The sequence below is a fragment of the Rhinopithecus roxellana genome, chromosome 20 (assembly GCF_007565055.1).
Source record: "Rhinopithecus roxellana isolate Shanxi Qingling chromosome 20, ASM756505v1, whole genome shotgun sequence".
Taxonomy (NCBI): Eukaryota; Metazoa; Chordata; class Mammalia; order Primates; family Cercopithecidae; genus Rhinopithecus; species Rhinopithecus roxellana.
Window position 1 is genome coordinate 26,772,091 of NC_044568.1, and position 288,358 is coordinate 27,060,448.

General features: G+C 46.4%; 4 protein-coding genes across 20 annotated transcripts in view; 1 reads left to right on the forward strand and 3 right to left on the reverse strand.

The window, feature by feature from the left end:
* Positions 1–44,287: 44,287 nt before the first annotated feature.
* Positions 44,288–109,699, reverse strand: CYLD (CYLD lysine 63 deubiquitinase). Of its 8 annotated transcripts, none has more exons than XM_030925435.1 (19): positions 109,627–109,699; positions 108,915–108,994; positions 101,543–102,169; positions 99,842–100,144; positions 97,254–97,359; positions 71,079–71,087; positions 69,972–70,070; positions 68,314–68,430; positions 66,250–66,629; positions 64,879–65,044; positions 63,813–63,954; positions 61,815–61,937; positions 59,297–59,388; positions 58,399–58,465; positions 54,558–54,690; positions 53,543–53,651; positions 52,612–52,730; positions 51,839–52,055; positions 44,288–49,920 (listed from the first exon to the last, which is right to left on the reverse strand). In XM_030925435.1, exons 3-19 carry the CDS (start codon positions 102,044–102,046, stop codon positions 49,736–49,738), a joined length of 2,871 nt encoding a protein of 956 aa, XP_030781295.1. In that variant the 5' UTR covers positions 102,047–102,169; positions 108,915–108,994; positions 109,627–109,699; the 3' UTR covers positions 44,288–49,735. The 8 variants fall into 8 exon arrangements, with proteins under 8 accessions (XP_030781295.1, XP_030781298.1, XP_030781296.1 ...); XM_030925438.1 differs by having other exon boundaries at positions 101,543–102,196; positions 108,934–108,994; positions 109,627–109,660; XM_030925436.1 differs by having other exon boundaries at positions 108,934–108,994; positions 109,535–109,641.
* Positions 109,700–118,973: 9,274 nt separating this feature from the next.
* On the reverse strand, positions 118,974–158,359 carry NOD2 (nucleotide binding oligomerization domain containing 2). Of its 8 annotated transcripts, none has more exons than XM_010376381.2 (12): positions 158,247–158,359; positions 151,631–152,097; positions 143,570–143,675; positions 139,180–140,995; positions 135,364–135,447; positions 135,057–135,140; positions 132,027–132,110; positions 129,383–129,466; positions 128,652–128,735; positions 126,459–126,542; positions 122,138–122,221; positions 118,974–120,305 (listed from the first exon to the last, which is right to left on the reverse strand). In XM_010376381.2, exons 2-12 carry the CDS (start codon positions 152,087–152,089, stop codon positions 120,233–120,235), a joined length of 3,042 nt encoding a protein of 1,013 aa, XP_010374683.1. In that variant the 5' UTR covers positions 152,090–152,097; positions 158,247–158,359; the 3' UTR covers positions 118,974–120,232. The 8 variants fall into 8 exon arrangements, 6 of the variants coding, with proteins under 6 accessions (XP_010374683.1, XP_030781293.1, XP_030781288.1 ...); XM_030925433.1 differs by lacking the exon at positions 158,247–158,359 and adding an exon at positions 154,264–154,637; XM_030925428.1 differs by lacking the exon at positions 158,247–158,359 and adding an exon at positions 153,272–153,658.
* A 12,318-nt stretch (positions 158,360–170,677) lies between these two features.
* Positions 170,678–185,422, forward strand: SNX20 (sorting nexin 20). Of its 3 annotated transcripts, XR_749410.2 has the most exons (5): positions 170,678–170,836; positions 174,515–174,653; positions 176,123–176,274; positions 182,845–184,087; positions 185,076–185,422. XR_749410.2 is itself a non-coding variant. In XM_010376380.2 (4 exons), exons 2-4 carry the CDS (start codon positions 174,524–174,526, stop codon positions 183,974–183,976), a joined length of 309 nt encoding a protein of 102 aa, XP_010374682.1. In that variant the 5' UTR covers positions 170,678–170,836; positions 174,515–174,523; the 3' UTR covers positions 183,977–185,417. The 3 variants fall into 3 exon arrangements, 2 of the variants coding, with proteins under 2 accessions (XP_010374682.1, XP_010374680.1); XM_010376380.2 differs by having other exon boundaries at positions 183,950–185,417; XM_010376378.2 differs by lacking the exons at positions 182,845–184,087; positions 185,076–185,422 and adding an exon at positions 177,877–180,334.
* A 29,827-nt stretch (positions 185,423–215,249) lies between these two features.
* The window catches only part of NKD1 (NKD inhibitor of WNT signaling pathway 1), an 85,771-nt gene continuing 12,662 nt past the window's right edge, over positions 215,250–288,358 (reverse strand). Inside the window, exons 4-10 of the mRNA XM_010376377.2 lie at positions 242,518–242,584; positions 229,166–229,272; positions 225,296–225,391; positions 221,636–221,783; positions 221,066–221,150; positions 219,570–219,697; positions 215,250–218,794 (exon numbers count right to left, since the gene is read on the reverse strand). Coding sequence (XP_010374679.1) covers positions 218,205–218,794; positions 219,570–219,697; positions 221,066–221,150; positions 221,636–221,783; positions 225,296–225,391; positions 229,166–229,272; positions 242,518–242,584 — 1,221 coding nt within the window. The 3' untranslated portion in view covers positions 215,250–218,204. The remainder of the gene's footprint in view (positions 218,795–219,569; positions 219,698–221,065; positions 221,151–221,635; positions 221,784–225,295; positions 225,392–229,165; positions 229,273–242,517; positions 242,585–288,358) is intronic.

Below are 288,358 nucleotides of genomic sequence, written 5' to 3' on the forward strand. Positions count from 1 at the left end.
AATGTCCAGACACTGTGGGAGACAATCTGGCAGTTTCTTAGAAAACTAAGCATACCATTACCATACACCAATCAACAGTACTACTTGGTATTTACCAAAAAAAGTTGAAAAACTATGTCTGTCCCCAAACCTGCACACAGATGTTTATACCAGCTTTATTTATAATTGCCAAAATTTGGAAGCAATCCAGGTGTCCATCAGTAGCGAATGGATAAATAAACCATGGTACATCCAGACAACAGAATATTACTCAGTACTAAAAAGAAATGACTTCCCAAGCCATGAAACAACATGGAAAAACCGTAAATGCATGTGACTAACTGAAAGAAGCCAATCTGAACAGGCTCCATATGGTATGATTTCAACTCTAACACACTGGAAAAGGCAAAACTGTGGAGACAGTAAAGAGGTCAGTGATTGTCAGGAGTTGGGGTAAGGATGGATGAATACTCAGAGCACGGAGAATTTTTAGGGCAGTGAAACTCTTCTGTATGCTATAATGATGAATGCTTGTCATTATATATTTGTCCAAACTCATAGAATGTATAACACCCAAAGTGAACCTCATGTAAACTACAGAGTCCGGTGATAATGATGCATCAATGTAGGTTCACTGACACAAATGGACCCCTCTGATGGGGATGCTAATGGGAGAGGCAGTGCATGTCTATGGTGGTGTAGGGTGAGGTGTATACGGGAAATCTCTGTACCTGTTGCTCTGTTTTGTTGAGACCTAAAACTGCTCTAAAAATACAGTCTCTAAAACCTTTCTAGACAGTTACATTAAACTAAGGGCATTAAACTAAGCATGGTGCCTACATGGGTCACACTCACGTGAAGCCAGTCCTGTCTGCTGGGTCTCCTCACCTGGCCTGACCCTGGCCATCACACCCAGGCAGTGGGAGCCACCACACAGTCACTACTGGGCCCACTTTCATTCATTCGTTTATTCATTCAACACAGATTTACTGCGTGTCTATGACACTCCAGGGACTGTGCTCAGTGCTGGGGACATGGCAGTGAAAATACAAGTCCCTGCCCTCACAGAGCTCAAATTCCAGAGGGAGAGACAAACAATAAACAAGATAAATCAATATATCATCAGTTCGACAGTGAGCAGGTCAGAGGAGATGTATGCAGTGTGGGGCAGGGGTCCAGGGGGTAAGGGGGTGAAATCATAACTGCAGAGGTTAGAGGAAGTATCACTGAGAAGGTGACCGTTGAGTAGAAGTGGGGAACTGAGTCATGCCCAGTGACTGGGAGGCAGAGGCAGGTTCCCGAGAAAGAGAAGAGTGGAAGCAAAGGCTCTGAGGCAGCAGCATGGCTGGAGTGTTCAGGGAACTGCAAGGAGGCTGCTGTGGACCCAGGGGAGGGAGAGAGAGGGATGGAGGGGGAGGCGAGGTCGGTGAGGAAGGCGGGGCCAGACCACATGGCGCCTTGCCGGCCAGGGCAAGGAATCTGGTTTTTACTCCAAAGAGAAAGAGGAGGCCAGGGAAGAGTTGTGAGCGGAAGAGTGACATGGCCTGACTCCTGTTTCTAAAGGATCAGCCTGGCTATTGAGTGGAGGACAAGTGGGGATGGGGAACACGGAGAGGCCCGCTAGGAGATGCTGGCCTTCCCCACCACCCGCCATCCGGCACAGGCCATCTGCCCGGTGGCAGCACCCGGGACTCTCCACCCCTGGGCTTTTGCAGCAGGTTCTCAGGCAGCAGGAGGTGCTGGGAATTAACACCCCCAGGGAACAGCCCTCAGCCAGCGACAAATGAAGTTGAAGAGAAGACCTCAGCTTTCCCACCTCCAAGTGGGACAATCCCGAAGTGTGCCCCACAGTGCCGCCCCAGGATCCCTAGCAGGACTGCACCCCAGTTGCCCATAGCTGTCACCTGCTTGATGACGTACCCTGTGTGCGCTCCTCCTCTCCTCTAGCACTGCTTCCTGGGACCGCCTCCGGGAGGAAGCACTTGGGGGGAACTTTTGTCTGAAGATGTGCTTCTGGGAGAACCTTTGCTAAGAGGGAAGTATGGCCATAACTTAAGTGACTCGAAGGTGGCTCAGAGGGTGGTTGGCATCTCACATAGTAAGAAGGGATTCTGGCTGCATTAGGAAGGGATTTACCGACAAGCAGGAGGTGGGGTCGGCAGGCTCAAGGCACCTGTCTTCACCTCCCAAGCCAGGTGCCCAGGCCTGAAGGCACTCAGCCTCCGGGAGCCCACGAGGCAGGACTGTGCCCTGACCACAGGCCCTGGGCGCCAGGCCGCCAGCCCGTGTCCTGCAGGGCGGAGGGGCTGAGGCCTCCTGAGTTAATGAGGTCCCCGGCAGACGCACACCTCGCTGAAAATGACAAACGAACAGCATTACAGGCCGTTCCCACAATTACTATCAGTTGGCTGTAATATAAATATGCAAATTCCCTGGGCTTGAACTTTAACACCCTTGGTAGAGACCATTCATCTCTTTAAAGTATTAATTTAAGTTGTAAAAGGGCCCATACATCACCGCGTGTCATTTTGAAAACAAATATTAATCAATTTTACCCTCGGAATTGCTACAGCGGAGGCGGCCCCCACGGCTGCGGCTGCGGCACCAGGAGGCGGTGGCGGGAAATTTACATATTTATCCGAGCTTAAGGAAGCCGCGATAATACAGGTACAGCCCGAAACCCGCGCCCCCAGACCTTATCTGCGCACCCCGGCGGCCCGCGGCTGCTTCTGCATGCGCCGCGCAGCGCCTTGCAAATGAGGCCCGCGGACCGCTGTCTGGATAACCTTGAACGCCACCGGGATAGGAGGCGAGGCCGCCTTCCAACTTCTTTCCCAGAAATCAGAAAAGATTGAGAAAGGCTAGGCTCTCCCTCTCCAAACGGAAGAAACAGCTCCGGCCTCCTTGGAGGTCCTGAGCACGACAGGCTGGTCCCTGAACCCAGCTTACTTTTCCACCAGCCTTAAGAACCGGGACACCAGAGTGGCAGGTCCTGGAAGAACGGGGAGGACTGGACGTGGTGATCCTCTGGGGACAGAAAAGGGCTTTGGAGTCATATAGCCCTGGCTTCCAAAACAGAGTCTGCATATACATGCCATGGACCTTCGCATGGATTTATTTAACTTCTTGGTTACATTAATGGAGAAATGTACCCAGATATTAAAGATATCAACTCAAAGAGTTGTTGGCAGGTTTAGAAATTATCTATGAAAAGCACCTAGAACAGAAATGGGTATATAGTGAGGGCTGGGGTGACATCAACAATTATTATTATACTCAGTTATCTTCTAGGGTGACCATTCCCCACTCCTCAACTGCACATGCTTTGATCTTTCTACCTTTGCATCTGTAGTGGGTTTGAGGGACAGGACCTCCTGCTCCGACCCTGCCTACTGCCACTGTCTACCCCCTGCCTGAAGATCTGCCAGTTCCTTTACAAAAGGACAGGGCATCCTGGAAAGAAATGCAAGCCAGGTTGAAAGGTTAATAGCTCCCACTCCCCAAGGTACTGACCACTCCCTGCTTCCCCTAGGGAGATACCTCCATCCTCAGCCAGAGAGAGCACACTTCCAGCCTCCTCTTGAACCAGGGCTTGCAGGGCTACAAGGCTGCTGCCTTTCTCTGGTACTGGGAAGTGCCCACGTCAAGCCAGCAGAGGACACGTTGCATCTGCACAGATGCATGAGAGATGCTCCTTTCTTCCCAGAGCCATCCTATAGTGGCCTGCACACCCTCGTCTGCATCCACTGCATTGTATGCATGTACACATGCTGTATGTACACACGGGACACTGGCTCACTGTGTGGCTGACCTCCACATTGCAGCCCAGAAAACCCTGCCTCCCTTCATTGGCCCATCAGCAACGTTGGAACTGGACTTCCCTGATGAACTCTATGCATAGAACAGTGCACAGTCAAAGGGTTCTTCCCGGAATGGTGATGCTGACCAGTGAACATCGTCCACCACGTCCTGGTAATGCTGAGTGTCAGCCAATATCAAACATTCACTAGGACAGCCGCAGATCCTGGCTCAAGTGAGGAAAAGAAATAGCTCTCCATCCTTCTCCCTGGTGCTAGGATGAGAGGAACTCATTTCATCACTGCTAAGCCTGGGACAGGAATCACTCAGGGATGCAATAAAATCCCCACCCTGCGGGTATATCTGAACCAAATGAAGTACCCCATATATGTCAAATCACATGTAAGCGTGTGCACATGTATACACTGTGCTATGTGTAAATGTGCACATTGCCCATGTGTGTTAAGCCATATGCAAGGATTTACATGTGTGTATGTTCTACCACATTTAAGTGTGCATGTGTGTGCACATGTGTGTTGATCCACGTGAGTGTATGCACATGTGTACATTAAACCACATGTATGTGTGTGCATTGCACATGCACATGTGTATTGAACTACATGTAAGTGTGTGCATACATGTATGTTGACTCACACAGAAGCATTGCAGGTGCATATGTGTATATCGAACCACATGTAAATGTATGCACACATTATGTTGGTCTATGACAGTCTGTGCAAAAAAAGACATCCAGAGATAATGACAGGAAATAAACACAGTGGCATTTAACAAAGAAGAAAAGAAAGAAAGAAATCCTGTTTAAAACACCCTATATTCAAATTTTTAATTAAAACATTCATCCCACAAATGATTATGAAGGACCTAATTTTTTTTTTCTTTTTAGAGACAGGGTCTCACTATGTTGCACAGGCTGTTCTCAAACTCCTGGACTCAGGTGATCCTCTGGCCTTCCAAAGTGCTAGGATTACAGGTGTGAGCCACCATGCCCAGCCGGACCTAATATATTTCAGGGAAATGTCCAGTCAGGAGGTCAAAAGGCTGAGTTATGGGGAATGGACCAGCCAGAGTTTTCACATAGTTCATTAAACCTAAGACACAGTTTTAGCCTATGAAAGAAGGTACGCTGTGATAAATTCAGGAAATCCCAAGTCAAGTTCTTTCCTTCTGGCCTACGACTTAGTAATCAACATGGTTATTCCCTGCTACTTAAGGAAAACCCATGGTTCTGAAGGACAGTGGTAGTATAGAGGTAAAACCTTCCAGAAAACAAGTGTGTTGGTTTTTTTTGTTTTTGTATTTTGATACAGGGTCTCACTCTGTCACCCAGGCTGGAGTGCAGTGGTGCAGTCATAGCTTACTGAATCCTCGAACTCCCAGGCTCAAACTATCCTCCCACCTCAGCCTCCCAAGTAGCTAGAACTACAGGTGTGCACCGCCGTGCATGGCTGTTTTTTTAAATATTTTTTGTAGAGACAGTCTTGCTGTGTTACCAAAGCTGGTCTCAAACTCCTGGTTTAATGCAATCCTCCTGCCTGAGCCTCCCAAAATGCTAGAATTATAGGTATGAGTCACTGTGCCTGGCAGTGGTTTTTTTTAAGTGCATAGATTTTTTTTTCTAAGTGGAATGTTGTAATAAGTTGGCCTTTGCCAGGAAATTTATCTTGACGTCATATTTTCCATGCAGGCCCAGGGTACCTTGTTAGTAGATCTCTAATTTCCTGGAAGTCAATTACCTGATCAACTGAGCAGCAAAGACAGTGACCTTGGGCAAGTTACTCACTGTGCTTCCATTTCCTCACCTGTGAAACAGGGACAACACCAGGACATGTCTTTTAGCATTGTTGTAAGGATGAAACCAGTCCAAAACTGACTTTGATACATGATGAGCACTCACTAATGTTAGCTATCATTAATCACCATTGTCATCATCATAACTCATCATTGCCAGCAGACATTTTATTTTATTAAGAATGCTTTTTTAAATTCAGTGCCAGTACTAAAACACTAGACATAAAAATTTAGAATCCTAGTTTTTATTTAAAAATCCAAACCTCAGTGGGGCACAGTGGCTCATGCCTATAATCCCAGCACTTTGGGAGGCCAAGGAGGGAGGATTAGTTGTGTCCAGGAGTTCAAGGCCAGCCTGGGCAACATAGTGAGACTCCATCTCTACAAAAAAAAAAAAAAAAAGCTAGGTATGGTGGCACGCACCTGTAGTCCCAGCTACTGAGAGGCTAAGGTCATGAGACTACTTAAGCCTAGGAGGACTACAATTGCTGCAGTGAGCTGTGATCGAACCACTGCACTCCAGCCTGAACAACAGAGTGAGATCATGTCTCAAAAAAAAAAAAAAAAAAAAAAAGGAAAAGAAAAAAATAGTAAAATAAAATAAAAACTCAAGCCTCGGCCGGGCGCGGTGGCTCAAGCCTGTAATCCCAGCACTTTGGGAGGCCGAGACGGGCGGATCACGAGGTCAGGAGATCGAGACCATCCTGGCTAACACGGTGAAACCCCGTCTCTACTAAAAACTACAAAAAACTAGCCGGGCGACGTGGTGGCGCCTGTAGTCCCAGCTACTCGGGAGGCTGAGACAGGAGAATGGCGTGAACCCGGGAGGCGGAACTTGCAGTGAGCTGAGATCCGGCCTCAGCACTCCAGCCTGGGTGACAGAGCGAGACTCCGTCTCAAAAAAAAAAAAAAAAAAAAAAAAAAACTCAAGCCTCTGGGTGCACCAGACCTGCATTGGCCCAAGACAACTTGTAGTGGCTGCCGCTCCAGGCAGAGAGGCATGTGCCCTCCAGCTTGCCACCATCCCCATCCAGGTCACTCACCCATCTCTATTGTCCCCAGCCCCCACGTGATCCTGAGGGTGAGAACCTTGGTGTCCTGCTGGTAAACAGATGGGAAGACTGAGGCCCAAAAAGGAAAAAGGTATTGCCAGCTCTGGGCCCCAGGAGCCACATGCCCCCAAGCCCTGGCCCTGAGCCCTTTCCACGCTCCCATGCTAAATTCCTTTGGCCTGTAAGACCAGAGGGAGGCTGAAGTCTCAGCTCTGATTTTTCAAAACTGAAAAAGACTAATCCCCTCCTACTCAATATAATGGGATTTCCAAAGATGGATGGAGACAGTAGTTTAGGGTGGGGCTGGGGTTGTTGCAGGAGTGTGTGGCATGTCTGGTGTTTAATGTTTCAGCCTCTCTTCTGCGTTCTTTTACATTTAGTGAATTACTAATATTAAGGCAAAATAGATCTATTAGACAATTACCTAAGAGAACTCAGCTGCTACCATAAAGCCAATGAAGTTATGACAGCAGGGCCCGGGAGGAATCAGAGCTGAGTAAAACCTGTCGAGGCTGCTGACAAATGATGATAAAGTGATCGCTTGTGCCAGCGCTCAATGGAAATTGACAAGGTGAGCCTCCCCACCTAATGAACAGATCCAACCCCTGCTCCCGATGAAATGCACAGCAAGTTTAATCTCAATAAGCATCAAAATAAATTTGTTCCCACATTTAGAGAGAGCACAGACACGTGGGCAGGAGCCATGGCCTTCATGGACAGGACCCAGTGTGTGGTGGGGGGGTGGTAGTGAAGGTGCTGGGGGCTTTCCCATACACAGTATCCCAGGTGCATCTGCCTAAAAATACCTCCGTTGCCCATCCCTTCACTCCCAGAACAGAAACTGAGGCTCAGATGGCACCTACGTCACAGAGACCCCAACCGCTCAGAGAGCAATTGTCTCCGTAACTCCTATTAAACGTGCGCAGCTCTGATTCTTATAAAGTAATGTCAGTTATAGAACAATACCAGCCTGCCAGGCAAGACACATTAGAGGAACAAGGCGGGTGGCGTGGGGGTGGGGGGAGAGACACCCCCACCACCAACCCTCGGAATACAATGCACCAGCTGCACATTAATAAATATGTAATGTTTGATTAGAAATATGTATAGTATTTTTTCCCTCCCCAAATGCCGGCTCGCCCTCAGGCGGAAGACGGGATCTGGCCCACACTGATGGGTTTCTTTCTTGCTTGCTTTGAAAATACAAACTCAAATGTTTTCCTGTCCCAGCTGTTTCCCATTGTTGCTGTTTATCAGCTTGAAGGATGAACAGTGGAATAAAAAAACACGCTTGCATTTCAAATGTGCCAGTCAGTCACTCCATTGTTCAAAGAAGAAAGCTTAATTGTCTGTGCTGGCAAACTTCTTTTTGGTGAATGTCCAGGTTTTAAGAAAAGCTATTCAGCTGTGCAATTTGTTTAATACATGCAGAGAAAAGCATATAAAATCACACGTTTTTCTGAAAAAAAAATTAAATAAGGGGAAAAGAGGAATTTTGGAAAAGAACGAGTCACACATTGAAGTTTCCCGATTGCCCCCACTGGGCACAGGTTTCTGTGTCCTCTACTGAAGTCTCAGTTTTTTCTTGGGACGCTCCAGAAAGTCCCACTCAGTGGTTGAGCTTGGTGCTGACAAACAGCGCCGTCTCTGAGCTGACAGCCCAGGCAGCAGAAACTTCAGATTGTGCCGACCAAAACTCGGCTTTCCCTGTGATTACACCAACTTGTATTTGAGCAGCTCCTGCTTTCTAGGAGTGAGGTACAGACATAGCCAGCAATGCTTGGGAACTTCTGTGGGTAAGGTTAGTTATGCCCAAACAGAGAGGCCCTGTCACAGCTCACCTGTCAAGGAGGGCACACAGGGATAAGCCTGGGCACCCCCCAGCAACCCATCTAATACAGGGGCAAGTGGAATCTGTGGTTGCCTGGTGAGCCTGCAGGGAGAAGGCGCCCAATCTCAAACACCACCTCTGCCCAATCCCCAACCAAATGGCCGAAATGCAGTTTCAAAGGAGCATGGTCTTCTGCTCAGACTTGAATGTTCTGGGCTTACCTTGCAAAGCAACCTGGCCTCGAGAGGTTTCCATGTCAAAACTGGATGCTTGGGGGTGGGAGAGTAGTTTGCAATATCAGTAGGAAGAGCTTCTGTGTCCCCTCCAGACCCCCAAGTGTTTAAGAAATGGCCCCTAAGATGTAGATGACTGATACCAGATCTGTATCTGTGAGCAGAGGATGGAAGAGAAATTGGACATGCTGGCATTGAGGGTACACGAAGGCACTGGGGGAAAGGGTCCCCATAGTGTGGTGGAAAAAAGAGGCAGCTTCATAGCTTACCCGGAGGGTGATGGTATTACCCATCTCAATCACTCTCTTTCCAGATTTTACCAGTAGTATTTTTTGATAAGTAGAAAGAAATGATAAGGACATAAGTATCCCCACCCAGTTCATAACAATGCCCCCCACCAAATTTTTCAACATTCTCCCCCTGCCATGTCCCAGTGTCGTTCACAGTGAATTATTCACAGCTGCCCCATGAGGTCAATGCCCCCACTGCCTCAATAAAGGAGAGAACAAGAGGCTTAGAGAGGGCCATGGTGTTCCAGCATCCCACAGCTGCTAACCGGCAGCATGAGGACTTGAACCCAGTCTGCTGAGCTCTGGTCCACTTGGGCTTTGTGAAGAGAATTCCCGGTAGAAAAGGTTAAGCAGAACCTTGTCAAGTTTCTCAACATCCCAACCAGCACTCTCCTAAGGGCAGCCTCTCTGGGCTGGGCACCTGATCCTAGGGGTGGCCTCAGGGTGACCCAGGAAGCCTCTGTGTCCCTAAGCGGCTCTCTGTCACACTCTCCAAGGGGATGATTTCAAACATCCTCCCTTGTCTAGAGCTCCTTGGCTCTACTCTTCAACTCTCTCCCTTTGCTTATGACAACTTCGAGTTCTATCTCACAGGGAACACAGAAGGAACAAACGGAAGCACAGTTCATTTCCTGCCACCACACCTGGGAACACACCTACAGCTATGCCTGCTCTTGACCTGTCCTGCCTGTCCAAAGCTAGCCCAGCACCCGACCTTCAAGCCCGGCTCCTCATGTTCTCCCAGGGACTTCGCTGCAGCCATTGTCATCTCTTCTCTGCAGCTTCTCCCCTACTGGCCACTGCATCACCATGGAAACATGGCTAAGACTCTCCTGACTTAAGAAAAATGAATACACAAGATAGACTCAGGAGGACAACCCTGGCCTAGCCAGCTACCTGTCCTCTCACCCCAATTCCTCAAAAGAAAAGCCATGTTTAAAAGACAAAATGAATCTATAACCACATGTGGAAAAACAAGAACTTGTCCGCAATTCCTGGAAGATGGAAAGCAGATGGAACTGGGTTGGCAGGATTGGAGGAAACCACAGCCAACCACCACGGCCAGAGCTGCTGAGAAAGTAAGAGAAGATCCAGGGTACTTGGGTTCAGAGTAAACAAATACAAAGAAAAGGGGGTGGAGTGATCAGCAGAGAAATTAGCAAAATAACTGTGTTCAGAATTAGTTTTCATTGGAACCAATGGAGCCGACACCCACCCCCATACCCAAACAGGAGATTGCAGCAGCATTTAGCTGTAGGTCAAAACTGAAGGATTGCACGGTAAAAAAAAAGGGGGAACTCAAGTCTGCAATCAGTTTTATCCACTGATTTGCCACAGTGAAGTAAGGCACCTTCATTCAGCATCAAGAAACATTTCTTTATCTACAAGCCTAAACAATCCTGTTATGGTGTAAGTACAATGCCAGAAACCCTCTAGTCTCATTCACAATGAAAACAAAAAATATGTATAAAATACCTAGAGATAAACCTACCAAGAAACGTTCAGGACCTATGTTAAGAAAACTATAAAAATTTACTGTGGTACATAAAAGAAGACCTGAATAAATGGAAAGGCATAACCATAGACCTGGATGGAAACACTCAATATTGTAAAAATGTCAAATCCCCTGAAATTAAACTATAAATTCAATACCATCCCAACCACTATCCCTACAGAATTGTTTATGAAACTGGGCAAGCCGATGCTAAAATTCATTTGAAAAAGAAAATGCAAGAGAATAGACAAGAAAAATTTGAAAAAGAAAAACAAGTGTTTGCATATTCTACCAAATATTAAAACAGACCATTAAGTGGGTACAAGAACATAAAGCTGATAAGACCAGGCAAAGAAATCAAAGAAGCAGAATATAAAGTCTAGAATGGAAGCCTATTTATAGGAAAAATCGAGAAAATGATGGTTTTTCAGATACATGAAATTATGACATCTAGAGTCCCATTGGAAAACAGAAAGAAAACATCAGATCCCTACCTCACATCATATATAAAAGTAAGTTCCTACTGGATTAAGAAGCTAAATATAAAAGACAAATCCAGAAAAGTATTAGAACACAACACCACATGTGCATTTGAATGATGTAATTTTGAAACTATGTAATATAAAAATAATAATGTCTCCATGTTACATACAAAATGTGAAATCCTCCCAAATGGGGGAATTGACAACTCATCAAGAATTCCATAATTTTCAAATTGGTAGGCTGGTAAGTTGAAAGTGCATTTCCATTAGTGCAACATGGCAGTGCCTCTAGCTGGTGAAAAGAAGGACATGCTGTCCTTTGTCATTATTGTGTGACCCTTGCTATTGTTCCCCTATAACAACTTCCAACAGTACCTGTAGTAACTAGTGCATATTATCTTTAACATTAACAGATCTTGTAATTCAAAATATTTTGTAATCTTGTAGGAACATTATCCAAGCATTGATTAAAGGGTGGTGGTTGTGCTAGAGTTTGTGCTAAAAAAAAAAAAAAAAAAAAAAAAAAAGAATAAAATAGCCCAGGTACAGTGGCTCACACCTGTAATCCCAGGACTTTGGAATGCTGAGGTGGGTGGATCACGAGGTCAGGAGATAGAGACCATCCTGGCTAACACAGTGAAACCCTGTCTCTACTAAAAGTACAAAAAATTAGCTGGGTGTGGTGGCACATGCCTGTAATCCCAGCTATTTGGGAGGCTGAGGCAGGAGAATCGCTTGAACCCAGGAGGTGGAGGTTGCAGTGAGCCGAGATTGCACCACTGCACTCTAGCCTGGGTAACAGAGAGAGACTCCGTCTCAAAAAAAAAAAAAAAAAAAAAAAAAAAGAATAAAATAAAATAACCACCTAAAAATCAATAACTTTGGGCCAGAGAAGGGAAAGGATAAAGTTATTTTGAAGAAGGCCAAAGATCACCATGGTGTGTCACTAATTTAGGAGTGCATGCTCTGTAAAAATGTCAGGAACATTGCTGAAAAAAATTACTATCATTATAGGTATGTGGCATTCCAAGAATATAAAATTGCCACTTACCACCTTATGGAGAAAGAACTTGTGAATTATGGAGGCTATGAATTACATGGGGTCTGTAGGATGCTGTTTTTCCGCTCCCAGATTGCCTTTCTGGACTCCAGTGAGTTTGCACCAGCTGCACCCTTCCCTGGAGAATTGCCTTCAGCTCATGAGAGGGACCATGACCTGGAAATTGGACCCCAACACACAGCAAGGGCAGCCCACAGCTAATGACTGGCTGCTCAGTGTGATTTAGAGCTCAGGGCTCTTATCGCCGTGGCTCAGACCAAGACTGGGCTTTGCTTGAGGTTTGCTTCCTTGCTCCGCTCTCTCCCTTGTCTTATTGTGCCTAATTCCCTCCCTTACAGGATTTTCCTGAAAAGAACTCCCCTGATTTATCATGTGCTCCTTGAATCCTTTTCTCAAGCTCTGCTTCTAGGGAATCCAAGCTAACATATTTGGTACCAGGAGTGATCCTAGGAAATAGATGAGAAGGGTAGGATTCTGAAGTCCCTAGATGGCTAGAAATCACAGCCCCATCACCGGTGCTTAATGTACAGCGGTAAATGGCAGGCAGTGATTGTTGCTAAGATTCTACCATACCCAGGGCATGGGACACAGGTGGAAGAGGTTCATTGCCCTGTGCAAGAGCTTTGATGTTTGAGAGGTGTGGAAAAAAAGAGTTCTTATAAAGACTGTAGAATTGGGTGCCCACCAGTGAATGCCAATCTTGCCTTAAGAAAAGGAAAAGACAGACTCAGGGCCATCAATCACAATGTGAAGCAAAACATGAGGGTCTGAGAGTCCCTTGGCAGCATTATAGAAACTCTCATCTCCCACAGCTGGAGGCACTCAGCTGACTCCCAGGCCCTGGCCTTAGGGATATGAGGAAAGGACTTAAGGATAAGAGTGGCAACTTTTGGGAAATTTAAATTCTGATTCTCAGCCTAGGCAAGTTTTCTACACCAAAGTCAGGCCTCTGACGGAGAAGGTGCTGGAATCTGGAACTTGGAGTAAGAACATTTGAATACATGCACTTGAGAACTTTGGGTCTTCTGGGTCTGCAGAAGTGGCCCATCCCCCCTGTTAGGAGACTATCCAAGAAGCCTCAAATGAGGATTATTATAAAGCAGCACTGAGCCTCCTCAGTATCTGCTGTCACCTCCTCTCCCAGCCACCAGGCTAATTTGTAGGGCCAAGTCTCAGCATGAGTCAACTGTGTGAGGCCTGCCTAGGAATGGGAAAGTTTCTAAGTAAAAGATTCTGCAGGTACTAGTGGACATGCCCTGGCAAGACTGGGAGGGCATGCCCAGGAGTGGATCCTGGGGATGCTGGGTCAAGGTGGACAGAATTTATCACTGAATAAGGGAACATTTGTTGACAAGGGAGTGCTCTCCTTTGACATGGAATTTAACACCCTGGCGAGGCTTCCAAGGGTGGGTCTAATACATAGCTGGGATGGCTCTTAGAATCTTGGAAAAAGCTCACGTTGGCCCTCATTAAATGAAGCTGAGATGCCAGAGCTCTCACTGCAGATGATGGACGAAAGGATCAACCAAGTGGTAGCTGAATTGTAGTTCCTATGCCAAAGGAGATCTGTTTACTACAGCAGAGTAACATAACCTTGGCTATGTGGTTTGCTATTTATTTCTGATCTGCCAAACGTGTTCTTTCCAGTACTATGTTTGTTTCCTGGGGCTGCCATAACAAATTACCACAAACTTAATGACTTAAAACAACAGAAATTTATTCTCTTACAGTTCTAGAGGCCAGCAGTCTGAAGTCAAGGAGTCAGCAGGCTGCCTCTGGAGGCTCTAGGGAAGAGTCCTTCCTCTCCTGGTGGCTGCCAACTGCCCTTGGCATTTCTTGGCTTGTAGACACATCACTCCAATCTCTGTCCTCTCCTGTATGTATTCCTCTCTCTTCTCTTATAAGGAAATTTATCATTGGATTTAGGGCCTACCCTAATCCAAGATGATCTTATCTTGAGATCCTTTATTTAATTATATCTGCCAAGACCTTCATTCCAAATAAGTCCACAGTTCTAGGTTCCAGGTAGGCATATCTTTTCTTTGGTGGGGTGGGGGGAGGTCCATCATTTAACCCCCTATACGTGCCCATCACAAATGAGGATCAGAAACTGTTTGCATCTACATCCAATGGATAATAGCATACATTGATAATCCTGCCGTGGACTATGGTAGTTCTGATTTCTGCCATAATGTAGTCCATAATGTGACCTAGGCCATCTGGACACTTCACAAAGAATCTGAAATTACTTCTCTGTATCAGTGATATGTTAATTGGATCAGATGAGCAAGAAGAGACAAGTCATCAGGATGCCTGGATAAGATACATGCTGTCCAAAGGATGGGAAGTAAGAAATCCCAGGTATATATCAGCAAAGTTTCTAGGGTCCAGTGGTCTGCAGCAGTGGAGCATCTCTGTATTATGTGATGGTTGCATTGCTGCAAAGAAATAGCTGAGCCTAGGTAATTTACAAAGAAAAGAGGTATAATTGGCTCATGGTTCTGCAGGCTTTACAGGAAGCATGGTGCTACCATCTGCTCTGCTTCTGGGGAGGCCTCAGGAAGCTTACAATCATGGCAGGAGAAGGGGGAGCAGGCATATCACATGGCCAGGGCAGGGAGGAAGAGAGAGAGAGAGAAGGTGCCACAGACTTTTAAACAATCATATCTCAAGAGAATTCACTCACTGTCACCAGGACAGCACCAAGGGGATGGTGCTAAACCATTCATGAGCAATATGCTCCCACGATCCAGTCACTTCCCACCAGGCTCCACCTCTGACATTAGAAATCTCTAATTTCTAATTTGACGTGAGATTTGGGTGGGTACATGCATCCAAACAATATCAATCCCGTCCAAAATAAAGTAAAGTTATTGTTCTGTGCAACTCTTACCACTAAGGAAAAAACCCCAGTGCGTGGTAGACCAGTCTGAATTGAAGGATGCATACTCCCACACTTGGGAATACTGCTGTTGCCCATTCAATGACTTGTGAGGAAAGATGCTAGTCTTAAGTGAGGCTCAAAGCAAGAAAGGGCTCTGCAGCAGGTCCAGGCTGTGCTACAAGTCCTGTTGCTTGGACCATGTGACTCCATAGACCCCCTGGTACTGGCATTAGAAAAGAAGTAAGATCTCGAATTAATAACTTCAGTCTCCACCTTAGGAAACTAGAAAAATGTGGTTCACGCCTGTAGTCGCAACATTTTGGGAGGTTGAGGCAGGTGGATCACGAGGTCAGGAGTCTGAGACCAGCCTGGCCAATATGGTGAAACCCGTCTCTACTAAAACTACAAAAATTAGCCAGGTATGGTGACACGCACCTGTAATCCCAGCTATTGGGAGGCTGAGGCAGGAAAATCACTTGAACACAGGAAGTGGAGGTTGCAGTGAGCTGATATCGCACCACTGTGCTCCAGTCTGGGTGACAGAGCAAAACTCTGTCAAAAAATAAAAGAAGAAGAAGAAGAAAAGAAAGAGGAGAGAAAGAAGAAAGAAGGAAGGAAACAAGGAAAGAAAGAAAGAAGGAAGGAAAGAAAGAGAGAGAAAGAGAGAGAGAAAGAAAGAGAGAGAGAGAGAAAGAGAGAGAGAAAGAAAGAGAGAGAGAGAGAGAGAGAAGAAAGAAAGAAAGAAAGAAAGAAAGAAAGAAAGAAAGAAAGAAAGAAAGAAAGAAAGAAAGAAAAAGAGAGCAAATTAAATGAAAACGGAAGAAAGCGAATAAAAATTAGGACAGAAATCAATAAGATAAAACATAGGAAAACAGGAAAAATCAATAAAGCAAGAACCTGGTTCTTTGAAAAGATCAATCAAATCAACAAGCCTTTAGACAGAGTGATCAAGAAAGAAGAGAGAAAACACAAATTGGCAATATCAGGAAAGAAAGCAGGTACACAATGATAGACCCTATGGAAATTAAAATGTTAAAGAGGTAATACTAAGAGTGACTTTGCCAACAAATTTGACAATTTAGATGAAATGGAAAAAAGCCTTAAAAGAGACAAACTACCAGTGTTTATCTGACAAGAAATAGCTTTTCATATAACTTTTAAAGAAATTTGATTCATTGTTTAAAACCTTCTCACAAACAAAACTTCAAGCTCAGATGGTCTCACTGGTGAAATCTACCAAACTTTCAATGAAGAAACACTACTTTTCTATAAAGTAGAAGAGGAAGGTAATACTTTTCAACTCATTTTGAGGCCAATATTGCCCTGATATAAAAACCAAAGATACCACAAGAAAACTACAGACAACGTCACGCATGAACATAGACTCAAAAATGTTTATTAAAACATGAGCAAATAAAACTCAGCAATATATAGAAAGGATACTACATCATGACTAAGTGGGGTTTATCCCAGAAATACAAGGTTGGATTAACATCCAAAAATGTGTAAATTCACCACATCAATAGGCTAGGAAGAAAATGAAATGATCATCTCAAAAGATCTAATAATAGAGATTCAAAAAATTCTCATTATCTGTCTGGTGAGGACCTGGTTAGTATTAAAAAAAGACAAAAACTAAAGAAAAAAATTCCCATTTTCACCACTTCTGTTCAACATCGTACTAAAGGTTCTAGTCAGTGCAATAAGGAAAGCAAAAGAAATAAAAAATATACGTGTATTCAAAAAGAAGAAATAAAACTGTCTTTATTTATAATCAATATGATCATATACATTTAAAGAAATCTATGTGAGTTTAGCATGGTCACAAGTTGCAAGATCACTATACAAAAATCAATGACATTTCTGTATACTAGAAATGAACAATTGAATATTTAAATTTTAAAAAATTACAGTTGCTTCAAAAAGCATGAAATAATTATGGATAAACCTAATGATATGTATGTGGGATTTATATGCTGAAAACTATAAAACATTGCTGAAAAAAAATTTTTATAAAAGACCAAAATAAATGCAGATAAACCAGGTTCATGGATAAAAAAACTCAGTATTGTTAAAATGTCAATCCTACCTGTAATAATTAATTCTAGGTGTCAACTTGGAGGATGTTTTTGGATGAGATTAACATTTAAATGGGTAGAGTTTGATAAGTGGATTGCATTTCTTCATGGGGGTGGATCTCATTCAATCAGTTGGAGCCCTAATAGAACAAAAAGTTTGACCTACCCTAGCAAGAAGGAATTCTGCAGCAGACTGCCTCCAGACCTCATCTGCACCAACAGCTCTCTTGGGTCTCAGCCTGCCAGACCACATTTCAAATTTGCAATTTCCAGCCTCCATAATCATGTGAGCCAATTCCTTATAATAAATATAAAGATATATGTTATACACACACACACACACATCCTATTGGTTCTGTTTCCCTGGAAAACCTTGACTAATACACTCCCCAAATATTTCTGTACATCCAATGTAATCCCAGTCCAAATTCTAGCTAGCTTTTTGTGGACATTGTCAAGCTGATTCTAAATTTACATAAAACAATGAATGACCTAGAATAGCCAAAACAATTTCAAAAAAGAACAGCAAAGCTAGAGGATTCATGCTATCTAATTGCAGATGAGATGGTGTAGTGTTTGCATAATGAAAGTCATATAGATCAATGGAATGGAATGAAGAGTCCAGAAATAGAACCACACCTCCATGATCAATTTCTTTTGACAAAGTACCAAGGCAACTGAATGGGGAAATATTGTATTTTCAATAATAGTGCTAGAAAATGGGGCATCCATTTCAAAAAAAATGGAACCTTAACCCTTTTGTTGCACCATATACAGAAAGTAACTTGAAATGGTTACTTAAATGTAAGTAACTAAATGTAAGAACTAAAGATTTAAAACTTCTAGGAGAAAATATACGTGACCCGGGCTTTGACCAATAATTCCTGGATAGAAAACAACAAGCGTAAGTCATAAAAAAATTGATAAATTGGACTTCATAAAAATGTAAAACTGTGCTCTCCAAAAGATATTAAGAAAAATGAAAAAACAAGTCACAAATTGAGAGCAAATGTTTGCAAAACACACACCTAATAATTGTATCCATTCTCAGTGGAGGCAATACCATTGAGGGGGCAAAAATTTGTTCTTAGGGGCTAAAAATTTTAGATATCATAATGATATGTGTGCCTGCAAAGGATCATGGTATATAAATAGATATGTGGTATGTCTGTTATATTAAATTTCATAGTGGATGGAAGGAGACATTAGGAAAAAATGTCTAAAAAGGCTCTTGAGGGGCAATATTTTAAAATATAATGAGAAACACTGGATAAGGAAAGGGCTTGTATCTAGAATAATATATAGAACTCTTTACCACGCAAAAAGACAAAGAATTTGATTTAAAAATTAGGCAAAAATATGAACAGATACTACACCAAGAAAGATGTAGGAATGGCAAATAAACCCATGAAAAGATGCTCAACACTTAGTCATTAAAGAAATGTAAATGGAAACCACAGTGAGATATTATAACACACATACTAAAATAGCTAAAATTAAAAAGGCTGGCAATATTAGCCGTGGTAAGAATGTGAAGCAAATAGAACTCTCTTGGAAACCATTTTGCCAGTCTTTGGTAAAGTGATGCATACCCTGACCTCATGGCCCAGTGGTTCCACTTCCAGGCTTTTACCAGGAGAAATGAAAACCTGTGTCCACACAAAGTTCTGTGGTCAAATGTTCATGACAGCATTATTTATATTAGTTTACAGTAGAAATAACCCCAAAACCCATTAATAAATGGATATGATGAAATACTGCTTAGCAATAAAAAGAAGGAACTACTGATCTATACAACAATATGAATAAATCTCAAAAACATTATGGTAAGTAAAAGAAGCCAGACCCAATTTGTATGATTTCATGAATATGATGTTCAGGAAAAGGCAAGACTGTAAGAACAGAAATCAAATCAGTTGTTGCCAAGGACTGTGGGTGAAGAAAGGGGACTGAACAAAAAAGGGACAAGAGGAACTTTTCTTGCTTGCAGGAGATGTTTTATCTCTCAATTGTGGCTGTTACATGGCTATATATTATTGTTAAAACTCATTGAACTGGACACATTTAAAACGCGATTTTTACTGTATGTGAATTACACCTTAATAAACCTGAAAAAAATAAAACTTTTAAGGCATTCTAGCTACCTGCAAGGCTCTAAGCTGACCCTATTCTCATGAAGCTTATGTGATTGAGTGATTTATCCTGCATATGGTTCCAAGACCAGGACTGAAAGCAATGAATGAGGAATGGATGAGAAAGCAGAAGTGGGCTCAGCGCAGGAGTCCTCCTAACGGCCACTGTGAACCGACTCGTTCTCCCTCCCCACCCGGAGTGTAGTGACCACTAAGACTGAGAAGCTGCTCTTCCCCCTGTTTCCTCAAAGTGTGGTCTCCACACCAGCAGGACCAGCACAGCCTGGGGGGCTTCATCAATGCAGCCCCGCACACCCCACCTCAGGCCAGATGACTCCGAATCTGCATTTTCAATCAGACCCCCCAATTGTTCCCATGATATTTTCCCCAGATGTGTTCCTATATATATAAAACCCCCTCCCCAACTCCCCAGATACACTCTCATCATTCAAATCAAAGGTTGAGAAGCTCTGGTCTAGTCACAAACTCACTTCCGTCCCCACCCGCCATTTGAGTTGGAAGTTGACCAATATCAATTGTGTATGTTCCCAGACCCATGTAATGCCAGCGTTTCTTACTGAGTTTCTGTGACTTTTTTAAAAAATTTTATATTCAGGGGTACATGTGCAGGTTTGTTACAGGGCATATTGCATAATTCTGGGGTTCAGGCTTCTATTGAACCCATCACTGAAACAGTGAACATAGTATCCAATAGGCAGTTTTTCAACCCTTGCCCTCTTCCCTCTCTCTCCACTTTTGGAGACCCCAGTATCTATTGTTCCCTACTTTATGTCCATGTATACCCATTTTTGAGCTCCCACTTATAAGTGAGAACATGCAGTATTTGATTTTTTGTTTCTTCATTAATTCACTTAGGACAATAACCTCCAGCTGCATCCATGTTGCTGCAAAGGACATGAATTCATTTTCAATGGCTGTAAAGTATTCGAAGGTGTATATGTACCACATTTTTAAAATCCAATCCACCGTTGATGGGTGCCTAGGTTTACTCTATAACTATGTTATTGTGAATAGTGCTACATAAACATGCAAGTGCAGATATCATTTTGATAAAATGATTTCTTTTCCGTTGGGTAGATATCCACGGGTAGTATTTGCTGGGTCAAATGCTAGTTTTATTTTTAGTTCTTTGGAGTTTCTATAGCATTCATTAAATAATATTCAACCAATGAAATATGAACATTTTTAAAACTAATTTGAATGTTTATAAAAGATTCCATAATGGTAATTTGCTTTTAAAATGTTGTGTTCCCTAATGAAAGCAGTAGACAAAAAAATACTGTCATGGAAATAGAGACGAACAAGACAAGTATAAACGTTAGGAGAAAATGTCATAGAAATCCAGGCTTATGTATTCAGATTGCTTCACATGTGTCTTTGTCACTCAGGCTTTAAAATGCTGGAATTGGATGTAGCCAACCTGCATTGCAGATGTGATTTAAAAAGGAAGACAACACTGAGTTGTAATTGCTATAGAACTCACCTCCACCCCAGGTCTTCCAAGGGGATTTAATAGTGGAATTTCAGGGTCTGCAACAGGCACAAAGGAGCTATTTGGAATCAGGTGGGCAAGGACTCAGACCCAACCGGTGTTGAGGCACCCTGCAGTACCCCTCACAACCACCAACCCTGACCTGAACAACAGCCTCATTTTGGGGGGGTCTCAGACTTCAGAGCTCCTGTCACCCTTTTCTTTTTCCTTTCTTTTTATTTTTAGAGACAGCATCTCACTCTGTTGTCCAGGCTGGAGTGCAGTAAAACAGTCACAGCTCACTGCCTCTCTGGACCCAAGCCATCCTGCTGCCTCAGCCTCCCAAGTAGCTGGGACTACAGGTGTGCACCACCATGTGCAGCTAATTTTTTATTTTATTTTATTTTATTTTATTTTATTTTATTTTATTTTATTTAGAGATGGAGGTCTCACTATGTTGCGCAGGCTTCAGAACTCCTGGCCTCAAGTGATCCTCCTGCCTCGGCCTCCCAAAGTGCTGGTATTACAGGCATGAGCTTCTGCACGCAGCCCACCTCCTCCCTTTTTCCCCAAACCCCCATTCTTCTCCTTCCCGCCAGTGCCCACTCTGCCCCACTCCCTCTCCCTCCTCCAAAAGCTATCTTCCTTTGCCCTTTCAGGATCCGACAGGACAGACAGCAAACCTGGAGGATACCTGGGGAAGACAGCACATGGGGCTTGAGAAGCTGTGAAGGGCACAAAAACACACCATCGTTTTTGAACCCCTGCTGTGGACCTCACAGTTCTGTCTCACCCTGAGTCTTTTAATCAGTGTGTTCACTACTGTGAGGTCAATAAAAATGGTGACCCAGTGTGTTAGTTTCCTTGGGTTGCTGTAACAAATGACCACAAACTTAGTGGCTTAAAACAACAGAAATGTATTCTCTTACATTTCTGGAGGCCAGAAACCTGAAATCAAGGCATTGGCAAGACCACACTCCTTCTGAGGCTTGGCGGGAAAATCTGTTGTCACAGTCGGTAGTTAGTCAGATACGAGCAGAGCAGGAGAGGGTCACCCCCACCAGAAGTGTCAGGCGACCATCAGGCGATGGTCAGATGGTTATTAAACTGTCTCTCTAAAATAATAATTGGTGACAGCCGGCGCCAGGGAAAGACTGTCTCCCAACAGACAGAAACACCTGAAACTGGTGATCAGCAGCTTCCCAATAAGATCTCAGGAGTGGGCGAGTTGGCTCAAGCATGAGCACTCAGACTCAAAATGGCAGAGTTTACCTGGTATATGACCTTCTAGAAACACGCCTCAACTGAGCATGCACACAACTTCAGTAAACACACACACACGCAGCCCCTCCCAAGTGCTGTCAGGCCACTGCACGCACGGACAGCCCACCCCAGTGGAAGAATCAGGGGAGAAGGGATGCAAGACCCTGGAAGTATGAAACCCTAAGTCAAAGGTCAAATCACACACTTGACTCTCCACTCGCCCGCTTGACCCTCTTCCAAGTGTACTTTACTTCCTTTCATTCCTGCCCTAAAACTTTTTAATAAACTTTCACTCCTGCTCTAAAATTTGCCTTGGTCTCTCACTCTGCCTTATGCCCCTCAGTTGAATTCCTTCTTTGGAGGAGGCAAGAAATGAGGCTGCTACAGATCCATATGGATTTGCTGCCAGTAACACACTTTGATGCTACGTGACTCGGACAGGTTCCCTAAGTGCTAACAGTTCCTGTTTCTCTGGCTCCTGATGCCTGCTGGCAGCCCTGGGCATCCCTTGGCTGGCGGACTCAGCATGCCCATCTTTGTCTCCATTTCACATCAGTTTCTCTCCTGTGTGTCTCCTTTTCTTTTCTTTAATTTTTATTTATTTATTTACTTTGAGATGGAGTTTCGTTCTTGTCGCCCAGGCTGGAGTGCAATGGCGCGATCTCAGCTCACTGCGACCTTCGCCTCCTGGGTTCAAGTGATTCTCCTGCCTCCTCCTCCCAAGTAGCTAGGATTACAGGCACCCACCACCATGCCCAGCTAATTTTTGTAATTTTAGTAGAGATGGGGTTTCACCATGTTGGCCAGGCAAGTCTTGAACTCCTGACCTCAGGTGATCCACCTGCCTCATCCACCAAAATGCTGGGATTACAGGTGTGAGCCATCGCACCTGGCCTGTGTGCCTCCTTTTCTGTCTTATCAGGATACTCGTCATTGGCTTTAGGGCCCTAATCCAGGTGTAACATCACCTTGAGGCCCTAGTCTTAATCACATCTGCAAAAGTCCTTATTCCAGATAAGACCACTTCTTAGGTTCAGAATATCTTTGGGGAGGCTACTGTTGAACCTCATCCAGGGTCTACTTTTGGAGAATGGCTTGGAGGGATCAGCTCCTCCCTCCTGGTTTACCTCCTCTCCCTCCCCTAAGTAACCAATCAGAAAAAATCTCCATATGATAGTAGAACCCAGAGCTCAAATTATTAGAAAGTCAAAAACTGAATTTCCCATTTCTTAAGAGCAGGGAAGGCCTTGTCTTAGGAAAACACAACTGCTAGGTCTCCACTCTCTGAAGGAGAGGGTAATTTATATGTATCTGGGGAAGGTCCACCCTCCCCTCAAACCACTCCAGGAATAGGCGGAAACCCTCCTTCAAAGGGAAAGCAGGCTGATTTGTCATTTTCAGGATGACATAAATTCTCATTCTCTGCACAGGTAATTTGCAGGATACAATGAATGAGACAAGTGGGGTGAGTACTAAGTACTGAGCATAAGGGGCTGGGGGCGGGGAGTTGGTCCTCCTTCCCATTTCCACCAGCCCATCCCCCTTACTTTGATGTAAATAATTGGGCTTTCCTGACTCCTGGGCAAAGTTATGCAAACCCATCTCCAAGTCTCTTTCTTCTAGTGATGACCCCTTCCTACAGGGAAAATTTCAGAACCGGTGCATTGGTGCACGTGGAAGGAGAGATATTCTTTGCTTGGATAATCAGGGAAGGCTATACAGAGGGAGAAAGTAGACACCTTAAGAGCATTCCTAAGCAGAGGAAACAGAATTGAACCAAGCAAGACAGAAGCAACACATAACAGACACAATAAACAGATTTGTAGTAGGTACCAGGAGAGCTGTGTTTAGAAGGATTCTGAGGTCACAGCCAGGCTCCATGCAAAAGTTTGATGATCAGTTAATGATGTCTGCTGTGAGAGTGGTGATATATAAGTCATCCTGACCTAGGGTGTCAGCAGAGTTCGATGTCACGGAGGAGAAAGCAAGACAACTATAACTCATTTGGACAAATGAAGTTGATTCCTAAAGCCACCTCTTATAGGTTAACTTGTTTCCCCTCCGAAAAAAATATGTTAGAGTCCTATTCCCCAGTCCCCTAGGTGTGACATTGTTTGGACGTATGGTCTTTCCAGAAGTACTCAAGTTAGAATGAGTATATTAGGATGGGCCCTAATCCAACATGACTGATGTCCTTATAAAAAGGGAACATTTGGACAGAGAGACAGAAGCATTGACAGAAAGTCTTGTAAAGAGACGCAGGGAGAAGACAGCCATCTGCAGACCCAGGAGAGAGGCCTGGACCAGTTCCTTTCCTGATAGCCCTCAGAAGGAACCAGCCTGGGAGGCAGCATACGTGGACCCCAATGGCCTTCCCTTTATGCTAAGGGTTGCAAACTTAATTATCTCTGGTGTCCAGGCCCTAGGAGGCAGCCAGGCGGGGACTGTGGAGAACGGCAGAGCTCAGGACTGATTGTGGGGGTCCTCTCTTGCCCCTGGATGCCCTTGTAGATAACAGCACCTGATGTGCCAACTCCTCCAGTTTTTCAGGAAAAGCTGGAGATTCAGATTTTATGTGAAATCTTCCATTTTTCTAAACACTGGTTTAATTAGAGTTCTCCAGAGAAACAGAACCAATAAAAAATACATGTGTGTGCTTCCGTATACAGAGAGAGAGTGGGAGAAACAGACAGACAGAGAGAGAGGGGTTTATTATGAACAACTGGCTCCTTCTAGTAGGGAGCCTGAGGAGCCCCTCGATCTGCCATCTGCAAGCCCTTTGGGCTTGGACTTGAACTACACCAGTGGCTGTCCTGGGAGAGCAGGTGGAGTCAGTCCCAGTCTGAGGGCAGGAGAAGATGAGAACGAGATGTCCCAGCTCAAGCTGTGAGGCCAGAAAAAAGTGGGGGTGGATTTCTTCTCTTTTTAAAATTCTATTCAGGCCCTCAAAGGATCGGATGCCCCTCACCCACAACTGCTTAACTGAGTTCACAGATTCAAACGCTAATCTTGCCCAGAACACCCTCACAGACACACCCAGAAGCAGTGTTTAATCTGGGGACCCACTCAAGTTGATACATGAAATTAACCACCATGGCTGGCAACTTTTCACAAGTTTTTGCAAACATCATGTAGGCAGGCCTTGAGTTTGCAACCTCCACTCTATGACGCACAAAGCAGGGAAAAGGCTATGGTTCGCAATCTCTATTGGTTCTCCTAGAAGGGGTAGAACTTCCTTGGAAACACAGACCAACCCATTCTAGCCCTTGAGGGAATGGTGTACCCTCAGGGGCAGGAATGCGGCCGCTGAGGGTATACACCCTGAGCCACTGGTCTAGTTCAAGCCCAAGCCCAAAGGGCTTGCAGATGGCAGATTGTGGGACTTCTCAGGCAGCCTGAACTTGCAGCCCGCACCCACCACAGTCTTCTCAACTCTCTGATGCACTCCCTATTATATCCTCCATGGCTCCTGTTCCCTCCCTCCCAGGTAATCACATGTCAGAACCCAGCCCTTGCTATATCTGGAATAAGCTGATCAAAGTGCCCTTTCTTTGCCAGAGACACTGATCAATACAGGGTTGTGAAGTGCCTGGCACACTCAGGGGCCACTTATAACAGATAGGACTCCTCTCCCTGAGGCCCCTACTATCCCTCAGCTGTCCACCTGCCCACCAAGATCCCTCCCACACACCCCAGCAACCTCTGCAAAGCAACATCCTGTTTCCTCCAACGGCAGGTGTGGGGTGTAGAAGGATCGGGTTTCATAAAGAAATGCTGGCCAGGCACTGTGGCTCACGCCTATAATCCCAGCGGGTACCTATAATCCCAGCCTCTGGGAGGCTGAGGCATGAGAATTGCTTGAACAAGGGAGGTGGAGGTTGCAGTGAGCCGAGATCACGCCCTGCGCACTCCAGCCTGGGCGACAAAGGGAGACTCTGCCTAAAAAGAAATGCTCTTTCCCCCAATGACCACTTGGCATGTGGGCAGATTTTCAGGACAGCCCAGAGTGAGTTTACTACAAAAAGCACCTGGAAAAGCCATTTCAGAGGAGGAGGGGGAGGAAGAGGAAGCAGCAGCTACAGCCTGGAAACAGTCTAAGTGGATAAATAAATGACAGCACAACCAAGCAATAAAACACAAAGCAACTACTTACAAAAGTGAAGACACCCTTATGATATGCTAGTATTGATCGGCAGTCTCTGAATTGTGTGATTCAATGCATAAAGCCAATCACGGAACCAACTGTAGAGACTGCACATGCAAGGCCAGGCGCAGTGGCTCATGCCTATAATCCCAGCACTTTGGGAGGCCGAGGTAGGTGGATTGCCTGAAGTCAGGAGTTTGAGATCAGCCTGGCCAACATGGAGAAACCTTGGCTCTACTAAAAATACAAAAATTAGCTGGGTGTGGTGGCCCGTGCCTGTAATCCCAGCTACTCGGGAGGCTGAAGCAAAAGAATCGCTTCAGTGGGGGAGGTGGAGGTTGCAGTGAGCTGAGATTGCACCACTGCACTCCAGCCTGGGCGACAGAGCAAGACTCTGTCTCAAAAACAAAAAACGAAAAAATGAGAGTGCACGTGCATCCCCAAAACAGGGGTGGGGTGTGCATCTGTTTGCCTATGTCTATACATGAAAAAATTATTTCTGGAAGGAAATAAGAAACTCGAAAAAAAGGTTCAACTCTAGGGACAGGAATTAGGAATTGGAGGGCACAGGGAGGAAGGAGATTGGCTTTTCACCTCTACACTGTTTGACAGTTTTTTTAACTATATGGTTATATTAGGGTTTTTTAATAAACATTTTTGTTTATTAAACAAGCGATGCTTGGAATAATTTTAGGTTTGCCCCAGAGTTGCATAGATGATAGAGTGTTCCTATATACCTTCATCCAGTTTCCCCTAATGCTAACATCTGACAACACTGTGGAACATGGGTCTAACCTAGAAAATTAACATTGGCACAATCCAGCAGGGCGCAGTGGCTCACACCTGTAATCCCAGTACTTTGGGAGGCCAAGGCACGTGATCACCTGAGGTCAGGAGTTTGAGACCAGCCTGGTCAACATGGGGAAACCCCATCTCTACTAAAAATACAAAAATTAGCCAGGCATGGTGGCATGTGCCTGTAATCCCAGCTACTGGGGAGGCTGAGGCAGGAGAATTGCTTGAACCCAGGAGGCGGAGGTTGCAGTGAGCCACTGCACTCCAGCCTGGGTGACAGAGGGAGACTCAAAGAAAGAAAGAAAGAAAGAAGAGAGAGAGAGAGAGAGAGAGAGAGAGAGAGAGAGAGAGAGAGAGAGAGAGAGAGAAAGAAAGAAAGAAAGAAAGAAAGAAAGAAAGAAAGAAAGAAAGAAAGAAAGAAAGAAAGAGAGAAAGAAAGAAAGAAGAGAGAAAGAAAGAAGAGAGAGAAAGAAAAGAGAAAGAAAGAAAGAAAGAAAGAAAGAAAGAAAGAAAGAAAGAAAGAAAGAAAGAAAGAAAAAAAGAAGAGAAAGAAAGAAAGAAAGAAAGAAAGAAAGAAAGAAAGAAAGAAAGAAAGAGAAAGAGAAAAAGAAAGAGGCACAATCCTATTAACTAAGCTATTGCCGAGACCATCTCAGTCAAGAAAGAAAGAAAGAAAGAAAGAAAGAAAGAAAGAAAGAAAGAAAGAAAGAAAGAAAGAAAGAAAGAAAGAAAGAAAGAAAGAAAGAAAGAGAAAGAGAAAGAGAAAAAGAAAGAGGCACAATCCTATTAATTAAGCTATTGCCGAGACCAGCTCAGTCAGGGAGACCCTAACCCAGCACGGCTAGAGGAATTAAAGACACACACACAGATATATAGAGGTGTGAAGTGGGAAATCAGGGGTCTCACAGCCTTCAGAGCTGAGAGCCCCAAACAGAGATTTACCCACATATTTATTAACAGCGAACCAGTCATTAGCATTGTTTCTACAGATGTTAAATTAACTAAAAGTATCCCATATTATGGGAAACAAAGGGATGGGACGAATTAAATGAATAGGTTGGGCTTAGTTAACTGCAGCAGGAACATGCCCTTAAGACACAGATAGCTCATGCTAATTGTTTGTGACTTAAGAATGCCTTTAAGTGGTTTTCCGCCCTGGGCAGGCCAGGTGTTCCTTGCCCTCATTCCCGTAAACCCACAACCTTCCAGCTTGTGCGTTAGGGCCATTATGGACATGTTACAGTGCTGCGGAGATTTTTTTTATGGCCAGTCTTGGGGCCAGTTTATGGCCAGACTTTGGGGGGCTTGCTCCCAACAGCTATAGACTTTATTGAGATTTCACCCGTGTTAATGCAAAGGCCCTTTTCTGCTCCAGGATCTCACAAGGCATTTGGTCATCATGGCTTCAGTCTGTGAGCTTCTGAATCTTTCCTTGTTTTCCGTGTCCTTGACACGTGGGAAGGAAAATCAGAAGAAAGGAGCCTGTCCTCCAGTTGCACCCCAGCTCTGGCTGTGCTGCCTTGGGCAAGCTGTGTCCCACTCTGGGCCTGCGTTTTGTCATCGTTGAGGAAGGGCTCCAGAAGCCGCCGCCCTGTCTTCCTCGGGGATGGATACCTAAGAGCTTTGAAAACTGCTGAGCTCAGGGAACATGAAGTTGCATCCCACGGATCCTCAAAGCTTTATTCCCTGTGCAGGGAGCCTGAGTGCCTTTCCCAGCCTGGGCACCTCGGTCTGTTTAAGGACCCCTCTTACAGGCTTTAGCAGGCTTGAAAGATCCCAGCCCGCTGACCACCTCCATTCCAAGGTGCCAAGCAGAAGCTAGGTAAAGGGAGAGATCCCCACTTCCTGCTGCTAATCCAGGGTGACAGAAGCAAGGGGAACAGAGGAGAGGAGGGGCTTCCCCAGTGCAGTTCATGAGCCTGCTCCCACCATGCCTTTCGTCTGAGCAGTGCTGTGACTGGGAACTCATTTCACAGCCCTGGAAACCGAGGCCACAGTGATGCTCCCAAGGTAACACGGTGAACACATTTCCCATTGAGGACTTACCGCAGGTCCGGATGTCGGGCGGGAATTCCACCCTATGCACCACCCCATCCAGGGACCACCCCTCTGGGCTGGGGAAGAAGCAGGGGCCACTGGAATGAACCAGCTCTTTCCTCTCCCCGACATCTGCTCCTCCTGCCCAGATTTGGTTCTCTAGGGAGTTAGCCCAGAGGATCTATTCGGCCTCCCTCTGGAAATCCAAACCTTTCCTTGAGGCCCCCATGCTGTTTCCTGCAGGGATCTCGGCTGACCAGGCAAAGGCTTCAGAAAGGGCTTTGGATTCTCTTGGACCTGAGTTTTTTTGTTTGTTTATTGATTGACTGATTTTTAGAGACAGGGTCTTGCTCTGTCACCCAGGCTGGGGTGCAGTGGCAAAATCACAGCTCGCTGCAGCCTCCAACTCCCAGGCTCAGGCAATCCTCCTGCCTCAGCTTTCCCAGTAGCTAAGGCCACAGTTAATTTGTTGTTTTGGTTTTTTGTCTTTTGTTGTATAGAGACAGGGTCTCACTCAGTATGTTACCCAGGCTGGTCTCGAACTCCTGGACTCAAGTAACACTCCCACCTCAGCCTCCCGAAGTGCTGGGATTACAGGCGTGAGCCATTGCACCCAGCTTGGACCTGAGTTTGAATCCTATCTCCTTCACTGCTTAGCCAAGACATCTTGGATGAGCTATTTCCTTTATAAAATGGAAGTACCAAGCCCCATCTCTCAGGAATGTCTCAAAAATTGGCTGAATGTGTGTAAAACACTTGGTGTTTGGTAAATGTTCTGTAAGCAGTAGCTGACATTCCCCAAGTAGCTCAATATCAGTCCTGCATCCTTCATGCCTTCATTCATTCAGCAGATCTTCATGGCACTCCATCAGGGCTCAGAATCCAAGACCCAGGGCTAAGAAAGTGACACAGGGTTGCTCTCATGGGACTTGAAGCCTGGTGTTGGAATCACACGGATGGAAAACGACAGCTGGGAAGGGTACCCATGTTGCCCTGGCAGCTCATCCTTGGGAGGTTGATGGAGAATGAGGGTCAGGGAAGGCTTCCCAGAGGCAGTGATGCCTGAGCAAAACCCAGGGGATGGTGAGGGATTGTCAGAGATGTGTGAACCAGAGCAACTCCATCTTGAATAGGGGCTAGGTAAAATAGGGCTGAAACCTACTGGGCTGCATTCCCAAATGGTAAGGCATTCTAAGCCACAGGATGAGGCAGGAGGTCAGCACAAGATACAGGTCACAAAGATCTTGCTGATAAAACAGTTTGCAGTAAAGAAGTCAGCTAAAACCCACCAAATCCAAGATGGCACCGAGAGTAACCTCTGATCGTCCTCATTGCTACACTCCCACCAGGGCCAAGACAGTTTACAAACGCCATGGCAACCTCAGCAAGTCACCCTATATGGTCTAGAAAGAGGAGGCATGAATAATCCACCCCTTGTTTAGCATATCATCAAGAAATAACTATAAAAATGGGCAGCTTGCAGCCCTTGGAGCTACTCTGTCTATGGAGTAGCCATTGTTTTATTCCTTTACTTTCTTAATAATCTTGCTTCCACTTTACTCTGTGGACTTGCCCCAAATTCTTTCTTGTGTGAGATCCAAGAACACTCCCTTGGGTCTGGATCGGGACCCCCTTCTTGTAACAGGATGAGGAGGGGTGGACGGGGCACACGGGCGGCTTCCTAGCTCCGAGAGGAAGGCCGGAGCACTAGAGCCTGAGAGAGTGGCAAGCAGGGAATGTGGACTAGGTGAGCATCCAGAGAGGTGAATGAGGAAGCTGAGAGGCATTGGGTTTAGGTTGGGGAAACAAAGACCATCCAGAGGGGAGCAGCCAGGGGCTCAGGTCTGGAACATTCTACCCCATTCACACCAGCTGCCAGAGGGGAGTCCTCGTGCTCCCTATTCATTACCTGACATAACTAATTGCCTGGTGACATTTCCCATATTATAGACAAATGTGACTTATGGGCCCAGCTGTTCCCCTTCTCGTCACCAGGAATCGGTTGATAAATATGTTTATTCGAGGTCAGCCTGGCCTCATCCATTAGAAATATTGTTTTTCTAAACATTACATTGATTTAATTTAACTCTAATCAATTTAAAATGGTTCTGACAATTAACAAAAGCTTCAAATATGACCTTAAAGTAATAGGATTCATTAGCTATGTTTAGGATTAAACTTACCCTAATAGGGCAATTTTTCTTCCGAGGGTATTTGGTAAGCGACTGGTGGTCAGTCAAAATGAAATCAATTATTATAAATTATACAGTTAAAGTTGATTATGTATCCCCTGCTAATTTGTATAAATAAGGGTCTCTGACAATGGGAGTAATTTATTAATAACTATCTCTACCCCAGCCCGGTATCACACTTCATGTTACAGCTGCCAGGGCATCTATAACCCATGAAGTATTATTTTCCAGGGCTGCTCACGATGTATGCTAATTACACCCGTAATTAATTGGAACAGTTATAGTTAAAGACACAATGCTGACGCCCTTTGCCCTATTATTCATGATAGTCAACTCATTCAAAAGGCAAGCTAATCAAAAATTCATATGCTAGCTCGGGCGCCCCGAAAGGAAGGCGATCGCACTGCAGAGGGTGCCTGCCACATGACAGCTGGCGTGTGGGGAGGGGCGGGTGTAGTCAGAATTCAAGCCCTGCACCTTTCTGGGGTTCCTGCTCTGCCACCACCCACCAATCCCCCAGGTGGAAGGTACATAGAGCAGGATGTCTAGGCCAGAGCTCAAATAGCTGGTCCATATGTTACAGGACAGGGGCCCCAATCCAGACCCCAAGAAAGGCTTCTTGGATCTAGCACAAGAAGGAATTTGAGGTGAATCCATAGAATAAAGTGAAAGCAAGTTTATTAGGAAAGTAAAGGTATAAAAGAATGGCTACTTCAAAGGCAGAGCAGTGTCATGGGCTGCTTGACTGAGTATACTTATAGTTATTTCTTGATCATATGCTAAACAAGGGGTAGATTATTCATGAGTTTTCCAGGAAAGGAGCAGAGATTTCCCTGAACCAAGGGTACCTCCCCTTTTTAGACCATATAGGTAGCTTCTAGATGTTGCCATGGCATCTGTAAACTGTCATGGCGCTAGTGGGAGTGTCTTTAACATGCTAATACATTATAATTAGTGCATAATGAGCAATGAGGACAACCGGAGGTCACTTTTGTTGCCATCTTGGTTTAGGTGGGTTTTGGCCATCTCCTTTGCCACAAACTGTTTTATCTGCAGGGTCTTTGTGACCTGTATTTTGTTTATCTCATCCTGTGACTTAGAGTGCCTTAACCTCCTGGGAATGCAGCCCAGTAGATCTCAGCCTCATTTTACCCAGCTCCTACTCAAGATGGAGCTTCTCTGGCTTAAACGCGTCTGGCACATACAGAGTTTAAAAAAAAAAAAAAAAGTTGCCAGATTTTTACAGATTGGGAACTTTCACTTCTCTTAGAAATTTCTGACTTGGTCTGAAAAATCAGACTATACTGACCCGCTTCTTCCTTTCCTTTACCACATCAGCTCTCTGCCGACACTCCAACCCTCTCCCTTCCCTAAGGTACCTGCCTGGCCCCTTGTCTCAAGACAAGTGAGCTTGAGAATCCCAGTCTAGGACACCTCATTTTACAGACAGAAGGACTGAGGCTCACAGACAGACAGTCTTGCCAAGGAGCACAGAGTGACCAGAGTCCGGTAGCTTGGGCGTGGCTAGTTTCACAGAGCACCCAGCTCGAACTGGTGGCCCCCGGGGAGGTGGATCGGCTCCTAAGTGGGCACTTTCCCTGCCTGGCTCTGGCCAAGGCCTGGAGGGAATAGACTGCCCATAGTGAACCAAAGCTCAAGGCTCAAGGGCTCCCAGACAGTGGGGATGAAAATGAGCCAACACGATGCATTGGACATTTGCCATTGAAAGCAGCAGGCTGACCTGGGTAACTCCAGATGCTCCAGATGTGGGTGAAGGAAGTTCTTCTGTGGCATGCCAAGGAAAAAGAGGACTGGAAAAGCCTTCCTGCCCAAAATAGCATGGTGCAAAAAGCACCCAACTTGGAAATGCCCATGTAAAATGACCGGTGGCTGCGTAGCTTCCTGAAAATCATTCAGTCTCCCGACAAACATGGAGGGGGGCCACAGTTGGGGCCCCTGTGCTGGTTGCTGATGAGACAGGGACCATGTGGCTTTCACCCTCTGGGGGCCCCACTGCTGAGCCAACAGATGAGTCTGAAGCACTGCACAAATGCAAGGACTCCTGGAGGGGTGTGGGGACCGTGGGCACCTGGGGCTCACTGAGACATCGTCTCTACCCAGGCAAGTGCCTGGGAATATGGCGTTTGTATAGGGACAGCCTTGAATTCTTCCTGAGTGTGTCAACCTGAGGCAGGAGGTGGTAGGTTGGCGAGGAGGGAGAGGTGGGGATGGTCAGGTCTAAGGCCTGGAAGAGCACTGGGGAGCTGCTGAGGGACAAGGTAGAATCAGGAACTAGAGCCCTCTTGGCTGCAGAGTGTGCGGCTGAGGCCACTAGCCCTGCCAGACTGTGGAATCCTCACAGCCCAGGAAGCCCAAGGAAGATTGGTGTTTGAGTCACTTAGGGAAGGCCTGGTGTGTATGGCAGGAAGAGACTCCTCTCCACCCAGGAAAGCCTGCAGAGCTCAGACCAAGCGCCAGCCCCAGGTGCTGGGCCTCCCTAGTCAGAGCCTCGGGCTGCTCTACAATGTCCCAGGGTGAAATGGCCCCCGTGAACACGGACTTCCCATGCTGGGGTTCTATTCCAGCTCTGCCTCTAACTCTGCCCCTGGGTGCACCCCTGCCTCCCTAGGCAGCAGCCTTTAAAGTTGGAGAACTTTAGAAAATTCTCCAACTTTAAAAAGAAAGGTTGAACTGGGCCTGGGAGTCTGAGATGGGAGGGTTGCTTGAGTCCAGGTGTTCCAGCCTGGGCAACATAGTGAGACAGACCCTGTTGCTAATGAACGAAATAAAGAAAGAAAAAGAGAAAGAGAGAGAAGGGGTGGACCCATCTGAATAGCTCCAGTGACTGAGGTCCTTGATGCTAATGGTAGTCCAGACTAGCTTTCTACACTGCTTTCTGGGCCGACTTTCAGTCTCTTTCTCCACCCTGTGCTGAGCCTGGTGTTTTTTTTTTTTTTTTTTTTTTTTTTTTTTTTTTTTTTTTGGACGGAGTCTCGCTCTGTCGCCCAGGCTGGAGTGCAGTGGCCGGATCTCAGCTCACTGCAAGCTCCGCCTCCCGGGTTTACGCCATTCTCCTGCCTCAGCCTCCTGAGTAGCTGGGACTCCAGGCGCCCGCCACCTCGCCCAGCTAGTTTTTTTTTTTTTTTGTATTTTTTAGTAGAGACGGGGTTTCACCATGTTAGCCAGTATGGTCTCGATCTCCTGACCTCGTGATCCGCCCGTCTCGGCCTCCCAAAGTGCTGGGATTACAGGCTTGAGCCACCGCGCCCGGCCTTTTTTTTTTTTTTTTTGAGACTGAGTCTTGCTCTGTCACCCAGGCTGCAGTGCAGTGGCGCGATCTCGGCTCACTGGAAGCTCTGCCTCCCGGGTTCACGCCATTCTCCTGCCTCAGCCTCCCGAGTAACTGGGACTGCAGGTGCCCAACACTACGCCTGGCTAATTTTTTGTATTTTCAGTACAGACGAGGTTTCACCATGTTAGCCAGGATGGTCTCGATCTCCTGACCTCATGATCCACCCGCCTCAGCCTCCCAAAGTGCTGGAATTACAGGCATGAGCCACCACGCCCGACTGAACCTGGGTTTTATCAAAAAAAGGAGGGAACGTGCAGGCACATGCACCTTGAGCTGGAGGTGACTACTCCAAGTCACTGAACTTCAACACTAAAAGAAAGTTTGTCAGGTCCTGGTGTGGTTGCTTATGCCCGTAATAGAGCTTCGGGACACCCAGGCAGGAGGATCACTTGAGGTCAGGAATTCAGCACCAGGCTAGGCAACATAACGAGATCCCCAACTCTACCAAAAATTTCTAAAATTGGCTGGGCATGGTGGTGCATGCCTGTAGTCCCAGATACTTGGGAGGGTGAAGCAGGAGGATCGCTTGAGTCCAGGAGTTTGAGACTAGCCTGGGCAACATAGTAAGACCTTGATCTCATAAAAAATAAATTCATGAATGTGTCAAAACTCATCTAACTGTTTACTTAAAACATGTGTATGTTACTATATGTAAATTATACCTCAGTGGAGTTGGTTAAAAAATAATAATAAAAGAAGGAAGGAGTGTAAACTTTGGAAAAGGCTGTAGCTGTCTCTCCTAAAGCTAAAATCCACCAACTCAAGAAGGATCACAGTGGTGTCATGGGTAGTAGCCCCGAACTGTCAGCAATGCCCCTTTCCATCAGCAGGAGAACCATAAATAAACGATGGTGTATTTACATAAGAGAGCACATAGCTATGAAGTAGAATCACGGACATATACAACAGACACAGCCCGAAGGATGCACACAGCATGACGTCAGACACTACCTGAAGTGTGCACGATCTATGACTCTCTTTAGATAAATTCAAAACCTGGTAACAGGGATCTACAGTGACGGAAATCAAAATAGTGGTGATCACTGGTGCAGGGAGGTAACTTGACTTGCGGGAGCAGGAGGAGAGTTGGAGGTGCTGGGAAAGGTCCCCAGGCTGACCTGATGTATGGCTGCAAAGGTGTGTGGAAATGTAAATTTCCATGAGCCCTATACAGGGGCCCAGTGCCCTTTAGGATAACAAGATGCATCTCAATAACAAAGAAAGAAAGGAAAAGGGAGCAGCCCATGCTTCCCCAGGGCCATCCAGGGTCTAGATTCTGGGCCTCCCCTGGCAGCGCCCCTCCCCACCGGCACTGCGGCTCTGTGCATAGCCCTGGACACCGGCAGAATGTGACAGAACTGGAGCTGCGCCCACAGCAGATAGGCTGGCAGGGGTGAAGGGACTACCAGGGGCTGCAGGAAATAAAATTTAAGCTGAGCACAAGGCCGCCCTCCCAGGCAGGGTAGATGGCATGCTGTCTTGGCACTCTGGGCTAGAGAGTGGGTACCAAACACAGGCCACATCAAAGAGCAGCAGGCCCTTACCTGACTGAACAGTGGGAACCCTGCCAACTGCTCCCTAGCTGAGGGGGACAGTGCCGGGGCCCAGCAGAGCCCTGCAGCCATCTCCAGAGAGACCGCAGAAGCAGGCAGGAGCTGAGGGAATCATCTTGGACCAACCTGCCCTCCTCCCACTCCTCATTTTTAGAGTCAATGCGAGGCCAGTAGAGGCAGGTGGCCTTGACTTCAAGTCCCACTGGCTCTGCCTGAGCCTCAGCTTTCTCATCAGATAATTGGGAATGAGGTGCTCACAAGAATAAGAGAGCATACATAGGAAGTACCTAATACAGGGCCCAATGTTCACCCAGTGGGGAAACTGAGGCCCAGAGAGCAGACACACCACACTCCAGGTAGGCCAGGCACAGTGGCTCGTGCCTGTAATCCCAAGACTTTGGGAGGTGGAGCTGGGAGGATTGCTTGATCAATTTCTTCCTCGTCCCCTGCTCTGGGGTCTCCAGAATGCAGTCCCTCCCACAGATGCTCTTCGTCTTAGCCCAAACCACCTCATCTCTCCCACCTCCTCTGTCCACACAGCATGTTCCAGGCATGCGCCACTCTCCACAGCACCCTATGTTCAAGGTGTCCCTCTGTCCCGGAACCCCTATCATCTGAGGCTGGGAAAGGGTGATGGCATTTACCTATAGGGCAAGGGGGCTCCCCATGGTCACTCCTAGCTGCTGCTCTCGTCCTGCAGGACAGTCCCACAGCACAGGTCTGGTTCGCAAGTAACCCCAGTGAGATCATCAAGTTCCTTTAGCCCTAGTTTCTCCAGCTGTGAAATAAAACTCTCCATTCTGTCTACTCAGAGGGTGGGACAATGGGTGTGAAAACATTTTCTAGGTGGCTACCTGGAGGACTGAACACAGAGCAGAGGGCAATGCTGGCTGAGTCTGATTTTTATACCAACTGGATAGAATATAGTTTTCCTCTTTCTTCCTCGCCTCCTGGCTCAGCTGCCTCAGTCTCCCGAGTGTGATCCTGACGTTTATGCCGTATGCTATCCTCTACAGGACCCCCACCACACAGAAGGCTCCTCCTGATCTGGGGATGGCTTCTGTTTTGATCCAAACCATTGGTGCACCCCAGAGCCCCCCACTGCCACGCCCACCCCTTTGATGTGGTGAGCTCTTGGCAGCCTCACCCTCCATGCCAGCTGCAATGCACTCCCTCCAGGGAGTCTTAAAAGCCTCTGATCTCCAGGGGCCCAGCACAGCCCTTCCAGACAGTCTTTTTCTTCCCAGGATGGCCAGGTCTCTTTTCAAAACTGGTGGAAGTCCACGTGGGTCTTTATCATGCAGATGACCTCGGAGGTGACCATTCCACACTCCCAAACACCTCAACGGTATTTGATTGACAGCTCACACTCTTTCTGGTGTCCGTTCTCTCCTACTGATTAATGGCCCCTTCCTGACCATCCTCCCTGCACATACTGCCATTCAGCCAACCACGGGTTTTAATTTAGATAATACTGACAAGAAAAAAACACAAACTTGAAAGTGATCTGCACTCACTGTCACCTCAGGAATCAGCGTATTCCCTGCAGAGAAACTTTTCAGTAGATGCACAATTATTTATGTATTTATTTATTTACTGAGACAGGGTCTCCCTCTGTCACCCAGGCTGGAGTCCAGTGGCGCAACCTCAGCTCACTGCAACATCTGCCTTCTGGGTTTAAGCAGTTCTCCTGCCTCAGCCTCCTGAGTAGCTGGGATTACAGGCATGCCACCACAGTCCGGCTAATTTTTTTATTTTTAGTAGAGACGGGGTTTCACCACATTGGTCCAGCTGGTCTCAAACTCTTGACCCCAGGTAATCCTCCCACCTCAGCCTCCCAAGGTGCTGGGATTACAGGCATGAACCACTATGCCCAGCCACAAATTTTTGTATACACGAAATTAGATCTATTATGATGCATAAGTTTTTAATAATCCACATTTTTCCACCTAATCTATTGTGAATTTTTGCTCATGTCCTTAAAAAAGTTACATTCCAGAAGAATCATTAATGATTAATGACTGCACATGGTTAGTGGTTACGGTATAGTCTAGCTGTACCATCATTTGTACGGTACTGCACATTTACCTTTTTCAAGTGTGGCCCCCCTTATAAGTAGTGCTGCTTGGAGTCTGATGGCTAATCTTGGGCACATCTGTGATCATGATTGCCTTAGAAAAATTTCCTAGCAACAGAATTGCTGGGGATGAGGTATGCAAAACATGAAGGCTTTTGAAAAACAAGCAGCTACATGACTCACGATTTGTGCAAAATTGGTTAGGGGTAGCAGGCAGAGAAAGAATCAAAGCAAGAGAAATCGGCATTCTGAGGAGGGGTCTCTGCATACACCAGACCCAGACACCACGGAAGTGCCACATGGGGAAGGGGCTTCCAAAGCACTGATCCACCCTGAACGTCAGAGCTGGAAGGGACAACACAGACTCTAATACAATTCTCTGTATTAGGAATGGGGAAACTGAGGCTCAGAGAGGCACCACCCAGGAAGGGGTGACCTCAGTACTGGAATCTTTCCAACACAGCTGTGTGCTTTGTTTGAAGTGAGCCCTGCTCCGGGAGAAGGGCCCGAGGTGGCAGGTCGAGCGTGGGTATGAAAGTGTAAACCATTTTCCCTCACCTCCCAAGTAGAGGTGGATGGGAGGGGGTGAGGAACGTTGAGGAGGCCTCCAGCCGGCCTCACGCAGGTAACAGCAGCAGTAGTGACCCATTTGAGCCCCCATGGTGTGCCAGGTGCTGGTCCCAGGACTTTGGGTCTGTTATCACTGAATCCACACATACAATGAGCGACAGGGGCGCTGTGGCTTTGTGAGAGATGTTCGCTCTCATTTGCACAGAAAGGAGTTCATGCAAGTCTTTTTATTATTATTGCATGTCACTGCAACAGGGTCTTGCAGTGGGGGAGACAGACTGGACTCAACTCCCCACTTATGCAAGTCTTAATCCAAGTGGCCTCCAAGAACAAATTCTCTTTTTTAGAGACAGAGTCTTGCTCTGTCGCCCAGGCTGAAGTGCAGCAGTGTGATCATAGCTCACTACAGTCTCCAATTCCTGGGCTCAAGTGATGCTCATGCCTCAGCCTCCCAAGTAGCTAGGACTACAGGAGTGCATCATTACACCTGTCTAATTTTTATTGTTATTATTATTTTTTGTAGAGACAAGTCCTTGCTGTGTTGCCCAGGCTGGTCTTAAACTCCTGGCCTCAAGCCCTGCCCGCCTCAGCCTCTCAAAGTGCTGGAATTACAGGTGAGCGCCACCACACCCAGCCAGAGCCTGCATTCTTAAAGGCCCCTGGATGACTACGATGCAGGCTGGTCCAAAGACCCCTCCCTCTCTGGGAAGCACTGAAGACAGTGTGGTTGATTTTCATACTGGGATCCTGACAAAGTAACCTGTACTAAAGTTAGCACAGTAGATATGAGGCTTACATCGAGAAAGGGTCGCTAAAAAAGGGAGGGGACATCAGACCGACATTCCCCCAATAAAGCCACAGATTTGTAATTCACTCATTCCTTTGCAGATTTCAGGACCTCACAACCGACCTTACGACATTTGCCCAGTAGATGGCGCTAGCTCATTTTTAAACCCCATTTGTAGCAGATGCCTGAAAGCTCAAGACAGAGGGAGCGGCAGATACAGAGAAAGGGCAAGACAGAGCCCATTATGAGAGAGGACAGCCCCAAACAGAAATGGCCAACTTAACTAAGCAGCTGTCCCGAAATGACTCAGAGGAAACTTAATCCGTCTTGGATGTAGTGTGTAATCTGGTGTGTTACCCCGACTGCCACACTGGCTCTCAAAAATCCCTGCTGCCTCCCAAGCCTGGGTTCTGGTTGCCGCTCGGAGTTCGGGAGCTGAAATCTGGGACATCGCCATAACCATTAATGACCACAAGATGGTGCTGCTGCACTCAGGAGGACAAGATGCCTGGGAAAATCACAATCTCATAAAACCATCTAAAGACTCAAGAGTGTGCCTTAAAATAGGATCGTGGAGGGAGATGAGAGGCAGAAAGAGACCTGCTGATTAGACTTGCACCCTGTCTCTCAAGTTCATGTTTACGATGTTAGTACTAATGCTGCTGCTGCTGCCACTGGTGGCTGCTGTTTACTGAGGGGCTACGGAGTGCCAGGCACTGTGATAAGCGCTTTCCGTGCATGGTTCCATTCAAAGTTCATCAAAGCCCGAGGAGGGGAGTTCTATGATGTCTCCACTTCTGAGAGGAAGCATTATGTGGGGAACTAGAGACTGAGACGTCTTGTGCTTTCTCGAAAGAAATGGGGACAGTGATCTAATTCTGAGCACATGGACAATAGTGAGTGGGACTTCTACGAATAAAAGGCTGAAACAGCCTAGACAACATAGTGAAAGCCCCTGCCTACAAAAATGTAAAAAGTCAGCTCGCGTGGTGGTGTGTACCTGCAGTCCCAACTACTCAGGAGGCTGAGGCGGGAGGTTTGTGCCAGGCACTCATTAAGGTGGTAAGGAAAACAGTTGAAGGGAGGAAGTCCTGAGGAGCCCACGATGAGCCATGCGACCAGGGGATCAGTGCTGTCGAGAAAATGAAGCGCGCAGGAGTCTATAAGTTCCTGTAGGTGTGTTTGAGATGATGGCAGAAGTAAACTGGAGCTGGCATCCATGGCTCACAAGAGCCCATTATAAAATTTTCAGGAATTTTGCGAGTCAGTTCTTGGATGGATATATTATCGAATTATTAAACTACCAAGTTATATAAACTTAAAATGAAATTATATTTAAAACAAAGGTAACAAATATTCGCAACTCATTACTTCCTAATTATTTTACATTTTACCATTTTCTATGCCAAAGGTAAGCAAACTGTTTCTGGGAAGGGCCACTTAATAACTGTGTGAGCCATGAGGGTTCAGTCAAAACTATTTGACTCAGCCATTGTAGCACAAAAGCATTGATAATATGGACTGAACATCTCTAATCTGAAAATCTTAAATGCTCCCTAATCCAAATATCTGAAATGCTCCAAAATCCAAAACTTCTTGAGCACCAACATGACACTCAAAGAAAACGCTCGTTGGAGCATTTTGGATTTTGGATTTCTGGATTAGGGATGCTCATCCGGTACTGCAAATATTCCCAAATCCAAAAACATCTGAAACCTGAAACACTTCTGGTCTCAAACATTTCAGATAAGGGATATTCAGCCTGTACTTAGATAAATGATCATGACTGTGTTCCAATCAAATGTGGTTCATAAAATCAGGTGCTGAGCTGGTTTGGTTCATAGGCTGCCGTCTGACACCGTGGTTCGTGCACAGGTATTTATTGTATCTGTATGGTGGAAACGCTATGTACTTGTGTTAATCCCACTATAGAAGTCTTCCCTAGTTCCTTCAAAGGTGTCATTTTGGTAGCTTGCAATTGGCCGTGGTGGGGGTATTTATACCACCAAATCAGCAGAGGCTACAAACAGGGTTGCCTCTCAGCCCCCAAGAGTTGGTTGTTAAACATTCGCCAGCACGCCCCGGCTAATGTGGTCTGTGAAGGCCTCTGAACAGAAACCTGAAACTGCACTTAGTCCTTCCAACCTGCAGCGGCCCATCCCACCCCCAGTGGCGACCTACAGGGCACAGTTCAGAAATACATCGGAACAAAACAGTCTGAAGTTTGCAGAGATGGCCAGACCCAACAAAACACACATTTGTTTAAAACACAATATATTCCAATGTCATCGCCCCGCCACGCACTAACCCAGGAGCAGCCTCGCCTCTCTGGAGCCAATAAGAAGGCATGGCTAAGAAGTCACTTTTCATGGCCTGAGGCCTGACTGCATTTACTGCAGGCTGCTGAGTCCTGCCTGCCACCAAATAGAACCTGCAAGGCGAGGCCTGAGGGGTCGCTTCCAAAGTCTGCTAAAGTTGGGGAGGGCTGGAGGAGAGGGACTCAGGAAGGCATCTCTGGTACAGTCAACTTCCTCGCCAACTCTTCAAACCCCAGTGTAACTTCAAACTACTTACTTTGGAAAAGGCCATATTGAGTGTTAAAACAGGTTTGTGTGTTATTTGTAAGGTGACTTCATATACAGAATTTAAAGGTTTTCACTAACTTCTAGTAAAGTGGTACAGTCAAAAGAGTGGACGCAACTTGCAAATTTCAGTCACACTTTTGTAATAAGGGTCAGCCTGCTGGGTGAATTACACTATACTTACAATATCCCTTTCAGTCTCCACTCATCCAATTACTCTAATTAGACCTCAGAATCTACCTCCTCTCCAGTAAAATCCACACTCCAAGGGGTCTACCAAAGCTGGCAGCCCACAGAGACCTGACTGCCCACAGCTCAGTGCAAAGACAGGCTCAAAAGCTTGCCCCAAAACAGTCCCTCCCCAGGAATTCTCCTACCTTCTTTCTTCCCTCATCAACTTGGTGAGCTCTCTCTTTTCTTTTTATACATTTGAGGCTTATCTCTGAAATATTTCCTAAACAAAGAGAATAGCATCGTCATCGTGCCCCTTTAAGGATATCTTTATGTCCTCTTCACAAATAGTGAAATTTTCATCCTACTTCTAAATTATCTGTCCCGCCTCTGGAACACATTCCTCATATATTCCTTGGGCTCTTCCTTAAGGGACTGGGCTGGTAGCTTTACAATAAATTTTCTACTTTCCCCCGAGGAGCTTGTTCGTATCCACATTCTCTTTCTCTAGGGCAGAATGTTCCACCAGGGAATGCCAAGTTGATTCTGTGTCCCTCAGAAAACTCCAATCCTCCTGACAATTTGTTCCCAATCCTGGCTGCGCAGAGTCACAAGGAGTGGGGACGATGAGAAAGTGTGCCAACCCTTGAATCTGACAAGGAAGAGCAGTGCTGTCAGAACAGCACTGTTTGGCCATCAGCATGTATATCCACCCATGGGGTTCTGAAACAGAAATGCATAAGGAGCTTTGACAAGGACCCACTCCTGGCCCCATCTTCAGATTCCAATAGGTCCGGGGTGTGCATAGGCACTGGCGTCTTTAAAATCTCCCTATGCGAATTCAACATGCAACCAGGATTGAATGGAGAACTGTTGCTCGAAGGCAGTGCACACACGTTCTTCAGGTGATAATGAGGGAGAACATGCCTCAGCAAGTCAGGAAAAGGGGCTTAGGGGAGGGCCAGTGGCTCCTCCTTTTCAGCCAGGCCAGCTTTCTTCTGACAAGGACTTGTTTTCACTTAACTGTCCAGATCCACAGAAGGGCACAAGGAATGTGCTGTCACCGTCACATGAACAGACCCAGAGTCACAAGGAGTGGGGACGATGAGAAAGTGTGCCAACCCTTGAATCTGACAAGGAAGAGCAGTGCTGTCAGAACAGCATTGTTTGGATATCAGCATGTATATCCACCCATGGGGTTCTGAAACAGAAATGTTCTTCAATGTACTGTTAATACCAGTATTACAAACTCAGACCATTCTAGCTTTCCTATCATGGCACATTAAGTGACTTAAACTCCAAATAATTTCCAAGGAGGGTTGATCCGTTACCTAAAAGAAGACCAAAGTAGGAATTTCAGTCCACAGTACACCATGTGACAATTCCTCTGGCCATCACAAAAAAGTAAAATATTTAACTGCCTCTGTGGCAGCTGTGGTAGGATGGGACACGCTACTGGCCAGGCGTGATGGCTCACACCTATAATCCCAGCACTTTGGGAGGCCCAGGCAGGCAGATCACTCGAAGTCAGGAGTTCGAGACCAGCCTGGTCAACATGTGAAACCCTGTCTCTACTAGAAACACAAAAAATTAGCCGGGCATGGTGGCGCACGCCTGTAATTCCAGCTACTCGGGAGGCTGAGGCAGGAGAATCGCTGGAACCTAAAAGACAAGAGATTGCAGTGAGCCAATATCGCACCACTGCACTCCAACTGGGGCGACAGAGCGAGACTCTATCTCAAAAAAAAAAAAGAAAAAAGAATGAGACACACTGCTCCTTAGTCAACGGTGTTGGGTTCATGTCTATAGATGATGGAATGAAGCAGCGGGGGACAGCTTCTGGTTGGAGGGGCTTGGAGGCTGGAGCAGCTGAGTTTTAACAAGCATCAGAGGTCGGAAATACTTGGCTAGATCAAGAAGCCACATACATCATAATGCCACTGGCACATCTCCCAGAACAGGGTAAGTGTGTGAGGTTTTCTAAAGCAATTGTAATGGTGGTAGAGGCCTGATCAAGAAACAGAGATACGGCCGAGTATAGCATTTCCTCAAAGAAATCTTACCACAGCAAAAACTTAAAGTGTTGCAGAGACCCAATTCCAGCTTTCCCATAACCCAAAACCCTTCCCCCAAAGAAATCCAGGAAAAGGAACCATAAAAATGTAATTTTAATGATACAGAAATAGTATATGTACATTTCTTTCCACAGCAGCACTTCATTCATCTCTAAAAAATTTAACAAAATTAAGGCTAAATCAGAGTGAGCTGATAGGAAGGGGTATTCTATGTGGTGGTCTTCTTAAAGAATGTTCTCATAAATATAGGATGTTCTGCAGACAAAAAGTAAAAATAAAACATGCTGAGCAAGATACTAGAAATGGGAAATGCTGTAGAAAATGAGCCCCTTTCTACCTATCTACTAAGAATCGCAACTCCCCTGGGAAGTTTCAAATGGGATGTGAGTTCTTTTAATGAATGTTTATGATCTGATGCTAAGACTTTCTAAAATTAAAATTCCACAGTACCAGGCCATTTTATAAACTAAAACCAAGGACAGTTGAGTCTCCAGTATACTCCCTCTAGAAATGTTTAAGTTCAAGTGGACGGTATTTAAAAGTGCTAATTATATCTGAAGCTGTGGTGTTGGAAAGGACAACCCCTCCATCAGCGGCCCTTCTCCCTAACCCATGTTATAAAAATAAATGAAGACTTTAAAACACAGTGAAGTAAAAATGCCATCACTACCAAGGCAAAGGGCCAGGAAATTAAATGGGGTTCTTGAGTAACCTGGCTACAGAGACTGATGGATGCTACGATCAGGGAGGAGGAAGACCTTCCTTTCCCACTTTTCCACTATCCTTGGCCACACTGGCTGGTTAATGTGCTGCCACTGCATCCTGACTCAAGAGAAAACCTTCAGCTGCTCCAGCATCTAGAATAAGACGAACAGTCTTTCTCCCCTCCTCCCATCTCTTCTCCCCAAAAAGAGGTCTGAAAGGGGAACGGAGAAGTGCAATGCGAACTCCCTGTAGGAAGCCTCAGTCTAAAACCCCAGTCTCTGTCAAGAGGGGAAATCCCCTGACACCCACAGAATCCTGGCCTTCATATGGCCCCACACACATCTGCTTTAAGCGGTTTACCTTCCTTCTTCCTCCACCTCCTCTTTTGCACGTGAGTTTTCATTTTAACATCCCTTTCTCCTCCCCGACTCCTCCCCGGCTTTGAGGAATTCAAATATTATCTTCATTAATGGAGAACTGCACCAACCCCTAGACAAAGGGGTATTATTTTAAATTACAGGCCTTATAGCCTACCTACTTTAAAAAGACCTCTTACTTTATGACAAGGATTTGTTATCCCAGAGAAAAATCTTCCCATATAATTTTAAAATTTTCATTATAAAGTAGCAAATAGTAAGAAATAATGTAATTTTTTTCTTTAACTTTGCCTAAGGATTTTGTTTTCATTTTTTTTGACTCCTAGAATCTCAATTTCTTCTAAATAAATAAAAGGGAAAGAAAATACCCAGGTAAATAACATCAAATATCCTCTTATTTGTATTCAAAGACTACTAACACCTCTAGGAAACAGCAGGTTGAGGTACATAGACTAAAATGCATTTCTTACATAAATTAGTATGTAAACACAGAGAAACAGTATGATAAACATCCAAGTACCCACGTTTATGTAGAATAATACAGTAACGTTACATGATCACAAAATCACAAAAAGTGAAGGAACCTTTGAGATCTTCCAGTTAGCAGATTTCACACCTGGCTGGTCCCGAGATTCCCCTGGGGAGCCTTCCCTCACAGGTTTCCTAGGCCTCTTCCTGAACAGTCGGATTCAGCAGGCATGGCCTGGGACCCAGGAATTTGTATTTTTTTCCTATAAAATTCAGTAGTCTAACCCTCTCATTATGCAGAGGAGGAAACTAAAGCTCAACAGGGCAAGCTGTTGTCTAAGTGTACAGAACAAGTGACAGAAACAGGGCTAGAATGCAGGTCTCTCGTCCCTACTCTGCCACTTTTTCCATCACACCACACCACCTCCCAAAGCTTCCCCCACACCTGTCACTCTTACCCTTCAGCTAAGTAGCCATTAATAGATATTCTGTCGTTAAAACTAGGTAGGGCAGGGACACATCTCATATTCCCTCTGATACAATCCTAGGTACCTAGTAAGTGTCCGATAAATACTTCTTGGTTGGCAGTCACTCAGCGAAGGCCTAATACTTTATCCTCCATTCACATCTCAGTCTACAATCATCCAAGCAGATGCAAAACTATCTGGCCAGATAATTTTCAAGATCCAGCTATAGAGGTTAGTGAATCCTGAATCTATGAAGATGTCATGTTCAAACAAGCAGGAATTTGGGTGACAACACAGTTCTGTAAGATTAATGGAATCTTAATCTTCCGTACTATGTCTCCCCCTTGTTCTCAAAATCTGTGAAGGAAAAAAAAGAAAAAAAAAGGAATCCTAGGGATAGGAAGAACCTGGCCAAATCTACAGTATTTGGCAAACAGAAATTTTTGAAAATCCTAAATTATTCTAAGGAGAAAATCCTTAGCAACAGTAACAATATATTTAGTTGATTTTTGCTGCTGTTTTTCCTAGTTTTCAACGTGTTTTCCTAGTCTTATAAAACATTCTTCTGTGGATGGAGTCAAACTCCTTTATAAAGCTGACAGTGAGAGATAGGGCACATTTAGCCTCTATATATGATAACATTGCTCTCCTTCCCCACTCTCTCCCTCTCCACCGCACACACACACACACATACACACTTATTTGGAGGTGAGGAACATGACATATTTTCTACTTGTAATCATGAATCATGAACCATGTTATAAATGAGATAATTCAATTATATTGTCATCTTGATTGTAGATAAGGAATAAAAGATAACCAAAACCTTTAAAAAGTCAACAGGAAAATACTGAAGAAAACTTAAGGCTAAAAATTAAATAACCAGCAGGCACATCAGCCCCCACGCCATGCAGCCCGGCCCCAACTATTGTCCCTCCTGAGAATCCAGGCTGTGCTGAAGTGTGGAACAGGAGGGGCTACCCAGAGGGAGCCAGGACAGACAGGTGCCGGGGGAACCTTCCTGCTGCCTCATGATACTCAGAAGCAGGGAAGGACGCAGCCTCCCCAGGAACCACCAGAGCTAGCCCTGGCATCCCTTGATGAGCACTCCCTCCCCAAGTAATGTTAAAAAGACGGCAAGCTCCACCTGAAGAAGACATCGCCAGAAATCACTTATGGATGAGGCCCTCCCAATTAAGACAGTCTCCACACCTGAGTTTTGACACCAGGTGTCCATCCAAACAGGTCTTCTTCAAGTCCTCTACCATGACAGCCTGGGTAGCAGAGCTTCCTCAACTTGTATTTTGTTTTAATTTCTACAGGAAAAGAACTGTCTTCTCTCTTATTTATTTTTTTTCAACTGTTAAATCCAGTCTTACCTAGATCGTCAGCCCTCAGTATCTGCAGGGGTTTGGTTCCAGGATCCCTGCAGATACCAACATCTGAAGATGCTCAATTCCCTGATATAAAATGGTACAGAATTTGCACATAACTGACACACATCCTCCTATATATTTTAATTAAATCATCTCTAAATTACTTATAATACCTACTAAATGTAAATGGTACATAAAGAGTTCTTGTATTGTTCAGAAAATAATGACAAGAAAAAAGTCTGTACATGTTCAATACAGATACGAATTTTTAAAATCCGTATTTTATTTACGGATTTTTAAAAATATGGATTTTTTAAAAAATCATATTTTCCATTTGCAGTTGGTTGAATCCATGGATGAGAAACCTGCAGATACCGAGGGCTGGCTCCATTTAGATTCCTAATCATTCCTCCAGGTAGTCAATTTTTTAAAATCACATTGACAAGCTCATTCATCCATTTCTGCATTCAACACATATTTATTACAGGGTGACTGGACTTCTAGGCGGTCAGAGCTAGAAAAGGCCTTACAAGTCTTGTACCCCACACCCTTCATTTTACCTAAGGGAGATAGGGGCAGGGCTAACCCTAAACCCAGAGTCCCTCAGCCTCACCCGTGATCTAGTAATCACCTCACCACCGCAACCAAGCACTTAGCAGTATAAAACCTTGTGCAAAATATATGTACTTTTTCATTTCAAAAATGAAAAAATTACAAGATGAGTTTTTGTACCTTACTGTAATTTATAAAGCTAGTAAATATTAGCAAAATGGAATGATAAAACCAAAGAACAAAAGTGCCTTTAAAAAAGTAATCGCAGGGTTTGTAAAGATTCTTTCCACTTTTTTCACATTAAATATTTTATAAAGTCATATGCCATATACTTATGATGACTTTTCTGCCTTTCTGCACAGTTAGAAAGTCATTCAGGAAAGACAATGATACCACAAAACAACACTCAGAGAATGCACATTCCACTGCACTGACATGTATAATCTATGGTCCTAGTCTACAACATCCACTGTGGTCTAAACACACACTATGGCTATCATTAAACAAAACATCCCATTTCTACTTACTTTAGTCAGAAGGAGGATGAAGCTGCTGCTAACATTTCGGTGACATATCTGATTATCTCAAGTGAAACCACACTGAACTTAATGGGAGTACTGGCTGACAGATCAAACTTAAGTTCTGGACAATCTTGTCTAAAATAATAGAGGTTTAAATATCCATCTCTTCCAGGAAATTGTAATAATTCTATACGCCAAATTCATCTTTTTATGGACTGTATGTTTGTATAGGACTATTTACTTGTCACTCCAATTCTTTCATCAATTTACTTTGCCCCATTCCATAAAATATTAATAGTTAAAAGCCTTAAAAAAACCTGTTAGCTGACAGTAACTACTATGAATGAAGAGCTTCCACTGCTAAATACCCTAATCCTCCAGGAAAATCACTTCAAAAATGGACATTTTGGGACAGAATCACTCATTTATCTCAAAACCAGAACAAATAGAAAACAACACCATTAAGGGAATTTAAGTATTTTTCTGACCACTATTGCAGAAACACAGAAAAACTGAGCAGATTGTAGACATGCAAGGATCAGCAGTATATAGAAAGGATTAACAAATCAAACTCAGTACATCTTTAATAACTGGATTGAGAGTAGACTCTTAATAAAACCAAATTATTTCTTCCTCAAGGCAACCGTTAGCTACAAAGGAAAAATGATTTCATATCCTTGGTCCATAAAGAAGACACATTTATTTACATTCTCAATGGACTAAAAGAGGCTTTAAACTTTCACAATTAAAATTGTATGCTTCCAAAAATATCATATGATCAATGCACTTAACTTAAAGCTTCAGGTATTAATAACTTCATTTAGACTTCTTAAAAAACCAACACAAACATACTTTCTAGAGTGCAAAATGCTTCTTATTAAATACTTCGGGGACACAAAAGCAATTTGTTTTTAAACACAGGCATCCTTTTCTGAAGGATCATCACCACAAAGACATCCATTGCCGGCAATGGACGTGGAACAGAACTGCCAGCTTGAATAAGATGCAACGTTAGGACTCTGCCTTCAGTTTCTTCACCTCTCCCGATGACCCCAGTTATTTGTACAAACTCATTGTTGGACTCTGGTACATGCACATATACGCATCACAAAGCAGTCTTCGTGCACAGCCTTGGATTCTTCTGGAGTCCAAGGAATGCAGGTCTTCCAGAGACATCTTCAAGTACTCTCCTACTTCTGGGCATGGGGTGACTTGAGGAATGTTGAAGCCGTTCTGACCACCTATGGCACAGAGGAAGAACTCTTTATAGGGCAATCAAGTTCTAAACCCTTTTGCCAGTGATTTTACAATCCTATCATTTCCAAAAAGCTAATTTCAGGCTCTAAAAGCCTTTATTTTTCTTCTGATTCCTGGAAGTGAAAGCCTTCTTTAATTCTTGACATATTCTCATTTCTTGGTTTCTGAAAGGATTCTGGGTTCAACAGTGAATAAACCTGGTAAAATAAACCTGGTTCACATGAATTCTGAGGTAAGCCCCAAACCTACTTTCCAGACTTCTCTCTGTAGCCACTCAGGGAATCATGTTATCAATACATATGCAGACAACACTCCGTTCTTCACATTTCATTTCCTCCCAGACACAAGTCACCCAGCAAACTTCACCAGGAGACTGTCCGATTAGGAACAGATCTAGTCAAATGAACACTATTATAGCTCCCTACACTTGAAACACATCCTTACCCAACTCTAAGAGTTTGTCTGACACATGACCAGGCCCCGATAAAGGTGCTCTGGGGTGTGACTTCAGAGATTCCAGGAAAGGCTCCTCTGGGTTAGCTCAGTGGCTTTTCCAAACCTATGCTGTTGCGCTACGCTGTTCAGTGCAAACGTTAACTGGGTTGGGGGCACATCTACAGATGGGGCTGGGATCCTTCAAGCATCAGAGAACTGAGAAAAGGTGGAGAACTCTTGGTCTAGGCCCTGGGCCTCTGTTCAAGAGGCTGCCACAGGGAATGTCTTAGGCTCCTGGAGGGCCACACCAGAAGATCGTGGGGGCTGGACCTGAGAGAGCAGCTGAAGGAAAAATAGGGTGTAAGAATGGAGGAACATGAGAGTCACACCTCACAACCTTGCCCAGGCCTGGTCTTAACCTGCAAACTCCTTATAGGGAGAGGCAGGGCTGCTTTAACAAACATTTCTTACCTGAAACCCACTATCCCCCCTGGCATTCATTAAGCATTAGTTAAATAATGATTAAGCATCCTAGAAAGTGGCCTGGCAAGTGCAGCCTATGCCCCACCTCATGGAGAAACATACTACATGCAAAAGAGGCTTTACTTTTCTAAAGAGGATGTTTGTTTACTTCTGCTGTCAGCTTTTGGCAATTGGAAGATAACATGGTTTAGTACAAAAAACATAAGCACTGAGATCAGAAAGACTGAGTTAAACCAACTACATGACCTCAAGCACCTTAAACCTCAGCTTTAATAACAGAAAAATAGGAATAATGCCCATCTTGCCAGGATTTAGGCAGAATGACTTAATGGTGCTCAACAAACAGCTACCGTGGCTCCTACAAAAATGAGAGGGGCCTGAAGGAAGACAACAAAGCCGAAAATAAGATCCCTCAGGGCTGAAATAAGACTTTCAGGATTCTTTCTTTAAAAAAGAGCATATGCATGTCAAAATATCACAACAATATGAGGTTGGGCGCACCAGCTCCTCTTGTAAGCCCAGCACTTCGGGAGGAAAAGGAGGGTGAATCACTTGAGGCCAGGAATTTGAGACCAGCCTGGGCAAAATGGCAAAAGCCCATCTCTACTAAAAATACAAAAATTAGCCAGGCATAGTGGCATATGCCTGTAGTCCCAACTACTTGGGAGGCTGAGGTGGGAGGATTGCTTGAACCTGAGAGGTGGAGGCTGCAGTTAGCTAAGATCATGCTGCTGCACTCCAGCCTGGGCAACAGAGCAAGACTCCATCTCAAAAAAGAAAACAAAACACAATAATATTATTCCTTAGTTCAGCTAGCAAGGTTGTTAATGCAATCCAAGACATAAGACTGTTGTCACCAGAATAATCCTGAAAGGATTTTCTTGGAAAATATCATGTCACTCAGAACAGGTGATCCCACTATGAACTGTCCCCACTACAAACCAGAACCCTGTGCCACATGCAGAAGAAAGGCATTTTCAGTACCATCCCGATCGGCCATGCTGTCAAAGAAGAGCCAGGCAGAGTCGTCCTTCCCATACTTCACAAAAGCAACATAGTGGCTTGTTTCTATGCAGAGAACAGCAAATAACTCCATCTTCTGGCAAGGGATGCAGCCGTGTCTCCAGTCCCAGTCAGGTAAGTCTTTGGGAAGTGACACTGGGTTATATTTATGATTCAGCCTCTTGGGATGAAGGTGGACCTAAAATGGACCATGAAAAGAATGTCATTAGGTCGAGGCGGGTGGATCACAAGGTCAGGAGTTCAAGACCAGCCTGGCCAAGATGGTGAAACCCTGCCTCTCTTAAAAATACAAAAATTAGCTGGGTGTGGTGGCGGGCACCTGTAATCCCAGCTACTCGGGAGGCTGAGGCAGGATAATCGCTTGAACCCGGGAGGCAGAGGTTGCAGTGAGCCAAATCGTGCCACTACACTCCAGTCTGGGCATTAGAGCAAGACTCAGTCTTGAAAAAACAAAAACAAAAAAAACCCAAAAACATGTCATTGATGAGCGAAACTCAACGTGTCAAGTGAATGGGCTTCCTTACTCTTGTTAAATGCATCCCTTACTCATAGCAATCAAGTACTTCACCAACAGCTCTCAAGTAAACAGAAAAGGCAAAAGCAATACCATTTTATTGTGAATTTTTAACTGTTAATTATGATTTTAAAAACTTTCCAAAACCAGCATTCTGTTTTCAACTATAAATAAGTTACTGTTCAACAAAAGTTCATCCATTAAGTGAAGGGAAACTCACTTGAGTGTTACAGGTTTTACAAAACTGCTTGATTTTTCCAGCTGAGATGTCTGGATCGTCATAGCATTCTCTACACTCATACATTGCAAGCCCTCCACATATCCGGCACTGTCTGGGAGCTGAAATGTGGGGGAGGGGGAGGGAAGTTAAAAGGGCTTTAAAAAAATGTTTTCTTTCATTAAGAAGATGTAAAGAAAAGTTAGGCTTTAAAAAGAATAATGTTCATGGCTTCAGAAAAGTCTCTTTCTCTTCCATCCACTTAAGCTCTCAGTTAGTATCTGAAATATCTTTAAAAACATTTTATCAGACCAAATAATTTTTCTAAATAGTGTCTCCTAGAGTGTTTTCCCCTTCATTATAAAATGCCCATTGATGAAAATTCAAAGATACAAGAAAGTATAAAGGAGAAAACTAAAAGCATCTACAATTTCAGTTGGCAGGAGATAACCACTGTCAATATGATTATGAATTTTCTCTAATAATTTCGTATCTGAACATTTACATAAGTATATATGTGTGTGTATATATATGGCCCCTTTTGCAGAACATATCAATGTACTTACCTTTCCACTTAATATTACACCATGACCATTTTCATACACACTGGTCTTCAAAACCATGAATTTTAATGGCAGTAGTGTAATTGTTAGATACACACTCATTTATTCTCCTCTGGTTAATATTCAAGTTGTTTCTAATTTCCTAATCATATGATAATAAGTATGTTTGCATATCAAATTATTTTCATTTCTATTTTCTCAGAATAAATTCCTAGAAATAAAATGACTGGTTTCATATTTTCCAGGCTCTTCAGATACTCAATTGCCTTGGGAAATACTGTGTCCAGTTAGAGTCTAACCCACAACTGATGGGAATTATCTGACAATTTCCACAAAACCAACAAAACAAACTAAAAAAATCTCATACTTACTGTCTTCAAGTAAATCGGTTATATTTAATTCCAGAGAAGGAAAAATTTTTTTAAATAGTTTAAAGTCTTTTCCAAATCGAGGCATCTGAATAATCAGACATGATGGTGCCTATAAAAAAGATGGATTTTTTAGAATCAAAGTGTTAAAAAAACTTTTCCCTATGAAACCAAAATAGTCATGGCTGTCAAACAAAACAGTGAGTTCTGCCTTAATATTGCTGTCCTATGAAACAGGATCCATACGTGACTGTGGGCTGTAGACTAACAGGACACCAACAAGCCACAGGTCTTCAAGTGGCTCACGATCGCAGGGACACACCAGCATCTAGAGGTTACGAAGTTCAATAATCTCGGGTCTCAGATAAAATCATGGCATTTCATTTGGGTTTATATTTATTAAAGGTTTTGCAAAGACTGTTTTTGCAAATAAGATACAGAAAATATCATCACAGAAGGAGACTGCTCATTATATTTCAACAAATAAATAACTGTGGCTTTTAAGGTTTTATCAAAAATGATTTCAGAAATGAATACAATCAAAATAAACCACAAGCATATACCATTAAAATTACGGAAATTCTTAGACAATAAAAGAAAAATAATTTCTATCACTCATTCTTTGGCAAATATAAATGAATTTATAGACATTTTGTCTCTTAATGAAGGGGAAAAATACACACTACATTTTGATATATTTGGATAATATGCTTGGGTAAAATGGCATTTTAAAAAACGTGTGTCCTTTTGCTTTAAACTACCTAAAAGTTTTCAAGTTACGCAAATTAGCTTGGTGTTTTCTTTGACAGCAGAAATCCAAAAAATTCAATCTTAATTCTAAGACATTTTCCATAAAGGCAAAGTTGAAACACTGCGTACTTTTTAAAATTTGTGTTTCTTAACAGTTTGTGTTTCAAACTGTTCTCAGCTAGTTAAAATCAATAGATATTGAATCTACCAAAAGTCTTAAGACTCCCACAGACTTTCATATAAAATGCCACAGACGAGTAGCACTAACCTCTGCAAATTTCAGGTTACTGTTGATAAAAGACCATTCTAACAACTGCTGAATTGTGGGAACTCCAACTTTCTCATTTTTTTCCATAAAAATTTGATAGAAGTAACAATCTTGTACCTTTTGACCTGCTGATCTAAAAACATGCAGAGAAAAAAATACATACAACCTATTTATTAAATGCTTAAATCAAAACGTGAAGTTGTCCCAGCAGTATTTGAGAACAGAAAAAACATAAAATTGATGCTGTAGCTTTGGATAGTCAGAACAACAGAGGGAAATAAATGATTTGAATAAAATAATTAAATGTGCTTAGGCACAAGATCTTATATATGATTTGTTTAGTTTTTAGATTGGAAAGTTCTCTTAGTGATTAGGAAAATAATAATGGAATAATAATCCCAATCAAGAAACACTGTGTGAACAGAACTAACCAAAAGGTAAATCACTTAGTGCAACTTCACTGCCCAAATCTAGAAAGCAGCAAACTGTATTTAATGCCTGAAAATAAATTATTATACGCCTGGATGTGACATTCTTAGCAGACCTTCTAGACCAAACTTTTCATTTCTAAAATGAAGACGCTGAGATCTAGGGAAGGAGAATGACTTCTCAGCAAGTCAAAAGCAGAGCTGAGTACAGAACCCAGAGGCCCTAACCGCTGCTTACCATTCTTTCCGCTAAAGCATGGTGTCTGATAGTCACTCGTTTATTCAACAAATACCAAGTAAGCACCTACCATATGCCAATCATAGTGTTACTCTTATATTCAGCATCTTTCCTTCTAAATATTTTACTATAGCATGCCATTAGTCTTTAAGACTAACTCTACTAGAAGGACTAATAATCCTTAAGTTTACTATTTACCTTTTCAGCAGAATTTCTGGATATAAAGTTAGACTGTTTACATCTAAACTTATATCTAGATTTCAAGATTTTTAGCGGGAAATATTAACATAGTTTTCACTTAAAAAAAAAAAAAAACTCAGCTATTCAGAGATCAGCCTGCAGAAATCCTCAGCTTCCCAAAGCAACTTACATCCCCAAATAAACAAAACTTAATTGATAACAAAACAGGAGATTCTGGAGACCCACAGCAAATACAAACAGATGATAATCAAAAAACCTGAAGGCTACGCTATACCAATGTTATAATCAGTTGTTGATGACTATGACAAAAGACCAGAATTTTTCTGTGAAAGTCAACAAGTATAGAAAATTAACAGTTTACAGGAAAAAAAAATAAGAGAGGAAAATAAGAAACCAGGAAGTAGTAGAGGTTAAGTAGTTGTAATCATAATAATGGCAGCAGGGGAGGAGGGCTGGTAGTTGAATGGAGCAGTGCATTGCAAACACTAAGAGAAAGGAGGCAGAAATGAGGATGGAGAAGACAATTTACTAATTTCTTGACTTTCCCTTGTTTCTTGAATCCCACTCCTTTATTCTAAACTCAGTTTTGTTTTACTGAAGTACATCCTATAGTAAGTCTCTGAATGGTAATTTAGTACTGGTTCTTCCTGCTCTGAAATTCTGAATATTTTTATTCTTAGAATTTCAGTCTATCAAAAATTCTAAAAATTTTCAGTCTATCAAAAATTCTGTTGAAACATTGCCTTTTCCCTATTCTCTCTAGTATCTCCTTCTGGAACTCCAGTTAGAATCCATCTTCCATGTGTATTATCTTCACTCTCTTGTTTTCTAACTCTTTATCCCTTTGTGCAACATTCTGGGTACTTTCTTCAGCTCTGTCTTCCCAATGAGCAATTCTCTCTTTAGCTGTGCACACTGCATCAGTGAGGTAACGCCATGATATAGTTTCTATTTCTGGAGATTCTGTCTTTGGTTATTTGATTCTGTTTATCAAATCTGTTTTATGTTTCATTGGCATCTAGTTCTTTTGTCTCTTCAATCATTTAAGAACATCTTATAGTCTCTTTTAGACTATCTAATTATTTCAGATTTTTTAAGGTACTCATCCTATTTGTTGCATCTGCTGACTCTGTCTGTCAAAATGAAACGCTAGTGGAGGGGAAGAATTACTCTCGAAAAAGAGCCAACTTAGAATATTTATAATCTTTAAAAAGTGATTCTCAATATGAAGAGGTTGTTTGCAGGGGTAAAGGGGACAGTGTACCCTTCAGGGGGTGTAAGAACTTCCCAGGGCCCTTTCAAGTCCCACAAGGCATTTAGATTCTGAGATATATTCAGAGATGCCCTGATCCCTCCCTACCCACTCTGAGGATCACTGCAGTATTCAACCTATGTTATTACTGGGTGTGTATTACATTCCATAAGTGTGTAGGCTAGAAAAGGGGGTAAAGAGGATGAAAGCAACTGTTTGAAGCATCTGAAATTTATCTCTTTAAAATGAAAAACCAAATTGACTTTTTTCTCCCAAAGTGCCTTCTAGGTTTCCTACATCATGTACTAAACATATCTTTCCTTTCCCATTTCTGTTTGAAAGTTGACTTATAAGACACTGAAATTCCACATGCAGTTAATTCTATTTCTGAGCTTTCTATTTGGCCCCATTGATCCATATTTCTAATCTTATGCTAGTATCACACACTATTTTAAAGTCTATTGCTTTGCCTTCGTAGCTTATAATAGAAATCTATTTTAAAAGCATTCTTCAAGATTTTTGCCCACTTCATTTTGTACAGAACTCTAAATCCACTTTCCTGAAGTATGTTAAGATCTTGCTTGTGTGCAAATTATTATGTAATCATCTTTAAATTATTTAATTGTCCTACCCAGAATGCAATCTTTCTCACTAATTAATCAAATCCCTTTTAGCTCTGTATAAGTGTTTAAAAAATCTATCTCAATAAAATTGATTTCTTGGTATTTTATACTTTCATGAAGTATGAAATTACTTTTTCATATCTGCTTGAAGGTACACAGAAATGCTATTGATTTTTCTATGGATATTTTACATAGACAAATTATGAATTCTTTTGCTAACTGTAGTAATTTTTAGGTCATTTTCTAGGATTTTTTAGGTGTACACATGGCTATAATCATCTTTGAAGAGATAATATGAGCTCTTGATGGTTATATATCATGTCTCATTTCATCAATTAGAACTTCCCAAACAATATCAAACCACAGCCATGGCACTGTCCACCCTTCCTCTCTTCTCCTCACCCATCAATTCAAAAGTGGCATCAAACAATATCACTTTAAGACATAGAGATGAGGAAGAGTACTTGTCTATGCTTAGCTTTTAGGGAAGTCTATAGGATATCACTAAGATTCTCAACAGAGAAACCCAAGCTAAAACGTAAAAAAGGTTCATTGTTTAGACTGAGAACATTCAAACTACCTGGAAAGTTCAGTCATTTAGAACATTTCATTAAGAGCTTTACTACATTAAACAAGGCGTTCATTCAATATGGTGGGTGGGTAGGGGAGACAAAGTTACACAACTAAGAACAGAAAAGCTAATTTAAGACTAAATGTTTTGAGTGATGAGTAGACAGAAAACAGTGTTCTTGAAGTGTCTTATTAAGTTAGAATACGATTTTTTTTCTTAAAAGGTTCATTAATTGAAATTACAAAAATATATATACAGTTTCAAAAGAAAATCATATGCAATAATACTTATCGCTAAGGTTAAAAATTATAGTACAAATTTACATTGGATTTGATCTTCAAGTAAACTATGGTACTGTGGCGAGGACAACAAATAAAATTAACTTGCATGATTTTCCCCTAGCCTATTAAGAGCCCTAAACAAATACAATATTAAGAAATCATTCTGGAAATCATGTCTGTTGAACAATGGCAGTGGAAATGAGAATTGTCTATTTTTCCAATGCTTCTAGAACAATTTAAAGGTTACCTTATTTTTAGCAAAGGTTCTACCCTTAAAATATGATGAAACAGGATATTCAAGAATTCCTCAGGATCTAGGAGAAAATTTAAAAATCAAATAAGTCACAGGCAAAATTTTTAAATCATTTTATTTTTTATTTCTAACAGTCATATTTTAATACTGAATTCCGTTTCATTCACCCAATATTATTTTAATTAAAAGCACAGTTTTCAAGTTTTCCTGACAAAGGAAAAACATAAAAGACATTTGAAAGTTGCAAGTATTATGTTTCAATTTTGTTGTAAGTTTATTACATTTGAAAGGGTGCAACAGATTGCACATAATGAAATAGCTGTTATTTCTTTTGGGGGTTTAAGTTAAGTGGAGTACAATCTGAAGTATACTGTTTTTTCCTGCAAGCCTCTAAACATTACAGCTGGTTACAGTATGCTGCTGACAAGTTCAAAGTCAGGTGGTGAATCTTTGAGTAAGCCCATTAGCTAGGAAGAGATTGAAACACTGTTCCCTGACTATAAACTTAATCCTACTCAGCAGCTTTCTAACTCCCTTTTATAACAAGGAAAACTCAGTGGGAAAATGTAGAAAACCCAATGCAACTCTGCACCACAAGAGAGAAACAACTGAGAATATCATTGCTGGGTGGAAAGGAAAGGACTTTTTATTTAAGCATTTAGTATACTAGAACCAGCCAGCTTCTTAAAGGAGTTCATTATTCCACATCATCAATCACTTTTAGAAGAGAGGAAGAATTTACAAAAAGGGAAGATAACCATATATCACATAGAAAGAAATTTCTAATTTAAAATAAAACCCCCCAACTACACAGACACACATTTCAGTTAATACTTTGACATGTGAATATGCTCTTCAGTTATGTTTAATGCATGTAAGTTAAGATGGTCACCTTTTTCTTCAGAGGTAAATCCTGATGCAGCCTCCACCTTTTCAAGTATTTTCCTCAGTTTCATAATTTTTGTGGCACACACATATCCGTATCTATGTTAGTAAAAAACTATTAATTGATATTGGCATGTATTAAATTATATAACACATCTTAATCACACAGTTCTTTTTTTTTTTTTTTTTTTTTTTTTTTTTTTGAGACAGAGTCTCACTCTGTCACTCAGGCTGGAGTGGTGCAACGGCCCAATCTTGGCTCACTGTAACCTCCGCTTCCCAGGCTCAAGAGATTCTCAAGCCTCAGCCACCAAAGTAGCTGGGATTACAGGCGTGCACTACCATGTCCAGTTAATTTTTGTATTTTTAGTAGAGACAGCATTTCACCATGTTGGCCAGACTGCTCTTGAACTCCTAGCCTCAAGTGATCCACCTGCCTCGGCCTCCCAAAGTGCTGGGATTATAGGTGTGAGCCACCGCGCCCAGCCAACACATTTCTTATACAACTCCAGTATGTCATAAATCAATAGGTTAGACAATTAGTTTGAAGAAAACGATTACAGACTTCTTCTTGAAGCTTGCAAAATTGAAGATCTAGAACCAGAATTATTCTAGACACTATTATATGTTCTACAAGTAACTGTCTTACACTAATACAATACAAAAAATATTTTAAGTTTGTGGTGACTAATTTTCTAAATAATATTTGCTTGGGAAATTAAAGCATTTACTTTATAAAGCAGAATATGCAATTTTGAGAGAGAATATCCTTTTAATAGTAAAGTGTGAAACAGCCACCAAGGGAAATGGGAAAAGAACTTACAAGAAACTGAAAATCTAAAATCTGCAATCAAACCAATTGGCATAATGATGACATTTTCTCTCTTCTTTGTCTCAATGCAAGACACATTCAATAAGTTTAATATCACTTTAAATTTGTAATTCTAAAAATGGCTTCAGAGGACAACTTAGTGGCTACCATAAGTTTACTAAGGACAAGTCAGAACTAGCTAATTTTATATCCACTTTTTATACTATTCATTCACTCGTTCGTTTCCTGCAACCAATGGAGACTGAGAATCTACCACTTACATAGTAATGTAACCTGGCAGCCACTGGGAATACAAAACGAGTATAAAAAGACAGAGTCTCTGAAGAAAAGCAGAGATTTCAGCACCAAATAAAACCGTCAGCTATATACAGATATGAATGCTACAGACACAGACACAGGGAATCCTGATCACAACAGGGCATCTGACCAGTTTCTTACTGTATACAGGGTAAGAAAGTGTGATTAACTATGATTCTTAACCGGTTGAACAATAGAATCCAAAGAATGTTTATTAATGAACTTATGGTGCTTTGGAAGGGAGGAAGGAGGTGGTAACATGCCTCAGAGTTTCGGGTTTGACCTGTCTTGTTCCAGTATCAATTACTTGCGGAAAAAAAATAGTATGTTTAAAAATTTGCATAAGATAAAATAATTGATGTGAAAATCAAGATTCACAATTATCTTAAAAGGTAAGATCAATAGAGAATTCATTACAGAATTTAAGGAAAGCAAAAGATTCAAGTGAGGAAATTTATTCTCTTATAATTTACTTTCCTAGTCATGCAATATAGCAGATAATTTGGGATGCTCATTGTATTTCAGTATTCTGCTTTTTTGGTTCAAATTTGATATAAAACTATTTTTTACTTTAATTGATAAATAAGAACAGTATATAAAAGGATTCAAATTTATCTTAATATGGACATTAAATTATATCACTTTCTCTCTATACTCCTGAATGAACAAATTTGTTTTATGATCTATTGCCCTAATTCTTCATAGTTTAAATTTCATAATGTGACATTATCACATATCACTACTACCACTTATTCCAAGTCTTTACTAGATATCTCCTGTCACTTGTGCTTGTACCATTACAAATTGCTTCCGGTGGCCATAAAAAGACATATTTATAATTCCTATTATAGGAAGTAGGAAATGGAAAAATAATCACCTTTTTAAGGCAGGTGGAAAAAGGCCAAATATATTCCTTTAACCAAAAAATATGGCACTAAAATACATCTCATCTGTTGCTAGTCCAAAGTATTAAACATTAGCTATTCTATAAAGAATTTCCCTTGTTCCTTTTCTTTCAGATTTAAGAAGCTAGACTATATCAGTTTAACTAATAAGCATGATTACTTGTAGCAGAGGTGTTAGAATAAACTATTGCAAAAGATAAGAATTCTAAGTATTATGTATTAGCTTTCCTAAATGTACTGCAATTGCTAAATTATAGTTTACTCTAGCAAAATGGGTTACATCATTTCATGGAATATGCTATCAGATTTAAGAAATTAAATAAACAAAAAAGTACAAGGACCAAAGGTTTAAAAATGTAATATTTTACAATGAGAACTAATTTTCACCCATCCCTTATTATATGAAGACAAGGTATAAATTAATTACTATACCAGAAAACAGCAAATAGAACACCATGTAAAGGCAAAATAGCAATATGTCTTCTACTTACATTCTCAGAGGATTAACAATTTCTGTCCTCAGTAACTCCTGGGTTTCGCTATAATATTCTACATCATTCTTTTCTTTGGGTCTAAGTAACACAGTGTCCAGAACAGAACTAAAAGCAAATAAGCTGCAAAAGAAAAAGGATATTTTTCTTCATGCTGTAAACATATTTTTCAAGAAATAGATTTTTTAAAGAATTAGAAGAGGAAAAGAAGTAAAGTCTAGAGAAGAAATAACATAACAATTTGTGTTTTTCGTTAATACAGGTACCAGGACCCCTGTGAAGATGCCCATGGTTCAATCATCAGGACCTAGAGATCCTTCCATGTTAAGGACAATACCAATAATACTGAAAAAGCAAACTGCAGATCAACGGTGTTAAAGGATAACAATGTGCCCATAGAATATTAAGAAAGAAAACTTCTTTGCAAAAGTTGAAAGAGGGACTACAAATCTGTCAAATTACAAACAGACAACAGAGGACAGCAATTGGAAACAACTTCCCGAAGCAAGCATTACTCAGTGCCTCACTTCCCTCTCCCCATGTCCCTTTGCAAAGATCTATTACATTAATAGATTTCTTTAAATGCTAATATCACTTATGAGTGACTAACAGGCCAGGAGCGGTGGCTCATGCCTGTAATCCCAGCACTTTGGGAGGCCGAGACGGGTGAATCACCTGAGGTCAGGAGTTTGAGACCAGCCCGACCAATATGGTGAAACCCCATCTCTACTAAAAATACAAAAATTAGCTGGGCATGATGGAGTACACCTGAAGTCCCAGCTACTTGGGAGGCTGAGACAGGAGAATCGCTCGAATCCAGGAGGCGGAGGTTCCAGTGAGCCAAGATCACGCCACTGCATTCCAGCCTGGGTGACAGAGTGAGACTCCATCTCAAAAAAATAAATAAATAAAATGAGTGACAGCAGTAACTTGCTGATATCAAAGAAAAAGAAAATTTAGCTAATACAGATTTTTATCAGGAAATCTAAAGAATATATCAATGCTGTAAGGCTTGTTTTTGTCAAAGTATTCTGCAAATAAATGACCACCACTTTATTCTCCCTACTTTAAAAATGTTAACATCCCATATTAACTTCCTAATTCTTATCATATGGCTACAGAACTGGCAGGCTACTCTCAATTTAGCTCAGTCTACAATCCTCAGAACCTAAAGATTCTTGGTTCAATCTCCAGAGCTTAAAGATCCTTGTAATGTTAAGGCCGGGCATGGTGGCTCATGCCTGTAATCCCAAGCACTTTGGGAGGCCAAGGCAGGTAGATCATTTGAGGTCAGAAGTTCGAGACCAGCCTGCCCAACATGGTGAAACCCCGTCTCTACTGAAAATACAAAAAAAAAAAAAAAAAAAAAAGTTAGCTGGAAGTGGTGTTGCAGCCTGTAGTCCCAGCTACTCAGGAGGCTGAGTCAAGAGAACCGCTTGAACCTGGGAGGCAAAGGTTGCAGTGAGCCCAGATTGTGCCACTGCACTCCAGCCTGGGGGACAGAGTTAGACTCTGTCTCAAAAAAAAAAAAAAAAAATCTTGCAATGTTAAGTTGTTCCACATTGGAAAAAGCTGCATATATGAGGGCAGCAGTGCTGCTACTGAAAATTGTTTTTTAAAAGAAAGTAGTTTTATGACTGCCTTTACCTACTAAAAGAAATACAGCACACAACAGCCAATGGCTTTACTGCAAGTTATGTTGTTTGACACTTGCACAACTATTTCCCAGATACCCTCTGTATATCTATTCCATTTGTAACAATATCGTTCACCTTTCTGGATACAGAAACATGAGAGGACATTCAAAAGCTTCCAAGGAGTATGTCATGAAAAGCAAATTTGCCTTTCGATCCTGACACATGGTCATCAAGTTTCTCTGCTCAGAGGCAGGTGGCAGTTTCTTGCACACACACACTCACACACGCACACACACACACCGCATATGCGTCCCTGCCCTCATGGCACTATCTATACCTATTGTAATTATTTCACACTTACCAGAATAAGGTTGAGTCTAAGTAACAAGAATTGTAATGACCCTGGATGCCTTTCTTCTTCCCAATCATTATCTCCAAGCCTTCTTTTTCCATTTTTGGTGGAGTATTTTCTTCTACTACTTCACTTAAGTAGCCTCCAAATGCTGAAAAGATTTTTTTTTTTAAAAAGTAAATGAAAAGAATTCTTTTAAACTATTACAATATGTATTCCCATAAATGTTTTTTCATTTTAAAATGTTTTTGTATTTTGATGCAAAATTTGTTTTTAACTTTGAGTGGAAAGTAGGCTTTGGTTAACTGCTATTCGACTTGGCTTACAAACACTGCTATTGTTCATTTTCAACTTCATTTCCTCCAAGATTTAAAAACACACTTTAGGGTATTATGTGTAAAAAGCATCTGTCAAGTAAAATATGTTTCCCAAATATTTTACTATTTATCTGAAGATGCTTCATTTTCAAGTTTGAAAAGAAAATGAAAATTCCAAAGTACTATTTCAACATAATAAGAAGTGTTTTTCATAAAGATGGCTTTCCTGTTTGCACCTGCTGAAGCCCCAAGACGTTTTCCCACTATTATGTAAAAGTGGAAAGGAACAGCACCAGGAAACTGCCACCAATTACACGTGAGGAGGCGAGCTGTCCTCCAGCAATCAGTTGAAATCTACTTCCTTCACTAAAATGCTGATTTCTTTGTAAGATACACTCACTGCTGTACTTAAACAAGACACTGTGAGGGAAGTCAGTTAAAAAAAAAAACAGGTCACATTTCAATTTCTACCACTAGCATTGCTGAAAACTAAATGTCTGTCATCAACCGGAAGAGAAAAACAAATCACACTATTATTCACTTTATAAGTCCCAAACACACACCCTAATACTCTTTAAAGAAGTCCCCTCTTAAAACAACTTTCTTATACACCACGCAACATTTTTACTGATTTAAAGCTTAATGAGAGTTGGCAAGAAATATATTAAAACACTGTCACCATCACCTAATATAACATGATATGAGATTAGAATTAGAGTCATTCCAGGTTGTTAAGTAAACGAAAAGCATCCAAATACCTAAAGAGTTACAGCGCTCGATCTGATTGGAAACCGGCTGCAATGATGCAAACCTAGAGTCAGGCCTGCAGCTCTTCAGTTTCACAAACAGCGCCTTCTTCAGGGCACAGGTGAAATACCGAGTGCCTCTGAAGGTTCCATCCGTACAGCCTGCACACTCATCTTCCTGAAAAAGAAATGCTTCAATATGCATTATACCGTGCCTTACAGAGACAGTATACAAAGAACTAAGGTTTCTAAGACCTGTTTCTAGTATACCCTTTCCCACCTCTCCCTCTTCGCACCTGTACTGAGAACCCTGTCAAGAAAAAGGAGTTGAGTAATCAGTGCTTTAGCACACAGCTACTGATTTAAGAAGTGAATTCCTTAATCCAGCATGAAGCCCTTCTTGTATTTCCTTTCAGAATACATGCTTCAACCTCTCCTGGTTAAACAGGCTTTCCCGCACCATTTCTACAAGCACTAAAACAGGCAGGGAAGGAAAGGCTATTTATTTTAATCCTCATTCTTGCCTTCCCGCCATGCTCCACAAGATAGTATTCACTAGCATGGAAACAAACAAGAAAAAAAAAAAAAAGAAAGAAATACATTTAAATTGGCCAGGTGTGGTGGCTCATGCCCATAATCCTAGTACTTTAGGAGGCCGAGGCGGGCGGATCACTTGAGTCCAGGAGTTTGAGACCAGCCTGGGCAACATGGCGAAACCCTGTCTCTACTAAAAATACAAAAAACTAGCCAAGCATGGTGGTGCATGTCTGTAATTCCAGCTACTCAGGTGACTGAGGCAAGAGAACAGCTTAAGCCCAGGAGGTCAAGGCTGCAGTGAGCCCTGACTGTGCTACTGCACTCCAGTCTAGGTGATAGAGTGAGACCCCATCTCTAAATAAATGCTAAACATACTCAACTTCTCCTTTCCTGATTACAAAATATCAAACGATATGTTCTCCTGATCTCTAACGGGAAAACCTTTCCCTCTAGCAAAGGTCTCAAAAGATCTCTAAAAATGGTGATTAATTTTAAAGCCAGTGATATAATTCTTAGAACTGACCAGGGGAAGCGGCTGAAGAAGACAGACAAAAGATGATGGCAAATTTGTTTGATTTACTAAATTTTGTTTAATATAAGGAGCCTAAATCGATTGGCCTAAAAATCAACTTTCATTCCTTGAACGTAAATCAACTAACATTAGGACAAGTGGGTCGCAAGCCTCAGGGGTGGCAAAGGGAAGTCAGGCAACATGGTGAGAAAATTCTTCTACAGTGATAGCTTTTCTGACAAATATAACAGTTTGTCAAAAGCATATAATGGGGTGAAATCTGCATAAAATCTCATAGAGAAAAAAATCGAAATTTTGGGGTCAAGTTAAATTACCAGTTCCAGTCCAGCAAGTACTTCATTCAGTCCTGGGGGCTGACCGATCCAACGGATTACCCCGTAGAAAGGAGGGTTCTCCTTAACTTCAGCCAATGAGCCCACTTCTAGACCATGTGAGTTCCCAGGAGGCATAGCCAAGGGTGGACTCTCCTGGACGGGTGCAGTGTTTAGCTCTTCCATCACAGACTGGGCTGACAGAGAAAGTGGACTGTGGCCAATACTTCCATTGGTATTGGGCATCTTTGTGAGACTGAACGGTAAAGAGTGGAATCTGTTCTCGGTGGACAGTGAGTTCACAGGAGGAGGCTGGAGTGGTGGTGAAGAACGGTCAAAGTCTGTAGATATCTCTGTAAGAGATTTTGCAGGGTCTTCTGCAACTAAAAAATTATTCCTAATTAGAGAAATGTATTCAAGGATATTGACTCTGTCTTACATTTCTAAAACTTAATATACAGATATAGTCCAACCGATAGTACTCTCATAGGCACAAAGTTATTATCTCCAACAGTGTTCTCGCTTCTCCCTCCATCTCCATATTTACGCACCTCAGTCAATGGCACCCAATTGTTCAAACCAAAAAATCTTCATCAGTGGGTATCGTATAGGTGACAGTCTTTGTCCAAAATACAATTAACTGAGAAAGCAGTACAAAAAGATACCAAAAACCTTAAGAAACGCTTCTAAATAACTAATGAATCAAAAAAGAAATAATAAGTTTTAACAATAAAGAAAAAAGAGAAAAAGAAACAAAGAAAGAAAGAATCCTTGTGGAACACGGCTAAATTAATACTTATAAGGGAATTTTATAGATTGAATTGCTTATTTCAGAAAAAAACAAAAGCTAAATATGAACTCAGCATACAACTTGGGAAGTTAAAAGAACAGAATAACCCCCAAAAAGGTAGAGAAGAATAAACTAAAGAACAGAAACAATAGGAGAGAGAAAACAAACATACAATAAGAAGTTCAAAGCCAGAACAAACACAAACACACAATGTAATTTAAGAGAAACCAAACACATGATAAAGAGAGTCACGGCCAAAAGCTATTTCCTTAAAATGACTAATACAGTTGACAGGCAGGTACTGCAGATCACTGAGGAAAGAATGAACTTCTTACTAAACGCTGTTGAGATAATTGGTTATCCATATGTTTAAAAAAAATTAAACTGGAATCCTACTCATACTCTACACGAAAATCAGCTCCAGGTGGCTTAAAGACAAATGTGGCAGGCAAAACTCTAAAGGCTGGGAGACCACAGAGTAAGGCCTGTTTGCCTTTCCATTCTCATCTCATGAGTGTCATGCCTCTTTCTCTGTTCCAGTGCCTGGCAAACACTAGCTTCCATTCTTCCACGAGGACTTTGCATATGCTATTTCTTCTCCCGAGGAGGTTCTGGCCCCTTTCACTTTGTCATCTGTCACTCCTCTGGTAAACCTAAGCATGTGTCACTGCCCCAAATAAACATCTCCAAGACGCTGAGAAAAATCATCTTTGGTGTATTCTCACAGCATCACGCACCTTCACTGCACACAGCACCAAGGCAACTCTACTTCCGTGTCTGTGGTTGTTTGATTAATTTCTGTCTCAACAACTTAACTGCAAACTCACAAAGGACACGAACCATGTCTACTTTTTCTCACCATTTTCATCTTGATGCCTAAAAGAATGCCTGGCAATCATAAGCACTCAATAAATACTTGTTGAACAAATGAACAAAGAAGAGAATAGATGAAAATGATGTCCCAGGACCAAGGGAAGATAAACTTTTTTAAAAGGGAGTCCTTTAAAGAGGTCAGGAAGGAACCAGACAGAAATCTTCCACCCTAAATAGATCGGTTAAAGGAAAAGAACAAATTACTAATCCATTTCTTAAACATTTTAATAATCTTAACAGCAGTACAGTTCAAACTGTGTACAATATTTTAGTTCAGCAATATTACAAAGAGTGGTCTACTTATTCTGTTTACAAAAACTACAAATATTGCTATAAAAAGCCATTTTTCTTTGATGAGTTAAAAAGAAAGGATCACTATAAAGAGCACTAAAATTACAGATTACCTTCATCAATGTACCATGTATTTTTTGATTTGGATTGTGGTTGTGAGTCAACAGAAGACCCATTTAAGGTATAAAATAATTCAGATCTGTTTCTATTTCCAGGGTCTGAGGTAGATCCTATAGAACAAGAAAAGTTTCATTTAAAAATAAAGTCAATATAGCATCAAAGGTTTTTTTAGTAAGAGAAATTAATATGCATATGATGTTAATAACTGTTTACATAACCAATAAATGTATATAAACACAATATGTTTTTTAACTGTCTTCAGCTTTTAAAAATTTGGTAACCATTTTGGCAATATTTAAAATATTCTTCAGCCCAAAAGTCAATATAGGAGGGAAACAGGAGTAAGTGAAAAGGAAGGTCCACTCATTTTTAAAAAATGAACTGCTTTAAGAAATTGTTCCATGTACCACAGCTTATTTTTAAATATCAAAATCACCATTCCTCAGCTTCATTTGATAGACCCACTGGTTCACAAATTTAACCTATTATTTTAAAAAAAGGTAATCCTCAAATGCTATATATAAATCGATACACAAATTGCATTTAAAAATAGTTACGTTTTAAACATTTTGGAATTTTTGGTCATCAAATTCCTTGTATCTTTGAAAAAATCAAGCACTATTATTTCTTACAGATTGGATTTATTGTATGTGAGAGGGCAAGTGTAGCTGTGCCACAGCCATTTCAAGACATTACCTTGCCTCAGTATTAATTCAAGGACATGCCACACACAGTGGGGGCAGTGGGCTCTCCAGAACCCACAAAAAAACTGATTTTCCTTTTCAAATTAAAGTAGGTAGCTGTATATTTTATAACTTTAAGATCTACCACAATACAATTAACATGACATATCTTAAGAAAATCTTTAGTCTGTTTCTATTTAAATGAGAGTAGCAAGTTTGAGCTATCCTGTATAGATCTATAGGTTAACATAAAAAAGACTGTTACCTATATATCCTGTAATTAATCCTAAGTCTCCCAGGCCCCAATGTCACACAAAATAATTCTTAAAGTACAATTTCCTTTTAAACGAGCCAAAATTGTAATAATTGAGGAAAAAATATTCTTCTTCTAACCCGTATCTGAGTTAACAAAAATTCTTAGAGCCTTTTTAATGAGCTGTTTGGCTTGTATAACTACCATTCTATAAATCTATGAGTATGTGAAAGCTAACAAGAAAAGAGCTGTAAGCTCCACACATATTGTAAGGAAGCTTCTGGGAAAGAGAATAAATTTTTGCTTAGCAGTTTGAGATTTAATTTGTGCCACATCTAGTTAGTAAAATCCATTTAATTAATCTCTAGTATACTTTATCCTATATAACATTATCTATCCATAAAGGATTATTGTACACAGTTGCAATCCTAAACTATACATACAAATATTCCAAGTAAGGAGTTCCAAAAACCAGTTGATTATAGACCAGCAAAACACACAAGTCCCTATAGGGAACTCTTCCTGAGGTAAAAAAGGCTGGGAACAGTTGGCTTAAACAATATTTATATACAAGCTTTAGTTTCACCACTAAAAATGTTTGAAAGAAAAAAAGTCTACATACATGTTCAGAAGTAATAGCTTATAACCTTTTTTAATGCTATAGCAAATTAGGCATTATATAAATTACTAAAGGTTACATGCTATTGATCCATACCTGTAGCCTTTGGTTTATTATGACTGGATGAACCTTTGTCCCCAACACCTCTTGACATAAAGGCAAGTTTGGGAGGCCTCCTTTCCTGTGTCACGCTCTCTGAAACAGTGAACATGCTTTTTAAAGATAAAGGCAAATTCTTACAGAAAAGAAACAATCAAGAAAGCAATGACAGTAACAAAATTAAAAAAAAGAAAAAAACCTCTTTCCACAAAAAGGCAGAACTTTTAGTTTTACAAATTATTTTTAAAGGCCATCAAAAGTATTGAAAAAGATAATACCATGGGGGAAAAAATCAATGCTGTATTTCAAAATGTAATTTCTATAAGAAAATACCCTCTCAAAATACAATTCAGCTAAATGCTTTAAGCTCTTGAAAATTTAATTGCTTGTAGTCAATTTTATTTGATCTCTTAAAACACAACAAAGAAAATCTTACTCAGTTTTTTTACAGCATTTCCCAAATCAGCAGGCCTAGAACACCCCTGTGTATTATAAAGTGTTTCGAACTCAAATATTTCTTGAAGATGCTGAGATAAACAAAGATAAATAATTTCTTTACTGCATGGAACCAGAACCTTTAATATGCTAATGCGCATTGTGAATTGCTCAGGGAGAAACAAAATAAACTTACTGATAAAAATTTTTATGCCACTTTGCTTAGCATCTTAGATTAATATATTTCATGAACACAGTTTGAAAAAAGCCTGGTTAGGAATATGTGTCATCGTTAGGAAAGTTCTGGTTAAGAACATATATCTGCTTTTAAAAACATATATGTTAAGAATAACACAGTTGTGTATACAAACACTTATACATATACAAGAGGAAAACATAGAGAATTACACACAGATTAAAAATACAGAAAGCCAGAGACATAGCAATAATATACGTGAAAAAACACTCACAATTATTTCTGAAACATAATAAGTGTGGTAAACTTGTTTTGAATACAAAGACCACTCTAGACCTTAAAGCCCAGCAATGATCATAAAATACACCTAAATACTGATGAAGACAATGTAGAAGAGGCAGTGTGGAAAGTTCTTCCTTTGAAAAATTCAACAACACATCCGTGGAGTCCAACACGACACTTAGGAGTCATACCTGATAAAGCTGTGTGTCAGCAAAAACGGTATCACCCACAGTGGATTTGAGGACAGAAAGAAAGAAATAGGAAAATTTTTACATTTTAAACACAAGGAAAAGACTTTTCTTAAAAAAAAGAGGAAATCATACTAAATGAATTATATGTAAATACTTGGTAACTTTTTCCATGGTTGAAGGAGAAGGGGGATGTATTACTAAACTATATCTTAAACATCTCATAATACGATCCAATAGAATATGAAAATATTTTAATTAAAAAATTATACCAGTTAACCATGATTTCCATCAAATGATATAAGAAGAGAAAAGCTACGTACTAATACCGTGGTCCCCACTTATCCACACTTTTACCTTTGATGGTATCAGTTACCCACAGTCAACCACTGTCCAAAAATATTAAACGAAAAATTGCAGAAATAGACAATTCGTAAGTTTTAAGTTGCATACCGTTCTGAGTATTATAACAAAATCTTGCACCATCCTAATCTATAACCCCTGGACACGACCCATCCCCCTGTCCAGCATCTCCACGCTGTGTCTACTCCCTGCCTTCGTAGTCACTTGGTAGCCACCTCAGTCATCAGATCAACTACTGCAGTATCACAGTGCTTACGTTCAAGTCACCCTTATTTTACTTAATAATAGTTCTGAAGTATAAGAGTAATGATGTTGCCACATGATTATTATTGTCTCTTTTCAGATTAATTACTGTTTTTAATATCTTATTGTGCCTACTATACAAATTAAACTTTATCAGAGGCATGAATGTAGAGGAAAAACACAGTATATGTAGGGTTCAGTACTATCCATAGTCTCAGGTATCCACTGGGGGTCTTGGAAGTATCCCTTGATGAAAGAGGAGACTACTGTTCTTTTATGATGCTGTCATTCAGATATCTTTAAATAGTACCCATGACAGCTACTTCAGAAGGAAAATCTTAGTCACTGAGAAGAGTTCCCAAATTATAGCATGTAAATTTACTAAAGGAAAACAACTCCCACTATTAACTGTAATTAACTGCATATAACATTTTTTAAGTATGTTCACATGTATACCACGATATAGATCCATTATGTAGTTAGTAACCATTATAACAAATGCAGCAAGTGCTCTTCCCTTTGTTAGGCTTTGAAGGCAGCCTGGCAGGACCGGAGGACCAACTGGATGGCCAGTGGTGACAGTTCTGCAGGTGACACTAGGGAGGAGCTCCAAAGATTAGGAATGTGAGCAGGAGGGCACTGGAGTTGGAAACTGTGGCTACCTTCTGCCAAAGGCTGTCTGAGAGTCGTCAAATATCAGCTCTGAAGAAGTGGACATTCCATCAGAATTCTATACAGACAAAGGGGCACAAACCACCTCTAATTGCCCTCCAGCAATTACACACCAAATATTTCTTGTTCCTTTGTCACAACTGTGTTCATGGCCCAAAACTACTTGGGTCAAAGCAAAGCTTTCAAACTTAAATGAATTATAAGTGATTACCAACTCAGGAAAAGATAAATATGGGATGAAAAACAAGGTAAGAAATAAATTCAGGCCGGGCGCAGTGGCTCAAGCCTGTAATCCCAGCACTTTGGGAGGCTGAGACGGGCGGATCACAAGGTCAGGAGATCGAGACCATCCTGGCTAACCCGGTGAAACCCCGTCTCTACTAAAAAATACAAAAAACTAGCCGGGCGACGTAGCGGGCGCCTGTAGTCACAGCTACTCAGGAGGCTGAGGCAGGAGAATGGCGTAAACCTGGGAGACGGAGCTAGCAGTGAGCTGAGATCCGGCCACTGCACTCCAGCCTGGGTGACAGAGCGAGACTCCGTCTCAAAAAAAAAAAAAAAAAAGAAAGAAATTCAGCTGGCAATTTTGTGTGATTAAAACAATCCTGATTAAAGATATTAAAAGATATAGAAGATAAGTCCACCAAACAGCATGTGTAAAAATGTACAGAGCAGCCCTATTCATTATAATCAAAAACTGAAAACAAGCTATTCTGCAGAAGAATAGAGAAACAAATTATGGTCTATTCATACAATGGAATACTACACAGCAATAAAAAAGGAATAAACGACTGATAAACAGGGCAACATGGACATTGTGTTCAGCAAAAGAAACCAAACCTAAAGCATCCATTATATATACACAGCAAGACTGCATTTAAATGATAAAATTCACAGCTTATCCATCACTTGTTGAGTTAACCAGAAAAAGAAAAATCCTTTGGAGAATCTTGAGCTGGAAATCATAACAATAAACTAGTGAACAAGTTACTGTTCAAATCAAATGAAATGTCTATGAATTTGAATGACCCAGTAAATTAAGAGAAATTGTTTAATTAACGTGCTGCTTAACATCAGCAGCCACAAGAGCATAATTCAGACTCAAATGAGAATTTAATATCCACAGAAATCTTGTGAAGAAAATATAGTTTACTTGAGTAGAATGAGGTATTATTAAACCCGACACTAGAAATATCCTAATAGCAACTATTCAGAAATCTCTAAAAGGTTGGGTTCCTGATCAGAATAAATATTTTCCATAATAGTATATGAAAAATTGTTCAAGAAATGCTGGAAGGTGCCATACAGATAACACCAAAAGTTGCATGCTATAGATCTGGTGCTTCAAATTATCCTTCTTCAGGGCTCCAGCTCTAACTGTCTCATAGGACCAGGAGTTCTCCCTATACAGGCAATATTCATGGTGACTCTGATTGACAAGCCATCTCTACAAAAGCCACGTATTACTGTCTACCAAAATGTAAAATGCACATAGCCTTTGACCTAGCAATTCTACTCCTAGAAAGTTATCACTTTACACTGGCACACATGCTAACTGATACATAGATACGAAGTTATTCACTGAAGCACTGCTTATAACAGCAAAAGATTGAAAACAACCTAAATGCTCATCAGTAGGAGACTGGTTCAAAAACTATGATACGTGCATAAAATGAAATATAATGCAATGATTCAAACAAAAGACTAAGTATACAATTTATATACTAATATTAAATAATCTCTAATATCTATTGTTAAGTTAAAAAGGAAGGTGCAACTTCCACTTCTGGAAAGATAAAGTAGATGTACATCCTATTTCTCTTGCTAAGTACAACTAAAATCTCTAGACATAATACATAAAACAAATATAAGAAGACTTTGAAAGGTAGAGATGGGAAGGTAGACCAGCTAGGAACCTCAAGACTTAAGAAATAACATCATGGAGATTTCCCTCTGGGTTTTCTTCTTGACTACATTCTTATCTCATACTTAGAGCTAAAAATCTCAGCACCGTGGAAACATCAACAGGCACAGACTAAAGAAGGCCCCAACAAAAGTTCTGCTCTCTCTAGCCAAAGGATATCAATTCTCCCCAAAGTTATATACAGGTTTAATGCAATTCCTATCAAAATATCAAGAAGATTTTGTATAGATGTACACAAGATTATTCTAAAATGCATATGGAAAGGCAAAAGATCTAGAATAACTAAAATAATTTTGGAAAAGAAGAATAAAGTAGGAGGAATTAGTTTAATAGATTGCAAGACTTACTAGTTAGCCACAGTGATCGAGACTGTGGTATGGGCAGTAGGACAGACACACAGATCAATGGAACAGAATGGAGAACCATGAAATAGACCCACATAAATATACCCAACTGAATTTTGACAAAAGCAGATAAATAATTCAATGGAAGAAAGAATCTTTTCAACAAATAGTGATGGAGCAATTAGATATCCACAGATTTTTTAAAAAATGAAATTCTACTTACATCTCACACCTTACACAAAACTAACTCAAAATAGATTATAGACTTAAATGTAAAAAGTAAATCTATGAAATTTTTTGGAAAACAGAGAACAAGGATGCAAAGAAATTAGAACCCTCATACACTGTGGCTGGAAAAGTAAATGGTGCAGCTCCTTCGGAAAATCATCTGGCAGTTCCACAAATGACTAAACACAAGGTCACCATATGACCCAGCAATTCCACTCCTAGGCAGTACCCAATAGAACTGAAAACAGGTGTCCACAGAATAACTTGTATATGAATGTTCACACAGCATTTTTAATATAGTCAAAAACTAGAAACTGATGTCCATTGACTGAAAAATGGATAAACAAAATATGGCAGATCCATTTATTGGAATATTATTCAACCATAAAGAAGGTTGGAGTACTGATTTTGCTATCACATGGATGAACCCTGAAAAGATTATGCTTAATTGAAGAAGCCAGACACAAAAGCCACACATTTTTTATTCTATTTATGTGAAATGTCCAGAATAGGCAAGTCTGTAGAAACAGAAAGCAGATCAGTGGTTGTCAGGGTCTCAGGGTAAGAGACAATGGGAAGTAACTGCTTAATGGGTACTGGGTTCCCATGAAAATGTTCTAGAACTGGATAGTGCGCGGTAAGGGTTGCACAACATACTACATTTCAATTTTCAAAAGCTTAGGAGAAAATCTTCCATATGTAGAGCTAAACAAAAGTTGTTGAACTTGACACAAAAGCTTGATCCATACAAGGAAAACTTTATAAACTTGACTTCATAAAAATAAAAATCTTGTACTCTGTGAAAGACCCTATTAAGAGGATGAAAAGACAACTACACATTGGGAGATAAAATGTATCAAACAAAGAATTCGTATCAAGGATACATAAAGACTTCTCAAAACTCAACCGTAAAAAAGCACAGGATCCAATGAAAACCTGGGCAAAAGAGATGAGGACACCTTTCACTCAAGAATATATATGAAGGCTGCGCATGGTGGCTCATGCCTGTAATCCCAGCACTTTGGGAAGCCGAGGCGGGTGGATCACTTGAGGTCAGGAGTTTGAGACCAGCCTGGCCAACATGGTGAAACCCTCTCTCTATTAAAAACACAAAAATTAGCCGGGTATGATGGTGCACACCTGTAATTCCAGTTACTTGGGAGGCTGAGGCAGAAGAATCACTTGAACCCAGGAAGCAGAGGTTACAGTGAGCCGAGATCGCACCACTGCACTCCAGCCTGGGTGACAGAGCAAGACTCCATCCCCCCAAAAAAAGAAAAAGAATATATACAGATGACAGTGAGCACACGTAACGATGTTCAACATCAGCAGCCATCAGGTAAACTCAAATCAAAATCACGATGAGATACAACTACAAATCTCTCTGAATGGATGAAATTAAAATAGTGACAACACCAAATGCTGGAAAGGATACAGAGAAACCAGATTACCCATATACTGCCAGTGGTAATGTAAAAGAGTACAGTCACTCTGGAAAACAGTTTAGCGGTTTCTTACGAAACTAAATTTGCAAATATCAGCGAGTATGAACTTGGACAATTATGTCCAAGAAATGAAGATTTATGTGCACTCAAGAAATTGCATACAAATATTCATAAAAGCATTATTCATAATAGCCAAAAACTGGAAACAAACCAGACGTCCTTCAATGGGTAAACAGTTAAACAAACTGATACATCCATAATATGGAATATTACTCAGGAATAAACAGGAACAATCCATGGATATATAAAATAATATAGATAAATCTCCAGAGAATTATGCTCAGTGAAAAAAGAGCCAGTCTCAAAAAGTTACATACTGTACAACTCCATTTATATAACATTCTTGAAATGACTGAATTATAGAAATGGAGAGCAGATGAGTGGTTGTCAGAGGTTAAAGATGGGGCAGGAGTAAGAGGGAATTCATGCGGCAATAAAAGGGCAACATAAGAGATCTTTGTGGGATGGGAATGTTCTGTCTTTTGATCGTATCAGGGTCAACATTCTGGCTGCACACGTCTTATTTTACAAGATGTTACCACTGGGGAAAATGGGCTAAAGGGCATACAGGATCTCTCTCTCTCTGCATGTGAATCTATAATAATCTGAAATGCTGTAAATCATATAGCTGAAAAAGGGCTTGTATTCAGAATGTATAAATAACTCTCAAAATCCAATCACAAAGAAATAATTAAAAATTGGCCAAAGACTTTCACAGATACTAAACCAAAGAAGATACATAGATGACAAATACGCACATGGAAAGCTGTTTGATATCACTGGCCACCAATGAAGTGCAGAGTAAAACCACAATTAGATGTTAATAAAATTTTAAAAGCTGATCACACCAAGTGTTGGCAAAGATGTGGAAGAATCATATCTCTCATATACTGCTTCCGGGAATGCAAATAATGCAACCACTTTGGAAACACAGCTTGGAAGGATTGGAGGTTTTATTTAAGTTAACAATCACCTATGATATTACCGGCCATTCCACATCTAGGTAGGTACCCAAGTGAAATGAAGGCATACACGTCCATATGAAGATTTGTACACAAATTTTCATAGCAGCATTATTCATAATAGCCAAAAACTGAAAACAACTCAAGTGTCCATCAACAAGTGAATGGATATAGAAACTAGTATAACCATATCAGCAATAAAAAGGACAACATGGATGGATAAAAAATAATTATGTCAAGTGAAACTAAGCCAGACAAAAAAGAATGCATCCTGATTTATTCCATTTCTGTAAAATCCTTTATAATGTGAACAAGTGTATACTGATGTAAAGAAGACCAGTGGTTGTCTGAATGTAGGGGGTGGGAGGACAGGAAGAGGCAGAGGGAAGGATCCCAAGGGACATACTTTGGGGTGATGGATATGTTCACTATCTTGATTGTAGAGATCATCAAAAAAAATAGCATTATACTCCCAATCCCCACAACTAGAACAAAAGACACAGGTTGAACTAGAAAAGCAGAAATGTATAATTTTGGGGTGGTGCTAATTGATATGCTTCATCATAACAACTTCAAGAACCTGAACATAATGTCAAATTAGATATGTTAGCAGTGTTTTTAACCATTTAGAAGAGAAATATAAGAGAGAAACAGTTTTATAACAGGTTTAAGATTCCTGCATCTTTTAATCAAAGGTATCCTTCAGAAGCCAACTATTACAAGCAATTGACTAGAAAGAATTCTTTCCCAAGCTTCCCAGCTGTTCAACTGCTCCAAAAAGAATCTTTTTTCTTTTTTAAAGGCTGGAAATATTAATTTTGTCTTACAAATGAAGGCAATTGGGCAAGAAAAAGAAACTAAGGAACTAAAGGAGACACTTTCACTGTTTTTTTCCCCTCAAGAAAAGAGTCCTAATGATGACATGAAAGGCAGACAAAGACTCATTTAAATAAACTAAATTAATTTTCATTTAAACAACTTTAGTTTTTAAAGTCGATTTGCAAGCTTTATTTTGTTGACAAATAAGTGTAATTTATGTATTATGTTATAAAAGCTGGTATCATTCTTAATTATCTCCTATTGAGGGTTTATGAAAATCAAGCTTTAAAAGAAAAAAAAAAATACCATTCTTTTCCTTTCTCTTCACTGCTCTGAGCCAGCAATAATGACAATGATGACTACTGATTTAGAAGATCAAAGTGTGCCTGACAAGTGACGCCCAAGATATTCATGTAAGTAATTTTTATTATTTTAATCCTCCACCAATATTTTAATAAAACAAAACTGTAAATGTTTTTAAGATAAATACTAGTAATGAAGAATTCTTTGTCAGGTTATATTCCAGGAAAAACAGAAAGGGTGGTTTTTTTCTTTGCTTTTCTTTTTTAATGCCACTGTAGAACCCAAGATAATTTACATTTCAAACCAAATTGAGATGTGGAAAAAATATACAGAAGGAAATACAGCTCTAGAGTGTGTGTGTGGGAGAAAGCACTTCAAGTATTTATTTTACAGCCAAGTGAGAAAAACAATCAATTATACATAAGTCAACTTCATAGTTCAGGTATCTCAATCTTAAATTATAATACTAAACCAATGATTTCCCTGGTCTCCTAACTCATTCAATATAATGAATTACATTCAGTTGTAAAAGGTAAAATTCAAAGAAATGCAATTAAGGTAAGTAAAGAGAACGGTTACTGTCAATCGAAAATGCTTTTTTTTTTTTTTTTTTTTTTGAGCTTTCAAAAGTACCCTTTGGAATTTAAAAAAAGAAAAATTGAAACCCACAAACCCACACAGGCATATCCCGGAGATATTGCAGGTTCTGTTCCAGACCACCACAATAAAGCAAATATTACAATAAAGCAAGTCACACAAATGTTTTGGTTTCCCAGTGCATATGAAAGTTATGTTTACACTATACTGTAGTCCATTACATGTGCAATACCATCATGTTATTAAAAATAATGTATATACCTTAATTTTTAAAATATTTCATTGCTAAAAAATGTTAATGATTATCTGAGCCTTCAAGGAGTCATAGTCTTTTTGCTGGTAGAGGCTCTTGCCTCAGTGTGGATGGCTGCTGACTGATCACAGTGACGGTTGCTGAAGGTTGGAGTGACTGTGGCAATTTCCTAAAACAAGACAACAATGAAGTTGGCTCTTTCTTTCATAAAAGATTTTTCTGTAGCATGTGATACTGTTTGATAGCATTTTACTCACAATAGAAGTTCTTTCAAAACTGGAGTCAATCCTCTCCCAAGTCCTGCTGCTTCTTTACTAAGTTTATGGAATATTCTAAATCCTTTGTTGTCATCTCAACAACGCTCACAGTATCCTCACCAGGAGTTGATGTCATCTCAATGAATCACTTTTCCTTTCCTCATCCGCTCAAGTTTTATCATGAGACTGCAGCAATTCAGTCAAGTACATTTTCAGGCTCCACCTCTAGTTCTAGTTCTTTTGCTATTTCCACCACATCTACAGTTACTTTTTCCAGTGAAGTCTTCAACCCCTCAAAGTCATCCATGAGGGTTAGAATCAACTTCTCCCAAACTCCTGTTAATGTTGATATTTTGACCTCCTCCCATGAATCATGGATGTTCCTAATGGCATCTAGAATGGTGAATCCTTTTCAGATAGTTTTCAATTGACTTTGCCCAGTCTATCAGAGGAATTATGATCTATGGCAGCCTTACAAAATGTATTTCTTAAATAAAACTTGCAAATAGAAATTACTGCTTGGTCCATATGCTGCAGAACGGATATTGTGCTAGCAGGCATGAAAATAACATTAATCTCCTTGTGCATCTCCATCAAAGCTCTTGAGTGACCAGGTGCACGATCAATGAACAGTAATATTTTGAAAGGAATCCTTTTTCTGAGCAGTAGATCTCAACAGTAGACTTAAAATATTCGTTAAGCATGCTGTAAACAGACGTGTTGTCATCCAGGCTTTGTTGTTCCATTTATAGAGCACAGGCAGAGTACATTTAACATAATTCTTAAGGGCTTTGGGATTTTCAGAATCCTGGCTTCAACTTAAAGTCACCAACTGCATTAACCCCTAACAAAAGAGTCAGCCTATCCTTTGAAGCTTCAAAGCCAGGCATTGACTACTCCTCTCAGCTATGAAAGTCTTAGATGGTGTCTTCTTCCAACAGAAGGCTGTTTTGCCTACACTGAAAATCTTTTGTTTAATGTAGCCACTTTCATCAATTAACTTAGCTAGATCTTCTGATAACTTGCAGCAGTTTCTATATCAGCACTTGCTGCTTCACCTTGCACTTTTATGTTATGGTGATGACATCTTTCCTTAAAGTTTATGAACCAACCTGTGCAAGCTTCCAACTTTTCTTCTACAGCTTTCTTACCTCTCTCAGCCTTTACAGAATTGAAGAGAGTCAGGGCCTTGCTCTGGATTAGGCTTTGGCTTTGGCTTAAGGGAATGTGCTGGTTTGATCTTCTATCCAGATAACTAAACCTTTCTCCATATCAGCAATAAGGCTGTTTTGCTTTTTTATCATTCATGTGTTCACTAAAGCAGCACTTTTAATTTCCTTCAGGAAATTTTCCTTTGCATTCACAACTTAGCTAACTTTGGCACAAGAGGCCTAGTTTTCAGTCTCTCTCAGCTTTCAACACACCTTCCTCACTAAGCTTAATCATTTCTAGCTTTTGATTTAAAGTGAGAGATATGCAACTCTCTCTTTCACTGAAATACTTAGAGGCCATCATAGGATTATGACTTGGCCTAATTTTAATATTTTTGTGTATCAGGAAATAGGGAGGCCCAGGAGTGAGAGAGACAGAGGCCCTACTGGTCAGTGGAGCAGTCAGAACATATACAACATTTATCAGTGGAGTTTGCCATCTTATATGGGTGTGGTTTGTGGTGCCCTAAAACAATTTCAATTATCACATCGAAGATCACTGATTACAGATCACCATAACAGATATAATAATAATGAAAAAGTTTGAAATATTGCAGGAATTATCAAAATGTGACACAGAGACACAAAGTGTGCACATGCTATTGGAAAAATGGCACTGACAGACTTGCCCAAAGCAGGATTGCCACAAACCTTCAATTAATAAAAAACACGTATCTGTGAAGCACAATAAAAGCACTATAAAATTAGGTATGCCTGTATTTGATTTCATAAGACAAGTGAAATTACATTTAGCCATGTTACTTTGGGAAAAACAATATTGGCACAGAATTGGTTACCCCTGCAAGAATACAAAAATAATCACAGAAAATTTATTTCACAAGTGATTCCCCCATAGCTATTCAGCAAGTTAACATTATAAAATAAGCATAACTCCTAGAATTTGCTTAGGACAGAGTGTCTGAAGCTCAGTTCTACTGAGGTTCTGAACCAGATAATTCTGTGTTGTGCAGGGCTGCCCTGTGCACTGTAGGAAGTTTAGCAGCATCTCTGGCCTCCACCCATTAGAGGCCAGTAGTACTCTCACCTCAGATGTGGCAATCAAAGATCTCCAGACACTGCCAAATGTCCCCAGGAGACAAAAGCATCCCAGGCTGAGAACTACAGGCTTAGACCTAAAAAATGCACTAGTTACACAGTAAAAAATAATAGCATATTTTAAACAATAACAAGTATATCTAGAAAGAATTAAGAAAGCCAAAAGTTGGTCCTTTGGAAAAATGAAAGTCAGAAATCACGGTAAGATTGGTGAAGAATGTGAGAAAGCACAAATGATTAACATTTTGGATGAAAATAGGAACACAAGTGCAGGTGCTGCTGAGGCTGAACAGAAAATTAGAGGCTTTTATAAAGAACATGATGCCCAAAGCTTTGAAAACAAATTAAATGGATACATTCATAAAAAACAAAACTTACAAAAGACAATCAAAAACAAATAGAAATGTTAAAGGATATTTCATCAGGAGCTAAACATTGCCACAAAAAGAAGCTTGCCAAATAGTCAAGGAAGAGGTAATTCTAATTTTACACAAACTCTTTCAAAGAACAAAATAAAAGAAACCTTTCCCAGGTACTTTATGAGACAAGCATGACTTTGATTCCAAAACCAGACAAGGACAGCTAAGAGGGAAAAAGTAAAGGCGAATATCTCTTATAAACAGAGATTTTAAAAACAGCATGCAAATACTAGCAAACTGGACCAAGCAAAGTATGAATCATGAGGAGGTTGGGTTTACATCAGGATGTAAGGTTGATTCAATATAAGAAAATTAGCACATTAAAAGAATACAGGATTATCTCAATAGAGAAAAAGGGTTTGATAATATTCAACATCAATTCATGATAAAACTGTTAGAAAACTAGGAACTGTAGGTAACTTCCCTAACCTGATAAATGACAGATACAACAATAAAACTCTATAGCAAACATCACATTTAATAATGAAATGTTGCAAGCATTTTCTTTAAGATCAGAAAAAAAGGCCAAGATGCCTTCCATCACTACTTCTATTCAATATTGTATTTAGAGATCCTAGCTAGGACAGTAAGAAACCATCTTTAAAAATAAAAGATAAGAACTCAGAAGAAGAGGCAAAACTGTTATTATGTGCAAACTATAATGACTGAGTATTTTACAAGTACTCCACAGATTGTGAATAAGAAATTTTAGTAAGACTGTTTGTAAGAAAAATCAGTACACGAAAGTCAATTGAAATTGACTTCATTCCCACTAGGATGGAAATCAAAAAGTCAGATAATAACAGGTATTGACAAGGACATGAAGAAATCAAACCCCTGATACACTGCTAGTAGGAATGTAAAATGGTGTGGCTGCTTTGGGAAATAGTCTGGCAGTTCCACAAATGATTAAACATAGAGTTATCATATGACCCAGCAATTCCACTCCTAGATATAAACCCAAGAGAAACAAAAGCATATGTCCACACAACAACTTGTACATGCATGTTTGTAGCAGCATTATTCATTTTAGCCAAAAGGTGAAAAAAAAAAACTAAATATCTATCTACTGGTGAATAAACAACTTGTGAGGTATCCATACAATGGATTATCATTGTGCCTTAAGAAGGAAGGAAATTCTGACACAAGCTACAACATGGAGGAACCTTGAAAACATCATGCTAAGTGAAAAAAGTCAGTCACAAAAGACCACATATAATGTGATTCCATTTAAATGAAATGTCCAGAAAAGGCAAACATACAGAGACAGAAGTAGACTGGTAGTTGCTTAGGACTAACAAGGATGAAGGGTTTTGGGGGGTGATCACTAAGGGGTACAGCATTTCTTTTTGAGGTGATGAAAATGTTCTAAAATTATCTTGACAATTGCACATGTCTGTAAATGCACTAAAATGCAGATTTGAACACTGAGTGAATTATAAACTAAATCTCAGTAAAGCTGTTTTCTAAAGAAAAGAATCAATTGTATTTTTACATCAGCATGACACTATTAGAAAATATGCTTTATAATGCATCAAAATGCATTTAAGCTCTCCATGGAGAAAATTATAAAATTTTACTAAAAGGAAATTAAATAAATGAAAGAATATACAATGTTCATGTATTAGAAGTTTTAATATCATAGAAATGTCAATTCTCCTCCAATTGTTCTACAGATTAATTTCAATTCCAAAATCCTAATAGAACTCTCTTATAGTATTTGAGAAGCTGATAGTTAAACTTACAATGAAGCCCAAAGGCTAACAATAGCCAAGACACTCATTAAGAAAACAAACAATGGAAATGTACTCTCACAGCTACCAAGACTTCTAAAGCTATGGATAGACTTTAGTGTAGGGAAATAACAGGGCTCAGAATGAGCCACACGTATACATCTGGAAATTTGACTTATACACAGCAAGCATGGAAGGTCAAACTGGGTATCTGTACCCATATTTCATATCCTGTATAAAACCAAATCCAAGTGAATAACACACTTAAATGTAAAAATGTAAAACTATCAAGAAGACAACTATTTTGAAAACAGTATAGAACAGGAAAATTCAAAAGAATAGTGAGAGGAGCCTACTGTTAATAATATTAAAACACATTATAAAGAATCACACGTGGAAGCAGAGTGTGGGAAGATGAACAAAGGGGACTTGGCAAGTGGCGGGGTGTGGATGATGGGAAGTTGCTTGGCGGGTACAACGTGCATTGCTCCAGTGATGGATGTGCTGAAGGCCCTGACCTCACCACAGCGCAATATAGCAGTGTAGCACAATTACACCTGTACCCCACGAATATATACAATTTTTAAAGTATCATTAAGAACAATGTGGTATTGAAACGTGGGGAGCTACAACAGAAAGTCCAGAAATATACCAAACTACACACAGAAATTTAGTATGATGAAAATGGCCTCTCAAACCAGTAAAGATGGACTTTTTAATAAATGATACTAAGACAACAGAGTATCTTCTACCTGTGGGCAAACATAAAAACTAAATTGGATTTGTATTTCACATCATATACCACATAAAACAGAAATGGGTCAAAAATATAGATAGATAGACATACAGACAGACAGACAGACAGACAGATAGATAGATAGATATAGAGCTAGAGATATGTACTAAAACCACAGAGTATTAGAAGAAAACACAGGGAAATTCCTTTATAACCTTAGAGTAACTCAAAATCTAGAATCTATTAAAACAAAAAGAATACAACAGCATAAAAATTTTATAAATCCTACATGGCAAAAAGCACCAAAGTCAAAAGACGAAATGCACCAGATACAAAGGACAAATGTATGATACCACTAATACGAGATACCCAGAGTAGGCAAAGTCATAAGGACAGAGAGCAGAGAACAGAGATGACCAGAGGCTGGAGGGAGACAGGAACCAGCAGGTATCTCTTGATAAGTATAGAGTTTCTATTTGGGATAGTGAAAAAGTGGGATAGTGGAAATAGTGGTGATGGTTGCACAATTGTAAACATACGTAATGCCACTGAACTATACACTTAAAAATTGTTAAAATGGTACATCTTGTTATGTATATTTTACCACAATAAAAACGAATGAGGGTGACCAGATAAATAAGCAATTTTAAAAAAAGACAAATGAGGGTGGAGGAGTGGGCAACATTTGCACCTTGCATCACAAAAGAGTTTGCCACCCTAACACATGAAGAAATCAGTGAGAAAAAAGACCAATAACCTAACCCAATTTAAAAATAGGCAACAGATGCAAACAGTTCACAGAAAGAAAAATTGCCCTTAATCATATGCAAAAATGTTCAACATCACTCATCAGAGAAATGCAAATTTCTATTTGCAAATGTATTATATACACTGAAATATATTTTTTATCTATCAGATTGGAAAAAAAGTTAGTAACACACTCTCATGGGAAAGCTATAAGTTACCCTTGTATGCTACTGGCAGGAACACAAATTGTTATATCCACGACTGAAGGCAATTAACAATATCTAGAAAAATACCAATGCATACACCCTTTCATCAAACAACTCCACTTCTGGGAATATATCCTCCAGATATGCTAGCACATGTGGGAAACAGATACGAACAGGTTGCAGTAACATTGTGTGGAATATCAAAAAATCAGAAACAACCCAAATATCCATTGATAGGAAACTGGTTAAATACATTATGGAATTTTTTTTCCATACAATGGAAAATTATACACTATAAAAAACAAGAACCTCTGTTTGCATGTATACAAAGAGCTCTAACATATAAAATTAAGAGAATAAAGCAAACGGCAGAAGAGCGCATCTAGTACACTCCTTGAATTAAAAGGGAATGGGAAATAAGAATATTTATATTGTATAAAGAAACACAAAAGATATATAAGAAATTCATAAAAACTGTGACTAGTGAGAAACAAAGGATGGAGTAAGCAGGCAACTGAGGCAGAGGGGATAAAAATGGAAATGAGATATTTTACTGTACTTTTAAATTTTGATTTGAGATATATGAATGATTTCTTATTTAAATTGTTTTAATAATTTGATAGAGGTTTCTAATTCAAGGGTATATATGTGTTAGTTAAAACCCAAATAAATCCATATGGTCATTATATATGTGACTTCTATCTGAAATGAAAAAGAAAACCCTAAATACTTATCTCTAGTTAATTAGACGCACGCTGAAGTATTTAGGAGGAAGTGAACTGGTGTCTGCAACTTAATGGGAAATGCACAAGAAAACATGATGGATTAGTATGTGAATAGAGAGGTGGACAGATACATATAAAGCAAGTAAGATGTTGATTGTAGGATCTAGATGATATGCATAAGGATGCTTATACAATATACAATTTTCAGTTTTTCTGTTTAAAATGTCATAACAAAATGTTAAAAGATGTTTTATTAAAATTCTCAAAACAGAGGACTCAATAATCAATAAATGAGCACCTCAACAGAAAAACAGGCAAAAAATACGTGTTTAATAGAAGACACAAATGTTGTATAAACATACAAAAGGCTGTTCGATCCTACTTGTAATCTGGGAACTACAAACTTTTAAACCACCATTTCTCAGCTGTCAGACTGACAAAAATTTTAATCAGTACCAAGTGTTGAAAAGGAGGAGGAAACAACCCAAAACCCAAGCGTCCATGAATATTACAATGGGCACCAAACTGGGATAGCCACACAACGAAATATACTATGAAGCAGTGAGAGTGAACAAACTACTAATACCCAAAAGAATCTCAAAATACATTTTAAGTAAATGATGCAAGTAATTTAAAAATCAGTAAGATTTTAACTACATTAAGTTCAAAAGCACGCTAAACTAAACAGTATATTGGTTACAGAGATAAAATTAAGTTATTAAAAGCAAGGAAAAAATTAATGAGCAAAAATCAGAATAGTGGTCACCCTAGGGAGAGATTGCAATTATAATGAAGACAATGTATTGCAGGTGGTTTTTAAGGTATTTCTAATATCCTGTTTCTTAACCTAGATGGTCAGTTTCATGAGTGTTCATTATTATTCTTAATATATGTTGTTATATACACTTTTGCAAACACGTTCCACAATAAAAAGTTTCTTTTTTGAGATGGAGTCTCGCTCTGTCACCCAGGCTGGAGTGCAATGGCACGATCTCAGCACACTGCGACTTCCACCTCCCAGGTTCAAGCGATTCTCCTGCGTCAGCCTCCTGAGTAGCTGGCACTACAGGTGCACGCCACCACGCCTGGCTAATTTTTGTATTTTGAGTAGAGACGGGGGTTTCGCCATGTTGGCCAAACTGGTCGCTTTACATTATATCCAAAATCCTTCACTTCTCACCATCCTCTTCATACCACCCCAATCCCAGCCACCACCGTCTCCCACATGGATAACTACAACAGTCTCCTTCCTGGTCTCCCTGTTTCTGTCCTCTGTCTAGTTTACTCTCAACAGGCAGCCGGAGAGATCATTTTTAAATGCAAATTAGGGTGAGTTGTCCTTTGTTCAAAACCCACCTATAGCTCCCCACCTCTGTCACTGTGAAAGCCAAGAATCCACACAACAGCCCACTTAGCACTACCTGTTCCAGCTCCCACTGCGGCTCCTACCACTTTCTCCCTCACTCCATCTGCTGCTACCACAGTCAACTCTTCATGTTGCTCAAACTGGCCATGCTGGCTGTGGCCTTGGGCTCTCCCTTGGAATCCACATGGTCACTCCCAAACTTCCTTCATGTCAAGAGCTCATATGTCACCTTATTAGAAGGTTCATCAGAACTACCCTATATAAAATTGAAAAATCGGGGCAGAGCAAGATGGCCAAATAGGAACAGCTCCAGTCTCCAACTCCCAGTGCGAGCGACACAGAAGACCGGTGATTTCTGCATTTTCAACTGAGGTACTGGGGTCATCTCACTGGGGAGTGACGGACAATTGGTGCTGGTCAGCTGCTGCAGCCCGACCAGCAAGAGCTGAAGCAGGGCGAGGCATTGCCTCACCTGGGAAGCGCAAGGGGGAAGGGAATCCCTTTTCCTAGCCAGGGGAACTGAGACACACAACACCTGGAAAATCGGGTAATTCCCACCCCAATACTGTGCTTTAAGCAAAAGGGCACACCAGGAGATTATACCCACACCTGGCCGGGAGGGTCCCACGGCCACGGAGCCTCCCTCATTGCTAGCACAGCAGTCTGTGATCTAACCGAAACGGCAGCAGCAAGGCTGGGGGAGGGGCGCCCGCCATTGCTGAGGCTTAAGTAGGTAAACAAAGCCGCTGGGAAGCTTGAACTGGGTGGAGCTCACAGCAGCTCAAGGAAACCTGCCTGTCTCTGTAGACTCCACCTCTGGGGACAGGGCACAGCTAAACAACAAAAGGGGAAGCAGCAGAGGACTGTGCAGACGCGAACGACTCTGTCTGACAGCTTTGAAGAGAGCAGTGGATCTCCCAACACGGAGGTTGAGATCTGAGAACGGACAGACTGCCTGCTCAAGTGGGTCCCTGACCCCTGAGTAGCCTAACTGGGAGACATCCCCCACTAGGGGCAGTCTGACACCCTACACCTCACAGGGTGGAGTACACCCCTGAGAGGAAGCTTCCAAAGTAAGAATCAGACAGGTACACTCGCTGTTCAGCAATATTCTATCTCTGCAACCTCTGCTGCTGATACCCAGGCAAACAGGGTCTGGAGTGGACCTCAAGCAATCTCCAACAGACCTACAGCTGAGGGTCCTGACTATTAGAAGGAAAACTATCAAACAGGAAGAACACCTATACCAAAACCCCATCAGTACGTCACCATCATCAAAGACCAGAGGCAGATAAAACCACGAAGATGGGGAAGAAGCAGGGCAGAAAAGCTGGAAATTCAAGAAATAAGAGTGCATCTCCCCCTGCAAAGGAGCGCAGCTCATCGCCAGCAACAGATCAAAGCTGGTCAGAGAATGACTTTGATGAGATGAGAGAAGAAGGCTTCAGTCCATCAAACTTCTCAGAGCTAAAGGAGGAATTACGTACCCAGCGCAAAGAAACTAAAAATCTTGAAAGAAGAGTGGAAGAATTGATAGCTAGAATAATTAACGCAGAGAAGGTCATAAATAAAATGACAGAGATGAAAACCATGACACGAGAAATACGTGACAAATCCACAAGCTTCAGTAACCGACTCGATCAACTGGAAGAAAGAGTATCAGCGATTGAGGATCAAATGAATGAAATGAAGCGAGAAGAGAAACCAAAAGAAAAAAGAAGAAAAAGAAATGAACAAAGCCTGCAAGAAGTATGGGATTATGTAAAAAGACCAAATCTACGTCTGATTGGGGTGCCTGAAAGTGAGGGGGAAAATGGAACCAAGTTGGAAAACACTCTTCAGGATATCATCCAGGAGAACTTCCCCAACCTAGTAGGGCAGGCCAACATTCAAATTCAGGAAATACAGAGAACACCACAAAGATACTCCTCGAGAAGAGCAATTCCAAGACACATAATTGCCAGATTCACCAAAGTTGAAATGAAGGAAAAAATCTTAAGGGCAGCCAGAGAGAAAGGTCGGGTTACCCACAAAGGGAAGCCCATCAGACTAACAGCAGACCTCTCGCCAATATTCAACGTTCTTAAAGAAAAGAATTTTAAACCCAGAATTTCATATCCAGCCAAACTAAGTTTCATCAGTGAAGGAGAAATAAAATCCTTTACAGATAAGCAAATGCTTAGAGATTTTGTCACCACCAGGCCTGCCTTACAAGAGACCCTGAAGGAAGCCCTAAACATGGAAAGGAACAACCGGTACCAGCCATTGCAAAAACATGCCAAAATGTAAAGACCATCGAGGCTAGGAAGAAAATGCATCAACTAACGAGCAAAATAACCAGTTAATATCATAATGGCAGGATCAAGTTCACACATAACAATATTAACCTTAAATGTTAATGGACTAAATGCTCCAATTAAAAGACACAGACTGGCAAACTGGATAAAGAGTCAAGACCCATCAGTCTGCTGTATGCAAGAGACCCATCCCACATGCAGAGACATACATAGGCTCAAAATAAAGGGATGGAGGAAGATCTACCAAGCAAATGGAGAACAAAAAAAAGCAGGGGTTGCAATCCTAGTCTCTGATAAAATAGACTTTAAACCATCAAAGATCAAAAGAGACAAAGAAGGCCATTACATAATGGTAAAGGGATCAATTCAACAGGAAGAGCTAACTATCCTAAATATATATGCACCCAATACAGGAGCACCCAAATTCATAAAGCAAGTCCTTAGAGACTTACAAAGAGACTTAGACTCCCATACAATAATAATGGGAGACTTCAACACTCCACTGTCAACATTAGACAGATCAACGAGACAGAAAGTTAACAAGGATATCCAGGAATTGAACTCATCTCTGCACCAAGCAGACCTAATAGACATCTATAGAACTCTCCACCCCAAATCAACAGAATATACATTCTTCTCAGCACCACATCGCACTTATTCCAAAATTGACCACATAATTGGAAGTAAAGCACTCCTCAGAAATGTACAAGAACAGAAATTATAACAAACTGTCTCTCAGACCACAGTGCAATCAAACTAGAACTCAGGACTAAGAAACTCAATCAAAACCGCTCAACTACATGGAAACTGAACAACCTGCTCCTGAATGACTACTGGGTATATAACGAAATGAAGGCAGAAATAAAGATGTTCTTTGAAACCAATGAGAACAAAGATACAACATACCAGAATCTCTGGGACACATTTAAAGCAGTGTGTAGAGGGAAATTTATAGCACTAAATGCTCACAAGAGAAAGCTGGAAAGATCTAAAATTGACACTCTAACATCACAATTAAAAGAACTGGAGAAGCAAGAGCAAACACATTCAAAAGCTAGCAGAAGGCAAGAAATAACTAAGATTAGAGCAGAACTGAAGGAGATAGAGACACAAAAAACCCTCCAAAAAATCAATGAATCCAGGAGTTGGTTTTTTGAAAAAAATCAACAAAATTGACAGACTGCTAGCAAGACTAATAAAGAAGAAAAGAGAGAAGAATCAAATAGACACAATAAAAAATGATAAAGGGGATATCACCACGGACCCCACAGAAATACAAACTACCATCAGAGAATACTATAAACACCTCTACGCAAATCAACTAGAAAATCTAGAAGAAATGGATAATTTCCTGGACACTTACACTCTTCCAAAACTAAACCAGGAAGAAGTTGAAGCCCTGAAGAGACCAATAGCAGGCTCTGAAATTGAGGTAATAATTAATAGCCTACCCACCAAAAAAAGTCCAGGACCAGATGGATTCACAGCTGAATTCTACCAGAGGTACAAAGAGGAGCTGGTACCATTCCTTCTGAAACTATTCCAATCAATTGAAAAAGTGGGAATCCTCCCTAACTCATTTTATGAGGCCAACATCATCCTGATACCAAAGCCTGGCAGAGACACAACAAAAAAAGAAAATTTTAGACCAATATCCCTGATGAATATCGATGCAAAAATCCTCAATAAAATACTGGCAAACCGGATTCAGCAGCACATCAAAAAGCTTATCCACCATGATCAAGTGGGCTTCATCCCTGGGATGCAAGGCTGGTTCAACATTCGCAAATCAATAAAATAATCCAGCATATAAACAGAACCAAAGACAAGAACCACATGATTATCTCAATAGATGCAGAAAAGGCTTTTGACAAAATTCAACAGCCCTTCATGCTAAAAACGCTCAACAAATTCGGTATTGATGGAACGTACCTCAAAATAATAAGAGCTATTTATGACAAACCCACAGCCAATATCATACTGAATGGGCAAAAACTGGAAAAATTCCCTTTGAAAACTGGCACAAGACAGGGATGCCCTCTCTCACCACTCCTATTCAACACAGTGTTGGAAGTTCTGGCTAGGGCAATCAGGCAAGAGAAAGAAATCAAGGGTATCCAGTTAGGAAAAGAAGAAGTCAAATTGTCCCTGTTTGCAGATGACATGATTGTATATTTAGAAAACCCCATTGTCTCAGCCCAAAATCTCCTTAAGCTGATAAGCAACTTCAGCAAAGTCTCAGGATACAAAATTAATGTGCAAAAATCACAAGCATTCTTATACACCAGTAACAGACAAACAGAGAGCCAAATCAGGAATGAACTTCCATTCACAATTGCTTCAAAGAGAATCAAATACCTAGGAATCCAACTTACAAGGGATGTAAAGGACCTCTTCAAGGAGAACTACAAACCACTGCTCAGTGAAATAAAAGAGGACACTAACAAATGGAAGAACATACCATGCTCATGGACAGGAAGAAGCAATATCGTGAAAATGGCCATACTGCCCAAGGTTATTTATAGATTCAATGCCATCCCCATCAAGCTACCAATGAGTTTCTTCACAGAATTGGAAAAAACTGCTTTAAAGTTCATATGGAACCAAAAAAGAGCCCGCATTGCCAAGACAATCCTAAGTCAAAAGGACAAAGCTGGAGGCGTCACGCTACCTGACTTCAAACTATACTACAAGGCTACAGTAACCAAAACAGCATGGTACTGGTACCAAAACAGAGATATAGACCAATGGAACAGAACAGAGTCCTCAGAAATAATACCACACATCTACAGCCATCTGATCTTTGACAAACCTGAGAGAAACAAGAAATGGGGAAAGGATTCCCTATTTAATAAATGGTGCTGGGAAAATTGGCTAGCCATAAGTAGAAAGCTGAAACTGGATCCTTTCCTTACTCCTTATATGAAAATTAATTCAAGATGGATTAGAGACTTAAATGTTAGACCTAATACCATAAAAACCCTAGAAGAAAACCTAGGTAGTACCATTCAGGACATAGGCATGGGCAAGGACTTCATGTCTAAAACACCAAAAGCAACGGCAGCAAAAGCCAAAATTGACAAATGGGATCTAATTAAACTAAAGAGCTTCTGCACAGCAAAAGAAACTACCATCAGAGTGAACAGGCAACCTACAGAATGGGAGAAAATTTTTGCAATCTACTCATCTGACAAAGGGCTAATATCCAGAATCTACAAAGAACTCAAACAAATATACAAGAAAAAAAGAAACAACCCATCAAAAAGTGGGCAAAGGATATGAACAGACATTTCTCAAAAGAAGACATTCATACAGCCAACAGACACATGAAAAAATGCTCATCATCACTCGCCATCAGAGAAATGCAAATCAAAACCACAATGAGATACCATCTCACACCAGTTAGAATGGCAATCATTAAAAAGTCAGGGAACAACAGGTGCTGGAGAGGATGTGGAGAAATAGGAACACTTTTACACTGTTGGTGGGATTGTAAACTCATTCAACCATTATGGAAAACAGTATGGCGATTCCTCAAGGATCTAGAACTAGATGTACCATATGACCCAGCCATCCCACTACTGGGTATATACCCAAAGGATTATAAATCATGCTGCTATAAAGACACATGCACACGTATGTTTGTTGCGGCACTATTCACAATAGCAAAGTCTTGGAATCAACCCAAATGTCCATCTGTGACAGACTGGATTAAGAAAATGTGGCACATATACACCATGGAATATTATGCAGCCATAAAAAGGGATGAGTTTGCGTCCTTTGTAGGGACATGGATGCAGCTGGAAACCATCATTCTTAGCAAACTATCACAAGAACAGAAAACCAAACACCGCATGTTCTCACTCATAGGTGGGAACTGAACAACGACATCACTTGGACTCGGGAAGGGGAACATCACACACTGGGGCCTATCATGGGGAGGGGGGAGGGGGGAGGGATTGCACTGGGAGTTATACCTGATATAAATGACGAATTGATGGGTGCTGACGAGTTGATGGGTGCAGCACACCAACATGGCACAAGTATACATATGTAACAAACCTGCACGTTATGCACATGTACCCTAGAACTTAAAGTATAAAAAAAAAAAAAAAAAATTGAAAAATCCTGCCTTACAACCCAGTGCTCCCTTCCCCCTCACCTTCTTTATCATTCTCCATCTTATTATCATGTAATTAATCATACACATTATATATTTACTGTCTCTACTCACTAAAATGAAAACTCCACACAAGAAGAATTTTTACCAGTTTTTCTTCCTACTATATCCCCAACATCTAGGTAAGCACTTAATAATATCTGAATGAAGGAAAGGCCTTTTATTAAACCCTTTTTTAAACAATAAGCACTTATTATAATATTTAAAAGTATTTTAATTAATAAAATAATAAATTGTATTATCTCCATTAACAATCATGAAAATGTAAATTAAATTTTGCCAAATAAAATATCAAGCACATAGATGCTTTTTCCTGAATATAAACCATTTGTTTCCGGAACCAAAAAACAAAAATAGCTAGGAATTACATTTGCAATAAATTAAAAATTGATTTTTAAAAAATCAAGTAAAAGTATGTAATTTGATGAAGTAAAATTGAAATAAAGCTATAGTTTGAATCCTATACCTCCAACTAAATTAATGTGCTCTCGCCGTAAAGCTAAAAACTAAAGCAGAAAACATGCCCTAACATGAAAAACAAGCATTGATTACTTGCCCCAGCAACAGGAAAACAGGAAGGGCAAACAGTGCAGGCTAAAAGGAACCTTAAGAATCATCTAGTATTAGCCCCTTCATTTTTACAACAAAAGAAATGAAGGACTTGAAATGACCTGAAAAAAAAAAAAAAATTTAGTTTGCTTATTCAATTGTGATCCTTGCTACAGCAAAATTCAGCTTTTACACAATTAGAGACAAAATATATCTCCATGGAAACAATATTCCCGAGTACACATGTGAGAAGTATGGTTTTCTATGCAGGTCTTCACATCCTAAATATACAAATAGGATTTGGGGTGGGGAGGTACTGAAAAGAGCACACCTTTCTAATCAGACAGATCTGGATTTAAATTCTAGCTCTACCATTTACTTTGATTTTGGTAATTTTTGTCCATCGGAGCCCCAGCTTTTCATCAGCAAAATGGGGATCATTAAGACCTACATTATAAGTTTGTTAGGAATGTAAAAAAGTATTAAGTCATCTAACTCAGGGCCTGGTACATTCCTGGCTACAGTCTGCCTGCAGGCCTTCTGACATTTTAATCAGAATTGCATAATGCTCAATGAGAATCACCATCTCTGACTGCCACTGTTGACTTTATTGCACTAGCCTATATCACAGAGAGCTCCACTAACAGCAAGGCGGTGAAACTGTTGATGCTGTTATTAACAGAGATTGTCAATTACCTGACAACAGACGCTAGGTGGTACTTGTTTGAGGCAAAATAAAAGACTGCTTGATTTTTCTTCTAAATGTAAAGTTGAGCAATCTATTTCTTACTAGAGTCCTGATCCCTGATCAATCATGCCTTCTCAAAACCAAAAGGGATCTCACAGGTCATCTAGCAAGAATCTTCTCCACAGTACATTAGGTTAGATTAGATGATCAATTTCTGTGTAAAGCCTTCTAGTTTAAACCAAGCTCTCACTCAGGTAGCAGTTTATTACATTTTCTGATCCTTCTAATTACCAGGAAGTGTTTTTTTCCCCCACTAAGAATGGACAGGTGATGAAAAAGTGAATGAAAACATATTAATGCCACCCTTATACTCACATACTTCTGGAAACAAAAATCTTAATTATTTTCATTTGAGGGTAACAAAGGATATCCTATTTAATAACAATTCCACAATATAAAAGTCAAGTTCTAAAAATACATCTTGAAGCTTACATTTACATTCTCAACATATATATTAGAAAGTTTGTCTTATACATGGATCAAAGACTTAAATCTAAGACCTGAAACCATAAAGATTCTAGAGGATAACTGGAAAACTCCTTCTAGACACTGGCTTAGGCAAAGACTTCATGACCAAGAACCCGAAAGCAAATGCAACAAAAATGATAAACAGATGAGACTTAATTAAACTAAAAGGCTCTGTACAGCAAAAGAAATAATCAGTAGAGTGGGAGAAAATCTTCACAATCTATACATCCTACAAAGAACTAATATACAGAATCTACAAAGAACTCAAACAAATCAGCAAGAAAAAAACAAACAATCCCATCAAAAAATGGGCTAAGGACATTAGCCCACCTTTAGACAATTATCAAAAGAAGATATACAGATAGCCAACAAGCATATGGGAAAATGCTCAGCATCACCAATTATCAGGGAAATGCAAATCAAAACCACAATGACACCACCTCACTCCTGCGGGAATGGCCATAATCAAAAAATCAAAAAATAATAGATGTTGGCATGGATGTGGTGAAAAGGGAACATTTTTATACTGTTGGTGGGAATATAAACTAGTACAACCACTATGGAAAACAGTGTGGAGATTCCTTAAAGATAAAAGTGGCTCTACCGTTTGATCCAGCAATCCCACTACTAGGAATCTACCCAGAGGAAAAAGTCATTATAAGAAAAAGATACTTGCACATGCCCGTTTACAGCAGCACAGTTTGCGATTGCAAAAATATGGAACCAGCCCAGATGCCCATCAATCAACGAGTCGTTAAAGAAAATGTTGTACATATATATATATACACATATATATAGTACATACACACACACACACACACACACACACACACCATGGAATACTACTCAGCCATAAAAAGGAATGAAATAATAGCATTCGCATCAACCTGGATGGAATTGGAGGCTATTATTCTAAGTGAAGTATAATAACTCAGGAATGGAAAACCAGATACTGTATGTTCTCACTTACATGTAGGAGCTAAGCTATGAGGATGCAAAGGTGTAAGAATCATACATTGGACTCTGGGGACTCACGGGGAAAGAATGGGGGTGGCAGGGGGTAAAAGACTACACATTGGGTACAGTGTACACTTCTCGGGTGATGGGTGCACCAAAATCTCAGAAATCACCACTAAAGAACTTATTCATGTAACCAAATACCACCTGTTCCCCAAAACTTAATGAAATAAAAAAAATTTTTAAATGTTTAAAAAATTGAAAAAAAAGAAAGTTTGCCTTATAAATGTATAAAACAAAGAAAACATACCTGGGATGATATCATTGATGTGCAACAGAATTGTACTTTCAACACACGCAAAACTACAAAGCTGCACTCCATCGAATCTTCCATCCCAGTTGCCAATAGGGTTATCCTAGAAATTAAATAATAAACACTAAAATCCTCCTCAATGAAATGTAAATGTGAAAGTCTGTATTTTCCAAAAGAATCCTCCAAAATATTTTACATTGGTAAATGTTAACAATTTTACCTAAAAGAAAGAAAGAATACATTAGGAATAGTTGCCATAGTAATAAGGCTTTGCTTTTTTCGTTTGTTTGTTCATTTTTTTCCTTAGGGAAATGAGATCCAAGAATAACCAAGTTATATAGTAAACCCCTAGATAAACAAAGAATCAAAAGTGGTTTTTGTACTTTACTGAACAATACATACCAGTCTATGGAATAACACCCATTTGAGGTTTTAAAAGACAATGTTTTGCATAGAAAGATTCATTAATAATATATTATTTCACCCAGAAACATGCCTCTAATTAGCCCTAGGCTCTTCATATTCCCTGAGTACTTAAATATTGTCGATCTGAACTTCTGTATGCCTTTCTGTACATAAAAAGTCTATTTTCTAATTGTTCTTTTGTCATTTTATGCACATATAGGAATCTTCTCCAAGATGGAGATGTTTATATTTAATTATTTGATATTCTAATACAGTGCCAACTAGCACTGTGCTGTTCAGAGAACTACATCAGTAGATGGGCCAGTCAGACAACTGCCCTGGGCACGAATGTGCATGGCATGCTAAAATGCCCCTGGCAATAGAAGATGAATAGAAGGAAAAGGAGATAAAGAAAGAAGTTCTGGCATTTGCTCTCAAGGACTATAATAGAAGTGTTTCGAATAAATGTCTACACAAGTCAACTATGGGACAGACAGAGGCAGAAAGAGAAGCTGGCAGGGCAAACCTCTAGGCAGCTTGCCCCAGGTAAACAAGCTGACCCCAGACTGCCATCTGAAAAAGGCAAGGCCTAAACCCTAAACAGCTTCTGCCAAGTTTGAGGCCCAAGGTAAAGAACCTGACGCAAGGGGAGACCAACCCTGATGACTAGTGGCCCTGTTTCTCCAATCTTCCCTCCATGCAGGCCACAATTCTTGAAATAAAGACTGAATTACTATTTAAAAAATATTGGTTAAAAGGAGTGCTTTATTGTCAGCTATCCTGAGAGGCATACATGTTTTACTCTGGTTCTAACTTTTCACATATTAAGAGTAAATGTTTAGTAACTAACCAATGAGTATCAAATAGAATTTCTTAGAATTTTCAAGCACAGGAAACACCACACTAAAACAAACATTACCTTACTAACCAAAAGGTGTACCTGAATAGATAAAAATGACTAAAAGCATCCCCATGGTGAGTATAAGAGACTACTACTCACGTCCCCTCCTAACTCATTCTAGTGTTCAATAATTCCATATGAATTTCTTTCTTTATACATAACAAGGTCTCGCCAATATGTTCAATATATGATAAAAATGGTCTCGGCCTTTCTCTTCCTATTCTCTCAATGCCACAGGTATAATTCAACCTGCCACACTGGAATGGATCCACTATTAACAAGTATGATTGTAAGGAAACATTAAAAATAAGTGACAGAAACAAAAGGTCAAAAGTTGTATGATTCCACTCTTCTGAGGAGCCTAGAACAGGCAAATTCAGAGATACAGAAAGCAGAAGAAACTGTGGTTAGCAGAGGTTGGGGAAAGTGGGCAGTTACTGTTGAACAGGCACAGACTTTCAGTTTAGGGATGATGACAAAGTTCTGGAGATGAGTAGAAGTAACAGTACAACAATGTGAATACACTTAATGCCACTGTATGCACATTTAAAAATGCTTAAAAGGTAAAGTTTGTTATGTATATTTTACCACAATTACAAAAGGTTTTTAAAATGAATGAAATCCTATGAGATATTTTAATTGTCTATTCCTCAAAATCAATGTGGTTTTCCTCTGCTCAGATATTTTCTATAAATGATTTTTATACTAATTATTAAAATATACTAATTATTAAAATGGTAATATTATAATAGTAATAATATGCTATATTAGTATAATAGTAATAATGTACTAATTATTAAGATAGTAAATATACTAATTATTAAAACCAGATCAGCCATTAAATTGTGTGGAATATCATAAAAAAACAGAGATTACCCCAAAAAACTTTTTCAAAATAAAGAAAAATAGGATATCATGTAATATATATGCATTTTGTTTTGTTTTGTTTTGTCTACTGGTCAGCTACAATAAGGCAAATTTAAAGATTGAGAACATTATTCCAGTTTATTCAAATGGGAAAAAAAAAAACTAAATGTAATTCTACATCTAGACCCCTGTTCTATTTCAATGCTCCTTTACCAAAGATAAATTAGAACATGTTCTTTAAAGTATTCCAAATTAGATCATGTTAAATATTCAAAGTGTTCAATTTGCAAGTAAATTGGTCCTAAAACTAATACATATATAAACTATACATATATAATATATATATTATATATATATACATATATAAACTAATACATACATCACAAAGATATTTAATCCAAAATTTTCTTACCATGTCCACACCAACAAAATATCCTAAGCTTTCTTTTCCTGGCAAAACATCACAGAATATAACTGTTCCAGATTCTATTGTTTCTCCAACCTTCAAAGAAACTCTGGAGTTTATTTCCAAAGGAGGAAGTTCGACCTGCATTGTGTCCCCAGGACCTGCATAATCACTTTCCAACGCAGTGTCATCATCTTCTATGAGTTCTAGCTTGTCCAATGCAACAAACACGCCACAGTCTTCATCACACTGAAAAAGCTGTTTCCCTTGGTACACCCCATCAGTGAAACCTTGGCCACGACCTTCTTCCTAGTTTTTAAGAGACAGGGGAAAGAAATAGATATAGAAAGACTACCCATAGGGAAAGGGGTTCACTCTAGGGATTTCAGGAAAATCACTCTGGAAAAATTCTAAATGACACATATAATAAATAATATAATTATTAGCAGTTGCTGTTGGATTTAAGGTGTTTAAAAAAATAAGAAAGAAGTTGTATCTGATGCTGAAATATTATCTGATAATTTCAATTCATAACTCTATTATGAAAAAGCTAGGCTGAATTCCACGTTGTGATTCTAACATTAATTTGGTTATGAAAAGAAAATGTTACTTTAAAACAGCAGTAATGTTAGCTCCATTCATTAAGCACTTACTGCCAGCCACTGTACTAAATCCTGTATCAATGTACCACAAAAATACTACAAGTCATGTACTATTAACACCACTGTACTGGTAAGCATGCAGAATGAGAGAAGTTAAGTAGCTTTGTTAAGTAACCTGGCAACCCAGCTAGTACATGGCTTAACTGGGATTCAAATTCCTAATTGTTTACAATCACTGCTTTAAAAAAAAATTAAATCAAGAAGCAAAGAAGACATGCAATTCTACTGGCAATGTCAAAATGTAACTGGCATTTCAGTTACTGTGAATGAATATTAAGTTTGGAAACATATTACAGCATTCTTGGGTCTCCTTCCAGTAGAAATAAATTCCAAGGATTTTCATATATATTATCAGTGACAATTATAAGCAAGTTTAAATTTCTGCAACTTTTTTTCAAAAATTTTATATCTAAATTGTTATTACTTAATAACATACATTAAGAAGAACTAAGAAACCTATAGATGATAATGCAAGGTAATTAACAACTTTTGATGTAACTATTTACAACTGGTAGCGTTAATGCTTAATATAGGCAATGTTAAAATTTCTAAAATATAAATGCCTGCAATAACCAGGTGAACCTCTTTGCATGTTCCTATCATAGCACATAGCTTTTTAAAACTTTCAACATCATCTTTACAGCATCGCAATTCATCATTAAAAAGTAAACAAAAAAATTAAATCAAGAAGCAAAGAAGGCATGCAATTCTATTTGCCAAGAATGTCAAAATATAATTGACATTTAAGTTCTTGAAAATGAATATTAAGCTTAGAAACATATCACAGAGTTCTTGGGTCTCTTTCCAACAGAAATAAACTCCAAGGTGATTTTCACACATACTATCAGTGACAACTATAAGCAAGTTTTGGATTATGGACTTATCCATAACATGGATTCACCAGCAAGGATGATGAATATTAAAAATTACAGAAGACTCTTGGGAAAATTGTTTTGTATTTAAAGGAGAAAAATACATATGTGCATACAAATACACATAGACACACAAACACAAACACACTACTAAAACGGTTTATCAAACTTACCAGCAATTCGACTCCAAAGAATATTCCAGAGACTGTCCTCTCTGCTAACAGGGGTCCTCTGAAGCGCACAACTCCAGGAAATTTTTCTTCCCCAGATCTCAACTGTACTTTCACAGGGCAGCCCACGTCTATTTGGAGGCCTTTACTTAGTCTGTTTCTGTTTTTAAATAGGCTGAACCTCTCCTCACAATTGGTAATTGCCAAAAGTAACTCCGTGAACTTTTCATTTATCTCTATAACATCCTTTTCATCAACAAAGAGAACTGCATGAGGTTGCTCTAGAATTTTTAATCCAATCTGATTTTTCTTGCCTTTTGCAGAAGGAATCCTTGAATGCCCCACAGAACGATCTTGAATATACTGTCCTATACTTCCCTTCGGTACTTTAAGGAGCTTTTGTGTTTGTTTGTCTGTAACGCTGCATTCTTGAAGAAGCAAATAAAAAATCCGCTCTTCCCAGTAGGGCGAAGTAACTTTTTCTTGGCTCCATAAGCCTGAACTCATTGTGATATTAACTTCAAAATACTAATTCAAAAAAAGGAAACTACTAATAACTTTGTCATAAAACCACAAAAGATAAATTCAGTGGCAGTCCCAAAGCATGTTTTCAGCAACGTGGTGTCCATGCTGTAAAAAGAAAGGAAATCTAAATGCCTGCTGAAGAAGCAAAAATAAACTTTAGACTTCATTCTACATGACTGAAAATTAAGACTGAAGACTCTTAAAATTTTCATTTGACTGGTAAACACATACACATAAATGAAATATTTTCAAAAAAAAATCTAAAAGAGTTAAAGACATACAGTATATTACTTCTATCTACTGCAACTGTGCATATTTAATTAATGAAATCCAATTGTAAAGTACTTTCAAAGACAACACAATAATGTTTGCTTCCAAGACAATGAAATTTATAAAATCAGATTCTAGTAAAAACTTTTAAAGGTTACCCTTATATACATATTCTAATTTTTTAAAAATTTATTTTTTTTTATTTATTTATTTTGAGACAGGATCTCACTTTTGTTGCCCATGCTGGACTGCAGTGGCACAATCATGGTTCACTGTGGCCTCGACCTCCCAGGTTCAAGTGATCCTCCTACCTCAGCCTCCCCAGTAGCTGGTAGTATAGGCACGTATCACCACACCCAGCTAAGTTTTCTATTTTTCATAGAGACAGGGTCTCACTATGTTGCCTAAGCTGGTCTTGAAGTCCTGGGCTCAAGTAATCCTCCTGTCTTGGCCTCCCACTGCGCTGGGATTACAGTCATAAGCCACCAGGCCTGGCCCATGTTCTGACACTAATAAACTTTTAAAAGTAGCATTTGGGGCTGGGCTCTGTGGCTCATGCCTATAAATAAATGATAGCTATGATATGGCCATATTTTGATAATGGAACATTTTACCTCTGACTAAACTTCATTTCATATATTTTGTCTGAAGATGGGCAATGTTCATCACATTAATCATAATTATCATCTAATTTCTCAAATCGCAAATATCAGATATTATAATGTGACTATATTAAAAATATTTTAAAATCAATTTTGTAGCATCAAAACTTGTACCACAGAGCAAGAGAATATCATGATATAATTGCATTCTAATTTATTTCTATGATTTCTTTTTCAAATTTTCATTTATTTTATTTATTTATTTATTGAGACAGCATCTTGCTCTGTTACCCAGGCTTGAGTACAGTGGTGTGATGATAGCTCACTGCAGCTTCAAACTCCTAGGCTCAAGTGATCCTCCCACCTTGGCCTTCCAAGGTTCTAGGATTACAGGCATGAGCAACTGCACCTGGTCCTCATTTAAAATTTTTACAAGAATAATAATCTTTCCAATGAAGTAGCCTTATTCTCAAACCCATTTTAACTGATGGTTAAAAAACTACACAATTTCATTAATTCAACCTGAGACTTTACTTCATTATTTTAATTAATTTTCTGCTGAAAACAATAGTTCCTAGGTATCCCTGTCATAAGAATGTGGCTATCTGGTTTCCAAATACAGTACTTATTTCATCCTTCCTTGAGATAGAGGTATCCATTTCCATTATTCTGGATAACGGCTGCAATTGATAGCACTATCATATTTATTTTATTCTAGCAATTAAGAAATAAATACTCCTAAAACTAAAGAACCAAATTTTAGATTTAATCACTTAATGATCAAACAACCTGGCAAATCTATACACAGAGGAACGCTTCTTTTAGAAAGCACTGCTAGATAATGAAGTATTCCATAATGGTAACGTTTTTAAAAGTCTCTCCCTCTACAAGATAGCATGAGACATGTGGTTTAGCCAAGACAGGATACAAGTTAGGCACCCCCTTCAAACCAACCTGACTGAACTATCTGTGTAACACTCAGTGAGGATAAAGGCAGAGGTAGCATGAAGTGGTTCTTTTTTTTCTTCTTCTTTGTGGTGTGTTTGTTTTCATTCCACTTGAGGGCACTGTCTACTTCAGCAAGAATGGTATCAATTCATATCTACCACTTACATAAGACACCTGTGGAAACCTCTATCTTGACACCATATAAACAAAACTCCTTACAAGGGCTGCCCAAACAGCTACCCAACCCCTCAATTTGGTTCTATTCCTTTAAAGGACCAAACTGAAGTGTTGGTTCTTTTTGACCAAAATGCTTTTAACACGTCAACACTTTCCACAAGAAAATGTCCTTATTTTTTTCTTGATCATTGATGTATCATTATGACTGTAAATTATTTTGCATAACTCTTGATCTGCAAGGCTGTTATTTTGTTTAAAGGCTGTACCTTATGCTTCCTGAGGTCACGAACGCTTTCTACAGATCTACTGTCTAGAGTTTTCCCTTGCAATCAGCCATTTTCTGTGGTTTCCTGCTGTATGCATTTGACTCCTTTTACGGCCTTGTTGCTTTCCAACGTACTGCTTCAAATCAGTTCTGAGAAGCCAGGTGGTGAAACATGTTTGTGTGTTTGAAAAACAAAGCAACAGTCGTGAAAAAAGGTACGCATACATTCTGAAAGGGTCTTTTGGAGCAAAGCGCACATAAGCTTTACTGAATAGAGATTTTGGTCACTTCCAGAAGGTTAAGATAGTCAAAAAGCAACATCCAAAACACTGAGCTGTGGTTTTGGTTCTCTTTAAAATGTATTCAGATTTTTTGGGCCAAAAGTTTTTTGAAAAGGGTAAAGCAATTCTATTTTGAAAAGAAATTCTTTTTTAAAATTCCTAAGATTAATGTCTTCAAATATTACAATCAGAAACTTCCTTGAATCTTAATTATTGCTTTATACCAACAGCTCCTACTCTATTGGTCCTCTAGCTTAACTATTCATGTCACAATTTGAAATAAAAATCATTAGTGCTAATAATCTATTATTAAGACAAAACTAAATTACTATATGTTCATTAGGACACTATGTTAAATAAATTTGATTATAAGCTTGCTTTCTGAAATAATTTAAGAGAGGGAATCCACAGTAAAAATTGATGTAACCGCTAGGTTTATGAAAATGTTTTGGGTAATAAACAATAGCTTTCAAGTACCATATTTTAAAGTGAACTCTACAAGGAGCAGTAACTTTTTCCCTAACTTTCATGAGCACAAGTGGAAATGAGCTTAGACTTAGTAACACAATGGGTCATGTTAGACAACTAGAACAGTCAAGCGCAAGTTATCAAATATTTCAAAAGCATTATCCAAAAATAAAGGATACAGCCTTTCCTCTTTCAGAAAGAATACATTAAGAACAGGTTTGAAACTATCTGATTAAAAATTGATTCTCTTCATTGCAACTGATAGAGAAAGTTGAATGGGAAACTTCACAGCTCGAGCCTAGAGATATACAAGGCAATAAACTGGATAATCATTAATATTCTCGGCCAGGCACCGTGACTCACGCCTATAATCCCAACACTTTGGGAAGCCAAGGCGGGTGAACAGCTTAAGCCCAGGAGTTCGAGACCAACCTGTGCAACATAGTGAAACTTCATCTCTACAAAAAGTACAAAAGTTAGCCAGGTGTGCCTGTAGTCCCTGATACTTGTGAGGCTGAGGTGGGAGGATGGCTTGAGCCCTGGAGGGAGGGGCTGCAGTGAGCCATGATCGCACCACTGCACTTCAGCCAGGGTGAAAAAGCAAGACCCTGTCACGTACTCTCTCACATACACACACACTCATATATATATGTGTGTGTGTGTGTGTGTGTATATATATAGTACTCAAAATACCAGTATTACAATAAAAATATGCTAACATACATTTCTCCCCACTATAGAGGTGAATATAACGCCAACATTCTACTTTCACTGGGATGTGCACAGTAGTTAAATAGTTAAAGTCTTAGGTACCCCAAGCAGTAAACACTGACTCAACACACTATGAAGGGAAAGATCTAAATCACATTGTAAATGAGTTATTTATCACCAAGAAGGTTGGTTTGTTAGTTTGGTATTTTTTATGCTTTCAGTACAAAGTTAGATAGTGAAAACTACATCATCTAGGCTAGGCACAGTGGCTCACTCCTGTAATCCCAGCACTTTGGAGGCTGAGGTGGGAGGATCCCTTAAGCCCTGGAGTTCAAGGCTTTAGTGAGCTGTGATAGCGCTACTGCACTCCAACCTGGGCGACAGAATGAGAGCCTGTCCCAAAAGGAAGAAAAAAAAAAAAAGAAGATAAAATTAGGAGGGTGTGGTGGCGTGTGCCTGTGGGCCCAGCTACTTGGGAGGATGGGAGGATTGCTGGAGCCCAAGAGGTCCAGGCTGAAGTGAGCTATGATCACGTCACTGCACTCCAGCCTGGGTGACAGAGCAAGACCTTGTCTCAAAAAAAAAAAAGGAAAGAAAGAACAACAAAAAAAAAAAAAAAAAAAAAAAAAAAAACCATCAATCGACATTCACTCAGCTTCTGCCTTTAAGTAAAGGCCTAGGGAACAGTAAGACAACTGAAGGAAAAAGAAGCACAGCTAAATTCAAAGTCACTGTAGGGCAGGTGGGGATGAGGGGTCAGTGTGAAGGGAGAAATTTTCATTTGTATTCTCTTATTACTTTGCAGGTTGAATCACTTTGAGTGAGTATATCACAAATGACTCATCTAAATACTATCTTACTTCAGGCTGGATAACTGTGTGATTATGAATATCCTGGTAATAAATACTGAATGAAAATTATCAACGAGTTGAAACACAGTTAATATGTTTAACCCTAAAGCCATGTTGAACAGAAGGCCTTTCCTTTGAGGACACTGAAGAAGGAGAACAGTTCAGGTTCACATAGATTTGAAAACATTTCTGGTTATCTGAGCTTGTTGATGGTCTGGATTCTAAGTAAAGGGGAACTTACTTGTATTAAGATAAAGTCATTAAACCAAGATGAAGGTTGGAAGGCACAAATATTTATCAATTTTCCATGAAGGCAATGGAAAGATGATCAGGAAATAAGTTTTACATGAAAATGTTAAAGATTACAATTACCACATTCCGAAAGGCAACATATACTACAAATGAACATCAGTAGTTACAGAAAACTAACAATGGTTAACTTATCCAGAAGATACAGTGTCTTTCTGATTCTCAAGTTATCAGGTTATATTGTTCATAAGGATCTCACAAAGACAGATCCAATTCAAGAGCTTTTTGCATCTCTTGAGATATCCTGCTTGTTCTAAAAAGGAAGCTACCTAAATTAGAATAAAAATTACAATACTTAATTCTGCCCCTAATTACAAATGGCAAAGAGGTAGGAAGGTCAGCGTGAACACCAAAGAAAGAAGACACGTGGGCCTTTTCCCAAAAGCTTCTGGATAGCTAGAATGATTACCCTTTTAAAAAAGAACACCTCTCACTAAAAGACAAAGTTGTTATATTTCTAAACAGCTAAAGAGTAGGGATACAGAAATTCCGTGGCCAGAAAAAAGACTGAGTCCGTTTTAATTTTCCTCAATGACTAATTTGTGTCACAAGTACACAGTCCCTAATATAAGTGGGATTTATAAGGTCAAAAGAAAAGCCTCTCACATCTGCATATTCCCACCGGAACAAGGAATACTGCTGCCTCTCTAGTGTTAAACCTAGCCACTCCACTGCCAAACTGTGAATTCCACAAGTCCTTCATTTTTATATTATCCAGTGCCCACACGAGAGCCTGGCATATGCTAGGCACTGAATACGGAGAAATGAATGAAAGACTCAAGTGCTAACAGTGAAAACAAAATTGCATTTCCTCCTCCTGTTTAAGGGATTAAAACAAGAGAAAGAGAAGAGAAAAAGACTAAGGAATTGGGAGCATTTAATGAATTTTGCCTAAAACTTCACTAATTCTCTGGATAAAATGAAATCATGCTAAACCACTTCATTGTTACACATATAAGAAACAAATACAGAAAATTTCACAATTACGAAACCAAGTTGTTTTGAGGTTTATTTGAAACTAGCTTCCTAGAGCCTCACTAGCATGTATGTACTTATAAATTCTGTTCAACCAATGGAAAAAAAAAAAAAAACTAATTTAAGATCATAGTGTGGAAATCAGGAACAAAATACTAATAGTTCGATAAACAACGTAAGTATTCCTTTCTCCCTCCTTGTGCTGGAGACTTCCTTAAATCAAACAAACCACAGTTTAGGTATGCCAGACTACAAAAATTATTGCTGCTTAATGTTAGTTGTTGCTTTATACAACAAGCCTTATCTGCTTCTCACAAAAGTTACCACCCAAAGGAAGGTTTATTTGCAAGAATACTATACAGTTTTGCAGCAGAATATTAGAGAATGTTCTGGATGTTATCGACATTCAGAGTACATGAACTTCAATAAGAATTTCCAGCAAATCATTTTCTCCTAATACTGTTCTAGTTCAAATCCACCCACTACTCAGCGGGGAATGGCAGGCTAAATTCTTAAGGCCATTCAATCTACTTGGGGCATGAGGGGGTGTGTAGAAAGCCAACAATCAAATGAACACCCTCTCAAGGCCTGGGTGCTTCTCTGAGAGCCAATGATTGCAAAATGAACAATCTTATTAAGATCTCTAATTAGCCCCAATTCAAAAGCAAGGTAGGCATGCTCCTTAGCTGAGCTAAGGATATAACTTTCCAGGAAAAACTGGGGAAAAGAAAGTGGCAGGGGTGATGGGGGCTGGGAGATTGCAAGGCCACAGGCTTGGTAGCTGGAAGATGACAACTATCCTAAAACATTCAAATGCCAAGGGGTGGAAGAGAAACGAAGCCAAGTGCATGAATAACCGGCAGCTGACCCAGCTGAGTACCAAACTCAACACCATCTTCCTCAAGATTTCATGACTTCCCCCCCCTCCCCTGCCGCCCCCCGGCTCCCCCCCCCAACCATTGTTAACATAAAAGAAAAACAAAGAAAGAATACCTGTCACAACAGGGCGCACCTTTCAACTAAGGAACTCCAGGTGGCTGTGTAGAACCATCCTCACCCTGGAAAGGGGGAAACTGAAAGAAAAAGCAGAACACGCCATTATCGAGGCCAGAACCCCGACTGCGATTCCTGGACGGGAGCCACCAACACCCGCAAAATCGATCGCTGCATACGCCCCGCGGCGCGGACGGTAGGAATCACAGCCCCGGGCTCCTGAGGCCAACCGTGGCCGTCGGGGCCAGCCAGCGGCCTGTGCCTCAGTCTCCCCATCTGTAAACGGGGTGGGAGGCGAGGAGGGGAACAGGGTCCCGCGCGACTCCCGCCCCAAGTCCTCTCTCCTCCGAGGGTCCCGACGGTGGCGACCCCGCACGCTCCCCGGACTCGGAGCCCTCCCGGGAAGCCTCGGGGGATGGGGAAGCCCCGGGGGTGGGGAAGCCCGGGCTGACGTCAGCGTGCTCGGCACCCCACAGGCCCGGCCGGCTCCGGCCCGGGCAACTAACGGGCCGGCGCCGAGGGCCCGACGGTCGCCGCAGTGGCTCCGGACGCCCTGAGGCCGGGCGGCTGCGCCGAGGGGATCCGGCCGCCCGCCGCCCGCCGCCCGCTCACTCACTAACCTCGGGCGGCGGGGCGTCGCCCCTCGCCCCGGCTCCCCAGCCTGCGTCCCGGGCCGGCCCCGGCGCCCCACACCCACCGCCCTAGTATTTACCTCCGACGCGCGGCCCCCGCGCAGCCGAACCTGCTACCTGGGCCCGCCCCCACCTGCCCCGCCTCCGAACCGCCCAGAGGAGAGGGAGGGAGCGGGGGCGGAGGGGGCAGACGCCGCGCTGGCCAATCGCAGGCCGAGCTGCCCTCTTGAGCGGGCCCTGATTGGGCCTCCCTGTGACAGACCTTCCTCCAATGGCTGCCGGCCCGGCGCCGGCCGAAGGGACTTTCCGCTCTGTCAAGCTCGGTGGAACCAAAGGGAAAGCGGAGGGGCGGGGCGGAGAAGAGCGGGGATGGAGGCGGGAAGCTCAAGCTGATTGGGCGAAAGGCTGTGGATGTCGCGTCACCATTGGCTGATGCCGGAGCCGGGGCGGGGCGGGGCCCTGCGCTGTCACCAGCTCCACCTCCCTTGCTCCTGCCTCAGCTGTCAAAACTGTAGACGCTTAGGTTTGGGCTGGGTTGAGAGTCCAGATGAAGGTTAGGAATAGGATTCCGGGATGCCGTGAGAGAGCAAAGCTTTAGAATCAGAACTCAGTTTGAATCTTTGGCGCTTTCATTCAGTGGCTGCGTGACCTGGGGAAGTCACAACCACGCTGTGCCTCAATGTCCTCATCTGTAAAATGGAGATCATAGTATCGGTTGTCTTACAGGATTGTGGCAAAATACTGAGTTAAAGTTTCTGGCACGCAGTACTAACTCAGGAAAGGTTCATCTCTTCCTCCCCGGCAGATTCAGCCTGGGACGCTTGCTGTTTCCGAACCTCTGTTGCCACCTATCCCAGTTAGGAGGGAATTTTCCCGAGGATGGTGAAGAAGGGATTTCCACACGCCGCCTCACTCAGCCCTGCACCCCGGGCCACCAGCCAGGACTTAGGGTGTAGTTAAGGATCTTTCAATTAGAAGGGAGGCTTCTGATTCCCAAAAGTACTCAAAATATTTAAGGAAGTGCTTTTTATAATCAGTCCCAGAGCCTTGCTGCACTGGATACTCCTGTTAATTAATTTCTTCTCCTTTGACATTTTAAGTGCTAATTATAGGAGAAGGTGATTAACACTGAGAAAGGAGGAGGGGTGTGTGTGTGTGCGCGCGTGTGTGTGTGTGTTTAACCATGACACAAATTTCCCCCAGTGGAAAGTAACATGTTTCTGGAGATCCAGGGAATTTAAACCAATGAATACATAAAAGTAGTCACATGAGTGATGAGTAACGGTAGCAGTAGACAGGCCACTACTCTTCCCTGCCATAGTCATCCAAAATGAAATGAGCATCTTTTGAAAACCTAAGCCTCTTTCTACTCCTGTCCCTCTTTTGTCACCCCATCTTCCTGTTTTCCAAGCTTCATGACCACACTGCCGAAGGAAGCCATAAGTTGTAAATCAACAGGCCTGGCTTGTGTGGCCTTAGGCAACACCGTTCTCCTCTACATCTTTTTTCTCCAATAAAGCTGGAAGGACTCAGAGGTCACAGTCCAACTGTCTGGAAGAAAATTTCAGCTGAAATTTGGTTTTGCCTAACCCATACAATAAGAAGGAGGAAAGAGAAAAGAATGTAAAGGAGAGAGATTTGCAGTCCTTTTAGGCAAGGCAAACATTCTCATGTTACCGCTGGGACCACTTCTCTTATCTGCATGATCTACATCCACTGGTCCCTTAAGGCGTTTGAGTTTGCCACTCTGGACTGGAATATTTTCATGTCCCTTCTTTTTGTTTTTGTTGTTGTTGCTGCTAGGGTTTTTTGTTTGTTTGTTTGTTTGTTTGTTTTGAAACAGAGTCTTGCTCTGTTGCCTAGGTTGGAGGGCAGTGGCGGGATCTCAGCTCACTGCAACCTCCGCCTCCCAGGTTCAAGAGATTCTCCTGCCTCAGCTTCCCAAGTAGCTGGGATTACAGGCGCCTGCCACCATGCCCAGCTAATTTTTGTATTTTTAGTAGAGACGGGGTTTCACCATATTGGCCAGGCTGGCCTCAAACTCCTGACCTCAAGTGATCTGCCTGCCTCGGCCTCCCAAAGTGCTGGGATTACAGGCATGAGCCAACGTGCCCGGCCCATTTTTGTGTCCTTTCTGTTGATGGCGTTTGGTGCTGCTGAGGTCTTTACTTCCATAGGGCTTTCTTCCCGAGGGTCTGTCCTGTCATATGTTCACTGACTCAGTGCCAGGGCCTGACAACATCTAAGGGATCTTCATCCAAGTCAAGCCTGACAAATAGGGCTTATCTCAATTATCGTTTCCTATCAATTGGGAATGGCTGCCTAGAACATTGCGTTAAAGCTAATTCTGAACTTGTATTCAGGCTCACAGGGAAGAGAGATGTCTGCCAGGGGATGAGATGGGGAGATAGTGTCATGGTGCTATTATTTGCAGTCTTTGGTAAACCAGCCTCTCACTTTACAGATGGGAGATGAAGGCCCGAAGACGGTAAATTACTAGCCCCCTGTCACTCAGGAGATGGGCCGAGACCCTGATTCCAAGCCAAGGCTCTTTCCACCTCTGTTAAAAATGGATTCCCCAACTGAAATGCTCATCCTCTCTGCCTTCCAAATCCTCCCTTCATGGAGGACCTAGTCAAAGTCCTTTACAGACATGTCTTCGCAGAGGCTCCAGCCCTCACTAATGACCTCTCTCAATCCACCACCCCACAGCCTCTTCCATCCAACCTGGACCTGGGTTCATGGAACTAGCAGTTGAGTTATTGAGCAGGTACCAGGAAACAGCAGTGTACAAGAGAGATACCACCCTCCCTCTGGCAAAAAAAGGCAAACTAAAATACTCATTAGATGATCACTTACTTAACTAAAGCTGTGGTAAGCCTCAGAAGAAGAATCTCTCTGAGCATGCCTAAAGGGAGGTTGGCCACTCAGGGAAGGCCTGTTTGAGGAAGTCACCTTTGAGATGAGATGGGAAAGATAACTGGCAGGCAGGAGTGAGGGGGAACACTCCAGAAAGAGGAAATAGGAAAGTGCATGACCTGTTGAAGAAACTGGAAGAACCAGAGCACAGACAATGAGGGCACAAAAGGGCCTTGGGAGCCAAGGATAGGGGTTGTTCTCCATCCCAAGAGTAATGGGAAGCTTTTGAAGGGTTTTGCAGGGAACATAACGCTGGTTTTTTTGTTTTTTGGTTTTTGTTTGAGATGGGGTCTCACTCTGTTGCCCAGGCTAGAGTACAGTGGCACAATCATAGCTCACTGCAGCCCCGTCTCTTGGGCTCAAGTGATCCTCCCACCTCAGTCTCCCAAGTAGCTGAGACTACAGGTACACACCACCATGCCCAGCTAACTTTTCTCTTTTGAGTAGAGATGAGGGTCTGACCATATTGCCCAGGCTGGTCTTGAACTCCTGGCTTCAAGAGATCCTGCTGCCTTGGCCTCCCAAAGTGCTGGGATTACAGGCATGAGCCACTGTGCCTGACCTAACACTGATACTAAGCTGTCTCATGTCGTTCTGTCATTGCACACAGCAGGAACCTCACATAAAACTATTGAATTGAATGGAGCTTTCCCCACGGAGGATGGTAAACTCCAGGTAGCCTGGTAGGGGCATGGTACATAGGGTAACATATGGTCAGGACTCAAGGGAACCTGCTCAGTGGCACCAGTCATGGTTATTGACAAGACTCTGCTCCATGCTTCCCAGTGCCTACCACGGGGTACCTCCTACTTGCATTCTCTCCAAATTTGATGTCTCTTTTATATCCTACCACCTTCTCAGCATCTCCACTCAACACAGCCAGAAGCGAACTCCTGATATTCCCCACCAGCACCCCCTGCAATCCCTCTGCACTCCCCATCTTAGTAAATGGCAACTCCCACATGTCCATCCAACCTCCCATGGTTCTAGCCATTTCCCACCAATCCTGTGAATATGGGCATTCAGAATGAACACTGGGCCAAGGGGCTAACTGGACCAGGTATCCACACAAGCAAGGATACGTCACAGGCGCTTTCTCCATGGTAGCCCAGCGCAGTGTTTTGATCCATGGATGACAGGTTGAGGTCTTCCATCTCTGAGATGTGCTTATCTCTCAGGCAAGGGAAATTCCAAGTTCGACTGAACATTCTGTCTGAGGACTTTTACTCTGACCACCTAAAAGCTCTTTTTGATAAGATAAAGGGGATTACTTTAATCATCTTTAAACTAATCCAGCTGAACTATAAATCCATGCTGTCCCATTTGAGCTATTTGCTGGTATCAATGACAAATAATTTCTATGTTTGATTTTTAAAACACACACAGAAAGCTCTTTATTAAAGGGAACTCTTTGCTACATCTGGATCCCATTTTGGGCAGTTGATGCATTAGGGATTGTTCCATGTCCCAGGGAATCTTCCTCCTTTAGGAAGGAGACACAAACGATGTCAGAAAAAGGGTGACTCGTTCTTTTTTTTTTTTTTTTTTCTTTTGAGACAGAGTCTTGCTCTGTCACCCAGGCTGGAGTGCAGTGGTGCAATCTCGGCTCACTGCAAGCTCTGCCTCCCAGGTTCACGCCATTCTCCTGTCTCAGCCTCTTGAGTAGCTGGGACTACAGGCACCCGCCACCACACTCGGCTAATTTTTTGTATTTTTTAGTAGAGACGAGGTTTCACCATGTTAGCCAGGATGGTCTTGATCTCCTGACATCAGCCTCCCAAAGTGCTAGGATTACAGGTGTGAGCCACCGTGCCCGGCCAGGGTGACTCATTCTTATAAGCTGCCCCAACTTCTATTTTCTGCCCCCTTTAATAAAGAAAGTGGATCCTTCCTTCATTCAACAAATATGTATTGAGCAACTACTATGTGCTAGGCACCTTTGTAGACTCTGAGGACACTGCAGTGAGCGTGGTTCCTGTTCTCCAGAAGCTGACATTCTAGGGGAAGGGAAAACTGACCACGTGTCAGGTAGTTCATGCACAGAAGACAATACAAAGGAGGGTAGGCAGTGATTGGAAACTGCTATTTAGGTAGATTGTTCAGGGAAGGACTATCTCATGTCAGTGGCATTTGAACTAAGACCCGAAGGCAATGAAGAAGCCAACCACACTACCGTCTCAGGGAACAGTGTTCTCATAGGAGGGGACAGATGAGTGCAAACGTCTGGAAGCAGCAATGTGCCTGGTATGCTCAGGGAACAGCAAAGAAGCCAGTGAGGTTGGAGCCCAGAGAAGAGGTGTGAGTGGCAAAGGGGAGGCCAGAGAGGACACAGGTGTCCCAAGTCAGATGAGACCTTGACTTTTACCCTGCACCAGACAAGAAGTCCTGGAGGGTTTACATCAGAGCAGTGGCTGATCTGACTTATGTTTTAATAGGTTCACGGCTCAGGTCAAAGGCAGTAACAGGGAGACTGATGCAGTAACCCAGGCAAGGATGGATCCCAAAGGGAACCCCTTGTTTCCTGGGGGTGGAGGCAGAGGAGGAGAGAGGGAGGGATGCAAGGGGGTGTGGAACTGAAGATATCAAGAGATAAGTTGTTATAAAGCAGAAAGAGATGTAGCACTCCTGAAAAGAAGCATTTTCAGGGTGAGTGATCAGGGGAGTGGTGATGCTTAGGGGACTGGATCTGTGGATTGTTCAGGAAATAATAATAGGTTGTGATTAAATTTAGAGGGAAAAAAACTGTCCAAGGGAAGCCAATCAAAGAGCCTGGATTGCCAGTCTTCCCTGCTGTGATCTCCGCCTGTGATTCTCCAGGGCAAATGTCCTTTATGACCTTACAGTTCACCTGGAACCCTCCACCCAGGGCCTGAGGCAGCGCATTCTCTCGTGCCCAGGCACTGCCAGGCATTGCCCTGAGTACTGGGCGCCTCACACACTGGGCTGGACCACTCACCCGAGTGAAGAAGGAGGCTTGAAGCTGTCCTGGTACAATAATGGAATGAAGGGTTAGTCTCAGCTCAGCCTCTTGGAATATGACTCTACCTCTCACCTTTCTGTGGGATGTATTCATTTCAGCTTTTTGTTTGGTGCTATGGGGAGGGAAGGGCCCTCAGATTGGCATCCTTTTTCTTCCAGGATGGTGGTGAATATTATGAAAGTCTGAGGCTGTTTTTAAAATTCTGCTCTAATACCTTGTTTTTCTGTGCATGAGAATTATGTATTCTTGGCTGCAAAACTGGAATCTGTCTGCTCATGGATAAACTTCTGGCCATGAGCATGTACCTTTCAGGTAACTTTCCTATCAGAGAAGCTTACAATCAAGAATCCTACTTCCCTAGTTCCCTACACTGGCCCAGGAGGCTTTTGGTGGTATCCGCTGGATTTCTGAAAATTAGGGAATTTCTCCTACTCTGAACTCTACCAGGAATCACATACCATCTCAGTACCATCTTACCTAGGCCCTCTTGACCTCTTCTTTCTCCATAATCTCTTTCTAGCTCATGTCATCCAGACTCAAGGGCCCCATTCTCAGTTTGACACTAAGGACGCCCACGCTGTTACCTCTGGCTGTGACCTTTCCCATGAGCTCCAAATTCACACCATCTTTTGACGTCTCCACTTAACTTCTCCATTTCAGTGTCTCAAACTTGACAATTCAAAACAGAACTCCCTCCCACTTCCAAACTGGTTTCCTACCCAACTTTCCCAGGCCCCCAGTTTCTCAAGTCAGAATTCTATGAGTCATCCTTGATGTCTGCCATTCCCTCATCCCTCCCATCCAACCCATTCGTAGGCTCTTGGGAATCTACCTCCAGAATGTCTCTGGAATCCATCCGCTTCTCTCCACCTCCACTGCCAACCGCCTCTCACCTGCAATAGCTCTGAGGCAGCCTCCCCACTTCTTCTGCCTCCCATGCCCACCCCTACATATTCCTGTCCCATCTCCACCCAGGAGCAAAGAAGTTCTTCTTTAACTGTAAATTGGTTCACATCTCCCCTGCTTAGAACTTTCCAAGGCCTTGATGTTATTCCAAGATCAAGACCAAATTCTTGACTGTGGCCAGTGACACCTTTCCTGAACTGGACCTATCTACCTCTGCAAACCCATCTAGTGACACCTTTCCCTTAGCTTGCCTCCAACATAGTGTATTAGTTTCCTATGGCTGCTGCAGGAAATGACACAAATTATTCCCTTATAGTCCTGGAGGCCAGAAGTCCAAAATGGGCTGGAGCCAAGGCAGGCAGGGCTATGCTCCTTGCAGAGGTTCTAGGGGATAATCTATTTCCTGGTCTTCTTCAGCTTCTAGAGTTGCAATCCTTGGCTCATGGCACCTTCCTCCACCTTCAAAGCCAGGAGTGTAGCATCTTACTTGGTGATCACATTGCTTTCTTCTCTGCTTTACATTGTCCTTTAAATTTCTCTTATAAGGAAACTGCGATTGCATTTAAGGCCCATCCAGGTAACCCAGGATAATCTTCCCATCTCAAGACCCTTAACTGAATCCCACCTCCAAAGTCCCTTTTGCCATGTAAGGCAACATTCCCAGGGGCCCGGGAATTAGAATCTACGTATCTTCGGGAGTGACTATTAAGCCTACCATGCATACCAGGCTCCTTCACCCGCCAGGGTCTTTGTACTGCTTGTCCCCCCATGACTAGAATGCTCCCTTCTTCCCTCTCACTCTTTGCTTGGCCATATCTTTCTCATTCTTGGGGACACAGCTTACCTGGCACCTCCTCAGACAACCTGTCTCGGACCAGCCCCTCAACAGCCTGAAGACTTTTTTTTTTTTTTTTTTTGATACAGAGTCTTGCTCTGTTGCCCAGGCTAGAGTGCAGTAGTGTGATCTCAGCTCACTGCAACCTCTGCCTCCCGGGGTCAAGCAGTTATCCTACTTCAGCCTCCCAAGTACCTGGATTACAGGCACCTGCTACCATGTCCGGCTAATTTTTGTATTTTTAGTAGAGATGGGTTTTCACCATGTTGGCCAGGCTGGTCTCGAACTTCCAACTTCAAGTGATCTGCCCGCCTCGGCTTCCCAAAGTGCTGAGATTACAGGCATGAGCCACAGTGCCTGGCTGAAGACTTTTTCATGTCTTTTTCAACTGACTTGTTTTCTGCCTGCCTCTCCCTCTACCCTCACCTAAGCACCTTGAGGACCATGTCTGTTTTGTCCATCCACTGGTCGTCCTTATATAACTGGTTAATAAATCATTGCTGAATTAATGAATTAATTAATTTATGACAGTCTCACTCTGTCGCCCAGGCTGGAGTGCAGTGGCATGATCTCAGCTCACTGCAACCTTCTCCTCCAAGATTCAAGTGATTCTCCTGCCTCAGATTCCCAAGTAGCTGGGATTACAGGCATGCGCTGCCACACCCAGCTAACTTATTTTTTTCTTCTTCTATTTTTAGTAGAGACAGGGTTTCGCCATGTTGGCCAGGCTGGTCTTGAACTCCTGACCTCAAGTGATCCACTTGCCTCAGCCTCCCAAAGTGCTGAGATTACAGGGTTGAGCCACCATGCCTGGCCTCATTGCTGAATGAATTTAAAGATGACAAATTGACAACCCAATATAGTGCTATGCAAATGGGCTGCTGTGGGTTCACCTCAGTGAAAGGAGACTCATCGCTACCTTCCTCCTGATCTGCTATATTAGAAACAATGGTCTGGGCAGAACACGGCACCAATCACAAAGAAAACCCACCGACACGTTCCCACGCAGGGTCCAGGGTCCCACGCAGGGAGATGCCGCAACACCGAGCGAGCCAGACACGCACAAATGCAATCGCAGTTTCCTTATAAGAGAAATTTCAAGGAAGTAGCATTTCACCTTGCTGGGCGACCACCTGATCCCTTGCTCATTAAATGCAGCTAAGCATTATTTTAACACAAGGCCTGCTTGAGAGGCTGCTCACTGTGGAGAGCCAGCCGTAGGTAAACCTTCTCCATCTTTCTCCTGTTAAAGACTCCTGGTGCCACTTTGAGGGAATGCAGGGCAGCCAAGGGGCCTTTTCACATGTGTTGCAGCCTTTTAGGCTGGGTACGGGGAGGCTCCTGCACAGCTGAAAACTCCACGGGGTTAAATTTTTCTAAACTGAAGCCAAAAGTGTTTTGATTGCCTGGCTATTTTCTGAGAATTGCTTTTGCCTTAAGCTATACACGATTGGGTTGAAAATATCATTTTCCCCCCCTCAAGTAGAAAATTGTGCTTGAAAATTTGATAAGCTTTAGGAATATTTTTATTTTGTATTTTATTTATTTATTCGAGACGGAGTTCCACTCTTGTTGCCTAGGCTGGAGGGCAGTGGTGTGATCTCGGCTCACTGCAACCTCTGCTATTTTTAGTAGAGACGGGGTTTCTCCATGTTGGTCAGGCTGGTCTCAAACCCCCGACCTCAGGTGATCCACCCACCTCCGCCTCCCAAAGTGATAGGATTACAGTAGTGAGACCCTGTGCCTGGCCAGAATATTTTTAAATGTTTGGTCACAAGGAAGATGGCTGTTTTGACTCAATACTTTATTCCCCTCTGATTATTTACAGCATAAAGTTCACGGCCATGTTGTCTATAAAAGTATAAACTTAAGACAATAAAACAAAGTGATTTATAAATATTAACCAGTTTTCACACATCTTAATGTTTAAAATAATAACATTTGCACAGCATCTGACAATTTACAAAGGCTTCGACATGTATCATTTTGAATAATCCAGGAAGACCTTTGCTTAGAAGGAAGGGCCTAATTTTTTTCCTGTAAGCTTTCAATCCATAGCTGTACCTCCTAAAGCATTCTAGCACAAATGAAATGGAACTGCCTCTTGTGAGTCTATTTCAGAAGTCTGTTGTCAGAGTTCAGTTCACAGGCATCAACCAGAAACCTAGTGAGGCCGTTTGAAATTCTGGCCCAGATTAATTTTTTAAAGCTGCATTTGGAGCTTTTTAAAGTGGAGCTGTTTCCAAAGGCTTAACTGAAGAGTAATTGATTTCACTGGAAATAAAAGTCCACGTGTGATCCCAGCTGGAGTGTGGTCATATTTTTCTTGCAAACCTAGAATGTCTTGGGGGAACAAACGGCTGTCATGTGTCCCCTTCCAAAAATGTCTTAAACACTGGAAAGGAGGGCAGGCTAAGGTGTAGCCCTTCCCACCCTGGGTGCCAGGGTTGGGGGTGCTGTAGGTGAAATATCAACGCTGAGGTCACTAATATTCTCAATCTCAGCCTCAGAGGAAGAAGCGTGTGCAGGAGTCCAGGAGGAGGGAAGGAACCAGAGATGGGGAATGGCCTGGATGGATGAGTTGAGACATGGAGAAAGTTGCTTCCTGAACTGTGTTCTGTGTACTCCTCTTCATCAGAGCAGTGGGAAGGGGTCTTTTGTGATAGTCCAGGCCTCTCCACCAACAGGCACTCAGTTAACAAGCACATCCATGGGCCCCACTGACCCACGTGGAAGCCTGGGAGGATCAGTAGAGGCCAGCCCCATACCATGGAGGAGGGGCTGTCCCTCTTGTACATCCTGGGATTGAATCTTGGGAAGAAGTCGATGGCAAAAGTAGCCTTGGGAAAAGTCTATCCTGGGAGGCATTGATGCTCCCTCCTCTGCCAGAATAAAGGTGACCTATGGTGTTCCCAGAAAACAAGCTCAGCCTTAGGCAGGACAGGGCTCATTTTGAAGAGGCTGCCAACAGATGTCACCCAGCCTCTGGGGCCCAAACTCACAGCTTGCTCACAAACAAACTGAGATGAACATCCTCCCGGAGACTTCAAAGCAAGAGTCTGGTGTCCCTGCAGCCAAGCTTGTCAGCCTCCTCCAGAGAGAAAGTGTTCCCTCGGAGCCTAAAGGAGATCAAGTGAACAGAGGTTTGAGTGAGGACAAAATTAGAGCAGGGCTTTCAAACAAAAGCCTCCACTTTTTAAACCCATGCCTGGGATGGGCTGACCCTCTGGCCCAGCTGCAGTGCTTCTTACAGGGAAGTCAGGGCCGTTTTTACCCTCGGTCAACCAGGGCAGCTCATGAAGCATTCTGAACAAGGCTCCATGACTCTGCAGAGAGAGAGAGAGTCCACAACACTGCACCCAGCCAGCCACAGACTCCCCAAGGCCAGTGATTCTTTTTAAGGCAACAAGGGAATCTGTCAAGAATGCAATGAGCAAACCCTGGTGCCCTCCCAAGTTCCATTAACAGGCAGCAAATAGCATCAGATCCCTTAAAATATCAACCTGATGTTGGCTGGTGCCCAGGACACAGAATGTAATGTTTCTTAGGACTGTGCAATGGTTTCAAAAACAAAGAAACAGAAAACCTACACTCTCCCCAGAACCTGATGATGTCATAGGCCACAGAAATGTCACAATCCTACAGCAGGAAAAATCTCTCCATCACAGCATAGGTTTTTGAAGTCACTTTTAAATTTTTTATTATCTTAAGAGACGGGATCTAATTCTGTCGCCTGTGCGGTGACGCAATCATGGCCCACTGCAGCTTTGAACTCCTGGGTTCAAGGGATCCTTCCATCCCAACCTCCCGAGTAGCTACGAACTACACCGCACCCAGCTGAATTTTTTATTTTTTAAGAGAAGAGGTCTGATGTCGAACTTCTGGCCTCAAGTGATCCTCCTGCCTCTGCCACCCAAAGGGCTGGGATTACAGGTGTGAGCTGCCACGCCCAGCAAAGCTTTTGTTTTTAACTTCATCATTTGATATCTGCATTTGCTGCAGCCTTGTATGCTTTTTGAAAGAAGACAAGGCCTGCATATTTAAAGCAGGGGTGACACGCTTACGGGAATGAGTTGCCAAAGGGTCCTGGTCTAAGGCAATAGGCTTGGTGGATCTGTAGTCAGCCAGAGTGGGTTTGCCCATCTGAGAAGACTTAGCCCTTCTTGTACTCTGGTTAACTACTGGAATCATGAATGGGCATCCAGAGTTCCCAGCTCTTTTGAGAAAACCCTGAGATACAGATTTTTTATAGGAAATGTCCTGGCTTTTAAATATTAGTCTCTAGCCCAGTGCCTGGAACATACATAGTAACATTCACTGATAGCACATTAGGCCAGGGAAAACCTTTACTTATTGTCTGAGAAATAGATCCCTGGAAATAAGAACAAATCTTTGAAGCTGTGGCTCAGCAGAGAGAAAGTCCACAACACTGGACCCAGCTGCCCAGACTCCCAAGGCCATTCTTTTTAAGGCAACGAAAGAATCTGTCAAGAATGCAATTCTTGCTTTTTTCAAATACATGAAGGACTATGGCTTTCTTATAGAGAATTGGATACACTGTGCAACCTGCTCCTAACCTGTGTAACCTCCATTCAGAACCGCAGAAGGTCTGATCCAATATCTTTGACCTGTGAAGGCAGATGCAGTTCCCAGCAGGGCAGGAGCTGACTTTTCTTTTCATTCTTCAACCACATCCCCATTCCTACACTATCTCATAGAACAAAGAAGTTGCTGAATAAATAGTCAAGGTTTAAAAATGAAATCATTGCTTCCTACTTAAAGAAGTAAAGACTTCTTAGACAGAGAACCAGATCCCTCACATGCAGAATCATTCTCCCTGAATGTGATAATCAGAAGGATCCTCGAAATTTTCCTCTCTCCCACCACCCCATTTTACAGATAGAAAAACTGAGGCTCGGAGAGCTAAAGCAGGCCTGCCCAGGGGCCTTACCAGACTTCCAGGATGGTGTCATTCCTTTCAAGGGCCCGCAGGAGGGCTTCTGCCCCTAGGTAGGTGATGCAGTTATTGGACAACCTGGAGAAGAAAATAGAATGGTGAGCTTCAAAGATTCTTGGTTTTCCTCTTGAAACTGTCCAGTTAAAGAGACTTCAGGAGTTAGCCAGCCCACTGAAGCCCATCTGTCCCCTAGACACCTCCCACTCATGTCTGAGATTCCCAATGAGCTCATCAGCGAAGGCTCAGTACCGTCAGTGAAATGTACCCATCTCTCTTCCATTCACTAGATGAGTTTATCAAATTAAGTAGCCACTCCCTTAGTATAGTAGTTAAGTACCTGAATTTTAGTGCTAGATGTCCTGGGTTTAAATCCCACCTATACCACTTCTTTTTTGATCTCGAGCAAATTAGTTCTAATTTCCTCATTGGCAAAATGGGCCTAAAAGAGTGCCTGTGTCATCAAGCATAAGAATCTAATGATGGGTGTAAGCAGGCTCCTGTTCACATCCACCATCCATCTCCTTGTGGCATGGGTCCCGGGCCATTAAGTCAGCCACCAGTCCCTGCATTACCTCCCCACACTCTGCTTGCTGGGAAGACCCACCACTCTCTGCAAACCTAAAACACTTGCACAGTACTCGATATGGTTTTGCTGTGTCCCCACCCAAATCTCATCTTGAATTCCCACATGTTGTGGGAGGGAGCCAGTGGAAGGTAATTGAATTCCATCCTGTTCTCATTATAGTAAATAAGTCTCATGAGATCTGATGGTTTTAAAAAGGGGAGTTTCCCTGAACAAGTCCTCTTCTCCTGTCTGCTGCCATGTAAGACGTGCCTTTCACCTTCTGCCATGATTGTGAGACCTCCCCAGCCACGTGGAACTGTGAGTCCAATAAAACTCTTTCTTTCAAAAATTGTCCAGTCTTGGGTATATCTTTATCATCAGCATGAACATGGACTAATACAGTACTTAATTGATAGAAAATAACCAATGAGCAGTAATATTTCCATTTTTAGGGGGGTCTTTGAGGGCACAGACGCAGAGATTAGAGAACATATGAGGTAGCTGACAACAGGGAGGGGAGACAGGATAGGGCCAGGGACAGTAACAGAGGAGTCATGTGTTTCCCATGTTGCTCTTTTGCTTATAGCTTTGCCTTCTGATAATGTCCACTCCAGGTCTTCCCCCTTTCCCACAATTTTAGGAATGTCTTACAAGTTGACCCTAAGGCAATGCTAATCGTAATTGCCAGTATTTGTTGAGCTTCTATTAGGTTGGTGTAAACATAATTGCAGTTTTTGCACTGTTGAAATTTGCCATTTGATATTGGCATACATTCTTAAATAAATGTGGTTATGTTATACATCATTTTAATGCACAATTCTCACTTTAAGATTTTTTGCTAATGACTTAATACTTTCTGTTTATTTTATATTTATTTTAGACTATGAAAATGATGTTAGACAAAAAGTAAATTCAAGCAATTTTCTTATTCCAATTCAAAATGAGTCGTAAAGCAGCAGAGACAACTCACAACATCAACAACGCATTTGGCCCAGGAACTGCTAACGAACGTACAGTGCAGTGGTGGTTCAAGAAGTTTTGCAAAGGAGACGAGAGCCTGGAAGATGAGGAGTGTGCTGGCAGGCCATCGGAAGTTGACAATAACCAATTGAGAGCAATCATCAAAGCTGATCTTCTTACAACCACTTGAGAACTCAACATCGACCATTCCATGGTCGTTCAGCATTTGAAGCAAATTGGAAAGGTGAAAAAGCTCGATAAGTGGGTGCCTCATGAGCTGAGTGAAAACCAAGAAAATCATCATTTTGAAGTGTCATCTTCTCTTTTTCTACACAACAACAGTGAACCATTTCTTGATCCGATTGTGACATGCAATGAAAAGTGGATTTTATACAACTGGCAAGGACTAGCTCAGTGGTTGGACCAAGAAGACGCTCCAAAGCACTTCCCAAAGCCAAACTTGTGCCAAAAAAATAAAAGGTCATGGTCACCGGTGGTCTGCTGCTGGTCTGATCCCCTACAGCTTTCTGAATCCCGGCGAAACCATTACATCTGAGAAGTATGCTCGTCAAGTCAATGAGATGCACTGAAAACTGCAACGCCTGCAGCAGGCATTGGTCAACAGAAAGGGTCTAATTCTCCACAATACCCGACTGCATGTCGCACAACCAAAGCTTCAAAAGTTGGATGAATTGGACTATGAAGTTTTGCCTCATCTGCCATATTTACCTGACCTCTAGCCAACTGACTACCATTTCTTCAAGAATCTCGACTTTTTGCAGGGAAAATGCTTCTACAACCAGCAGGATGCAGAAAATGCTTTCCAAGAGTTTGTCAAATCCCAAAGCATGAATTTTTATGCTACAGGAATAAACAAACTTATTTCTTATTGGCAAAAATGTGTTTATTGTAATGGTACCTATTTTGATTAATAAAGATGTATTTTAGCCTAGTTACAATAATTTAAAAATCATGGTCCGAAACCACAATTACTTTTGCTCCAACCTACAACTTACTTTTATTACCTACATTCTCTCAGTGAATGCTCATGGCCTGTAATGAAGGTCCAGCCATTATCTCCATTTACACTTGAGGCAACTGAGGCACTCATCCAAGAAGAACTGGCTGGTAATGGTGGAGCAGGGGTAAGACCCAGGCTGTCTGGTTCTAGAACCTGGACTCTTTTTTATTATTTTTTTTCTCTTTTTTTTTTTTTTTTTTTTTTGATGGAGTTTCTCTCTTGTCCAGGCTGGGGTGCAATGGTGTGATCTCGGCTCATGGCAACCTCCACCTCCTGGGTTCAAGTGATTCTCCTGCCTCAGCTTCCCGAGTAGATGGGATTACAGATGTGTGCCACCACACCCGACTAATTTTGTATTTTTAGTAGAGACGGGGCTTCTCCATGTTGGTCAGGCTGGTCTCAAACTCCCCAACTCAGGTGATCCACCTGCCTCAGCCTCCCAAAGTGCTATGATTACAGGTGTGAGCCACTGCACCCGGCAAGCCTGGACTCTTATCCAACTCTTGGCAGAAACTGAGCCTGGAAAAGAAAGATGCAGGCATTTCTCTTTTTTAAAAAAGATATATCAGAAGTTCAATTTTTGTGGGGGATGATATAGTTTAGGATGCTGAATAAAAAGGCTGATGACAGGGTGGCATGGGACAAACCCCAGCCTCATTGCCCGGCATCCACTTGAGTCAAGTGGAGTAAGGCTGTGACAAGGAGGGAAGACAAAACTGCCATATCCACACCTGGTCAATAATCGGCCTGGTATTTCCAAAGGCCCACCCTCAGTGCAAAGCTGGCATCTGGCTCAACAACTGGGCTTCACCCCAACTTCCCAGCCCACTTCCACCCAAATGATTAGTGGAAGTGTTTTCACCAAATATTTGGAAATTTCCTAGCTTGTGAAAGCAACACAAACAAGTGTTGCCAGAGTGGATAGCAGCCTGGCAGCAAAGCTGGCACTCACAGAGGCAGCTGTCTGTCTGTCTGTCTGTTTCTAAAAGGCAAGCGTTTTCCTAGGACCACATTTGCCTAGGCAGATACCACTTTCCTCCAGCCAAAGGAGCCATCTGATGGGGTTCCTGAGGTCTCCTTGAAATAGGAATTTCGGCATCAGCCTCAGAGAGCACCCTGACAAGCCCATGATGGTCACTAGGTGGGTTCATGTTCACCTCAGTTGTCCATCTCTTTGTGGCACAAGTCCCAAACCCCTGAGTCAGCCACTGGAGGAGGCCACAGTGCTCCCCATCACATCACCTCCCCAGCCACTGCTTGCAGAAAAGACCTGCCACTCTCTGCCTGAGGCCATTCTCCTGACCCCAGAAGCATGTTTAGCTGGGTGAGGGTGAGCTGGAAGTGCTAGAGAATCAGTGCCCCATGAGCGCACGTCAACACAGGAAGGACAGACGGTTGGTGGATAAATGCCATGGCTTTCTTGCCCATTGGTTGGGTAGGTGACCAGGTGTTTTCTGCACTGGCTCCAGGAGTGCCCCAGAGTACTGAGCTCCAATTTCCCTCATTGATAACTCTCTTGATAACTCTCATTTATTGGTTACCTTCGCTTTCCCATTTCACTTCACCACTCTCCTATCAGCATTTACTGGGACCACCTCCCAGATAAACAACTTGCACTGGAATCCTTGTCCACCTAGACCAGGGCAAGCTGTTCTACCAGGCCACCACACATGAGTTACCCCAGCGGGGAGCTGCCCAGATCTTATTCAGAAATGCCCCTTCCAAAGATCAGCAATTATTGTCCTGTTTCCTGCTTATGGGTTCCTTACTTCAGGATTTTCAAACTTGAATTTCTCTTCAGTCCTTCTGCGAGACAACATACACCTTCATCCTGGAGATGGTTCTCCTCCAGGCTGGTGAGAACAAGAGAGAAAATCCAGTTGATATAACATTGATTATGGAAGATGATGTCAATAAAGATGAACTCACATGCCCCCCATATAGGAAATCCAACATCTGAAAACCCAAACTCATGGATAAAGAAAGAACAGATAAAGTACATTGTGGAGATTCTCAATTCTGGGGACATATTTGCAAGAGAATTCACTCCAAGGGCCCTCTATGTAATAAGTTCCCTCATCCCCCAGCTTCCCAAAATCCATCTTTCCTTTCTTCCTTATTAATGGAAATCTCATTTCATTTGGACAGCCATGCACTTGGTGAAAAAACTGTATTTCCTACTCTCCATTGCACCCAGGGCTGGTCAAACAACATACACGTGAGTTGGTCAAGTAACATACACATGGTTGATACATAAGGGGAAGTTGACAGGTGGGACTTCCAGGAATGCTTTTTAAAGGAGAGAAACGCAGATGGCTTTCCCTGGTATATAGACTGAATCCTGGAATACAGAAGTAGTGCTGCAAATGGAGCAGCCATCCTGTGATCATGAGGCAACCAACCATGTGAATGAAGTCACAGGCTAAGGATGATGGAACAGAAAGATAATGAGACAGAGCTGAGACCCCTCCTGGCCTCTTGTAGCCACTGTACAAACCCTACACTGCCTACTTCCGGCTGCCTATACAGGAAAAAATAAACCCTTTCTTTGTTTAAACCTCTATAGATGAAGATATTCTGTCACCTGCAGCTTAACATGTAATTAAACTAAATTTGGCCTAAGACTGCCTCCGTACTTTGAATTCCTATGTGGCAAACTGCAACCTAACAATATATCCTTGTAACAAACAGCTAAGTCTCAGTCAATCACAGCAGCCAGGCTTCAGTCAATCACAGCCTACCAGCTGATCAGACTATGTCCATATAAGGAAAATGCCTCATCACATCATGCCCAAATAAGGCAAGTGTCCAGCTGCAACCAATCAAGTTGTTTTGTACATCACTTCCTTTTCCTGTCTATAGATACTGCTTGCCCACCTTGCTAGGTGGAGCGCTCCCAGTTCTGAATGCTGCCCAATTCATAAATTGCTGTATGCTCAAATCAGCTCTGCTAAATTTAATTTGCCTGAAGTTTTTCTTTTAACAGTAATCATAACTGATGCTCTCACAATAAGGTTCTCCTCTACTAAGAAATTCCAAGTGGCAAAATCCAGTCAGGATAGAATCAATCATACTTTAGTAGAGCTAGTAAGCCCTGCAACAGCCAAGGTCCATCCACAAAATCTGTTTATGTCAATGCCCATATGTTGCAGTACCTTTCTGCTTCCTGGGAAAATCAAACATTCAGCATTTTATCTCCCTGACATAATCTGAAACTGCCCAGAACATGTCAGAAAACTATACTAGCGGCATCTAAAGGATGAGAAACTTAGAATCTGCTTCAGGTCAACAGTATAAGCATGATTCATGGTTCCTCTTTCAACTATCAAAACTCCATTACACCTTCCAAAGTGACCTATGACTTGAATACCCAGTACTCCTAGGAACTCAAATTCACTTGAAAATAACAAAACTTTATTATTAGTAGTAGTCACAGTACTAGTAGTAGTTGTAGCAGCAGCAGCAGCAGCAATAGTAGTAGCAACCCTGCCACTATTCTAATTTAACATTTATGGAGCACTTACAAATATGCCAGGCACTATATTAAGGTCTTCACAGGCACTACCTTATCTAATTCTTACAAAAATCCTCTATGGTTGGAAGTATTCTTACCCTCATTTTACAGACATGAAACTTGAGATTCTGAAATTGTTATTTAACTTGCCTAAGATCATGGCCTGCTTGATTCCAGAGTTTGTGCTCTTAACACTTATGCCATGTGGAGGCAGTCATCAAACCAGCAAACCAATATATTTTATTAAATTAAAAAATTAGCATGTACATACCAGGCTCTATAAGCTTCATACCACTCAGTACATATTAAGACAAACACAACCAATCAATCAGTCACTCACTCAATCATTGACCTTTGTCTGTCCACACAACTGCTCCTATGGATGAGGCCAGGGGATCAACAGAGATTGTGATCCACCTCCCCAGAGCAGAAAATCTCCCAAACTCACCAGAGTTCTTCTAGCATGACGTTCTTTGCCAGCATCAGTGCTAAGGCTTGGGCACCCACACTGCCAATGTTGTTCCCCACCAGGCTGGAGGTAACCATGGAACAAAAGCATGTCAGAGCAGGGAAGGATCTCAGAGATGAACTAACCTATGGAGGACAATATTCATGGTGCTCTCCTGGTCTGCTCCATTTCAGACATCACTAATAGATTGTGGTGCTCTCTTTCTCTCTCTTTTTTTTTTTTTTTTTTTTTTACCCTTTTTAGACATCACTAATGGATTGCAGTGCTCTTTCTTTAAACCTTTTTTTAGATATTACTAATTGATTGCAGTGCTCTTTTTGTTTTGTTTTTTTGCCTTTTTTAGACATCACTAATTGATTACAGTGCTCTTTAAGCCCAGGTGAAGCCTTAGAATTCTTCTTAATGTGGTACACTGGGCAGCCACTACCAATGGATTGGAATTGGTCCTTAAGATAAAATGTACCTGATCCAGCCCAATATCTTCAATTTACAGATACTCTATCAAAACCCTGAGAGGACAAGGGACATTTCCAAAGTCACCCAGAAAGACTCAAGTGTCCTGTCTTGAAATCCAACGGTGTTTTTTCCTTACTCCATTGCCTAACATTGTGGGGTAGAAATAAAGTTCAAAGACCTTCAAAATTGGCCCAAGTTCCTCCCTCTTTACCTGATCTCTCCAAGAAAACTGCAGGATAGACTCTGAAGCTTACCTGAGCCACCTCAAGCTCTGGTGATCACCCAAGGCTTCAGCCAGGGCCTGGGCCCCCTCGTCACCCACTCTGTTGCCCCAGAATCTGAAAAGGCCAAAAGAGTCAACAGACAGTGTCAGTGAGTACCTGATATGTGTTCTAGACATGAACTAACAGTCCTCCTTCCTCTGCAGTCCTAGCCAGAGGGGCAGGACCACTCAATCCCAGAGTGGCCTCCCTGGGGCTCCTGGTTCCAGCAAAGTGGACCTGTCTCTATCTTCTGGGTGGGATGGCCGAACTTAACCCAAGAGTTTTCAGTGGTTTTACATTACAGACTTAGAGAATAGTAGAGGCCTACCCAGCCCCAAACCCTTAAGGACAGGAACTCACTGACAAGAGTAATTTACAGTTGTGACATTTTTTCTGACACTTAGTTCAGCTTCCTGGTAACTGCCACCCACAAATCCTTAGCTACCCTCCAGTACCTGCCCATAACAAAGTCTAACGCTTCTTCTGCAAAGCTCTTTATCTCTTGCTTCTTCCTAACACCCTGCCACACCATCAGCTTCAACACCCTCAGCTTCTGGGCCATCCTCTTCTGACTCATTGTAGTTTGAAAACATCCCTTTCCAGGTGTAGAAGGCCCAACTCACACCTTCTGACTTATCAACTGTATTCTAGGGACCTACCCTGGACAGTTATGTGCACAAGTTAGCAAAGGATGGCTGAATTAGGATGTCTACTGCACTTTCATTCATTAGGTACATATTTATTGAACTCTGGCTATGTGCCAGCACTGCTCTGTGCCCCAGGGATATGACACTGGAATAACAAAAAACCTGAAAACAACTTAATAGTCATCAAAAGTGACCAGTTAAATAGATTATGTAACACTCTGCGGCTCTTTGAAAAATGAAGTCAGGCTGAGCAAGGCAGCTCACATGTGCAATTCCAACACTTTGGGAGGCAAGGAAGGAGGATCACTTGAGCCCAGGAGTTTGAGACCAGCCTGGGCAACCTAGTGAGACCCCGCCTCTACAAAATATGAAAATATTGGCCAGGCATGGTGGCGTGTGCCTATAGTCCCAGCTATTCAGGAGACTGAGGTAGGAAGATCACTTGAGCTCAGGAGTTCAAGGCTACAATGAGCTATGATTGCAACCACAGCACTCCAGCCTGGGTGACAGAGCGAGACCCTGTCTGTAAATATTAATAAAATAAATAAATAGGTAATTAAGTAAAGAGGTCATAATGACCTAAAAAAATTCCCATAATATATTGTGAAGAAAAAAAAAAAAAGAGCAAGTTACAGAACACTTTGTATCATATGACAGCGTTTGGGGGTTTTAGCACAATGCCTGGCCCAGACAGGTACCCTAATAAATACGTGTTGAAAGAGGTAAATACCCCCGATGTGGCAGACGTGACCTCAAGCAGAAGAGAGTTCAGTGGGGCTGTGGCCTCCTTTGTTCTAGACTCTGTTGCTACTAAAGCAGTGTGGAAAAGATGTTGATTTCTAGAGCAACATAGTCCCATTTGTGGCTCAAACTGAGCTTGAGGGCTGGGTGCAGTGGCTCACACCTGTAATCCCAGCACTTTGGGAGGCCAAGGTGGGTGGATCACCTGAGGTCAGGAGTTCAGGACCAGCCCGGCCAACATGGCGAAACCCTGTCTGTACTAAAAATACAAAAATTAGCCGGGCGTGGTGGTGGGCGCCTGTAATCCCAGCTACTTGAGAAGTTGAGGCATGTGAATCGCTTGAATCAGGGAGGTGGAGGTTGCAGTGAGCCGAGATAGCACCACCGCACTCCAGCCTGGGCGAGTGAGAGTACGTCTCAAAAAACAAAACAAAACAAAACAAAAAACTGAGCTTGGGAGTAACTTGCCTCCCTGTGAAACGGGCTGGAACACTTAGGCCCTAAGGTTATTTTCTCTTCCTACAGTCCCAGGTTCTAAAACTCCCAGTTCTTGTCAAATGGACCCCACTTTACACTAGGGCATGACAGGATAGGAGAGCGGCTGCTGGGAACAGCACAGGTGCAAGCCTGGGTGCCTAGCAAACAGAGGAAGCCCACCCTGGGGCTGCAGTTTGGGGTACACCCCTCCCTGGCAGGCCCTAGCATGGTCCTACAGGGAGCAAGAGCTCCAAAGGACCTTGCACAGCCCCCTCTTATCCTGGGTGCCTTCCTGTCCTTCCCCATTTCCTTCTCTTTCTTAGGTCAGGGATCCTCACCCCTGGATGTCCATCCCCTGGGAAGCTTTTTAAAACTCCTGATACCTAAGCCCTGCACCTAGATATTTGCATTTCATCAGTCTGGGGTGGGGGGCCTGGCAATAGTGTTTAGAAGCTCCCAAGTGGTTTTAATATGCAGCCAAAATACAGCCCTAGCGCCCCTAGAGGCCCAGAGGGCTTCCTGCCACCAGCTCATGGGCACTGCCCTCCCCTAGCGCCAACATCCCAAACTTCCTGTTTGTCAGGCCTAGACCAAGTGTGAAGGTAGCAGTCAAGGGCCGCCCACTCTTTCCCTGGCTTGCCCCACCCCCCTCGCCACACTGGAGCTGGGCTGCCTCTGGGGCCTCCTGGCTGAAGAGTTTCATCTACCCCTAAATCCTCAAAAGTCCCAAGCCCCTCCATGCAGGTCTCTCTTTCTGGAATCCAACCTACCCCAGGAACTGCAAGGAGGCATTTCCTCGGAGGCCCTCGGCCAGCACTCGGGCTCCCGCAGCGGTGATGTTGTTATTCCCCAGCCTGGAAGGGAAGATAGAGGAGGCTGAGAGAACACAGCAGCAGCCAGAAGAGGCAGGCCATCTGTGCCCTGGCCAGGGAAACACAGGAAGAAAGCATTGAGGACCTGCCCAGGAGGCAGCAGCCACAGCAGGTGCCCTTGCCGCTAGGTCCAGTTTACTCAGCGGCTCCCACAACTTGGTTTTCCCCCAGCAAAGGGAAAGAGGCAGTGGGATGCTGTTTTGCACAGCAGTGTGACAAGTCCTGGCAGGAGCCACAGTAGGCAGCTGTCCTGGGAGGTGGTCTCCCTGGGACAGCAAGGATGACTCAGGGTCACACCTTTCCCTCCGGCCTCAGCCACCATCGATACAGATTCCATCGTGCCCTCTGCAGCCTTCCCAGATCTGCTGTTGCTACAGGTAGGCTTTACCTGTTGCACAAGAGCCCTGGGCAGGTCCAGGTGGGTGGGAGAGAGGGGTGGGGCCTGCTGAGCCTTCCAGGAAGGAAGGAGAGAGGAAGGGCCAAGGCTAGGGATGGGGGAAGATCCCAGCAAGGAAGAGTCCTGCTGCAACCAAATCCAGACACCTCGGAGAGCTTCGGAGAAGCCCCAGAGCTCTCACCTGCAACTCCAGGCTTCCTGGGATAACTATACGTCTTCATTCTTTTAAGGAACTTCAAGCCACTCAGCTTACAGCAATCCTATAAGGCAGATATTACTGTAGCCTTGGAGAAGGGGTGTGGCAGCTAGGAGAACTCGCCTTTCAGGTCTCCAGCCTCAGCTCCCTGGAGGTAGCCAAGGGCCCCAGCTACTGTGCTCCAAAATCTAACATCCAGGTGTCTGCACTTGCCAGCCCCTGCCTGAGACATCAGGCTCCCCTGCCGGGTGAATTTGGTTCAAGAACTCCTCATCAGCCTTGCCAAGATGTCTTAGGACTGCACTGAAGTCCGAGGTGCCCCGTCTCAACCTTCCTTCCTTCCCTCTCTCCTTCACTCAGGGACACATCCCCCAGCCTCCCCCAGCTCCCTTCCCCACTTCCCCTCTTAGGACTTTTCCCCAATAAATGTGTGGCACATCGAATCCCTGCTTGGAGGACCGGACTCACATAAGGAGAAGCAAGCTGAGTTCTTGTGTAATTTACCCATCATCTTTCAGCCACTCGCTTACTATATAAAGCCCCTGCCAGACGGTGTAGCCCTTCATGTGGATTAACTGGCTTGCTCATCACTACAACCTGTGAGGTAGCCATGGTTATTACCCCCATTCTACAGAAGGGGAAATAGAGGCACACAGATATTGGGCTGACCTGAGGTCATGCAGCTAATGAGGTTCAAACCTCGGGCAGTCTGGCTCCAGAGCCTGTGCTCTCAATTACAATGATATACGGTAGTCCCCGCCCCCTGCTTATCCGCAGCTTCGCCTTCTATGGTTTCAGTTATCTGAATTCAACTGCAGTCCAAAAATATTAAATGGAAAATTCTAGAGAAAAACAATTCATACATTTAAAATTGCATGCTATTCTGATCACACGCCATCCGGCTCCATCCCACCCAGGACGTGAATCAGTCCCCCGGCCGGGGCATCCACGCTCTATACGCTCCCATTTGGTAGTCATCAAGATCATCTGCTCCTGACATCCAGCCGCCGACCTCATCGTTGCTCAAAGATTCAGGATCTCTGGGAGCAGATGATTCTCCTCCTGACGTGTGGTCAGGTCAACAGCAGCCCAGCGCTACAGCACAGTGCTGCGTGCGTCATCCACTTCACTTCCTCCCATCACAGAGGCATTTTACCACCACACATCTTCCCAAGAAGAAGGGTGAGTACAGTACAAGAAGATATTTTGAGGGAGATGGAGAAAGTCCATATTCATATAGTTTTTATTATAGTATATTGTTATAATTGTTCCATTTTATTATGAGTTGCTATTACTCTCTTACTGTGTCTAATTTATAAACTACACTTTATCACAGGTGTGTAGGTACAGGAAAAAGCATGGTATGTGTAGGGCTTGGTATTCTCCATGGTTTCAGGCATCCACTGGGGTCTTAGAATGTCTCTCCTGCACATAACAGAGGACTATTGTGTTGGCCACAAACTCAGCCTCCATTTCTGAAACTAGCACCCTTCTCAGGGATGGGCCAGCCAGGTCTGGCCACAGCCTATTTCAGGCTTGTGAGTCTGAGGGAGCAGGCAGTGGTAGCAGGACTGAGTCCTTTGTACAAATTGGCACCTGTGGTTCTGATCTCAGTAGCCCTCGCCGAGGCTGAGCTATGTGGCCAGCCATTTTAAGATGGCAGCTCCCATCCACAAACCCAGCCCAAGAGGTAAAAGAATAGATGGAGGCAATTCTTTACTTTGTCTTCTTTTACTGCCTCACAAATCACAGGAGGCAAGAATATCTGAGAGAGAGGGAAAGACAGAGAAGCCAGGCCAACCCAGCGGCCAGCTAAAGGGGCGATTTAATGGCATCAGGCAGGAGAGAGAGACTCCAGTTGAAACTGGGAAACACTGGAGCAGCAGAAATGCAGACCCAGATGGACTGCAAACCTTGCATGCTCTGAGTGGTGAAAGGACCTCCTGGGAGTGTTGCAGCAACTGGCTGCCACAGCTGGGGTGGCAACTAACTGTGTATGCCTCCTCCACCGGGACAAGCTCAACATGCATCGTGGAACTCAGTAACCCCAGAAAACTGTGACACTCTTAGACACAGAAAAAGAAAGGGGCCTAGAAAAGCTTTTTTGCCCTAAGGGCCAAAGGTCAAAAGACAGGAAGTCCTCAGCAGGGCTAGTCCAGAGTTTACTGGGGAGATCACAGCATTAGATAACCCCTGCTTAAAATGAGACGCTGTCCCTGCATTCAATCAGGAGGTCAGGAGCCAGCGTGGGCAGCGCCAGGCCAAGACCAGATCAGACTGACTCAGGTATGGGGCAAAAAATAGTTTCCAGGGAATAAGGAAAACCTGGGCTCACCTCAATGCCAAGAAGTTCTGCCTGCATGCAAGGAGCTTAGCCATGGAGTGTGCACAGCCGTCAGTCAATTTGTTGTTGAATAGACTGTTCAGTTCCAGAAGAGAGGAGACACAGAAGCAAAGCACAATGGACAGTGAGCACCAAATCCCAGGGTTCCCCTTCCCCTCTGGGCAGGAATCACCGGCACCCCTCCGCATCATGAAAACAGCCCCTGCTCCAGCCCATCACTCACAGCTTCCCAGGCTGCATGACCTGGGGTGAGACTAGGGGACTTGGGGCCCATTGTCTACAGCCCAGGCTGACTTACGCTAACTTCTGCAATTGCTCGCAGTGAAGAGCACATTCAATGAGCTTGCAGATGCCTCGGTCTGAGATATTGTTATCGCGCAAACTAAAGAGACAAAATAAATACATTTGAAAATGGAGCCAGTAAGACAAGAAAAGAATCTACAAACCCCCCAAAGACTTTCATTCATCCCTGATGACATCCCCAGTGACACCACTCCAACAAGCTAGTCCCTGCTGAGCAAGCCCTATCTGCCACTTCTCTTGGGACACCACTCCCAAAACTCACCTGATCACAACATCATCTGAAAGCTTCCCTAAAATACAGATTCTCAGGCCCGTACCCTGGAGCTGGCAATCAACTATCTGCGGGGTGGGGCCCAGGAATCTGTATATTTTAACAACTGTGCACATGATTCTTTATCTTCAGGCAAACTTGTGAGGCCTTGACTGAATGGTTAACAGCTCAGGCTCTGGAGTGCCTCAGCTGGATATTGGGATCGTGATCAGCCACTTACTAGTTATTTGCTGGTCTCTTCATCTATAAAAGAGGGAACAATAGTATTATCAGTCTCACCAGGCTGTGCACATAAAGCCTTGTGAGCACCTAGCACACGGTAAAAGTCACCTAGAACCATGATCGCTAGCACTGGTCACTATCCTTAGCACTTTCCAGTAATAACATTATTTCCTCCTCACAACAAGCCAGTGAAGTGGGTACCATTATTATGTGCATTCGTGAGAAAGAAACTGAGGCACAGACAAGCGAAGTGACTTTGCCAAGGTTGTACGGCATATAAAGGCTTTGAGCCTAGGCAGCTTGGCTCCAAACCCCGCTCTTAACCATGACATTGTGCAGCTTCTCCCTTAGGGTCTCTTATGGCCACTTCTCTAGTGCAGGGATTTTTCAGACTGCAGGGTGCAGGTCATGCAAACCATTTTGAAGGCCCTGAGCAGCATTTCTAAAATGGAAATAGAACAGAACAGAAGAGAGCAGAGTGCCTCAGAGTTCATAAAGCAAAGTCATTTCGTAAAGCTTTGGTTCCATGTTTACACGGTGGTTCTCTCTCTCTCTCTCTCTCTCTCTCTCTCTCTCTCTCTCTCTCTCTCTCTCTCTCTCTCTCTTTCTCTCTCTCTCAATCACTGTGGGTCACATTCAAAAAACTTTTAAAGTCATCACTCTAGAGTCTGAGAGAGCCAGAGTCTAAAGAAACCTATATAGGGGCACTGTGTATATAGGGTTTCCTAGAGGCTGAGGATTTCAGTTGGCATGGAAACACTTCAAGTGGGAGAGAGGCAGGTTGGCACTGTGGGAGAGGAGCCTGTGCCCTCCCCCTTCCTCCCTTCCTCTCTCTCTCTCTTTCTCTCTCAATCTCTCTGTCTTTCTCTCTCTCTCTCTCTCTCTCTCTCTCTCTCTCTCAATCTGTCTCTCTCTCTCCCTCTCTATCTCTCTCTCTCTCTCCCTCTCTCTCTATCTCTCTCTCTCTCTCTCTCTCAATCGCTCTGTCTTTCTCTCTCTCTCTCTCTATCTCTCTCTCTCTCTCTCTCTCACACACACACACACACACACACACACACATACAATGCACTCACAGCAACCTCATGGTTGCTTCCCCTCCCCTACGGCCTTGGCAATTTTAGTGTGTGTAAGGTGAAGAGCAGTAAAACTCGCTCAAGGACAGTAATTGCTAATGGAAAACCAAGCTGGCTGCTGCAGACCGGTAGTTCTCTCAGAGTGAGACCACTTGTATCAGAATCCTCAGGGGTGTTTGTGAAAAATATAGATGCCCTGGGCCCCACCGCAAACCTACTGAATGGGAATCACTAGAGGCAGGCCCAGGAATCTGCATTTCCACAAACGCCTTTACACACCACAGTCTGAGCACCAGGAGCTAGAACCAGGCCACGCTCACCTTTCTCTGAACATACAGACAGACCTACAGGTTTCCCAGAGCCCTTCTGCACACCCTGGGAATCATGGGGACATCCTTCATCAAGGATGGAAGATCCATTCAAGAATTCCAGAGATGGACTGGCCTATGAGGATCATACAGACCAGTGATGCCTGGCCTCTTAGGGTAAAAACTATGAGTCTACTACCCAGGAAAATGCACATTCTTATTTCTATCAGGGAAATTGCTCCAACAGACAGGTTTCCAAATTCCCACTCAAAGTATCAGGATCCTCCCTCCTAGGGAAATACAGTTTGGTGCTGGCTGTCTTCCACTTGCCTGGCCAGATCCACTCTCCCCCTTCTCTACCCATCTCTGGCTCCTGGGAGGCTGATGCCTGGGGACGACTCCAGCAGGCAGCCCACTCGGTCTCCCTGATGGGTCCAGTCAGTGGAAGGCACTGGCCAGGGGCAAGAGTCGGGGTGGGGAGTTAGGGCCAAGTGGTATTCTTCCAGGTTGCAGAAGCTCAGGCAGCCCTCTCCATACCTTCCCCCCAGCTAATTAGTCTCCCTCCCCTTCCCCCTTCAAGTCTACCCTCCCCCAGCTGTTATTAACCCCAGGCCCCTGCACCAACCCTCTCGCTCTTCCTAACTCCTGCCCATGGCTTGTAAACAATCTCTTTATTAAACTCTCCTCAGATCACCCATTTTAAGTGTATCATCTGTTTCCTCCAAGACCATGATGGGTATAATCATATTTATATTCATTGCATCGCTATATATGTTATGTATTATGTTGTTATTATGCTTTAAGCTTATGACCATGGTCCTTATGTCAGGGTTAACAAAAGTCACTGCACAGTTTCTAGTGAATATCCATGTGTTCGGCCCATAGTGAAAAATAAATCTTGTTGCTTTGCCCCAGAGAAGATGTATACCATCCTAATACTCTCAAGAAGAGGTTTGTCCCATGCTTAGGGTCAATTAAGGTCATCCAGGTGTAGCCTAAAGACCCTGGAGGCTGGGAATCGATTTTAACTTTAATCTAGAACTTCTGCTTTCCCATAGGTTCTAAATAGAAGCAGGGCGTCCCCTTTCAAGCTGGAAGGATGTTGGGGAATCTGTGGCATGCTGATCCCCAGGCCTAGGCACACCCTCTGCCCTTACCTGCCCTCAAGATGTGGAAAGAGGCCACTGAGTTCAGAGGCACCGATTCTCCAAAGGGCAAAACCTCATATCTTTGGCTGGGGCTCTAAGCAATGCGGGTAGTGCTGAAATCCTGTTTGGACACTGTGCTACCTCAGGAATCCAAGAGTGGCTCCTCTTCCATTGTTGAAAGTGGCCAGGCAAATGGAAGACAGCCACTGTTGAAATCCTGCAGCCACCTTCTATTTCTTGGGCCCTGAAATTCCCATCTGATTGGGATGTTAAAGTCTCTGATGGGGCACTAGTCACCTCTGATTTGGTGACACATGGTACACAAAACTTTCTGCATGTGACCTCAAGGTTTTCAGGGAGCCTCTGAAGTGTATCCAGAGACTGGTGGGGGGCAGGAAACCTGCAATCAGGAATATGTGATTTGTGAACCTCAGCTCTGCCATTTCCTGTGTGACCCTGGACAAGTTACTTCACTTCTCTGAGCCTCAAGTCAAGGATATTGGAGATAATAACAGTCCTGCCTACAGCCCAGGGTAGTTGTAGAGATTAGATGAGGTCATTCCAGAAAGTGTAGCACCAGACCCAGCACATAGGCCAGTCAATAAAGTATGGTTGTCATCACCACATACTGAAATTAAGACCCAGAAGGGAAGGGATCTGGACAGGGTTGCAAAGAAGGGTGGCAAAGGTGAAGCTGGGCCCAGATTTCTAGATCCCAGCTTGGTGCTCCCACACTTAGTCTTGATGATGCTTCCCCATGCCTGAATAGCAATGCCCAGTAACACTCACTACAGAGCCTTGCAGACACCAAGGCAAGGCAGCAGCTGCTCCACGCCAATGTCACCCACAGAGTTGTAGTCCAGCTGCAGAGCCACAGGCTGCCGGAGGTGCCGCAGCACAAAGGCCAGGGCAGCACACTCGGCGGGGCCCACACTGCAAAATGTCAACTTGAGGTGCCCGACGTTCAGGCCACGTGCAGCCTTCCGCGCCAGCCTCTCCTCCTGCATCTCGTACAGGCTCCGGATAAGCCAGATGAACCCGGGCATGGCGTGCATGCTCTTGGCCTCACCCGGCGCAGCTGGCGGGATGGAGTGGAAGTGCTTGCGGAGGCTGCGGGCCAGACACCAGCGGGCACAGGCCTGGCGCCTGAGCAGCGCCTTCTCGGATGCCTGGCACTCGGCCAGCAGGTCCCAGTGCTCCCGGGACAACAGCCCCGCCAGGAAGGCTGCCGTGATCTGAAGGTTGTGCGGCTCGATCTTCTGCAGCAAAGCTGCCACGCTGCCGTCCTTTCCCTCTGCGCCCTGGATGCACAGCGTGGGCAGGAGCCTGGCCATCGGTGAGTTGCCTGGCCTGCCACAATTGAAGAGGTGTCTGAGCAAAGCTGGTGACACATCAGCACTGAATGCCAGGTAGAATGCGGCAAAGAAGCACTGGAAAGTGATGTGCAGGAATTCCAGGGGCGCCATACTCCCTGGCATGATCCCTTTGGCACGTACCAGGAAGCCAAGAGAAATGTCATCAGGGCTGACCTGTGCCGCCTGGAGCTGCTGGGCTGAGAACACGTAGCAGCACATGCCCAGGCCCCACAGAGCTAGTCTGCCCAGGTGCAGAAGGGTAGGGAGACGGCCCCGAAGAAGACTGGGTCCCAGACCCTGGGAGGCTGAGTCTGGGGAGGTGGCATGCAGCAGAAAATGCTGCAGGATCAGCAGGTACATATCTGTAGTGGTCTTTGGGGACACCCCCTCCTGCAGCAACAGTTCCTGGTGGCATTTGGACACCATCCACGAGAAGACGGGCAGGTGGCACAAACCGTGCAGGGCTGAGGTCGCTTGGAGCAGGCGGATGAGGCGGTCCGCCACCCCTGGCTCACGATGGCGCTTCCTCAAGTACAGCTCGATGCCCTGTTCAGAGAAGCCCTTGAGGTTGAACTCGGTGCGGATGTACTTCCTGAGGAATGCCGACACAGCGGCCGGACGGCTGGTCACCACCTTGCGGGCATTCTTCAGCAGGTTGCCCTGCAGAAGGTTGAAGAGCAGGGTCTGGACAGAGGTGGGGTCGGTGGGGGAGCAGTGACGTTCACGATCCGTGAACCTGAACTTGAACTCGTCAAAGCCATCAAAGGTTAACAGGACACGGTCAGGGTGGTCAAGGAGGAACTGGAAGATGTCCTCTTGATCAACATCAGGCCAACAGCAGTGCTCAAAGAGTAGCGTCCGCACGGAGAGTGGTTTTGCCACGCACTGCAGCTGCCGGCAGCTGAATGGGAAGACAAAGAGAAATTCCTGGAAGTCTCGCCCTGCAGCCCACAGCAAGTGGAGCCGCTGCAGGAGCGTGCTCTTGCCGCTGCCTGCCTCACCCACCACCAGCACAGTGTCTGCATCATCGTTGAGGTGGCTGGGGGTGCTGAAGAGCTCCTCCAGGCCCAGGGTGGCCGGGCTTTTCTGCGGGGGTCCAGGCATGCCCACGTCTGCCCAGACCTCCAGGCCATTCTCTGTGTATATGTCCTCCAGACAGAGCGTCTCTGCCCCATCATAGGTACTGAGGAAGCGAGCCTGAGCAGACACCGTGGTCCTCAGCTTGGCCATGTACTTCCTGCATGTGGCAGCTGGAAGGCAGAAGAAGGGGCAGATTAAGGTGGCACCATGGTGAAGAGGGGACCTAATCAGACAGTGGGCTGCTGTGGGGGAAGCTGACATAACTGAAGGGATAGGACTGCCAGCAAGCGCCTATCCTGGCTCCTCCATTCACAAGCTGTGGACTTTGAGGACAATCAAGGAAACTTCCTAACCATCAGTTTCCACCTCTGTAAGGTGGGAGAAATGTTGATCTCTACCTTACAGACTTTTTACACGGATCAACTAAGATGACGTATGTCAAGTGCTCAGCACAGTGCTCAACACAAAGTAAGTCCAAAGACATCAGTGACTGCCATTATCATTACTCACCAGGAGGAGTTGTAGATGATGGGAAGGGGCTCTAGGCTGGGATCAGAAGACCTGTATTCTGATATCTGTCCTGCCATAATAGCCGGGTGGCTTTGGATAAATCCCTTCACCATTCACTCTCAGTTAACTTTTTCTAAGGGGAACAAAGGGCTTAAGGGCTCAGGAGCCCAATCTCTGAAGTCAGACACACCTGAGTTTGAAAACCTGCATCCACCACACACTTGGGCAAGCCATTTAGCCTTTCTGGGCCTCAGTTCTCTCATCTGTAAAAATGGGGACAATATACACCTGGAAGGATTGTTTCAGGAGGCAGTGAGATAAATTAGAGTTTAAAAGAATATCTGACATGGCAAACTCTCAAAAAATGGTGCTTATTATCATTATTATTCATGGTTATAGTAGGCACAACAATAGACCCTCGAAGATGTCCATGTCCCGATCTTCAGAACCTGTGAATATGTTACCTTATGTGGCAAAAGGAACTCTGCAGATGTGATAAAGTTAAACTTCGAGATGGGGAGATGATCCTGATTGATCTGGGTGGGCCTAGCAATAGAAGGCCTCGGGGTCACCAGGGTGCCCCAGCTGAGCACTAGAATGAGAGTCTGTGATCCTGCCTCCACTTCCTCATCCTCCCCATGCACCCCATGCACGGAGAGTTTTCATGCACAGGGTGTGTTTGGAAGGCTACTGGTCTTCCTTTCTTATCCTGAAAGCAATGCGAGCGAGCCATTTCCTGTGTCAGGGTTTAGTTCCCCTTTCAGGAAACGGGGAAGTGCTGGTTTAGAGTCCCTGGCTGGTAGGAACTCAGGACGGTCCCCCGCCATCACAGCCTCACTGCCTCCAACCAAACACTGGCCCACTTATTTGCAACCCAAAAACTAACAAGTAATTTTCAGAGAGCTCTGAGCTCACTGATGACTATCTGCAGTCACACAAAGGGGACGCCCTGTGTTTATGTCACCTTTGTTGTTCCCAGAGTTGATGATTATTGCTGAGCTTTCTGCCCTCTGAATATACCAGGATCCCTGAACTTAGACCGTAAGATAAATATCTTCCTCTCCAATACATATCAGATATATATCTTCCTCTTCCGACCTGATTTCCAATGCAGGCTTTCCAGCCATCACCAATGATACTAAAAAAAGAAAATGTCATTTTATAGAGAAATAAACACATCTTTAGAAGTGTGGGGAATCCTGCACCCTGGCCTGGTCTTACAGTGACCAGCTGTGCTTGATGATATCAACAGCAAACCTTAACCAAGGGCCAAACCAGGCCCCGCGCTCCATGCTGCTCACCCCGCTGTGGTGCACTGATGTTTAGATCCCGTTCTTTGATGAGACGGTGCACTCGCGGGTGCCAGGCACAGACTTACAGCCACCCCTCCCACAGGTTTGCTTGCTGCCCAGAGGGCAGGGCCCAGGGTGATAGACCCATCTGCCAGCACCACGCACGGCTCAGGGAGCTTCAGTGCCAATGAGCTTTGCCTACAGTGGTATAGGAACAAGCCCTAAAGAGTGCCAGACTTTTGCACCCTCTCTTTACAACTGACATTTCTTCTCCCAAGAAAAGAGAAAGTGTAGGTGGGGACAATTTACAATCAGACCCATCTCCCCCTCCCTTGTCACTTAACCTCCCTGCCCAGTTTCCACATCTATAAGAGGAAAAAACCACCACCTACTTCTCAGGGTTGTTGCAAAGGGTAGACATTGTCCATAAAGCACCTGGCAGGATGCCTGGCATGTTCAAGAGGTGCTGTCCAAGCCCCTCCTGTTCCTGAGTTTGGGTGGTGACCCTGGGCACTGAGGGATACCAGAGTCTCTAGATCCACTTGGTTCTTGAGTTTCCGATTGTGAGCTGCTAAATTTCAGAGATCAAGAGGTACAAGCCCTAACTCAAAACATGTGTCCATATCTTTTTGGTACAGATAATGAGAGTTTGGATGGTAAGTAACACCTTTAGTTAGCCTTCAGCATATGGTAGCTCCAATTGTCAGTATATTGTGTGGGAGATAATGAAAGCTAATAGCTAACATCACACACTTTTGTCCTTTTAATCCTCCTAAAATCGCAATGAGATGGGGGTGGTGGTAGCCTTTAAACAAGGAAACTGAGTCACATGGAGGCTACACTGCCAGCATACGGGATGCTAACCGAGGTGTGGTCTACTCTTAACCACGGATCTGCACTGACTGCCCTTCCCTTTCTGATTAACTGAGAACATATACCTACCTTCCAAAGGCAGGGCCAACGGGACTGGCAATTCCTGAACATGTTGTAGAAGGAAGGCAGCCAATCCATTCGCTTTCACTGTGGCAAGATCGAGCAGCCTTCTTGCCTACAAGAAAGACAGAAGACATTGTTCTTCCAGGAAGGCTGATGGAGCAATGTGGGAAGGCTTACTGATTACTACAACTTCATAAGCATCTCTCTTCTGTCCAGAATAAAAGGTCAGAAAAACAACCGAACAACCACATAAGTTTCAAGTAGTTAATAGTGTTGGATGGTGAACTGAACACACGCATCCAATCTGGCTCCTACCCAAAACTCACTAAAACAGTGAATAACTGAAAAATAAATGAAACAAAATGAAGACAAAACCCTACAAAGATAGGGAAAATGATTCTGCAGGCTGTAAATCATTTGGAAGAGAAGTGATATCATCAAGTCTCATGGATTGAATATTTGAATACAATCTCTGCTCAGACTCCCACATCTTCATCTCCAGCCTGAACTGTCCCCCTGAACCCTGGACTTACACATCCAACTGCCTATTTTCCATTTCCACTTAAAAGTTTCATAAACACCTCCAACGTATTCAAAACCAAACTCCTAACCTGCCCACGCACCTGCCAAACCAACAGCCTTCCTCATCTTGGCTAATATTAACCCCATTCTTCCAGGTGCTCAGCCCCAAAGTCGTGGAATCACCCTCGAAGTCTCTCCTCTGTAATCTGTCAAATCCTGTTGACTCCACCTTCAAAGCATGTCCCAAAGAGCACTGTCCAATAGAAATAAAATGCAGGGCACAAATACAAGCCGCATGTGGAATTTCAAATCCTCTAACACACATATTTTTTAAAGTTAAAAGAAACAGATGAATTAACTTTAATCATATATTCTATTTAACCCACAGTAGTCCAAACATTACCATTTCAACATGTAATCCATGTAGAAAATAGCAAAATATGGCCGAGCATGGTGGCTCACGCCTGTAATTCCAGCACTTTGGGAGGCCAAGGCAGGCGGATCCCCTGAGGTCAGGAATTCCAGAGTAGCCTGGACAACGTGGTGAAACTCCATCACCACTAAAAATACAAAAAATTAGCCAAGCGTGGTGGCATGTGCCTGTAGTCCCAGGTACTCAGGAGACTGAGGCAGGAGAATCACTTGAACCTGGGAGGCGGAGACCGCAGTGAGCCCAGATCACACCACTGCACTCCAGCCTGGGTGACACAGCGAGCCTGGGTCTCAAAAAAAAAAAAAAGAAAAGAAAAGAAATAGTAAGATATTTTTCATTCTTTCTTTCATATTAAGTCTTTGAAATCTGGTGTGTATTATGTGCTTATGGAAATTCCATGTGGACCAGTCAGGTCTCTAGTGCTCAAATGCCATCTGTGGCCAGTGTCTACATACCAGACACACAGCTAGAGAGCCCTGCCACTTCCTGTCACCTCCTCTATACCATCCTCCTCCGACCCACAATCCCTGCTCACCTGGAAAGCTGCACAGGCCACAAAATTGGTCCCCCTGCTTCTGTTCCTGCCCCCACAGCCTAGCCTTAATGCCACAGCCAGAGTCTAATCCTTTACAAACAAAACTCAGGTCACATCGCTCCTGTACGAACATCCCAATACCATCCCTATTTCCTCAGAATAAGAGTCCAAGTCCAACAGTAAACTTCAGGGCCCAAAACAGACAAAAATACCTGTCTAGAACCACGTGGACCCAAGTTTCTCCTTTCATGCCCCCTATTACTCCACTCAGCATCCTGGCCTCCTGTTTCCTAAAACTACCAGGCATGCTCCTGCCTCTGGGCCTTGGCTCTGGCTGTCCCCTCAGCTTGGAAGCCTTCCTGCAGCCATCCATGTGGCTAATCCACTGTCCTCCTTCAAGTCTTTACTCGAATTTCACCTTCTAAGTGAGAACTCTGACTACTCTATTTAAAATTGCCATCATTTATCCCCTTCCCAAACTCTCAACTCCCAAACCCATTTTACTTACTTTCTACAGCACTTATCACCTTCTAGCACGCTCTGTAATTTCCTTCCCTTGGCTTATTGTCCCTCTCCCCTTACTGGAGTGTGCGTATTTCCAGGACAAAGATATTTGTCTATTTTGTTCACTGAGGTATCCCCAACACCTAGAAGAGTGTCTGGCACAAATCGGGTGCTCAAGGACTTGCTGAATGAATAAATGGTAATGGACTGAGGAGACTCCTGAAAGTCAAATCTTAATGTCAAAATGAGAAAGTTGAAAACCATGCAGTGTGTATCCTAGACTTTGTAAAGGGCTCTGGAATGATCAGCATGAGGGACCTCCGGAACTGAAGGAAATGACTAAAACAAGGAGGACTGAATCAAAGTGGTTTCTGAAACACATTTCTGGTTTATCAGGCAAAAGTCTGTGGTCTACTCAGACAACTTGATTAACCCAGGAGGCAAGATCTAAAGATATAAACACTGTCATTTCCCAAAATGTCTACAGTGAAATTCATTGTAGACAAGTTTCACCCACGTGCTCAACAAGTTTTAAAGTCCTACCTGTCAGTCTTGAGAAAGAAAACCAAGGAGTATCATGAGCTCAGAGAAAGCATCTAATGTGGGAGATAGAAGCCAAACAAGGGAGGAAGGGGAAAGCTACTTGTAGAAAAAGTTTACATAGGGTGAAAAACAGTCAAACAAACAAACAAAGAACCCACCTATCTTATGATCCTTAAGTCAAAGAAGATGTTGCATCCATAAAACAAGAGTAAGATACTACAAAAAAGAAACAGTCAAACCTACCTATTACAAACTAAAATCATGACATCAAAAATGAAAAATTCAAGAGTTTAAAGATAGAGTTGTGACTATCATAGAAAAGTAGAGCAAAAAGACACAGAGATGGAAAACAGAAGAAAATTAAATGATCGGTCAAGGAGTTCTAACATTGAAGTAATAGTAGTTTCATAAAAAGAGAAGAGATAAAATGGAGAGGAAGAAATCACCTATAAACTAATCAAGAACATTTCCCAAAACATAAAGACAGAAGTTTCCAGATTCAAAGTGCCTCTTGGGTGACCAACACAACGGAAGAACACATCACTGAAATTTTAAAATGCTGGGGACTAAAAGAAAATTTTACAAGCTTCCAGAAAGAGTTTTAAAATGGTTTTGGAGGCTGGGTGTGGTGGCTCACGCCTTTAATCCCAGCACTTTGGGAGGCCGAACTGGGCAGATCACCTGAGGTTAGGAGTTCAAGACCAGTCTGGTCAATATAGCAAAACCCCATCTCTACTAACAATATAAAAATTAGCTGGGTGTGGTGATGAGTGCCTGTAATCCCTGCTACTCAGGAGGCTGAGGAAGAAGAATCACTTAACCCCAGGAGGTGGAGATTGCAATGAGCCAAGATCACACTACTGCACTCCAGCCTACGTGACAGAGTGAGACCCTGTCTGCAAAAGAAAAAAAAATGGTTTTGGAATTCTTAGAAGCAATATTGAAAAGAGATGATAATGGAATAATGCAATCAAAATTCTGAAGGAAAATGATGGCCAGCCCAGAATTTTATACCCAGCTAAACTATCAATCCAGTATGAGGGAACTTTTAGACATGTAAGAGCTCAGAAATTTTAACTTTCATACTTTCATTATAAGGAATTGACTGGAGGATATGGTCTAGCAAAATGGAGTAAACCAGGAAAGAAGAGGCCACAGGATTCAGGATACAGGAGACCAACTCAGGAAGACCATGTAGGGAAATCTCAGGTTGACGGCTGTATACTATAAGTAGATGGCCACCAGTTCAGACAGAATGGAGTAGTGACTCAAGACTCAGACTTGTTGAGGGCAATTATCTCCTAGATGTCCAGGCAAGGCTGACCCTAACCTTTATCTATGTTTGACTTTTCTTCACCATGAACTAATATCATTTCTTTTCAACTCCTGCTGCCTCAGTCAACTGAGGACATTCATTTCACTCCACAGAAGTGTTTAGCCTTGGCCTATTCCTAGACTAGAATAGCCTTTGGCAAGTTTACCACTGACTGTACAAAGTAGCCTGCTTCCTCTGGACATTTTCCTCTGGACAGCACCTAATTCACATCAGCCGTACCAGACCCTCCAGTTGCAATGAGCCCAATATTTCCCCAGACTCATTCATGACATTGCCTACTGACTTCCCAGAAGAGATCCTTATAAATTCCCAGGGAAGGCAAAGCCAGACCAAGCCCCTGGGACTCCACTTAGCTTTCCCTGCCTTGGGAACCTTCATCTAAGAAAAGATAATAGTGACCTTTCTTTTTTTGAGACAGAGTCTTGCTCTGTCACCCAGGCTAGAGTGCAGTGGTGTGATCTCGGTTCACTGCAACCTCTGCCTCCCGGGTTCAAGTGATTCTCCTGCCTCAGCCTCCTGAGTAGCTGGGACTTCAGGCACATGCCACCATGCCTGGCTAATTTTTTGTATTTTTAGTAGATGTGGGGTTTCTCCATGTTGGTCAGGATGGTCTTGATCTCCTGACCTCGTGATCTGCCTCCCTCAACCTCCCAAAGTACTGGGATTAAAGGCATGAGCCACCACACCCAGCCTAACTTAAGTGACCTTTCTTTCCACAGTTATTTTTGGCTTGCTACTCAGTTTTTCAAAATAGAACAATACATTGTTTGGGGATTTATTTTAAAAGATGCTAAAACATGAAAGAAAGCAAAGAAATGATTTACACAAAAGATTTTTTTTACCAGTGTTTACCTCTAGTAGTTGCATTTTTACCACTGTTTACCTCTAGTAGTTGCAATTAAAGAAGGCCCCAGGTACTGACAACGTCCTGTTTTTTAACCTGGGTGATGGGAGCAGTTTACACCATATGTATGAAATACACACACTTTTCTGTATGCATGGTGCATTTTCCAATTTAAAAATGTTTAAGTTAATATTGTTATAAGAATCAGGCAATTCAGAGCTCAGTCTGACACCTCAGCCCTATCAACTTTAACAGTTGCATGAGTCAGACGGACAGCTGGTATTACAGCTGGTGTTACCAGCCTCAGGTTTCCTAACAACTGCTATGCCCAACTGAGCAAGTTTACCACACAAAGCCCCCACATTTTATGACAGACAGAGAATAGCACAAGCTCTGGAGGAAAACAGGCCTGGATTCAAATTCTAGCTGGGCCACTTCCCAGATGGGCGATTTGGGCAGTTTCTTCATTGTTAAAAAACAGTGTAGTCACACTACACCCTTGTGGGGCTTAAATAAAACAATACAGGGAATGGACTGGGTACAGTGCCTGGCACACAGTAGGCATTCACTCAGTCAGTAGTAGCAATGGGTATTTTTGGAATTTAGTTCTTTAACTTGCATTTTGTTTCATTCCACAGCATTTTCTGTCCCTAACCTGCAATCAATGACAGCTACTTCTTCATAGGAAATTAAAAGGCCATTTGGGAAGACATGTTGGTTGGATATACCACAAGCACCATCCAGATAAAATCAGAAAGGCCACTAAGGGAAGGCTACCAAATCAGAGTCACAGAATGTCAGAGCTCAAAGGGGACTCAGAGAGAGCTGGATTCTAAAGGCTTAAACCACAGACAATGCAATCCCTTCAAAATCTCCTAGTATCCTCAGATCTGTTGCCCCCTATCCCCGCTACCCACTCAGCTCAGTCCCAACCTTCAATGTTTGCTTTTGCTGTCTATTTAGCCCTTTCTTAAGATGAATTCTTAGCTTATTAAAATCCAGCCTTAGATGGGCGCAATGGCTCATGCCTGTAATCCCAGCACTTTGAGAAGCCGAGGGAGGAGGATTACTTGAGCCCAGGAGTTTGAGACCAGTCTGGGCAACATAGCAAGACCCCGTATCTAAAAAAAAAAAAAAAAATTAGCCTGGTATGGTGGTGCCAGCCTGTGTCCCACCTGCTTGGAAGGCTGCGGCAGGAGGATCACTTCAGCCCAGAAGTTCGAGACTTCAGTGATTTATGATCATGCCACTGCACTCTAGCAGCCTGGATGACACAGTGAGATCCCCATCTCAAATAAATAAATAAATGCCTTTCTTCTTTCCTAATCTAGGCATCTAAGGTTGTAAATTTCCCCCTATGTTCTGCTTTAGTTGTATCTGATAGATTTTGATAAATAATATTCTCATTATTATTTGGTTCTGAATATTTTCTGATTTCCATCATGAGTTCTTCTTTGACCCATGAGTTATCCCATTTCTTTTCTTCACCAATCCAGAGGTACTTCCTCTGTTCATGTCCTGTCTTCTCTGGGCCCTAGGGATCTAGGCTACCTTCTCCAAGCCCCTCAGACCATCTGTACCAGATCACATTGCTGAACTTTCAAAGATGACAAGACACAATCTTGTAACTTCTCAGATGGGCTGATTCAATTTCCCTAATAAATTATAAGAGAAACTAAGGTCAGTCCAATAATGAATATATCTTCTGTACCTGTAACTAATCAGAGAGGACTGCACCACGTCTGCTCTGTAAATACCTAGCCATGTGAGCCAGCTTTAGTGTAGCCTTGAAGACAAATTCGTTTATTTCATCAGTCTCAACCTAGGGTTACCCAGACTCATATGAACACCACATACATTTTTGGAAAACAGACAAAAATAAAAACTAAAATTTTTCTCAACCCAGCCCATTTTAACACTCCAGTGTCACTCTAATTCAATCATTCATTCAATAACTCATTTATTTCATCCACAAATATTTATGGAGTACCTACTATGTGCAAAGCTCTGTGAAGACAACAAACTTTAAGCAAATATGTATGAAGCACCTAGTAGATTCTGGCTGAATAAATGAATGATGGATGAATAAGCCAATGACCAATGTTGGCCAGCTGGTCCAGCATTGGCCCGCTCATTAACTACTGTGAGCTTATTCAAACTACTTTACTTGGTCTCAGTTTCCTGATTTATAAAGTGGAATATTAGTGAGTGTTCCATCTGCCTCTCAGGAGCCCTAAGAATCACTGTTTGGAAGAAAACAAAAGAGTTTCAAAAATATTCAGTGGTCACTTCTCTGACCTTCTAGTCTCTGTTGAGTCATTATCTTCTCAGGGGCAGTTATATCCCAACTCTGAACATCTATGATCTAATGCAATTTCATATCAGAAATCCTACATAAACATTTAGGCTATATTAGTATATAATATGCCATGTTAATTATAAAATAGAAATTCAATATACTGCAGTGTTATGATCTGTTGTGCTGTTAATTTAAAACAGACAGAAATAAAAGTGTACAAGTACAGAGTATCACTCATAACAGAAATAATCAATAGCAGCCAGTGGTAATAGACACTATCCTAAGCATTACTCAATTTAACTCACTGAATCCTCCCAAGAGCCTTATAGGATAGGCACCATTTGACTATTACCATTGTTTTATAGATGAGGAAACTGAAACAAGAGAGACTGAGGCTGGAGAAGCTCCACATAGGGAAGCCTGAGATCACACAGGGTTGACCTTGAGCCTGCACCATTCTGGCTTCAGATTCTGAGCCCCTGGCCACTACACACTTCCTCTCGGCAGAAGTGGTATGTTGGCCAGGCAAAGTGGCTCATGCCTGCAATCCCAACAGTTTGGGAGGCCAAGGCGGGAGGATTGCTTAAAACCAGGAGCTGGAGACCAGCCTGGGCAACATAGCAACACCCTATCTCTAAAAGAAAAAAAAAAAAAAGCTGTGCATGGTGGTACAGCATCCATAGTCCCAGCTACTCAGAGGCCAGAAGATCATGAGTGCAGGAATTCAAGGCTACAGTTAGAGCTATGATTGTGCCACTGCATTCTAGCCTGGGTAACAGAGTGAAACTTCAAAAAGGAAAAGAAGGGAAGGGAAGGTAAGAGGAGGGGAGGGGAGGGGAGGGGAGGGAAGGGAAGGGAAAAAGAAAGAAGGAAAGAAAGTTGTATGTTGCCTGCCAAGAGTCAAGAGCAAATTTTACCTGCCTGGCTACCTTTTTAGGGGAAATCCCACAGACCAAGTTACCCCACAGGCTGACTTCATGAGGACAAATCAGTCTTGGTGACTAAGCACCCCTTTCCTGGGAACTCTGTGATGCATGCAGGAGTGCCTCACCCTCTGGGACGGTGTGAAGATTGGCAACTTGATTTCGTCACATTCGTACTGGCTGACGAAACCCCGCTCCCATGCCAGGTCCAGCATGCCCTCCACATGGCTGTGGAGCCTCCTGACAATGGCTGGCCGGTGACTCTGCAGGTCTCGGGCTGGGTGGAGCGAGTGGGGGTCCCAGCAGCCATGCAGCTTGGGGGATTGGCTGTCGGCCTGGGCTTCCTGGACAGCAGCGACGAGTTTCTGACAGGCCCAAGTACCCTTATTCCAGACGGTGTCCAGGAGGCGCCTGGCCAAGTGGGAGAGAGGCTGGCCCAGGAGGTGGATGCCCTCGTAGTCCTCCCAGGAGAGGACCTCCCAGGACAGCAGCCAGTCCAGGACACTCTCGAAGCCCTCCAGGGACCCTGAGACCAGCAGCTCCACCAGCTGACTCCTCTGTGCCTGAAAAGCCTCCTGCGAGCACATTTCACAACCTGGAGAGGAGAACAAGGTCAGTGCAGGACTTCTCCAGAAGCCAGACGCGGGGTGGCTGGGGAAGGCCAGGGCAAGTCAGCCCCAGCAGAACCCGAGTTGGCCATGGTTCTAGCCTCAGACATTACCCAATCCAAGCTCCCCACCATACAGATGTGAAAATTGAGACCCAGAGAAGGCAAGAAACACCTCAAGGTCCCACAGAGAGTTTGAAGCAACCAAGAATTAAATCAAGACCCCTAACTCCCACATCCATGCTTGGTCTCCAGCTTAAAACGTTTAAAAAGGCTTGAGGTAACATGAGGAGCAAGAGATCTCCCAAGGTCACTTGAGATCAGGAGTTCTAGACCAGCCTGGCCAACACGGTGAAACCCTTTCTCTACTAAAAATACAAAAATTAGCCAGGCGTGGTGTGGGCACCTGTAATCCCAGCTACTCAGGAGGCTGAGGTAGGAGAATCACTTGAATCCGGGAGGCAGAGGTTGCAGGCTGCACTCCAGAGGTTGCTCCTGGGCAACAGAGCAAGACCCTGTCTCAAAAAAATAATAATAATAATTTAAAAAGTAGAGAGAGAGAAAGAGAGATCTTCCAAGCAGTCAGGGACTTCATTCTCTTCAAAGCAGGGTGAGAGGGCCTCTTTCACACTGGCCGGATTCACACTACAGCAGTTTCAGTAATGGCTAACATTAATTAAGCATAAACGACACACCAGGCGCCATTCTAAGTGCTCTCCTGCGTGAATTCACTGAACCCTCCCAGCCACTCTGAAGCAGTGCTTATGATCTGCCCATTCTACAGAGGAAGACACTGAGGCACCAAGAGGCTCAGTGATTTGTATGACATGTCACAGCTAGACAGGCAGAGTCAGGATTTCAACACAAGCCGTGTGCAACTCCAGAATGCATGTCTCTAACTCTTACATTTGGGTTCCCCACGGGGGCCCCAAGCCCGTGCTGTGTGTTTTGCACACTGCTACTCCAAGGGGTACACTCAGTATTGTTCTAAAGGTCCTATCCTAGGCTAAGTGAAAAATGACAGTGCAAACTGTTTCCAAGCATTCTAGTGCCTTGTCCCCCATCAACACTTCCCCCACACACTTGCCCTAGGGCCCTCACCTCCCTCCCACGCCCTCAAAACCACCGTGCACAGACTGCTGCTGCTGCTATCGTTAGCTACCTGTTGTGGGTTCTGGGAATTTGAGGGCAAGTGACCCTCCAGGAGCTTCAAGCCCTGGGAGGATCTCTGAGCAGCTGAGAAAATCTCTCAGCAGGGTCAGTTCTGCGATTGTCGTGGGGTCCATGGACAAGGGCTGGTGCAGTGCCTCAAAGAAACGAAAGTGAAAGGGTGTAGGCATGGACAACAAAGAGAGCCGTCGGCTTCTTTTTATAAATCAGGGACATTCCCAGCCACTCGAGGGAGCAGATGCCAAGCGGCCTGGGGATTTTGCCTCTTTGCTGATGGTTGTTTATGTGTCTCTCTCCCTGCCTGGGTCACGTGGAAGCCTGGGTCTTACTCGTCCTAGCATCCCTGAGCCCGGCACGGCACTGTCCCCCACAGAGACACTGTGGAAATGATCATGAATCAAATATCCCCGGGCTGGGGGTGGGAGGAACACTGTAACCATCCTCATACGGCAGCCAAGGTAAGCAAAAGGGAAAACCTCCAATCTCTCAGAATGCTGCTGGGGCACAGGAGGCCCTGTGCTGGTCAGATGGGGAAACTGAGGCAATGAGGTTATTTGTGTGTCTGGCTGCTTGGGAGAGAGGGTGTCCCCCCCTGCACAGGCCACTGGAATCCAGGAACTAAGGTAGTTCTCTCGGGCCAAGGAGGTCTCCTCCCTGTGCTCACCTCTAAGCAGAGGAGCCAAGAGGGTGGGGTGGCGGGGGATGGGGGAAGAGAGGACCAAAAGAGGGTAGAATAAGCTCTGGGCTTGGCCCTGGAGTGGTTCTCAGCTGTGGAAACATCAGCCAAGGACGTGACAGCAGCTCCCACCATCACCCCTGCCAGGGTCCTGCAGAAAATAACCACCCACCCACTCTCCCCAGAAAACAGCCCAGAGACAGAGTCAGCACTCCCCATCTGACCCCAGGCCTGGGAGCATGTGCACAGCCAGGGATGAAAGAAGGCTGAGAGTCAAGCTGAGACAGGACAATGCCTGCTCCTCTTACCCGGAAAATGTCCGAGGAGGACACTTGCTTTTTCCTCCTCATCGGGAGAGACTGGACCACCCTCTTCCCCCATCAAAACCCATTAGGCTGGGGGAGCAGGCATGGCATCTGTGGGTGGGCCTTGTACAGAACACCAAAAGCCTAGTGACACAGAACTGGTGAGCCTGGATCTGTCTACCAACCCCACCTTCAAGGGAAATTCCCAAAGGAAAAGCCAGAGGCCAAAGTTGGCCAACCAGCCTTCCAGAACTAGGTAATTCCAGGCAATTCTGGCACAAAGCCTTGTGCATCCTGGAGACCATGACCCTCCCTGAAAAACCCCACTGGGGACATGAGACACATTCACGAGGGTACAGGCCACAAGTAAGTAGGGGCCCCTCCCTAGCACACCAAGCCTAGGGCAGCCTGGCCTACGTGTGAGCCATACACACCCCGGCTAGTGACGTCAGGCTTCTGTGGGCACCAGGAAGGGGAGGGCCGCCCAAGTCACGTGACTCGGAGCTCTGTCCTCCCAGCAGCTGCATCACCGCACCTCTGCCCTGGCCTTCTTCCAGAAACCTCAGAGCAAAGAGAATCCTGAGGGCCAATTCAGCCAGCCCCCTGTCTCTGAGCAGGCATTGTCCTGTCTCATCTTAAACATCCGGAGAGGAGGACCTGCCCTTAGTGCTGTCCTCACTAACCAGCTCAGGAAGCTCACTAGCTTGGGAATTTCTTCATTATGTCTAGCTTCAGTTTCTCCTGCTTCAGTTTAAATTGGGAAAGAGAGGCCGGGCGCAGTGGCTCACGCTTGTAATCCCAGCACTTTGGGAGGCCAAGGTGGGTGGATCACCTGAGGTCGGGAGTTCGAGACCAGCCTGACCAACATGGATAAACCCCGTCTCTACTAAAAATACAAAATTAGCTGGGCCTGGTGGCACATGCCTATAATCCCAGCTACTAGTGAGGCTGAGGCAGAAGAATTGCTTGAACCTGGGAGGCGGAGGTTGCAGTGAGCCGAGATCATGCCATTGCACTCCAGCCTGGGCAACAAGAGTGAAACTCTGCCTCAAAAATAAAATAAAATAAAATAAATTGGGAAAGAGACAGAAAAAATATTCACTCATTATCTGTTTCCTAAAAATTGTCCTTAACATCCTTCCCCTTACCCCTTTATTACCTGATCGGGCTTCCCCTCTTCAGGCAAAATCTATTAGTCTATCTGCATTGCCTTTTGATCTCTACTTCAGTTACTACAACTTCAAAGACACCATTGTCCTCCCCAAGGTGAGGCCATGTAGAGAAAGGAGCACTTCCTTGCTGAAAGAGAGGGTCAAGGAGTGACCCACATGGGCCCTCCCTGAAACCCAGGCCCAGGCCTGAGCCTGGACAACTCCTGAGACCACAGCCAGCCTGGTTTCTCTGGGGCCAAGAGCAAATGCTTTGCTTAAGTGCTGAAATCTCAGCCCATTGACCCCTTGCAGACAGGAGAGGAAGGGAAGCCCAGGGAAGCTCAACTTCCCAAGTATCCTGGGTCTCTGCTGTGGCCAAGCGCCCCCACCCTCCCCAAGCCATTCTGCATTCTCCCTCCCCAGCACTGAACTTCTCTTCCTAAGAGACCAATTCCCCCCACCAGTGCACAATGCACTATAATTCTCCATTGTAAAAGTAAAGCCCTCTCTTGACACCCACCTTCTTCATTTGGCTCCAATCCCATTTATCTGCCCCCCTTTACAGCAGACCCCCTTGTCTGTTGCCTGTACTGGTCCCCAAGTCCTCCCATCCCCTCCCTTACCCTCAAGTTCCCCATCCAGCTCCAGTGAAACTGTCACCAGTGACCTCTCGTTGCTCAATCCTCAGCTCTCAGCCTGCTTGCTCTGCCGGGGCATTGGTCATATTTGTTCCCTCCTTCCTCTTTGGGGCATTTTCCTCATTTCCTCCAGGACACCCCAACTCTCTGATTTTCACTCTTTCTATCTTCTTGTCTGGTTCCTAACACTGGGGGCCTCAGCGTTCCATGGTTGGACCCCTTCTCTTCTCCATATCACTCCCTCCCTAGATGAGCCCACCTGCTTTTGTGGCTTTAAATACCAGCTATATGGTGATAATGCCCAAAGTTTTATTTCCAACTCCAACCTCTGCCCTTAATTTTTCCCAGCTGCTTACTCATCATTGATGCCTAATGGACAGCTCAAACTCCACAAGCACAAAACCAAACTCTTAATCTCCCCGCTAAGCAACTCCCATTTCAGTTCATGGCAGTTTCAAACCTCCAGAAGCTCGAGCCAAAACCTCAGAATCATATTTGACTCGACCTTTCTCTTACACCCCAAATCCTATCGACACAGCCTTTGAAATATATCCCAAATCTGAATGTCTGGGTTTTTTTTTTTAATTATTATTTTAACCACCGCTGCGCCATGGTGCAAGCCACCATGGTCTCTCCCCAGAATGACAGCAATGATCCTCTCACCAGGCTCTCCTTCTGCCCTTACCTCACTCCCCACGATCCATTCTCCACCCCACAGCTAGGTGGGCCTGCCAGACCCCGAGTCAGAGCAGGTGACTCCTCTGTTCCAAACCAGTGCTTCCATCATGCTCAGAGTGAAAACCAAAGCCTCCCAGCCCCCCAGATACTCCCGTGGCTCACCCCTCAACTCCGTATGACTTTGCCCAGCTCTCCTGGTCTTAGGGAAGCCTTCTCTCTTTTGTTTCCCAGTTTTGTTTTACTCATAGCACTTCCCACCACCTGCCATGCCATATATTTACTTATTTCATTGCTGTCCCTTCCTTTCTAGAATGTGCACTCCATGAGGGCAGCGAGTTTTGTCTGATTTTCCTATTGCTCTGTCTTGCGTCTCATCCAGTGCATGAATGATGATCGCTGGAATGAATGAAAGAATGGACGTGCTCTGCATGGCTCCGGGAGACAGAGGTGGAACCAAGGTGTAGAATCTGTAAGCCATAGATTTTAGCTAAAGAAAACAAGAGCTGCAAGGCACTGAAAAGCCACCTCATCAGTAACAAGCTCCCCACCACTGGGCATGTGTCACAGAGGGGTTCTGCGATGGGTAGGAGGGAGGTGGGCTAGATGAGGATGCTTCCAGCCTCAGATCCCAGGGTGCAGAGAGGTAAAGGAGCCTTGAGTGGCCAACAAACTCAGGGGCCCCAGCAGCCCCATGGCTGAGTGATCAGGACAGGCAAGTACAGGTGGTAGGGATGTCACTCTGGTCTTCTTCTCTAAAGGGTTAGAGGAGGGTGACAGGGCAGGTGTTTCCCCTCTGTAGAACAAGGACCCTGGAGGAGGCCAGGTCACAGCCCATGGGGAAACCAAGGCCATGGCAGGAAGGGCTCAGAAAGAGCGAACTCAGAAGCAGGGGTCCAGCCCCCCGCCCTCATGCAGCTTCAGGAGGCCCTCCCCAGGGGGATTGAGGTGGAGGGACTTTTCAGTTTGTTGGAATGAAAGCAGGACCAGAGGGCTGCTCCATCAACTTGAGAAGCAGAGGAGAGCAAACAGATAGGAGATGTGGCCTTGCAGGTCCTGTTGTGGGCTGTCTGGGAAGGGATGGATTTGAACTTAGATCTCACACCCAAGAAGGGAGAAGCAGGAGGCAGGAGATTCCCCTAAGAGGTGCAGAGAGCAGCAGTAGGATCCTCCAGGCAGACTCGCTCATTTACACCCACCCACTCACTGGCATGGTGAAGATGGGAAACTGAGTCCCACAGAGAGGAAGGAAACCAAAAGAGTTGCCCCCTCCGAGACCTGAAGCCCAGGCTCCTCAGCACTTCTCACTCCTGCCGGGGACCTCCCCTACCTGGAGATGCCCGCTTTCCGTCTCACTTCCCATCTACACCCCGGGACTCCCCCAGGAGAAACCGAGGCAACCCTTGCCCAAGCCCTGCGGCCTGGACGGCTGGGAAGCCAAGTGTTCAAGTCACGGGGGCGGGACCCTCGGCGCCCACAGTCTCCCCTTAGTCCACTCCCAGGCGCTGGGCACATCACTCACCGCGAGCCACCTGGGCGCCGACTCCAAGGCCCGCTCCGGGCCACAACTCCCGGCCCCGCTCCAGCTCCGGCTCCGGCTCAGGCTCGGGCTGCGGCTCGGTTGCGCTGGCTCTCGGCTCCGCCCCCGCCCGGACCCCGCCCCTGCTCTGCCCGGACCGCAGCACCGGCTCCTGTCCCGTGGCCCAGCCCGCAGCCCCGCAGCCCTGCAAGCCCCGCAGCGCCGGCTCCAGGACTGGCCACGCTCACCTGGGACAGGGCAGGACCAGGGCTGCCTGCGGGGCTGGACGGCCCTGGCTGTGTGCCCTGGCCAGTGTGCCTCTCTTTCTGGGCCACGTTTCAACCAGGAGGGAACCGGGGAGTCCTCGGAACAACCCGCTTCCCAACACATCCACACACACACACACCACACCGCTTCCCAACACACACACACACGCCCTGCTTCCCCCAACACACACACCCTGCTTCCCAACACTCACATACACACACACACACACGCCCTGCTTCCCCCCACACACAAACGTGCTTCCCAATACACACACACCCCTCGCTTCCCCCAACACACACACCCTGTTTCCCAGCACTCTCGTACACACACACACACACTTCCCAACACATGCACCCTGCTTTCCCAACACACACACCCCACACACACCGCTTCTCAACACACACGTGCACACACACACACACCCCACTTCCCAACACACACACACCACACACCCTGCTTTCGCAACACACACACACCCCACACACACCACTTCCCAACAGACACACACCACTTCCCAACACACACACCGCTTCCCAACACAAAAACATGCTTCCCAATATACACACACCCCACTTCCCAACACACACACACACCTCATTTCCCAACACACACACACATCACTTACCTACACACACACCTCGTTTCCCAACACACACACCACTTCCCAACACACACACACAGCCAAAACTAGGAAAGCTTTTCCAGAGTGTTACACATTAGGTAAGAGTGGACTGGTCATTTAAGGTTCTTTTTTTTTCATTTTCCTTTTAACTTTTCCGTTTTCGTTGAAAGGAGTTTATTTCTCAGTTTCGTACTAATAGGGCTTGAGTACCTCTCTAGCACTGCCTAGGCTACTTGGCTCTGAAACTATCTAACTTTAATAGCATTGTTTTTGTTTCCATTAAACAATTTTATTTTACATTCTTCTGTTCTCCGGAGCCAATGACACCGGTTTTCCATTTAACGTGTTAATATAAATGCCCCTTTTAAAACTCTTATATTTGTTTTTTCAAAAAATGTGAAGTCAATTTTTTAAAATAATGAAAATAACTGGCATCTAGAAAGTGCTTACCAGGTGCTAGTCTTTCCATACAGTAACTCAGTTACTTCCACCTCTAGGGTATCGACTTTTATTGCCTCTAACTTATAGATGCAGAAACTGAGGTGCAAATTTGAACTTGGATCTCACATCCACCAAGGGAGAAGGAGGAGGCAGGAGATACCCCTAAGAGGTGCAGAGAGCAGCAGTAGGATCCTCCAGGCAGACTTGCTCACTTACACCCACCCACTCACTGGCACAGTGAAGATGGGGAAACTGAGTCCCACAGAGAGGAAGGAACTTAAAAAAGAGTGACCCCTCTGAGACCTGAAGCCCGGGCTCCTCAGGACTTCTCACTCCTGCGAGGGGCCTCCCCAGACTCAAGATGCCCCCTTTACTCTGGCACCAGAGATGGGGATTTGCCCCAAAGATGGGATTTGCCCCAGGCCTCTGACACAAATTAATGCTGTAACCACTACCCTCCACCGCTTTCAGGTAAATACCTGTACAGGTGGTGCACAGTCAGCCGACATTGGAAAATGCTGCATTAGGACTGAATCTACCCTAGAAAACTCATTCTGGGCAGTGCACAGATCCATCTACGAGGATATTCACCACCATTTTGCCTACAGCAGTGAGAAGCTGGAAATCTCCCTAATGCCAAGTAACAGAAAAGTAATTAAGAAAACTGACGGAACATCTGAACCTAGAACACTCAACCCGACCCATCTTCCCTCAACCCCACTATCCAATTTGGGAGCAAATTTTTCAACTTGGCCTTCAAATATTTCCAAGATGCAGCCCATCTTTTCCATATGCACCATTACCACCTGGGTCCACATCTCCATCATCTCTCACCTGGGTGATAGCAGGAGGTCCTGGCCACTCTCCGCGCCTCCAACTACAGCCCTTCTTCAATCCAGCAGCCAGAGTGAGGTTTTGTTTGTTTTTTGTTTTAAGTCAAATTATATCACTCCTCTGCTGAAACTCCTGTTGATGACTCCCATCCCAAAGTAAAAGCCAAAGTCCTTACAATTGCTGTTTGGCCCCTGGCACCCTCTCTGCCCCGCTCCTTACACTCTCCTCTTACTCTGCTCCAGCCACACTGATTTCCTGGCTGTTCCTCAAATATGCCAAGCCTGCAGTTACACTCAGGCCTTTGCCTTTGCCGTGCCTGGAATGCTCTTTCTTTAGAAATTTACATGGCTCCCTCCTTCCTCTCCTTTGGGTCTTTGCTTCCATATGACTTTCTTAGCAAGGCCTTCCCTAACTATTCTGTGTGCAGCTGCAACACCCCCCAGTACCTTCTCCTGCTTTACTTTGTATTTTTCTCCATAGTACTTATCTGCACACAACACATTATATATTCCACGTTATTTATTGCCTTTGTCGTCAGTCTCTCACCCAAGAGAGCATGAGCTCCAAGGGAACAGGGACTTTTTGCCTTGTTCCTTGCCTTCTTCCAAGGCCTAGAACAGGATCTGGCATGCAATAAAATCTTTGTTAAGTGAATATACTAAAAATAATGCTGTGATTCTAATAACCAATGAAAATAAATGAACCACTGTACCCCCACGAGAACTGCAGCCTTACAGACATAATGTTGGGTGAAAGAGGCTGAGTGCAAAAACATACATACAGAATAGTATCGTTTCTATAAAGTTCAAAAGCAGGCAAAACTGCGTTACAGTGGTAGGAGCCAAGATAGAGGCTATCACTGGGGAGAAAGTTGGAGGTAGTGACTAGGGGAGGGGTGAAGGGGACTTCTAGATGCCAGTAATCTCCTATTTTTACTCTGAATTGTGGTTGCATTGATGCAAATACATTGTGAAACTGACCAAGTTAAACACATGATATTTACATTTCCCTTTATGCTTGTCGTATTTCTACAGATATTTATTTTTTAAAGATGCTATAAGTATGTTTATCAGATAGAAAAATGCCTAGAAAATATAAGGCTAAATTTAAAAAGCAGACTTTCTTTTTAACAAGGATGCCAAGATAATTCAAGGGGAAAAAATGGTCTTTTTAACAAATAGTGCTGGGAAAACTAGATATCCACATGCAAAAGAACTGAATTTGGACTCCTCCCTCAGGCCTTATACAAAAATTAACCCAAAATGGATCAAAGTCCCAAAAGCAAGATTTAAAATATAAAAATCTTAGAAGGAAACAAAGGTGAAAATCTTTGTGACCTTGAATGAAGTAATGATTTCTCAGATTTGACATCTAAAGCACAAACGACCAAAGAAAAAAGTAGATAAATTAGACTTTATCAAAATTCCAAGCTTTTGTGCTTTGAAAGGCACAATCAAGAAAGTAAAAACACAACTAATGGAATGGGAGAAAATAGTAGCAACTCATATCCTGAATATATAAAGGACTTCTGAAACTCAGTAATAAAAAGACTGACACAACTTTTTAAATGAGCAAAGCATTTGAAAATGTTCACAGAACATATGTAAGTAGCCAACAAGCACAAGAAAAGATGCTCAACATCATTAATTGTTAGGGAAATGTGAATCAAAGCCACCATGAGATACCACTTCACACTCACAAAGGTGCCCTTAGTCCAAAGGACAGAAAACAAGTGCTGGAAAGAATGTGAAGAAATTGGAAGCCTCATACATTGGTGGTCAGAGTGTAAAATGGCGAAGCCACTGTGGAAAATAATTTGCTGATTCTTCATAAAGGTAAACATGGAGTTACCACACGATCCAGCAATTCTACTCCTAGGTATACTCAACAGAATTGAAGCATATATATGCTGTACACAAATGTTCATAGCAGCATTATTCATAAGAGGAAAAAGTGGAAGCAACCTAAATGTCCCTTGGCTGATGAATGGATGAAGAAAATGTGATCTATCTGTGCAATGGAATATTATTCAGTTGTGAAAAAAAAACAAAGCACTGATAAATGCTACAACATAAATGAACCTTGAAAACATGCTAAGTGAGGCCGGGCGCGGTGGCTCAAGCCTGTAATCCCAGCACTTTGGGAGGCCGAGGCGGGCGGATCACAAGGTCAGGAGATCGAGACCATCCTGGCTAACACGGTGAAACCCCGTCTATACTAAAAAATACAAAAAACTAGCCGGGCGAGGTGGCCGGCGCCTGTAGTCCCAGCTACTTGGGAGGCTGAGGCAGGAGAATGGCTGTGAACCCAGGAGGCGGAGCTTGCAGTGAGCTGAGATCTGGCCAGTGCACTCCAGCTTGGGTGACAGAGCGAGACTCCGTCTCAAAAAAAAAAAAAAAAAAAAAGAAAACATGCCAAGTGAAAGAAGCAAGTTACAAAATGACATATATTGTATAAGTCCATTTACATGCAATGTCCAGAATAGGCAAACCCGTGAAGACAGAAAGTAGATTTGTGGTTGCCAGGAACTGGTAGGAGGGAGGAATGAGGAGTGACTGCTAGTGGGTGTGAGGTTTGCTTTTTGTTTTGTTTGGTTTCGGTTTTTTGGCATGATGAAAATATTCCAGAATTAGATCATGGTGATGGTTATACAACCCTGTGAATGGACTAAAAACCAGTGAATTACACACCTTAAAAGGGTGCATTTTATGGTATGTGAATTACATCTCAATGAAAAACAGTTGGGCTGCCAAATGCTTTGTGTAGAAAGAATACAAGGCTAAATTTTAAAAGTAGGTTGTTTTTTAACAAGGATGCCAAGATAGTTTAAGGGGGAAAAATGATCTCTTTAACAAATGGTGCTGGAAAAACTAGATATCCACGTGCAAAAGAAATGAATTTGGACTACTACCTCACACTTTATACAAAAATTCTGTAAAAGATATGTGTGAATATATGCATTGAAACATCTAAAAGACAAGTTAGGATCAGATTGTAAATGGACTTTTAAAACTCTTCTGTGCTAACCTGTATTTCCTAATAAGCATGATTGACTTGTTTAATAATAATTTTTTAAAACTTCCCAATGAGTTAAGGGACATTGATTAAAAACTCCCTGTGTGCAGGACCCTCTGCCAAGACAGGCAATTGGGATGCCCTGGGAACATTTTGGTCCTTGAGTGCTCTGACCTGGGCACCAGCCAAGAAGTACTCAGAAGGGGCGGAGGGAAAATGCCTCCAGGATACCCTGGGCCTCGGAGGAGAGAAATCCTTGGGTTGTGTCATTTAAAATTCTCCGAGGCAGGGAAGCTGCCTGTGCCTGAGCACTTCCACCAGGAGTGAGGACTGCCCCCATCAGCAGACCTGGATGGTAGGAGCTGAGCCCAGGACCGGCTGCTGCTGCTGCTGCTGCTGCTGGCAGTGGTGGTTACCCAGCCTCACACTGGGCTGCAGTCTCTATGCTGGTGGTCCTCTGCTCCAAGCAGCCTGCGCACTCACCGAAGTCCAAACCCTTCCACAAGCTGGCCCAAATGGATGAAGACAGGAATGGCTTTCCCTCCCCCATCTCTGCACCCCCAGCTCCACCAACTTCCCACAGCTCTTAGTACGCCCACTTCTGAGCTTCTGCTCACCCTGTGCCCCAGGCAGAGGCAACAGGTGGCAACTGCAAGGACTCTGGCCCCAGTGAACCTGGATTTGAATCCCAGCCCTGCCCCTTAGCAGCTGTATGCTCTTGGCCAGTCATTTCACTTCTCTTGACCTCAGTCTCCCTCACAGTTAAGTGGGGATGACAGTCCACTTAGATCTTGTCATGAGGGATGCATACACTAGGACTTGATGCCTGGTAAACAGTGAGTACTCCACAGTGTAAATATGTTATTGAACACTTGCCATATGCCACGCCCTATACCCTCACAACACCTCTATGGAATAGGTTCCATTCCTCATCCCCATCTTTGAGATGAAGAAACAGAGGTTTCAAGAGGTTCATGAATTTCCTAAGATGACCCAGATATGGAATGGTGGGACTGTGAGTCAAGTCCACGTTCTTCTCTACCCACTTTTATCTGGACCTTCCATGCCCACCTCCTGCAAGGAAGCTCTCCAGACCCCACAGTCCCTATGGGCTCTCCCAGTCCTCTCAGTTGCAAAGATCAGCCTGCCTGTCCTCCTGCTGGCTATCAGCCAAGACGGTCCTCCACTGTTGGCCCAAGTTCCATGTGTCCGTCCTGTGTTTCACCAGACCACGAGTCTCTGAGGGTTCAGGGTATCCCTTCCTTGCCACTTCCTTGTTGCTGGACCTCAGCCTCTGGCCCAGTGCTCGGCCCAAGTCTGTTTGCAGATTGACTTTTTTTTTTTTTTTTTTTTTTTGAGGCGGAGTCTCATTCTGTTCCCCAGGCTGAAGTGCAGTGGCGCCATCTCAGCTCACTGCAACCTCCGCCCCCTGGGCTCAAACGATTCCTGTCTCAGCCTCCCAAGTAGCTGGGACTACAGGCATGTGCCACCACGCCCGGCTAATTTTTGTATTTTTAGTAGAGACAAGGTTTCAGCATGCTGGCCGGACTGGTCTCAAACCTTTGACCTCAGGTGATCTGCCTGCCTTAGCCTCCCAAAGTGCTAGGATTACAGGCATGAGCCACTGCGCCCTATCCATGGGTGACTTATTGACAGAGGGACAATGCTTGAGAGAAGGACACATTGGAGCAGGCAGCTCTCCACAGAGCAGCCTCCAGCCTGGGAACCCGACATGCCTGCATCTCTTGGGCAGCCTCTGAGGTTGCCCCATTCCCACCTCAAGAACAGAGCCAGCATTTTGTCACTTCCCCACCTCAGGTCCTAACCCAATTCCAGGCTCATCAGTACATGGGGCAGGAAGGTCAGACACCCACAAAACACAATCCAGCTCCCCTGCCTGAGCCTCCTCCTGAGACCCCTTGCTGTGCTTCCTCTCTCTCCTTCCCTTCCGCCATATTGCTTCTAGAATCACCCCTCTGTTCTCAAGCCCTGCCATTCTAGCCCCAAGCTTACAAACCCCACTTCAGCAACATAAAATGTTCCGTTGGCCGAGGGTGTTGTCTTTGAAAATCAGTTTCTCCCTCCTTCATTAATTAACTCACAGAAGACCATATTATTCTTCTTTTCCAATGTGTGGACACAAGTGCCAGCTTCATCTGCGTGGTCACAAGTGCCGTCTTGGAACAGAAGAGACAGGGCTGGATTTTAGCATCTCTGCTCCCTTTTTTTTTTTTTTTTTTTTTTTTTTTGAGGTGGAATCTGGCTCTGCTGCCCAGACTGGAGTGCAGTGATGTGATCTTGGCTCACTGCAACCTCTACCTCCTGGATTCGAGCGATTCTCCTGTCTCAGCCTCCTGAGCAGCTGGGACTACAGGCATGCGCCACCATACCCAGCTAATTTTTGCATTTTTAGTAGAGACAGGGTTTCACTATGTTGGCCAGGATGGTCTCGATCACCTGACCTGGTGATCCGCCACCGTGCCCGGCCCACTGCTGCCCTTTTTAGGTCCTCTGTGCAAGGCACATACCTTAAAATGATTTACAATGGCCCTGACAGGCCCTTAACCCCACCCAAACTGCTCATCAGCACCTTTGCCCAAACAGATGTCCCAAGAATGGGAGGTGTATGTTCTCCTGATCAGAAAAGTTGGACTTTCTCCTAATCTTACCCATGAATCTTTACACAATCAGCAGTTCTGACAGTCCTGAGGTTGACAAAGACCAGGAAGTTAAGTAATGGTGACTGAAGCTCCCGCAGCCTGCAGTGTAGAAATAAATGCGCCTGTACCCAGCCCCACCCTGCCATGTCTCAATACAACCAGAGTGGTGCCCTGCGTGCATTCTGTCTGCAGCCCCAGTTTTTAAATCCTGCAATATTGAGAACCTTTCAAATTTAATAAAAGGCTAAACGGGCACATCCAGCTGCAAAAAACAAGATTGACAAGATCAAATTTTGTGTCACCTGTGAAAAACACCTGGCCAGTTGTGGTTTGCTGTACCAGCGCTGGGAGGCACACTTGGTACTAATACACTCTTGCTGAATTTCTCAAAGAAGGCGTATCAGGGTTGCAGTTCCAAGCATGTCAGGCATCCAGAGCGGTAGTGAGGGGTAGCTTCTAGCACTCAATTGTTTGCTCAATGTAGAATGCTTTGGTGGTAAAAGGACGTCATTTAATTTCATGTTGTAGTTAGGAAAGCCAAAAATCAGGGTGGTGGCCTGCCCAGAATCACACAATGAGTCAGGGCTGAGCTGAAGCCACAGCCTGGGTGACCACTTCTCTGCATTCACCCCGTCATTCATTCATGCACACAATGGCTTACTGAGCACCCACTATGCCGCAGGCACTGTGCTAGGTGCTGGGGACACAGATGATGATACAGACAAAGTCCCTGCCATCGTGGCATTTGAGATAGGAAATGCGCAAGTATACAAATAAGCAAAACAAGGACAGATCCTGACAGAGGGGTCAGGTGAAGGCCGCAGGGAGGAGCGACAATGAAGCTGCCGCTTCATGAGATGAGATGAAATGAGATGAGATGAGATGAGAAGAGAAAGCCAGAGATGGAAAAACCAAGCGGAGGGTATTTCCAGCTGAAGGAACTGTGAAGACAAAGGCACGTCTGAGCAGCAGTGAGCAGTCTGGGTCGGCTGGTGTGTGGTGACACTAGGAGTGGACTGAATGACAAGCAGGAAGGCAGACAAGAGGTGGATCATGGAAGCCTCAGCAGAGAGTTCGAATTTACTCTGAATGCGGTGGGAGGCCACTGAAGGGTCCAAGTGAGATGGAGAGGTGCTCTGATTTTGAATTCTAGGAGAGGCATCAGGTTCTAAGACACTACTAGCATTTCCCCTTTCTCACTGCTGGTGTCTTGTGGTGACCCTCCTTGCCATCTGGCTTCAGCACTGCAACAGAGGATGCCCACTCCTGTGTCCCCCGCATGACGATGGGACCTTGCCTGCCTGTTATGAACTGAATATGTGCCCTCCAAGTTCATATAGTTCATATATTGAAATCCTAATGAAAAAGGTGAGGCCTTTAAGAGATAATTAGGCCATGAGGGTAGAGATCCCTGAGCACTCTCTAGCCCTCGTTCTGCCATGTGAGAATAGAACAAGAAGGCAGCCATCTGCAAACCAGGAATCAAGCCCTCCCCAGACACTGAATCTGTTAACATGTTGATCTTGGCCTTCCTAGCCTCCAAAACTGTGAGAAAGAGATGTCTGTTGTTTAGGTCACCCAGTCTGCAGTGTGTTGCTACAGCAGCCCAAGCTAAGACACTACCCATGTCTTCTGCCTCCACCACAGAGAACTCTGGCTGCAGAGAAAAAGCAACATCCAACAGGTGGCCATGCGTGGCATCTTCCAGTCACTCTGGTTCAGCTGGGTCCCACCTATGTGGGCCAGGCCCCTCTCCATCAGGGGGTTTCCAAGAAACGTCTCCTTTCCCCATAAGAGGAAGCAGCGGCAACCACACATTTTCCCCCTGTGGTTGCCTTTTGCAGCATGAGAGGCTCACAGGGCTGCAGAGAAGGACTTAGATTCCACCCTGGTGTCTCGCAGATTCCAGGCCTGGGCAGCGAGTAGGCAAGAAAACTGGAAAGTTACGGGGCACAACCCAGGAAGGAGAGGGTGCAGGGCATTCCAGCCTCACTGTACACAGGGAGCCACACCACCAGGCCCTCTGCTGGGCAGGGGGAGGCGGAGATGACTGAGGTACGGCCCCTGCACTTACGCGGTGCCCCAGCTAGCAGGCCAGAGGCACACCATTCATGGTGCTCCTCATGAGCTCTGCCCAGAGACAGACTTTTGCAGATGTGGAGGTTCTTAATGACAGTGATGGCACTGCAGAGAGGTGGGATTGCAGGGCATGTCAATAAGCAAGGTCAATAGGTAAACAGGGACATTATAGAGCCTCCAATGAAAAAGACAAGTGATAACGGTTTTAGAATAATAAGAACTGCCAGCACTTGTACAGCACAGAACAGTGTTGTTCTAAGTGTCTGGCTCATCTGAACTCCTCTTGAGGTTCACAAGCCTATGAGGTTGTTGCAGAAGCAAATACAGGAGAAATCTCCATGCCCTCCAAGGATGACACTGGCTCAAGGCAGAATGCTTTGGTACTAGGAGGGCTTCATTAAATTTCATGTTGCAATTAGGAAAGTCGAAATTCAACCATATCAAAGGACTAATATGGTTCTTTAAAGTTGGCAACTTCTATTCATCACAAAACTCCATTAAGAGAGTACAAAATACAAACTGCTGGATGGAAAAAGATATTGAGAAGCACATAAACCCAAATGAATACATAAAGAACACCTAACAAACCATTAAAAATAATCCAGTCAATAATGAGCAATGATCTTGAATAGATACTTCACTGGAGAAGGTATAAGGATGGCAAATAACCCTGTGAAAAGATGCTCAACATCATTAGTCCTTAGGGAAATGCAACTTAAAACCATGATGAGAGACCACTGCACATTAATGCGGTGGTACACTAAAAAACACTGACCAGGCCAGGCACAGTGGCTCACATTGGTAATCTCAATACTTTGGGAGAGCAAGGCAGAAGGATCGCTTGAGGTCAAGAGTTCAAGACCAGCCTGGGCAACATAGTGGCCATCACGGTCTATCTCTACAAAAAAAAAAAAAAAAAATTATTAGCCAAGCATGGTGACATACCTATGGTCTTAGCTACTCAGGAGGCTGAGGTGGGAGGATCATTTGAGCCCAGGAGTTCTAGGTTGCAGTCAGCTATGATGGTACCACTGCACTCCAGCCTGGGTGATAGAGTAAGACCCCGTCTCTAAGATAATAAGAATAATGACCATATCAAGTGTAGGTGAGAAGGTGGAGCACCCGGAATTCTCATACACTGTTGATGGGAATACAAAATGGCACAGTCACTCTGGAAAATACTTGGTGTAATCTAGCACAGTTGAAGCTATCCATACTCTGAGACCCAGCAATTTCACCTCAGATAAGTACATGGACTTGGAGAAATGTGTAAGAATATCATCAGGGGCATTGATCATGATGGCCGTCCTAGGAACACCCCAAGTGTGCATCAAAAGACAACAACCAAAAAAGATAAATGGCAATATATTTAAATAATGTAGCAACAGCAAACCAAACGCCGCATGTTCTCACTCAGAAGTGGGAGTTGAACAATGAGAACACATGGACACAGGGAGGGGAACATCACACACTGGGGCCTGTCGGGGGGTGGGGACCAAGGGGAAGGAGAGCATTAGGACAAATACCTAATGCATGCAGGGCTTAAAACCTAGATGACGGGTTGATGGGTGCAGCAAACCACCATGGCACATATATACCTATGTAACAAACCTGCACATTCTACACTCATATCCCAGAACTTAAACTAAAGTAAATAATAATAATAATAATGTAGCAACACAACAATGGAAATGAAAAAACTAACTACCCAGAAATGCATCAGTGAATCTTAAACACATAAATGTTGCATGAAAGAAGCAAGGCACTGGAGAATACACACAGTATGCTTGGCTCAATTTATATAAGATTCACAAATGAGTAAAATGAAACTGAATTGTTTGAGGATCTCATAGGTGGTAAGTTTCTAAGGAAAAGCAAAGTAGTAACCCCCATCTGAATCAGGACTGTGACTACCTCTCATGGAGGGGAAGGGAATCGTGGCTCAGAAAAAAACACGTGGTAAACTTCTGGGACAGCCAGCAAAGTTCCTTTTTTTTTTTTTTTTTTTTTGTCGTCTGATTTCCTCTCTTGCCCTCAAGGCCACAAAGATAGGTGGCCATGAATCACACCACTGCCCTGGGGTTTCGCTTCCCTGGTACTTTCTGTTGGTGGTGATGGATACAGCTTTGCTCAGAGAAGAGGTGCCAGATGGAACTGTAATTCCACCCCACTGCTCTACTATGTCAGTCACTGGCTCTGTGTCCCACCAGCTCTGTGACCCAAGCCTCAGTTTTCCCATCTGTTCAAGGGGCATGACGGTCCCCATCATGCTAGCTCATAGAGTAGAATAATGAATGTTAAAGGGCTCTAAGAGCTAATGCCTGAGTGCCAGAGATCAACGGGGATTTGAAGGACAGCCAGACCACTGCAAGGCTGCAGGGAGAGTGAGGCTGAGTTAGATCCCCCAGGGCTGGCCCTGCACTGCCTTGCCGTTCCCTGCACTACCCGGAATAAGAGGTGGCAGGCTGTCAGTTGAGTTCAATATACCATGTTTCACCAGCCAATGGGCTGGGGCGATCAGGAGCAGGTCACACAGCCTATTTCCTGTTTTCAAACGGGGAACTTAGAAAGTGTCAGTCCCTCGCCTGGTCGCTGGAGCTGAGAACCAAGAGCTCGAAGGGGCCATGTGACACTCCTCCCGGACCCCTGGACACGCACAGCCCCAGAGACTGGAGGTCAGTATTTGATCCCAAACTCAGCTGTCCTCTGCCTGCTGTGGCCTGAGTCCCCTCCTCCTGGGACCCTGCCTGGCACCTGTTGGGGGCAGGGTGGGAGGGGGAAGGATTAGTGACAGCCACTGTGTCTGGAGCTCTCCTTAGCGCACTGAGGCAGAGGAAGGGACAGCTCCTGGACCCTCCATCACCTCCATTCCTTTTGAAATGCTAGGCGCTTGTACAACCCATCTTGGGCCTGGAGAATAAGTCATCACACCTGTGTTTCTCAAAAATAAAACGGTGTCAGGGAATCCCTGCGTCAGCATAGCTTTAGGGGACTTGTAGAAAATACAGAATCTAGGTCTGTTCAATGACACTTTCCTATGTTAGGAGCCAGGAAACCTGCTTTTGAACAAGCCCCTGGGATCCCACCCCCACACCACCAGGCTATTCTTACGCGCACTGGGTTGGGAGCCCCTGGCTTTGGCAAGGCTTCTCAGGTGAGCGTCCAGTTGTTGGAGGGTACCCACCCTTTCCCCAACAGAGGCAGCCACACATCCAACGTCCGGGGATCTCCTGTCTCCCAGAGTGGGCCAGGAGCTTTATTTCACCCCCTAGAGGCTCATCCCCCATGAAAAGTCCTCAGCAGGCCTTCAGAAAAATGGTGTGGCCTCTGTGTGCCCAGCAGAAGAAGGACTAGACTTGGCAGTCAGCTTTTGGAGAGGGGGGTGGTCAGGACACCTGGGGACAGGAGGAGGAGAATGACTGTCTATGCACACAGGGTGGGAAGGTAGAGGGGACTGGGAAGCTGCTGTGTTCCCTGGGCCAACTACAGGCCTCCAGGCCAACAGCACCAACATTTATAGTATTTTGTTATAAAGTCAAGAAATCTTTGCTACAGAGAGTGAGGAGAGGGGAGGAAAGGGCCATGGAACCATCTATGTGGCTGTCCCCAGAGAGCTTTTAGAGTGATAGGATTCTTTCCCATTTCACAGATGAGGACACTGAGACCTGAAGAGGGATAGGAAGCTACCCAAGACCCCATGGATACACCAGTGCACAACTCTTTCCTTCCCCTTCCTCTTTAAATGGGTGACTCCCAGTGAAACCTGTAAGAGACAACTATAAGGGAGCTGACTGTGGCTGCTGAATTTGATTTTTATTCTAAGGACTGGTTTCATAATCAGCTTTCTCAGTCTTTACTGGAGTGTCAAGCTGAGGCATCATTTCTAGGGTCTTACAGGGTCTCTGAGCCAATAGTGTCCTGCTTCTGATCTGGAGCCAGCTGCCTGGTCATGCAAGCAGGTCTGCAAAGGCTGGGGCCCCTGAGGCCAAGGTCACTCACCATCACCCACTTTACAGAAGTGCTGAGCACAGGAGTGCCCTGGGCCCCCAAGAATCCCAGCCACCAAGAATCACATAGACCACCTGCTGTCTCACTTAGGCACCTACCAGAATGTAGGAAACCCATCCCTAGTCATCCGTCATCTTATCAACACGATGGGGCTTGTAGCCACACTTTTCAGGTGGGGAAACAAAAGCCTAGAGATATTAAAGCACTTGCTTAAGGACACAGAGTTGGTCAGGATGGAAGGCAATGTCTCCTGACTCCCTGACAGGGACAAGAGACAAGCAAGAGGTGCCCGTGACGGCATGCTCAAGAACGTGCAGCCCTGGGCCAGCCAGGCCCCTGTTCCGTGTCTCTGTTTGCCCATCTGTAAAAGGTGAGGTTGGATCAAGGGTCCCTAAGGGCTTCCCACTGGACGGCTATGCAGAGCCACATGGAGAAGGCCCCAGGGTTCCTTTCACCCGACACAGCAAGCACTTCCCCATGAAGTGCAGACTCTGGGCCCCAGCTGACCTCCCCTCTCCCAGGCCAGGAGCTCTCACCCCTGGAGCAAGAGACAGGCGCTGGCTGTGCTCAGGGACATGCATGACCTCCGCCCCCGTCTGTGCTCAGGGGGTGCCAGGGAGGCATTGGCTCTATCTTTCTCTAGGCTGTAGTCAGCCCAGGGATTCAGACCAAGGGCCCAGAATCCAACAGACCAGTGTTCAAGTCCCAGCTCTACCTCTATGTTCCACTGGCAGCTTCCTCAGGTCCTAGTAGAAAAAAGTGAGGTCACTTGCACCTTCCTTGTCTTGAATTTCCATGCCTAACCGGTATACCAGCTCCTCGCTCCAGCCGAGCTAACGTTTTAATTGTCCCTTTTTCTAAGTTGTCTCAAAGATTTGTAATTCTATTCCAATCCACCTTAATTTAGTCATTTAATTTGCAAATATTTCTGGAAACATCTAGCACTTACCAGACACTAAGAGCGGGGGTACTACACAGTCTGCGGAATGGACAAGGGCCCTGAGCTGAGGCTTCAGAGTCTGCCTGACTGAATCCTCACTCCAGCCTTGCGAACGTGGGTTCTGTTATTATCCCCAATTTATAGGAAACAGAAGCACAGAGAAGTTGAGTCACTTGCCAGCTACCAGGTCATCCCATGCACTTATCCAGGTCACAGACAGAGTTATTATGTAAACCAGATCCCAGCTGCCTGTTCTCCCTCCCTGAGTAACGTGGAGAGAATTCTGAAGTCAGCCCAGCCTGGGTCTGTATCCTGCCCACCACTCACCAGCTCTTTATCTTCGGCAACTCTAAGTCTCAGTTCCCTTATCATAAAAGGGAGCTGCAAACAGTCCTGAGTGCAGACAGTGGTCAGGTTAGTGTGAGAGTGTGTGTTGGGTGTCAAGCGCACAGCCAGCACATCACAAGCATTGGAGACAAACTCAGCTTTGCTTGTTGTGCACACTCACCAGCTGCGTGACTTTGGGCTAGACCTCAGTTTTCTCATCTGTTATGTGGTGGTAATGATAGACTTTTGTGAGCATTAAACTAGATTAGGGGCTGTGAAGAACCTAGGTGGGTATGAAGTGGGTATAATAAGCTATCAGTTAATTTTGCTGATAGATAATTGATTGATTGATTGATAGAAGATTCATACCAGTATCTACCTGCTCTGAACACTGAGCTTTCTTTTTTCTTTTTGAGATGGTCTTGTTCTGTCATCCAGACTGGAGTGCAGTGGCATCATCATCGCTCACTGCAGCCTCAGTCTCTTGAGTTTAAGGGATCCTCCTGTCTCAGCCTCCCAAGTAGCTGAGGCCACAGGCGTGCATCCTGGATAATTTTCTCTTAATTTTTTCTAGAGACGGGGTCTCACTACATTGCCCAGGCTGGTCTCAAATTCCTAGGCTCAAGTGATCCTCCTAACTCAGCTTCCCAAAGTCCTGGGATTACAGGCATGAGCCACCGTGTTCAGCTTGAACACTGAGACTTCATTCACATGTGTAACATAAAAGTGAGTGTCTGCACAAGCCAGCATCTTTTGCTCAAGTAATCACTAAAGCCAATACTTTTGCTTGAAATCATCTCATTTAAAACTCTGAGCAATACGTAAGGATCACCTCAATAACACATGGATTATCGCAATAGGTGAAGGGTCTTCTCTGCCTTGGAGTAACCTGCCCAGCAAAGGCGCAGACCCAGGTCTGGGATCTGGCAGCTGGGAGAGTGGGGAAGGTTGAGCCGTGGGGCCATTGTCATTCCCTCTGCCTGCCAGGAGGGGGCATGACACAGCTCCTAGGCACCCCAGGAGCCACCGGGGACCCCAACTGGAGTGGGTACTCACTGTTCTCTTATTCCTCTGGCAGGCTTGGAGCATGGCAAGTCCAGAGCACCCTGGGAGCCCTGGCTGGAAGGGACCCGTAACACAGTGCACAGCAAGGACCCAGCAGGAAGCACCAGCCACTGGCCCTGACCTCCTGCACCCAGGACCTGAGAGGCATTTAGGTGGGCTTGAGGCTTGAGACTCGGTCTGGGGGAGAGGTCTGAAGACACTCAAAGTACAAATGTGGGTCATTTGGGCAGATGCAACAAGAGGCCTGGGCAGCTCTTATAACTTGGGTTATCCCAAAGCAGACACTGAGACACAGATTTGGTACAAGCTGTTTATCCAGGAGACGGTCCTAGGAGTCACAGCAGGGGAGTGGGAATGGAAGGAAAGGGCAAGAGGCCAGGGCAGGACATCAGTGAACAGATAGGCACAGTAGGTGGCTGAGGCTCAACCCTAGCGGGGGTCTTCTGGGAGACCTTGGAACATATCTCTGGGTTGTGCTATCCTGGGGTGAGGAAGCTGGGCTGTTATCTACCAGTCCTGCCCTGCAGAGGAGAAGGGATGCTCCTGGGCCTGCTGCTACGGCCCTAGAAAGCCCTCAGGGAAGCCAGTGGCATGTTCTGGAAAAGTGGGTGCCAAGAGGGCATGGTCCAGCCTGGGGCATGGACAGCATCTGCTGTAGTGCCATCTCCTGGAACAAATCTTTTCTTACAATCCTTCAAGATGCCCCTACTCAATACCTGCTCTGTTCCCGGCCCTATGCAGGGCACTGGGGAAACAGAAACAGGAACAAATCAAACACTGCACTAGTCCTGAGGTTGGGTAGAGAAACAGATCAGTAAAAAATAGATGTGCCATGAAAAATAAATAAATAAAATACAAAACTATAGGAACAAGGTGGGAGGCTCTTACTCTAATGCCAAGGGGCATGTGCAGTGATGTGGGGGCTTGGTCTTGAAGGGTAGACTGGAAAATAGCTGGGAACCATGCCCTTTGCAATAAAATGCACAATTATTTGCGCTTCTCAAGAAGCTCAGAGGGGCGCAGGGCTCAAGTGGGGTTTAAGAAACACTGTGTTCATTTTCCAGGCATGGAAATAGAGGGTTGGATGCCAGGCAGAGGAGTGCACGTCCGAGAAGAGCCTAGCATGTAAGCAGTTAGATGAGAAGGTTAGGAAGGGCCAGCCCGCTGACGCTGGAACATAACATCCTCATCGCTGCCTCCCCTGCCCACTGATGTGTGTTCAAGGAGTCCTGGCGACAGTCACAAAGTCAGGGCTGCAGGGAGCACAGAAACACACAAGTCACAGTCTCTGCTTGTCCAGAGCGGGGATTTCACCATGGCCAATCTGCAGACCAGAAGTGGACGATGCAAAATGCCCACACCACATTCCACAGCTAAGAAACCATTTGGGGGTGATGGGCTATTTGAGATTGTCAGTGGTAGGGTGGATTCTGCCAGGCTGGGCACAGAGGTCTGTCTGATACCCCAATTGGGCCTATAAATGGCGGGGTGGGAGAGAGGGATATTCAGTACTCTTTAGGAGTTCTGATATCCCATCTCAGATAGACCCAGCCATCTCCCCAAGCCATGCCTCGAAAGTGCACTGAGAGGGTGCAGATCCTTAAGGGTGTTGTCCTTCCAGACATGCATAGTGGCCTGAGCTCCAACTCCAGCATGACCACGCGGGAGCTTCAGCAGTACTGGCAGAACGAGAAATGCCGCTGGAAGCACGTCAAACTGCTCTTTGAGATCGCTTCAGCTCGCATCGAGGAGAGAAAAGTCTCTAAGTTTGTGGTAAGCAGAGATCGGGAAATGGTGGAGCCTCTTTCACTCTGCTTCCTTCCTGGCCCTGAATAAGTCTTGTGGGGCCTCAGGTTTCCCAACTATGAAATGGGTCAGCACACTTCAGGCTCAGCACCTGCGAGAGTCTGTGAGGATTCGAACCATGGAAGTCATGCTTCTTGGTCCCAAGAAGGAAATAGCCCAGTTTAATCCCATCTTATTGGGTGTCGGTCACCTCTGTCCTTTCTTCACCAATTTTGCCTTATCCCTGTATCCATTATAATTATTACTACTTATTTTTTCTTTAAATTGGATCACTTTTTAAAAACACAAAGTACATTTATTTCAAAGAGAAATGCCTTAAATGGAAAACCAATATCACATGGCACAAAGAAAAAGTAACATACTAGAAAAGTCGAAACAAGGAAAGTCAATACAAGGAAAGCTATGCACTATTATTAAATTCTAGCTGAGTACTGTGGCTTCAGGAAAGCCCTGCACCTGGGGGCTGCTCTCCCTGTTAGACTGGAATTTTAGCTTGTGTTAGGGAGATGTTAAAGACTGCCTAAGAGCCACACTTCATCCTTCTCCTTCACCTACCTGGGACCAGGATAAATAACAAAGCTGCCACTGAATGCCAATGGCATGCTGGGCACAGCTGCATGTGGTTTCAGTGCATTAACTCATTTAATCCTCACCGGGTGAGGTAGGCACTATGCCTGTCCTTGTTTTATGAATGAGAAAAGTGAGACTCGGAGAGGTTAAATTACTCATCTAAAACAACACAGCTAGACCATGGTGGCACTGTAATTATAACCCATGCAATCTGGCTCTGGAGTCAGATGCATGGGTTATAATTGCCCTTAATATATAATTGCCTGTAATCAGGATTCTCTTGAAAGGTAATTGAAAAGGGATGATTTTCTTACCATATAACGGCATCACCAGTGTACCTAAATGATGTTATATTGTACCTAAAACTAACTCCCAAATGTGAAACATTTGTAAAACACAGCACCTCAGTTCAGAAAAAGGAGGCCCAGTTTTAGCAAGTAAAGCCAAGAGGGACCCCAGCAGCCTGCAGGGCAGGACCCTCTGCCCTTTTTCCTCCCAGATGTCCCCACCTTGCTGTGTTGTTGTTCCAGGGTTGACTCAGCTGATGTCAATAGTAATTTAAAACACAGTGGCTCAGGCCTGTAATCCCAGCACTTTGGGAAGCCCAGGTAGGAGGATCGCTTGAGCCCAGGAGTTCGAGACCAGCCTGGGCAACACAGCCAGACCCTATCTCTAAAAAATAAAAATAAAAAAATCAGCTGGGTAGTGGGTGTGCCTGTAGTCCCAGCTACTCAGGAGGCTGAGGTGGGCGGGTCACTTGAGCCCAGAAGCTCAAGGTTGCAGTGAGGTATGATCGCATCACTGTACTCCAGCCTGGGTAACAGTGCGAGACCCTGTCTCTAAAATTTAATTAATTAGTTAATAAACAGAATTGCATATAAGGATCGCCCGTTTTCAGGGCATACTTTACACCGGCCTGGTTAACTTTACTCTCGGGGTGCTGCGTCCACCGCAGCCCCCGCCAGGAGGTGGCCATGGCTCTCTCTGGTTGCGCCCTAGGTGTACCAAATCATCGTCATCCAGACTGGGAGCTTTGACAACAACAAGGCCGTCCTGGAACGGCGCTATTCCGACTTCGCAAAGCTCCAGAAAGCGCTGCTAAAGACGTTCAGGGAGGAGATTGAAGACGTGGAATTCCCCAGGAAGCACCTGACCGGGAACTTCGCGGAGGAGATGATCTGCGAGCGTCGGCGCGCCCTGCAGGAGTACCTGGGCCTGCTCTACGCCATCCGCTGCGTGCGCCGCTCCCGGGAATTCCTGGACTTCCTCACGCGGCCGGAGCTGCGCGAGGCGTTCGGCTGCCTGCGGGCCGGCCAGTACCCGCGCGCCCTGGAGCTGCTGCTGCGCGTGCTGCCGCTGCAGGAGAAGCTCACCGCCCACTGCCCCGCGGCCGCCGTCCCGGCCCTATGCGCTGTGCTGCTGTGCCACCGCGACCTCGACCGCCCGGCGGAGGCCTTCGCGGCGGGAGAGAGGGCCCTGCAGCGCCTGCAGGCCAGGGAGGGCCATCGCTACTACGCGCCTCTGCTGGACGCCATGGTCCGCCTGGCCTACACGCTGGGCAAGGACTTCGTGTCTCTGCAGGAAAGGCTGGAGGAGAGCCAGCTCCGGAGGCCCACGCCCCGCGGCATCACCCTGAAGGAGCTCACCGTGCGAGAATACCTGCACTGAGCAGGCCTAAGACCCCGCAGGGACGCTGGAGATTTGGGGTCACCATAGCTCATGGTGGGCTGTTTGGGGTTCTTCTTTTTTCCTTTTTCCTTTTCTTTTTTGTTATTTGAGACAGTCTTGCTCTGTCACCCAGGCTGAAGTACAGTGGCTCAATTATGTCTAACTGCAGCCTCAAACTCCTGGGCACAAGCAATCCTCCCACCTCAGCCTCCCAAGTAGCTGGGAAACAGGTGCACGCCACCACACCAGGCTAATTGTTATTTTTATTTTTTTTGTAGAGACAGGGTCTCTCTGTTGCCCAGGCTGCTCTCAAACTTCTGACCTTAAATGATCTTCCTGCCTCAGCTTCCCAAAACACTGGGGTTACGAGTGTGAGCCACCATCCCTGGCCTGGAGTTCATTGTTAATGGGAAAAGCCATTGGGGGCTCTAACTCGCTGGGTGACTTTGAACAAGCCCCTCCTCTGGTCCTCAATTTCCCCATCTGTATCAGACAGAGGTGCTCCTGGGACCCCTTGGACGCCTCTGCTTGTGTGCCATGTCCCTTTGATGCCAGGGCCACTTCATCTCCAAAACACAAACCCAACTGCCAAAAACATCCAGACCAGTGTCCACCCCACCAGTGTCTTCGTGGGAAGCTGGAGAAGAAGTTTACCTTGCACATTCTAGACAAAGCTTAGTCCATTTCCTTGAAGACAGTTCTCTCCAGCTGCTCCAAGGCTTTTCTCTCTGTTCCTTCCACCTCAGAATTGCTTTAAAACATTCCCATCCATTATCCTAATACTATCCTAGTATTCTAGCCCTTCCCCCTTACAATGTAGACCTGATGAAGCAAAACAAATCTCACCTACTGCCCTCAAGAACAGCCTCTACACACACACACACACACACACACACGGTGGGAGTTGTATGCCATCCTTTTGAAGGTTGGGAGGATCCTGGGCCAGAAAGCAATAATGGCATAAGATTCTGTGATACAAGGCATTTTTGGCAAGGGAAGTTGCCAACAATTTTTCTGGCTGGAATGGCATAGCACATTGTCTAGGGGTGGATCTTCATTCATAAGGCAGCTGTTCCCTGAATGGCTTCCCTGGGTTATGTAGAAACAGCCCTGGGAGGAGTTGATACAACATACTTAATGGGGCTTCTGTGTAGAAGAGACTGAATCCTCAACACTGCCCCTTTTGAGGGTCTGTGATCCTGGAACCTCTCTGATGAACTGGGATGCCCTTGACTGAGGTCGGCTGTCTGGAAAGGACACCACAGGCCCAGAAGGAAGGGGCATCTGGACCAATGACCTAGATTCAACACAGGGCTTGGAGCTGGTGGTACAGGCTGGTTTTGGCCCAATGTGTGTTGGAGGCTGGAAGCCCCTGAAGACCTAAACTGCCTGGATGAGCTCATTTGGGTGCATTAAAGAGTCTGTAATTTGGGAACCTTAATGTGAGGCACCGCTTAAGGGGAGGGACTTGGCCCAGCAAGTGATCACTCTAGAGTTGGACAAGTATACACTAGACTGCACCAGAATCTGTTCAACAGCGACACCTTGTGGTAACAACTGTAGACGCCCCATCAGGCTTGATGGGAGACTAGAAACAGACTTTCTCGTGTTTGGACAGATATCCCTCAAATCTCCCAATCTACTCCAGGGAAAAGACACTTCAAGTGAGAGATATTGGACTTCTTGAAAAATCTAGGCCTATGGAAAATTAAAGTGTTAAATGGAAAAATTAAAGAGCTATGAGTCTATTTGTAATGACAGAACAGATTATATTGATTTTGTCAGTTATTTCTTCAAATCTAAAATGCTGTCACCTCTAAGATGCACCAAATGTTTACTAAGAAAGAAAAAATACCCAACATGGACAGTTTAATGGGGTATTCCAGCAAAAAAAAAAAAAAAACAACAACAACAAAAAAAAAAACCTGGAAAACCAAAGCGTTAGACCCCTGATATAAGGATTAATACCAAATAAACCTGTTGTACAGGAGGGGACATTAAGAAAATTCACACAAATCAAACTTGGCACTGGGTGGAGTACAGGGAACTTCCTCTAAGAATTTGAACTGCAAGCTGGCACTCACCCATGTTTTAGGGTTGAATACACACAGCGTGGTCCAAAATCCCTCAAGCACAGAAATCATGTTAAAGTGGTCTCAGATGGAGGTGTTGCAGGTGCCTCAAGACCTGGAGATCTTCAGGTCTTCCCTTGGACTGAAGGATGTCAGCATCAAGCCAGGCCTATAAGGAGTGTAGGATCCCATTGAGTTCAGAGGTGCTGAAACGTGAAAAAAAAAAGTGCATCTCAAAATCACAGATAGATGATATGTGTGTGGGGGGTGTGTGTGTGTGATGTGCACAGAAAGAGAAAATACTTATATGGGAGTAAAGGAGCCTATAGAATCACATGGGGGGCTCCCCATCAGTACCTCTGAAAAGGGGTTGGCTTCCCACACAGTGCACAGGAAATGGATTTATTCAGGCTTCCCAAAAAGGGACTGGCCACATGGGGCAGCTTCAGGACCATCACCTTGCCTCTTCCTGATGACACTCAATGCTGCCCCCTCCTCATGCTTCTGGCAGCCTTGGCCTGAGGGTCCATGGGAGTTTCTTCTGGCCATGGACATTGCATCTTCATCCACTACAAGTTGTCTGATGGCCTGGGATGGCCTGCCACAGTCAGCTTCTCCTGGCATCTCCCATATGCTGCAGCAATTAGAGCCCACTCATTCCTTGGGTTCCTGGAACAAGTCCTTGAATTCCTCAGGCCCCCTCCTCCAGCAAGCTTTCCGCAGGGCCCACTGCCGCCCCACCAGGGTACCCCACCTCCCCTGTTTGCCTGGGCCCTCTCCCACGCCACCTGTATTAGTCCTTGTTTCTAGGAGACTTTAGAGTGGTGGCAGCTGGGACTGGACCTTCTTCTCCTGACCCCCCAAAAGCTGGGTCCACAGGAGAGGTGAGGAGTACCTGACCTCCATACCCAGGAGGGAACCTTGTTAGGAACACAGAATTTCAGGCCCAACCCTAGTCTGAAATCTGAGTCTGCACTTTAACAAGAGCTGAATCCGAGTCTGCACTTTAACAAGAGCATCCCCTACTGCCACAGGTGACTCTTACCTGCATACCTCAAAGGTTGAGAAGCCCAGTGTTGAACTGACTTGAAGACACCTCGATGAAAATCATCCACGGAACTGGGCCGTCTGTGGTCCTGGGTTCATCCCCATCCTTGTCTTCTCTCCACCCGGGCCCTCTACCGTACAGGTGTCCCATCCCAGGGGACTGCAGATGGGCCCACCATCCCAGCCTCACAACCATACCTGCAAACCCACTCTGGGCATTTGGCCTGGAGCTTAAAGGTGTTCATTCCAAAGAAGCCCTGCTCCAGCAGCCACTCCCTGCCACTGGCTGTGACGGAGTCCTGGGGTCTCCTCTTTGAGCTGGGATTAGGCATCCTCATGAGACCCTGTCCCCTGGGATGCCAACAGGTCCATGCCAAGCCCACAATTGAAAAACAAGCTCTGCACACAGCTCCCTGTGTGGTAAAAGTCAGGGCTCCCCAGGCCTACTGTGTGACCAGGCACTGTCGGGCCATTGATAGCACCGTCAGTCCAGCTCTGCTCGGGACATGTTCCTATCCCATGTCTCAGTTGAGGAAAATGGGATCATTTGTAACATTGTAATCTGGGGGGGTTAAATGACCTGCCCAGGGTTACACAGCTAATAGCTGGAGCATGAAATTAAGCCCAGGCTTTAATTTGACCCAAGCCCTATTTTCCTTGCTGAGCCCCACATTAAAGGATGTGGAGGAGAAGGGAAGGGATATATCCCTGGTCCCCTCACTGAAATGGGTCCTTGATGTGGTTTGGATGTATGGTTGTCACCTCCAAATCTCATGCTGAATGTGACTCCCAGTGTTGAAGGTGTGACCTGATGGGAGATGTTTGGGTCATGGCGGCAGGTCCCTCATGGATGGCTTGGTGCCCTCCCCATGGTAATGAGTGAGTTCTTGCTCTGTTAGTTTATGTGAGAGCTGGTTGTTTAGAAGAGCCTGACATCGCTCTTGCTCCCTTTCTTGCCATGCAAGTCATGAGCTCCCCCTTCCCCTTCCACCATAAGTGGAAGCTTCCTGAAGCTTCACCAGAAGCAATGTCAGTGCCATGCTTCTTGTACAACCTGCACAATCGTGAGCCAAATAACCCTCTTTTCTTTATAAGCTACTCAGCCTCAGGTATTCCTTTATAGCAATGCAAAATGGACTGACAAACCCTTAAAGGTCATTTTACTCATCTCTGTTTACAGATGGGAAAATCAAGGGCTGGAGAGGTGACTCACCCAGGGTCACATGGCGAGACAGGGACAGCACTAGGACCAGACCCGAGATATCCACGTCAAAGTGACATGCTCTGAGAGGCAGCACACACAAAATAACCCTGCATTCAAATTCCAGGAAGCCTTTAGGGGTCACCCAGCTGCGCCTGGGGGTGCAGGGTCAGTGCTGAGTCCTGGGCAGGGCCACTAGCCTCTCTGAGCTTCCTGGCTGCAGGCTGGGAGGCACAGTTCAGGGTGGACTGTGACCCCTCGGCCTAGCATGCCCTTAGCTGTGCTCTCTAGTGGCTGTCCCCATAGCTGGAACTCTGTTTTGGAGCAGCAAAACCAGTTCCACCTGCTGGTAGGGGTAGGTTGGCTCCCAGCGTGTCCCCAGTGGGCCTCTCTTGGGCTCAAAAGCCAAGCTGTGCCCAGTCACGCCTCCAAATGCTTCCTGGCCCCCATGCAGAAACTACATTTAGCTGCCTTCCCAGAAATTCCTGCATGCTTGTACAGCCCTTCCCTCTGGGGCCCAACAATGCCACAGCCTGTTCTATCAACCACCAGCCGTTTTCCTTTGAGCAGTCTCTTTTTACTTATGCACATTTACTTGAAAAAGAAACTTCCTATTACTATCCTAAATGGAAACTCAGAATCACTTGCCATAATTAGAAAATAGCTACAAAAATAAACACAATGAAACCGATCACTGTTATTATACCCTAACTGGCTTTTACCTGACCCGGGCCCTAAGCCTGAGGCTGCTGGTAGACTTTTGTTAAGAGAGACAGACAGAGACAGAGAAATAAGCATTAAAGACCTGCAATCACCAAGCTGAGATTTCTCTTTGATTTACTCAGAAGGACTGGAAAATGTTGTCCCACAAAAGGAGGTACATTTCTCACCACTCAGCGCTGATCCTCCCGTGTTGCCTGTGTGTTGCTGCAGACCATCTGGGGTCTTGCCCAAGTGCCCTGAAGACTTTGCTCCCTGGCTTCCTGGTCCCCAAGTCGTGTGTTCAGCCCTGTGTGCTCTCCAGCTCCTAAGTCGTGGGCCTGGTTTCAGCTTTGATTGCCCACTCTTGGCTTTCAACCCATAGGCTCCGGCTCCTGATGCCACACCCTGATATCAAGACCCTCAGATGGAGTAAGTGTTCTGGGCTGGTTGAAGTCTGAAGCCGCAGTATGTCCTTGAGTGGGTTCCCCGTCCTGCCACCCATCTAGCTGTTGCCCCCATGGTAAGAGCAAGAAAATGCCCTCTTCTCCAAAAGTCCCTGCACCAAGCCCCCATCCCAGTCAGCTCCCAGGTTCAGCCCCCTCACTAGCTCCAGGCTGGGAAGGACAGTTCAGGGTGGACTGTGGCCCCTCAGCCTAGCATGGCCGTAGCTCTGCTCTGTAGTGGCTGTCCCCATAGCTGGTACTGTTTTGGAGCAGCAAAACCAGTTCCACCTGCTGGTAGGGCTAAGTTGACTCCCAACACATCCCCATTGTGTTGGTGTTGGGAGCCGTGATCTAACTGCTCATTTTCTCAATAACCAACCGTCTGTGGCATTCCTATGTCCCAGGCCTTATCTAGAGCTGGGGATACAGCAGTGACCAGGACAGAACTGGTCCCTGCCTCATGGAAGTGAAGTGTCAGGAGGCCTCTCCCAGAGCAAATGGAAGCTAACACAGAATGGTGTCCTCAGCCAGGTGGTCAGGGAAGGCTTCTCAGAGGAGGCGCTGTTCAAACAATTACAGAGCATACAAAGAAGCTGGTCCTGGGAGCACAAAGAGGGGAGAATTTTAGGCAGAGGGATAGCAGGAGCACAGCCCTGAGGCAGGAAACCACCCCCCACCACTACCCTTGGGATCCTCAGTTCTAGTTTGCACCTAGAAACAGCACAAGTCCAGGACACACCCGGCCTGATGTGTCACCCTGGCGGTGTCAGCTGAGAGAGTGGGCTCCAGGCACTAACAGAGAAGCCTTGCAAGGCAGATCCATGCACCGCCCGCCTCCAGTTATTGCTAATTACAAAGGAAATGAGCTGGGGAGCTTGTGTGTGGGCCGTGCAGACCCTTTTGGTTACAAGCCACAAAAACCCAGGTTAACCTGATGAGGAAGGAATTTATTATCTGTAAAGTCCAGGAGCAGGCTAACTTTACACCAAGCAGGATCCAAGGACCCACACTGTCATCTCATGTCTCTCTCCGTTTCCCACTTTCGCTTTCTCTGTCTCTTCTTAGTTCTGCTTTCCTCTGCTGTGCCTTTGCTCTCCAGAGCTCTCTCCTGGCAGTGACAAGATGGCTGCAGCAGCTCCAGCAACCTCAGAGGACTCCCCCATCCAGGGTCCTTGTGAGCTCCTCATCTGTAGGATGTGCAGTAAACACTCACATGTCCTTTCCTGAGGAAAGGGGTGGGGGCCGAGGGGCAGCCTCTACACCCTCACAGTGCAGCAACCTTAGTTAGCTCACCCATCAGGGCAGACTGGGGCAGAAATCATGTCTTGGCATATTGTTTTGTAATCTGCTTTTTAAATTGTCACTATATATTATGAGCATTTCCCTATAATACATAATATTCTTCCACATTATGTTTAATGGTTTCATTGTATTCTAATGCATATTCTATAGTTATTTTACCCCCCCCCCCCCACAATGTTGCAAGATTTCCTTATTTGGGGCAACAGTGCTGCAAACACTTAGACCCATATGTCCTTTTTGTGTGCACTCTTATGGTAACTTCTAACGGTGGCATTTCTGAATCATAGACACTTTTTTGACCTTTACATATTTTATTTTTTTAGTTGACAAAAATTGTATGTATTTATGAATCATAAACACTTAATGATTTTGCTGTTACTTAATTTTTCTCTCTTCAGAAAGGCTGTATTCATTCACTCCTCCACCAGCTAAGTGTGAGAGAGGCCCTTGAACTTTGCATAACAGTGGCTGTCAACATTTTAAACCTTTTTTTTTTTTTTTTTTTGAGATGGAGTCTGGTGCTGTGGCCAGGCTGGAGTGCAGTGACACGATCGGCTCACTGCAACTTCTGCCCCATCGTTCAAGTGATTCTCCTGCCTCAGCTTCCCAAGTAGCTGGGATTACAGGCGCCCGCCACCACGCCCGGCTAATTTTTGTATTTGTAGTAGAGACCGGGGTTTCACCATGTTGGACAGGCTGGTCTCGCACTGCTGACCTCAGGTGATCTAAACTATTTTTAATAGTTTAATCTTTTTCCCTTTCCACAGGGCACGTCTGGAGAGACCGAGAGGATCTGATCCTGCAATTTAAAAAGTAGCCAGCAGATGGCGCTGTCGCCTCGGCGGCTCCGAACACATCACCGCGGTGCAGGCGGAAAGAGCTGAAACAGCTGGGCAACCGAACCTTTCTCTAGGCTTCTGAAAGCCCTTAGACGGGATTTGAAATCATGCTGCAAAGAAAGAGCTTTGCTGCCTCTATAACCTCTCCCCAGCAAGTGTTGGTGGGGGGTCCCCGGACGACCTCCACTTGGGGTTCGGGACCTCAATCCTTTTCTGCCCCTCCATCTTCTTCCCTCAGCCCAGAGGCCCCAAAAGGCGGAGGCCGCCGCCCTCCACCTCCCACAAGCGGAATCCGCAGGGTTTCACAAGAGAGGGCGCTGCAAATAACCAGTATCGGCGCCCGCAGCAGCAGGGTCGGCCACGGCTCCTGGGAAAGGGCTTAACTGGGCTTCTCAGTCTGGGGAAAGTGGCCCTTCCCCAGTAAGACCCTCGCCACGTCGCTTTCCAGGGGTAGAGATTGAATGCCCTGCTCCTCCCAGATCCCATCTCCCACGTTTTCAGGACCCAGATGGCGTGGGGGGCTCCCCATCCATCTGCCTACTAAACTGAGGGAGTGAAGAGGACTCCCAGGGGACGCCACTAGTGACCTTTTAATTCACCAGTAGATACATAAAGCTCAGTATAGAGACTGTGGGTAATGTGGGTTGGATAAATAAGTAAAAGAAAGGAAAATGGAAGGAGGCTGGGAGGAAAAGAAAAGAGAAATGACATTCCCTGCTTGTTAGAGTATAAATGGTACAACCACTTAAGAAAACCATTTGGCACCATCCCTCAAAGCTGACCGTAAACTGCCCTATAAGTACCCAGCAATGCTGCCCTTAAGAATATACCCTATAGACAGGTAAGTATGCTCAACAAAAGACATGTACCAGAATTGCACAGCGGGAACCATTCCTGATACTGTCCCCTAGCTGGAAACAACCCAAATGTCTGCAAACCATAAAACAGAGAAGGGAATTGTGGTATTCTTATGTGGAACATGAGGCAGTTACGAAACAAGCTATGCTTGGACACAAGGAAGTGGATGAACCTCACAAGAGACTGCGTGAAACAAGCGAGACACAGACTGATGCAGCCTGTGTGGTTCCATTTCCTGAAGGTCAAGAAGGTCAAGGACAGGTCAGACTCAACCAGAGGGCTGAAGGATGATTGCTTAGATGGCAAAACTCCTGTACTAGGTTCTCCAGAGAAAAAGCGCCAAGAGCAGAGCTAGATATGGATATGGACATATAGTATATGTCTATACATTTGCATATAAAGAGATTTAGTGTAAGTGATGAGCTCTGAGCTCCTACAATTATGGAGGCTGAGAAGTCCCAGCCTCTCCCATCTGCAAGCTGGAGACCCAGGAAGGCCGGTGGTGCAATTTGAAGGCCTGAGAGCCAGCAAGCTGACGGTGTAGATTCCAGTCCGGGTCTGCAGACCTGGGAACCAAGAATGCTGAGAGCAGGAGATCCAGGCTCCAGCTCAGTGGTCAGAGAGGAGGCAAATCCAACCGTCCTCTGCCTTTTTTGTTCTGTACAGGCCTTCAGTGAATTGGAAGATGCCCACTCACATGGGCCTCACTCAGGCCATCAACTCCGTTGCTAATCTCTCCTAGCAAACATACCCAGAAATAATGTTTAATCAGACATCCGGGCATCCTGTGGCCCAGTTAAGCTAACATTAAATTAACTATCACAACTCTTGAAAGAAAAAAAAGCAGAAAGGGTTACTATAAAAGTTATGATGATGGTTATCACTTCCAGGGGGTGAGGTTTTGATTGGGATGGGGACAGTGGGGAGTCTCAGTTCTTACTCTCAGGTGATAGTTATGAGTATTTGCTTAATAATAATTTGCTAAGCTGTATACTTTTATGCACTTTTCCCTGTGTGTTATATTTCACAATAAAAATATCTTAATAGGCGGAGTGCGGCAACTCACACCTGTAATCCCAGCACTTCGGGCGGCTGAGTTGGGAGGCTCACTTGAGGTCAGGAGTTTGAGACCAGCCTGGCCAACATAGTGAGATCCTATCTCTACAAAAATAAATTAAAATTTAAAAATGTTAAAATTGGTTGGGTGTGGTGGCTCATGCCTGTAATCCCAGCACTTTGGGAGACTGAGGCAGATGGATAACCTAAAGTCAGGAGTTCGAGACCAGCCAGGCCAACGTGGTGAAACCCTCTCCCTACTAAAAATACAAAAATTAATTGGGTGTGGTGGTGGGAGCCTGTAATCCCAGCTACTTGAGAGGCTGAGGCAGGAGAATTGCTTGAACCCAGGAGGCAGAGGTTGTGGTGAGCAGAGATCGCACCACTGCACTCCGCCTGGGCGACAGAGTGGGACTCCATCTCGAAAAAAAAAAGTTAAAATTGAAAAATATAAATATTTTAATAAAAGAATAAATGGGTGCATCAAATATACATTCAATATTTATTAGGTACCAAGTACAACGGCAGTCAGAGCTGGTATTTGAGCCTGAGACTAGCACGGTGTTCTGACTCCAAAGCCCCAGATTCTCTAATCTACAGGAAAGAATTAGGAATAGCAACCAGCTATCGGGGCCACGAGATCCTCACGGGCACCTCCTTAACATACTAGTGTGTGGTGAATTGCAGAGATGGTCTGGATCTTCATCCCTCCTTGTCTTCATGTGGTGTGCCACACACCTTTATTGTTCTTCTTACTAAATAGGTAGGGTTCATTTCCCTACCCCTTGAGTCCAGGCTGTCCTGGACACTGGCTTTGCCCCATGTCATGTGGCAGAAGGGACAGTGGCCTTGGCCTCAAGAAACCTCATGCATTTCACTTGCCCCCTTGAGCTTCTGCTGTCATTGTGAGAAGAACATGTCCAGGGTATCCAGCTGGAGACACAGGATGAAGTGACACATGGATCTGAGCCAAGGGCAGCTGAGATCCACTGATAGCCAGCCCACTCCGACATATGGGCAAACTCAGGCAAGATCAGCCAATTCTCATCCATGTGTTTTGTGAACTCAAATCAGATGTTATTGTTGTTTCCAGCTACTGAATTTTGGGGCTGTTTGTTATGTAGGAATAGCTAGCTGATACATTGTCTGTAAACAGTAGTGAGGTCTGGGGATATGTTGGCATAGGGTTCCTGAAAGGACCTGTCTGGGATAGGAAGTGATCAGCACCAGCCTACCCAATGCTCCTGCCTTCCCTGGATTCGCTCCGAGGCTCCAAGCAGCTTCCATGTAAACATAACCACCAATTACTCATGCCTTGTATGTAGAGAGCGCTCATACCAGGCCCTGGCTCAGCACCTTATAGACCTGGCCCACTTAACCCTTACAGTGGCGCTATGAGGTAGGCCCTATTACTGCCCCCATTTTACAGGTGGAAAGACAAAACAAGAGTTTAGCCCACAGTCACATGGCTTGTAAGAGGCAGGGCTGGGATGTGACTTCAGAGCCTGTGCTTTACCCACTGTGCCACCCTGCCCGCCCATCCCAGCCTGCTCTCCTTGAAGCCTCTTCCCCAGCCTTGGGATGCCAAGCCTCTGGGCTCTCAAAAGAGGGCCACCTCGTGCCCCTGCTTGCTTTCTCCTCTCTCCCAGGGTCCCCCAGGTCCCCAGCATGAAGATCGCACTCAGCAGCATTATGCCCCAGAAGATGAAGGCTCCTGTGGATAAACATGAGGCCACTCTCCAGGAAGCAGTCAGCAGAAAGAATGCTTAGTGACAACCTCGAAACAGGACGAAGGCTGTTGGAAAAGCATTTGTCATTTTGATGGAGAATCTTGGAATATTTGCATTGGAAGGGATTACAGAGCTGCTCGAGTGCAAGGTACAGACTTTTTTTTTTAAGCCACAGAGTCTTTTCTTCAAATGGAATTTGATGCAGAAGCTCAACATGTAAAAGAGGCCAAAGCCAAGTTTTTCTAGCTGGGAAGCAAAGGAGCTCTGCCTTAGGCCTACCGAGGGCACCCCTAGGCTTTGATGGAGCACCATCAAAGCCTACCCCATCAAAGCCTAGGGGTGCCCTCGGTAGGCCTAAGGCAGAGCTCCCTTTGGGAGCCACTGGGGTGGTTTTGCTGATGGAAAAAACCTCAGGGCCACAGAAGGAATGAGTAGAAGAGCCAAGACTTGAACTCAGATCTCCTGCCTCCGCCTCTAGGCTTGTTTTCCTATTCCAAGTGTTTAAAAACAAAAGCATGCACCCCCAAAGAAAGGTGTAAACCTAATTTCTTGTTTAAACATGAATTTTTCAAAATAACACATGTGGAGGCCAGGTACCATGGCTCATGTCTGTCATTTCCAGCACTTTGGAGAGCTGAGGTGGGAGGATCCCTGGAGGTCAGGAATTCAAGACCAGCCTGGGCAACATAGTGAGATGCCATCTCTACAAAAAATTTAAAAATTAGCTGGGCATCGTGATGTGTGCCTGTAGTCCCAGCTATTTGGGACGCTGAGGTGGGAGGATCACTTGAGCCCAGGAGTTTGAGGCTGCAGTGAGCTATGACTGTGCCACTGCACTTTAGCCTGGGTGACAAAGCAAGACCCTGTCTCAAAAAAAAAAATTCCAGTCATGAGATTTCAGGATCCCACTTCTATAGAGCATCACTGTGTTTAGCAGGAGGTCCACTGGGACCCTTGGCTCTTTTCCTTGGGGGTTATCTCTGGTGACTCCTCTCCCTGCACCTCACTGCACAGCCCTTGTGGAGCAGGCTTTCCACAGAGCAGCTGCCGCCAAGACAGCTTTTCCCCGGTGTCTTTGCAGCCTCTTTACTCCAGGGCTATGGTCTGGCTGCAGGGGTCGGTCTGCAGGTGTGGTAAGATGCTCCAGAGCATTCCCCGGGTGGGGAGGAGCCAGAGGCGCCTGGGAGGGAGCGCTGCACTGCGAGTCATGCATTAGATGTCTCTGGGTTTTTCCTGCCTAGCTCTTTCTGGAAATAGTAGCTGGTTATTCTTCTTCAGGAAGACACCCCTCCCTGATTTCATTCCATGGAGTTTGGGTGGACTGGAGCACCAGCTACCCTTGGGCCAGTCCCTCCGCTTATTGGGCCTCCATTTCTCTACTTGTAGATTGTATGTTTCCTGGGGCTGCAGTAACAGACACCAACTGAGAGCTATAAGCAAGTTCTGGAGACTAGGAGTCTGAAATCTACGTGTCGGTGGGGCCATGCTCCCTCTGATGTTTTAGGGAAGAATCTGTTCCGCGCCTCTCACCTGGCCTCTGGCAGCTTCCAGCAAACCTTGGGGTTCCTTGCTGTGTAGCTGCTCCACTCCCGTCTCTGCCTCTGTCTTCACGTGGCCTTCTCTCTTCTGTGTGCTTCTATGCCCGAATCTCCCTCTGATTTTAATTTTTTAGAGACAAGGGTCTGGCTATGTTGCCAAGGATAGTCTTGAACTCCTGGCTCAAGCGATCCCCTCGAGTAGCTGGGATTACAGGCATGAGCTACCATGCCCAGCAAATTCCACGCCCAGCAAATTCCTCCCTTCTCATAAAAACACCAGTCACTGGATTAGGACCCACTCCAAGCCAGTATGACCTCATTTGAACTTGGTTACATCTCCAAAGACCCTATTTCCAAATAAGGTCACATTACATATACTAAGGGTTAGGGCTTGAACATATATTTACAGGGAACACAATTCAACCCACAATAGAAGTGAAAGGTTGTCCTAGGCACATGCCCACCTGACGTCCCCGGATTTTGTGAAATAAGTGATGTTTCAGGGACTGAACCAAATGGTAGTTGATCCAGCCTTATCTGCAGTGTCCAAGCTCTCACCCTTTCCCAGAGGCCCCACAGCACCCTGTCTGAACCATTCTTAAAGCACAGATCCCTTTCTACTTCCTTTCCCCTATTAGAGGGTGGGATGGGTCTGTTTCACTCCTTATCCATTGGCCCCTGGACCCACATCCGGGGGTGGCGGAGCAAACACCAGGCCTTGAATCCACCTCCTAGTCTTTTCAGTCCTACCTTCCAATACGGCCCGATTCACCCCGTCCCCCCCTCCCCAGTTCCACCCCGCCCAGGCGCCACTGCCCCTCAACTCTAATATTGCCCTCACCATTTCCTTCCTGCCTTGCCTCCTCTAATCCACTCTCCACACAGCTGTCAGAGAGCCCTTTCAAAACGATAAATGGATCATCTCACTCCCTGGCTCAAAGCTTTCGAGGGATTCCCCTCATTCTTAGCATTAAGTCCAAGCTTCCCTGCTCAACCTCCACACCTGCCCTCATCTGGCCCAGATGACCTCTCCCACCTGTGTCTGCCCTTTTTTTGTTGTTGTTTTTTGTTTGTTTGTTTGTTTGTTTGTTTGTTTTGAGACAGAGTCCTGTTCTGTCACCCAGGCTGGAGTGTAGTGGTGCAATCACAGCTCACTGCAGCTTTAACCTTCCTGGCTCAAGTGTTCCTCCCACCTCAGCCTCCCAAGGAGCTAGGACCACAGATGTGCATCACCATGCTTGGCTAATTTGTTAATTAAAAATTTGTGTGTGTGTGTACGGAGATAAGGTCTCGCCATGTTGCCCAGGTTGGTCTTGAACTCCTGGCCTCAAGCGATCCTCTGGCCTCCACCCCCCAAAGTGCTGGGATTACGGGTGTAAGCCACCACACCCAGCCTGTGTTTGCCCTCCTGATCCTCGGAAACACTGACCACTTCTGTGGGGTGGCTTGCTCCTGTTGCTCCACATGCTGGCTGCACTGAGAAGGCTTTCCCTGACACTTCACAATCTTTTTTTTTTTTTTTTGAGACAGGGTCTCACTCTGTTGCCCAGGCTGGGGTGCAGTGGCATGATCTCAGCTCGCTGCAACCCCCACCTCCCAGGTTCAAGTGATTCTCCTGCCTCAGCCTCCCGAGTAGCTGGGATTACAGGTGTGCACCACCACACCTGGCTAATTTTTGTAATTTTAGTAGAGATGGGGTTTTACCATGTTGACCAGGCTGGTCTCGAACTCCTGACCTCAAGTGATCCACCTGCCTCGGCCTCCCAAGGTGCTGGGATGACAGGCGTGAGCCACTGCGCCTGGCCATATCTCCATTTTTTTTTTTTTTTTTTTTTTTTTTTTTGAGATGGAGTCTTGCTCTGTTGCCCAGGCTGGAGTGCAGTGGCACAATCTCGGCTCATGGCAAGCTCCGCCTCCTGGGTTCATGCCATTCTCCTGCCTCATCCTCCCGAGTAGCTGGGACTACAGGCACCCGCCACTTTACACCCAGCTAATTTTTTGTATTTTTAGTAGAGACGGGGTTTCATCCTGTTAGCCAGGATGGTCTCAATCTTCTGACCTTGTGATCCACCCATCTCGGCCTCCCAAGGTGCTGGGATGACAGGTGTGAGCCACCATGCCTGGCCCGTATCTCCATTTTTAACAAGAGGGAGTCCCCCTCCTGCTGCTTAGGGCAGGCCACAGTGTCCAGCTAGAATTGATGGCCACATTGTTTTTCACTGTATGTATTTTTGTGGTGGTTTTTCTTATTGTGGGCTGATACCATTTCTTTCATTGATGGTGGTGACAGAAATGTTCCATATTAAATGGAAAGCAGGGCCAGGTGATGATGGATATGGCAGAAAATGTGAAGGAGGCCTGAGGGAAAGAAGGTAGATTCTGAATTCTGATCCGGCCCCTGATCCGGAATGGATGCTGAGGCTCAGAGAGGGAAAGGACGGGTCTGGAGTCACACACAGTGCCAGGGGTGACGCCAGTTTTCAAGCTCGCAGCCCAGTGCTCCTTCCTCTGACCTTTCAGCTGTACTGGGCTTTGATGCATAATGAATGGAATTCTGAGCTGCCGCTTTACTCCCAGAAACCCCTGCCATCAAGTCCCTCTCCCCAACTCGGGGACTCTTGGCCCATTTAAAAACCCAGGCTGCTGGTGAGTGTGTAGAGTACATCCTTTTTAACGATACTCAGACAAGCAAGTCTGGTGCCTAGAAATCATGTTTCTGCTTTGCAAACTGCCACCGACTGCCTTTCCCACCTTCTGCTTAGCAAATCTTCACAGGCTGTGTTTTAAATACTCTTCCTCCTTTTGCTATGATCAAAGGAATTGCTTGTTCCCCTGATAGGTGACAAAAGATGTCAGAGAAACAAATGAGAGAATGTGATTGCAGCCCCCTTTCTTTCCCCCGGAGGAAGGAGAATCACAAGGCATCTTGGGCTGGGTGGCTTTAGCACTGAGTAGGGTGGGGGTGCAGAGATAAGGGAGGAGGCTGCAGGCAAGGGCAGAGGAGGGGATCCCAGGCAGGCTGATAATTTGGCACCAGTAGTTGACATCAGTTGGGTGGGCCACTCAGCCTGTATTTCCCCTTCTCCTGGGCAGAGCTTCCTAATTTTGCTTTAGGGTACCCACCCTTCAGGAGGCATTGACTCCATCCCCAGCGCTGGGGCTGTGTGTGTGACTCAGACCTGGCCATGTAATGGACTTCAAGCTGGGCATGTGACCTAATCAGAACCAAACAGGAGCAATCTTGGGCTTTCTGAGATTGACTGCTCAGAGACAGAGAAAACACCCCTTCCTGCTGGGCTTGGGGTAGGGCTGTGAGCCTGGAGCTGCAGGAAGCTTGGTCAAGTGGAACTTCGGAAATGGAGCCAAAAGACGGGGTGGGAAATGGACAGATGCTGAGTCCTGTCCTGATGATCTCAAACTCCTAGATCAAGCCACATCTGACTATGTGAACTGTCTTTTTTTTTTTTTTTTTTTTTTTTTTTTTTCGTAGACAGGGTCTCTATCTGCCACCCAGGCTGGAGTGCAGTGGCACCATCTCAGCTCACTGCAACCTCTGCCTCCCGGGCTCAAATGATCCTTCTACTTCAGCCCCAAGTAGCTGGTAGCTGGGAGCATAGGCGTGTGCCACCACACCTGGTTTTGTTTTGTTTTTTTTTGAGACCGAGTCTCACTGTTGTTACCCGGGCTGGAGTGCAATGGCGCGATCTCAGCTCACTGGAACCTCTCCCTCCCGGGTTCCAGCAATTCTCCTGCCTCAGCCTCCTGAGTAGCCACCACGCCTGGCTAATTTTTGTATTTTTTGTAGAGACAGCATTTCACCATGTTGTCCAGGCTGGTCTCAAACTCCTGAGTTCAGGCAATCTGTTTTGTCTCGGCCTCCCAAAGTGCTGGGATTACAGATATGAGCCACCGTCCCAGGCCTGAACTGCCTTTTTTGCTGAATCTGTTATTTCTTTTCATTTGTGACAAAAGACAGTCATTTCTGATGATCTCTTATCACTTGAAAATGTATCTTCAGGCACCTTGCCCCCTGCAACAACCCCTAAGGACTTGGAAAATAGTTTTTTTCTACCTCTAGCCACATTTCTAGGCACAATTTCAGCCCCTTCCAGGCTCATCACAGGCCAACACTGGAAAAGTCTCTATTAGAGGCCACAAGTCCAGACCGGGAAACTGAGGCCCTGTGTTGGTCCATTTTGTGTCACTATAAAGGAATACCTGAGGCTGGGTAATTCATAAAGAAAAATGATTTATTTGGCTCAGGGTTCTGCAGGCTGTTCAGGAAGCATAGTCCTGGTCTCTGCTTCTAGTGAGGGCCTTAGGAAGCTTTCACTTGTGGCAGAAGGTGAAGGGGAACAGGCATCCCATGGTGAGAGAGAGGGCAAGATAAAGACAGTGAGAGACACGCCAGGCTCTTCTAAACAACCAGCTCTCCTGTGAACCTACAGAAAACCCATTCATTACCACGGGAAGGCACCAAGCCATTCATCAGGGATCTGCCTCCAGGACTCAAACGCCTCCCACCAGGTCCCACCGCCAACACTGGGGATCACATTTCAACACGAGATTTGGACAGGACACACATCCAAACCTTATCAGGCCCATTCAGATGGGATACTACAGAAAGAATTCCTGTCGTGGGCCACGCCTTTGCAGTGATCTCAGCCTGGGTGTCTTCCTACCCAGTAGACAGCCTGAAAAATAAAACGGTCAAAAGCCCTTGTAACCCTGTGAATCCTGCAACCAATGTCCTTCTCCTTGAACCTGACAGTCCCACTATACAGGTTTGGGAACTGAGCCAGCAGGGACAAGGAATTTCTGGCATGCCTACTCTCACCTCCTTATCCTGACACACACTCAGTGCTTCCTCCTTCACTTTTCAGCCAGGAGAGAGGGAGACTGACAACATTGATTATGCTTCCGGATCCAGCTATGCCTGAAGGCCCTAGAGCTAGCTCTTGGATCTTTCCAGAGCCAGTCAATCCTCTTTTAGTCATAAACCACGTTGAATTTGGATTCCGTTACTTGCAACCAAAAGAGTACTGATTGTGTAGCTGCCTTCAAGTCTCCGTGACGCTGTGTGTCTGGGACAAAGACAGCAGTCCTGGAAGTCAGGAAGGCCTGACACAGGGAGATGGGGCATGCCCTGGACCCCCTAGTTATCCCAGTGGGTTACAGGGCCTCGGAGCAGTTGGGGGTGGGGGAAGGCTGGTAGCGTGGGGATGCAGTGAGGCCCAGAATGAGCAGGGTAGGGCACCAATGCCAGGGCAAGATGCCTCTGGGAGAGGGGCTGGTTTTCCAAGAACTGGAGACAAAGAAGCCTCAGACCAATGATTCTCCAAGTATGGTCCTCAGACCAGCAGCATCAGCAGCATCTGAGAATTTGTTGGAGATGCACATTCTCAGGCCCTGCCTCAGACCCACTGAATTAGCAGCTCTGGGTGTGGGGCCAGCAAGGTGGGTTTTAACAAGGCCTCTGGTTGCCTCCAATATTGACTGTTGCTTGAGCGCCACTGCCTCAGACATTAAATGAATTAAATATGCTCAGAGAAGAAAGCAAATTATTTAGTTTTGAGAACAGATGTGAGGGGCCCAGAGTATACTGTTCACAAGTGTCTAGGGGGCCCTTCACAGCTACAGAGGCTGGGACAAGGACCCCTGTACTTCTCCCCACAGGCCTGTATCAAGCAAGGTGGCAAAGCAAGGAAGGACCACCACCTCCAAGTCCCTCCAGGCCCATTTTCCTGGGCCTCCTCCCGAGGACTGTCCTCCACCAAGGAGACCCTGTACAATAGCCTGCCTTGCCCGGCACACAGAGAGGAGGGGATGGCCCAGGGGGTGTGAGTGCCAGGCAGGGGTTGACCAGATGACCCTGAGCCTGTCAAACTAGGATCACACCAGCCAGATCCCTGAATCCAGCCCTCCCTCCCTCTCTAACTCCAGTTCAGAAACTCTGCCTTGTAGTCAGAATGGGCTGGGATCTGTGGCAGGAACGTAAGTCTGCATATAGACAATAACTTTAACTCTCCGTGGCTTCACCCATCACAGGGTACTTCTCATGCTCACAAAGTCCAGAGCAATGCAGGCGACCCTCCAGGATAATTTCTTTTCTTTTCTTTTCTTTTCTTTTTGAGACAGGATGTCACTCTGTTGCCAGCCTGAGTGCAGTGGTGCAATCACGGCTCACTGAAGCCTCGACCTCCTGGACTCAAGTGATCCTCCCGCCTCAGCCTCCCAAATAGTTGGGACTGATGCCTAGCTGATTTCTGTACCAAGACCCTTTTCTTCCATGCAACAACTCAGCAAAACAGGTTGCTCCTATCTTGCAGCTGTGCCATGTCAACACAAGGCTTTAGGGGCAGAGATAACTAAAGAGACACAAACTGGTTCTTAAATACTTTCACCCAGGCACTTCCACTCCCAGCCATAGGCCAGAATGAGCCTCATGATCCCGTGCAGGCAGGAGGGAGCTAGAGCACATGGGGAGTGTGTGGAGAGCCAGTGATCAATAGAAATCTCTGTCACCTGCCTGCTGGACTGCCACCAGCTGCAGTCCACTCTGCCACCTCCCATGGGATCACTACCTCCCAGAACACCTGCTGAGGACTGACTTGACGTAGACCTGGCACTGTGCTCAGCACCAGCTCTCCCATAATGACCAGGACAGACATGGTCCCATCCCATTCCTTAAGGGGCTCATATCAGAGAAGGGAGGGGATTGAACAGACCCTCCTCAAAGTTTCCTGGCCCCCATTTCTGTGTCCCTTTTTTGTGAGCATCACCATCCTTCCTGACTCACAGACTAAGCTTAATCAGCTCTCAACCCTGGAATGAGCCTCAGTTTTCTCATCTGTACAACGGGGATAATAAGAGACTTAACAGAGGTCATCTGATGATCATAAGAAAACGAGTCTCCAATTGGTACAGCCTAAGTAGCCACCAGGCAGTGGGGCCAGGATTCAAACTCCATCATCTGATTCCATTGCTCCATTCTCTGCTGTGGCCCTTCCTCGTCCTCCTTAGCTGGGTGGGTCCTGCAGAGTTTGCCTCAAACATTGAAGCTTTTGCTAAGAAGGAGGGGATCTGAGAGTCCAACTTCCCGGCCACAGCCAAGGTGAGCCGGGCCTGGCCTTGAGCCAGCTTGGTTCCCTGAAGACTGCCTGAACTAGCCCAGCCTGATCCCCAAGGCGTCCCTGGAACTGGCCCTGGCTCAGGTCATTCCAGGAGGGCCACAGCAGCTGTCCTGCAACCCAGGGCCCAGACAGGGCCAGCTCCAAGCCCCTCACTCCCACCACACTTTCTCCACATGTACATGCGGTCAAAAACCTTACCACGGGACTGGTAAGGCCACCACGGCCACCATTAGAAACCTGATCCCGAGCTGCTGATTAAAACCAGGAGGGGGTTTTAATCAGCTGAGGCCATATGCTATTTAACGGAAGATGAAAGCACGAGTGATAAGCATCATCTCAGAAAGGCTGTCATTAAAGGAAGAGCAAAACAGCAAGAGGCAGCTTTTATCATTATAGCAGCCCCTCGCAAAGCTCTTGTGAGGCGCTTTGGGGAACATCTGGGCTCGGTCTATTATGCAGTACTTAACAATGTCATTGTGTTTGACAACGGCTCCTGAGCTCACACCATGCTAAACTTCTAAATATACAATTAATGTCTATTAATTATAGTTTTCAAATCAGCAAAATGAGCCTTCATTAACTTAATCGCCTCTTCTATTTGATCAGGAAATTGTACTCTCGGTGTTCATAATCCCCGCATCTGAAACCCCCCTTTGACAGGCGGCATGTGATGCTTGGCTGACTGTTTAAGGGAAGGCCTGCCTGTCCTCCCCGCATCTAGGCACCCCCCTGCTCCACCCTAGGCCATGAGATGGGAAGCCACCGTGGGCCTCTGAAGTATTCCAAAGGGTTTGTGAGCAGGCATGAGGTTCGGGAGAGAGCGATGGAAGTGAAGCAGCAGCTGCCATCGTGGTACCTGGTCAAGCTGGAGCCCAGCTCAGATGAAACTGGATTTGAACCAGTATGTGTTGGGGGATGATGTGGAGAGGAAACTGGCCACTGCCTCCTGCATCTCTAGGCAGCCCTCCTTCTCACTGTCAGCAACCTTGGGGATCACCTCGCTGCTCACAACAGCCGGAGGCTTACGGTGTAATTAACCCCACTGCAGTCATGGGCAAACTGAGACTCAGAGAGGGAAACAGTTTCCTCGGGACTGCAGAGCTCATTGTCAGTCAAGCTGAGCCTTCAACTCAGCTCATCTAATGCCCAAGATAGGGCCTCACCCTGAGTTTGCATATATAATGGAGGTCACTGTTGTTCAGTGGACTTTCATCCTTTTCTCTTCCCTCAGCATGAAGAGGGCTCCCCTACCCCATGGCTTTTGGGCTTGGTCATGTGACTTGCTTTGGCCAATGGGATGGGAGTGAATGCCATGAGTTCAACCACGTAACTTACTTTAACCAGTGGGAGAGGAATGAACGCCATGAGCTGGGCCGTGTAGCTTGCTTTGGCCAGTGGGATGGAAGTGGATGCCATAAACTTGGCCATGTAACTTAGTTTGGCCAATAGGATGGGAGTAGATAGGATGAGCTTGGCCATGTGACTTGCTTTGGCCAATGGGATGGGAGTTAATATGATGAGCCTGGGCCATGTGACTTGCTTTGACCAATGGGATGGGAGCAGATGTAATGGGCTTGATGAGGTGACTTCCTTTGGCCAATGGAACAGGAGTGGGTATGATGTCCACCATGGCCCCTTCTTCTTGAGTGATCAGGAGATATGCAGAGAAGAGGGGTGGGGAGGGGGAGAGAGAGAGAGACAGCGAGCAAGCGAGAGAGTCTTTGGACCTAATTGGGTCAAATGCCTTAGACAACTTACACAACTTCCCAGCTTTACCATCCTCCGCAATAAAATGGACCTGATAGAAAGCCTGCTTCCTAAGGTTGCTGTGAGGATGAAATGGGCAGTGCTTTGCCTGGAAGGCTGGAAAGTGGCTTTGCCTGGTGGGATTCTGGCACCATGGCATCTCAGAGGGCCCAGAGCAAGGAAGTGGCTGTACCCCAACCCCAGCTCCATGGGTCGGCAAGCCCTGGACTGTTCAAACCCTATAGAGCCTTCCATAAATGCAGATCGTCTTTACAGTTTTCTCCCCTTGGCTCCAACTTTGTTCCCACTGCCTTATTTTTTTTATTTATTTTTATTTTTTGAGACAGAGTCTCGCTCTGTCACGCAGGCTGGAGTGCAGTGGCCGGATCTCAGCTCACTGCAAGCTCCGCCTCCCGGGTTTATGCCAGTCTCCTGCCTCAGCCTCCCGAGTAGCTGGGACTATAGGCGCCCGCCACCTCGCCCGGCTAGTTTTTTGTATTTTTTAGTAGAGACGGGGTTTCACCGTGTTAGCCAGGATGGTCTCGATCTCCTGACCTCGTGATCCGCCCGTCTCGGCCTCCCAAAGTGCTGGGATTACAGGCTTGAGCCCGCCCGGCCTCCACTGCCTTATTTTAAGCCCACCACCTCATCTCATTTATGCCTTAAAGAAGTTTATGGCTAAGTGGGGACAGCAGACAGGCAGCTGTGATATGAGGCCTATGCAGGAGGCCCAGGAGGGGCATCTACCCAAGGCTTGGGGGTCAGGGAGGGCTTCCTGGAGGAGCGGGGTCTTGAAGAAGGAAGGGGGCAGATGTACTAGAGACCCACGGCCACCTGTCATTTCAGCTGCAGCTACTGAGGACAGTCTCGCAAGCACAGACTCACCTCATCCCAGCAGAACTGTACCTGGCCTTCCTGCCCATTCCCTGGGCCTTCTGCAGTCCTGCAGGAAGTGAAGGGGCATCAACACCCCCAGAGACACCCCCAATACACAGGCTGGGGCCAGTGGACACATGCTCCAGCCTTTCACCCTGCAGCCAGACACCCCAGGGTCACTCTGTCCTCATCCTAGAGGGCCGCTGTCTCTAATGGTGACCTCAGCAAGGCACCTTCATGTCACTTTGTCACCTGCCATCTTGCCCTCCTGCCCCATCACTCCCCTCCTGAGCATCGCCCTACCAAAAACCCACCCCCAAGTCTCTGTCTTAGGCCAGGCCTTGGGGAACCCAGACTTGGACGAGGAGCAGCTAGGTGAGAGGTGAGGACAAGCACTGCAGGGAGAAGAAGCAGCATATTCTGGGCTGGAAGGGAAAGGAAAATCCTCCATTGTTTAAGGGTTGTCAGGTAGCACGGGGCAGTGGGGCAGAGGGGAAAGGCAGGAAGTCATGGAGGAGACAGGAGACAGGGAGCTAGTGGCTCCTGAGGGCCGGGTCTGCTGGGCTGGGAGCTGAACCCTTGTCCTGAGGGCAATGAGATGGGTTTGCAGTAGAAAGTGGCATGGTCAGATTGGTGTTTCTGTTTTTGTTTTTTGTTTTGTTTTGAGACGGAGTTTTGCTCTTGTTGCCCAGGCCAGAGTGCAACGGCATGATCTCGGCTCACTGCAACCTCCGCCTCCCAGGTTCAAGCGACTCTCCTGCCTCAGCCTCCTGAGTAGCTAGGATTACAGGCACCCGCCACCATGCCCGGCTAATTTTTTGTATTTTTGGTAGAGTCGCGGTTTCACCACGTTGGCCAAGCTTGTTTCAAACTCCTGACCCCAGGAGATCCACCTGCCCTGGCCTTTCAAAGTGCTGGGATTATAGGCGTGAGCCACCGCACCAGGTTGTTTTTGTTTCTTTTTAAACAGAATCTTTCCCTGTCTCCCAGGCTGGAGTGCAGTGGCGTGATCTCTGCTCACTGCAACCTCCACCTCCTGATTCAAGAGATTCTCCTGCCTCAGCCTCCTGAGTAGCTGGGATTACAGGGATGTGCCACCACGCCTGGTGACTTTTTGTATTTCAGTAGAGACAGGATTTTGCCATGTTGCCCAGGCTGGTCTTGAACTCCTGACTCTAGTGATCCACCCACCTCGGCCTCCCAAAGTGCTGGGATTACAGGCATAAGCCACTGCACCTGCCCAGATTGGCATTTTTAAAAGTGCTTTTTGTCTGCAGTGTGGGGACTGATGGGAGACAGCATGGCCAGTGGAGGAACTGTCCCCAGGCTGGGGAGAGACAATAGGAGTCTCTGCTAGGGTATGGAGGGGATGGGTAGACTGGAAAAGGCCTCAGTAACTGGAGTGATGAGGGAAAGAGGAGTCAAGGATGACACCCAAGCTTCTGGTCTGGGTTACCTGGATTGTCCTGCCATCTGCTGAGCTAGGAGCAGGTTTTGGGGTAAGATGATGAGTTTCTTTTGAGGCATGTAGTTGGGACTCATTGACAGCAAACTAGAGACAGTCATGGCAGTGGACGAGATCCCAAGAAGTGAGTCCATAGAGAAGGCCAGGCAGCCAGCACTGAGATCTGAGCAATGCCACTACTTTTAAAACTTTTTATTTTGAAATAATTATAGACTCTCAGAAAGTTGCAGACAAAGCCCAGTCAGGTCCCATGTACCAGTTTCATTGCCACCATCTCGAAAGGAGGATTAGACAAATCTGACTGCTAAAAGTGGCCCAGGGATTCTGGAGAAAACCCAACAGGTTTGATATCAGGAAAGCAATTTCACTTACAATTCAGGTTTGACTGCAAGTGAGAGTGGTTGAAACAAGTGAGAAGTTGATTGCTTCCTCAAATAATAGTCTAAATATAGGTGTCCAAGCTTGGAATAGAGGTCCTGGTCCTCTAAGTTCTCAGGAACACAGGCTTCTGTCAGCCACTCCACATCTCTAGGGTGTTGTCCTCATGGTCCAAAATGGTGGCTGGAATTCCAGCCATCACATCTGCTTTCCAGGCAGCAAAATGGAAGAAGGGACATAGAAGAACAGAGATGACAATAGGTATAAACAACCTCTCTTTTTAAAGGAGATTCCCAGGAGCTGCTACATGACACTTACTGTTGACTAGAGTTTAGTAGCAAAATTTATTTGCGAAGGAGTCTGAGAACTGTAGTCTTTATTCTTGGACTCAAAATCAGAGGCTCTATTACAAGGAAGAAATAGTGTATCCAGGGGAACAACTAGCTTCCTGTGCACAGAATCCAAGGGCAGAGGGTGTTCTGAAAGGGAAGGTGTGTCAGTGTCACAAAAACAATCAAGAACTCAAGAAAGGTAGCAATGAAATGCCCAGTGGATTTAGGGACAAGAAAGTCCAGTGGCAACTTGGTGAGGATAATGGCAATTATCCATCTGACAGAACCCTTGATTCTGAATGCCTAATGTTTTCCAGAGTCAGCTTTTGTCCAGTGGATAGGGCAGAAAGATAGAGGTGTTGGAGTTGAGGGTATTGGAGTGCAAATCCAGGCCACAGGTGACAGCACAGCAGCAGGAAGTGGCAATGAAGGAATGAAAGGGACTCCAGGAAGAACCAAGAGGGACTGACTGTGAGAAGGACAGGAATGAGGACAGAAGGAGACGGCAGAGTGTGTGGCTTCCATGGTGTGGCATTTCTGGGTTCACAGTGGGGTCCAGGAGTGAGTGGCTACAGAAGAGAGAAAAAGGAGGCCTTTCTGGTGGTGGGGGCCATAACGTTGAGAGATTGGGGTTCAGACACCTGCAGAAATCACCCAGGATGCTGGCAGGGTGTCACGTAGAGGTGAATGCTAAGCCTCTGTGGAGTTTTCCCAGTTACCTCAACACTACTCCCAACTCTGCTGCCAAAAGAGCCTGTTTAATGTTCTTGTGGTTGACACCTGCCCCAAACCCTCAATGGTTCCCCCACGGATTCTCAGGAAATGTCCAAACCCCTCACCTTTTCCTTTGCAGTCCTTCTATGATCACCTGGGATGGGTTAGGATGCTTTCAACTCTAAGCAACAGAAACCCCAAGTAACAGACACTGCCTGTGCCTGGCCTGGCTTGTATCCCCTGCAGGAATCATTTGTGTTTGCTGGTCCAATTTCCAGCTGCCAGTACCTGCGATTCCACTGAAGCCTATGCCTGTGCACGGAAATAACCCTTGACCAATGACTGACAAGGATGGGTGGATAAATACCTCAGCTCCCTCCCTGTGCTGGTGGGATAACTCTGAGGTATGTTCCACGTGGGCTCCTGGAGTGGAACTTCCCTTCCTTTCCTGCCTCACTTTCCCACTCTCCTCCCTGTCTTTCCCAGGACCACCTCAAAATCAACAACTTGCTCCTGAGTCTTCATCTCAGGACCTCCTCCTGAGAAAAACCAAACAACTAAAGTGCAGATGCTGGATGGCTGCCAGGTTGTGTATAAGTGCTTGCTCAACATCATTCCCGAGGACCCAGGACTCTCTGTCTGTGCTCTGTGATCCTCAGGCTGTAGCAAGATGACCACCACCATGACATCTTACAAGTTCCTCAACAAACTTCCCTTCAGATCTCATTGGCCAGAATAAGGTCACACATGATCTTTCCTGAATTAATCACTGGCGAAGGTGAGGGCTTTGCCATGTCTGGCTTAGACGAATCACCTATGGGCAGAAAGGATGATGGGGTCAACTACAGGGACCACACCACCATCCCATCACCTCTTCCAGTATGACTCTACCACTGTAGGTATGTAATATAGTGAAAAGAAAGAGCTCTGTGTTCTCACTATTTCACATTCATTCATTCATTCAACAAGCACATACTGAATGTTGACTGTGTCCCTGCTAGTTCCTGGGGCTGGGGATGTGGGAGACAAGTAAAGCACAGAGGGCTGAATGTGGTGGGGTCTGGGTGGCAGAGGCATGACCCTGGGGATATCCTGACCCAGCTGTTTTGCCATCTGAAATGTCCCACCCCACTGTCTTCCCCTCAGGATTATACCTGCACCCTAGAGCTCCTCTCCTCCAGGAGGCCTTTTCTGATTTCCCCAAATCAGGGGGTTCCATCCTGCCTCGGAGCTCCCTTGGGTGTTCCAGGGTATTCTTCTGGGCTGGCACTGTCTTGGCTGGCTCTGAAGTGTCCTTGCTTGCCCATTACGAGTGACAGTGTTCTTCTTGTTTTCCCCACTGGGGCTCCTAGAGGGAGGGCACTGTGTCCCCAGGGCCTGAGCCACAGCCAGGCAGCTCAACCCTGCAGGGCTGACCCACAGCCTGGGTGGACCCACCCGGCCCCAGTCCCTGCCTCCCAGCACCTGCTACAAGGCCGCCTCCTCCCCTCCCCATGTCTCTCCCATCAATTTCTTATTTCATAAAAATCAATTTCTGTCCCGTTTTTGCCATGTACATAAAAGACTGTGGCATCAATTAGCCTTCGTTCTCTCTCTCCCCCTCTCTTTTTCTTCCTCGTCTTTTTTGGAAACCTCTTTGTAGGGAAAATCTCATATTTCAGCAATTTGCATTATCCACACACTCAGCTTTGAAGTTCTAAGTTATGGTAAGAAAAGGACCCACTTATCTGCCCATAAAAAATGTTCAAAGCTTATAAATTCCCTGAAACAGATGTACATTATCATTGGATTTGCCTTTCTTTTTGCTAGAGCATGCCTAATAGAGTTTCGGCCGCCTCCTGGCCCCCTTCCCCCGCCCCCGTTAGCATCTTGTCTCCACAGAAGCCCGCTCCCCACTGGGCCAGACCGACTTCAAAGGTCCCAGGCTGTCTGTTAGAAGCAAAGCACAAAGTGGGAACATAGGGGCCTTTTAAATCCCCCACGTTTAAGTCAATATCATGCCTCCCTCCTTTCCCCTCTCCTGGCAGAGGGACATAAGTCAGCCCTTCCCTTTCTGCCTTCACGAGAGCCAATTCAGCAACTACCAGAGAGAGGAAATCGGGGCTTCTTTCTCTCCCAGTTTCTCTGTCTTTGCCCTTTCTTTCTTGCCAACTTTTCTTTTTGTTCTTTCCCTCAGTTAAGATGCTCGGCAGCACGGAAGGTAGTGCTGATCCCACGTGTAAGCAAGCAAGCGGATCCTTAAGTGCTTTCATGGGTAAGAATGTCGTAAACAACGTGCATCCATTCGGTCACCGTGGGATCCTACCATGAAAGCCCCCTCTCTGGGCTACTGTTTCCAATCCCTTCTCCACGTACTGGTGGCTAAAGTGTCACAACCTCTCTGCCCCGACTGACCTTCTAGCTTCCTGATGTGTCTCTTGGGGTGACGAGCAGACTCTCTACCATTCAGGCCCCCAGGTCCTGCCCATTCCGGGCCTCCCCGTTGCCAGCTGCACCCAGTCATACAGGCCTGCACCAACTCATCAAGCGTTCACCCTCTGTCCACCCTTGAGGCCCTTGCACCAGCTGCTCCCTCTAACGTTCCACCTGGCTAATTCTTCCTCACCCTTGAAGTCATCCCCTAAATGTGGCTTCCTGGAGAGTCCCGCTGCAGCCCCCCATCTCCATCATGTCCCCTCTGTTATTTCCTCCCATGTCTCTCCAGAAGTTATCGCAGTGGATAAAAATGCCGTTTCTGGGTGGAAGCAGTCCTCCCTCCCCCACAGTAGACTAAAGCTCTGCAAAGGTAGGTAGAGATGACGTCTGTTTTATCAAGTGCTGAGCATGGTTCTTGACACATAGTACTTGATCTCTAAATCTTCGAAAGTACGGATGAACAGAAAGCCTGGAGATGAACTTGGCAAAGGCCAGCCAGGCCTGAGCAGGTTCTTTCTGGGCAGGAAGTACCAAGTGTGGGTCTCTCTTTGCTCTGCCCACATCTTGCCCAGAAGCTCAGTTTTGGCAGCTCCTTGCCACTGGAGGGTGGTCACACCACAGAGACTGACCTGCAGTCTAACTAAACTGCTTAGCAAGAGAGAGTGAGATACTCGAATGTCAAATTCTTTCTCCCCAATGAAGAAAGGAGGGAGGAGAGAAGGAAGGGAAGGTGGAAAGTTTACATGCACCACACTGGAAATATTCTGGCCAGGAATTTCTGGGTCAAATCACAATCAGATGCTGCCTTTTGAGGACAGAGTCGGAGGAAATGGAATCAGGTGATGTTGGCTAAGATGGCCAGGGGCCCATCTGGAGGGGATCTTGAGCCACTCAGAGTCACCTTGGGCCCCTGTACCTAGGTGTGCTGAGAGCCCACAGGCCGAGCCCAGGGACACTATCTGAATATCCCCAGGAGGTTCCAGGTTTTCAGTCTGTCTGCATGCTGCCGCCCTTCTCTGGTGGCAGTATCAACATTCCAACAAGTCTCAGCATCGGGAACCCACAAGAGAGGTGCCCCTTTTCCCATCTATCTTTATGAATTCGATCAACAAAGACCTGTCAACAGCAGGCCATGTGCTAGGTCCAGCTGGGGGCGGGTGGGGAGGCCAAGAATGTGTTGTCCTTCAGTCACTCAACAGACATTGAACTAGCACGTGTCTTTGCTGGGCCTTTGGTATTACAAGATAATTTGGTGAACAAGTGCTTTGGTGGAAATCAAATAATCAGAGGTGTAGATAAGTACCTACAGTGGATCCTCACCCTCCGTGGATTCTGTATTGGAGAAGTCGCCTATTCACTAAAATTTATCTGTCACCCAATACTTGTGGTGCACTCACTTCATTCGTGACATGCGCAGAGCAGCAAAAAGTTTGAGTGGCCCAGCCACATGTTCTCAACTGAGGTCGAATAAAATGATGTTCTGCTTTCGTGGTTCAGTTCTCATCCTATACGCAAACATCCTTCTCACAGTCTGTGTAGCATCACGCTTTGTGCATGTTTGTGCTTTTTTTTGGCTGCCTAAAATGCTCCCCAGGCATGGTGCTGAAGTGCTGTCTTGAGCTCTTAAGCACAGAAGGCTCTGATACACCTTACAGAGAAAATACGTGTGCTAGATAAGCTTCGTTCAGTCATGAGTTATAGAGCTGTTGGCTGAGTTCAATGTTAATGAATCAAGAATATATAGTAAATTAGGCATATTTAAACAGAAACACACATAAAACAAGGTTATGCACTGATTGGTAATGAAAATGTTGTGACCAGAAGTTTGCAGGAACCTAACTAACCCTGTATTTCCCCTAGGAACAACAGTTCTGTATCCGCTAACTCACTGTCAGAGGCAACTTTATAAGACGTAATGACTGCAGTGAGCCGAGATCGCGCCACTGCACTCCAGCCCGGGAGACAGAGTGAGACTCTGTCTCCAAAAAAAAAAAAAAAAAAAAGATGTAACTACTGCGATGAGTGAGGATCAACTACAGTTACAAACATGATCAGTACTATGAATGAAGGGGACCACAGGGTACCCTGAGAGCTTGGAGCACCATCTTGCTGAAGCTGAGGTCTCGGCCACACCAGCAGCCCCAGCTTCCAAAGCTCCCCTTGCCTCATGTGTCCCTGGACTTGGCTGGAGTAATGACAGACAAGGGAGTAGGACTGGTCTTTGTCAATCTGTATCAATGCCAGCAGGCTCCTGGAAAGGGAGGGTCACATGTCTAGCAGCTTCTCCCCAGGGACAGGTGTCAGGCTTGTGTTTAACCCTACCAAGCATTAGCCATGAGTTAGGTAAGTTGCTTAACTGAACTGTATCTCTGTTTCCTCATTGGTTTCCTCTCAAGGCTGTTTCGAGGGCATTAGTGAATGTGGGCTGGGTGCACAGTAGGCACTCTGTAAGTGGCAGATATGGCAATGTGGACTCCTCAGCGATCCTGCAGCTTAGGAGTAGGGCAAGGACAGTCCCAGATGCAGGGTAGCCAAGCACTGCTCCAGAGGCCACCTCTTTCCCCAAGGAAGGCACTGCTGGGCATGGCTTTCAGGCTGCCCATCCTCACCACTGCCCCTACTGTTTGTAGGACTCAGAGCTGCCACCCGCATGGTCTAGCTTCAAGCCAAGGGCAGTTTCATAATACAAATATGGTACTGAAGGCCAGAGACAGCAGGGGCTTGTCCAAGTTCACACCACAAGTCGGGTCTGGAAGGAATAGAGTAATCCCATCAAACTTGAGAGGGAAAAGTCATGTCCTCAAGTGTTTTTTGAGTGCATAGCAGAGGCGACATGCCACAGCAGCTGTCTCACAGGGGGCTCTGCAGCCAGGGTGGGGGACAGGTACCTTTCATCCATCAGGACTGCACCTCCTTTCCCATGAGCCTTCTGGGGTCACATTCTCCGAACTGCAGCTACTGTTGGTGTTTTAATATCAAGGGCCTATTACGTACCAGGCTTTGTGCTGAATGCTTCATGCCCACTGGATCATTTACTCATAACAGCTCAGTGAGGTAGTTACCCCAATTAGCCCCATGTTAGAGAGAAACACCAAGGCACAGAGAGGGTGAGTCTCTTGTCCCAGGTCACACATCTAGGAAGCAGTAGAATCAGGACTTAGCTCAGGTCCAAAGTCTCACCCATGGGCTGGTCTGCCCATCTTAGCCGAGCCCCCAAGCTGCATTCTCTGGTCCAGCTACTGGATCCTGCAACCTTCTCAAACTCTTTCCATGAAGCCAAGTGCACAGGATCTAGGACATCAGGTCCAGAGAATTTGGGGCCACATCTTCCTGGACCTGCAGTTGGACAAGGACCAGACTCTAGCCTGAACAGTGAGATGCAGCCCAGAGAAGTGGGAGTCACAGACAGAGCCTGGCCTGAGACTCCTACTGAGACTGTCCACGTGGCCACCCAGGGAGTCCCCATCCCCTGCCCAATCAGCAGTCTTTCTGCTTCCCCTCCAAGAGAGCTGGGGGCATTCATCCAGGAAGCCTGATATGTAACAAACTCCTTTCCCATTTCTTGCTTTGCTTAAATCTCCAAAGTCCCTGGAGCTGAAGTCAAGTGGGCCTCATTGGGTCTACTTTACAGAAAAGCAAACTGTGTCTCAAAGAGGGGAAGTCACTGAGCCAGGTACAATCCAGCCAGTCTTTTGAGTTGGGGCTTTCCACCTGTCTTGGCTGTTTAAGGAGTGCTGGGCGGGGTCTCACACAGCCTGAGACCCTCTGCCGGGGGTTCCAGCCCACCCTGCCCCACCTAAAGGAGGAGTGGGGCCACGCTCTGAGGGTCTCCAGGACTGCTCCAAAGACTTCCCCATGAATGTCCTACCATGCCTGAAGCTGCTCCGTTAGCCATCCTCCTGTCTAACGCTCTGCCCTGAACAGGTTTTTAGGCGGCATCACTGACCTCCAAAAATTAGGTGCTTGAGGCTGCGCAGGGGTCATAAGCTGAATCACATCAAAGCCAGGCCTCAACATCAGGCTGAGAGGGGCTCCGGGCACGGGAAGAAAGGCATGTGCATCAGTGGAAGGGGTGAGCGGATTGCAGCCATGTGGGAACAGAAGCCTAGGGTAAACACACTTTCTGATTTTTATGAGAAAAGCCAAACATCCAGGTTTTTAGGTGAAATCCTCAGATTTCGGAAATTCAAACATTTTGAAACCCTGGACGGGTCACACATGACACATCAATGGGCCATGCTAGGTATGGTCCCGGTAAGCAGAGGATTGACTTCTGGAGGCTTAGAGTGGGCAGGGGACAGGAAGGCAGGGCAAAGTTTCAGAACCCACAGCTTCTTGGGGAGTGTGGCTCTGGGCAAGTTGGCCTCAGGCCCACTCCAACCCCTCTACCTGGCACCAAGAGACATAGCTCAGCGCCGACCATTGAACTGGCCATGACAGGCCTGCTCGCACAAGCAGACCACTCCCACCAATGGCCTCTGTGGAGTACTGACCAGTGTTGGAGGTTGCAGAAACCCCCTCTCCGGATATCACAGATGTCAGCCTCCCCAAGTGCTTTGCAGACAGCTAAGGCCATGACTGGAAAAAGGGCCTGCAAGCTGGTCTGTGCTCAGGTTTGGGAAGAACTGTCCATTTGGACTCCACACCCCCAACTGGAGGCTCAGGTCTTCTGTCTCTAAAATGGGAAGGGAATTCTAGCCCTACTGTGATGTGTGGTTGGCCAAACTTTCACTGGTTTCCAAGGAAAGAAAACAAAACAAAAACAAAAAGACAACACAATGAGGTTTTTTTTTTTCTTTTTAACCTCTTTTGGTTTTTCTTTAAACAGTAAGGGACTGCAGTTTTCTATTCTTTTTCTAATATCCTTATTTAGCAAAATTAAAAGTTGGCAATGCTGTGTTGCTTTCCCAGACTTTTATTTGAAATGTGACTGCTTTGTAAAACTCCAGAGTCAAGGACTCATAGGCAGGAGGATGTCATACATTAACAGGAAAGGATGAGAAATCTCCACTCCCTCCCTTCTCCCTCCCTTGATCGCTCATTCCCTCTCTTCCATTCATTAACCACCCACTATGTGCCATGCCCTAAGGAAGCTCCACTACGTGCCATGCCCTAAGGAAGCAGCTATCTAAGAAGTCCCTGCCCACAGGGGCTTTACAGACCAGGAGGAAGGCAACCCACAGAGCCAGTATCCTGATAACCACTGCTGACTGACCCTCTGCCTAGGCACCAGCTAAGATGGCTCCAAAAAGTGAGGCCTTATTGGAAAAGAAAAAGATAGCAAAGGTCAGCTTGGATGAACCCACCCAGAATTTTGCAATCAGAAATATCTGGAAAAGAGTTATTCTAGAAGAGCAGGGGGATGCCAGGGCTTGGGGATGAGGAGTGATGTTTTCGGTGCTTAGGGTCCCTGAAGGTCTTGGTCCTCCTGCTCAGAAGCCCAGGAGGTCTTGGGTTGCCTCCTCCAGAGATCGCCCTCGGTCCCTGGCAGTTCCTCCAAGGCTGTTGTACTTTAGTCCTTCTTCTAAGCCTCGAATGCTCCTCACTACCTACCTCTCTCCCTGATGTGGAGGCTGGGGAAAGGCTCTCTGAAGGATCTGACCAGATGTGACCCCAAAACAAACCCTACTGGGGCAGGGCAGGGCCCCCATAAGCTTGGAACCAAGCCTGAGTTTGTAGTACAGCAAAATGAGACAGCTGGTAGTCGCAACAAGCTCTAGTCCCCAAAGCTGGCCTTGACCAAGGGCCCCCAAGCAAAGTGGGAAGATTGGGAAGAGAAGTTTTCATGAAAGCCACTCTTATCTCCCTAATTTCAGACCTTAGTCCTGAGCCAGGGGAGGGAAGAGAGTGTGTGGTCCATGCACCAGGGGCCACTGTGGACCCACCTTAGTTGGAGGACCTTAGGGGTCTCACTAAATGTGGCTGTCTTTCGCAATCTGTAATCTTATGATAAGGGAGGAGAGCTGGGTTTTCCAGAGGCCAGATGGCAGGGCAACTAGAGAAAGAACTCAGCCCAAACACAGAGGGCTCTTACTAAATCCGCCAGCCTCATCCTCTGCTGCAGCATGGCTGCTTGCTCTAACATCCAGGAAGTTTTTGGAGGTCCCTGGCGGGGCAGGGGGCAGGTGGAGCTGTCTCTGCCACCCCTACCACGTTAATGCACATCGTCCTCAAGGCAGGGCCACTGGGATTCCACCCCGCATGCGCCAAGGCACAGGCAACGGGACTCTCAGACTGTGGTCTGTGGGTCCAGCCACACCACCATTTCCTGGAGGTGCGGAGCTTGTGAAAAAAACTGATCCCTGAGCCTCACCTCTGACCCACCTCAGCTCATCTCTGTGGGTGGGCCTGGTATCTGCACTTCACATGCTCCCTGGGGGATTCTTACGACCCCTGAAGTTATTTCCCTCAAATCGGGCCCTCTGAGGTCATTTCGGGGAAAAAGCAAACATCTTGATGCCTGGGCCACATCCCAGACCCACCACTCAGCATCATCAGAGGTGGGACCCCTGCACCAGTATTCTGTAGAAATCTCCCCAGGTGATCCGAAGCATTCAGGGGATGAGAATTGCTGGTGTGAGCATCCCCTCTGCCTCCCTGAGCCACCACCAACAGGCTGGTCAATGCCAAAGTCATGTCTAAAGGGCCTCATGTCTAGATAGGGATCTGTGCCAGGCTCATGGGCTAAATGTACCAGGATTCTTCTACTTTGTGGGAGACAGTGGAGGGAAGAGGAATCCCAGTGGCTGGTCAGCCGGAGACAGGGAGTCTCCGCCAGGCTCTGCCATTTCCTCCCGAGAGTCGTCGTCTGCTACTGGCAAATGGGTCTCACCTATTCCCCCTTCTCATGCTGGAGGCAGATGCTAGGTATAGAAAGCCCTTTGTAGGGAAATACATAAATTAGGAAAATCATCTGGGGTGTGAGCCCAAGGACTGCTGGTTTGGGAGATGATGAGACCGAACACCAGATCAGAGCCCCACACAAAGGTCCTGACTGTGGCAAGTGATCAAACTTTTCATGACTGCGGAAGGGTGTCCCAAGCACAGGTTTTAGAAATTAATAAAGCGTGTGGCTGAAACATCTGTCTTCGCTCTGCAAAACGAGGCCCTGCACACATCTGGAGAAGGGGTGTGTGTTGGGGGCTGGGTGCAGCTGGTCTGGGGAGGCCGAGGCAGGGGCCAGGAGGGTGGGTGCTGGGGTGTGGCTGGACGAGGGGCAAGGCTGCCTTGGAGTCTTTCAGGTGTGCAGTGACCAGGTGTCTGCTGTGTGGTAGGTAGCATCATCTTTAAGGAGGAGGGGAGGGTGGTGGGTGGAGGGCATTCACAGTCTGCTGGCACCGAGCACCTCTCAGGGGTCCCCTTTCATTCCTGAGAACACTGACAGGCCTCAAAGAAGCCAGGTTATTAGTGCTGGCATCTGACAGACACACCAAGGTGCAGGCAGCCTTCCCTTCCTCCTGCCACACTTTGGAGGCTGCCTTCCCTCTAGCCCAGTAATGATCTGATGTCTAAACACAGAAAACAGGGCTGGAGGAGTGAAAGAAATTGCTCCTCGCTGTTTCCTTTGCCAAAAAGTGTAATTAGCACGGCTGGATGTGAAGTGCAAGAGTCCCCTAGGCTCCTGACCCCCGGGCACTCCCAGGAGGTGACAGCAGGCCCCAGTGGCTGGGATCCTCACCTGGCTGTCTGCCTTAAACACATCCAGTCCTCGGTACCCAGTGACAGATCAGCAGAAATTGGCATCCCCTCGACAGGAGTCTCCCCAGGAGCACACCCATGCTCAGAACTCAGGGGATGGGGTAGTGGCAACTGCTCCTCTGGAATGGCCTTCAGAAGATTTGCAAACAATACCAAACCTCTCACCCATACCAGCCTGCAGGAAAATGTGCTTAAAACCTCACTAGCAACCATGGTTTCCCCTTCTAGTTTTCCCTCCTTCCTTCCTTCCAACCTTCCTCCCTCTCTCTTTCTTCTTCCTCTGATTCCTCATTATTCAGTATAACCTCTTTATTTATTTATTTGAGACGGAGTCTCACTCTGTCACCTAGGCTGGAGTGCAGTGGTACAATTTTAGCTCACTGCAATCTCCGCCTCCCAGGTTCAAGCAATTCTCGTGCCTTGGCCTCCCGAGTAGCTGAGATTACAGGCATGCACCACCAAGCCCAGCTCATTTTTTGTATTTTTAGTAGAGATGGGGTTTTACCATGTTACCCAGGCTGGCCTTGAACTTCTGACCTCAGGTGATCCACCCAGTTCAGCCTCCCAAAGTGTTGGGATTACAGGCGTGAGTCACTGCGCCTGGCCAGTATCACCTCTTTTAGAGGTCATGTACAATCACATCAAAATTGAAATCACACTTGCTCTTGAACTCTGCAGTTCCATGTGGACACTTTCTGTTGCCTGTGCTGCTGCCCGTGGGCACTGGGAGAGCTGTGTGCAAGGACTCTCAGCACAGTGTTCACCAGAGCCTGGGATGAGAGATGACCCTTATGACCACCAGGAGGGGATGGGGCAAGCTGATGACAGCACCTCTAGCACAGAAGGCTGAGCAGCTGTTAGAGAGAAGGGGGCAGAGCTCTATGACCTAGGGAGGGAGATCTCCAAATATATTCAGTTACTGAAAAAAATAGCATAAGTATGAACACTATGCTCCTTGTGTAAAAATAAAAGGGTGGGGTGGGAAGAGGATTAAGCAGTAACTGCAGGATTCCCCGCCCCCCCCTTAAAAATAGATCTGAAATAAATATTGCAAAATGTCAGCATTTGTAAATTCTGGGTGGTGAGTTCACAGTTACTGTTTCACAATTTTCTGTTTCAAACTTTGTGTTTGAAATACTTTAAAAATTAACAAAATGCATATGGGGAGATATAGAAATGCATTTATTCTGGTAAAGAACAGCTAACACTTTCATAGTGCTCACATGGGCCAGGCACTCTCATGATCCCCGCCTTTATAAAGGAAAAACTGAGGCACAGTATTTCAGTTGAAGCACAGGGATACAAAGAGGGAGTCAGGATTCGAACCCAGCAAGCTGGCACCAAAGTCTGTGCTCACAACCCCTACACTACACTGAGGGGCCCTAGGCCACATCCAGAAAGTTGGCATCTGGGATGCTGGTGGGCCTGGGATGGAGGGAAGTTCACTTTTTACTGTGTACTTTGTGTATGTACTATTTGAATCTTTTACATGTGCACGTTACTATTTTTTTAAATAATGTTTTTAAAGCTGGGAAAGTCCCAGTTACCAAGAAGTAACAGAATCCTGATAGGTGTGGAGCTTGGGGAGGCAGAGGAACTGCTCTAAAACCAGTAGTTTCAACTCCCGGCTGGCCTCCAGGGTTGCAGCAATTCGGAATCTGGGGCGCCATTACTTCCTGTCCAGTCTGCACCCCTCCCCTCCTGTCTTCCGATATAGACCCCCACCCCCTTGCCGGCAGGTTGGCCATGTGACCCCAGCTGGGATGTCATGATTGGTCCGGCTATGGGCACCAGATCTAAGCCCAGCCAATCAGAATCCTGCCTTGGGCTTTACACTAATGGAAGGTCCTTTTCCTTTTGGTTAGGGGACCCAGAAGGCCAACAGCCAGGGCTCCCTGACAAAGCATGTAGTTGAGTACCAGTATCAATCCGAGGGACAAAAGGGAGGGACAAGAACCAGTCTCAGCTGAGTTCACATCCTGGACCCTGTCATCTCAAAGCCAGTTCCCTCCCTGCCTTCCAACTTGGTTTCATTCACTTTGGATTGAGTTGAGTTCTCACTGACAGAAACCCACAACCCACAACCCAAAACAAGGGCAGCCCATGGCCATGATTAAGCCCTGCACCAGTGGCAAAGGGATCAAGTGGGAGACCAGAATCCCAGCTCTGCCCTCTGCGCGGCCTCAAGGGAGTTACGAACTTCTGAACCTTAGACGTGCTCCCTGTGCTGCCACCAAGCTGCCTCATGGGGCTGTCCTAAGGATTAATGTATTAATCCAATCCCAGGCACATCAGTCATTAATAAAATTAATAATATGGTAACAACTAAGCCCACTATCTTTGGAAGTAACTCCTTACTAACTACATTAAACCCAAACTCGAGGCTCTGGAAAAGAGGGTGCCAGCTGGGAGCCAAAACGGCAGAAAGGAAGGTAGCTGGAGTTGCTTCTCCTTCTTGTGTCCCTGTAGATTCACTGTATGCTCTCCTCTCTGACCTGGGAATATGCCCATGTGACCCACATCAACAAGCTCCCTCCGCCCGGTGGCTTCCAGCGGCCTCAGTCAATGGATTGAGGCGGGGGCAGGAAAGCAGGGTCGGGATATTAATTGCCCTGGAGGGTCCCCATGACTGGCTGCATCCTTTGAGCAAAGGTCACAGCTCCTTCAGGTGCCCCTCTCACTCCTCCAGCAATCCTCTGTCTGCTAAAGATAACTCCTTCCCCACTCAGGCCCAGGGGTGGGAGTAGCGCTCCACACTGCTAGCCCCAGGGTTCTGCATTCTCATGGGAGGCTCAGCCCACACTTCGTAAATATTACCTTTATTAAACTCTGCTCAAATTACCCCATTTGAGTGTGTAATCTGCTTTTCTCTGAGACCCTGGCTAGCTGACTGGTTCTTCCTCAGGTTTCTCCAGGCTCTGGCCAGACAAAATCCTTCTCTGTAGAGGATGCTGCCCCCGGGTCCCAACACTGGTCATGGTCCCCTTTTCCCTCCAAGCTTCTGTACCCCAGCAGTTTTCTCCAAAATCCATCAGACCCCCAAACCCGAGAAGGGACCTCTGATGAAAGCATCTGAGCCATCCAGCCCCAAAAGGAGACAAGCAGGGTCACATCTGGGTTCCAGAAGCGTCCAGAGAAGCAAACCACTGATTTCTACACACCAGAAAAGATACCTGAGAGTGTATATTTATAGAAAGATACATAGAAATGGACAGATGGCGTCTATCTATAGATACAGAAAGCGCTGTTAGAGAATCGTGTAGGTACGTATATATCTGCCACATCCTCCCCCACAACCAACAGCACACAATTGCCCGGATCTTGGAAAACGACGCTTGTTTAAGTGGTTGGTTCCCTTCCTAGCAGTTTCCAAAATGAGAAGGATGGTCTCAGGGATAGTCCTTAAATATGTGTATGTATCGCTGTAAAGGAGAGAGAAGGAGGAGAAGGAAGAGAAGTGGATTTTCATGTTGTGCATGGCAGAAGAGATGGGACTGCTTTGGGGAAAACGGCTTGATCCCACTGGAAAAGCATGAAAGACAACTCCAGAAAAGACAGCTAAGGTTTCTAGGTTGGGACATAAAAACACAACAGCAAGACGTTCGCACTCTGCAGTCCACTGAAATCCCTTGTAGCACATTACAATCAGTTAAGGGCAAAATAAAATCAGAATAATACTAAGAGGTAGCAGCTGTTTATCTTCTCGGAGATTTCGAGGGTCTCTGGAAGCTGGGCCAGGTAAGGGTGCTCTCCTGGAAGAGGCTGGGGTGGGGTGGAGTTGGGGCTGAGGGCTCCCCGGCTCTGGGAAGGGTGTGGGCTGATCCACACAGATGCTGCAGCTCCTGAGCCTCCAGGGAGCCTCTGCCCATTACAGGCCACTCCAAACCAGAGTCATTTCCTGGGCTAGTTATGCAGTCCCCACAACATATAAATAAAGGTTTAGTTCTGTGTTTCCATAGATCTTCTACATGAAGGCTAGCTAAATATTAGTGGAGTAACAATAATTATTAATAACAATAATCGTCATAATAACAATAATTAATAGAATAATAATGCCTTGGGGTGTCGGGGGTGGGGTCCTTCATACGGCAGGGTGGGGCCCTGGGGAGGGGCTCTATGTCTGGTAGAAGTGGTGGTAATGGTGGTGATGTTCGTGGTGGTGGTGGTGCTCATGTCTCTGGACCGGCTGCCCAGCCTGGCTCTCATACACCACCAGGGCGGGCAGCTCCCGCAGGTGCTCCCGCCCCAGGATGGGGCCGCCCGAGGCCAGCGGTGCCTGTAGGCCCCGGCAGCCCTGCTGGCTCTCCTTGGCTCGGTGCTTGTGCTTCTTGTGCCCGAGGGGGGCTAGGGAGGGGAGGAGGGCCGGGCTGGCAGCCAGGTGGGCGGAGGGGGACACTGCAGGGAAGGCGGGTCCCAGAGGGGGCTTGTTTCTTGCCCCTCTGGCCGCGTGGCCCACACCCACGCTCTTGCCCTGGGCCTTGGGGGACCTCACAAAGTGCTTGCTCCCGTCCTGGGTGCCCCGGAGCCGTTGCTGGAGCTCCGAGACCTTGGCGATTGGGGTGTCAAGGAAGTGGAAGGAGCCCGGGTCCACGCCTTGGGGCTTTCGGTGTGGGACGTGGATGGCTTCCGGCTCATGGGAGCGAGACCGAGTGGGGTTGGAGGTGCGGGGGGGCAGTTCTGACTTCTGGGCCACGGAAGGGGAGCCTAGGAACCAATTCAACAGACATTTAATGAGCACCTACTGTGTGCTGGGGCTTGTGCTGTACCCCAGACATCACCCCCACCCCCAGTTCTCCAAGACTAGAGCTACCCCCCAACGCCCGACTGCCCCCCACTGCCTTGCAGGAAAACTATCTGAAATGGAACTTTCCCATCTGCTAATAAGTGGGAAGAACTGGTTCTTTGGTAGGTCTTAAAAAATACTCTCCGAGAGGGAGCCGAGAAAGAGAGATGGCAGCAGAGACCCCAAAAACTGTCCAAGGTTACTGGGGCAAGAAAGAACTCTAAGTACATTGCTAAAAACATACAGAAGTAACTCCTAGAGGAATTAAACATATGAAGAGAAAGGGGAGAAGGGAGTTGTGGGAGTGAAATTGAGCAAGAGGTCAACATATGTCAAGGCTGATAAAGACACAGCAACACTGTACCTAGGGAAACCGAGGTTCTCGCTGGAAGAAACAGCCAGAAGGGGTCAAAGTGGTTGCCCAGGGAACAGGGCTTGAATGGGCTGGGTTGGGGCACGGAACTGTTGTTTGTCATTGGGTGCTAAGTCCTTAGATACTATTTGATTTTGTTCAATTTCATGCATGTATTACTTTAATTTTGAAACCGTTTTTAATGTCACTTTCTCCAAGAGTCTTTGACCTGTCCCATAATAGCTGTCTTCCTGAAGCCTGGGGTAGCAGTGAACACCGCCCACATGGCCCGTCCAGCCACGCCCTGTCCTCATCACCCATCGCAGGGTGCTTGAGTCCCTTACCAGGCCCAAACTGGGACGTGTAGTTTTCTATCCCGGCGAGATCTAAGTAGTGGTTTCTCCTCTCGATGTTCTCATCCACGCAATGGTGGTAGCAGCCAGACTGCTCCAGGCGGCTGTCACCCTGGAACCTACGGCAGGGGAGGAAAGTGAGTGGGGTGACACTGACCACCAGGTGGGGGCAAGTGCATAGGCTACTGGGAAGCCCCCAGAACGAACTCTGGACTGTTCATTCATTTTCTTCTTGGCCTTTGGAGAGGGTGGGGAGGAACAGCCCTCTCTACAAGCTGTGCCTCCATTTGCTTCCCTGCCAATGGAGAGACAGACCACAGACCACAGCCCACAGCCGGACCTCCCCGCAGCTTCTGGGAGGAGTGGACGGGAGTTTGCTCTGAACAGGTTCAAAGCAAATGTGAGAGATTATTGGCCAACTTCTAAGAATGCCCCAGTGCCAGGCTTCAAGCTCTGTGTGCCCACTGCTGGTAGGTAGCCTAACCCCCCATTCCCCAGGGGGTACGGGCAGCAGAAGCCCCTTAAACTGTTGGAGTTGGGCCTGGCAGACCCCAGGACCTGCCCTACAGCCCAGGATGGGCCTCACCAGTGTATGAGTGTGTGTGTGCACACACACGTGTGACTAACACAGTGTGTATGGAGGGGTGGGGAGAAATGCTGCCAGAGGACTTTCTTTTTCCCCTGCAGGGCTCGGGGCTCCCTGGTCCTCTCCTCCAAAGACCTCTTTGATCTGCTCCCATCCTGGCTTCCTTCCCACACAACACAGTACCACCTTCCCCCAGGATCTCTAGCCAGCCTGGGTCCCTCTGATTCTCAGCCCTGTCCCCACACCTGGCTGTGACCCTGCTTGAACTGTTTTTTCTTTCCCCTAAGCAAGTACTAATCCAGCTCTGGTCATTCCCTTACCATTTGCACACTAGAGGTTAACACAGCCTCATGCCTGCCGTGTTACTGTTGTTTACTCAATCCCTTTCTTTAAACAATCTCTCTTTCCTTTCCTCCCTTCCTCCCTTGCAGCTGAAGAAATTACAGGTGAAAATTAACTACAGCCTCATAATTCCTTATCCACCATTCTGAAATCCAAAAAGCCTGAAAACTAAGATTTTTCATAACCCACATAGCAGCTAGGCCCACCCTAAAGGGATGGGAAGGTGTTTACAGTCTCTATCTCACTTAGTGTGAATATCCAATCATCTCCCAGCAGAAACAGCAATGCGTCAGAGCCTGATACACTGCTGAGAGCACCTTTCCAAAGCCCCAAAAATGCTGGACTCCAGTCCTGTCTGCCCAAGATGTGTTCCATAAAAGGATGTGGACTACATGTAGTTATTTGTTAAGATTTTCATTTGATTTATGAGTCTGTGCATCAAAAGCGTTGGCTCCCTGAAGAGAACACAGACCAGAGCAAAACTTCCTGCTCTGAATCCTTCAGATGCAGGTACACAGCTGGTGTTCAACATATGCTCATGTGCACCATGCCCACATACCTGAGCGGGGCTCGCTGCTTCTTCTCCCAGCTCCGCAGCTCCTCAGTGGGCTTGGTCTCTGCTCGAGGCCTTGTGCTCTGCAGGTCTGAGTCCGGCCCAAGAAGCACAGGAGACACCAGGTAAGCCACCTGCTCCCACCCTCCCCAGGGCTGCCTGGCATGCAGCTGCTTTGCAAGGGCACTATGCGGGGGGTTCCCCGAGCTGGGGCTAAATAAAGGGGTCTCAAGGCTACCTGCCCTGGACGTGTCCCCATCTAGCCTCACCTCCTCCCCCAGACTCCCCCTCCAGCCTCACCTCCTTCTAGCTGGCCTCAAGGCTTGCAGACCCACAACACCAGCCTTTATACCAGCAGCATGGCTCTGCCTATGTGAGGCCTCTCACCCAGAATCCCTTCCCTCCCCTTCCCACCCTTCCTCCTACCCCTTCAAGGACCCATTTGAACCCCACCTGTCCACAAAGCAGCTGCCCCAGAAAGCCCACAGGTTCCCTTCCAGCCCTCCCAGGAAGGCTCTGGTCCTTCCTAAGAGATGGGAGGACGTTGTTTCCCAGGCTCAGCCCTGCAGCCCTCACCGGCCTGATTGACAAGGATGCTCCTCTTGCTCTGGCTGCCCTCGGGAGCCACAGTGAGCTTTACCCGCAGCATCTTGCTGGATGTCGGGGAGTGGTTGACAGAGGAGTCCACCACCTCATAGATGGTGTGTAGCAAGCTGGTGATGTCCTGAATGGGAGGGAAGCAGAGACCCATGTGGGGTTTCAGTCACAGGGCCTTGAAAATAGAAACCAGAGGGCCCGGTGGATACTGCAGGCCTGAACCCCTCTGGCTGCCCCAAAGCAGAGCCTAAGGCAGAAACCTGGATGTCTGAGGTTCATTTGGGAAGAGATCCTAGGAAGCAGAAGTGAGGGAGCAGGGAGAGAGAAGAGGAAAATCCCATAAGAGAAAAGGAAAAGAACAGGTTACAGCCAGGGGCAACTGGGGCTCAGTCACACTGGGGCCCTGGAGGGAGAGTGTGGAGCCCACCTTGGAACAGCCTCATCGAGATAGATGGAGAGTTTAGAAATGGACTGTCATTCTTCACTGCCTGAGAGCTCCCCAAGGATGCTACATTCCCTGTACTTTGGATTTTTGTTTGTTTGTTTGAGATGGGGTCTCACTCTCACCTAGGCTGGAGTGCAGGGGTGTGATCATGGCTCACTGCAGCCTTGAACTCCCAGTCTCAAGCGATCCTCCGACCTCAGTCTCCCTAAGTGCTGGGATTACAGGTATGAGCCATGAGCCACTGTGCCCCACCCTCCCTTGTGCTTTTGGGCTTTCCTGCAAGGGCCAAGCCAGCTCCCTGTACCTGAGAAAGTTTTTACAGTGGGCACCGTCCACCATGGTAGCAGGTGAACTTCGAGGTGGGCCCAGGGAAAATGGGGTGGGGGCATCAAGAGCATCTGCTTCGGGTTTGAAATGAAAACTGGAAAGGGAGACGTGTCCCTGCTATGGACTGAATTGTGGCTCCCCACTCACTTGCAAATCCACAGGTTAAAGCCCTAACCCCCAATGTGATTGTATTTGGAGTAAGGAGATAACTAAGGTTAAACGAGGTCATGAAGGCAGGACCATGATAGGAGATCAGGGCCCTTAGAAGAAGAGGAGAGCTAGGGATATGGCTCACACCTGGAATCCCAGCACTTTGGGAGGCCAAAGTGGGAGGATCACTTCAGCCCAGAAGTTTAAGACCAGCCTGGGCAACATAACATTCTCTACCAAAAATTTAAAAAAAAAAAAAGCCATGTGTGGTGGTGCACACCTGTAGTCCCAGCTACTTGGGAGGCTGAGGTGGGAGGATCACTTGAGTCTAGGAGTTTGAGGCTGTAGTGAGCCATGAGCACACCACTGCACTCCAGCCTGAGCAACAGTGCAAGATCCCATCTCTTTTTAGGAAAAAAGGAAGAGACACCAGAAGAGGTCTCTCCACCATGTGAGGACACAGTGAGAAGATGGCCATCTGCAAGCCAGGAAGTGAGCCCTCACCAGGAACTGAAGTAGGTGGCACCTTGGTCTTGGACTTCCAGCCTCCAGAACTGTGAGGAATAAATTTCTGCTAAGCCACCCAGTCTGTAGTATTTTGTTATGGCAGCTTGAGCTGGCTGAGACCATCCCTACAAGATAAACTAATCTGTGAGAACTTGACCAAATCTCATCTCTCTGAGCCTCAGATATCCCTCAACCAGAACGAGGTGTCCACACAATGTTCCCTGGGTGTCTCAAAACCCTTCTGATTGGGGCTGGAGGGCACAGATTCCCCTCACTAGGCCTCTTCTGTCTGGGTATCTGCTGCGGTCACTTGTCTGGTGTTGGGGTGGGGGGCAATGTCCTGCTTTAATTGGCATTGGAAACCTCTGGAGAAGACATTTTTTCTCTATGAAGCAGACCCATCTGTGGCCAGTTACCTGCCCAGCAATCCTTCACCTCCTGCCTGTTAAGTCCTGCAGGCTGAAACAGCTGAGGCAACCCCAGCGCAGTCCCAACCAGGCAGGCATGTAGGTGGGTGGCCCAAAGTAGTGGGGGCTGTCAGAGGCGCTGACCCTGTCCTGGGAGGCGTGGTGGCTCAGCTCAGTTGACTTGTCCTCTGACAATGCAGGTGGGAGGGGGTCACCCAGAAAAGCCAGAAATCCAGGATCTTCTGTTAAATCTTCAGAATCACTGATATTGACAACTGATTTTTAACAAAACCCTTTGGGGGACCAGACCAGAACATCTGGGGGCCAGATTGAAATTGTGGGGGACACAAGTTTGAGACCCAGGCTTCAGGCACTCCCTAGCTGGCTTGCTCAGTGACCCCACCTCTTCCGATGAGGCCCACAGATTGCTCCTCCTGTCCTTCCCTCTGGCTTCTTCATAAGGACCTGTTTGCTCACTCTCTCTATCTTGGGCAGCCCATGAAGGAGGCTTCGTTATACAGATGAGGCGGCTGAGGAACACTCACTTCATCCCCCAGACTTCTGATACCTTAGAGGACCTGGGGCCCTGGTATGTAATCAGGGTGGAGGTGGTCCCAGCAGACCGAGGGTCTCAGAGCCTATGTGCTCTGGCAATTCTAGCTTGAAAATCAACCTCACTGACTACACAGGGCCAGACACACAGGAATCAGTGTGCTATTTCCTGCATGAACGAACGCCTGAAGGAGGAGCAGGTCTTCTTTCTGATTGGAAAGCTGGCCCACACCCCAGCGCTGGGCTGCAGATGCTGTGAGGTGGGAGCCCATCCGCCCTGGCACTCAGAAGGCGTAGAAGGGAATCAGATTTACAGCCAAATTTGAGGAGTGGCGTCAGGGCTAAAAATAGACCAGGGAAACACCAGACCAGTCCTGTCCTCCCTCCACTCAAAACCACTCCGTGGCTCCTCGGTGGGAGGAAGACATGACCCAGTGAACACTTTCTCCAGGGCCAGGCTGGGCCACCTTCCTTGGAAACCCTCTCTCCCTTCCTCTCATTACCAAGGCAGTGAAGGACAATGCAGGTTGAAGCTGTCATCATTCATCTTGCTACTGCCAAGGGGAGAGTCTGCCTCACAAGAAGGGAAATAAAGCTGAGGAACAGAGGAAATAGACTGAGGAAACAGAGCAGTGAGGAAAACCTTGTCCTGAAGCCACCGAGCCTCTGTGTCAAGCCATCCATGAAGTCAGACCCTGGACCAAATTTCAGTTACATGAGCCAATGTATTGTATTCCTTTTTTTTTTTTTTTTTAAATACAGCAGTTGGAGCATGTATTCTGTCACTTACATGTCAAAGAGTCCTGGGTACTTAAAAGTCGCTACTTCCTCCTCCAACCTGTTGGAACAGCTCCTAAACCACAGCCTGAGGAGGAGGTGACCTTGTTAACCCAGAACTCACATCTGGCAGCATAAAGGTGAACTTCTCCTGCACTATCCACAGAGCTCCTGCGAGATCTGGAGGAGCATTCCAGAGCTGCCGGCAAGTGGGAAGAGAGGACACTGAGGGGCAGTGCCTGGGCTGAGAGCAGGGGAGCTGCCCTCCCTCCCTGTCCTCTCTTCCCACTTGCCAGCAGCTCTGGGATGCTCCTCCAGATCTCGCAGGAGCTCCCAGCAACTCCCTAGCTATTACAGCTTTCCCTGAGGGGCAGGACCGATGCAGGGGTGAGAAGCAGCAGTGGCGGGGTGCTGTGCCCAGGCCCTGTGCCTGCGGGCATGATGCACAGCAAGAGGCCAGGCAGGTGCACTCACCTCTCGGGTGACCTTGCCGTTGTTGTCAAAGTCGTACAGGGTGAAGGTCCACTCCTGCCGGCTGTCCTCCTCCACGGACACATCGCACTGGAGCTCCTGGATGCAGAGAGATGGGTGGGGCTGGTCCCCTATCTGTGGCAACACTGACTGGGTGGTGGAAGCCTGGGCCTAGAAGCCAGGCCAAGGGGCGGCCACCTGTCCTCTGCCCTCCCCAGACCTTGAGTGGACAGGGAGCACCTTGGCCAAGACAGAACTTGGCCCAGGAGGGTAGCTAGAGCCCGGGCAGAGGAGGTTTGGCCTAGGGAGGGATGCCTGCAGGGGTGCCTGGTGGTCTGTGGGTCTTGAAAGACAAAGGAAACACAGGGGGTCTGAGAAGAGGCACTGTGGTCTCAGAAAAGCTGAACTTGGACCAAGGGCAAGAAGCAACTAGAAGCCAAGGGAACATCAACTTGGGAGCCCCAGCAGCATGCCAGGGTAGGACAGCATGAGCATGAGGAGCTCAGGGTGTCAGTCAGCCCCAGGCCCCAGCCCCTGCAGGGCCCTCCACAGCTGTGTGACCCTGGGCATGTCACTGCCCTCTGCTGTGCCTCAGTTTCTCTTTGTATACATTATGGAAAATGATAGCCTGTCTCCCAAGAAGTTGCTGGGAAGATTAAATGCCCCACCCACATGCCCTCAACCCAGTTGTTTCCCTGCACCTGTGGTGGGGACAGTTTCCAACCTCCCGCTTCATGTACGCTTTTCTGTCTCAGGGCAGCCCTGAAGAGCCCGGGAAGGAATGCGCAGAGGCGATGGAACAAGGGAGGGACAGGAGGCAGTGGAAATGCCAGGCCTCCTCACCCCTCCCTGGGACAAATCTGAGCGCATGCTACATGGCTCCTAGGAGGCTCTCCAGCAGGCAGAGCCCACAGATGAACCCAGATTTCACTGGCTTCCCTCCTTCCTCGCACCTGTGCTCCAGGATCGCCTCCCCTACACACTGCCTGCTCCCAGTGCCATGTGGCCAGGTCTGCTTAGGGGAACTGGAAACAGGAAGTGGAGGGTAAATGCTGGTGTCGTTTACACCTGTGCTTGGAGCACTGTCTGGCACATGGAAAAGTTCAATCAATGGTAGCAGCTGTTACTTTTGCTGTAATGATTAACATATTATTTCATTGAAATAATTATTTCAATCAATAATCAATGAAACAATCATTTCATTATTATCATTTTCAGGAACCTGAAGTGTCTGACCCTAGGGAATATGAGCCGCGAAGTGGTGAGCTGGTCACCGGAGGGCTGTGTGCAGAGGCTGGCTGAGTGTCAGACGAACAGTTCTAGGAAGCATGCTGTTCAGCAGGAAAGGGCTCCACAAACAGCCTTTCAGATCCATAAGATTCTATGGAAACAAGACCATTTTGTTCCATGGCATGCCAAACTCCACCTCTCCTTCCACCATCAAGAAGGTGGCATCCGGCTGGCCTGGCAGGAGGAAGGCTCAGCTCCCCAGAGAGGGGAAGGCACCTGTCTGTGAACACTAGGGGAGTGAGCCCCAGCACGGCGTCCTGGCCCTGGCTGCTGCAGCACTAAGCCATTTCCCTCCAGCAATTCTTAGGCGCCCACGCTGAGTTCAAAGCCAACCTTGCTTCAGCCACGCCCATCTGACACCTGCCAAGGGCCCTCATTGCTGCCCAAGGCACTGTTTCATGTGGCATGACACACGAGCCTACATACACACCCCTACACACACACACACACACACACATGCATACCCCTAAACATGTACCTATACACACACACACCTACACAGGTACACCCCATATGTGCACACCCTACACACACATACCTATGTACACACACACACACACACACACACACACATTTACCTGTTTCCAAGACAGCTTGGGTCTGAGCTTCAGAAACATGAGTTGAGTAACTCTGGCCACTTGCCCCACCTGTCACATGTGTGTCTCCTAGGCCTCTCCCACACCCCATCTGGGCTTCTCAGGTGAGTCCTGCCTGTGGACCACAGCTCAGTCCTGAGCCTGCCCCTCCAGAAGCAAGCACACTTGGGCTTCCAGGGAGGCAGGATGCCTGGGCCCGGTCTTCCTTCTGCCACTGAGTTTAGCCCTGGGCTTTGCCAAGCTCCCCAAAAGACCCTATAAGGACCCAGGTGGGCTTAGGGTGGGGCTGGGCTCCAGGAAGAAGCTGGCAGCCCTAATTCCTACTAGACACTACCTGTCCTCCTCAGGCGAGCCTTCAAGCCTCTTGGAGGCTGGAGTGCTGGTGTGCTGTGTGGGGAGAGCAAGCTGTGTGGTGTGGCCTGTGCAGGATGGTGGGACATGGCAGGGAGACGATACTGGAAAGGGTGTAAGATCGGTCACCAGGGACCCTGCACACAGGGTGTCTCCCCCATGTCCCACCATCCAGCACAGGCCACACCACGCGGCTCATTCTCCCCACACAGCACGCTGGCACTTCAACCTCCAGGACCTTGCTCCTGCAGCTCCCTCTGCCTGAAAGACCCTTCTCACCCCAAAGGCTCCCTTGTGCACCCCCTCCCAACTCCTACCCCTATGCGCAGAGCCTCACCCACCTCCCCAGTCTCCACCGCCAGCTGCTGTTCCCTCTTCCAGGCACCACACAGAGCCTGAAAATGCCAAGTGTCTGTTACCCACACCCCTCGGCGTGACCCCCACCCAGGGCTCCCAGATCTCATCTCATCACTGACTGTGCAGCCACTGGGTCTGGGGCACTCAACTGTCCCCTGGTCACACTGTGCACTCCTTGACGGCAGGAACCACACCCAGTCTAAGCTGGGTCCCCTGGCAATTAGCCGGTGCCAATAAGCATTGGTTAGAAAGAGGGACACCCTCTTAAGCACTTTAGACCTTTAGGCGCACGAACTCATGATGCTGACAACAGCCCAATGCAACAGACATCACCACTGTTCCCACCTTACAGGCGAGGCATGTGAGGCCACTGAGACTTTAGGGAACTTGCCCCAAAGTCACACAGCCACTAAGTGTATAGCCAGGATTTGAACCCAGGCCTGCTGACTCTAGAGCTATGCCCTGGTGGTCTCAGGAAGGCAAACAGAGGGAAGGAGGGAGGGAGCAAGGAGGGCGGAGCAGTGGGGAAGCTCCATGCAGCAGGCCTGGGCCTGGCTCTCAGCACTGGGCACTGTGCTGGGTGCACAGGGGCATGCTACACTACCAGGCGGTGGGGAACAGACCGTGTAGCCACTGGGTCTGGGGCACTCAAGTGTCCCCTTCTTACCCCAAAGGCCCTTCTCTTCCCAAAGGCTCTCCTGTGCACCCCTCTCCCAACTCCTACCCCTATGCTCAGAGCCTCACCAACCTCCGCCCACAGCCTCTGCTCCCTCCTCCAGGCACCGCACAGAGCCACAGAGAGGCACATCCCTGGTGTTGCCCACATGGGGAAACTGAGGCCCAGAGAGCGTCAGGGACCTGCCTGTGCCTCCTGCTCGTCCATTCCACCTGAGAGCCCCCGCAGGCACCCCAAGAACAGTCTCAAGAGTTGGAAGGGAAGGTTTCACCAAGCAAACTGAGGTCCAGAGAGGTGACAGCAGCAGCAGGGCCAGAGTCCTGCCTCCCTCGTCTACTCTCATGCCTTCTCCCAGGCTGCTGGGCACACCCCGCATGGAGGGGCTGGGACCAGGCTGAGCGGGTGGGCAGTGGTGAGTCCCTGGGGTCTGCCCTGAGCCAGGACAGCCCCAGATGTGGCAGGAAGAACCTCCCACAGAGGGTGCTGTTCATGCAGAGGAAGGGCCGTCCTGTCTGGAAGGGCCTCAGCTTCCCTCCTCCCAAAGCACAAAGTTGAGAAAACCCATCTCATCTCCCCAGGACCCAGCACCAAAAGGAAACTTACTTCAAACTTCAGCTGCTTCTTGGAGCCTGGGCAGGTTTCGCTCACTCTCTCCATCTTCTTCTCATCTCCACTGCCCAGCCCGTCGGTCTTCTCAGGAGGCAGGGCCACTGTCAGGGAGGGAGGCGAGGGAGCATGAGGAGCAGGGTCCAGACGCAGGGCGGCTGCACTCACTGCACCTTCGTCTTCCAGGCCTGGCCTGGACATTCTCGCCAGTGGGCTGGGCCCACTCCTGCCCTGCCCATTTGCTGGCGTCAACATCGCACTACTCTGGCACCTGGTACTGCCTGGGGAGACCCCCTGCCAAGCATGGTACACCCATTTGCACCGTTGGGGGCCCCCTCAGGCCCCTACCAGCCTGTGACTTCTGCCCTGTGGAGGCACACAGCCACCCAGAGCAGTGTCAGGCCAGAGGGCAGATGGATGAGAGTGGAGGGGTGCTTCTGGGGCCTGGCGAGGGAGCTTAGGAACCATGGCCATTTTCTGCAGTCCCACTGCCTTACATGCTGACATTTTGGCCTCCTCAAAGGTGCTACCACCTGGGCACAGCCTACAGCACCTTGGTGGATGGCCAGGAGGAGTGCCAGAAACAGAGTTCAACTGGGTTGGCACTCGTCCACATATATGTATGCACAAGCACACATGCACACACATACACACGTATGCACATGCACACATGCACATATATGTACACTCATGCATCACACCTGCTCACATACATATGCACACTCACACATGCACACACACTCACACATACACAAAAGGCATCTTCAGGGTGCACACTCATCCTGAACCTTGCATTTGGCCTCTGCTCACCCCAGGTTCTCCCTTCTCTGCCAAAGGTCACGATCCTGTGTGTGGCCTGCCAAGAGCTGTGGGAGGGTGAGTGTGAAATCCCAGGACCTACTGACACTATTTTCCTGAGGAAGCCAGCTCAGGGTAGCACCATCCTCCTTGACCTAGGACCCAGGCTACAAAGTGCCATCAATTCTTGGAATGTCCCATAAGCCTCCTTTAGTCCCTTCTGCCATTTTGTCTCTGTCTGATAGCGGGGCTGGGGTTTGCTGGAGACATCTTTTCCAGGCCACACTCACCGCTCCTCTCATCTGATTCCCTCTGTTGCCCTGGGGTAGTAAATTTGTTGTCCTGTTTTAAAGGTGAAGAAACGGCCTGGCTCCTACTCCGGGAAGGGAGCCTGGTCCCTCTACCCTGATCCAAATGTGGCCAAGGGGGTTATGTGAGGAGCTGAGACTCCCCAGTCAGAAAGGAAGGCAAAGCAGGACTTTCTTGGGAAGTCAGCAGCCTGGAGAAATGAGGCTGCTTGGCCAGGCAACTAGATGGGGGCTTTGTGTCTCTCTGATCCCACTCCTACCACACTCACTACCACACTCACACACCCCAGCTATGCAAGCAAGGACCTAAGCATAGTCCCTGGGCCAGGCACAGTGGGGATACCCCCAGTGGGCCTGGGCCCCTGCTCTCCTGCTCTGCTCGGTCCTGCGGGCTGGGAGCTCTCTCCTCTGCAGTTAACTAAGGCACTTCCCCTTGGCGCCACTGTACGTAAAGATGAGGCAGCAATGACTAAGCACTTGCTGTTTACTAACTCCATCCTCACAAAGCCCTGTGAGGCAGTTATTATGATTAGCTCCATTTTCCAGATGGGAAAACTGAAGCTTGGAGAGGATAAGTGCCTTGCTAGTAAACGACAGAGCTGGGATTTGAACCCAGGCAGCCTGAATCATGCTCACAGTCAGTCCTAGGCTGCCCCTCCCTGCCTTTCATTGCTCAATTCAGGAGACTCGGTGCTTCTCTCGGCCTGCCTTTCTCTGTCTAATGGAGGCCGGCCAGCCAGGGCAGTGGTCATCTCCACCTGGGTTCTGTTCTCTGGCACTGTGTGACCCTGGGTGGGTCACATACCTTCTTTAGACATCTCAATTTCCCAGTTGTAAAATGAGGAAGCTACCAATCCCTTCCCCAGAGGATTCTTGTGTGGATGCAACAAGCTCTGATCACAACGGGCTAAGACCTCCAGTGCACTAGGTCTGGCCATGAGTAGTAACAGTCAGGGGACCGATGACCCCACCCCACTGACTCCTGGGAACAGGACAGTTAGCAGCTAAGTTTTCTCAAAACAGAGGCTTCAGGAATGCAAATGGACACAAAAGCATTATATCAAATACACACAGCCTGTGCAGGCAGCTTTGGACAAGGCCCTTGACTCCTCTGGACCTCAGTCCCCTCGTCTGTAAAATGGGAACACGACGGCCTCACCTTCACAGGGCTATTGGGAAAGGGCAAGGAGGAAAGAGCTTACAGAGCACAGTGGCCAGCACTCAGTAGGTGCTCAATAAATGCTGGCTTTGCCAAGGATGTAGACAGGCTGTGGTCCCAGCTGACAGCCCAGATCCCAACGATCCCGCTTGACCCCAGGCTGCCCCACTGGAGAAACCAGAGTAATATCACGGCCTGCAGCATCCTCTACTCACCCCTCCCAGGCAGGGGGAAAGAAGAGAAAGAAAAGGAAGAAAGAAAAATAAAGCCCAGCTCCATCTTCAAAGCCGCTGCCTCTCTCTGCAGAGGTCCTGGCTGGAGATGCAAGCTGGCCAGGCTTGTCGAAACCAAACTTCAAGTTCAAAGGGAAGTTATCAGAAAACCACCTTCAGGTTCAATGTTGCCTTTCATGTTCCACTTGATAAAATCCAAAGAAAAGGAACCTCTGTCCCTGCTCTCTCTTCCTCTGGAGCACTCTTCCCCCACCATGCACGGACAGCCTGTCTTCCCTCAGGACCTCCCCTCTTCCTTCCTTTCTCCTCACCTGAAGGGGCTGGAAAACATCCTCCTCGACCCCTCATATATCTTCCCCAAAGACTACGGTGGTCGGGATTGTCCTTTCTTCACCAGTGGCTCCCTCATCCCATCCCAGCTCATAAAGTCACCCAGACATCCACAGGTCAGCTGAACCCACCAGGGGCCCCTCCCAGCATGGGGCCTGTGATCCATCCTGCCCTGGGGCTGTGAGGGTCAGGAACAAGGACAGTCAGCACTCTATCTCCACCAAAGAAGGTCATTCACCCTCCTATTGTCCCCTGCCCAGTAGCCAAAAGAGGTGGCAGAGAACTGGCCATGCAGACCCCAATGCCAGGGGCAGGGGCCAGGCCTCATCCACATATGAGCCCTCTGAAACTAAACTAAGTCAAGCCACCAAGGCCCCCAGTCAGTCCTGTGCAGAAGAAACCACCCTCCACTCATCAGTGAGAGCAGGCTCATGGGAGGCAGAAGAGGGGGACTGGTGCTCGCTGCAGGCTGCCCAGGTCATGCCAAGGGGGATTGCAATGATGTATTTCTGTTGAGATCAGCTTTGGCACCAGAGTCTGAGTCCATTCTCTGCCTCTGATTCTGGTTTAGCCCAGCCATTTTTCCCCTTGGGAAATTATCTTTTGGGGGCCTAATTTCAGGGAGTGCTGATCATGCTGATCACTCTTCAACTGAAAGTCTGAGGAACTGCAGGAGACACTGCTCATTTGGAAGAAAAAAGGAAAGTAGAGGACCAGGTGGGAAAAAAGGCCTTTCACTTGCCTAAGAAGTACTTTTGGGTGACTTAGAGCAGGAAGTGGCAAAGTACATTTGCTGAGCCAAACCTGGCCCACCTCCTGTTTCTGTAAATAAAGTTTTATTGGGACACGGCCATGCTTATTTGCATTGTCCATGGCTTCTTTCACTCTATGACAGCAGAGGTGAACTGTTGCAACAGAGCCCACAAAGTCTGAAATACATACTATCTGGCCCTTCAGGAAAAAGTCTGTGGATCGATTGCTGCTTTAGATGTGTGCTACCCTCCACTTCCAAGCACAGGATATATGCTTGAGGAGCAGGGCACAGACAATTTCACCTATAACTTGCCTGCTTGGTTGGAAACCCTTGTGCAGTACACAACCTGCCCAAACATACAGTGGCCATGGAAGAAAGAAAATGTCAACTCTGCTTTCTTAAAGCCTATTGTCAGCTCATATGAATCTGGGGGAGTGGTACTGGTTTGAGGAGCTCCTTCTCTTTGGAAGCTGCTCCCTGTCCCTCCTCACACCACAGCCACGAGGAGTCGGCTTGCTGTGTTTACCAAATGACGGTTCTCTCCCCATTAGCTCCCAGCCTGGCAGCTCTCCACCCTCAGCAACTGCCAGATTAAATGCATTACTTGACCATCTTCACCCGGCTCCCTTTGATGTTCCCTTCTCAAGCTTCAAAATACCTTTTGGAGGGAGATCAGACAGCATTAAACAGAATTACTAATTAATTAAGCAAAGTTAAATTTTAAACACTGTTTGTTGTGTTAGCCAAAAGCCTGAACAGAACAGACTTTTTTCCTCCGCTGAGATCAAAGACAGTCTCTTCCCTCTCCCCTCCCCCAGTTTAAAAAAAAGGGAGGGGTGGAGAGGAAGAGAGAGCGAAAGACAGTGAGGAAATACCTGAATGGTGACAACTTTGATTGTGGGTCTAGACACCCCTCCCGACTCCCCATGGGCCCAGTGGGAGGCTCCTTGGGGATCGCATGCTGTGAGAGCCACAGTCACTCGGGACTGTTTACCCTGGCAAATGGCAGTGACCCAGGGAGCAGGATGGCACGGCCCACCCAGCCCAAGCTGCTGACAGCTGGCGCCACCCAAACAGCATGAGAAGAAGGCCCGTGAAATAAAACAGACCCACCCTCCTCAACAGTCTGGCAGGGTAAGCTCCTCAGGGCTCTTCCCCTTGGTCTGGGGTCACTTGGGGTCACTAGGAGACCAGCTCCAAGAAGCAGGCTGTGCACTGTACATCCCCAGGTGGTGCCACTCACATGACTGATACCCTAGATACGTGTATTGCTTATGACATCCTTTGGACAGATGGCAGAAAGGTGTCTTGAGGAGGGGCAGCTTTTTTCTAATTTGCACGAATGCATCCGGAGCTAGTGGGGTGCTGTCTCCCGCCGTTCAGTCTAGCACTTTATTCTGTACACTCCTATCTGGGACCTTCTGATTGCCTCACAGGAGCCTCCACATCTGCACAGCCAGAAAGCACGTTTCTTGAGATCTGGGGCCCTCTAGGCTTCTGCTCCCAGGTTGCCCAATGCCTAGCGCTTCCCATACATGCACAGGGCAAAGATTCTGCCAGGCCTGCTGAACTACAGCACATTCTACAGGTAGGCATAAGGAAGTCTGGCTACATAACAAATATGCCACACCTTCTGCCTTGATGGAGACTGGGAAGTGCCATGGGGAGGTGAGGAGTTGAAATTTAGGTAAAAATCCAAACCCAGGATGATACCAGTAAATGCCAGCTTATCTTAACACAATCCAGAAAGGCCTGGTGCATATGAAACTTCGAAAGAAGAGACAAATTTGAAACACAGTTATGACTAAATCGGCCCCACTAAAGACCAGAAATTACTAACACTTCAAATGCATGGCAGACCCCTCTCTTAGCCTAGTTACCTGGCAAGTTCTTCTCAGTGAATACAATGTAAAATTTAACACAAGCCAGAACTTCCTTGCTAGAGTCTGGATGCTCGCCCTGACATATCCACAGTCCTTTCTCAATTGTCCACGTACAGATTATCTGCTGCAAATATTTTAGTCTCAGGGTTGCTTGCCAAGATGTTTGAGTCCGCAACCTTCTGACAGCAGCTGTTCAAGGGAATGCAGATGAATTTTAATATTAGCCTCTGCCAAATATAATTAGGCGGGTAAATCTGCTGCCAGTAAAAAGAGAAAGATATCATATGTGCATTCCAGGCCAAATGGTTTCTTGCAGTATCTGTATCAGGCTCTCCGCAGGGAATGAGGGTCCTAGCGATCCCACCTCTGTTTGTAAACACAGCCACACACTTTGGTGGGCCGCACGGAGAGGCTGATGAAGTTAGTAGTACCACACATTATTCCATTAAGTCCTCTTAACACTGAGTGTGCTACTGTTGGCATTGTGCAAAAGAGGAAACTAAGCTTAAAAACCAAAACTGATTACGCCGTTTCCCTGCTTAAACCCCTCCAGTGGCCCCCTTTCCCCTAAGGAGGGGTGCAAAGGCTTCCACAACCCGGCTGCTGCTGCCTCTCAGCCCTGTCTCTCTATGGAACTGCGTTCCCTTTTCTGAGCCTGCCATGCTCTCATCCCTGCCAAGAATGCTCTTTCCAGCTCTGCAATTCCCGCTCATCCTTCAAGTCTTCAGTTTAAGCCTCCCTTCTTCTGAGCAGCATGCTCTCACACCCTCAGGGCTAGGTTAGGCTTCCCTGCTCAGTGAGCCTTATTACACCATTATTGTATCACTCATTTAATCATCTGAATCTTCTGTCAGCCCAATATATATACCCTGAGATATATATGTCTATATATAGGGCAGTGTCTATCACACTATAGATGCTGTATCATCATCAGCATCATCAGCTTCATCAAAAGGAAACAACAGTAAGTAGCAGAACCAGGATTTGAACCCAGAAGTTGTGGAACAAAGAGAACTAAATCCCAGTTTCCCAACTCCTCAACCACTGGCCTCTCCACTCTGTCAGACCACAATAGCTGACACCTGTTCCTGCCTATCCAACAATCCTTCTCCTTCTGATAATAGCATCTGGCTTTCCTCTGCAGAGTCACTCATCCCCCACTCTCAGTCTATGTAGTTTATGGAGACTGATCCCACTCCAGGGTCGCACTGCACTCAGTACCCCCACCTGACCCGGCTTGTTTCATCCTGAAGGCCATGTGGCTGGTCCTAGGTCAGTATGAAAGGAGAGTTTATGGAGAAGCTAATGAAGCTAGACTTCTGGGCCCTCTCACCTATATGGGCCCTTTCCAAGTCAGAATGGGTTTTTGAAGGTGTTTATGTGGTCATATGTGTTTGTATTTGTAACATTTTCCAAATTAAGCATTTTATCCTCAATCTATTAAGATTGTCATCTAACCATTCTGACATCCTGTGCCTGTGTGAGGTGATACTGGGGGAAATACGGGTATTTCTGGACTTGAGCTAAGGAGAGACTGAGGTGGTGAGATATTTATTTTGGTTTAGCCCCTGAAAGCTTCAGGTCCCACAAAACCTAGATTTACCCTGGTCAAGTGACCAGTAAAGTGGTCAGTAAAGTGAGTCCGACATGTGCAAGGAGCACTGTGACCTGGGAACTTTCTTCCACCTGAGAGGGCTGTGCTCATAGGATGGCAGTGCCCAGAGCTGGGCACTGCCACCCTCGCCACCTGTGGGGGAGAAGCTACCAGGGTACAGAGGGAGAGATGATGGAGAGGGACACAGAGGGGCAGCGAGAGAGTCACGTGTGTGAGTGTGTGAATATACGTGCATGTGTGAGTGTGTGTGTGCGTGCATGTGTCCATGACACAGTTTTAGCTCCAGAATCCAAACAGGCCTTTTTAGGCAAGATCCACCCTAGGATTTTTCAATTTCATGAGCCAAAAGTTTAAGCGAGTGTCCAAAAGAACCGAAAAAATCCTGACTTAACACATCCATCTCTCTGAGATCCTGCTTTTTAGGGAAAACCACCAGTACCAGCACCACAGCAGTGATTCACTCACCCAGGGCAGTACCCTCTAGAGCAATGTCCAGCTTTCTCACCAGTAGGGGTCTGCCCCTTCCTGAGATCAGAAATGCCACCAGGGCCTTCTTCTCCACCATCCTGCCTCCCAGCTGCATTTTACTGCCACAAGATTTTGCTTATGGACCAATTGTAACTGAGGGGAAACAAAAAAGGGGAAAAAGGGGATGGGGGAGCAAATTCTTCTCAACAAATAACATTCTGGCCTTTTTTTCCTCATCAGAGCATAAGGCTGGTGGCCACTCGGCTTTGAGATCTGAACAGGATTGAGACGAAACATCTGTTCAGGGAGGGAGGGGGAAGCCCCGGGACAGAGAGAGGGGGAAAGGGGAGAAAAAGCCTTCTGTGGGCTAAAAATATCATGTCCCTTCCACTCTCCCCCCTCCATCCCCACCCAAGTTAAAACATGTGATGAAATTCAGCTTTTACAATCTAACCCCGAGCTACTTGAAACTATTAAAGCCTCTCCGGTATCTGACACAAGTCAGAATTTCCACTGTTCCAGCTGAGCTTTTATGAGGAGCAGACTTGAGAGAAACTGCCAAGGTAACAAAGTCCGCTTGTTCTCTGTCACCGCTGCAACTCAGCTTCTGGGGGGACTGCAGGGGAGTGGAGAGTCAGGGCCGCTGACATCCCCCGACAGGACGGGCTCTGAACTGAGGGAGAGGAGCCAGCAGGGCATGGGCACCTGCCCCTCCATCTGGGGGTCCCCGTTGCCCTCCCGTGAACTCCCCTTCCTCCCAGCCTTCCTAGGAAGCCACCGCCAGCCCTGTGTATTAGGGAGCCTTGCCCGGGAGTCCCGGGCAATGTCCATGGCTACTTCCTGAGAAGTCTTACTCGCTCTCTCTCTGTTTCTTGCCCAACTGCTCCCTGAACCCCAAGCTCCAATCAGCAGGTATCCCACGGCCTCCTCGGTACCTCTCCTTGGATGTTAAATGGGCATCTTGAACCCAACAGGTCCAAAAACAGGAGACTTGATGGTCACCTGCCAAAACCTCCACCTCAGAAGTGACACTGCCAAATCCTTAGTTCCTGAAGCCAAAAGTCTAAGATGTATCCCTGATCTCTATCATTCCGTCAACCCCCTTCTCACCAGCTCCAACTCCCAGCCTCATGGACTTCTCCACAGCCCCAAGCTCCCAAACTAGGCCAGCACCATCTCCTCTCGCCTGCAACCCTGCAATCACCTCCTGGTTTCATTGCCCTCTTCCTCCCTGCCCGGGCAGTCCCTCCCAGAAGCCAGAATTCGCTTCTTAAAACAGGTCAGAATCCAGCAGTCACCCACTCAACCCTCTCCAACCCAAGTGCGTGGTCCCACACTTGACGACCACCCCACTCTCATTCCTGATGCCACAACGGCCTCCTTTCTGTTCTTCCCCAAACACCAAGTTCCCTCTACCCTGGGGTTCTGCTCACTCCTCCTAGCTGCTCTCCCCCTACATTCTTCCATGGCTGGCTCCTTCCTGACATCTGCATCTCAGGTGAAACATCACCTTCTCAGAAAAGCCTCCTCACTCTACCTCTTCCTGGGTTTTACCTCTTAGCAGAGAACCACTACCAGAAACTTCCATGCTCCTTCGCAGATTTACGTATTCATCCCTGCCTCCCTCCTGTGAATGTCATGACCAATGGGCCTGCCTACCTTGCTCACTGTGAATCCAGGGCCCAGCAGAGCCCCTAGCTGCAGCAAATGCCCAGCACATACTGAATGGTGAGGAATGAGGGGCCAGATTCTGTTCTCAGTCTGCTGTGTGACCTTGGACAGGTCACTTCCCCTCTCTGGGCTTCAGTTTTCCAACTGCCGATGAAAGAGACTATAGGCCTCCCAAGTCCCTTTGCCCAACATCTGACCCCTGGGAGCCTGGATGGACTAGCCTAGGCCCCAACACAGGTACATAGGACCTGCCTGAGAGGCCGGAGGAAGGGGTCACCTGCTTTCAGTGAGGCAGAGGGAGGGGTCGCCTGCTTTCAGTGACTACAGGGTGTTGACTTTCCCTCTTCAGTGAGTGTTTATTTATTGAGCACATACAGCATGCCAGACCCTACTCCAGGCACTGGGAGCACAGGGAGGCCTTTGGAGATTCTAATAGGATTAAAGAAGCTTTGCAAAGAGGCCATCTTTCATCTGGGCTAGGTAAATGATTATAAACACGGGCTGGCACCTCTTCAAGAAAACTGAACCCAGGAAACAAGAATCATAGCAGCTCAAGTGTGTTGGGCACTTACGCTGTACCAGGGCCACCCTTGGGACCTACATCCATCACCTCACTGTCTTCACAATAACCCTGGCGAAGAAGTGCTACAAGGAACCCAGTGAGGAAACTGAGCCACAGGGAAGTGACCCACCCAAGGTCACATAGTGAGTGTGGGTAAGCCAGGCTAGAATGGGGTCTGAGCTGCAAATCCATAAAAAGTCAGAATGAAGGGAGGAGAGATGAGGAAGGCAAAGTTAGGGACCACTGCAGAGCTGAACAGGACCTGAGTTTCCAGAGTGCTGCTAAGCCCCCACCAGGTCTCGGTCCTAGCACTGCTCCCTGCTGGGCCGAACGAGCAACTCCAGGCACATCCACGCTTGGGTTGAGGAAGCAGAGACCACCCCAAGGGCTGCCACGTCTGCATGTCAGGCCAGTGGGGAGGGGGCGGCAGGGGCAAAGCAAGGCCTGCCCTGGAAGCTGGGAGGCCCGGGCCTCGTCCTGAGGAGGAGGGGCTGCCTGACTTCAGTGGTTGTAGCATCTCCTTTAGGAAGCAGGGACCCTGCAGGCTGGACCGTGCCCTGCAGAGGGGGCTTCCTAGAGAAAGATGCCAGGAAGTGGAGAGACAGGAACCAGGCACTTGAGGACGCAGAGGGAGAATGAGCAAAGGCCCAGAGGTGAGACACAGAGACAGCCAAGAAGCTGGGTGGGGGCAGGGTTCACCAGGTGAGAGGCAGGGGGTCCCTGGAGAAAGGGAGATGGGAGAGGGGGACGAAGCAGTGGCTAGAGCACCCTCAGACACAGTGACTCCTGGAGGCCATGCAGGAGAACACGGCCTGGCACCCATTCTCCCCGTGGGGCCCAAGCCACAGGCTGCAACTACCTGGAGTGCTGCCCAGCTGTGGGGCAGGGAGGCCGGCTGTGCACTGAAGGTAAGCATGGGGTCACCCCTTGCCGGTCCTCAGACCCCAGCTGGGTCAGCTGAGGAGGGGGCCCTCTCCCCTCCTCCCCACAAAAGCCTCACCTCACCAGCCCTGCCACGCCCAGCCAGCTCTCAGAGCTTGGGACTTTTGATGTTTACTTTGTTCTTTCCCCAGTTCAAAAGGAGCTCTGCAGCCCTGGCCCTCGCACCAAGCCCAGCCTTAATCTCCCATCCCTCCCGCTCCCAGCTGGCCAGTTAAGGCGGTTAAGACGCTGGATTAGGGCCGGCTTTACATAACAACGCGGGAGCTAAAGCCATCCTCTCCTGGGATGGCTAAAAGACTTCTTTTTATCTTCACGCCTCAGATGGCCTTTTTTCTCTCTTAAACAGCTCTCCAGCCCGCCAAGAGGCAATGAACTTGGCCAACAGGAAGACAAAGAGGAGATTCAGGACTCAGCTTTTTCTCCCTTGGCCAGTAGCACAGAGGGACCCCCCAGCCCCAGGTCCGGAGCAGGCAGCTGGTTTTCTGTGGCCAGAACTCAGTAGCACCTGCTCTCACCAGACCTAGCCATGTGGTGGCCTGCCATCCACACCATATTGCCCACCCTGGGGTGGGCGGCCTCAGACCACAGGACCAAGGGTGCCAGAGGACCACAGATGGCCACTGGGTCCAGGGTCCCTCATGGGGTCTTAAGGGCCACACGGACAGGTCCAAATGCCCACCTGACTCAAACCAGAGCAGCTCTGCTCCTGCTGCCTTATTTATGGTTTTCACTTTTAAATACTGACATTAGTTTTTAAATTCATAAGGAATACATAATTATGTCCTTTTTTGATTTTTTAAAAATATATAATTTTAGAATTATTGATAATAGAGACAGGGTCTCGTTATGTTGCCCAGGCTGGTCTTGAACTCGTGAGCTCAAGCAATTCTCCAGCCTCAGCCTCCCACGGTGCTGAGATTATAAGCATGAGCCACCATGCCCAACTATGTTCTTCTTAAAACAGTTCAACCATGAAATGCAGATAACACAGACTTAAGTCTCCTCCCATGTTTGGAAAGAGCTATGGTTATCATCTGTCTAGGCCTCTATCCACACAGTCATATGCATATGTGGTACCCTAAGAAACTCCTGAGGATGGTCTGGTGCCTTCTTTTCATAAAAGATATCAGACTGTATGCACATACAAAGCTTTCTGCTCACGGGACTCCTCCCCCTTGATCTGGGGCCTGCTTACATTTGAACAAAGTTTGCTAGATACCTGGCTCTCCAACCTGCCTCCAACTTCCAGGCAACGGAGTATCTTCAAACAGTGCTTCTCCGAGTGTAGTGTGCATGCAAGTCACCTGGGGAGCTTATTAAAATGCAGATCGGATTCAGCAGGCCTGGGCTGGAGCAAAGATTCTATATTTATAACAGCTCTCAGGCCAGATGTGGCCACGGTCCTCAGGTCTGGCCCAGGCTCCCCTTAAGAACTTCCCAGAACAGTCTGCTCTCCTCTTACGGCCCTTCGGACACCCGCAGGCCTGGATCCCCCTCCGCAGACCCTTGCACCATGGCTCCCCAGCTCTCCAGCCAGCTGTCTGCCCTGCTCTCAGCAGAGATGTCCTTCCTTACTCTCATAAGGCAGCCCCCCATTTGGTGATTTCTTCCTGCTTCTGAATTTAAAATCTCCCATTCAGCAAACACTCTGCTTCATGCTGTCATCCGTTCCTGGCACCAATTCTGGGAGCCAAGCAGGGCAAAGGCCCTTGTTCCCATTCTACAGATGTGGAAACTGAGGCTCAGAAAGGTGGGGTGGCCTTCCCAAAGTCAAACTAGCACACCAGCAGCCAGCAGACCCTCTACTTGAGCGTCCTGATTCTCTCTACAACACGGCGCTTTACCATGAAGAAAGCAAGCAGCGGCCAAGTGCGGTGGCTCATGCCTGTAACCCCAGCACTTTGGGAGGCCAAGGTGGGAGGGTTGCTTGAGGCCAGAAGTTCAAGACCAGTCTGGGCAACATAATGAGACCCCGTCTCTACAGAAAAATTTAAAAATTAGCTTGGCATGGTGGCGTGCAACTGTAGTCCTAGCTACTTGAGAGGCTGAGGTGAGAGGATCACTTGAGCCCAAGAGGTCGAGGCTGCAGTGAGCAATGATTATCTACTGCACTCCAGCCTGGGTGACAGAGCAAGACCCCATCTCAAGAAAGGAAGGAGGACGACACAGGAGAGAGGTGAGAGGCTGGCTGTGTGTGTGTGTGTGTGTGCACTCATGCGCCAAGGGAGTGACACGATGGAGGAAACGGAATAGGCACTATGTGTAATGCTTACTCCATGCCCAACACTGCCTGATCACACTTCACACACCACTCTCAGCAGCTACTCTTATTATCCCCAGAGGAGTAGCAGAGTTTCAACAACCTGTCCAAGGTCCACCAGCTAATCTGGTGCAGGGTCAGGACCAGCCCCTACCTGGGCTTGGACCTAAGAAGTGCCACATCTGTCTCTTACTCCTCTCCTCCATCCCACCCTCCAGTCCACCCCCACCCAGAGTCACAAGGTCACAAGGTCCCTGTTGTGCCCTCCGTCTGCAGATTTTCTGGAATATGCAGGGCACATGGCCAGCTGGACACCGGCTTCCCCCACTCGCTGCTGCTGGGAAGAGAGCAATGGACTCCGAGTACCTTCCAGCCGGAAGTCGTCCTCCTCTTCCTCGCTGAGCGTGTCTCTCAACACGTCGCCCACGAGCTCCTAGAAGACAAAGCAGAGGCATTAGGGGGAGTACAGTGCTGAGACATTAAAAGTGGCGCCTTGAAGACCCTGGGCTGATTCTTCTGATGGGAATTCAGGTCAAGTGAGGCAGATCCTATTGCACCTGAAAAGTTAAGCGACAAGGTGGGTCCCTCCTGCCCTTAACATAAACCCACAAGTGTCAGCACAACATTTAGGCCCCTGCAGGCTATGGCTCCACCTGGTCTTCCATCATGCCTCCCATATTTCACCAACACACATGCTTTCCGGAAACCAGCCTGATTCCTTGCACTCACCCTGCCTGTTCCCCACCAGTGAGTTAAGGATATCTGGGATCTCATCCCAACTAACCTGACCAGGAGGTGTCAAGTTAGCGAGGGGAGTGTTGCTGGTCCAAAAGCTGGGAAATTTCTAGGATATCAACAAAGGCCCCATCTGTCTGACCCACCCTAGCAGGATAACTCCAAATATGGAAGAAGCTAGACCATACCTTGTCAAACTGTCTTCTGTATTTATTGGTATTCTGCCAGAAGACTTCTATGATCAAAGAAGATTCTTTTAAACAAAGTTAAACAAGATCCCTTACAGCAGGACTTATCAGGACTTTTACTATGGTTCTAAACACTGTGAATCTCCAAGTGCTGGCATATTTTGCATTCTCCAAACTTACTCAGACCATGGAACTTCGTTTTTCAAAAGCATCACGAGATTCATGTCCCAAGAAACCCGCTTTAGGAAATACTCCTGTTATGGGAGGACAGACAAGGGTTTGGGGGGATGATGATGCTATGGTAGTGCTTCTCAAAATACAAAATGACAAGCAATAAAAAAGCCCAAACTCAGCAGCTGTCACCAACTTCTCTTTGTGAAAATAAAAGAGAGAGAGAGAAAAAAAAAAAAACCAAAAAAAATAAAAAAAAACCCAACCCTTTCCTTGGGAGAAAAAAAAAACTCTACACCTCAGATGATGCTTAAAAAAAAAAGCCAGTCTTCATCTTGATGAACAAAAGAAAAACACGGCTTTGTATTGCTGATCTCATCAACTGGACACAGCTGGAGGTAAGCCTCTTGCTTTTTTTGTTTTTTGTTTTAAAGACAAACAGCTAACATTTTGTGGCTATTCTCTTTCTTCTTTCAAATCTTTCTAGGGCATTACACACTCTTTCTTAAAAGCTGTTAAAATGTGGCCATTCAGATTCTGGTGTCCCATTTACTTCAAAACCAGGCTACTTTATTCCTCGAGTCAGGATGGCTTCCCTCTCCTCCTCCGCCAATTATTATAATCATCGAACATTTCCTGGGCTTGTAAACTGGCTGTTTGTGTTAACAGAGCCCGAGTTGACAGGGGAGCTGGGAGACGATGACAGGAAAGGGATGCACACAGGTGGCATCATTAGATGGCTGGGACGCCCCAGCAGCCAATTAAAGCCCATCTTTCATGCAGGAGAAAGACGGGTGCCACCGCCCCCTGAAAGGCTGGTAGGCAGAGCTTCCTCGAGGGAACAGGCAACAGTCTTCAAGAGAATCTGTGCACCTCTTCACGCTGAGGTCTTCTGCAGAGGGGGGCTCTGCGCCTGCCACCCTGACTGCACCGCAGCCGGGTGACAGCATCAATGAGACGTCTGAGTACTCGTGTCTTTTTACTGGCACACTTGGAAGAGTTTAAAGACTCCAGACATCGCCACCAACAAGGCAGCCGTGTGGGACCCTATAACGATGACCACATGTGCTCAAGGCACCCCAGTCATCACCGATGACAGCTTCAGCACTCCCTGTTCAGAGGACCAAGCTCTCTGACACACCCAGAAAGCAGAGTTCTGGCAAGTTCCAGGATAGGCCTCTCACCACTCAAGAGCACCCTGCTCTGAAGAACACTGGAAAGCTCCCTGGAGCCATGGTCCATGGATGCACTGTGCTGTGCCAATGCTCAACTTTGCAAAAACTCTCTCTCCCCGGCCAGGTGCAGTGGCTCACGCCTGTAATCCCAGCACTGTGGGAGGCCTAGGCCGGTGGATCACGAGGTCAGGCAACCTGGCCAACATGGGGAAACCCCGTCTCTACTAAAAATACAAAAAATTAGCCGGGCATGGTGGCAGGCACCTGTAATCCAACTACTTGGGAGGCTGAGGCAGAAGAATCGTCTGAACCTGGGAGGTAGAGGCTACAGTAAGCTGAGATTGCGCCACTGCACTCCAGCCTGGGTGACGGTGTGAGACTCCGTCTCAAAAAAAAAAAAAAATGCATCTCCTCCGCTGAGCCACACAGCCAGGGTCTGCGGCGTGCAGTGTGCATGCTCCTAGAGCTTTGAGTCTCTAGGCCAGAAGCCATGTGGGATGTGGAGCCAAACACAGGATCACATCCTGGCTGTACCGCCTGCCTTGCCTTTGGACCTCAGTCTACTTATTTGTAAAATGGGCATAGTCATCAACCATAATAATAACCAAACAGCTGACACTTACTGTGCATTTTCCATGTGTCAGGCACTTTATGTATACAGTCATTCCTCGGTACCCGTGGGCGACTGGTTCCAAAACTCCCTGAGGCTATCAAAATCTGTAGATGCTCAAGTCCCGTATATAAATGGTGTAGTATTTGCATATAACCTACAAACATCCTCCCCTATACTTTAAATCACATCTAGATTACTTACAATACCTAACAGAGTGCAAATGCTATGGAAATTGTTGTTATACTGTATTGCTTAGGGAATAAGGACAAGAAAAGTCTGTATGTGTTCAGTACGGATGCTTTTTTGTTTCCAAATATTTCCTATCTATGGTTGGCTGAATCCATAAATACAGAGCCCATGGATATGGAGGGCCAACTGTGTACATGTGTATTTATTAACCCCCTGAATCATCACAACAGCCCTGGTCTTTCCATCTCTCAAGAAATAGATGCTCATTAAAATGATTTGCAAATTGTAAAGTGAGAGGTATAATCGTTACCGTTATTATCTACAAAGAAAGTGGCCTCAACCCTGAAGGACCATATGAGACCAGAAACGGTGCTGATGACAGTCACCCGTCATCTACCGCGTGCTCACAGTGTGCGAGGTACTGACCAATGGGATCCTCACGGGAGGCTCCGGAGAATGGCCTCCCCACAGCCCTGCATCTAAGTGGCTAAGAGGCTCCAAGCGGCTGCGACCCCCTCTGGATCACCTGCCAGCAAGGGGCGAAGTGGGGACTCGAGCCAGCTCCTTCAGGTGCCTCAGCCCGGGCTCCTACTCATGCAACCAGGGCTCCTGTGGGCATGGGAGCAGAGGTGGCCAGGAGTCCTGGTGCCTACCAGGGACCAAGGATCACACCTAAAGGAGTGCAAGAAAAATAGCCCAGCCGGCAGCTCCAGTGGGTGAGTGGTCAACGGCTCCCATCTGCCTAGCAAGACTCAAAGCTCCCCTGCTGCTCCCCACAACTTGAGGACTTAGCCCTGCCCTCAAGCTGAGCCCTGGCTGGCAGCCTCACATGTCAGGGCCAGGGCCAGGCCCTCGGCACCACCCTTCGGGAAGGCAGCTGTTGCTGGGAGACACACTCCGACCTTCGACAGCGCCACTGCGAGCCCCCGTGCAGAGGGCATGGAACTGGAGGTGGTCAGACCTTGGTTCAAATCCCAGCTCTGCCTCACATGTGCTGCGCCACCTGGCGGAAGGAACTTTATCTCTAGTGCACCTCAGTCTCCCCATTCGTAAACAGGGGTGACAGCAATCAGGATATCTGAGGGAGGCAGTGTGAGAAGTGAGGAAGTCATTGCATGTGAAGCGCTTAGCAGGGCAGCTGAAAGCGGGAATGGGGTTCATCAGGTCAGTAGTTACTGTTTATTACTCTTGCTATTATCATATGGTGGCCAGAACATTGCTGGGACGAGCTGAGAGACTCGCCAGACCCCATGTGCCCTCACAGACACCTGGAAACATGCCCCATCCTGCCCAGCACACGGTTTTCAGGGGGCTGCATTTCCCCCTCGTGGCAATCCTTTCAGGTATTCCAAAGGACTGCCACGACTACCCTGCTTTACAGATGAGACAACTGAGGCACAGAAAGGTCAAGTGACTTACTTGCCCAAGGTCACACAGCTAGTAAGTGCCAGTGCCCAAGCCCACACCCTTTATCACTGCACCTGGGAAACCCACATGTGGGGCGTGGCTGCAGTGGCCACCCTCCTCCACTTCTTTTGTCTACTTAGTTGTCACTCTGCCCGTGGTCCCAGGCCCCTCCCCTCTAGCCTCCCGGACAGTGGGCCTCAGACTCTTCTGCAAGTTCTGATCAAAGACCTTCCTGGGTCTCAAGAGCCCCTGCTCCACCAGACCTGGGGCCAGGCTGCTCCTGCCCAGTGGCCTGGCTTGGTGGCCTCTCAGGCCCAGATGTGCCACCTTCCAAGTCCCAGTGGTGCCCCATCAGCTGGCCCTAAAGCCCCTCCTCTGCCCTACACTGGGCCCCAGGAAGAGAGGCCAGCTCCTCCGGGCACAGGGTGTGCGGCCAGCACCAGTCCAGAGCCCAGAATCCAGGCACGATACCTTATAAGGCCTCCGGGAATGGGAAAACCACATCAAAGCAGCCTTGGGGAGCAAGCTGGAGTTTGGCTGGGGTTTTTCCTCTGTCTTTGAGACTTCCTACTCCTGAATGTAAGATCTTCCCCCACCGCCTGCCCCAGCAGTGCTTTGTCAATCTTTCTGTTCTCTAAGAGCTAACAGATGTTGGTGCCACGGGTTTCAAAGCAAACTCCCGGTGCCCACAGAACACGGCACAACTCACAGATTCCAAGAATGTACAGGGTTGGGACGTGCCGGGGAAAGGGGGGGTGCAGGGCCCAGGCCACCCTGTAACCCTTAGATCCAAGCAGCCTACCCTGGAGCTGCCCCAGGAAATTCCTGGCAAGCTCTCTCTTCCCAGTACGCTGAGGCCGCAGCCCGGCCAGGCGCTCTCCAGGCCTTGCTGAGAGCAAGCTCTTGCCTTCCTCTTGTTCCCTCTCAGGAGGGAGGACAGGGATGCTCCACTCCCCAGCGTCCAGAGCAACCTGGCAGTCGGGGCACCGAGGCTCCGGGCCCAGCCCCATCCTCGGCAGCCGACTGGCAGCAGACACATCACTTAACTTCTCCAGCCTCCATTTTCCCCTTCTGTAAAATGGGGATTTTGATGTCAAAGAGCAGTCAATGAGAAAACGTAGACAACAGGCCTAGATGGTGTCTAATGCGAAGCTGGAAGCACTAACATCAGTTTCTCTCCTCTTCCCAACACAGGTTCAGGAACATTCTCACATTCCATCCTAATGCCTGGCGAGCCAGTGCCTCAATGTCCACCCTGAGACGATGCTCACATGTGTGTCCAGGAGGCACATTTAAATCCAGTGATGTTTAATGCAACGCACTTCCTGTTAATCCGCAGTCAGGAACACCCTGGATGTCCCAAAGGCATGTGCACTGGATCTTCACAGAGGAACACCACATGAGAGGGACTCCAAAAGAACAAGACAGACCTGCAGACCTCCCAGGCAGGCAGCCAGACCACAGCACGGGCAAAGAAGCCACGACAGGAAGATACGCAGACTGTGCTGCTACCTGTACACAGAGGAGAACACCAAACCCATGTACGCCATGAGATTGTCCCCGTGTGGGTGAACATGCGGAAGACGACAGCCACAGAGACCTCCAGGGAAGGGAGGGCAGACAGAGGCAGCCGGTGTGGGGGGGGTCATAAACCCCAGCCTTATCAGAAGTGTTCTCATGTTTAATGGATGAGTATATTACTTGGGTAATTAAAATCCAATTTAGTAAAACCGCAGATAATAACCCACTTTACAAAAGAGAAAACAAAAGCTGGGAGATTAAATAACAGGTCCAAGGTTTTGTGGAAAGTAACAGAGTGGGATAGACCCCTGGAGGGGTCTCTAGAATAGGGAGGCCGGCCAAGATGATGCTCACAGTTCCCTGGAGCACAGACCTTCTTGGGTTCCAGCCCACATACCATCAATGGGCAGCTCTCTTTTCTAGGGCTATACCCAGGAAATAAGAGGAAAACTGGGGCTATCCAGTTTCTGGGCCTCAAGTTCTACGTCTCTCACATGTACCTCTCCCCTGTGGACCTGTTATCTCTGCCCACACAGCCTCCCTCCCATCCCCAGGCCCCCAGGGCTTTCCCAGGCCTCCAGAGCCTACTCTGCCTATAAGCGCGGCAGGCTGAAAGTGCTAGGAAATTACCCAGCCCGTCCCAACACTACACAACACGCAGGCCAGTGATACAAAAATAATCCTCATCAAAGGGCGGGGAAATGGTAAGAGGGCACAGCGGGCAGGAGTCAGGGAAGGCTCCTGGAGGCCTGACCCCAGGGACAGGAGAGGCTGGGGGCATCCTCCTCCCCAAGAGAGGAAAACAGGCTTGCCCCTCCCTGCCTGGGTCATCAGAACAGAGGCCTCAACATGCTGCTTCCAAGATAAATGGCATCTCTTTCCAAAGGAGCCAAAATATAGGGCAGAGTCCTCAGCCACTCCCCTGAAGACCCTTGAGCCCACCACAGCCATAGGTCACCTGGTGGTGGCTCCTGGCTCTGCCCACCAGACCTGTGCCCCGCCGCAGCCAAGCCAATTAGAACCCTTCCCCGGGACCCCTTCTTGGGAGCTGAAGGGAAAGAACTCTTCTCTGGTGCCAAGGCTGTATCTCATCTCATCGGCAGCTTCTCAGAGACAGCTCACTCGAGGAGGCAGCTCACACAGACAGACGGAGGCCAGCGCTGGGACCAGTCTCAGGCCCAGCCTTCTCCAGAAGGAGGCTGCCTGCGGGCAGGTCTCTGGGTCTGTTTTGCCCTTGAACAGCACCTGGTACCAGGCAGGCACTTGATAAAGTGTCTGTTCGGTGAACCCTGGGGCAGGCCCACCCTCACCCCCCCTTCCCACCGATGGGACGGTCACACAAGCCACTAAACGGCTCTTGCTGCTTCCAGCAATTCAGGTCAGGTTTCTGTTACTTGCAACTAAAAGCTCTGACTCCTACAGCTCCCAGAAGCGATCCACAGCATCCTCAAAGCTAAGTCCAGGATTCCCAGGCAAGCTTGGGAGCCAGTGGAGCAAGCTCCTGCTGCCCTGCTGTACCGCAGGTCCCTGCAGGAGCCTCACCTGCAGACTCCACTCAGAGCTGTGGAAGCTGAGGCGGGAGGGAAGACAGGCTCCCTGGGCTGCACACACAGACCAGGCCTTTTGTGTTTGGCTTGCAAGGACCAGGTCTTCAAGACGCCAAAGACATTGAGCAGCAATTAAAATTCCTCAGATTTCTCCTGGACTATTTTTATCTGCCCAAGATGCAATCGATGTGCTCCTAACTGTAGATCCCCAGCCTTCAGCTCCCCACATCCTGGGAACCCCAACCTGAGCCTGCCTCCTGGGCTTGAGGGTTTGCACAGGGAAGGTGGACAGCCAGCAAGGAGTGGTACGGCAGGGCTGGCAGGAAAGACTTCAGACCCGGGGCCTGATTCTGAAACCACCATACTCCCTTCCTCCAGCCCTCAGGCCTGAGGCCCGACAGGGTGCACATAATCCCTAGAGATGGGTTGCCCAATCCTGCACCTCAGCCAGCCACAGTCACCAAAGGGCCAGCAAAGGCTACTTCCTGGGTTGTCACCCCAGTCAGTCACAGGCATCCACACGCCACTGTCACACCTTCCTCCAGAGCCATGTCCCACCTGGGCTACCATGAGTACTTAAATGCTTCTCTTTAAATTGGCTCTCTCTCTCTCTTTTTAATCTAGTCTTGCCATAAAGCAATAAGATCAATAAAATCACAGGTGCTGGGGGGCTTGGTTTGGTTTGGTTCTGAGATGGAGTTCTCACTCTGTCCCCCCAGATGGAGTGCAGTTGCATGACCACAGCTCACTGCGGCCTCCAACTCCTGGGCTCAAGTGACTCTCCTGAGTATCTGTGACTCCCGCCGGCACAGGCCACCATGCCCAGCTAATTTTTTAAAACTTTTTGTAGAGACAGAGTCTTGCTATGTTGCCCAGGTTAGGTAGTGGTGGTGTTTTTTCTTTTAAGGACAATTCATCTTGAACAAATTCAGAATCATTAAAATATAAGACACCCACCACTTACCACCTGAAGTTCCAACCCCTCAATAGGACATCGACCACTGAACCACGCTTTCAGAACAACGCGATTTAAAGGACCCATCCCCTGGCCCCCACAGTGGTCAGGCTGGTTCCAACAAGTAGGAAGAGGGTGGGTGGGAGAGAGACACCAGGCAAGGTGGGCACCAGGAGAGGCCACCAACCTTCCCACCTGGCCCCCCTCCTTCAAGACTCATGGCTTCAGAGTGTGATTTCTGAGCATGGAGAAAAAATGACTAATGGGGGAAAAAAAAAACCCAAAACACCAAAACCAACAACAGAAAAGAGTAAATCTTAACATCACCCAGAATCCTTCCTGATCTCAAACTGCTGGCATTTCAAAGCCCTTAAGAGATGACCCAATGTAGGGATTGTCCACAGCCAGGCAGGGCACGGGGCGGGGAGACTTTGCTGTTCGTCTGACCACAATTTTCCAACTAGACCGTGTTCAAAGGCATTTCCACAGTGGAAACTGGGATCAGATGGGCATGTTGCGGCCTGGGGGTAACTGAGGTCGTGAATATAAAGGACGCAGTGATGATGATAACCAGCCTTAGTCAGTGTGTGACGTCTGCCAAGTGTTCCATGAAGCATGTTCGGAGCATCACCGACCAAGCGCTCCCAGCAGCCCTAGAAGCTGGGCTCTGCAATGACCCCCACTTTGGCCATGAGGAAACTGAGGCTTAGAGAGGTTAAGTGACTCACTGAAGTTGTCAGTCAGGTCTGGGTTTGAGCCTTGGTTCTTCGGCTTTATATTGTGTGACTTTGTACAAATGATTCTACCTGACTATGCCCCAGTTTCCCCAGCCAAAAGTGGAAATGACAGCCCCCACCCGGCAGGGCAGTTGTGAGAGGAATGGAGAGTATGTGTACGGTGCTTCGTGCATGGTCTGGCTCAAACAGCGTGTCCCAAGTCACAGCTGTCACCTTCTTCTCCCTCCGGGCCCTGGTCTTTCATTCTGTCCCCTCACATCCTCTCTTCTGCCCTGGTTTTTGTCAGGGATGCCACAGCGGATCAAAGCCCAGCCCAGCACTGCCTCATCACCCCAGAAGGCCTCAGGTGACCCCACTTCTGGCCGGCTGCAGAGAGCAGAGAGAGTGCACTCAGCGCTTGTCGGAGTCTCTGCACTCCCACCCACTGCTGACCACACACATACACACATAGCCTTCCCACCCACCATTGACCTCTCTAAGCCACTGCCCACCACAACACTGCCCCCACAACACTGCCCACCACACCATTGATCCTGTCCCGCCACTGCCCACCACACCACTGCACACCGTACCACTGACACCACCATGCCACTGCACACTGCACCACTGATCCTGCCACACTGCTGCCCACCACACCACTGGCCCCACCATGCCACTACCTGGCACACTGCTGACTAGTCCAGCCACTGGCCCACCACGCTACACAGCTGAGTGCTGGTAAGAGGAGAGGTCCGAGGGCCTTTGGCATGCCTCTGATCACCCAAGCAGCTGGGGCGGCATCTGCCAGCAGTTCCTGGCCCTGGGACAGGCCCCCGGTCTGCTGCCAGGGTCCAGCGCGTGTGACCTGCTGACAGGGTGGCCCTGAGCCAGGCTGCTTATGATAGGCAGCACTGTCATCTGGCCCCAAGGAAGGGTGCCCCACGGCCATAGGCATCCGCACCTCACTGTAGGGAAAGGATGTGTGCTCCTGCCCAGGGAAGGGGCTTGGGGACCCAAGAAGCCTAGAATTCCTTGCTCAGCCTCAGGAATGAAGGGCTTGAGCTTCTTGCTTTTCTGAACCTAAACAAAATAGATGAAGTAAGAGCCTCTTGATTCCTATACCCCGAGGCCTCATTTTATGGACAGGACAAGAGTGCCCACGAGCACAGGTGCACACACACGCGCTCACACACACACACACACACACACACACACACACACACACACAGAGTCCACCCATGCAGCCCTGCAGTGCCCTGGAGAAACCATCCTGCAGAAGCCATGCTCCTACCCACTCTGATCCCATCCACCCTGGGCCTCCCATTCTCATCTCCTGGCCCCTTCTGTCCCTGCATCCCCAAAATAGCTCTAAGAAACTTGTCACCATCCCTCTCACAGGTCAGACTGCCCGCTCAGAGCCTCCCAGTCCTAAGCTGTCTTGTCCCCTTCACCCGGAGCGCCCTCCTCCCTCTACTGCTGGTGAAGTCTTTTGCCACTGTGGATTTCGACTTCCCACCTTCCTCAACTACCAGATGAGGACATAATCAAGAAGGTCACACTGGGAGCTTCCAGAGGACTCAGTTCATTCTGAAACTCAGCAGTCCGCATGCTGCCAGGGCTGTCTGTGATCGAAAGTCTCAGTGGCCACATCTATAAAATGAGGGCACCAGTCTCACCCACCTGCCACGCAGCAGTGCACAATGATCACACCAAAGGTGAGTGTGGAAAAGCCAAGAAGGTGAGAGGGGCCATTTGGGAATGAGGGCCCAGGGTCCACAGTGCTGTCAGATAGGAAGCTGCTGAGGAACAGCCGAGTCCCCTCCTGCTGTGTTAATAAACAAAAAGGTGTGTTTCCCAGAACGTTTCTGGAAGGCCACACTCCACTTCAGAATGGGAACTGGGGCGCTGTCTCCTTCAGCTGTCCAGCTTTCTGGGTGATTTGAATTTTACATTTATATTCTCTCTTTTTAAACCAAGAATATTCAACCCTTTTATACTAAAAAAATACTAATAACTTTTTTCAAAGAGGTTTTTCCATTAAAACTAATGATGTGGCTCTATCTCCTGTTTGATGTCACCAAGTTGCTCAACAGGCACCTCAAACTTCATGTGTCCAAACCGGATGCCTGGTGGCCCCCAAACCTGTCCTCCCCAGTGCCTTCCCTGTGCACACACAGGGCAGCTCCCTGCTTCCTTGGCTCTGGCCAGACACCCCGGAGGCATCCGCACATCCTGTTGGCTCTCCCTCAAAACACACCCTGAAACCAATCATTGCCACCTCCTCCACTTCTGCCACGAGTTCCAGGCCACAGTCCTCTTGAATAATGACAATCATTTTCTATTCTCTGCCCTTGCTGCCACCCCAACCCCTACCTAATTGCCCAAAGTTCCACCAAAGCCCATTAAAGCCCCACCCAATTTTTCTGCCCTATCACCTCCCTCACCCCTTCTGTTCCTCCCCGTTCACTCGCTCGCCCGCAGCCACACAGGCGTCTTGCTGTTTCTCCAACAGGTTCAGCTCATTCCCCACTCAGGGTCTTCGTACGCGCTGTTCCCTCTACCCAGAAGGCTCTTCCTCTGGACAGCCCTTCCCTCCTGCCCCTCCTTCAGGTTTGGGCTCATTATCACCTTGTCACCTAGGTGAGGTCTTCCCAGATCTCTTTATTTAAAACTGCAGCCCCCTCTCCCACACTCCCTTCTTTATTGTCTCTGGGGCATTCCCACCATCTGACACACCATGTATCAACTCCTGACGGCAGAGACACTCGACTGGCGTGTTAACCACCAAAAGCAGCTCTATATTTACTGACTCAGAAAAACATGCCCCGCATTTTCTTAAAAGGAAAAAGCAGTTGCCAAAGAGCAGAGAAAATGTGATTACATTTCCTCACATTATCTGCACGTGTTTCCATGTGCTGTAGGAGGAGGCACACGTCTGCAGAGACGGGCACCAAAATGCTCCCAGAAATGGTGCCCAGTGCTGGATTCTGGGTCACCCAATGGTCTTCCATGAACACACGATTACTTCTACAATCAGAAATTACAGCAAAGCGTTTTGAGGGAAAAAAAAATGCTAAAACATATAAAAATGGGCACCCAAGTTGGTTGTAGAAAGACTCGCACTCAGAAATCTGCTGAAAGGGTCTTGGCCTTAGCAGTGGCAAGACCTACAGCTTTCTGGTGAAATGGGTGGCCTCCTGATTCCAGCTGGGAGGGAAGGTGGAGACTCCGGACTTTGGGCCACCCAGACCCCATTGCTCCCTTCCACAGCCACACAGTGCACACAGGTCAAAAAGAGGCCACAGCCAGACCCCTGCCTGCTTCTCACTGCTCACTGTATGTGTATAGGAAGCCAGGGGCTATGTAATGCAGACAGTACTTTGATTCCAGAAATGGCACAAGACCAGCTAAGCATGCAAGCCAGGCTGTCAATGGGGGCCCAGGGGGAGCAGGGTGGCACTCTCCTGCACATCCCAACCAGCACACACCAAATTTTGCTGTTGCCATTCTCAAGCAACCAAAGATCTCAAAGCAAAAAGTATGGGGATCTAGAAGGCTGCTGCCTGCCCCTGCAGGTCCAGTCAACAGCCCACATCACCCTGTGTCACCACAGGGTGGTCGCCTGGGAAGTCAGTGAGGTCTGGGAGAGGCCCTATGGTCAGCATGAGAGGCCACTCTTGGGCCTGGGGGTAAGAAGGTCTTCATGGCAGTGACTTCACCCATCACACCTATACCTCACCCAACAACCCAGGAGGTCCAAGTGTGAGCTATTGCTGTTTTTACAGACGGGGGCACTGAGAGTCATAGGGGAGGCAAGAAAGTGGTAAGGCTGGGAGAAACGGAGCGCTCCCGAGAGGAAGGCCAGAGCTCTCAGGACATGCCCCTGGGTATTCCTGGATCTGGAAGAGACGCCTCTGCCGTCTGAGCCCCACATTTCCACCAGGACCACCAGCATCAGGCTAGGCCAGAGCCTTTGTTCAGAGGTTCTTACCTGCAAGAAGGACCCAGCCCCTCTGAGAATATGCCCCTAGAAAAATGCCATGCAAAGAAAATTGCACATTGAATTTCAGGGGGTTCATGAACCTCCCCACTACAAGTCCTTTTGTGAATTTTAGTTTAGGAACCTCTGAGAGTTCAGATGGGTAAACTGAGGGCTCAAAAAGGGACAGGACTTGCCCAGCGTCACAAAGCCAAAGAGAAGCAGAGCCAGGATCCGAATCCACAGGACCCACCACTGGGAGCAAAGAACCAGCAAGAGATGAGTTCCCTCGGGGAGCAGAGGCACAGGACAAGAGCCCCCACACGCCCTGACTGCCAAGGGCCGGAACACCCAGCCCAACAAGCCCACCTTCAGATGGTTTCTCCACAAGCACCGTCTCAGGCAATCAAACATTTCAAAGGAAAATGTAGTGGGTCCAGGCATAAGGGCCCAGGATGTTTGGGGAACGCTGCGTGGACTTCTCAAGGCTTTCTAGACCACCTGCAGCAGGATTCCCATGAGGTGCCCACAGATGGGGGGTCTCCTCACTTCTCTAGACCCTTTGATTGCAGTCCACCTCCCCAGGGCACCATGTGCACATGCAGATCCCCCCGAGTCTGTGTGCCCCCTCCCAGCAGCTCACACCTGGGGGCCCTCTTCAGAGGCCTGCCCTAGGGCTATGTCTACAGATTCAAAGAACTGCCATGTCCCCACCCCAGGTGGCCCTGAGCCTGGTGCAGGAGAATGAAAGCCCATACCTCCTGTCAGGACAAACTCAGAGGCATAATTTATACCCCAGAGCTCCCCCAGAGGGTCAGACTGAAGCCAAGACTTTGCCTGAAATGGCACCTGTGCTTGGCGTCTTCCTCTTGTCTGTCCTGCTTCCTCCACTGCCTCACTGGCCTGCCCTGCCCTGGGAGAGTGTCCTGAGTGAATCACTTGCACGTGACCCTCACCTCAGGCTCTGTTTCTGCAGTCCCTGACCTCACAGGGCTCTCCCCTGAACTACGCGGGTAGTTGGAGGAATCCTGACCCACTTGGTGAATTCACAGGGAGTAGGCAGGCCAATGAATTGCAAGCTGGTTGATCTCAGACAAAGCAGGTGGAACTTCAGTCCAGCCCAGAAAGGCAATGGTCACACTGTGGCCAATTCAGCTGCATGAGGGGCCAGGGACCCTAATGCCAGGGTTCAGGCCTGAGAGGCAGAAAAATGGAAATGGACATTTTTTCCCACCCCACCCCACCCCAGCCCCACTTCAGGAACCCCCCTCCCCATCTTTCAGAGCCTAATTCAAGTGCAAGAAGCTTGTTCTAAGCACCTCGTGCCCCAGGAACCTCTCTCATTCAGCCAGCGCGTTTCGGGCCGGCTTCACAGACTGTAAGTTCGGGAGGAAGCCGAGGCTATGGGAAGCTCTTTGTCCCTCATCTGGCTCCTGCAGTGGACATCTGCAGTTTGGAAGCCCCTGGCCCCAGCCTCCCTTCCTCCTTCTTCTGGGAACACTTTGATGTTCCTTGTTGGCTTTCTAGACCTCACAAATAAAAACAAAGGACGTTCAGTTAAATTTGAATATCAGATAACACATCATTGTCTAGCATAAGTATGTCCATGCAGTATTTGGGATAGACTTAAAACACAAAAAAATTAAGTGCTATTTATCTGAAATTCAAATTTAACCATGTGGCCTATATTTTATCTGGAAACCCTGCCCCTCCACTCCTCTCACCCACATGGTGTGGGCAGGCTGATTTCTCCGCGTAACCACCAGGAAAGGCACGTGACCCAGGCCTGCCCAATAAGAGCTTCGCACCATGCCAATCATGGGGACTGGTCAGGGCTGGGCACACAACCCAAGCTAGGCCAACCCCAGGACATCTTCTCTCTCTCTCTCTGTTGACATTGGTGAGATGTGAGCTGAGAGCCTGACCCTGCTGAAAGCACTTTACCACCTCAAAGAGACATTCTAGCTATGAAAAAAGTTGATACCAAGGAAAACAGAGACACGAGGGGATGCAAAAGAAAAGGGGTCCTGACAATATCATTTGAGCCCCTGGATCAAACAGTGCCTGAAGCTAGTACCTCCCCTACATTTTTCAATGACATGAACCACAAAATCTCCCCTTTTGGCTTAAGCCAGTGTGAGCTTATTCTCCTCGTAAGCCAGTGAATGAGTCCTGCTCACTCGCTCCTCCTCACCCTTGTCACCTGGGCATGAGGCTGGGCAGAGTCTATGCTCAGAGAACATGGTTTTACTTTCACTAAGGAAGGTGGCATGGGGCGATGGGAAAGCCTGAGCTCTCCAGTCAAGCAGGCACGGTTCCCGGCCCCACTCGGTCCCATCCTCGTCCCAAGTCCTTGCACAACAAACTCTCCGTGAGCCTTGGTTTCCCTATTTGTGAGATAAACATAGATACTTATACCTGGACTGCCCATATAATGCCAGTGCCCTAACCAGGGCACTTCAGAGAGACAAAAGGAGTGCTGTTCATACCCAAGTCGGGAGAGACTGGAACTGCCCTGGGTAAAGGGACCAGGGATGCCATCCCTAAAACCAATCCTGCCTGTCTCCACAACCCTCTGCACTAGCCCTCCCCCATAACCACACCTTCAATTCTGCCCCTCTCCCCGCTCCCCATCACCACCCTCTGTGCAGGATGCTCCCCTACTCGCTGCTTCTTGCTGCCTCCTAATTCATTCTTCTAGCCTCGGAGAAGCCATGCTTGGAGCCCGGGTTCTGTGAGGGCCCCACTCTGTGTCCTCCTTGCAGCCTTTGGCGTTCGGCGAGACAACTGCTTGTCTTGCAGGCTCCCCAGCCGGCTAAACTTGTTGAGGACAGGGTCTGTACATTTCTCCCTCATTTACTGAAGGCCCTTACAGAGCTGGCATGGTGCCTGGAAAATGACATAAAATAGCAGACAAAAAAGGACACCGCTAACCCTCTCTTCCTCCTCTCTGCGGGCTCTGTATTTTCTCTGTGCGTGGATAAAACCATCCTGGCTGCAATGCCAGGCAGGGACAAGTGAAACTATGAATCATGGAGTGGGGAGGGCATGGGGCAGGGCTAGGATCCACCCCCAGTGGGCCCAGGACATGCTGGTGACGTTCTCAGAGCCAGTGACTCGGGGACGGTGGCCTCAGAAGGCCCCGCCCAGCCCAGCAGCCCCCAGGCAGTGGCAGCAGCAATGCGCTGGCCTTGGGACAGCTTTCATTGATCCGAGGCCAACGTGGACTGGACCTGAGCCGGCTGCTATTCCAGCATTCAGCCCTGGCCCCTGCTCAAAACACAGGCCCGGCGTCTCCTTGTGGCCTTAGCCAGCTCTGTCCTCAGCAGCAGCCAAGTCACTGCCCAGAATGCAAATGGGGCAGGTGCAATGGGCCTCTCCAATCTGAGACCAAACCCATCACATCCCACACACAACCCAAGTTGTTCCACACACAAGCAGACAGGGTCCCCTTGGGTTGCTTGGCCCCGGCCCACATAGCTCCCCTGCCTATCCCTGGGCAGCCACTCCACCTGATTTCTTGGTTCAGTCAGGCATATAGCCTGAGGTCAATTACCTGGAGAACGCATTGCCACACCAGTTTCCTGGCTTGCACCCCAGCCTAGGTGGCGTACACTCGTTTTATTTTCACAGGACCCCTCCCCAGCTCCACAGTCTTCACTGGCTCCCTGCTTCAATCAACTCGGAACCCTCTGAAGTCTTGCCCTAGCTTCTCAGTCCAGCTCACTGGGAAACAAATGGTTATGGCAGGGAAAAATGCTAACCTGGGAGCTGGGCGTTCTGCCTCAGTTTCCCCATTTGTACAAAAAGAGGAACCATGGCAAGAGGGTATCTCCAAAGGCTTTATTGCTGCAATACACCATGACTCCGCAGGCTCAGGAGAGGGCCCATTCAGCCAGGCCCCAGGCTCTGTTCCTTCTCTGCTGTCTTCAGGCCACCCAGAAGGGCCACCGCTCACTTGCAAAGCCAACGATCAGCCCTCAGGACTGTCTGTCTCAGGAGGCAAAAGTATTTCGCGGAGAAGGAAAGAAAAGTGTGGATGTGAATGCTTCCCTCAACTCTGCATCAACCCAGCACCCAACCTTCCCAGCGCCAGACACCCTGCACCCAGGGGAACCACAGTGGCTACAGATGGAGAGAGAAGTGCAGCTCACAGGCTGAGGAACAAACGGCAAATATCTACCTGCATAGAACACCAGGAAGGACCCTAGCAGCCTCAGCCTAACAGTCAGCACCTCAAAAAAGAATTATCAGGTTAATCTAAAAAGAGGCTTCATTCTGGCCGGGTGCAGTGGCTCACACCTATAATCCCAGCACTTTGAGAGGCTGAGGCAGGCAGATCACTTGAGGTCAGGAGTTCAAGACCAGCCTGGCCAAGAAGGTGAAACTCCATCTCCACTAAAAAAAAGAAAAAAAAAAAATAGCTGGGCATGGTGGCAGGCACCTGCAATCCCAGCTACCAGCTACTCAGGAAGCTGAGGCAGGAGAATCACTTGAACCTTGGAGGCGGAGGTTCAGTGAGCTGAGACTGTGCCACTGCACTCTAGCCTGAGCAACAAAGTGAGACTCCATCTCAAAAAAAAAAAAAAAAAAAAGGCTTCATCCTAATGGCCATGAAGTCATAGTGGCAGTAAAGGAGCAAACAGCATTGCCAGGTGGTGTGGGGCCCAGACCATGCCCCACATGGCCTGGGGCTTGGGTCCTGGCTCTGTCACCTACAGGTTGTGTGATGCTGGGCAAACTAATAAACTTCTTTGTATCTCAGTTTCCTCCTCTGTATGATGGGTAAATAATAATATCTGCCTTGTGGAGTTACTGGGAGCATTAAATTAGGTCACATTTGTAAAGCACTTGGAAAAAAATGCCTGGTTCCTTAGAAGCACCATGTAAATGCTTGTTAAATAAATAAAAATGAAGGTGAATATAAAGTACATAAAGACACACTTGTAATGTAAAAGAAGGATGACCATCCCAAGAAAAAGAAGGATGACTGTTTCTAAACATCTTTAGCATTCATTGGTTTTAACATATAGGAGGGTGTGAACATATGTGGGGATTTTTTTCTTCCTCTATCAGGCATAGGCCAGATTTACATGAGGAAATGATGTGTTCTAACATTATCTGAACAAACACAAAAGTATCAGTATGGGGAGATGAGGTTGAGCCCAAGAGTTCTGGAAAAGGTTGGGCCTCCTCCAAAAATGGGAAAGCTGGATTGGCAGGAGAGGTCACCTATAATATCAAGGTCAAAAGAGCATTCAGGGCCAGGCGCAGTGGCTCATGCCTGTAATCCCAGCACTTTGGGAGGCCAAGGCAGGAGGATCACTTGAGCCCAGGAGTTCAAGACCAGCCTGGGAGACATAGCAAGACCCATCTCTACGAAAAATTTAAAAATTAGCCTGGCATGGTGGCGTGCACCTGTAGTCCCAGCTACTTAGGAGGTTGAGGTGGGAGGATTGCTTGAGCTCAGGAGTGGGAGGCTGCAGTCTGCTGGGATGGTGCCATTGCACTCCAGCCTGGGCAACAGAGCAAGACCCTGTCTCAAAAAGAGAAAAGAAAAGAAAGAGAGAGAAGAGAGAAGAGAGAGGAGAGGAGAGAAAAAAAAGAGAAAAGAAAAGAAAAAGGGAAAGGAAAAAGAAAAAGAAAAGAAAAAAAGCATTCAGCAAAGGCCTCCAACATGATCCATTTGCCCACTGCCTTTATAGGCGAGCGTGAACTACCCAGACTTGGGCCACCACCTCCAGAGGGATGAACCCTCAGGGCGGCTCCACTAATTATAGGTTGGAACTAGCAAGGCACAGCCCTGTCTTAATGGTGCCCCCGACCAGGCTGACTAGAGTGGGCTGCAAGTGTCGGCTGCCCAGAGCTTCCACCGTGCAGCACCTTGGGGCATGCTGGGCTATAGAAAAGCAAAACCAAACAAAACCCATGAGGAAGGCGTGGGCTTAAAAAGGTCTTTTTCACCACCAGTGAAGTTTAACGCTTAAAAAGGAAGTCAAGAAAGTCGACTGGTGCTTGAGTCTGAGGGACTGGTGTGAGGAAACTCATTTCCGTATTCTCTCTACTTTCGTGTCTGTCTGAAATGTTCTATAAGACATAGTCTTAAAAAGGGGAACTTAGTCTAAAGAACAGGGGCTTGAGTTTAAACCATCTTGGGAGAAGCAGCCAGGCCCAAGACTAACCAAGAGTCACCCGGGCAACAAGGAGGATCTGAGCGCTGGGGTCAGAGAAGACATTAGGTTTCCTTTAGGCACGGTGAGGTCACAGCAAAATAGGGAGACCAAATGGTGTGCCACACGGACCATATGCCAGTCGCCCTCCCAAGTGCCCCATGTTTATAACTCATTTAATCGTCACAACAAACATGAGGTAGACATTGCTACTTCCCCATTCTACAAACGAGGAAATTGAGGCAGACAGTAGTTAACAAATTTGAGGCCAGGCACAGTGGTTCACGCCTGTAATCCCAGCACTTTGGGAGGCTGAGGCAGGTGGATCCCTTGAGGTCAGGAGTTTGAGACCAGACTGGCCAACATGGTGAAACCCCATCTCTACCAAAAATACAAAAATCAGCCGGGCGTGATGGCGGGAGCTGGTAATCCCAGCTAATCAGGAAGCTGAGGTGGGAGAACTCTCTTGAACCCAGGAGGTGGAGGTTGCAGTGAGCTGAGATCGCACCACTGCACTCCACCCTGGGCAACAGAGCAAGACTTTGTCAAAAAAAGAAAAAGAGAAAAAAAAAAAGAAGAGAGGAGAGGAAAGGGAAGGGGAGGGGAGGGGAGGGGAGGGGAGGGGAGGGGAGGAACTTGACCAAGTAGCTAACAAGGGGCAGCCCTGGGATTTGAATCCAGCCTACCTGGGTGCATGAGGCTGAGCTCTAGCCGCCCTGCTGAGCTGCTGCTTCATTTCAGCCAAGAACAGATCTCAGCCCAGGGCGGGTCAGATACAGAAACAATGGCAAAACAATGGATTAAAGCTATAGCATCAACAGTATAGCTTTGGCATGGGCTTACTGCAAGGGCAGACAAGCTGATAACTACCATTACCTGCTGTTAGGGTGTATGATCTGTCATTCTAAACTTGTAGTCTCAGTCCCAGTTATTTAAGTTAACCTGAAATCAGCATTTAATTCTTTAAGAAATACTGGTTACTCTATTAGATATGTAAGTTGAATGAACTGAGCAATAAACAAAATACTGAAGGGTATACATTTTCCTTTCCATGTATGAACGTGGCCTGGACATTAAGGAATCCCATCAGTACCAGGGCACAAGCCATTCCTGTTTCATTTGCTGTCCACCTGAATCAGCCACACCTGCTCTGAGGATATTTGCACTAGGGCAGTGGTCCTCAACCTTTTTGGCACCAGGGACCAGTTTTATGGAAGACAATTTTTCCACAGATGGGGGCAGAGGGAGAGGTGTAGGCAGATGGTTTCGGGATGAAACTGTTCCACCTCAGATCATGAGGCATTTTGTAGGTTTCCATAAGGAGCACACAACCTGGATCCCTTGTATGCACAGTTCATGATAGGGTTTGCACTCCTATGAGAATCCAATACCACTGCTGATTTTGACAGGAGGCGGAGCTCAGACACTCACTTCCTGCAGTGCTGCCCAGTTCCTAATGGGCCACAGACCTGTACCCGCCCTTGGCCCAGGGTTTGGGGATCCCTGCTCTAGGGCACTCTTTGGGATTCCATTTACTGATTCATCTCTGGACTTAGGTTCATGATACAGCCCAGCTGTAGGAGCAGAGGGAAGTCCAGAGGTAAAGCATCTCTCCTTAATGACCCACACTTTCTTTCAGATCCATCAAGATATATGCAAACTGCATATTTTTCCATGTCAAACATAGAAGCCAGAGAACAAAAGTTACCTGGAAAGCCTAGATAATGCTTTTCCCCTCTAAGTAATACAGTGTTGGGCTATGTTAATAGAAGTATTACATCTATATTTTGGGAAGTGATGAGCTGATGATTCTACTACTTTCTACCAGGTTAGGTGCCACCTGGAAACAAAGTTTCATATATAAAGAAAGACAAAGCTACACCAGCCTTGCTATTCAAAGTGTGGACTGAGGGCTAGCAGTCTTGACATAGTCGGGGAAGTGGTCAGAAATGCAGAGTCTCTGGTCCCATCTACCCTATGAAATCAGAATCTGCATTTTTGCATCATCCCCACACAATTTATATACACATTCATGTTTGAGAGACCGTGGTATAGGGACAACCAGAAAGATGACTGCATGATTACAGCTAATATTGATATACCCAGCATGTACCAAGCCCTATTTTAATACATGTGAGTACCTTACATGCACACAGCTTTGAAGTTGTGGAGCTGATGGCATAATGGTGAAGGGGTAGGACCTCAAGGCAGTGAGAACCCAAGACGACCTGAGAGATGGGATGGAAGAAGCCAGCTTCCTGCCTTCACACAAGGAGAGAATGACTCCCTCACCAGAGAAAGAAGGACAATTCTCCACATTTCTTGAAGGCAAAGCAGGACTAATGACAGGGAGGGCCCAAATTCTCTATCATTCCAGGAGCTAGAGTTGTCCAACAAAAGACAATCAAGGGAGTGAGCTTCCTGTCACAGGAGGTATCCAAGCAGAGGCTGGGAGGCCTTCTGTACAGGATGCACAGAAGAGGATTCCCATTTCACAAAGGAGTCAGTCTTGATGGGTTGAACTTTTCTCTCTAATTGCAAGGCCAGGAAGGCGTCTTCTATATCTACTGGGAACCAGAAAGTGGGTGTGCTCCCCTTCCCCACCAAAAGCTGCCTGTGGGTTGCCATGGCCCATGACATCCTAGGAAACCTCTGTGGCCTCAAAAGTTGGAACAGAAGATGGGGCCTATTATTAACCCTCCAGCCCCAGCACCTCCCTCAACCTAGATCCCAGACACTTGGCTCATGGTAGTCCTCAGGTAATAAGCAGAACTAACTGAGCCCTGGCTGGAGACAGGAGGGGAGGCAGGGACACAGCCACCCACACCCCCCCAAACAAGGAGATGCCTCTGTGACTCAGTGATCCACACTTTCTCAAACAGGGAAACTCTTTGGAGAAGTCCCCCATCCACTCACCAGTGGGCCACCACCTTGACTAACCAGACCCCACTCGCTGATATCTTCAAGTGACTGCAAGTTTTGCTCTGTTCACAGAAGAACAAGGTGAAAATGAAAAAAACCTTGATGAGAATTTGCCCTCTAAAATGTCAAAGGCCAGGGAAACGGACCCGGCATGGAGGCAGCTGGGCTGAGGGTCAGAGTCTGACCACCAGGATCAAACTCTCAGCTCTACCCTGGGTGGAAGGGTGAATCTAAGACCTCCCTGAGCCTTAGATTCTTGTCTGGAATATGAAGGTGAAAATAATCCCTGCCTCGTGAAACCTTAAAGCAATGCCTAGCATGCTGTAAGCACCACATCCAATAAACACCAAGAGTGGACAGGAACAGCACCCTTGTGAAGAGGGAGCTTTACTGAGTATGTTCATTAAACAGGGCACAGACTCGATGAAATGACAAACATAAAGCGATCAGCACATCTGTGACACCCAGGGGTCACTCGTTTAATGCTAGCTGTTATCACGGTCCTTCCCACTGCTATCAGTTATTACTATTACCAAATTCCCAACGGAGAGAAGACCACAGTGTCACAGACCAGAGTGTCCAGCCCAGGAGGAGGAGGTACACAGGGGAGGAATGCAAGACTCTGAGGGCTGGGGCAGGAATGACTTGGGGCGTGGGGAAGGCCCTGCCTGGGTAAATGCTTGGCGGCTGGATCTTGGAGGCAGCCGGGCCTCTGGAGAGCCAGCTCCACGGCCTCAGAAGTCAGGCCAGCTTTCAGTTCCCGGCATCCGGGCCCCATGTCCCCCATCGGGCCTGCTGCCCAGGCGCTCAGATTCTTCCAAGGCCCAGGATGCACGTCCAAAGCAGCCTCTCAGACTCAGGCCCCAAATTCCTTGGCCGGCAGGGTTCACGTCTCCATGCAGCTGACAGAGCCCAGCTGCTGGGTGCCTTCTCTTCTGCTCCCACCAAGGCCCTGCCAGCCCCCGAACCCAGGAATTGGGAAATGCCAGCATCCCAGCTCCTGCCCCAGCCACGTAATTGGTATAAGCACCCATAAGGGACTTCAGCTATCCCCCTTGATTCCTCTGCACCTGGACAGTGGCAGGTACTACATGGTCAAAATCGGAATCTAATGCCAGGTTTCGCCATCCACCTCCTTTGTGACCTTCTCCAGAGACTGGAAGGAAATCCCATGAAAAAACAAGTTTTACAGAAAAAATTAACAAAAAAGAATCTTCTCTGTTCTCCAAAGCAACATACCCCAAATTTGGCAGCACTCGTACTCCTGAGGACAGCAAGGGAGAAAGGCATGCCTGGGCTCGGCAGCAGGTGCCTTCAATCAGGGGTCCATGTAGCCAGGCCCACATCTCAGACCTCAGTCTGGGCGCCTGGGCCTCATTACGATCTACAGACAACAGTCCAGAGCCCTCAGATAAACAGGTGCTATAGGATAAGTGTGGGGGTGCCAAGAAGCTGCTGTCCACACTCAAGAGAGGGCTCAGCAGGGGCAACCTAAATGAAAGAGACCCTTGTTTATCTATGGAGGTCAAGGGAAAGAAACCAAACAGCCCCAGTAGCTCCCAATTCTCCATGTGCCTATGGCCTTGGGTTGCTTATAAGCTGGCTGGTATTTTAATCATTGCTAAGGGCTACTCTATTTTAATCATTTACCACGGGCTACTCTGTGCCAGACATCATGCCACATGCTTTACATTTATCCCCTTTTCGAACCCTTGCAACATCCCTTCTCTTATCATACCCATTTTACAGATGAGAAAACTGAGGCACAGGTTAAATAATGCCCCAAAGTTACACATTTGGAAAGTGGCAAAGGTAGGACCCTGCCCAACTACAGGACCTGTGGGCTGGGAAAAGACCCTTCAACCAAACTGGAGTAAACTGATTACATTAAAGCACTAATTTGTTCATGCCTCCCTGATTCCATACCCTTTTGGGGGAGCCCTTCCACACTGAGACTGGGCTTACCCATGTGACTTGCTCTAGCAGATAGGATGGTAGTGAATGTGATACAGAAACTTGGTAAGGCACTGGGGAATCCACTTCCTCTCTCAGACCCTGTCCCTGCAATGGGAAACGCCTGGCCTTGCCTGCTGGAGAGATAGGACATGCACAAGAAGGAGAGACCACTTGTCCCAGCCAATTCTGATCTAGACCAGGAAGCTGTGGCCAACTGTCTTAAAGCATGAGCAAGCCCAGCCCAGATCAACCAAGCCCAGGTCCATACAGCTCCCACCTACCTGCAGACGTGGGTGGAATAACTAAGTCTTAGAGTGGTTTGCAACATGGCAACAGCTAACTGATATGCCAGCTGCATTGCCTGTTCTCTTTTGACACAGGAAAATAACTGCCTGAGAATTAACAGAGTGAGTGAGAAAGACATTTAAATCAAAGGGTTTGCTTTAAATGTGGGATTGTCAAAAAGTTACTGTGTTTAGGTCAGGATTCGAATTCTAGAATTCTTGACAATACACATGATGTGGTCAAGCCACATCAGGAGTCACAATTCTATTTGCTCCATCACACCTGTGTGGTGTCCCTTAAATGGAACCCTTTATTGATCTGTTCTCTTCTATATACTTAAAAGGCAATGCTCTACCATGTGCCAGGAGACACGGCATCTTTCTTCCACACCAGCCTGACATGAAGCTACACCTCTGTGTCGGCTATCCATCGTTGTGTAAAAAAACCGCTCCTAAACTTAGTGACTTAAAACCTTCATTTTACTATCACTCCTGATGCTTTGGGCAGACTGGCCTCAGCTGGGCAGTGGTGCTGGTAGCTCCTGAGTCTTGTGTGTTTGCAGGTGGAGGAAGGCTGGGGCTGCTGTCATCAGGAATTTGTCTGGTGTGGAATACCCCAAATGGCTCATGTCTGACACCTCGGCAGGGGTGGCTGGAAGGCTGGGCTCAGCTGGGACACTAACTAGGGCATTGGGAAAAATGGGCCTCTCTCTTGCCCTGTTCTGTCTCAGAGCCTCACTCTCCACGTGACCTCTCCAAGTGATTTCTCCAGCAAGGTAGTTGGTCTCAAACGCCTGACCTCGTGATCCATCCACTTCGGCCTCCCAAAGTGCTGGGATTACAGCCATGAGCCACTGTGCCCGGCCACAGTAATGCATTTTTACCCCAATGCACACTGGGCAGCAGGCCTGGGATGGGTCTGCAGCATATGCGTTGAGTAAACAAATGGTGTATTCCCAGCAGAACCACAGACAATTCGTGGATGAACACCAAGACAAAGGCAGCAGCCTGGGAACCCCAGAGTATCTGCTGTGTCATGAGAGTGCCCCAAGGTTCCATTCCAGAATGAATGAATGGGATGACCACCAAATGGCAATGTTCCTCTCCCTGCACATGCACAGGGATGTCGGGAAGGATGAGGCAACCACGTTCTCTGCAAAGACCTCAGTCTGAAAATGGGCACCTGCAAGATCCAGACTCCCCTGGGAGGGTCCACTTTAGGGTATGTGAGAGGGGGCAGCTCTCTCCCAGGGCAGATGTGAATCTCATTTTGGGTGGGGCTCTAGGCACAGGCCTGAGGGACTGCTGTAGGGAGGACAGCCCTGCCAGAGCCCTTAATCATTTAACTAAAACCACGTTCAAGGCATAATTAGCAGACAGCTCCAGATTCATGATCTGAGGCCCACTGGCTCTAATGGACTAATTAGGTGAGACATCCTTGGGCGGGCAACACACTCTGGCCTTCTCAGAAACATCCCAGAGAGCTCAGCAGATCAAGGCTGGCATGTGGTCCATGAGCTGCCTTACGATGGCTGGGCAAAGAGACAAATGCATTACTGGGCAAGAACAACACACAGCTTGCAGAGATCAACAAGGCAATCCCTTCCACGCCAGCAGCCCCAAACAACCAATCCTTGCAACATTCAGATCCTGTATACAAAATCCTTTGCTCTCAGCAATCAGCAACATGCCCTCTGCCTCCTGAACCACCCTGCCCTTTGCAAATCAAGGCTAACAGCAATAAAGGGCACGCATGCCTACACACACAATTCTGCCCTCCCCTGATCCCACTCCTCTGTAAGCTCACAGCCACTGAGAGCTGCTGCAAGACAGCACATCATCATCCTGGATCAGAAAAATTAATCACCAGCTCTGTGGAAGCCCCAAAAGTACCCAGGGCCTCAAACCCACCACAGATAGCAGACACTTGCTGTTTAGCCAGTTCTCTCCATCCAAGGTGCCTCTGAGTAAGTGGCAGGGGTCCCACACAGCAATAGGAGCTGGCAGAAGGCAAAGCCTTAGCAAAGATAAAGTCTGCATCTTTGGGAAGCCCTCAATGCCTCTGACATAATAGCAGGTACAGACAGGAATGCAATAGATATGCTGAGTGAATGCAAGGGAAAGCACCTGAGAGAATAAGAGAACGCAAATCCTGCAGCACTGTTTGCCAAAGGGCTCCCTGGTCAGAGAAGCCTGGGAAACTGGTCCCTAAACTGAAGGAATCCTGAATAATAGGAAAACTCCATATTCCAGATTCACAATGCACATTAGGACAATGAAGGCTCTGAGAAGTCCTGCAGTTAAGGAACTTATTTAATGGGTAGTTGTAGCAATTGTTTCACAACATTAATTTTGCAAATAATCTTTTTTTCCCCAGAATCTCCAGTGGGATAATATATTTAGGAAATATTGTCCCAGGCAAGCAATACATCAGTACAGGGCAGATACCTCAAGCCCCAATCCCATAGGAGTTAAGGAGCTAAGTTATTTAAATAAGTTAAATGGGGGCAGGTTTAATATTTGCATAAGAGGCATATGGAAACACTCTTCATCTCCATGAAGAAATATGCTCTTATTTTTCTGAAAACAAAAAACCAGGCCGGGCGCGGTGGCTCAAGCCTGTAATCCCAGAACTTTGGGAGGCCGAGACGGGCGGATCACGAGGTCAGGAGATCGAGACCATCCTGGCTAACACGGTGAAACCCCGTCTCTACTAAAAAATACAAAAAACTAGCCGGGCGAGGTGGTGGCGCCTGTAGTCCCAGCTACTCGGGAGGCTGAGGCAGGAGAATGGCGGGAACCCGGGAGGCGAAGCTTGCAGTGAGCTGAGATCCGGCCACTGCACTCCAGCCTGGGTGACAGAGCAAGAATCCGTCTCAAAAAAAAAAAAAAAAAAAAAAAAAAAAACCATTTTGGTTTATCTTTTCTCTTCCATCTTTGATAGCAATTGTTTCCTATGAAAGAAATAGAAACATTTATTTAAAAGAAATATAATTCTATAAGAAAACCAATGTGCAAAGGCAATGACGAAAAAAACAGAGAGAAAAATGAGAAACAGGATTGGTGGGCACTGCAGGGCCTCTGGGGTACACAGGCCCTGTCCAAGAGCACAGCTACATTCAGCTCCACTTGAATGTTGCCAGGCTAAGAGGTTGATGTCAATGATATTAGCTTTTCCAATTTTTAAAAAGAAGTCAGAAATCTAGAGTTCTAAGTGAAATTCCTCATTTTTAAATGTTGGCTCAAATTGTTTCAAAATTGAAAGGGTCAAACAAAACATTCCTGGGAGCTAGATTCAGCTCACCAGTTGGCAATTTCTGCCAAAAAGGACGGAGTAATGCTCATTCAACTGGTGCTGCCACCCGTTTCCCAAGCTTCTCGGGCCAGGGAACCCTTTGGCAAGGGTTTGAGTGCTCTTATTCTCTCAGGTGCTTTCTCTTGCATTCACTGAGCATGTGTGCTGCATTCCTTGCACGTACCTGCTATTATGCCCGTTGCATTTAGGGCCTCCCAAAGATGCAGACTTTGCCTTTGCTAAGGCACCGCTCTAAGCACTGGGCCCTCACCTCTCCTGGGGCAGGCCCTGCCATGTATGGGAAGGGGTGAGCACACAGTGGGAGGCCAAAATGGCCAGTCCGTCAAGGGGATCCATCATGGTGTCATGACAACACTCCCTAAGGTCCTTTTCAGAAATAGAATTCACTCTCAAATCAAAACTAAAAGCAGAAAGCCCACCTGGAGAGGCCAACGAAGGAAGACACAGTCCACAGGACTGAGAGAGTGCATGTGTAGCGGGTTGGAGTGCAAGTTTAGTGGGTTAGAGTGCATGTGTAGCGACTAGCCTGTGGGACCAAGACAGTGTGTGTCTAGCTGGTAACCCGTGGGACTGAGAGAGTGCATGTGTGCAGCAGGTTAGGGTGCATGTGTAGCAGGTACTCATGAGACCAAGAGAGTGCGTGTGTAGCAGGTAGTCTGCGGGACTAAGACAGTGCATGTGTGGTGGATTAGAGTGCGTGTATAGCGGGCAGCCCGCGGGACTGAGACAGTGCATGTGTGGAGGGTTAGAGTGTGTGTATAGCAGGCAGCCCGTGGGACTGAGAGAGTGCATGTGTAGCAGGAACACATGCACAATGATGGCCTTATTAGAGCCTCATAACAGCCCATGTGATATGTGGCTGAGGCTGTATTTAAATGTTTCTTTCTTTTTAAAGATGAGGCTCATGGATGTCAAGTGACTTCTCCAGGTGATCATAGTGACATATGCATTCCCAGAGACAAAAGTAGTCCCTGATGAGATGAGGCAGTGACCAAGACACAGCCAGTGGTCCTGCAGCCAGGCCAGCCAGCCAGCTGCCAAGCTGCCCAGGAGAATCACAGGCTGCAGAAGGCCTCCTGATCACCTGCAGAATCATGGGAGATGGAATGCTGCCTCACACATTTCTCAGAAGCTGACTGACAGACACTGCAACATGAGAAACGTACACAGTATATCTGATCAGAACCTGGGTGTGAGTCTCTCAGCAGAGCACTAGTAGATCCCCAGGGGAACATCACTCCACACAGTAAAAGAGGCAGAATCTTCTGGAACATGGAGCTGGACATGGCCAGCTGAAGAAGCAGAAGCCAGCAGAAAAGGAGGCTCAGGTACCAAGGGTACCTGCAAAGGGAACAACTCAAGCTGGTACTATGGCAGAGATGGCTACCTGCCCCCAAAGATTCCTGCTCCCTCTTCCACAGTGTAGAGTTGTTAGTGGAAGGTGGCTGCCCAGATGGGACTACATTTCCCAGCACCTCTTTCATCAGGGTGGGGCCATGTGATTAGTTGTCACCAATGGAACATGAGCAGAAGTGGTACAGAATGATTCACAGCCAGGGATCTTAAGCAGTGGGAAGAGTTTTTCCACTCCCTTATTCCCCTTTTACCAGGTGGAAGCAGAGAACTCAGAGGCTCTCACAGATGAAGAAGCCACAACATGGAAGGAGCCTGGACCACTAAGTCACTCATTTTCCAACCAAGATACCTGTTTTGGACTGGTCCATGAGTGATAAATAAAATTCTAAACTTTAATGTCAAGGTGTCTTTACTGCAACAACCAGAGTTGCCCCACCTAAAACACAAGTGGAAAGAAAGAAGAATACATGGGTCAAGAAACTAAGTCCTCACTGGGGTAAGAAGCTCAAGGCAAAAGCAATACAGGAAAAATCTATCTGCTAAATAAGATCAGTCACCACCTGCTACATACAACCCACCTGAATGCCTCTACATAAAGGTCAACTTTAAGACCCCTGGGTGCTTAGCTATGCCTACCTTGATTAAGAATGGCTTACAAAGACAAATACCGCATGATCTCATTTATATGTGGAATCTAAAATGGGCAAACCCAAAGAAGCAGAGTGGAATGGTGGTTGCCAGAGGCTAGGGAAAGGAGGAAATGGAAAGGGGTGATGGCCAAGGGGTACAAAGTTTCAGTTATGTAAGATAAATAGGTTCTGGAGTCATACTGCACAGCATCGTGCCTATAGCTAACAGTACTCCATTATATATCTAAAATTTTCTAAGAGGGCAGATCTTAAGTGTTCTTTCTCTCTCTCTTTCACACAAATAATAATAATAAAGAGAGCAGGAGGAAACTTGGGCAGATTACAGACATGTATTGGGCAGATTACAGACATTACAGGCCTTGATGGTAGGGATGGTTTCATGAGTATATGCTTACCCCCAAACCCATCAGGTTGTATTCAAGTTGTATACATTAAGTATAGCTTGATACAAGTCAATCATATCTCAATAAAGTGATTTTTTTAAATAAAGAATGACTTATGAAAACTCCTTTAGGGAAAAAAGAAGGTTATTTACCAAATATACTCTACCCACCCACCCAACAACCCTCTGCTGGGAAGGTATTCTGACTATCTCCATCAACAGGTAAGGGCCACAAGGTCAGGAGGTGCAGTGACTTGGCCAAGGTCATGAAACTGGCAGAGGCAGAGCTTGGTTTTAACTTAAGACCCTACTCCTTCCACCAACCCAACCTGCTCTGAATGGTGCAAAACATTTGTATCATTTCCCACAAATCACTTTCTGCCTTGTATGGGCTAGTCAGGTTTGATGGCCTCCCCAACATAATGGGCACCTCCTGAAGGCAGGGACTCAGGCCATCCATCAGTGCAGTCTCACAGGGCCCAGTGGGGGCCTCTCATCACTGACTGCAGGGAGTCACATGCTGCTTGACCTCATGCCCTCACCTGTTGATAGGGATGGTAGGAATACCTTCCCAGTGGGTCACTGGGTGGGTGGATAGAGTGTACTTGGTAAATAACTTTCTTTTTTTCCAAAAATGAGTTTTTATAAGTCATTCTTTTAAAAAAACAAAACAAAAAAAGCACTTTATTGAGATATCGTTGACTTGTAAAAACCTATACTTATGTAATGTATACAACTCAATGAATTTGGGGATAAGGGTATACCCATGAAACCACCACCACCGTAAAGGCCACCGACATACCCACAATCTCCCCAAGTTTCCTGCAGCAGCTTTCAGGCCAAACTCTGGTGCATCTTCAGGATACTCAGGAGGCTTACACCCCAAATCCTGTCCTCTAACCCAGTTCTCCCCCCACCAAGGATAATCAGAAACATAACAAAAGGCACTGCTTCCACTTCTGAACAATCACCATTTGATCACAGCAATCTGGTTATGGATGGATAATCTTATCAGTCATTACTTACCAATATTTAAACCAGGAATTACCATCACTGGGGTTTGCATCTTCTTTGCTATCTGGAGGAGGTGAGGAGAAGGAGTGACTAAATGTCTTCATGTAACTGGACATGGGGGTGAGTATAGCTGCTCCTCCCAGCTCTGCTCTGAGGCTTGTGTAGGCAATACCCACATCTGCCTGACACTAAGCCTCCATCTGTCCAGGGCCTGTTCAGGGCCCTCAGGAGAGTGAGGGCATATTAGCATATAGTCTCAACAAAAGGCAGGAATAAGCCAATAAGCTAGCAATCAATTCTGGGAACTCAGAATCTTCTAGAATATTCTTGAGCCCAGATAGGAGGCTTGGTGGGCTCTGCAGCCCAGATGCTCCCCTACGGCAGGGTTTCTCCACCTTGGCACTGCTTACATTTGGGGCCAAGGTCATTCTTTGTTGCAATGGGGCATCCTGTGCACTGCAGGATGGTTGGCAGTATCCCTGACCTCCACCCACTAGAGGCCAGCAGCACCCCCCACCCAGCCATGACAACGAGGGATGTACCCAGACATCGCCAAATGTCCTGTGCTCCCATGGAGAACCCCTGCTCCAAAGGATGCAACAAATGGTGGCCACACCAGAATTTAGGCCTGGTGTTTTCCCATCTTCCATTTTCTCCTCTCTGGATTTTTATGTGATACGTCTCCATTTTTAAAGTGTGGCAACTAATTAAATATTTTTCTGCTGTGAGAGCCAAAAAGCATGTATACAGGTTACTGGCCAGAGCCTCCAAAAGCCCTCTGCTAAGTCCAGATGGAAAATGAAAAAGCATATAACCCACTTCTCAGTGTTTGAGCTCCTGAGTTCAAGAGCAAGTCCGTCCCCACAGTCATGGGAAGGAGCCCTGGAAAGGGAGGCCCATGTTATTTCTTGGGGGGAATATTGCCACAAGATCACCTGTCAAAGGGGCTTTTCAAATCCCTTCTCCCAGGAACACAGGCTGACAACCCCATTTGTTCTTTTTCCCCCAAAATACAATTCCCGTCCTGCTGATATTCTGAAAGCCAGGCCCTAAGCCGGCTCTGGCCTATGAAGCAAACACTTGTGAACCACCCGCCTATAAAACCAGCCAGCCTCTGGGCGCTGGTGAATCTTTTAGTGCCAACATTACCCCAGAAGACTGGCCTCCCTATCTCTCAGTCCCTAGTTAAAGAACTTGATCTGAGCAAGTTTCCTTTCCTTCCAGCGAAAATCTGGGTTACTAGGGGGAGGGCACTGGAGAATCTAATAAATCTTAGAATATACTTCTTGGCTAAAGGAAAAAAAAAAAAAAACACCTACTTACTGGTGTCATGAAACAACTTTCCAGCTCTCTCAGAAGACAGCCAGGTTCAGAAGTTACTATTATATTCAAGCTATATTAAATCAAGCTGTGAGAAGCACCAGGGTTATGCTTTTAAAGAATGCCCTGAGCCAATTCTGATGTTTAAAGGGAAAAGGAAAAAGTTTCCAAGGCTTCCATAAATTCCAAGGAGAGGAAGTTTCAAACTTGGGTGTTCACAGACCATGGCCCCCACTGGAAACAGCTTGGTTTCATGTATTTGGTTTTACTGTTCAAACTTTAGGGTCTTTTAACTTTTTATTTTTACAGGGCTCAGAAGAAAAGGGAGAGGGAACCATTTGCTCACCAAGTGCCAAAGAAAACCCAAGCGCCTCCCTCAGAGGGCCTCTGCCTGGGACGACAATGAGGCAAGGACGTGGGGAGGGGACCCCCGGCTCCTGGCACGCCCCAGGCACAGCTCCTCCTGCCCGCTGGAGGCCAGGCCTGCGAGGCCGGCTGCTAATGAACTCCAACAAGATCAATCCAAGGCGAGACCATGCTGCACTGCCACTCGGCCGCGCCTGGGCCTCGGCCACCAGCAGCAGGAGGAGCAAAATGAAAGTTTCCAAAAACAAGATGAGGCCCAGCCAAGTCCCAAGGAATCCTAAATTTAGTCCCTGGGGGAAGACGGCTGTGTCGACTCAGCCAGGACACCAGTGAGGTCCGGTATCCCTTGATAATGTCAACCAAACTAAACAGGCCCTCCCAGGACACCTCAGCCCCCAGTTCTGACCCACGCCCACATTTCCAATCCCTAGCCCCCACTGTCCAAGGCCTGTGTACCTAGGAGGTTGGGCAAGACAAGGGAGGTATACCCATTTGATAGGAGAGAAAATTGAGTCCCCAAAGAGGTAGTGGTGAGGTAGAATGAACATAGGCAGTCCTGCATTTGGATCCAGCATCAAGTTCTATCACCCAATACCCATGTGTCTAGGAAGAAGGCATTCTGCCACTTGGAGCCTCAGTTTTACCATCTGTAAAATGGGAGTGATACTGTCTATTTCAAAAAATACTGAAAAGACACAAAGTTTTAAAATTTCTATGTATATATAGACACACATGTATTATATATACATGCATATATGTCATATAGGTGTATGTTAAAAAGAGACTGCTGGGCTGCACCCCAGACATATATAGTCAACAGCTGTTGTTTGTGCCAGCTCAGCACCCTCACCCCCACCCCCACTCCCCTCTCAGCCCCTGTGGCTGAGGCCAGCCCAACCCGTTTCCGTGAGAGCTCTCAGACACCTAACTGAATCAGAATCACTAGGAGCTAAACCCAGGTTATTCAATTTTCCCCAAGCTATTCTAATACACAAGAGACAGTTTTAGGAACAGCTGCCAGATAAATTCAGAAGATCCAAGTGGCTAAGCTCAGAGAGGGTATGACTCTCCTCCTGGCCCCCAGGAAGCGGTACATCTGCAAAGGGTCTCAGATTCTAAAGTGCTGTCAGGGTGGGACCCTCTCCCAGCTCTGAGCCAAGATGCAGAATCCAGAAGCGGAGGTCCTGAGGGGCAGAGACCAGCAGAACTCTGATCTGACCCCAGAAAGCACTTGCTGGCTCTTTCCCCCGCAGCATCCGGCTGCACACTGCAGGGCAGGTCAAGGGGATGAATAAGAGCCCAGAAGCTCCAAAGGGCCTCGCTTTAACCTGACTGGGGGGAGGAGGAACAGGGAATCTCCACCTGCCCACAGGGCAACTTCAGCATCAGGAGGTCTCCATAGCAACCCTCCAGCTGGAGTCACTGAGCCACCTGGAGACCAGACAGAGTGCAGGGGGCACCACAGGGATTGAGATCGGGTGGTGCTGAAGGTAGAGATGCGGGTTCCAGCAAAGAAAGAAATAAAAAGACCTTTCCATGGCGGGGAAAGGGCTTCCAGAAAGGACTTTCTTCTTGGAGGGAATGATAATTAGTCATAAGAGCAGCCTTACCGAGCACCTCCAGGCCACACAGGTTCACCAGTTCACACACCAACTCCAGGAGGAAGGTTCAGCTACTAGTTTCGCTTTACAGATGGGGAGACTGAGACCTCAGAAACATTAGGAAAGTTGCCTAAGTTTGCACAACTGCTAGGTAGCAGGCCCAGGACTCAAACTCATCTGATTCCAGAGCCCACTCTCCCACCCTCTTCTGCACGGGGCAGGTCAGCACCCCTTCCGACCTCACGATTCTGTGGGCTCCAGAGACTGACTTTGGTCAGCACCCTTTCTAACCTCCACATCTCCTGGGCTTGGCAGAAACTGGCTTTGGGTCTGTCTCTGTCTGACTCAGGGACAAGTTCAAGCCCGCATGCTGTTGCTGCACCTAAGCTGGGTAAGACAACGAACCATAGGGGTGGTGAGTACTCATTTTTAGAGATTGGCGGACTGGTGCAGAGAGGATTTCTCTGATTCCCAGAGTCCCACAGCAGATCCCCTGAACCCCTCCCCACCAATCTGCCACCTCCCCTGAGTTACAGCACAAAGGACAGGGCAGAGCAGACAACTCCACCACCCCCAGTCATCAAGCCAGCCCCACGTAACACACGGGCTTCATTCCCAAAAAAAATCCAAGATGGAAGCAACTACTCCCACCCTCTAATTTACAGACAGGATAGCTGAAGCTCAGAGATTGAAAGAACTTGTCCAAAGCACACAGCAAAGCAATTTCATTCAAGGATTAACAGATGCCTATATGTGTCAGGCCCTGTGCAAGGCCGTGGAGCCCCAGGGGTTAACGACAATATCCTGCCCCTGCCACCAGAGGGGTGACAATACCCTGCCCCATGCCACCACAAGTTAATAACAATATCCACAACTCCTCGCTGTTCCTGTGGGAGGTGAGCAGTAACTCAACTGCCACATGAATAAGTCACAAATGACCAATGGTGGTGAGCATTCCAAGGAGGCAGAAGGAACAGGGTGTTAGAAGGAACCACAGTGAAAGCTGTTCTGAGGCACATGTGAGAGCTCCATCCTGGAGGGTGAGCTGAGAACAAGGGAGAGTACTGGGAAGTATCTCCAGCTGCAGAAACAGAGCGTGCAAAGGCCCTGAGGTGGGCGTGCGATGGGTATGTTCCAGACGGGAGCAAGGCAGCTGGGATGGACTGAGGGGAAGGGCGGCCAGGGATGAAAAGCAGGAAAGAGGCAGGTTGTGCCCAGCCTTATGGACTATGGGAAGGAATTTAGATGTTCCTCTAAGGACTTTGAGAAGCCGCAGTAGAGATTCAAGTAGGAGAGGGAGTGGATCTCATTGGGTTCTGCAAAGTCAGCCCGGCTGAAGCAGGGAGCAGAAATTCAGAGGCTGCTGGAGTCCTCCAGGCACAACAGGATGATGGCTTAGAAGAGGATGGGGACCATGGTGAGCAGTGGGCAAATCTGAGATTCACAGAGTCATAGATTGACGAAAGGTGTCCATCTGGCAGCTCTGCAGGGAAGGAAGGGGAGGAGTTAGGAATGACCCCCCAGGATGCCTCTCTGAGCAACAGAGGAACAGAGAGCCCTTCACTGGGACCTGGAGGCTGGGAGCGCAGATGGGTCTCAAGAGTAGGTGGGGAAGGCTGCTTCCGACAGGCTGCTTGGGTGTGTGAGCAGCAGTGAGTGGAGGGTACCCAGGTCTTCAGAGCACTTGAAACTCTCAAGGCCCCTACCAACTCCCAAAGCCTCCATGTGCACGAACCCTGATTCCACCAGGCTGTGTGGCCGGCTGCTCGTCCTCATCCTGGCTGCATTGCTGACCTGCCCCTCTCTGAATCACATCTCCCCACAGGAGGCAGAGCCCTGGCGTCTGTGTCTCTCAAATGGTGATCTCCAAAGACAGAATTTGAGTTTGTTATTGGAGGGCTGCCACCTGCAGCCCCTAGGCCAGCGCCCATGTCACTGACAATTTCCAAGGCCTTGAAAGGAACCTTAATCCAATTGTCTGTGTCGAGTAGGCCACAGGCAGCCCCTCCTTCCCCTCCACTTTCCTCTCAGCTCTCCCTTCGAAGGCAGCCCCAGGGAGGAGATGTCCAGCACAGCCTGGCCCTGACAGCAGGACAGTCGCACACCCAGGAGGGTCTGCCATGAGCCCACTGAAGACTACTACCAGCCAGCCCTCAGTGTGGAAGCCTCCCTGTGCCTGGCGCAGGGCTGCTATGGCTGGGGTGGGGGCTGCATCACTCGGATACCTGCCAGCCGCATTCCACCCTCAGCACAAAGTGCTGCACAGATGGTACAGCACTCCCAGCAACACATTTCCCAGATGGAAAAACCAAGGCTAATAGACAGGGTCACTCCATAGATCCTGAGAGTGGAAGTCCTACCCCGTTCTGCCTCCAAAGGCCAGCCGAGCTCGTCACATTGCACATGAATAATAACTGTCCTATGTATCACCTGCTTTTTGTGGCTAGATACGGAGCTAAGTGTTTCACAGGCATTCTCATCTGATCTACACAACAGCTCCGTGGGCTAAGCACCATTTTCACTCCCATTTTACAGATGAAGAAACAGAGGCACAGAGAGGTTAAGGCACTCGCTCAAAGGTCACACAGCTAGTAAGTGGCAGGGCCAGCATCTGAATCGGGCCTGCCTATCTCTGGGGCCAGTACAGTGTTTCTCAATTCCCATTATCTTCCCTCTCCATACAGAGCCTGTGTAGACCACAACATTTTAATACCACAGATATTCTGTGGATCTGTTTATATACTGGATGTATATCTGTGTTTTATACTTTAAAAGACTAAGACTCCTTTGCCCCCCAAGAACCAATTTCTGCCTCCATGGGGTCAACATCATTCCCATGGAGTCAAGGCCAGTGTTGTGTGACAGGAACAGAATACAAGCCACACATGTAATTTTAAATGTTGTAATAGTCTCATTAAAAAACAAAGAAACAGGTGACATTAATTTTAACAATGTTATTTAAGCCAATATGATCAAAATATCGACATTTCAAAATACTATCGTTATATGTGATTTGCTTAATTATTAATTTAAAAAAAGTTGACATGCTTTTCCTTTTCTACATTAAGATTTTGAAATTCCCTGGGCACTCCCAATCCAGACCCGCCCTATTTCAAATGCTCAGTGGCTGCGTCAGGATAGAGGCTGCCATGGTAGGCAGTGCCCGCCCAGTTCCAACCATTTTGCTAAAGCAACGTTCCATGTCTTCCCTAAAACTCCTGAAAATCCATCTCTGCAGGACTTCCTCCATCCAAGGAACCCCACCACTCCTAACCAGAGGGTTCCACTTAGTTCTCAGGACCTCCTACAGACAAGACACCATGCTAAAAAACTCACAAGATACAACAAGGAGTAAGAACTGGCCTCTGCCCTCAAGCAGCCTACAATCTAAGCGGGAGGAGAGGAGTGAAATAATTACCAACCCTACTGCACACCAGGCTCTGGGGCTTCTCACCCATTCTCTTTTAATCTTCATACTCATCCTGGGATATTGGTTCTGTTATTACCATCTCATTTTACTGGTAAGAAAATTGAGGCTTGACAGACCATGGATCTTGCCCAGGGTCTACCTATTTGACTTGGCCAACCCAGGGCAAAACAAAGGAGATGTCAGCAAAGCCATGTGGAAGCTTTTAAGAACAAGGAGGGCAGCTTCAGGGAGGGTATGAGTGAACCTGGAGGCAGCATGAAAGGGAAGAAGGAAGCAGAGAGCCAAGGATAAAGCAGAGGCATGTGTATTTGCAGGGAATACAGAAGCAATAGGTGCATTTCTGATGAACGAAACTGCACAAGCAGAATCTTGGAAGCAGGAAAAGAGGCCGGAATTCTGGGCCTTAAAATGCTGTAGCATGAAGCTGGTGCACAGGGCATGGTATGAGGAGAGTCCAAGTTCAATCACCCAGTCATGGGAAAGCATCCACTGCCCAACCCATAGGCCATAATGTCAGCGGAATCTGACTTCCCAAAATATTTATCAGAAGGCGCTGGGCACCAGACTCCATTCTGTAAACCTGGATGCTGTTCCAAAGCTGAGACGATAGATCTCCCAGAGAACCAGTTAAACTCTCCCTCACATTCTAAATAATGAAAGGAAGGGGGGGAAGAGAAGGAGACAAATCAACCTCCTCCAACCGCCCAACTTAAGGGATTAAGGTCAGAAGCAAGACAGGAGCAAGGGGGCCATCTCCTTATCAGGCACACGGCTGCTCTAGACACAGGCAAAACTTGTAACACGCATCCTTCTTCCACATTGGGGGAGAGAAGCACCCAGTCCTAATACACAAAGGTCAGACCCATCCTCCAGGGGCAGAATTTCCAGCCAATCTGTTGCCCCCAGATTACCAAGACAGAACCATCCCTTCCATGTACAGAGGTGCTGACTGGAAGTCAAAGAATGAGGCCCATAAATCTCCGACCTGCCAAGGGGTCCAGATATCAAACCTCCCAGTGCACCGGCTCACTGCACTCAAAGGCACAAGCAAAGGAAGCTGTGGGATGAGTAGATTCAGGAATGTGGATGAAGGAAGACCCCTCTCTCTCACTGCCAACGATCACCATAGACATTATGGACTGAATAAATGAGGAAACGCTTGACACAGATGCTCTCACTTAATCCTCCTGAAAGTCCATGAGGCAGGTCCTGCTGTTATCCCCAGTTTACAACGAGAAATGACAGAATCACATGGCCAGAAAATGGCAGCACCATCTCTAACCTGGACTTCCTGTATCTCCAGCTAGGGACCCCCATAGGCTGGCCTACCACTCTCAGTTTCTTCCCCTCTCTGATATGCAGTCCTGGTTTCAAGCCCAGTGCTAACCACCTCTCTTCCTTGTTCAAAACCCTTAGGCTTATGTGTGCTTGCAAAATAAGCCCAAAATCCCCAGGGAGGGTTAAGAAAAGGTAGGCGGGTGCTCAGGGGCCCCCCAGGCCTCCACAAGCCAACTCATGTCACCCACTCCCAACTCCAAAAATGCAGCCCACCCTCTCAAGGGGCCCATCCAAGAAGCGGGCTTTTTGGCACCATATTTTCCTCCCACAGAACGTGAGAATAAAGGGCTCTTTGCTTGTCTCCTGAAATAACTGGCTTTTGCCATAAAGCAATCTTCTGCCCAGTAAAAATATTTCTGTAAAACTTGGTAACTCTATCTGCGGTTCCTTTTCTGAAAGTCAAAAATCTTGGGGAGTGAAATATGGCAGAGGCCAGCTTTATGACAAGCTCATGAAGTCATGTCTACCCGAAACAGGCCCTCCTTAACACTGTGATTAATTTGCTGTTAACCACAGGGACTTTGTGTCTTAATATACTCAAAGTGAAGCACCCGTTCATATTTCTACCAGAACAATACCCACCACCCCAGATCTGGTATCCAGCCAGGCAGGTAGCAGAGCCATGGCTGGGATCTGGGGCCAGAAAGGACTCAGTTGAGATCGGGGACTCTGCCAAAGGGCCATAACACACAAGGGAGCTGTTACCTGTGGCCTGTCCTTGGCCAAGGAGGAGGTACAGCTTATAAGTGAGGGGTGTCCCAAGATCAGAGTGTAAGAGGCACTCACAGCTAAATCAAACTAACTCCAAGACACCCAGAGAAGCCCCTGAAACCTCCCTAGGGCTTGGTTTTCCCATCTGTAAATGGGAACAATCATTTCAGGGGAACTCCTGAGCAAACGCATGTGATGTCCCCTCTCAACATCTTCATCCGGCAAACGGCAATCACGCCCCTTCCAGGTGCTATTTTCGGCCCCAAAGAAATGGAGACGGGTTTACTGGGAATCTTCCAGAACACAGCAGCAGATCCAGAGGCCTTAAAGGGCTACTGAGTATGTCTGCTGGGTGCTCACTGCATGCTAACACTTCAATGGCCATATGCATTACTTCATTATTTAATCTTTGAAACAACTCCAAGCGGTGGGCATTCTGTTCCTCTTTTTATAGGTGAGAAAACTAAAGCCCAACATCAACACAGTTCAGTATAAACCCAAGTCTGAAGCCTGGTCCTAAGCTCCATGCACCCCTCGAATTGGGAGATCACAAAGGGAAAAAGGAGTGAAGTAACGCAATGAAGTCTTAAAAAAAAAAAAAAAAAAAAAAAAGCCAAACCCATAAAAATTAAAATGGGGGTTCTTAACCTGGGGCCATGGGTGCCCTGAAATTGGAGTGACCGATGTAAGAGCATTTATCTAAGGAGAGAGACACATGAGATTCAGTGGATTCCCAAAAGGGAAGTTACTCACTCCTTGAGGGTTAAAAATCATCAACCTGTGATCATCATAGAGAGGTCAGAAGCTTGAAAGGAAGGCTGTAACCCAGGTGGGCTGCATGGAGGAAGTGGCAAACCACCTAGGCTCTTCCAAGATATGATAGAAATAGGTGGATCAATGGTCAGCTGCCTGGCTGCCCTGTCCTTACCCAGCCTTGCCAGCTGCTGACCAAAGCCTTGTTCAGTGATTCTGATTCCAGGGACCAAGCCATCCACAGCTGTTGGCTCCACCCACACAGTGTGCTTTCTACAGCCTTCTCCTCTCAAGTCAGTTTCTCATCAGGGAGATTCAAGGGATGCGGGTAAGGGGGTGATCCCAGCCTCCACTCCAGGACAAGCATGTGACTCAGGACTGTCAGAGGCACAGGGATAGGTTCTGGGATGCGACCCAAGTCCAAACAATGGGAGCTCTGCCTGGACTTTTGCTGGAACTTTCTTCTCTAACAGCTGAAGCTGGAAGCCTGGACTGCTGGGAGCCAAGTTGCCATTACCTGGGAAGGGTGTGCCTAAGGATGAAGCCAATCTAAAAGAAAGCAGAGATGAAGACGCAGATTGTTGTCCTGGGACACAGCTTGGGCTTGATGATCCAGCTATAACTGAAGTCCACTCCCTGGTTACACAAGCCAAGAATTTGACTGTATGAAACAGTTGACATGGGCTTGAAACCCAGAGTCCCAACGGATCCACAGAGAAAGGTCCCATCTACTTAACCACAAGCTCCCCCTGAAGCTGTTTTCCTCCTTGATTTTGTAGACACCAGCCAGGGGGAAAAACTCCAGCTTTGCCAGAAACATAGCAGAGCCATACCTGGGGATCACATCAGGATGTGCAGTGTGCATCGGGGGCACAGGGGGAGGGGTGGAAGCGGAAATGCACACTGTTGCTCTAAAGCTGACCACAGGCAGAAGCCCACAAACGATCTGAATGCCCAGCAGTAAGGAATCAATGCAATAAATGATGGTCTATCCTTATAACAGAAGGCTTGATAGCCATGAAGAACAATAAGATTATACATTCTGATATGAAATGATTTCCAAGATAAGTTTAAAAAGTTACATATTAAGAAAGCAAGCTGCAGAGCCAGATGTATACATGAATCTTAAGTTAAAAGAAAATATCTAAGGTCTGTATCACTTTTCATTGTAGTTGTTGTTATTGAGAGACATGGTCTCCCTCAGGTCGAAATGCAGTGGTGCGATCATGGCTCGCTGCAGCCTCAAACTCCTGGGCCCAAGCCATCCCCCCATCTCAGCCTCCTAAGTAGGTGGAACTACAGGCACACATCACTATGCCTGCTAGTTTTTGTTGTTGTTGTTGTCGTTGTTGTTGTTAAGAGATGGGGTCTCACTATGTTGCCCAGGCTGGTCTCAAACTCCTGGGTTCAAGCAATCCTCCCACTCTGGCCTCCCAAAGTGCTGTAATTATAATCATGAGCCACTGCACCTGGCTTCTATATCACTTTTTTTTTTTTTTTTTTTTTTTTGAGACAGAGTCTCACTCTGTTGCCCAGGCTGGAGTACAGTGGTGCAATCTCAGCTCACTGCAAACTCCATCTCCCGGGTTCACACCATTCTTCTGCCTCGGCCTCCCCAGTAGCTGGGACTACAGGCCCCCACCACCACACCTGGGTAATTTTTTATATTTTTAGTAGAGATGGGGTTTCACCGTATTAGCCAGGATGGTCTCGATCTCCTGACCTTGTGATCTGCCTGCCCTGGCCTCCCAAAGTGCTGGGATTACAGGGGTGAGCCACCAGGCCTGGCCTCTATATCACTTTTGTATGGTTCCCACCTTAAATGAATTTTTCAATTAATCTACTAATACCAATGCTTCCTGGTCTTGTTGGCCAAGACAGCTTCTGCTGTCAGTGCAGGGATAAGCATGCACAAACAGAGCATGGCTAGAAGTATCTTGAGGAGCCCACTACAGCAGATGTCTCCAAAGGGGGAAGCTGGGAGGTGGAGGTGGGAGGAGGCTTCCTGTGTACTGCATACCTTTAGTACAATTTTGGATTTTCTTTTTTTTTTTTTTTTTAACCATGCGTACGACTTAATTTAAGGAAAGGAAAAAGGTGAGGACCCTTTCTGAAGGGGCAGAGGCTCTCTTCAAAGGCACAAAACATCCTGGCTCCATAAAAGAGGTGGGGACTTAGATGGAACAGAAGAGAATCCCTGCCCCCTCTGCAGCTGTGTGCCCTCGGGCCAAGCTGCATGGTCCCTCTGAGCCTCATCCACCTGGAAAATGTTCTTGAGGATCTGCCATGTGCCAACCAGGGCAAAAGGCCCAGGGATACAAGACTGAGCCATAAAGAACCTGCCCTGTGGACTGTGCAGTCTGGTCTCAGTTTCCCCATAGTAATAACTGATCGTGGCCACATTTCTGTGAATATTAAATGCCTGACAAAGCCCTGTGAGGAAGGTTTTGCAAGCCATAAAGCCCTGGGTAAATCCTGGCTGGAAAACATCCACCCACTCAGTGCTGCTGCCTCCAATCCAGCAGGGAGTTTACTTTCCAATGCCCCAGAACAGAGTCAAGAGGACGAGTCCTCACTCAAGAATCCCAGTAGCAGCTCTGAGCAGAACTTCCAGGGTTAAGAAGGCTAGAAAGGCCCCGAATTGTGACATCACGAGAAAGTGCTCCAATCCAACCATCTAGAAGGAAGACCATGATCATTCCCCACCATGGCCATGGCTGTAGCCAGCCAGAGCTACCCCCACCAAGCCTGAACAAAGCCATGTTACAAGGAGTGGGCTGTGGACAGGCCCCAAAGAGGGTTAACCAGTGCTTCCTGTGGGGGAGAGTTTTCTTTCCATGACCACCTGCTGTGAATCACTCCTTTGACACCTCCCTGCCCGCTGAGGATGGAGTTTAGACTGACACACAGGATCTTCTCCGTGGGTCCAGGGCTGTGCCCGCTGAGGACAGAGCTTAGCCTGACACAGGGGATCTTCTCCATGCGTCCAGGGCTGTGCTGTCCAATGCGGTAGCCACTAGCCTCGAGGGGCTATTTAAGTTCACATTTAAATTCATTCAAATAAAATATATCTTAAAAGGCAGTCTCTGAGTCCCAGTGGTCACATTCTAAGCCACAGGTTCCCAGAAGGGACAATGCAGACACAGAACATTTCCATCATCAGAAAGTTCTACTGGTCAGCACAGTCTAGAGGTCCTTTCCACAGCCCCTTCTTCCCATTCTACAGCGGGGGACCTAGCAGTCTTTTCAAAAGAGGCAGGTGTCAATGACTGCCAGGGAAACTCTAAATCCATTTGCAAGTTTAAGCAGCCACAGTTTTGGGGATGTGGGAAGAGGAGAGAGAACCACGGAGCAAGAGCTTGTCAGGAGTGAGGGCCTGTGCTGGTGTCTCTGTAGGGTCGCTCATTAGGTCCCGCTACTCTACAAATGGGGAATGCCCTCCTCCTCATCCCTCTCCAACTCCTGCACCCTCCTGTCACCTTTCCTTCAGGGTCCAGTTGGCCCAGCTGTTGCCCAGTACAGAAAGGTTCTGACTCAGGCTTGGGAAACCCCAAGGACTCCACATTTTGAACAGCACCCAAGAGGTTCGGATGTAGGTGGTCCTCGGCCACACCGAGTCCTCCCCAACCCCACACCCTCTGGCTGCTGTCTTCTCTCTCCACTCCTTCTGGCAAAGCTTCTCCATAGAGTTGCCTACACACGTTGTTTCCTCATCTGTCATTCACTTTTAAAATGTATCACCTTGCCGGGCGCGGTGGCTCAAGCCTGTAATCCCAGCACTTTGGGAGGCTGAGACGGGCGGATCACGAGGTCAGGAGATCGAGACCATCCTGGCTAACCCGGTGAAACCCCGTCTCTACTAAAAAACACAAAAAAAACTAGCCGGGCGAGGTGGCGGGCGCCTGTAGTCCCAGCTACTCGGGAGGCTGAGGCAGGAGAATGGCGTAAACCTGGGAGGCGGAGCTTGCAGTGAGCTGAGATCCAGCCACTGCACTCCAGCCTGGGCGACAAAGCAAGACTCCGTCTCAAAAAAATAAAATAAAATAAAATAAAATGTATCACCTTTTTGAAAAATACAAAAAGTAGCACATGCTCACTTTTTTAAGTCAAACAACCTAAAAACGTACAAAATGAAAAGCGAAATTCTCCACTCCTCAGGGAAATAGTCCTTGACAGTGTACTCTTCCAGCTCTTTCTCTACGCCCCTGCAGATACATAGTGACACAGGCCTGCATAGACTTTCGCACACTGTAAGAAACAGGACCACAGCCTATGAATGTTTTGCACTTGCTTTGCTCATTCAGCAGTGTTTCAGGGTCTCTTTCCTGGCAGCAAGAGAGGACCTTACTCGCTGGGCTTTCACCAGTTGCAGAGAGCTCAATGAGAAGTCCACACCACTGTTACCTTGTACCCTAGGGATGGATGTTTGAATTGTCACAAACTTTTCATTCTTCCAAACGCAGCCATGAATATTCTTGTTAAGTATGTGCTTCTGCTCCCCTGCACATGTTTCTCAGTCCCTTCGTGAGCCACCCAAGTCTCACCTCTGCTGTCACTTCACCAAGACAGTTCCTGCCAGACCCAACTGTGACCACCAGGATCCTAAACTCAAGGAACACATCTCAGTCCTTTTCTATAACTCCACTCCCTCTTCAAGAGACCACCTACTCTCTGGTAGACTGTGTGGATGGCCCCCAGTGAATCCCACTTCCCAGTATTTATGCCCCTGTGTAGTTCCTTCCCCTAAATCTGAGTTGGACCTGTGACTTGCTTTAATGAAGAGAGTGTGTTTTTGCTAATTCCAGGCCTAAACCTTAAAAAGTCCTGGCAGTTTTTATTTCCATACTCTTGGGAAAGACAGCCACCATGTAAATCGGATTACCCTGAGACTGCCATACTGTGAGGAAGCCCAAGCTACCCACGAGGTGAGGCCAACTAGAAGAGAACTGAAGCCCCAGACATGTCACGCAATTGGAGCTGCTGCAGTCAGACCCTTGCTGTCAGAGCCACCCTAACTGTGCCACCTGGAGCCACAGACAATTTAACACTCCCAGGCTCTGCCCAAAGTGCATACTCTCAAGCAAGTCATACAGTGATCAAGTCACTAATTTTTGGACTTTTCGTTTTTTTTACAGCAGTAGAAACAAAACCTTCTCTTTTCCTTTAATGCATTTGAGAGGAGGAAGTAGAAGGCAGGAGAGGTCATAACAGACACCTCATAGCTAAGCTGGATGCACCCCCAGGCTCAGAGTTCCCAGCACAGCATTGTGTCCAACCCCTGACAACTCAGCCATGTCTGTCTTTCTCCTGGGATGAAGCTGCTGCTGTTGGCTTCTCAGGGGAGAAGCCATGGGGCCCCTCCATGGGACTGCTCATCCCCTTCATTCCCTAAGCAAAGGGAGTGAGCCAGCAGCAAGCACCCACAGCATCCTTGGGAGCACT

Excerpts from the sequence above, each read along its gene's own strand:
- SNX20 (XM_010376378.2), top strand. The coding sequence starts at position 174,524 with ATGGCAAGTCCAGAGCACCCTGGGAGCCCTGGCTGGAAGGGACCCGTA. Across the intron at positions 174,654-176,122 it reads AGGACCTGAGAGGCATTTAG|ACATGCATAGTGGCCTGAGC; the intron begins GTGGGCTTGAGG and ends TTGTCCTTCCAG. Across the intron at positions 176,275-177,876 it reads GAAAAGTCTCTAAGTTTGTG|GTGTACCAAATCATCGTCAT; the intron begins GTAAGCAGAGAT and ends GTTGCGCCCTAG.
- CYLD (XM_030925435.1), bottom strand. The coding sequence starts at position 102,046 with ATGAGTTCAGGCTTATGGAGCCAAGAAAAAGTTACTTCGCCCTACTGG. Across the intron at positions 68,431-69,971 it reads TAATAAACCAAAGGCTACAG|GATCTACCTCAGACCCTGGA; the intron begins GTATGGATCAAT and ends CTTGTTCTATAG. Across the intron at positions 65,045-66,249 it reads TACTTGCTGGACTGGAACTG|GAAGATGAGTGTGCAGGCTG; the intron begins GTAATTTAACTT and ends TTTCTTTTTCAG.
- NOD2 (XM_030925428.1), bottom strand. The coding sequence starts at position 153,449 with ATGCCTACACCCTTTCACTTTCGTTTCTTTGAGGCACTGCACCAGCCC. Across the intron at positions 143,676-151,630 it reads TCTTCACACCGTCCCAGAGG|GCAAGAAGGCTGCTCGATCT; the intron begins GTGAGGCACTCC and ends TCTTTCTTGTAG. Across the intron at positions 122,222-126,458 it reads TCAAGTTTGAAAATCCTGAA|GTTGTCCAATAACTGCATCA; the intron begins GTAAGGAACCCA and ends TTTCTTCTCCAG.